The sequence below is a fragment of the Heterodontus francisci genome, chromosome 17 (genome assembly GCF_036365525.1).
Source record: "Heterodontus francisci isolate sHetFra1 chromosome 17, sHetFra1.hap1, whole genome shotgun sequence".
In the NCBI taxonomy this organism is placed as follows: domain Eukaryota; kingdom Metazoa; phylum Chordata; class Chondrichthyes; order Heterodontiformes; family Heterodontidae; genus Heterodontus; species Heterodontus francisci.
The window spans coordinates 50,592,867-50,881,224 of NC_090387.1; the positions used below are offsets into that span (position 1 = coordinate 50,592,867).

A 288,358-nucleotide genomic window follows, 5' to 3' on the forward strand; every position below is an offset into this window, starting at 1 on the left:
CTGGGATGAAGGGGTTGTCTTTAGGAAAGGTTGGGCCTATATGCATTGGAGTTTAGAATAATGAGAGGTAATCTTATTGAAACTTATAAGATTCTGAGAGGACTTGACAGGGTGGTTGCTGATAGAAAATTTCCCCTCATGGGTGAATCTCGAATTAAGGGGCATTGTTTCACAAGAAGGGTTTGTCCATTCAAGATGGAGATGTGGAGGAATTTTTTTCTCTGAGGATTGTGAATCTTTGGAATTCTCTCACTCAGAGAGCTGTGGACACTGAGTCATTGAATATATTCAAGGCGGGGCTTGATAATTTTTTGAAAAATAGGGGAGTCAAGGGTTATGGGGAACTGGCAGAAAAGTAGAGTTGAGGCCAAGATCAGATCAGCTATTATCTTATTGAATAGTGGAGTAGGCTCGAGAGGCTGCTACCAACTGCACCTTTAATCACTCTCCAGGGATTTCTGTATGGAGTTTGCAAAAGCATATAACATTGCAAGAGTAACATCCACCACTGTCCCAGCGGCAGCAGCAAGATGCAAACTGCCCAAGGCATTAAGAACCCAACACTTTAACCGCCGTTGAGGATAGGTCAGACTTTTAAATAGCTTGCTCCCAGTCAATACGCACTTATGGCCAGTTGGAAAAATTATCAGCATGCTAGCACTGCCATAGAGCCAGGACCAAAATGATATGTGGTTTAGGACACGAGGAACAAGGAAAGGAACACACAGCAGTAATTTGTCAGGAAAAGCTGCCATTTCACTCAGTTAACCCACCAAATAATTTGACCAGAGTTGACACTTTTGACATTTCCACAAGGGTACATATGGACAATAGATTGAAGGTTTGGCACTTTATGTGGTAGGGTTCTTGCACCTTGCTGCTAGCTGACCTCCAGATATCATGTTGGACAGAGCTGGAAAGCTTGAAGAGACACTGGTCCTTTCAGTTAATGGAAAGGAAGCAATTTAGCTTAAATTCTGGCTTAATATTGCAGCACACTGAAAAAAGCATGATTTAAACAAAAACAGGTTTAGACAATTCTGAAAAGTGGGACCTTTAGTTAGTCATTTCTTATAGAGCAAAGCTAAGAAGGAATGCGCTTTTAATAGGCTAACTGGAAGAATATTGGTACAGGTTATCAGCCAGATACAGAATTAGAACATCACAGCGCAGAACAGGCCCTTCGGCCCTCGCTGTTGCGCCGACCTGTGAAACCATCTGACCTACACTATTCCATTTTCATCCATATGTCTATCCAATGACCACTTAAATGCCCTTAAAGTTGGCGAATCTACTACTGTTGCAGGCAGGGCGTTCCACGCCCCTACTACTCTCTGAGTAAAGGAACTACCTCTAACATCTGTCCTATATCTATCTCCCCTCAACTTAAAGCTATGTCCCCTTGTGTTTGCCATCACCATCTGAGGAAAAAGACTCTCACTATCCACCCTATCTAACCCTCTGATTATCTTATATGTCTCTATTAAGTCACCTCTCCTCCTCCTTCTCTCCAACGAAAACAACCTCAAGTCCCTCAGCCTTTCCTCGTAAGACCTTCCCTCCATACCAGGCAACATCCTAGTAAATCTCCTCTGCACCCTTTCCAAAGCTTCCACATCCTTCCTATAATGCGGTGACCAGAACTGCACGCACTACTCCAGGTGCGGCCTCACCAGAGTTTTGTACAGCTGCAGCATAACCTCGTGGCTCCGAAACTCGATCCCCCTACTAATAAAAGCTAACACACCAAATGCCTTCTTAACAGCCCTGGGTAGCAACTTTCAGGGATTTATGTACCTGGACACCAAGATCTCTCTGTTCATCTACACTACCAAGAATCTTCCCATTAGCCCAGTACTCTGCATTCCTGTTACTCCTTCCAAAGTGAATCACCTCACACTTCTCCGCATTAAACTCCATTTGCCATCTCTCAGCCCAGCTCTGCAGCCTATCTATGTCCCTCTGTACCCTACAACATCCTTCGGCACTATCCACAACTCCACCAACCTTCGTGTCATCGCAAATTTACTAACCCACCCTTCTACACCCTCTTCCAGGTCATTTATAAAAATGACAAACAGCAGTGGCCCCAAAACAGATCCTTGCGGTACACCACTAGTAACTAAACTCCAGGATGAACATTTGCCATCAACCACCACCCTCTGTCTTCTTTCAGCTAGCCAATTTCTGATCCAAAGCTCTAAATCACCTTCAACCCCATACTTCCGTATTTTCTGCAATAGCCTACCGTGGGGAACCTTATCAAACGCCTTACTGAAATCCATATACACCACATCCACTGCTTTATCCTCATCCACCTGTTTGGTCACCTTCTCGAAAAACTCAATAAGGTTTGTGAGGCACGAGCTACCCTTCACAAAATCGTGTGACTATCGCTAATGAACTTATTCTTTTCAAGATGATTATAAATCCTGTCTCTTATAACCTTTTCCAACATTTTACCCACAACCGAAGTAAGGCTCACAGGTCTATAATTACCAGGGCTGTCTCTACTCCCCTTCTTGAACAAGGGGACAACATTTGCTATCCTCCAGTCTTCCGACACTATTCCTGTCGACAATGACGACATAAAGATCAAGGACAAAGGCTCTGCAATCTCCTCCCTGGCTTCCCAGAGAATCCTAGGATAAATCCCATCTGGCCCAGGGGACTTATCTATTTTCACACTTTCCAAAATTGCTAACACCTCCTCCTTGTGAACCTCAATCCCATCTAGCCTAGTAGTCTGAATCTCAGTATTCTCCTCGACAACATTTTCTTTCTCTACTGTAAATACTGACGAAAAATATTCATTTAACGCTTCCCCTATCTCCTCTGATTCCACACACAACTTCCCACTACTATCCTTGATTGGCCCTAATCTAACTCTCGTCATTCTTTTATTCCTGATATACCTATAGAAAGCCTTAGGGTTTTCCTTGTTCCTATCCGCCAATGACTTCTCGTGTCCTCTCCTTGCTCTTCTTAGCTCTCCCTTTAGATCCTTCCTGGCTAGCTTGTAACTCTCAAGCGCCCTAACTGAGCCTTCACGTCTCATCCTAACGTAAGCCTTCTTCTTCCTCTTGACAAGCGCTTCAACTTCTTTAGTAAACCACGGCTCCCTCGCTCGACAACTTCCTCCCTGCCTGACAGGTACATACTTATCAAGGACACGCAGTAGCTGCTCCTTGAATAAGCTCCACATTTCGATTGTGCCCATCCCCTGCAGTTTCCTTCCCCATCCTACGCATCCTAAATCTTGCCTAATCGCATTATAATTTCCTTTCCCCCAGCTATAATTCTTGCCCTGCGGTGTATACCTGTCCCTGCCCATCGCTAAGGTAAACCTAACCGAATTGTGATCACTATCACCAAAGTGCTCACCAACTTCTAAATCTAACACCTGGCTGGGTTCATTACCCAGTACCAAATCCAATGTGGCATTGCCCCTGGTTGGCCTGTCTACATACTGTGTCAGAAAACCCTCCTGCACACACTGGACAAAAACTGACCCATCTAAAGTACTCGAACTATAGTATTTCCAGTCAATATTTGGAAAGTTAAAGTCCCCCATAACAACTACCCTACAACTCAACTACAGTTGAGAAATAAAGCTTATGGGGTCGACTGCTTATTCTCAGACGTCATTCTGCGTACATGAACTGAGGAGGAGTATCCTGTCCACTCACACATATAGTTCAATTTACATATGTTAAGTGCCCCCTTTGCTCTCTATCAATCTTACGAAACAGGCGTCACCAAGCCATTGGAAATATCAAGGATGAGTAATAAACACTGTTTACTCTCACTGTTGAACAAACGATGCGAGATAACTGCATGTAATAAAAGCAAAATACTGCGGATGCTGGAAATCTGAGTAACTGCATGTAATGTTTATTTTCCAGTATAATTCACACACACACATCGCGATCCTAGCCAGAGGGTTTAGTATCACTGAGTTTGCATGGAGTCCTCGTCTGCTCAAGTCTGGATTATTGCAGTTTTTACACCCAACCCCAACTTCAGGTTGAATCAACTCCGTTTCTTATGAGCCGAGTGTTTTTGGCGGGAACCAGCGCGTGGCAGCAGTAGCGGCAAAAATAAGAGAGAGGAAGTCTGTCATTTGAAAGTGTGCCTATTGAAGAGACGGATGAAAGCCGCCGCTTGAGTTACAGCAAGCCCCAGTGTGATGTGAAAGCTGCTGCCGCCGCCCATTCTCTCAGTGCACCTGAGCGCTTCACTCCCCCCTGCAGGTACACAGTCGCACTTTCATGGCACTGCCTGAGCAAGACTACCTTCAGCTGAAGGAGGAAAGCAGGTTAACCCGACACAGAAATTTCACACTCACTTGAAGTGAGGGGAGGGGGTCGCCGGGGGAAGAATTCTTTTTTGTGGGGCAAACTCCTCAAAGAGCAGCGACGATCGAGTTTTTGCAGGACACGAGCCCTGTGCCAGCGCCACTCTGTTGCCCTTGTTTAGCCGCAGACTCTGATGTACAATTCAACCATCACAAAGTTTGAGCACCAAGCACCATTTCCGCATTTTAAACACAGCTGAAAATACATCTTTCCTGTTGGGTAACGCGCAGGCTGCTGTGAAACGGAAGTGAAAAAGAAAAAGAGGGGGGGGGGGGGGGGGAGAGAGACATTCGAAAAAAAAAGCAACTTTAAAGACGCCAGGTCCACACTGGGAGACTGAAAGCAAGTTGTTGCGTGTTGTCAATTCAGCGATAAATATTCCCGTGACTACAATGGAACTGAAAGCAGTCTCTTTAATCTGATTACTGTGAGCGGCAAACGGTAAAAAAAAAGCTTCTGAAACTTTGGTAAGTTTAAATCATTTGATGTCATGTGCCCTGTATAGTTTTTTTGTATCTGATTGCAGTGTACGTGAAGTTGGTAAAGTATCCAATCCGGCGATCAACAAACTAACATCGTAACAAAATTAATTGGGAGTAGTAAGTAATGGATATAAACATAAGGTTTAAAAAAATAATTTAATGCATCGTGTTAAAACACTCCAGGGAGAAGCAATAATTCAATAAAATTTAATATATGAAGACTTCGTGTCGATTTTTAAGAACCCCTACGCAATGTACGAAGAGAAGTTGCTACTTCGGAATGGTTTCAGGTCCTAACCAGATTCCCTTTTAAAAATGACTGTAAAGATATAAAGGCATTAATTTATACGAGAACTTTTTGTAACCAACTTAAACATGCACCTTTGACAAGAAATTGGTTGCAGTAACCTTTGCTAACTTTTTATAGGCATCTGCAAAAATCCATTCAAATGAAGTAAGTTTTTTTTAGAAATTGTTATAAATTAATCATCTTGTAGCCTTATTGTGCCAGTGGTTCAAGAACAACTCTCTCACTTTTGAGCAGAAACCCCAATCCAGTAATTTGAGCACATAATTCAGGCTGCTACTTCAGTGCTGTACTGATGGAGGTGCTGTCGTTTGGGTGAGACACTCGATCACGGCCCAATGTGCCACTCAGGTGGATGCACATCATCTGACAGTAACTTTTTTCATTCTTTCATGGGATGTGAGCATCGCTGGCAAGGCCAGCATTTGTTGTCCGTACCTAATTGCCCTTGACAACTGAGTGGCTTGCTGAACCATTTTAGAGGGCAGTTAAGAGGCAACCACATTGCTGTGGGTCTGGACTCACCTGCCACAGCAGGTAAAGACTGCAGGTTTTCTTCTCTAAAGGGCATTAGTGAACCAGATGGGTTTTTACAACAATGATCGTGGCACCATTATTGAGACTAGCTTTCAATTCCAGAATTTTTCTTAATTAAATTTAAATTCCACTAACTGCCATGGTGGGATTTGAACCCAGTCCCCAGTACATTAGCCTGGGCCTCTGGGTTACTAGTTCATTGACATTACCACTGTACCACCAGCTCCCCCTCTGAGAGCAAGGGAGTCCCATCTGAGCACCATTTATCATTCCACCAACATCACTGAAAGCAGTTTTTCTGATCATTGGTCTCACTCTTGTACGCGGCACTTGGCTATGCATAATTTGGCTGCCTTGTTTCCCTACATGACAACATGAATACACTTCTGAAATATTTAATTGGCTGGGAACCATTTTTTGATCTCCTCAGCTTATAAAATGGTATAAAATGCAGGTTCTTTTTTCTTGTGAATAAAATCATTGAGACTGATGTTTGTCTCACTCAGCATTATGAGTAACATTTTAAATCAAACTTGTTTACTTAATCCATGTCAATATGCTTTCTATTATACGTTTGTAAGATAGTTAGAAATATGTACCTTTTCGAACTAAATCCCTATGCATTTGATTTACTGGATTAATTTAAGAAAAACATTTTAATGTATGAATAACTGTTCAGTAGATACGTGTGGCAAATTTATGTCTAGTTAAATCAATTTCTAGATAGACTAGCAATAGTTGATTAGAAACTTGGGTGCATACTGATCTTGCATGGTGAAACATTTAGTCAGTATCTTGATGCATAATTCTGAGCTGATGTAGTTTAAAACTTGACTGTTCTAAATCTCTAAAGACAAGTAACGCAAAATCCCCTGAGCATCATAGTTTGCTTTGCTTCAGAAAGGTTAAACGTTGAGTTCATCTCTGCTTTCTTGCCATTTACATGACTTCTCTTCTGGAAGTATTTCTCTTCTCTTGGAAATATTGTGAGCTGTGAGGAGGATAGTGATAGACTTCAAGAGGACATAGAAGGCTGGTGGAATAGGAAGACACTGGCAGATAAAATCTAATGCAGAGAAGTGTGAAGTGATACATTTGGGTAGGAAGAATGAGAAGAGGCAATATAAAATAAAGGATACAATTCTAAAGTGGGTGCAGGAGCAGAGGGTCCTGGGGCTTTTTCTTCTTTTTCTTCTTCTTCTTCTTTTGGGCCTCCTTATCTCGAGAGACAATGGATACGCGCCTGGAGGTGGTCAGTGGTTTGTGAAGCAGCGCCTCGAGTGGCTATAAAGGCCAATTCTGGAGTGACAGGCTCTTCCACAGGTGCTGCAGAGAAACTTGTTTGTCGGGGCTGTTGCACAGTTGGCTCTCCCCTTGCGCCTCTGTCTTTTTTCCTGCCAACTACTAAGTCTCTTCGACTCGCCACATTTTAGCCCTGTCTTTATGGCTGCCCGCCAGCTCTGGCGAACGCTGGCAACTGACTCCCACGACTTGTGATCAATGTCACAGGATTTCATGTCACGTTTGCAGACGTCTTTATAGCGGAGACATGGACGGCCGGTGGGTCTGATACCAGTGGCGAGCTCGCTGTACAATGTGTCTTTGGGGATCCTGCCATCTTCCATGCGGTCCTGGGGCTCAATGTACATAAATCATTGAAGGTGGCAGGGCAGTTTGAGAAAGCAGTTAATATGGCATACAGGATTCTGTGGTTTATAAATAGAGGCATAGAGCACAAAAGCAAAGAAGTTATGGTGAACCTTTATAAAATACTGGTTTGGCCTCAACTGGAGTATTCTGTCCAATTCTGGGCCCCAAATGTTAGGAAGGACGTAAAAACATTAGAGAGGGTGCTGAAAAGACTTATGAGAATGGTTCCAGGGATGAGGGACTTCAGCTACGTGGATAGATTCAGAACTGTCCCAGCTTCTCCAGCAAAGGTTGAGATGAGATTTGATAGAGGTGCCCAAAATCATCAGGGGAGTACATAGGGAAAAACTTTCCTATGGCAGGAGGGTTGAGAACTACAGTACACCAATTTAAGGTGAATGGCAAACGAACCAAAGGTGACATGAGGAAAAACGTTTTTAAGCAGCGAGTAGTTATAATCTGGAATGCACTGCCGGAGAGGGTGGTGGAGGCAGAGTCAATTGTGGCTTTCAAAAGAGAATTGGATAATTATCTGAAAACAAAAATTTGCAAGGCTATGGGGAAAAGGCAGCGGAGCAGGAGTAGCTGAGTTATTCTTGCAGAGAGCCAGCATGGAGGCAGCAAGCCGAATGGCCGCCTTGTCTGCCTGAACCATTCTATGATTCTATTTATCATGACAGCTAACGTTGCCTTGAGAATTGTTTATGGTCTCTTTCATAACTCCGAGAAGCTCCGCTCACTCTTTTTGAATGAAAATAAAAATGCCAACTAAGCAGTATTCTGATAACTGTGAAGAACCTGTTACAACCAGGTGAGAAAGGTGTCTAGGGGTCTTTTACTGTCTTCACCTGTTCTTATTGTAACAGGGTTTAATTTTAAACACATTGTATTTTGAGCTCCTCCTTGTTGAATCCTTGTTCATCACTTTCCAGTTATAAGGCAAAGAAATGAGTACAACTAGGTTTTCTCAGGCTTAAAGAAGAAAAGTGAAATTTATTAAACCTTAAACTTAAACACTAATTCAGTTAACATCTACGGATACACGCCATGCCCCACGCTAGCATGCATACGTGATACGCACATGCAAATAGGGACAGAAAAGAGCAGAAGAAAAATAAAATTGAGAGGTTTGAGGCAATATCAGAAGAATATCTTGTTACGGAGCTCACTGTAGTCCCTTTATAGGTAGTTCTTGCTTTTTGTTGGGGCCCAGTATTCTTCTTGAACCTTGTTTACTGTAGGAGACCTTTCTCTCTTGGGGTTCAAATGTCTTCAGTGGTTTCCGAAGCTGTTGAGAGTGAGATGAGAGCAGACAGGAGAGAGATGCTCTCATTCCAGGAGCAAACTGCTTTCTGAGTTTTAAAACTCTGTGGCAAGTTCAAATTCAAAAAATTCCAACTGCCAATTAGTTATGTGACTAAACTGGTCTGACCAGGTCATCTGTGTATTAGAGAAGCAGGGACGGGGTCCTTTGTTCCAACACTGTCTGCTAGTATGCAAAAAAGGTCTTTCTGGCAAGGGGCATGGCAGTTCCTTGTGATAGGCCCTCTTTTCTTCCCAGCAATAATTTTAAGTTTTAATGTTCATGTGACGAAATAATGTGTGCCTCATTCTTGGCAGGTGGGGGCCTGCATGACAAACCCAAGACTATAATGTTATCTTTTCTGAGGTATCAAAAATGAAATTCATAAAAAATTTCCACTTCAGTTGACTCTGAAATAATAATCCACCTGGTCTACAAAGCATCAATTTTTGGGTATAAAAAAGACATAAAAAGGAAAAGAGCATTGGAAAAATAATTCTCACAGTTCATTTGCTACATTTTTTGTCACTTCTGGTCAGAGAGATGATTTTGGTTGTCTATTGAGAAAATGTTCATAGCATGGCTGTTTTGTGTTAAGAAAGTGCTTCCATTTAAAAAAAATATTTTTTGAGGACTTGCGTTTTAGAATTGTGGAGATGGATTCATTGGTGGACTGAAGTGATTCAATAGATGCTAGACTGTTCTTAAAGGATCGCTGTTCAAAAACAGTATTTACTGGATGTCTGAAATAAAAACAGAAAGTGCTGTAAATACTCAGCAGATCTGGCAGCATCTGTGGAGAGAGATTCAGAGTTAATGTTTCAGTCTGTGACCTTTCATTAGAAGTGAGGTCCAAAAGCCTAGGTGTTTCCATTGCCATAAGGTGGGACACCTTCGTTCAGAATGCTGGAAGTTACGGGGTAAACCCATGGGACTTATTGGGGTACACAAGGCCAATGCAGAGAAAGAGGCCCTGACTGAGAGTACAACAGAGCAAGCTGTAGCTTTGACTGCAGCTGTAAGACCAAGTACAAAAACTATTGTGAATACAGGGGATGTTAACAGGATACCTGAGAGTTATAGGGAATTGTAGTCGAAGGAAAAGTAACTTCTTATCTCTCAAGTGAGGCAAGTAAACCTATAGTTATACTTCGGGATACAGGAGACACCCAAACTCTTTTGTTAGAGAGTGCACTGAATACCAAGGTTTTAGTGAATGGTATCAGCGGGGAGTATATACCCGTACCTTTGTATCGGGTGCACCTGGAGTGTGACCTAATGTCTGGAACGGTAACTGTAAGAGTTGTCCATAGTTTGCCTGCATACGGAGTTGACCTACTCCTGGGGAATGATTGGCTGTAGCGAAGGTAGTAGCTTCTCTAGTAGTCACGGAAAGAGCAAATGAAGTCAAAGAGACAGAGCAGTTGCAGGAAAAGGTTCCAGGAATTATTCCTTCACCTGTAGTGACCCGAGCAATGGCGAAACAAGTTCCATTGTCGGAGGTCAGATTGGTACCACTGACAGGTAGCCGAGTATCTGAAACATTCTTTGGGATTTGCATAATCCAAAGGAAATGTTCAGTAAGTCTTCGGGATCGAGGCTTAGCAGGCTGATCCAGAGTTAAGTGACACAATTAGCTCTAATTGAAGCTGAGGCAAAGCGAGTTCTGGAAGGCTACTATATTAAAAGTGGGATTCTGATGAAGTGGAGACCTCTTCACAGACCTGCGGATGAAGAATGGACGGTAGTTCACCAGATCGTGGTACTGCCCAAGTATCACTGGGAAATATTAAGGCTAGCCCATGTAACTCCTATGGCGGAACATGTGGGGATCTGGAAGACCCAATCACGTATAAGTTTACATTTTTACTGGCCAGGTCTTTGCAAGGATGTGATGCAGTTTTGTAAAATGTGCCAGATTGTGGGAAAACTGCAATCTGCCATAAAACTGGCACCTCTAATTCCCATACCAGTTTTTGGGGAATCATTTAGTAGGGTGTTTATAGACTGTGTAGGACCTTTACCAAAAACAAAAATGGGACACCAATATATACTCACTAACATGGATATGGCTACTAGGTTCCCGGAGGCCATTCCCTTGAGAACAATTTCTGCTAAGGTAGTGGTCGACAAGTTAACCCAGTTCTTCACTAGATATGTATTACCGATTGAGATTCAATCAGATCAAGGTTCCAATTTTATGTCTAAAAATTCTCAGGAAGTTATGGGTAATATGGGTATAGCACAGTTAAAGTCTTCAGCATACCACCCACAGACACAGGGAGCTTTGGAAAGGTACCATCAGACCCTCAAAAAGGATGATCAGGGCATACTGTCATGAATATCCCCTAATTGGGACGAAGGGCTGGAAGTTCTTTTGTTTGCCACACGGGATTCACCTCATGAATCTACTGGTTTTAGTCCTTTTGAATTAGTTTATGGACATGAGGTAAGAGGTCCTCTAAAAAACTAATTAAAGAAAAGTTTTTAGAACAGAGGGACGAATCGTCTCTGTTAGATTATGTATCCATGTTCCGGGAATGGCTCACGAGAGCCGGCAAAGTGGCTTAGGAACACTTGAAAGCTTTCCAGACAACAATGAAGAAATGGGCAGACAAGCATGCCAAGACCCAAACATTTCAAGCATGGTTCAGTGGACCATATAGAGTAGTCAAAAGGATTGGTAAAGTAAACTATTTGATTGACACCCCAGATAGCCGGAAAAAGAATTGGCTGTGTCATATCAATATGTTGAAACAATATCACCGCCCAGAGGAGGATTAGCAAGAACAGGTATGTCGGGTAGTAGGGACAGTGAAGGATGAAAGGGATAGTGAGGATAAGGCAGAAGGAGGCCTAGACAATTCTCAAATTGAGCCTCCTACCATCTGGTTAGCTAATACTGAATTGTTAGGGAGATTAGAGACTATGCTTTCATATTTAGATTCAGAACAACAAGAGGACCTAACAAGGCTACTTACAGCATTTTTAAAGGAGTCTGTAGGGATAAACCAAGATGTACAACCTTAGCCATACATGATGTGAATTTAGGAGAATTTGCTCCTATAAAACAGCATCCTTATTGCTTAGAGAAACATGCCCAGGTGAAAGCAGAAATCCAATACATGTTGGAAAATCACCGAATTGAACCCAGTCAAAGCAGCTAGAATTCCCCAGTCATGTTAGAGCCTAAGCCTGATGGTTCAATTAGATTTTGTATAGACTACAGAAAGGTTAATGCAGTAACAAAGGAAGACTCCTACCCAATTACTCACTTGGAAGACTGTATTGACAGAGTTGGCAGTGCCACATTTCTTACCAAATTAGATTTGTTAAAGGGATACTGGTACGTTCCTTTAACACCTCGAGCTAAAGAAATATCGGCCTTTGTCACACCAGACAATCTTTTCCAATGCCGAGTGATGCCATTTGGGCCAAAAAATGCCCCAGCATCTTTTCAGAGACTAATGAACCAAGTGATAGTCAGTGTTCCTAACTGTGTGGTTTACCTTGATGATGTGCTAGTATACAGAGACACTTGGAAGTACCACTTGGAACAACTAAAAGCTCTGTTTAGAAAATTACAGTTGACTGATTTGGTGATGAACCTTGCCAAAAGTGAGTTTGCAAAAGCACAGGTAACCTACCTCAGGCATATAGTAGGGCATGGACAGTTGCCAAGAACAGCAAAAGTACAAGCTTTTATGGAGTTCCCTGCCTCTAAGCCTAAATGATAAATCCTGAAGTTTTTGGGGAAGTGTGGTTTCTACCACAAGTTTGTACCAAATTTTAGCACTCCACTGAGAGATTTGCTACAAAAAAAGAAAGCCGAGATAGTGTGGTCAGGAGAATGCCAAGCATTTTTTGAGAGGCTGAAAGCCATTTTGATTAATGAACCAGTGTTGGCTGCCCAAAATTTCACTAAGCCCTTCAAGATAGCAATTGATGCTAGTGACTTGGGGGTCGGTGCAGTCCTGCTACAAGACGATGAATCAGGCATAGAAAGTCCATTGGGATACTTTTCCAAAAAGCTAAATTGACACCAAAAGAGATACATTACAGTGGAAAAAGAAGCCCTGGGCTTATTACCAGCTCTTAAGCATTTTGAAGTCTATGCCCACCACGACCTCAGAGAGACACTGGTATATAGTGATCATATCCCCTTGCCTTTGTGGAAAAATTCAAAAATCAGAATGCTGGACTATCTCGATGGAGTTTACTATTGCAGCGATCACTTAAAGATTATCCACATTGTGGGGAAAATCCATGTAATTGCTGATGCTTTGTTTAGAATTTAACTTTGCTTTCAGTTATCTGAATGCAACGATGGTACAAGGCAGCACTGTATTAGTTACAGGTAAAGTGTGAATGAGAATGAGTGTATAAATGTGTTTTAATGTTCTTTTTTATCTGTTTTTTTCCCCACACTTTGTAATGAAACACATTTAAAAATGGGGTTTCATGCCTCCAAGGATGGAGATGTTATGAAAGTGCTTCCATTTTTTTATATTTTTTGAGGACTCGTGTTTTAGAATTGTGGAGATGGATTCATTGGAGGACTGAAGTGCTGGACTTTTTTAAAAAAAAGGGTTGCTGGAAGGAGTCTGTTTAAAAATATTTACTGGCTGTCACAGGTCTTCATCTAAGTAAACAACAGGTGCCTTCTGACTATGGCAGTTGTTTACAAGAAAAGTGACATGTCAAGATTAATGGTGCTCAAGAGTGGGTTTTATTTTTGAATACTGTTTTGAGTCAGTTGGGTTTCTAGTCAGCTGAAAGAAACACCCAGCTCATCTTTACTCCACCTCTTTGAGAAACCCTGAAAAAATCCAGTGTGTGATAGCTGTAACGCCTGATGCTGCATTTCTCCTGAGAAGCTTTTGGAACACTTCCTCTTGACATCTCCTGAGCGAACTGCTTCTGAAAAGATCCCAGTGACCCGTCTATGTGTACTCGGACGCCAGACTATATGCCATTTGGAACATAACATATCATATCCTTTTTCTTTTAAGAATTGACAAGTACTTTGGTCAAAGAATTTTTTTTTTCTTTAATCGGGGTGTGTGTGTGTGTGTGCATGTGTGTGTGTTGGGTATTTAGAAGGGAACGTATATATTTACTGTCATATTTCAAACTGTGTTAAAGCTTTGCATCTTTATTGACTAAGTCTTGTTTTATAATAACTTAATATCTTTGTTGTTTATTAAAGAAACCCGGTTGGTGGAAATTAATCTTAAACTAAAATAGATAAGAGTGTATAATTCGCCTCATCGGTAACTGGGTACACATTTAAATATATGTTGTGATCTGTGGAGAAGTGGAACTAGAGAAAGACAGTGCACTCCTCCCGCCTTTGTCATAACATTTGCAACTCACAGAATTAAAGGCATGAGGACATGCCTTTGACATATGGAGATTGTGTTATCTTATCTCACAAACTTTGAATCAACATCTTTTGGTATTTGTGGGGAAAGGAGGGAAAGTAGAAGATGTCACACATGGACAGAGATATTGTTGGGAGTGGCATATCTAGCAAAGAGAGGCTCAGTCTTATCACTGAGTTTGCAATCTATTGCAGTACAAATTTAGAATATATAGTTACTTTGAGTTAGATGGTTGTAATTTCTTTTTGTCTGTAATTCATTATTACTATCTGTAATTTTGAATTGTATATAAAATGTATCTTGCCCTTGTTTCTGTTTTTGTAAACTGTCCATGATCTGTTGGAGCCTGGTGCCTGCACAGCGGAGGAGCTTATTAATGAAGAATTGTAGACATTCACATAATTCCTATCCCAAACTGTGGTTGTCTGATATTGAAGTGCAAAGTTAAGGAAAATAAACCCTGCACATTTGATATAGTCATGCCAGGACCCCACCTGCCAAGAATGAGGCATATTAATTTTGTCACGAACATTGATTTTAAACTGTTACTGGAGTGAAGAAGACTTGTTGAACGGATCAGTCATGGCTGGAAAAGACATTTGCATATTAACAGACGATGTTTGGGAGGACAAAGCAGCCATTCCCTGACATTCAACCCACAATGGACTTGTGATCACCAGACGTTGAAGGTGGGGGAGCTCGCATTCCAGGATAGCTGCTGAGATGGCCGAATACACAAACGGACTAGTCACATGACTAACCTGCTGGGCAACCTGAATTTTTTGAATTTGTACAAACAGTTTGGGCAGAAAGTCTTCTTGCTCTTGGACTGAGAAGATCTCTCTCCTGTCTGCTCCCATCTCTTACTCACAAGCCTCTGAATTCACTGAAGGCACATGAACCCCAAAGGAGAAAAGTCTCCTACCGCGAACAAGGTTTAAGAAGAATACTGGGCCCCAACGGAAAGCAAGATCTACCTACAATCAAGGACTCGACAGTGAGCTCAAAGAACTATAACGACAACTCTTCAGAAATTGCCCCAAACCTTCCCACTTAATTTTTTCTTCTCTCTTCTGTCTCTATTTGCATATGTGTATCGCGTATGCATGCTAGCGTGGGCGCGTCGTAGGCATTAACCGAATTAGAGTTTAAGTTGAATAAATTTCAATTTTTCCTCTTTAAACCTAAGAAAGCCTGTTTGTGCTGGTTTCTTTGCCTTGTAATTGGAAAGCGGTGAACAAGGATTCAGCAAGGGGGAGCTAAAAACACGATGTGTTTAAAATTAAACCCTGTTACTGTAAGACCAGGTGAAGGCTGAAAGGGAACCCTAGACACCTTTCTCACCTGGTCGTAACAGAAATTTGGGTGCTAGCATCCGGAATTGACTCACAGACAAATGAGAGAAATTGGAAGTGGGAAACTAAATTGTCCCCAAGCAAAAGAGAGCAAGTTTTCAATACAGGTTTTCTTGTAGTTGTGTATGATTGAATACTAACATGTCTGCAGCTGAAGCTAGTAGCTCCCCAAGCCAGGATGAAGTAACTTTGGATAAGTTAAAAGCACTGTCTATGGAGAAGTTGAGGAAAATGTTTGAACAGTGTGGGATCACTGTACGTGGCAAGGCTAGGAAGTCTGAACTCCTAAGGCTAGTGGCCAGCCATTTTTCCCTTGAATCTGAAGAAGCAGAAACAGGGTTAGAAGCACACTCCAACACGGTATTGCTAGCAAAGATACAATTGGAACAAAGGAAACTTGAATTTGAGGAAAAGGAGAAAGAAAGAGCCTTCCAGAAGGAACATGCAGAGAAAGACAGGAGAAGGAACGAGAGAGAGAGAAAGAATATTCGGGAAGGAATGTGAAGAGAGAGAGTTGAAGCGGCTTGAGTTAACTAGTGGGCGACATAGTAACCCCAGTGAAAGCATGGCCAATATGGAGGAGCGTAATTCAGGGATGGGTACAGAATTGTTAAAACTAGCCCAATTAATTCCAAAATTCAATGAGGAAGATGTAGAAGAATTTTTTTGTGTCCTTTGAGGAACTGGCAAGGCAGCTAAAATGGCCAGCTGAGACCTGGCCTCTTTTACTGCAAAGCAAGCTGACTGAAAAAGCCTATGAGGTTTATTCCCAGTTTCCAGATGAGAGTTCATCAAATTATGAACTGACAAAAAATGCTATCCTTGGGGCATATGAATTAGTACCCGAAGCCTATCGCCAATAGTTTAGAACCCTCAAGCAGCAAGCTAATCAAACTTATCTGGAGTTTGAAAGAAGTAAGCAGCTGGCTTTTGACCAGTGGTTGAGGGCTCTTAAAGTACATCTCAGCTATGAGAATCTCAGAGAAGTAATTCTATAAGAGAAGAATTTAAACACTCTCTCCCACTCTCTATGAAGAGCCATGTAGAGGAGCAATGGTTCCAGAGAGCCCGGCAAGCAGCTGTTCTGGCTGATGAGTTTGCTTTAATTTATAAGTCGGTTTCCCAGGGGAGTACCTTTCCTAATCACCCCCACAAATCCAAAAAGGACAAAGGGTGGGAAGGTGATAGAAGCCCAAGCAGTTCTGGAAGAGAAATGAGGTCTGCCTGTCCGCGACTTTCTTTGGAAAGTTAGGAGACCCAGGGAATGAATAAAGTGGATTTCCCCTAGCTGAGGCTCAGCAAGCTGACCCAGTATTGCGAGAGTTAGCACAGGCTGCCCAGTCTGAAAGTGAAGCAGAGGGAGTCCCTGATTGCTACTATTTAAAGAATGAGTTTTTTAAAAATTCATTCTTGGGATGTGAGCATTGCTGGCTCGGCCAGCATTTATTCCCCATCCCTAATTGCCCTTGAGAAGATGGTGAGCTGCCTTCTTGAACCGCTGCAGGCACTGATGAGAGACCTGAGAGCAAGGAATATTCAGTAGTTCACCAGTTAATGATGCCACAGAGGTACTGGAGAGAAATATTAAGGAGACACGCGACTACAGTGGCTGTACATGCTGGTATATGAAAGACCAAAGCCCACATAAGATAGCAATTTGACTGGCCAAAATTACACAAAGGTGTGGTGGAGTACTGCAGGAGTTGTCACATGTGCCAGGTTGAGGGGAAACCCCAACCTACAGTGAAACTCGCACCTCTGGTACCTGTGTTAGGAGGACCCTCCAGCAGAGGGCTGGTGAACTGTAAGGGACCCCCACAGAGAACAAAAAGGGACAGGCAGGCACTAGGCTGGCAAAAGGTTAGACAGAGAAAGGGAAAAAGTGACCAAGAGAGCAGGTTAAAGGAAGTCCGGGAGGAATCCCAGATGAAAACCCCTACTGTCCGGTCAGCCAACCCTGGAAAATGTGAAAAGTTAGACACCACATCCACCTACGTAAATGCAGATACTAGAAGCACCCCACCAGAGTTGCTAACAGCATTTACAGCAACCTGCAGAGACAAAGGAAGACCTCTAGGGGGCAGAGAAACTGTGAGGGTGATGTCTCACCTAGTTGAAGTGTCACAGGGGAGTGCAGTGGAGTTTGCACAAATATCTGCAGGCAGGAGTGTCCTCTGGGACAAAGGGGAGATTAGCAAAGTATCCTCCCCACAGTCAGAAAAAAAGCGAACCACCCATCCCCTGAAGTCAAAAGCCTTTGCATGACTCAGCAAAGCACTGAAAGAGAGTTTAGGATAGACCCGCCCACTACTGACCTTTTAAAAGAAAAAAATTACCTCAGCAGGAACAAAGACCATAGGCAGTCATGGCAATGGGTAAACGGAAGAGAAACTTCCCAAAAAAAGAACCACATGTTTATTGGGATGCCAAAAAGGAGGCAATTAAAGCAGCATTGGCACCAAGAGAAGACAGCTAACTGCCAGTCAGTCACTGTAGATTGGTGCATTTGCCATGGCAATGCCTCTACCAATCAGAGTTCACTTGCCAACCAATCAGCACTCTCATGCAGTATAGGTTGTTGTTTTCCCATGCATTGGTTTTTCTTGCGATTGTCCTGATGAGTGCAAGATGAAAAGCTTCGACAACATGTCTATATTTTCAGCAATACTCCAGTTCTGTTCTACTAAACGACTAATTGCTTATTTTTGTACACCAGTGAAAGAGACAGACAGATGAACAGAAGAGCAGACATCATCTTTCCTCATTCTAATGTGATTTTTTAAATTGAAAAACAAAATAAGCTTTTGTGTTCTAACTTCCATATATTTCTATATAAAAGCTGCAGTAGCTGTGTTATCAGAGCACTTATTTTTTTCTCACTCTCGACACAAACAACCTTCTTTTATAAAAGAAACACTCAATATAAAATTTGCCACAGTAGCATTTGACCTTTTTTTTTGTCCTTCAAATAATTTTGAAAAACGTTCAGTAGAAAGTACTAGAAGCTGAAGGAAAAATATTCCATTGGTGTAGCTGACTGGTATTGATGCATTCTGGGAAATTAGGTATATTGCATGTGCTCTGATTGCATAGCCAAATTCAGCTCAGTCGCATTTAAATGTCACTATGGACTTTATTCAAAGCATGTGTGTTTGGTACATCATTTTCATTGCAATATTGCACCACAAGTGCTAATCATTCATCCTATGATGGTGAATATTTGTAAGGAAAAATTTGCCAATTATAGCTGTCGGTTCAGGTGGCAACATGTACACAAGGCCATTGGATATACTGGTACTGGTTCACTCATGAAAGTTAACAATTGGGATTTAATTCCTCAGTACATCTGTAGTAATAATCTGCAGTTGATAGTGTCTTTATCACTTGAAATTTTGTTTTTTTTCTGTCTCTTCAGGTATGCCTAAATCATGCAGTGTCTCTCTCTCTCAAGTACACAGACAGTTTTGAAGCAATCTCTGTAGGCCAAGTGGGACTTGGTGCCCCATGGTGGTGTACTTTGTGTCAGCAAGTGTCTGGCCATCTTGGTGACTACCAGACAGTAATAACAGAAACTTGCTGTGTTTTAAATCATGAGCAGAAACCCACATACTTCCGTTCTGTATCTCAGTGCATTGAAGTTCCAACAAGCTGCTATGATGTACTGTTGCAAATTACTGTCAAATTCTGTGTTTGGTATGCATGTCTATTATAGGTTAATTTATAGATGACTCAGAGTTGACAGCAATCTGAATGGAATTTACAGGGATTTCATTTAAATTTTTTAAAAGACACAAAACAGATGTTCATATCAGAATCTGGTCAATGATAAAATACTGTATTCCAGTATGATGAAAACTGCATGGTGTCTAAGTTTTAGTTATTATGTACTGTGTGTTAGACAAGGTGTAAGTCTATTTCAAATATAAGTGTTAACAAAAAATTATTTTGATTGCTTTTTAAAGAGAAAAAGCATTGTAGTCTTTTACTGTAAATTATGTGCAATAATTTGAGCACAATTTTTGAGCATTGTAGTATTAATTTAACTCAAACCTTATCAAAACTTGTAAAACTAAATGTTTATAGGGTATGACATGACACTGACTAAATTCGAAGAACCTGCTCTTTGTAGCTGCTTCAAACAAAACATGTCTGCTGTGAGGCTATGTCCTTTGTAACTGGATGGGAAAAAGAAGTAAGATCTAATTGTGGTTCTGCATGTGGGTTGAGACCGCTTAAGCTCAGCTGCAGTCGCTGTGCAGCTCTCAATGGGAAGTTGTTTAACCCTTTGGGTATTGCAGTATACTGCACTTGAATTTCAGTAAGCATAACTTTACACAAGTGACTGAAAGTGAAATACATTATATTTATGTGCATTTTTTGTTGCAGATTTAAAAGCACATATTGTGTTGCCATCTGAAGAAAAATGTTTTTAATGATTGAGGTCTTGATCACAATTCTTGATAAAAATAATAATTCACAGCTTTTTGTCAGCTAAATTATATTCATGTATGGTACAAGATGAATTTTGAAATTCAGATTTCACTTTAGACTGAGAAAATGATTATGAATATGCTATGTCAGACCACAATTAAGCATAACATGATTTTGTACAATTGCTGTATCATGTAGCTGATAAGGAGATTTCAGGTAGACTGACATGCTGAGATTTTTTTCAGAAAATTTGGTCACCGTCCAGCAGTCTCTTAGTTAATTAAAAACTTGAGTGAGCTTTATCCTGTTAATTCTTGATCTCTTCAACTTTATTATTATCACTAAGCACAGCAGAGACTGTTGAATGAAAATATCACATTAATTATAAAGCAAAGGTGGCAAACTCTGCACTTGAACTGTATAAATATAGAACACATCATGGACTTGGTGGTTTACTGAAAAATGAGCCACTGAGTGACTCATTGCTCAGACTTGAGTGTTTTACAGGTCAATTCCCTTGGCTTACTTTGTGTAGGTTTGCGTCTTATTTATAGTACATATTGTATGAAAAGGTCATGTTCTATTTTAATTAAAGATGAACACAGTTTGCTTAGTGTGGAAATGAATAGGTAATGTTTTACTACATTCTGGACAGGGTGTGATGTGGTTGTTTTCAAGTTGTCTCCGTAGGTCAAGTAGGGGAAGAGAGTCAACGACTACAGAAACAAATAGGATTTGGGAAGAAAGTCAATTTTATGTCCACCACAATATTCACAAATAAAGTAACTGAGAGAGAGCTCAGTAGAGAAACAAGAGGACAAACCATTCAGATTGGGAAGGTGAGGGAGAGATTAATGAAAGTACAAGAATATAGTGAATACATTTTTTCCCAAGTCAATTTATCCTTCACCATTCTCTAAGCTATTGGCCTAGATTTTGCAGTAGTAATGATGGCGAAATTGTCAGCATTCCACATCTTTACTACTCTGAAACTGATAGCAACTTCTGCAGTTAAATGCAGAAATCCAGAAGTTGCTGTCAGTGATTCTACACTTCTCCATAGGGTGTGCTGTTGAAGTCCTCCAGTCTGCATTCAATAAGAAATCGCTGAACTGATGAGAACTTTTGCTTTTATTCTATTAGTTTTGCTGTAAAAACCCTTGAAAAAGTTGCACCAGTTCAAAATTATTGCTTAACAGCCTCATTGGCACTGAAAAACTAATTTAATATATGTAGAATGTCAAATTTCTCAATTATGATAATCCATGTTTTTTTAAGTTTATGGTATTTCCTCTTCTACTTTAATCCCATGTGTACGTCACTAACATTTATTTTGTTCTCTGAAATTTTTTTAAAAAAGTTTAGGGAGTCAGTGGTTTTTACTTCCTGGTTTGCTGTCTGTGACAATACTTCAATGTGATTGGTTGCTTACCTGGCTTGATTACATCACTGCTGCTGGATGCCTGGAGATCCCCTTGACTTGGCGTGCAGATTCAAACTGACCTCTGGAAAGGGGAAATCCATGCCACAGAGATCGCTAGACCTTTATGAACAGCTTTCTTCAAGGTTGCTTCGCTGCTAGCCACAGAATCTGGGTTATTGAGTTTTGCTGAGACCTGATTCCATGGCTGCCAGTTGCCTTGATATACCATTCATAATATTCTTGACGGTGAGTTTCACCAAGCTATCCCACTGTTGATGCTTCACAATCAATTTTGATTCTACTGTCGCCTAACAGGCAACAGAGTTTGCTTGAACATTTCTTTCCCTACCCCCAACTTTGGTAGAACTCGATTGTAGCATCCCAGCTGTAGTCAACAAACTCACCATAAGCTGGGGTTTGGTGCATTCCCTAACAGGGATTTTTAACCAAAATGATTTTATGTTATTGCTTTACTAAACAAAAACTCGTCAGAATGCATGTTATAAAGAGCAAGTAAAATACATGCTGGTTGATCCGTGATGAAGTTGTGTATTCAACATTAACATTGTACTTGTCGTTTTGAAATACAAAGCATTTTCTGTCCTTTGGAAGCTGCTGCTTCCTCTGAAGAATGCATATTTTTCTCCCAGTTCCAAAATGAATTTGTTTCCCAAACATCTACATAGGTCTGTGAATTGTGATGGTAGTATTGGAAACCGGTACAAAACTCCAGATAAACTGTTGATTTCTGATGGAAGGTAGACCATTTAAAAAGAAAAAGATAAAGCTTGATTTACATTTCACTGCTTTAAAGGTTTTCAGTTTAAAAGTTTGATGCCAGAAACATCTTTTTTAGTGTTGGAACTTAATGCCAATGCCTTAAATCTTAATCTAATTTCTGTCTGATATTTTTCTGTGGAAAAATTTGTAAATTTAATGCTACGTTTTAAATGTGTGAATACATTTTGCTTTAACAACTCAAGATAATAAACAGGCATTGAGATGGAAGGTTGTTAAAATACTAATAAGCTTAGCTTTGATAATGCTTCATCAAAGACTGAACCAATAGATAATTTATTAGCCATGTTTTGTTAATTGGTAAATTACTCACACCAATTGTATTGGGAAATAACTTGTCCCAGGCACTTAGCTGAAGTGGTGTGGCAAGCTGTAATCACAGAGACATAGACAGTCTGTCAGGTTCTGCAAAGCCTTCAAATTCAATGAGATTTTTAAACGGAAGCTGCAAGACAAGCTTTGGCCAGGCTCAGAGAATAATGCAGGAGGGTAGTTAATGAGTTATTTTGTTTAAGTCGATAAAGATAATTTACCGATGTTGGGATGCATAGCGTGTTTGTTATTACCGTATTACTATTTACTGTCTAGTTAGACTGATATGAGTCTGATCATAATTCTTGTTCTGTGTACTTGCTATGAAGTTAAGTAGATGGTGATTCACAGATGACCACTTCTCACCAGATGTTTTCTCAGTCTGTCTACAAAAAGATTGGAGAGGTGTTTGGGGTTATGTATGAAAGAATATGAATAGAACATGTGAAGACCATGGACATGAACAGACCAACTGGTCCATTAAGTGTGTTGCAAACTGTCCTGGTGCAAATTGTGCACACCATGACTTCCATCTGTTCCCCCACCAGAAATTTCTGGCGACGCAAAAAAAAAGAGAAAACTCTAGGTCAATTTAGGAGGGAAAAAATAGTTTGAGCCTCCCGCTGGTGCCATGTTGCAGGGGGATCGATTGCTCTGTCCACTGCTGTATATGCATCCGAGCATAAAGTCACTCCATTTTGCAGTATTCAAAGAAAAATACATTCTCCTAGGATATTTTTAAATGCAGATTACAGAGAAAAAATGAACACAGAAGTCAGTACTAGTAATGTACAGCGAAACTGGAAAGCTGAAAAAATATTGAAGACCCTTTAAGAGCTCCATTGCTCTGGAAGCTTCTCTTGCACCACACCAGGCAGCATCTAAGTCAACTGTGTTCTAACTAGACTGAAAAATCATCCGGGCTTCATTATAATGCATTATAATATTTAGATAAAGCTATGCTTTTTTTGTGCCCCGAGTGAGCTCTCAGAACCATGCCCAGTACAAGATGGGATCATGCCATCTATAGTTAAGGCTGACCCCCAAAAATTCCTTGATAACAGTTTGGTGGTAGTCGCTTGCCATGTTCTTGCCTGCTTTTCAAGTACCTGGACCAGAAAACATATCTATAGTTCTTAGTGATACCTTTAAATGCAGGAAATCTAGTACTGTTTTAGTAATTCTTTCTGCCTGCCCAGTGGTTCAGTGGGTTATGTCACTGGGTGGTATGGCACTGAACGCACAGGACCTTCTCTGAGTTAGCTAATCTCAGACAGGACGGGGATACAGTTTCCCCAGTTGGCCCTGCATTCTTTGGTTTAACAAGAAAACATGTAGCCACAGGTTTCAGTTATGATCACTATCCAATGATCTTTGTTGGAAAGTGGAGCTGTATGGTGGACATTTGGGTAATGATTGGATGGCCTTCGATTGTGATACCCTCAAACTGCCACCTACCACTTTGTAGGCTTACAATTGAAGGAATGAAATATAGGAGTTCGGGGTTTCCAGGGTTTTGACCCAGCGATGATAAAAGAACTATGATATATTTCTTAGTCAGGATGCAGTGTGACTGGGAGAGGAACTTGGTGTGTTTGCATGTGCCTGCTGCCCTTGCTCCTCCAGGTGGTAGAGGTTGTAGGTTTAGGAGGTGCTGCTGTTGAAGCCTTGGTGAGTTTCTGCAGTGTATCTTATAGATCGTATGCACTGCAGACAGGGTTTGCCAGTGATGGAGGGAGTGAGTGTTGGAAGGTGGTGGATGGGGTGTCAGTCAAGCTGGCTGCTTTATCCTGGGTGTTGCCGAGCTCCTTGAGTGTTTTTGGAGCTGCAATCATCCAGGCAAGTGGAAAGTATTCCATCACACTCCTCACTTGTGCTTTGTAGATGGTGGAAAGGCATTGGGGAATTAGACACTCACTGCAGAATATCCACTTATTGTCCAGGTCTTGCTGCACGCAGGAATGGAGTGCTTCATTGTCTTGAGAAGTTGCAAACTAAGCACTGTGCAATTATCAGCAAACGTCCCCACTTCTGATCTCATTGATGAAGCAGCTGAAGATGTTTGGGCCTAGGACACTACCCTGAGGAACTCTTGTAGCAATGTTCTGGGGCTGAGGTGATTGGCCTCTAACAACCACAACCATTGTTTTGTTTGTTCTAGGTATGACTCCAGCCGGTGAAGTGTTTTTCTCTTGATTCCCATTAACTTCAATTTTACGAGGTCTCCTTGATGCCACATTGAGGATGGAGATATTTGTGGTGCCGCCTCCTCCCGTTAGTTGTTCAATTGTCCACCACCATTCATGACTGGATGTGGTAGGACTGCAGTGCCTTGATCAGATCTGTTGTTTGTGGGATTGCTTATTTCTGTCTATAATCTGTTTCCACTGTTTAGTTTGCATATAGTCCTGTGTTGTAACTTCAGCAGGTTGGCACCTCATTTTTGGGTACACTTTATGCTGCTCCTGATATGATCTTCTGCACTCCTCTTTGGACTAGGATTAGTCCCCTGTCTTGTTGATAGTGGTAGAGTGCTGGGCTATGAGGTTACAGATTGAGGCGGTGATTAGTATTGTCTCAGCTCAGCAGTTCATGTTGGCAGGTGCTTTGGCTCATCTATAAGTTGGCCTCCTATTTAGTCCAGAGGGCTTCTTGCCTGCAATTATTTGTATTATTTTCAAAAAAATGTATTTGCATGCAATTGGTATACTCTGTATGTAGAGGTTGAATGAACATATTTCTAATTTGTGTGACATTCTTGCAGTTTTCCTTTAATAGAGCATCTCCATGTTCTGAAGTTATTAGCTCCATCTTGGGAATCTGAGATATGAAAGCTTCCTCATTCGTTTCCAGCGAACAGAACTGATGTTAACTAATGGCTTACATGGCTCAAATGTTTTTGAGGAATGCAATACTGATCACATGGAAGATTTTCTCATAAGGGTTTTGGAATAACCATTAACCATCCCTAAAAAGGTTGTTTTGGTAGAATAGGTTTCCTTGCAAACCCACTATGCATTGTTAACATGACTGTTAGCCATCTGCCACTGTTTACAAAACTGCTGATTTAAATGGAGGAGGAGTCAAATTTTGTATATTATTTATTGAAATCCATCATTTATACATTGCCACTGTTAAATTTGGGTGTTTACTGTGGACTTGCTGGAGTTGCACATACCTCAGATGTATACAAGAATGGATATAAGATTAGATTAGGTTTTAGATTAGATTAGAGATACAGCACTGAAACAGGCCCTTCGGCCCACCGAGTCTGTGCCGAACATCAACCACCCATTTATACTAATCCTACACTAATCCCATATTCCTACCAAACATCCCCACCTGTCCCTATATTTCCCTACCACCTACCTATACTAGTGACAATTTATAATGGCCAATTTACCTATCAACCTGCAAGTCTTTGGCTGTGGGAGGAAACCGGAGCACCCGGAGAAAACCCACGCAGACACAGGGAGAACTTGCAAACTCCACACAGGCAGTACCCGGAATCGAACCCGGGTCCCTGGAGCTGTGAGGCTAACTTGCAAGTGAAATAAATGAAATAGCATTTCAGGATTCTGGTGGCAGCCATTGAGTTTCACAAAATAGTTTATCTTACTGATATCAAAGTCAGGGGACACAATTTCAAAATAAGGGGGAAGCCACTTAGGACAGAGATGAGGAGCAATTTCTTTCCTCAGAGGGTTGTGAATCTCTGGATTCACAGAATGTGGAAGCTCAGTCATTGAGTATGTTTAAAGCAGAGATTGGCAGATTTCGAAATACAAATGACATAAGGAGATATGAGGATAGTGTGGGAAAAAGGCATTGAAATGGATGATCAGCCATGATCATATTGAATGGTGGGGCAGGCTCAATGGGCTGAGTGGCCTACTCCTGCTCCTATGTTCCTATAGGTTGGCTACTGCATTCCCTACATTTCAACAGTGTCTATGTTTCAAAAGTCCTTTGTTAGTTGCAAAGCACTTTGGAATGTCCTGGAGTTGTGAAAGATGCTATATAATTGGAAGTTTTTACTTGCATAAATTAAAATGTTGATTTTTATTTACAGTTCCTTTGAATCTAGTTTGTGGCAGCACATGAAATAATTTCTTAGCCTGTATATTCAGTGTTCAGAAAAATAAAGGAGGTATCCCGCATCCAGTACTGTACCATTTTAGTTGCAAAAGCATAACATTTTTGTGCGGCTCTGTATTGCAGTCTGCTTACCCAATAGAACAAGATTAACTGCTAAACATTTCTATCATTACACCATATGTGTGGTCTGATATTTGATAGGTTATTTGCAGTTTATTTTGTAACCTAGAAACAATGCTGATGAGGTCGCCAGACTAAAAACTACGTGGAGTCCTGATTGTCACTAGCAATTGTTATTGTAGAGTTGTATACTTATCATTATCTGTGCATCATGAAATAGGATTTCTCTCATCAAAGTCGCAAATGACATTCTATGTGACAGTGACAAAGGTAAGCTATCCATGCTCATCGTTCTTGACCTGTCTGCAGCCTTTGACATGGTTGGGGGACTGCACGCATCTGGTTCCATTCTTATCTATCTAATCGTGGCCAGAGTATCACCTCCAATAGCTTCTCCTCGCACACAGTTACCTCTGGTATCCCTCAAGTATTTATTTTTGGCCCCCTTCTATTTCTCATCTACATGATGTTACCTCAGTGACATCATCCAAAAACACATCAGTTTCCACTTGCATGCTAATGACAACCAGCTCTACTTCACCACCACCTCTTTCGACGACTCCACTGTCTCTAAGTTGCCAGACTGCTTGTCGACATTCAGTACCGGATGAGCAGAAATTTCCTGCAAATAAATATTGGGAAAACTGCAGCCATTGGGTGGAATTGTATGCTCTCCCCTGTGACAGGGAGAGCATAAAATTGGGTGGGATGGTGGTGGCGGGGGGAGGGAGTCCCCGCCAGCATCCCACCTCCACAGCCAATTGAGGCCCTTAACTGGGTAATTAATCCTTAATTAAGGTCCTCTTCCTGCTGCAGCCACAATTACCGTGCGGCGTGCGGCGGGCAGCCCTGTTGCTGCACGGGAACGTACTGCCTGAATGAGGGACCCGGTATTGGAAGGTGTGGGGGGGGGGGGTGCGGGGTGGGCTCACTGAGGGCCACTCCCTGCCCTTGCTGCCGACTCCCCTTCCCCCCCCCTCCTTCGTATCCCTCACCCCGCGAGACCCCTCCCGCCCTGACCTACCTTAAGCCTGGTTCCAGCGCCGGTGCTCAGTTTCTGGTTGTTGCAGCTACAGCAGCAGCCTCCGCGGTGGTGCTGCAGCTGCCGGCCTCTCTCCAAGGCCGGAAGTTTTGGCGATAGGGTCTTAAATCCTGTGGAAGACCCGCCACTGTCCAGTTAAGTGCCTGACTGGCACTAAATCCGGCAGGTCTTCCATACAAGTGGCGATACGAGGATCTCGGTGTTGGTTTCCCCCAATGTCGAGACCCCCACCGCCAGCATAAATTCCACCCATTGTCTTTGGTTCTCACTGCAAACTCCATTCCCTAGCCATGGCCTCCATCCCTCTCCCTGGCAATTGTCTGAGGCTGAACCAGACTGTTTGTAACGTTGGTGTCATATTTGACCTCGAGATGAGCTTCCAAACCAGATATCCATATCATGTTACCTCCGTAACATCCCCTGCTTCAGCTTATCTGTTGCTGAAACCCTCAATCATGCCTTTGTTACTTCCCGACTTGGTTATTCTAATGCACTCCTGGGTTGGCCTCCCACATTCTACCCTCTAAACATGAGATTATCCAAATCTCTGTTGTCCATGTGCTCACTCGCGTCAAATTCCATTCACCTATCACCCTTTGCTCGCTGAATTACATTGGCTCCCGGTTGTGCCTTGATTTTAAGATTCTCATCCTTGTTGACAAGTCCCTCCAAGACCTTGTCCCTTCCTATCTCTGTAATCTCCTCCAGCCCAACTGCGCTCCTCTAATTCTGGCCACTTGAGAATCCCCAATTTTAATTGGTCCATCATTGGTGGCTGTGCCTTCGGCTGCTTGGAATTCTATCCCTAATCCTCTCAGCCTTTCTATTTCGCTTTCCTCCTTTTAAGACACTCCTTAAAACCTATCTCTTTGACCAAGCGTTTGGTCACCTGCCCTAATAATCTCCTATGTGGCTCAGTATCTTTTTTAATAATGCCCCTGTGATCTGTTTTGGGACATTTTATTACATTAAAGTTGATATATCCAAATAAGTTGTTATTGACTTTATGCAATACAGGAAATGAATTTGATCAGAAATGTCAGGAGGTTCATATGCTATTCACTGTTTGCGAATTGTAGCTTCTGATTATTTCTTGGATTATAGTGCTCGTTGTTCCTAACTCAGTACCTGTTGTTAATTCTTCATGTCAATCTACCCAACCACCAATATTAGCCCAGTGTAACTGAATAATTTTACCAATCTTAATGTTAATCAACATTGTTCAGTTTTTGTCTATTTGGGGCTAATTATTCTGCTCTATTCTTCTCAAAGAAAATGTTGACATTCAGAGTAAGAATTTACAGTTGGCAGGGCTAGTAATCCAGGATCAGGAAGTCAGACAGGATTGATATCACTGGATACTCAACTTGTGCATGGCAGTATTTTGCAGCTGGCATTTTAGGCCAGGAATAAGTGCTTTCATACAGAATAGAGTTTCATTTATTTAGTTCTATTTACATTACATTTCAAGTGGTCATTCAATTTTGGGGTTGGATGATATGCTGTTTACATGGAATGGGTGTAAAAGAAATCAATCAGCAATCGTGTTCTTGAAGGGGCAGTGGCTTTTTGTTTTGTTTCCTTGTATGGGTTTTCTTTTCCTTTTTGGGATCAGGATATGTAGGAAATATTAATGTTGATACAAAAGCAGCTGAATATTTGTAAAATCACCATAAAGCTTTCTGTAAATGAAACATTTATAGGAGTTCAGCAAAACAACAAAGTCTTTATAGAACAAGGGATCTGAAAACAGTTGTTTAGAGTATTAGAGAGCTCTGTTTGCAAGCCACAAAGGCTTTTGCTGTTTGACAAGTCTATCTAAAATTAATGATGGGGATTTCATTCAATGTGTCCCAATCACAGTATTTAATTTAAGTGATACAATATGAAAGAAGGTATTCCAGGGATATAAGCTAACACCAGAGTTATATTTGCCTCAGAATCAGCTTGGTTCCGTGGTAGCACTCTTGCTTCCTTGAGTTTGAAGGTTGTGGATCGAAGCCCCAAGCTAGAACTTTAGAACATAATCTAGGCTAAGAGGGTGCTGCATTGTCAGGTACTATCTTTCTGTTCTGATGGATTAGAAAGTTTAATGGTCCTTTTTTGATGATGTGGTCAACATTCACCATTCAGTCAGTGCCACCAAAATTAATTAACTGGTCATTTATCTCTTTGGACCTTGCTGAATGCAGATTGCTATACTTGTCTACAAAACAGATGTCTACATTTTGAAAAATATCTCTTTGTATGCGAAGTTATTTGGGACATTCTGGGGATGTAAAGGTGCTACAAATTCAGGTTCCTTTTTCTTACTGCTGACATGCAGCAATATGCCACTGGCCATATCTCCAGGCCCTGGCAGTGAGTGAGGGAGACTACCTCTGTAGTCTTTGGGTGGCCATTGTTACGAACCAGTGAGAAAGCAGTCTAGGGTTCCCTCTCAGCCTTCACCTGGTCTTACCGTAACAGTGTTTAATTTTAAACACTTTTTTTTTAGCTCCCTCTTAGTGAATCCTTGTTCACTAACTTCCAATTATAAGACAAGGAAACTCGCCAGACAGGTTTTCTTAGGTTTAAAGAAAAAAGATTGAACTTTCTTAAACTTAAGCTCTAATTCGGTTAACGCCTAAGGATACACGACGCGCCCATGCTAGCATGCGTATGTGATACACACATGTGGATAGAGACAGAAAAGAGCAGAAGAAATAAAGTGGAAAAGTTTGAGGCAATATCTGAAGATGGCTTTGGTTACTGTTCTTCAAGCTCGCTGTAGAGTCCTTGATTGTATTAGAATTAGAATTAGAATATTACAGCGCAGTACAGGCCCTTCGGCCCTCGATGTTGCGCCGATCATCTGACCTACACTATTCCATTTACATCCATATGTCTATCCAATGACCACTTAAATGCCCTTAAAGTTGGCGAGTCTACTACTGTTGCAGGCAGGGCGTTCCACGCCCTGTAAGTAGATCTTGCTTTTCATTGGGGTCCAGTATTCTTCTTAAACCTTGTTCGATGTAGGAGCCTTTTCTCTCTTGAAGTTCATGTATCTTCAGTGGGTCCAGAGGCTTGTGAGAAAGAGATGGGAGCAGACAGGAGAGGTCTTCTCACTGCAGGAGCAAATAGTCTTTCTTAGTTCAAACTCTTTGTACAATTCAGAAAAACCCAGGTTGCCAAGCAGGTTAGTCATGTGACTAGCTGGTCTGACCACGTCTGTCTGTGGATTCTTTTGTCTTAGCCGACCCTGGAATGTCTCTTTTTACACACAATACCTGGTGCTCAAAGTCCTTTGTGGGTTAAATTGGAGCCGGGAATAGCCCCGGGGCGGCACAGTGGTTAGCACTGCAGCCTCACAGCTCCAGTGACCCGGGTTCAATTCTGGGTACTGCCTGTGTGGAGTTTGCAAGTTCTCCCTGTGTCTGCGTGGGTTTTCTCCGGGTGCTCCGGTTTCCTCCCACATGCCAAAGACTTGCAGGTTGATAGGTAAATTGGCCATTATAAAATTGCCCCTAGTATAGGTAGGTGGTAGGGAAATATAGGGACAGGTGGGGATGTGGTAGGAATATGGGATTAGTGTAGGATTAGTATAAATGGGTGGTTGATGGTCGGCACAGACTCGGTGGGCCGAAGGGCCTGTTTCAGTGCTGTATCTCTAAACTAAACTAAAAAACTAAACTTTGTTCCTCCAAGCACTGTCTGTTAGTATGCAAAAATATTTTTCCAGCCGTGTCAGATGATTTTTTTATCAAGTCCTTTCTTCACTCCAGTAATAGTTTAAAATCAATGTTCATATGACAAAATTAATATGCCTCATTCTTGGCAGGTGGAGGCCTGCCTGGCACCATGAAGGCAGTTGCAGTTCTGGACTATCAGCTGCAGGGAGACTTTTAAGCAACTTCCACCATCGAGATAACACTGTTAGTGGAAGTCAACTTGTCTGTCTTTTACTCCTTTTGAAGTTAACGCTGAGGTCATTTATATTAGACAATTTGCTTCCCACAGATGTAGCAAACTGGTGACTGTTGTATTGGTCAGCATGACCATCTCTTTTATCCCTTTTCCCACTGAATAGCAACATCACCATGATGTGGCTTCCCAACTATGAGAATGTTGCCTGCAAGAGAAACTTTCAAACAAAGTTTGCATTACAAGATACTGTGTATTAATTTTTTTTATCTGTGTGAGTGAGTCATACACAATGGGAAGAGAGTAATACAAACCCTGAGCATGATAAAGGCTTGTAATTTCACCTTCCTCTACGTCGATGTTCTTATCAGCAAAGATGCGCAGGTTGGTCTTTTCACGGGGAGTAAAGACCCTGTTTCCACTTTGATTCTGTACCCTTGTATTTAGGTACCAAACAAGGCAAATCTCCTCGCAGTGTTTTCATTTTGCCATATTTAGTAAATGTGATATCCTCTCTTAATTACCTTCAAATTTTTGTTGTTTGCTGCATATTTGGCGCAGGCTATTCTTGCCCTCCAGGCACTTTTTGTAGTCTACAAACTTTTGCACTTCATATACACAACTATTTTCCTTTAACTGGCTGCTGCTTACTTTTATATAGGTGCAGCTATGCTGAAAATTTCCCCTCCGATAAGCTGCTGGTGTAGGTGTATTCCATACCAGGAACTCGCACTGAATGTTTCATGAGGGTTAACCCCAGAAGGTTCAAAGGGGCTGGCCTTGCCTAACTCAAGTGGACACAAAGTGCTTCACAATGTTTTTGCCACCTGCATGCACATCATGGAAATTCTACTCCAAACTGAACAGCAAATTAGGTAAAATTTAAAAATTAGAACAATTACTCAACCGCAGAATAGCAGAAGTACAAGGCTGTTGCTAAAGATAAAGGTGACTAAACAAATTCAACTGACGGAAAAGTCACTTGATTCAAATGGTGTATTCAAGCGGTGTTTAAAATGGATGATGCAAAAACTGAGTAATTTCCAACAAAGAACTTTAAAAGCTGACTTTTTGTGCTTGTATATTTATTTCGCTTTTACTTGAATGCTCTCAGGCTTTTGACATCAGTAGATTTTGCATTGCTTCTGTCCTTAACTAGGTTACAAGGTCAGTTGTTTGCAGATAAACCAAACTGATGTTTCTCATATTATTTAGTTATAATTACTGCCTCCAAATAATTTGGGTCCAACATCCAAAGTGTCAATAACTTTATTGTCTACTTCCTACTAGGAGAGAAAAATGTATGCTTACACAATTCAATGTGTTCCGATAAAACTGCTAAATGATTTTATACTACTGAACCGAAAAGATCTTGGCCAACTATTTGGGAAAGATCAAATTGAGCTCACATATAAGCTGATATTTCAAACCCTTCCATTCTAAGTACTGTTAGGTTGGATCACCTTTTATTACAGTTGACATTTTAACACCATTTTATTTGTTAACTCATGTTGGGGTAATAGTTCCACTGGCCCAGGACAACATGCAGTACCTTTACCAAATGGTCAGTCTTCATGTGTAAGCCTAAATAATGAGTGTTAGCATCATCAGAACTTGATCCTAACATAGGAACAGGAATAGTCATTCAGCCCTCAAGCCTGTTCCACTGCCGTTCAGTTAGATAGTGACTGATTTGTTGCTTAACTCCATCTACCCATCTTGATTGCACAGTCCTTAATACCCTTGCCTAACAAAAGTCTATTAATTTGAAATTTTCAGTTGACCTAGTGTCAACAGCTTTTTGGAGGTGAGAGTTCCAGATTTCCACTATCTTGTGTGAAGAAATGTTTTCTGACATCATCCCTGAATCGCCTAGCTATAATTTTAAGGATATGCTCCCTTGCCCTGGACTTTTCTGCCAGAGGAGATAGTTTCTCTTTATCTGCCCTATCAAATCCTTTAATCATCCTAAATACCTTAGTTAATTTGTTTTTAAATCTTTTATGTTCAAGGGAATACAAGCCTAGTCTATGCCTCCGTCCTCACAATTGAACATTTTTAGCCCTGGTATCAATTCTGGTGAATCTGCAATGCACTGCACCGCCCCCCCCGCTCCCCCCCCACACCACCCCCAACCCCTTTCTGAAGTGTGGTGCTCAGAACTGAATATGGTTCCTCAGATGGAGTCTAACCAGAGCTCTGTACAGCTGTAACATAACTTCCATCACTTTGAATTCTTGCCCTCGTGAGATAAAGGCCAACATTCTATTAGTGTTTTTAATTTTTTTGTACCTGTTAATTAGCTGCGTGACTTCTGTACTTAGACCTCAAAAGCTCTCTGCTAATCCACAGTTCGAAGCTTGTCACTATTTAGAAAATACTCTGATCTACCTTTCTTGCGTCCAAATTGGATGACCTCGTGTTTTCCCCCTTTGAACTCCATCGGTCACATTTTGCCCCACTCAATCTTTCAAGCTTCTATTGCAACTTTCTGCTCCCATCTGCACCATTTATTTTCCACCTAACTTGGTCTTGTCAGCAAACTTAGATATATGGCTCTCTATAAATGGCTTGAATGAAGTAAGAAATAAAGCGAAAAGCTGAAGCCCTAGTACAGATCCATGGGGGCTACCACTGGTCACATCCTGCCAGTTTGAGCATGTACACATTATCCCTACTGTGGCTCTTATCTCCTAACCAAATTCTCTATCCAAACCAATAGGTTGGCTCCAATTCCGCATGTTGTCATTTTTGTTAACAGTCACTTATATGGAGCCTTGATGAATACCTTCTGGAATTCTATATAGATAACATCCATAGACATTCCCTTATCTACCACATTAGCTACATCTTCAAAAAATTCAACTAGGTTCGTTAGACATGACCTACCTGTCACAAATCTATGCTGGCTATCTTTGATCATATATTTGTCCAAATGCTAAGTCACTCAGTCCCTAATAAAAGACTCTAGTGACAGAATATGGCATCAAGGAGCCCTAGTAAAATTGAAGTCATTGGAAATGGGGGCGGGGGAGGGGGGCAAATTCCACTGACTGGACTCACAAAGGAAGATGGTTGTGGTTGTTGGAGGCCAATTGTCTCAGCCCCAGGATATCGCTGCAGGAGTTCCTCAGGACACTATCTTAGACCCAACCATCTCTAGCTGCTTCATCAATGACCTTTCCTCCACTATAAGGTCAGAAATGGGAATGTTCTCTGCTGATTGCAGTGTTCAGTTCCATTCACAACTCTTCATAATGAAGCAGTCCACCCTTCATAGGGAACATTAGCATAGTAGTAATTTTACTGGACTAGTAATCCAGACGTCTGGACTAATGCTCCAGAGACATGAGTTCAAATCCCACCATAGCACCTGGTGGAATTTAAATTCAATTGATTAAGTAAATCTGGAATAAAAAGCTAGTCTCAGTAACGGTGACCATTAAACTATTGGATTGTCGTAAAAACTCGTCTGGTTCACTAATGTCCTTTAGGGAAGGAAATTTGCTGTGATTACCCAGACTGGCCTACATGTAACAATATGGTTGATTATTAACTGCCCTCTGAAATGGCCTGGTAAGCCACTCAGTTGTATCAAACTGCTATGGAAAAGTCAAATAAAATTAAAACTGGAAGGACTACCTGGCATTGACCTAGGCACCAGATCCTTCACTGCTGAGTCAAAATCCTGGAACACTCTCACCAACTGCAGGGTGGGTGTACCTACACCACATGGACTGAAGAGTTTAAAAAGGTATCATACTGCCACCTTCTCAAGGGCAATTAGAGGATAGGCAATAAATGCTGGCCTGGCCAGCGATGCCCACATCCCATGAACAAATTTTTGAAAAAATGCCCGCATGCAGTAAAGCCTGGACAACATTCAGGCTAGAGTTGATAACTGGCAACTAACATTCATACCACACAAGTGCCAGGCAATGACCATCTCCAACAAGAAAGAATCTAACCACTCCCCTTGACACTCAACGGCATTACCATCACTGAAATCCCCCACCAGCAACATGCTGGGGTCACTATTATAGGAACATAAGTACAGGATTAGGCCATTACCGCCTTGGGCCTATTCTGGCATTCAATGAGATCATGGCCAATCTGCGACCTAACTCCATATACCTGCCTTTGCCCCCTATCCTTTGATACCTTTAGTTAACAAAAATACATCAATGTCAGTTTTAAAATTAACAATTGATCTGCAAATGGCAAATGATGCGAGAAGAGAGTTCCAAACTTCTACCACCCTTGACCATAAACTTAACTGGACAAGCCACATAAATACTCTGGCTAGCAGAGCAGATCAGAGGCAGGGAATTCTCTGGCAAGTAACTCACCATCTGATTCCCCAAACCTTGTCCACCATCTACAAGGAATAAGTCCAGAATGTGATGGAATACTCTCCACTTGTGTGGATGAGAGAAGGTCCAACAACACTGACGAAACGTGACACCATCTGGGACAAAGCAGCCCACTTGATTGGTACCCCATTCACTCATTCCACCACTGGCACATTGTGGCAGCAGTGTGCACCATCTGCAAGATATACTGCAGCGGCTCGTCAAGGCTTCTTTGACAGAACCTTTGAAACTCACAACCCATACCAATAGAAAACAAGGGGCAGCAGGTGTATGGAAAGACCACCATCTGCAAATTCCCTTCCACGTCTCTCTCAATCCTGACTTGGAAATATACTGTTCCTTTATTGTCACTGGATCAAAATCCTGGAACTCCCTCCCTAACAGCATTGTGGGTGTACCGACACCACATGGACTGCAGCATGACTTCAAGAAGGCAGCTGACCACCACCTTCTCAAGGGCAGCTAGGGATGGGCAATAAATGCTGGCCTTGCCAGCGATGCCTACATACTGTGAAAGAATAAAAAAAATCCCCACAACTGACATTAGACCAATAGGCCTATAATTTCCTAGTTTATCATTCTAATTCTTTTTAAATAGTGGGGTGACTTTGGCAATATTCCAATCAAAGAGTGCAGTTACTAAATTGAGTATGTTTTGGAAGGCAACTAATGCATCAAAAATTTCCTTGCCTACTACTTTTAATACTCTGGGGTGAAAAACATTGGCTCCTTGCCCTGACAAGTGCAGGGTTTGGTTATCTGTTCCCTTTTGGGAAAAGATGTGACTGGCCCAGATTTTGCACTTGGAATGATGGTGAAACTGTCAGTATTCACCGTCATTACTCCTCTGCAGCTGATGGCAAATTCTGCAGTCTGCTCATGAACATTTAAATGCAGAAATCCAGAAGTTGATGTCAGTGATTCTATGCCTCTCCAGAGGGTGCACTATTGAGACTTCCAAATGCAATCGATTTGAAATCATTGAACTGACAAGAACTTTCGCTCATAAGAGTGAATTTTGTGCTCTTCCTCCCCTCCCCCCATACTGCCATGGCGGGTTTGGAGGTTGGGAGAACGTATAATTAGAGACCCCGACACCTGGGCAATTAGACTCTGGCAATAGTTTGAACGAGTACCGGCGGATATAAGTACTGCATTAAACTTATAGCTTAACTAGTGAATTTGTAATTATATTTAGTTTTACCATTGTGTGATATATTTAATCTTGAAACGCTAATTAGTTAAACAAAATACAATAAAGATGGCAGGGTAGGTGATGTGTTGCAGCTGTAGCAGGTGGGAGCTGGTGGATACCAGTGCGCTCGACTGCAACCACATCTGCATTAAATGTCCGCAGCTCAAGGAATTTCAGCTCAGAGTTGATGAGCAAGAGTCCGAGCTTTAGACGCTGTGATGCGTCAGGGAGGGAGAAAGTTACCTGGACACTTTGTTCCAGGAGGCAGTCACACCTCTTGGGTAAGGTAATTCAGATTTGGTCCATGGTCAGGGACAGGAGGGTCTGACTATGAGTGAGGCAGTTATGAGGGTCCAGAAGGTAGCACAGGAGGAGTCTCAGTCCTTGCACTTTTCCAACAGGTTGGAGGTTCTTGCAGCCTGTGTGGATGAGAGCGAGGGCTGCAGGGAGGATGTGCAAAATGACCACAGGGTACAGGGGGCCATTCAAATCGGGGTAGTGAAAAGGAATATAGCGATAATAGTGGGAGACAATATAGTTAGGGGATAGATACTGTTTTCTGCCGCTGAGAGCGTGAGTCCTGAAGGCTGTGTTGCCTTCTTGGTGCCAGGGTTAAGGACATCTCCTTGGGGCTGGAGAGGAACTTGGACTAGGAGGAAAAGTTGTCGTAATCCATGTAGGTACCGACAACATAGGTAGGACTAAGAAAGAGGTTCTGCTAAGGAAGCATGAGCAGCTAGGGGCTAAATTAAAAAGGAGAGCCACAAAGTTAATAATCTCTGGATTAATACCTGAGCCACGAGCAGATTGGCATTGGGTAAGTAAGATTAGAGAGTTGAATGCGTAGCTCAAAGATTGGTGTGGGAGAAATGGATTTCGATTTATGGGGCACTGACACTAGTACTGGGGAAGGAGGAAGCTTTACCATTGGGACTTGAACCGAGTTGGGACCAGTGTCCTGGCAAATCTTATAAATTGTGCTGTAGAGACAGCATTAAATTAAATAGTGGGGGGTGGGGTGCGGGTTCACGTGAGGGGAGATTTAGAAAGTTAACTAGAAAGGACGAGACAATAGTGTGCAGGATAGTGATATGGATAATGATAACCAAATCTGACAGGAATGGACAGAGTGTACAGACATAAGAATGCACCAGCAAATAGGGTCAGATGAGGAAAAAATGGTAAAAAGACAGAATTAAAGGCTCTATATCGGAATGCACACAGCATTCATAACAAGATGGATGACTTGATGCACAAATGGTTATAATATGGTAGCCATTACAGAGATGTGTTTGCAGAGTGACCAAGGCTGATACTGGAATATTCAAGGGTGTTTGACGTTGTGGCAGGATAGGAAGAAAAGAAAAAGCGGTGGGGTAGCCCTTTTAATAAAGGATGAGATCAGTACAGTGGTGAGAAATATTCTTGCCATGGAAGATCAAGATGTAGAATCAGTTTGGGTGGGGATAAGAAATAGCAAAGGAAAGAAGCCACTGACAGGAGTAGTTTATAGGCCATCTAACAGCAGCCATGCTGTAGGACCAGATATAAATCAAGAAATAATGGGGGCGTATATGGAAGATACTGCAATAATAGTGGATGATTTTAACATTCATATTGATTGGATAAATCAAATTGGCAAAGTTGGTCTTGAGGATGAGTTCATAGTGTATTCGGGATGTTCTGGAACCAACCAGTGAACTGGCTATTTTAGACCTGGTAATGTGTAATGAAACAGGATTAATTAATCTCATAGTAAAGGATCCTCTAGGTGAGAAAGATCATAACATGATAGACTTTCATCAGTTTGAGTATGAGAAACCTGAGTCTGACACTAGTGTCTTAAACTTAAATAAAGGCAATTACAAAGGTATGAAGACAGAGTTGGCTACAGTTAAGTAGGTTAAATGGGAAGGTGTTAGAAAAGCAGTGGCAGACATTGAAGGAGATATTTCATAACTCAACAAAGTTATATACCATTGAGAAAGAACAACTGTACAAGAAGGATGCACCATCTGTGGCTAACTAAGGAAGTTAAGGATGGTATTAAATTAAAAGAAAAGGCGTACAATGCTGCAAAGATGATTGGTAGGCCAGAAGATTTGGAACATTTTAGGAAACAGTAAAGGATGACTTAAAAAAAGAGGGACGAATTAGAATATGAGAGTAAACTAGCAGGAAGTATAAAAACAGACAGTAAGAGCGTCTACAAGTATATAAAAAGGAAGAGAGTAGCTAAAGTAAATGTTGGTTACTGAGAGGATGAGACTGTGGAATTAATAATGGGAAACAAGGAAATGGCAGAGACTTTGAACAAGTATTTTGTATCAGTCTTCACGGAGGAAGACACTAGGAATATCCATAAAGAGTAGAAAATCATGGACAAAAGGGAGGGAGGAACTTCAAACAATCACTATATTAGGGGAAGAAGTACTAGGAAAACCAAAGGGACCTGATAGCCTGCATCCTAGGGTATTTAAAGTGGCTGCAGAGATAGTGGATGCATTGGTTGTAATCTTCCAAAGTTCCCTAGATTCCAGAAAGGTCCCAGTGGATTGGAACACCACAAATGTAACACCTCTATTCAAGAAAGGAGGGAGACAGAAAGCGGGAAACTATAGGCCAGTTAGCCTAACACTGTCATTGGAAGAATGCTGGAATCCTTTATTAAGGAAGTAGTAGCAGGACATTTAGCAAATCCTAATGCGATCAGGAAAAGTCAACATGGTTTTTGAAAGAAAAGTTGTGTTTGACAAAGTTATTAGAATTCTTTTGAGGATGTAACAAGCAGGGTGGATAAAGGGGAACCAGTAGATGTAGTGTATTTGGATTTTCAAAAAGCATTCAGTAAGGTGCCAAATTAACTGCACAAGACAAGAGCTCATTGTGTTGGGGGTAATATATTAGCATGGATAGAGGATTGGCTAACTAATGGGAAGCAGAGGGTTGGGATAAATGGGTCATTTTCAGGTTGGCAAACTGTAACCAGAGGGATCAGTGCTGAGGACTCAACTGTTTTCAATCTACATTAATGACTTGGATGACGGGACCGAGTGTATTATAGCCAAATTTGCTGATGATACAAAGATAGGAAACCAAGTTGTGAGGAGAACACAAAGAGCCTTCAAAGGGATATAGATAGGTTCAGTGAGTGGGCAAAAATTTGTCAGATGGAGTATAATGTGGGAGAATGTGAGGTTGTTCACTTTGGTGGGAAGAATAAAAGCAGAATATTATTTAAATGGAGAGAGACTGCAGAATGCTGCAGTACAGAGGGATCTGGGGGACCTCATACATGAATCACAAAACTTTAGCATGCCGGTACATTAGGAAGGCCAATGGAATGCTGGCCTTTAATGCAAGGGGGATCGAGTATAAAAGTAGGGAAGTCTTGCTCCAACTGTATAGGTCATTGGTGAGACCACATCTAGAGTACTGCGTACAGTTTTGGTCTCCTTATTTAAGGAGGGACATACTTGCTTTGGAGGCAGTTCAGAGAAGGTTCACTAGGTTGATTCCTTGGGTGAAGGGGTTGCCTTATGAGGAAAGGTTGGGCCAATACTCATTGGAGTTTAGAAGAATGAGAGGTGATTTTTTTTTAAGGGTGTTTGACAGGGTAGATGCTGAAAGGATGTTCCCCTCATGGGGGAATCTAGAACTAGGAGACACAGTTTCATAATAAAGGGTCTCTCATTTAAGACAGACATGAGGGGGAATTTCTTCTTAGAAAGTTGTTAATCTTTGGAATTCTTTACCCCAGAGAACAGTGGAGGCTGGGTCATTGAATATATTCAAGGCTGAGCTAGACAGATTTTTGACCTACAATGGAGTCGAGGGTTATGGGGCATGGCGGGATAAGCAGGGAAGTGGAGTTAAGGCCACAGTCAGAGCAGCCATGATCTTATTGAATGGCGGACCAGGCTTGAGGGGCTAAATGGCCTACTCCTGCTCCTATTTCTTATGTTCTTATGAATGTTTACGGCTCTATTTTGGGAATCTGCTATTCTCAGCCACCTTCTACATCTTAGTTTTTGTTTTACTAAATTTTCTTCCAGGTTATCAAATTGTGCAGTCATCAAGCCTGCCTGTAAGATTTCACAGCCTTTAAATTGGCTCTAAATTATTGAAATGAGACCAGTGCCCAATTCTGGGCTGGCCTTGGCCTCCCAATTGAGGCGTGCACGCTGTCAGTTATGGACCCAAAAACCAATTGCACTCCCTGTACTGCATGTCTTGAGAACTCCAACTTTATTGAGTAATCTAGATTACAAAATCAGAAAGAACCTATTGAGCTAATTTTTAGGCATGAAAGTTAATCATGTCTAACAAATTTCCCATCATCTTGTTTCACAATTAATATAAAATACACAAATTAAACTTTGCCCTTGATAAATTGGACACTTTTTTTTGCTTTCCTTTCTTTTGTAGAGTAACATCAGTCCAGATTTAACTCAGAAGTTCAACATTACTGTAATACTGCAGAGTTCTTGTGATTTACAATGGTATAGCCAGTGCAAAAAATGTGGAATGAGAAATAAGTAAATTCTCAATGAATTCCTGTCAAAATAACAGTGAGACTAATGGTGTTCACCTTTGCTTATGTGAAAATGGTGCAGCAACTTTAGGCAGTGGGACAGATGCTTGGATGAATTAAAAAATTCCGAAGTTGCTGTCCAAGTTGCATTGCACCCCCGTTAGCTTGGGAAAATGGTATCTGCTGTCTGGTTCACCATTGAAATGTGTGAAGTTGCTACATTTGCGTGGTAGATACAAACTAAACAAGCCACAGAAAGTTAAATCTTGTCCATTCTAGTCTAAGTACCCTTTAAATAACGTGATGGGTTGTTTGGCATTAATTAATGCTTTTCCGGCACTGAAAATTATCTATTAGAAGTGTGGAGTCGCATTCCTTCAGGTATTATTGGAGATTTTAAAAATGTAGAATTTAAAGTTTTTTGTTAACTTTTCCTTTCTGTCTCTTTCTCTCAAAACAATCTTTCATTCCTTTTCTTTATTTCTCTTTCTGTACTTGATTGAACATTGAACTCACCCACTCTAATTTACACTCCCTTCTCAGTCCTTGTGCTGTTAATTTCACAATCCTTTAATCTGGTTAAGGAGATGCATATTTGTTTGTTCCAGTCACTCAGGTTCCAGATGTCTATTCCCTTTGCTACGATGTTATTAGCTCGCACACTTTGAGCAACGTGCCAAACAAGATTTAAAAACGTGCAGGGGCAAGTCTAGCCAACGGCAGATGTCATTCGATGACCTGCTACAGCAAGTTATGGTCCCATGCCTTTTTCTGTGCATATTTGTGAATTTTCAAAAATCTTAATGTATGACAAAAAAAACTGTGCAGTATTAACAATTTGGGTTAGTTATCATTACTGTGGTATATATGTGGGTGCATGAACTCCAGGAGTGTGTTATAGTGCAAATTTATCATGTGCTGAAAACAAGTCGGTTGGCTTTATGTTATCGAATGTGGTCAGTAGCCACGATAAGCTAGACACAGTGCTACTTGTGTTCAGCTCGCACTATTATTGCTGTGCTCTCACTTGGCATGGCTGTTTCACATTCTGACCTGTAATTAGCTGCAAACTGCTTTGCTTAATTCAGACCTGGTCTGCCACAAAAAAAAGTTACAACTTGAGTAGGTTGAATCCCGTAGCGTCTGCCTTCCTCCAACAGCAAGTTTCTGGCCAAAATTCATTGCGACTGTCTGGCAGACACTGGGCAGTCTGCCTCCAGCATGCTAAGGCCGAAATGCTGGACAAGATCAAGAAGGCCATATCCATTGTGGGTGAATGTTCAGTCTGGTAGATGTTATTTAAAATCTATAACGTTAATACCTGAAGGAATTACAATCTACACTTGCGATAGGTAATTTTCAGCACTTATTAAGTCATTAAAAGGTACTTAGACTGCAATGGACAAGACTTAATTTTCTGCGATGAGTTTAGTATCTACTGCACAAATAAGAACAAAAGAAATAGGAGCAGGAGTAGTCCATTCAGCCCCTCAAGCCTGCCCCGCCATTCAATAAAATCATGGCTGATCTGTCCCAGTCCTCAACTTCTCTTTCGGGCCTGCTTTGCCTAATACTCGATTCCCCGAGATTTCAAAAATCTATCTACCTCCTCCTTAAATACATTTAGTGACCTAGCCTCCACAATCTCTGAGGCAGAGAATTCCAGAGATTCACCACCTTCTGAGAGAAGAAATTCCTTCGCCTCTCAGTTTTAAACGTGTGCCCCCTTATTCTGTAATTATGTCCCCCAGTTCGAGATTCCCCCACTAGTGGAAACACCTTCTCAACATCTATCCTGTCGAGCCCCCTTAAAATCTTATATGTTTCTATAAGATCACCTCTCATTCTCCTAAATTCCAATGAATAAAGGCTTAACCTGTTCAGCCGTTCTTGATAAGACAGCCCCTTCATCCCAGGAATCAGCCTTGTGAACCTTTTCTGAACTGCCTCCAATGCTAGTATATCCTTCTTTAAATACGGGGACCAAAACTGTACGCAGTACTCCAGGTGTGGCCTCACCAACACCCTGTACAGTTGTAACAGCGCTTCCCTATTTTTAAACTCTAACCCTCTAGCAATAAAGGACAAAATTCCATTTGCCTTCCTAATTACTTGCTGCACCTGCATGCTAACCTTTTGTGTTTCATGCACAGTAACACCCAGATCCATCTGTACTGCAGTATTTTGTAGTCTTTCTCCATTTAAATAATAATCTGCCTTTTTATTCTTCCTACCAAAGTGGATGACCTCACACTTTCCCACATTGAACACCATCTGCCAACTTTTTGCCCATTCACTTAACCTATCTATATCCCTTTGCAGATTCTTTGTGTCCTCATCACAACCTGCCTTCCCACCTATTTTTGTATCGTCAGCAAATTTGGGTACACTACACTCTGTCCCTTCCTTTAAGTCATCAATGTAGGTAGTAAATAGTTGAGGCTCCAGGACTGATCCTTGTGGTACCCCACTAATTACGGCTTTCCAACCTGAAAAAGACCCATTGATCCCGACTCTCTGCCTTCTGCGTGTTAGCCAGTCCTCAATCCATGCCAACACATTGCCCTGAGCTCCTATTTTGTGCAATAACCTTTTATGTGGCACCTTATCAAACGCCTTCTGAAAATCCAAATACACATCTACAGGTTCACCTTTATCCACTCTGTTTGTTATATCCTCAAAGAATTGTAACAAATGTGTCAAACATGATTTCCCTTTCATAAAACCACGTTGACTCTGTTTGATTGCATTATGTTTTTCTAAATGTCCTGCTATTTCTTCCTTAATAATTGACTCAAGCATTTTCCCAATGACTGATGTTAAGCTAACTGGTCTATGGTTTCCTGCTTTCTGCCTCCCTCCTTTCTTGAATAGGGGTGTCACATTAGTGGTTTTCCAATCCGCTGGTACCCTACCAGAATCCAGTGAGTTTTGGTATATTATGACCAATGCATCCACTATCTCTGCAGCCACTTCTTTTAAAACCCTTGGGTGTAGGCCATCAGGTCCTGGCGACTTGTCTGCCTTTGGTCCCATCAGTTTGTCCAGCACCTTTTCCCTTGTGATAGAGATTGTTGCAAGTTCCTCCCTCCCATTTACACCTTGCTCATCTATTATTGTTGGGATGTTTATAGTGTCCTCCACCGTGAAGACTGATGCAATATATTGGTTTAAATTATCTGCCATTTCCCTGTTCCCTGTTATTAATTCCCCATTCTCATCCTCTCAGGGCCCCAAACTTACTTTAGCTACTCTCTTCCTTTTAATATACCCATAGAAGCTCTTACTGTTTGTTTTTATATTTCTTGCCAATTTACTCTCATAATCAATTTTCTCCCTCTATATTAGTTTTTTAGTCATCCACTGCTGGTTTCTAAAAACTTCCCAATCCTCTGGCCTACCACTCGTTTTCGCCACATTGTACACCTTTGTTTTTGATTTGATCACCTCCTTAACTTCCTTTATTATCCACAGGTGGTTCATCGTTCTCTTCGAGTCCTTCCTTCTGACTGGAATAAATGTTTGTTGAGTGTTGTGAAATATCTGCTTAAAAGTCTGCCACTGCTCATCCACTGACTTCCCCTGTAGTCTGTTTTCCCAGCCGCCTTTAGACAACTCTTTCTTCACACCTCTGTAATTGCCTTTGTTTAAGTTGAAGACACTGGTTTGAGACCTGAGTTGCTCACCCTCAAACTGAATTTGAAATTCTACCATGTTATGATTGCTTCCCCCTAAAGGATCCTTAACTATGAGATCTCTTATTAATCCTACTTCATGACACAATACCAAATGTAAACTAGCCTGTTCCCTGGTAGGTTCTGCAACATATTGCTCTAAGTAACAATCCCTGAGGCACTCTACAAATTTGTCTTCCCTGCTACCCTTGCCAATTTGATTTGCCCAGTCTATATACAGATTAAAATCACCCATGATAATTGCAGTGCCCTTCTTAGACGCCTCCATTATTTCCTGATTTATATCTTGTCCTACAGAGAGGCAACTCTTCGGCAGCCTATAGACTATTCCCACATGTGATTTCTTTCCCTTGCTATTCCTTATTTCCACCCAAACTGATTCTACATCATGATCTATTACACCTATATCATTACTCACAACTGCACTGATCCCTTCCTTTAATAGCAAAGCTACCCCACCTCCTTTTCCTTTCTGCCTATTCTTCCAGAACATTGAATATCCTTGAACATTTAGATTCCAGTCCTGGTCATCCTGCAACCACGTCTCAGTGACAGCTATCAAATCATATTCATTTATTTCTACCTGTGCTGTCAGCTCATCTATCTTGTTACAAATGCTATGGTGCAAATACAGCAACTTTACACAATAGGAAAGCTTATGCCACTATGTACAGCTAATTCCTACTATTACTCATTCACCATTAAAATACTGCACAAATTAATGTGTCAAAAACATAGCTAATATATATTTCCTTTATTCAGCATGCCAAATACACTGCCTAATAATTTAGAAGTTATTGTGTAATGTTAACAAGCTTTCGAAACGTAACCAGGAAGAAACATGCAAACTAGCTTAGCCACCACTGCAATTGCTGAGTTAGTCTGCACTGGTGGTATTGCTTCACTGGATATAAAAACTGCAATTCAGTATAACTTTCTAAAGGATTACATATCACATACCCTAATACTAGCTTTAGCCATGTTTTTGGTTATGTGGTTCAGCATTGTTTAGTATTGTAGTTCAAATCTAACTATTCAAATGACAGCATAAAACAGGAACTTAAAGTAAAATTATGCAACTTTATTACTAATGGCCAGCAGCATTCAGTGGGTGTACTGTGACCTGGGAAGTGTGGATTAAGCAGTGGCAGTCATCCTTTGAACTGGCTTGCACAATCTGTTTGGTTTCCACAGTGAGGAATCACAGATGACAGAAATTGTTCGTGTCTGAGCAGTGTAGAATATTAATGACGCAAAATGCTGGTAGCTCCCACTATAGATTCAAAACTATTATACAGATAAGTTTTACACTTGCATTTCCCAGCCAATTTAACAATAGTCATTTATCACACATTTAAGATGTCAAAATCAGTTGTGCTCCTTCTAATAATTAGTAATGAATTAAAGTTAGAAAATTAGGTCTGTTTTATCTCTGATTCAGAGCTGAAATGCAAATTTATTCCATCACTTGCTGGTGTATGGGACCATTGATTATACCATAGGACAACTTCACATATCGACAGAGGCAAAACAAGGGTGGGGCAGAAAAATGCACAACTGACAATGATCTGCCTGCTTCCAGCCATCCGACAACTGGTTAGTCTTTTCTTCCTTCCTTTGGCTTACTTTGCCGTTTCCTTTCTTGTCATATAAATTTCAGAAGCTAAGTTGGCAAGCCCAGATTAGTGCTGGGAAAATAACTGAAGGAGTGAGTTGCAAAAGGAAAAGAGGAGGCAGACAGCGGCAGATTTGGCAATGTAGTCTGTCAGAGTTTGATAATGGCAAGAAGTCGTTTTCCTTGGAATCTGTTCAATTTTAAAATCTATAAAGAAAAGATTAGTTTTATTTATTCCAATTGTACAGATTTTTACAGTGGTCACGATTGCAAACAGCAGCCAAATTCTAGATCGAGAATTTACTATTTATGACTGGCCAACATCTTAGCTTGTATAAAGCGATCCAGTGTTGTGAATTTTTTCTGCCTTCCAAATTGACAGGCAGGCGTGAAAGTTTCTTTTAATTTGCACCCATAAAAGAGCACAATTGTGGCAAATGCCATCATGTTGTGCAAAAGATTGAGGAAATTCAGCATAAGTTTTATGTTACATTCAAATTCCATGATTGGGCACAGCATGTTCAACAACAAGCAATGTGCGTGAATGATAGGCAGCTCGGAGCTTTATTCTTCACAATTCAAGAAGGATTATATGGTGTAAGATTAGTGCGTTCCTTGAGCTCTGTTTACACCCATTTTTACATTTCTGCTTCACTGCTGTAGAAACTATCTCTGGCCATTTTCAACACAGAATGGCTTTTACAGCAACCACCTCTGCTTTAGGACAACTATATCTGTATCAGTGGGAGGTGATATGCTGCCCAATGGGTGTAAAGGTACATAACTGCAATTTCTGTACTTGTGGTCAGAGTTCTTGCGGAAACCTATCTTATTTTTATAGTATGCACCAGTGTAATCTTGTTTAAACTGCGTAGACCTGAAAAACTTTTGCAGTGAAATTTGTATCTTTATTGCAACAGAACTTCTTAAAATACAGGATTTCTGGTTATTCTTTCCTATGACATTCCATGATCCCCATCCCATTCCTTTCATTCCTCTTATATTCGCATCCCACCCCTGTTCCACCCTTTCTTCCTATGCCATCCCCATTCCATCTCTACATATCATCCCATTCTTCCCCGATAACATTCCTCCCATGCCGTTCTGTGCTGTTCTGTAACCCCTCCATGATGTGAAGGAAAGGTATGGGGCAAAATTCCACCCTCTCCCGGATTTGCATATGATACGCAGATTAGTCAGCCTCTAAGTTAGGTTCATGTTTCAAGTCGGAGCTTTGACCTATGGAGTTAGGCCACAAATCACTCCAGCAGAAAGTGACTATGTTTGGACCTTGGGTGGAGTCAGGCTCAGACTGGGCTGTGACGTCCTGATGGTTGGATAGCTTGTGGACGTTTGCTGTTCATGTGTACACATGAGGAATGGGAACATCGGTGAGCTGCTTGAAAGGCTGGTGCTCTACCCTGGAGAGAGAGAGAGTGGGCACCTTGCCTAACTGTACCCTGGCGAGAGAGAAAGAGGGAGTCGGCACCTTGCCTGACCATACAGGGGAGACGGAGCCCATCCTCAACACCACCCACCACCTCCCCATCCCCACCGCCTTTTCAATGCCTTCCCCTCCCTCTGCACACCCCCCAGCACCATGCCATCCCCTCCACCCGCTTCCCAATCCCTCCAGCCAGGGAACTTAGTTGTTGGGTTCCCCTTCCCTTCCGCTGTTTTTGTTCTCCATGAAGCCGCCTCCAGCTTGCTGCTGCTGCTGCAGAGGGCACCTCCTGTTCCACGGTTAATGTAGAAAATACCACTTGGGGTTTGTGTTTCCAAATGTATTTTCTGGAGGTGGGGACAGCGCGTGCTCAGCTTCACTCCCCAAACCCCATGTGTTGGGTGGATGAGAGGAGAATCTGTGGAGTGCTCAGGGTGGGGGGAGGGGTGGTGCAGTGGAATGGGATACCTCACCTGACCATAACCCAGAGAGGGAGAGTCGGCACCTCGCCCGACTGTACCTCAGAGTTGGCACCTCGCCCAACTGCACTCCAGAGAGAGAGGTGCACCATGCCCGACTGTACCCCAGGGCGAGAGTGTCAGCACCTCACCTGACTGTACCCCAGGGAGAGAGAGTTGGCACGTCATCCAACTGTACCCCAGAGAGAGAGAGTTGGCACATTGCCCAACTGTACCCCAGAGAGAGAGAGTCAGCACCTAGCCCAACCGTACCCCGGGGAGAGAGAGAACCTCACCCGAACGTACCCCAGTGAGAGATTGAGTTGCCACCTCACCCCACAATACCCTAGGGAGAGGGAGCACCTCGTCTGACTCTGTCTCAGGGTGCTTACCTTCTGCTGCTTTCTTCCTCGCTGTTAGGACACAATTCCCTGAAACAACATTTTCATAAATTTGACTTGCATCTCATCCCACTAAAAATTATCTAATTTCCACTACTCAGCTCTGTCCCAGTTGAAAATGGCACGAAAAACCAAATGCGTCCACATGGACAATGCGCACATATCTCAAAGTTTAATTTAATGCAAAAAATGGGATTGGGTTTGAAAAAATTTGCTGTTATTAACCTCGTCCCTGAAACTGCGCCAATAACTAAACCCAGGCATCGTGTACTAAATAAACCCACCAACAGGTACACCCCTTATTGTAACATACTATTTATTACCTTAAGGTACCAAGTGTACTAAATGTGACAATTTTTGATCCATTTGATGGAAGCCACCTGCAATAAAGGAGGAAGTCCTAAACCAACACCCCCCCCCCACCCTTAAACCGACCAATCAAAACAAATTATTATTATAGCTAGATGCTGACAGCAGATCTGTCATTGGTGACAAATGGACAATGTAAATGCAGCATTAGTGACATTATTAATGGAGTACATCGTTGAACAAAACATTACTATGAAAATAAATCTGAAACAAAACTAGTTGATATACAAAAGTTTCTTGTGAATAACATTGGATCAATTTTGAGGATGTTATTTAACATTACATTGTGAAATTTAATTAAAAATGGAGTCTCATGAACGTTTTAACTTTTTGCTGAAAAGCAAAAACAACTTGCTAACTAATTTAAGGTAGTAGAATTGTTGCAATAATTGATGGTGCCACTTTTGGTTTGGCAAAACACAAGCAAAAGAACCCTTGAACTTGAAGGGGCAAGTCCATTGCAACTGCTATTGTTTTTTTGATCTTTGATCCTAATTGCAATAAGCATTTTGGCAGTACTGAAGGAAAATATAGATCATGAAATAATTTTTCACTTGTAAGTATAGAAAGGATTTTATAAAGGCAATAAATTAACCTTACATAAAGGGATCAGCTGTATCATCTCTACCATCTTTCTATGGTGACACATTTGCAATGTGTTTGTTTTGAAGCAGCTCCAACACTCAACCTGTTAATTATTCTGCAGTGCCAAAAAGAGAGGGGTTTCTATTCACATTGCCTTTTATAATTTCTTTTAAAGAAACAAATTGCAGCTAATTTAATTTTGTGTTTAATTTTAGCCAAGTGAATTCTGAATTTTTCAAGTAGATTTCTGAACACAGTTGTTTGCTTTAAATCCCATCAGCGAAATTGATCAAATTGTGACAACAACAGACATTTATGGAGTGGAGAGATAAGATTTTCCTCACATGGCAAGCGAGTTAATTTTCATCACAATGCAAATTTAGAATGTTCCTTTTCCATATAGAGGGAAAAGCAACAGGGATGTAACTGGCAGTGAAGAGAGGAGCAGGCAAAAATCACCTCTGGCCACTGATTATCTCCTCTCACCCTCCACCGTTCTTAGTCTAGACAGATGTGCGTCTCTCTTCCCTCTATGTTGCCAATAGTGACAGAGCCTTCAGTTGTCTCGGATGAGGGAAACCAGAGACCAACAATAAGTTACGAACGTAAAGTTTAAGAGCTGCCGGCTGATTTTCCTAGGTCCTTACTGAGTATACAACGTGCTTCTGGCCTCTCCCATGGCAACATTTCCTCGAAAGAGGCATGCAAGCCCCCTCATGAGAGAGGATGTTAAAACAGAGATAATGCAGCTACCATCACCATGAGCTTCTCAGTTTGGGGTTGAGGGAGGGAAATTGCTGTTTTCCTTGATAATTTTCTGAATGGGGGATACCTTTCAGTTCATAAGACCCTTGCCTTTGAATCCAGACTTTAGGTTCAAGTGCCACTTCAGGACTTGAGCACAGAACTTAACATGGCAGTACTGATGGAGCACTACATTGTTGACAGTGCTATACCACCACTATTATTACTAAAACGGCAACTTTAATGTAGAAAATCACCTCAAGGCTCTTCAGAAGCATAATCCCAAAAAAGGGGTGTTTCCTCTTGGCCTCCTTGTCTCGAGAGACGATGGGTAAGCGCCTAGAGGTGGTCAGTGGTTTGTGGAGCAGTGCCTGGAGTGGCCATAAAGGCCAATTCTAGAGTGACAGACTCTTCCACAGGCGCTGCAGGTAAAGTTGGTTGTCGGGGCTGTTACACAGTTGACTCTCTCCTTACACTGCTGTCTCTTTTCCTGCCAACTGCTGGGTCTCTTCGACTCACCTCTCTTCAACCCCGCCTTTATAGCTGTCCGCCAGCTCTGGCAATCACTGGCAACTGGCTCCCACGACTTGTGGTCGATGTCACAAAACTTCATGTCGCGTTTGCAAATGTCTTTAAAGCGGAGACATGGACGGCCGGTGCGTCTGATACCAGTGACGGGCTCGCTGTACAATACGTCCTTGGGGATCCTGCCATCTTCCATGCGGCTCACATGGCCAAGCCATCTCAAACGCCGCTGGCTCAGTAGGGTGTATATGCTGGGGATTTGGCTGCCTCGAGGACTTCTGCGTTGGAGATAGGGGCCTGCCACCTGATGCCAAGGATTCTCCAGAGACAGCGAAGATGGAATGCGTTGAGACGTCGCTCTTGGCTGACATACATTGTCCAGGCCTCACTGCCGTAGAACAAGGTACTGAGGACACAGGCTTGAAACACGTGGACTTTTGTGTTCTGTGTCAGTTCGCCATTTTCCCACACCCTCTTGGCCAGTCTAGACATAGCAGTTGACGCCTTTCCCATGCGTTTGTTAATTTCTGCATCGAGACAGGTTGCTGGTAATGGTTGAGCCCAGGTAGGTGAACTCTTGAACCACTTCCAGCATGCGGTCGCTGATATTGATGGAGCATTTCTGACGTCCTGTCCCATGATGTTCGTTTTCTTGAGGCTGATGGTTAGGCCACACTCGTTGCAGACAGCCGCAATCCTGTCAATGAGTCTCTGCAGACACTCTTCCATGTGGGATATGAATGCAGCATTGTCAGCAAAGAGGAGTTCCCTGAAGAGGACTTTCTGTACTTTGGTCTTCACTCTAAGATGGACAAGGTTGAACAACCTGCCATCTGATCTTGTGTGGAAGAAAATTCCTTCTTCTGAAGAATGCATGAGAGAGCAGCAGGGAGAAGAAGATCCCAAACAGTGTGGGTGCGAGAACACAGCCCTGTTTCACACCACTCAGGATGGGAAAGGAGTCTGATGAGGCACCGCTATGCTGAATTGTGCCTTTCATATTGTCGTGGAACGAGGTGATGATGCTTAGTTGCTTTGGTGGACATCCGATCTTTGGTAGTAGTCTGAAGAGACCACGTCTGCTGACGAGGTCAAAGGCTTTGGTGAGATCTGTGAAGGCAACGTAGAGGGGTGTCCATTGCTCGCGGCATTTCTCCTGTATCTGGCGAAGGGAGAACAGCATATCAATAGTGGATCTCTCAACTCGAAAGCTGCACTGTGCCTCAGGGTAAACATGCTCAGCCAGCTTCTGGAGCCTGTTTAAAATGACTCGAGTGAAGGCTTTCCCCTCTATGCTGAGCAGGGAGATTCCACGGTAGTCATTGCAGTCACCGCGGTCACCCTTGTTCTTATAGAGGGTGATGATATTGGCATCGCGCATGTCCTGTGGTACTGCTCCCTCATCCCAGCACAGGTAAAGCAGTTCATGGAGTGCTGACAGTGTAGCAGAGTTGGCACACTTGATTATTTCAGGGGTAATACCATCTTTTCCAGGGGTTTTTCTGCTTGCTAGAGAATCGATGGCGTTACGGAACTCCGATTTTGTTGGCTGTTCGTCCAGCTCATCCATGACTGGCAGAGACTGGGCTGCATTGAGGGCGGTATCAGTGACAACATTTTCCCTGGAGTACCCGTTCTAGGTAGTGCTCCACCCAGCGGTCCATTTGCTTGCGAGAGTCAGTGATCGTTTCCCCTGATTTAGACTTGAGGGGGGGCGATCTTCTTGACGGTTGGCCCAAAAGCTCTCTTAATGCCGTCATACATTTCTCTGATGTTTCCGGTGTCAGAGGCCACCTGAATACGACTGCATAGGTGTTGCCAGTAGTCATTTGCACAGCGCCTGGCTGTTCTTTGCGCAGTGCTTCTGGCGGCTTTAAGTGCTACGGATGTTAACTCACTGGGGGCTTTCTTGTAGTTCAGCAGTGCAGTGCGCTTGGCAGCTATGACAGGTTCTATCTCTTCAAATTGAGACTGAAACCAGTCTGCATTGTGCTTCTCACGTTTGCCAAGGATGGTCATTGCTGAGTCATAGATAGCGTCTCTGATGTGGGCCCACTTGATCTCTGCATCCCTTGCAAGAGTGTTTTGAAGGGCTTTTCAAGCAAATTAAGAAACTTTTGTGACAGCTGTGGGTAAGAAATTTTGGTTGTGTTTATGCGTGGGTGGCCATTCTGCTTGGAGTGATGTAACTTCTTTGGTTTGAGTCTAGATTTGCTGCACACCAGGGAGTGGTTGGTGTCGCAGTCCATACTGTGGAAGCTGCATGTAATTTGAACATGTTTATAGAGGCTCGCCTTGTGACGATGAGGTCCAGCTGGTGCCAATGATGTGATCTTGGGTGTCTCCATGAAACCTGGTGACAGGGTTTATTATGAAAGTACGAGTTGGTGATGCAGAGGTTGTGGTAGGGATACAACTCCAGCAGTCTGTGTCCATCTTCAACATTGCTTGAAAAGAACTGTTCTAGGAAGATCCGAGTGACAGCCGTCTACGGCTATTTGAGACGCCAAACCAAAACAAACGCCATCTGACATCTTTCCATATCTCTTTTTTTCCTTCAAGAATTAGTAAGTATTTGGCCAAAGTATTTTTTGCTTGTTTTTTGTAATAGAGCTCTAAAAAGATTTTTTTATGTTTACTTGTATCTGTGTGTGGGGCTAAGGTAAAAAGGGAACTTTCATATTTCAATCTGTGTGTTAATGTTTTGCTTTGTTACTGGTTAAGACTTGTTTTATAATCTGACAATTTTGTGGTTTATTAAAGAAACCTTGTTGGTGTATTTTATTTTTGGGATAAAAATAGTGTCTATGATTGACTATTGATAACTGGGAAAAAATGTAAATATGTTGTGAAGGAAATCATACCTGCCAAATGGAAACATTATTTTGGCATATGGGACACTACTGAAATTTTTTACTGGACATTGCACATAACTTGTTTATAAAAAAAAAACCAACAGAGCTAACCAGCTGAAATCATGGTTGCACATTGGGTGGCACAGTGGCGCAGTGGTTAGCACCGCAGCCTCACAGCCCCAGCGACCCGGGTTCAATTCTGGGTACTGCCTGTGTGGAGTTTGCAAGTTCTCCCTGTGTCTGCGTGGGTTTCCTCTCACAGCCAAAAAGACTTGCAGGTTGATAGGTAAATTGGCCATTATAAATTGCCCCTAGTATAGGTAGGTGGTAGGGGAATATAGGGACAGGTGAGGATGTGGTAGGAATATGGGATTAGTGTAGTATTAGTATAAATGGGTGGTTAATGGTCGGCACAGACTCGGTGGGCCGAAGGGCCTGTTTCAGTGCTGTATTTCTAAAAATCATTCTCATTCATCCTTCCAATGCCATAGTGCCCAAAGCAGGAGGGCCATGAGTCATGGTCGGCCCCAACCCTGGCGTTAAAATCCCCCAGCAGGAACAAATGTTCGGTATTAGGAATGCTACTAATGATATTATGAAGTTCCTTGTAGAACTGGTCTTTGATGTCAGATGGGGAGCAGAGTGTTGGAGCGCAGATGCTGAGTAGGTGTATTGGACCAGAGGTGGTGAGCAGTCGGATGGACAGTATGCGTTCCGAGCCATTTGAAGGTGGCTCTGTCATGCTGAGCAAAGAGTTTCTGAGGCAAAGCCCACTCCATGCTGCCTTGGTTCTTCTGGATCCCTACCTGCCAGTAGAAGGTGTAGTCTTGCTCCCTTAGTGATCCGCTCGCAGGGAGGCATGTCTCCTGCAGTGCTGCAATATCCACATCGAATCTGGTGAGCTTGTTGTTAATGATGGCGGTCTTCCGAGAGTCGTGGATTTGTGTAAGATCTTCCGACAGACCAGGACACACAGTTCTGACATTCCAGCTTGCAAAATGAAGGGCTGGTACCTTCTTTCCTTTTTTTTGTCGTGCTGTTTGGTATGGTGTTACAGTCCACTTGTCAGGCAATGACCCTAAGCTCCAAGCACCCATTGAAGCAGGTGGACTGTGGCGGGACAGAACCCTTCTGACCGGGGGCTGCTGGGTTTGAGGCGGGCGGTAGCTGTCCAATGAGATGCGACGACCTCTCCCACCGACAAAGGCAACCCGTGGCGCCCAATCTCTACGCCAGTTGAGCTGGAAAAACCCTTAACTACTGCCTTCCACGTTGTTTTGGTCGCTGTGAGGCAGCTGTGGAGTGACCTCTCTATGGCACATGCCTGGGCGGAATGTATGGAGGTTGTGAGTTGCCCAAGCATCAAAACCCCCCTCTCGGCCTTCCTAGGGTTAGGGTTAGGGTTTGGCTGCAGGAACTGCCGGAAACATGCCAAAGGTGACATGAAAGCCTTAGGGGCTCCGCTCCAGATTTTCTGTTCGAGTTTACTCCCTTAGCCTCAGTCTCTCCCGAGACGCCCACAAGGCAGTGGAATGTTGACTTGTATCCCTGAGCAGGGGTCCAGCAAGTAGAGTACACAGTCTATGCTGAGATACCCTCCACCATCCACAATAATGGGGGATACTCTCAAGGCTCTTCAGAAGCATAATCCCAAAAAAGGGGTGTTAAGCTAAGGAAATAAGTGGTGGTAGTAGTAGAGGTGACCAAAAGCTTGGTGAAAAGAGCTGCGTTTTAAGCAAGACTCTTGAAGGAGGAGAGGTGGAGGAGAATAGGGAGTGAATTCTGAGTTTGAGGCCTAGGTGGCTGAAGGCACACTGCCGATGTTGCAATTAAAGTAGGGCAGGTGGGATGCACGAGGCTCGAGTTGGAGGCGTTAAGGAGCCGGGAGCTAATGTATCTAGGCGACGGTAGGAAGGATGGTTGAGCAGGTCTTGGTGCAGGATAGGATATTGGCAGCAAAGTTTTTGATGAGATGAAGTTTATGAAGCGTGGAAGCTGGGAGGCTGGCCAGGAGACTCACCAAGGCTCCTTCGACAGCACCATTCAAACCCGTGACCTCTACCACCTCGAAGGGCAAGGACAGCAGATGCATGGGAATACCACCACCTGCAAGTTCCCCTGCAAGCCACACACCATCCTGACTTGGAACTATGTCGCCGTTCCTTCACTGTTGCTGGGTCAAAATCCTGGAACTCCCTTCCTAACAGCACTATTGGTGTACCTACACTGCAAGGACTGCAGCGGTTCAAGAAGGCAGCTCACCGTCAACTTCTCGAGAGCTATTAGAGATGGGCAATAAATGCTGACATAGCCAGCGATGCCCACATTCCCCCAAAATACATAAAAAAGCCCATTGGAATAGAGGAGTGTAGAGGTGACAAAGGCATGCAAAATGGCTTCAGCAGCTAATGGGCTGTGGTAGGAGTTGGTGTGCAATGTTATGGAGGTGGAAGTAGGTGGTTTTCTCTTCAGAGAGAATATGATGTGGGAAGCAGTCTCAAAGTTCAGTTGGGTGCCGAGGTTGTGAGCAGCGTTGTTCAGCCTGAGATGGTGGCAGGGGTGGGGTTGGAATTGATGGATTTAATGATGGTAGCTAATGACATTTGGCTTGTAACTTTCCAATTGAGGATACTGTGGCTCATCCAAGGTTGGATGTTAGACTAGAAATCTGACAACATGGAGGCAGTGAAGGGGTTAAGATAGTTGGTGAAGAGGTAGTGCTGGATATTGTCTGATCCCAAAACTGTGGATGATGTTTTCAAGGGGCAACATGTAGATGAGGATGGGATCAGGGATAGATTTTTGGATGACCCTAGAGGGAATGATACAAGGGTGGGAAGAAAAAGATTGTTGGCGATGTTTGAATTCTGACTGGAAACCAATCCCACTGTACCACTGAGCTGCACAGCAGAGCAGAGGTGTTGGAGAATGGTGTGGTCATCCAGGTCAAAAGCTGCAGAAAGGTCAACGAGGGATAATGCACCACAGTCAAAGTTACAGAAGATGTAATTTGTGACCATTGCCGGGGCATTGTTGGTGCTGTGTTGGAAATTTAATCAGAGATTCAGATAACCAGTTAATCCTGGGTTCTTGTTTGCATGTTGTGAATGACAAGTGGTTATTAAAGTTTTCATGGTACTCTTCAAAGAAGTTAGAGTTCTCTAGTATTCTGGTCAGCATTCTTCGTCCAGGTACCAACGAAACAGAATATGTAGTCATTCAGTTTGTTCATTTATCAGTTTGCCGTTTGTGAGACTACATCACTGTGCATCAGACACCTGCTCCTCATATTATGGGTCAGTGCTCCATATGCATAATGCACAATAAAACACTTTTTAAATGCTCAGGGAACCTGCACAACTGTTGTTTAGTAAGTTTGTTAACGCTCTGAGAAAGTGAAGGATAGGCTCTATAATAGCTCCTCTAGTGCCTGAACAGTACCCATATAAATGGATGCTACGTGGGAGGGACCTTTCCTCAAGTTGGGTCTTTGCTCTTAAAGTTATATAGCCACACAGAAATCAGCAGTGACTACCTTTCTGTTGTTGACTGCTTCTGCACTGTATTGCTGTTGTGGGGAAAAGGAAGTTGGTGAAACATGTTGGAGTCTTGCTGAGAATTTTTTAAAGCTGCACTGCATCTTTTATCTGTGTCTGTTTCCTCAAGGAAAGGTCATTATGTGCTGCTTTGAGAGGACCTTGGGTATCCCTTTGAGAATCCCACTAAAGGTTCTGAACAAGGTGGAAGTCCAAAGGAGGCATGCCAGTCAACTGAGTTTGCATCTCGGGAGATTGATAAGGATGCATCCTTGCACTGCCAGCCTTGTTCTTGGCATGTTATTTAAAATCAGTATGCATGGTCGACAATTCCCGAAGGAGGATGTTACTGTACTTTGCACACTCCTACAGTCAGACAGTTCTACCAAACACAATCGAAGTGACCATAACCATGAGCTATTATGGTGTGGATTGTATAAGCAATAGCAGGGATATCTGTCAAATCTCTCAACTTGTAGAATATAGTTGCATTATTTAGGTGACATACTTTGATTATCCAAGCAGCAACAGGATAGAGTCCTTCACTTATGATATTACTGGGTTCCCGACAGCAGTGGGCATTATTGATAGCAGCGTGTGACATTCAGCCCCTATCCCCTAATGCCCGCCCTTTCCTGAAAAGAAAGAAGTTCCAGTCCCATCAGCGTGCAGATGGTCTATGTTGACAGATACCAAATCTTGTCTATTACTCTGAAAGTTTCAATGGTCCATTTTTTTAATGGTAATCCCTAGTTCTATCATTATTTAAATGGCCATAAAGTCTGATGAATGGTTGCTGGGGAACCAAGGCTGTTCATTGCCAATCTAATTGAAGAATCCAAGCCCAAGAAGTGAAGAGTGATATAGTGAGACACACACTGCTTCCAGCATGTTTGGTTGAACATAGCTTTAGCATCTTTAAATGAAAGTCCAGATGCCTGGATAAAAGTGCCAAAATTGTTGTAGTCTCTTGTGTTTTATACAATTTTGTCCCCCCAAAGGGCCCTCAAAGACACATAGCATCAACCAATCACAAAAAATGACTGACTAAGAGTCAGAAGATGCATCTGCCCAACAATCCACCAACTAGCCAGTGATGAGGCATTTTGTAATAGACGCATTCCGTTACCTGCATGATACACCCCATTAGAGTTACTGGAGAACTGTCATTTCCACATGTGCCCACAACCCAACCAAATAAAGCATCATCACTTTACCCTCTCTCTTACATTAGGGTCCCTGATGAGAACAGCATTTCACACCAACTACCTAAATCTGCCTCATAGTAAATGAACGATTGGTTGTTATAAAGGTGCATCTGTTTTGTTGTTAAAAATATTTTTCAGGGAATTCATAGTCAAACTGAAGAAATGTTGGACCATTTTTTTTCCAAGAGAGCCTTCAAGGGGACACTGAAAGAATTGGTTCGGCAACAATGTTTACTGGTTGTCACATGACTTGATAGAACAGAGTGTGTGTGTGTGTGTGATATGGGGACTGCTGCTGCATTTCTCTACTTGTATTTGCAGGACATCTTTTAAGAGAGTAGAACAACTCTCTAACAGGTACTGCTCCTAAAATGCCATTCCCTTGGTTATTCTGCACTTTGGAAGCACGAGACTAGCATTACGGAGCTTATTTCACTGGTGTCTGTAGTGGGTGAGTAGTAGCAGTTTCATTGTCATTATGCTAGGCCTGGTTTATGGACCCCAAGAGAAACAAAGCTGTGAATACTCTCAAGCCTGCTTTGGGGCTGATTGCTTTTGCACATAGCTATCTGAAATTTAACTGAATTCACCTAAATTGAAGTAGAAGCTGCAGTGGGATAAGAGGATTATACGCTAGTGGAAGTATGTGATAGCTTATCTTCTGTGATTGCTGTTGTCAAGAATCTTCCCTGGATTTACTAATAAATTCAAGATACATGTCCATAGGACAACACAGTTTAAAGTTAATCTTCGATCTGCTATCATTAATCCCATATAAGACACAGAATAGTCACAGTACACCCATGGCTTTAAAGCCAAAGTCCAACTTCAGTTCACATAATTATAGAAATTACAATGCATAAAGATACCATTGACCAGTGTGCTTGTGCTAAGGCAGGCTCCACAATTGTGCTGTTGACGCTCTCATCTCATTTTTCTACTCTTTATAACCTTCCATATTTTTCTTAAGTTTTTTTTCTTTCATGGAATGCAGGTGTCACTGGCAAGGCCAACATTCGTTGCCCATTCCTTATTTCCTTTGACCATTCCTTATTTCCCTTGACAACTGAGTGGCTTGCTAGGCCATTTCAGAGGGCAGTTAAGAGTCAACCACATTGCTGTTGGTCTGGAGTTACATGCAGGCCAGACCAGGTAAAGATGGCAGATTTCCTTCCCTAAAGGGCATTAGTGAACCATGTGGGTTTTTATGACAATCGATGATCATTTCAATTCCATCATGGGATTTGAACCCGTATCCCCAGGGCTTTAGCCTGGGCCTCAGGATCACATGTTCAGTGATATTAGCACTAAGCCACCCTTTCTCCTGATTAATTTGTCTTCAGTAGTCATTTGTAATACATTCCATATTCTGTCACATTTGAAGAAGAAAAATTCTTCTAACCTCCCTTTTGCCTCTATTACTTAATCCTAGCTAGCAAATAATCTTTGGGTATCTTTTTCAAATCCTCTTGTAATTTTGAATCATTGTGCATCAGAGAATGCAGCTCTAATTTTTTAGTTCTCACATAACAATACCTTTTCATCCCTGGTGTCATTCTGTGAATAGCAAATGTTTATGATTGTGTATGCATGAATTGTGATTTTAGCATGAAATTAGAATTATGTTTGTGTGTTCGTGTGACTATATGGGATGTATATGGAATTAGAAATCTAAGGGTGAATCCATGATGCTATATTTCTGAAATGGAACCACATTCACAAGGCTAAAGGGTTGGAGAACTTGAGGTAGAACATTGTAACTTTACCAATCTGTCCTTCCTGCAAGCATGGCTTCCCCACTGAGAGCATGGGATTATCCTTACGGTTTACTGGTTGTTGCAGCTATTATAGTTTTGATATGGTGTTAAATAATAGCTGTCGCTCTTAGATATCTATAGTTTTACTGTTGATTTAGCATCACAAGAGTTATAATGTATGCTATCCACAATGTCATGGTGTTGCATTCATTTTGCCATCCAGAATTTGCCAGAAGTACAATCTTGCTCTAAATATAAATGGCATGTTGCAAGTTATCTAGTCAGGATACAACTATTAGCAAGAATTACATGAATTAAAGCCTTAAACTGCATTCAATACTTCAGTTTTTTTAACATTGCATGCTTAGAGGATAGTATATTACTAAAATAAAATCTTACTGGGAATTAATACTAGCCAAAAGTGAGCACAGAAACTGAGGAATAGCTGCAGCTATTGTAATACACAGAATGGCTTTTGAAATATTGAAATGTAAGATAACTTTTTAAGCTAAGTTTAGAATTCATAATTACTGTTGGCTGACATTTTATAAGGGAAGGCTCACAAATGAAACTTCATTGAATCTTTGCTGTACAGCCTCTTTAAACAAAACAAAAGCAGCCCCTCTGTTCTTGCTGATCTTTTGCCTCCCTGTTCACAGAGTACAGTTAGTACTGTCTGGAAAATGTTGATCATTTTGAACAGTTTCTAAGGTAACCCTATCTTCCCTCACAGTAACTTGAAATGTTTGACTTCCATTTACATCTCCCCACTCCTCCTCACAGATGATCTAAAACTGAACTGCAGGGTTTTATCTATGTTTAAGAGCTTGAATCGACTACAGATTAAATACTGGTCACCGTGTGGTAAATACCTTGTGTAACTTTGGATTTAATGAACTGGATTGTATTCTATAGAAGACTGCTGATATTGTTTTAATAACAAACATTGGACATTTAACATGTGCATTGACTGGAAAATGCATCCTTAATTCACTGTGACTCATTCATCTCGATGTCGACAAAGTTCCACATACTGAATACATATTTAATTAGGACGTGGTATAGAGTTTAATCGCTTAGGTTTGAATATGCAGATTGATCAGCAATCTGATCTGATTTTTTTTTGAACAACTAACTGGAGTAGAACAGAACAGTTTGCCCCCATTTGCTGCTTGTATATTGTAGAACCATCGATCAGAAATGGGAGGACTATCTACATCTTTATGGGCTTTTCCATTGCTTAGCTGGTGTTAGTAAAGATGATACTGAGCCAAGACTTAAAATGGAATTTTCCTTTTTTTTTAAGGAAAGGAAGTTTCCTAACAAATAGGTACCTCGCCATGGCATTTTTTTTAGTTTAGTTTAGAGATACAGCACTGAAACAGGCCCTTCGGCCCACCGAGTCTGTGCCGACCATCAACCACCCATTTATACTAATCCTACACTAATCCCAGATTCCTACTACATCCCCACCTGTCCCTCTATTTCCCTACCACCTACATATACTAGGGGCAATTTTATAATGGCCAATTAACCTATCAACCTGCAAGTCTTTGGCATGTGGGAGGAAACCGGAGCACCCGGAGGAAACCCACGCAGACACAGGGAGAACTTGCAAACTCCAAACAGGCAGTACCCAGAATCGAACCCGGGTCCCTGGAGCTGTGAGGCTGCGGTGCTAACCACTGCGCCACTGTGCCGCCCCATCCCCATTTATACCATCCCCATTAAGACTGGTAATTCCTGAGAAGTGGAGCTTGGGGGTGAAGGAGAAATTCTAAAAGGAAACAGCACCAAGGTCAAATCAAGAACTGACTACAGTTGGATATAAAACATAAGTTTATGGAGACACAAGAAAAGTAGCTTGCCATTAAGCACAGACCAGGCCACATGCTGTGCTGAAAACCCCTTAGCGGAAATATGCTGGGTATCATTTGGCAAAATGTACATAATCAGATCTGCTTCAGCATGCATAGTCTTTGTATGTAGTTAAATGAGGAAATTGAGGAATAATTCTGGTTCCTACACTGTATCTGCTTGTTACTGACTCCTCAACCAGATTTTCACCTTCTGAAAATCTTCATAATCTCATAAGCCTGTTAAATCAAAATTGCAGCATCGAGTAGCTACAGAATTAAAATGTTACTTTTGTTCTTTCAGTTCCAACCCTGATACTATTCCATAGTTTTATCAGTAATTACTTTATCTACCACTCCATTCATGACGTTATTGTGGTCCTTGAAAATAAATGTTTATAATTTGCTTAACTGACTGACACAAAGTTCTGTCAGCTGAATGTTGTAATGTATGCTATAATATAAACCTTTCATCCATTTGGCTTGCTGTTTGACTCACAACAATACAGTGTTCACTGTACAATTAATTTGAAATTGTCAATATGAATTTTGTAAAAGGAAGTCCATATATTTTTTAACTTGCCATTTTCATTTTAATAATTGCAGAAAATTGATTATGAAGTGATCTTGCACAAATGGACTGTTCCTCATTCAGTTCATTATCACAGCGTTCACTAATGTAACACTTCAGAGAGAGAAAGATCAAATGACAAGCTGTTGTGGGAAAGTTAGGAAACATGACCAAAAGTTTGGATGGAGAGAGGTTTTAAGAAAGCATTTAAAGTGAACAAAGGGGCAGAGACATGCAGAAGTTTAGGGAAGGAGTATCAGAGCAGGACCAGGATGGTTGTAGACTCCGTCACCAATGGTAGAATTTGATGGTGGTGGGAGGGGGGTGGTGGTTGTGGGGAATAAAGAAAAGTCACTGTCTGATCACTGGAGGCCGTGAGAGGGGGTAGATGGTCACTGTTAGGGTAGGATGAGGCCTTGGAGTTACTTTTAAACTAAATTTGATGTACTGTAGAGGGAGGGAGCCATTGTAGATGATAGGATGGCAATATTGGATGAGCAGGACTTAGTATTGGTCAGAATATGGGAAGTGCAGTTTTGGATCCATTAGAGTTTATGGAGGGTGGAGTTTAGGATGTTGGAGAAATTAAATTTTAAATTAAAATTAAATGACTTTCAGAAATGGCGGGGGTAATGTAGTGTTGGAGGTGGTCATAATGATAAATAGTATATAGAGTTTGAAGCTGAATCCTGGGTAAAACAGGATTCCAAGGTTTAGTTACCTCAATAAGTATTGAGAGACAAAGAATTGGAGTTAAGTGGCAAGGGAAAATCTGACTTATCCACAACTAAAGGTCAGACATGGTGTCTAATAGCACAAAGGATGATCATGGGGCCGAGTAAAGCGCTGGAGTAAACTGGGTCTTATCAGCATGCATATGGAAACTGACCCTTTGTGTATTATGTCATCAAAGGGCAATGTGTAGGTGAGGAAGTGGAGGGGGCCATTGAAGAGCTTGGGGTGACTATGCTGTATCCATCAGAATTTCGGTTAAATAGATGGGACTATCCAAGAGGAAGGACAACATGTAGGTGATTGGGTGGGAATGAAACATCAAAGACAGAAGGAAGGGAGTTATTGAGCAGGTCAACATCAGAGTTGTCACAACAGGTGAAGGTCTGGAAGAGAGGGAGTTGGGAACTGTGGATGGTGAGGGAGATGAGGAAGTGATCAGTTCAGAACCTCTGAGATGGCAAAACCATGGGAGATTTCAATGGGGGATGCCTTAGTTTATGTAAAGGGTGACGTTGATGGAGAAAGTAGGAGTACTGAGAGGCTGAAGAGTTGCTCAATGCCGAGGCTCAGGGAGCAGTTCTGGACAAAGCTATCAATTGGAAGCCTGGTAGACAATTAAGATTTTAATTAGAGGTATGAGGGATGAAAAAAGGTGAGATGCTTGAGGGAACAAAGGTGCCAAATTTGTTGGGGGAGAGGCTGATGTGATGAGAGCCATGCTGCTGTGGGGACAGTTGGTCAGGGCACATGGTGAAATGTGTGACTGAACGGGATGGCTTTGATGAGGGGAAGGCGATGCTGCCTGTGAGCCATGCTTCTGTAAGGGCCAGAATATTAATACATTCATCCTTTCTGAGGAAGCAAGCATCCTGGAGTGTGTTATGGAGCTGGGTGGTGGTTGGTGATCTGGTGGGGTCAGAAAGGAGGTAGTGGAGAAGTAAGAGGAATGGGGAAGCAATTAACAGTTTCTAAATTATGGCAAAAATAGAAGCAACCTGCCTCCACCAAATAGTTTTCTGATATTATGCACAAGATTTCTGCATTTTGTCGGTTTGATGTTGCATTCTTCCTGTAAAAGCCACTTCCTACAATAACGATACCATCTACGTGACTTCATCACTTTAGTGATCTTTTTAGCAAGGCAAATGGTCCTAAGCTCTCTGCAGTAAATTCAACAGCTAAGTTAACAGCCGTTTTAAGTTATTTTTAAAATACATTTTAGCCCGTGACTTGTGTGCTGTCTGCTGATGCTGCATTGTAGTTGCAGTGACTGAGTAAAACTGCTTTCTGGATGAACAAGAATTGCATTAGTCAGCTATAGTGGCACTAATCCATAGTCCAAGACCTCAGGAGCCCATTTTAGTCAAATAATCATGGTATAAAGCTGTAGTGACAAAAAGGTAGATTGTTGTTTTGTTGTGCACATGCTGGAAAATAATGCTTTGATTGTATGTCATTTTAACATATTTAGAAGTCTGAAAAAGTGTAAAGTATTTAGAAAATAAGTATTTAAAATAATGAATAAACTAATGAGAAAGGTATCTGGAGTGTTAGAGTTGTCATAAGTAATGGAAATTGAAGCCATTTATTGATCTTACTGTGACTGTTATAATTTTAGACATAACTTGGGAGATAAACTAAGCCTTATGAAAAGGGAAACACTGCGTTAATATAATATTCAGATTGCAGGTTTCTAATGCAGAGAGCTAAAACAATGCTAGGGTTTGTTGCCAGTCTCCAGTTCAGAATAAAAGGGAGGACAGAATATCTGGCATAGTTGGTACTGTTATTTTTAATTGGTAGATTACATTTACATTTTTCCCTCACATTTTCTCCCCTTTTTTTGGATGAGTTAATTCCTGATTCTTTTAGCTTTTTTGGTACTTAGCCCAGCTGACCTTTCTAAGTGTATATGTGAGCCTTTAAATATAGGAACGGGAGTAAATATTCAGTCCCTTGAGCCTGTTCTGCCATTCAATTAGATCGCAGCTGATCTGTACCTCCACTCTATTTAGCCACTGTTGCTCCAGATCCCTTAACATAACGAAGTATCTCAGTTTTGAATTTTTCAATCAACCTAGTTCAACAGCTTTTTGCAAGAGTTCCAAATTTTCACTGCCCTTTGTTTTAAGAAGTGCTTTCTGACATTTTCCAAATGGACAACAAACTCAATGGCTTGGAGTTTCCATATGATTTCCATCCAGATAACCACTTCATCTGGGTAGAACCAAATTAAATAATGCAAACGCTCAAGGAATTGTAAGCACAAGTGTGTTGTAACTGTGACTATATTGCGCTCCAGTATCTTTGATCTTTTATGCTCATTTATCAGACCGTTGACCCTAATGATCCCTGCCCACAAAATCAGTCACATCCTGAGATCAGAAAGGTGAGTTTCAGCTGATTGCGAACATTTGGTGGGGTTCATCACATAGCGGCAGATTTTCGGACACGCAAACGTCCATGGTCACATCAATCCAGTGTTAATCACCTGAACAGCAGTCACTTGAAGCCACAGGTCTGCCCTGTTGCTGCAGAAATCATCCGATTAGTTTAACGAGATGAAGAAAAGCTCATTTCCTGGCAATCCCTTATCTCCTCTTATTACTCTAGTACTATTCAGACTGCTCCATTGCGCTGATTCATGGGAGATTTTATGATTGGGCTTAGGCTAATGAGTTTGTGTGGAAACTTGACTGCAATTTCACCTCAGCTAAACTAGCACAATGTTGGTGCAATTTACCAATTGCGCCCCTGGTGGAAACTCCAGACTAATGATTTTCACAAAGTTGTTCACCTATTGGATGGGGGAAGAGCATCACATCTGAGTCTGCCCCTATCCTCTAGTATAACCATGTGCACCTCCGTTCAGACATTTTCCTGTTCTATGAACTGCTGAGGCCGATAATAGTACCCTCATAACTGTAAAATTTGAGACCAGCCCTGAGCATAAATTGAAGCTGGGAACCACCTGGGCGATATGGCTGTGAAGCAAACCACATGGTGTATTCTACTCTTCCAATCTTTGGAGCACCAAGATTAAACTCTTCATAAATCTCTAACTTTTACAAATCATGTTAAATTTGTTAAAGAAAACATCTTGGTGGTCTTTGCATTATTTGGTTGATGACCAAAGATTTGAGAGTTTTGGGTAGAAATTGCCAGCAAATAATCAACTGAGTCTTTCAAGAAGATGTAGAATCATTTTATTTGGAATTTATCTTGCCTTTCTGGAAGAGTGTAATTGCACTGTACAATGTCAATCTTTGTATGCCAATAAAGCAACAGTATGAAATTCCCTAATCACTAATTTAAAACCACTATTAATGCTAAATAGAATAGCGCCATTGTAAGATTTGTATGTTTGTGCACTGTTATCTCACAGTGCAATTTCATGTCGATTAAACCTGTTTACCTTTTGGAGTCGTTTAATTCCTGACAATTGTTTGTGTTTTTGTACAGCATATATTCTGAAAGCTGCTATTGTAGTTCCTCCCTCTGTCTTTCTGCTTAGTTTATAAAAGGAATAAAATTAAATGCAGAACCACATCTTCAACAATTTACATTTATCTAGCATCTTGAACATTATTTAAATCATCCCAAAGTGCTTCACATGGATATATTGGCTCCAATACCCACCTGAGCAAACTGTATTTATAGACAAAGACCTGGTTCAAAAAAAAGTTAAGCATTTTGGCAGGATATACAAGTTAAAAAATTTGCGGCGCTCTAAATAATCTTTTTAAGATTACTGTTTTTATTTGACAAATTGAATTTGATTTTAAGTATTACAACCTCAATAATGGTTACAGTTTCTATAGAACTTTTCTGTGGCACTTGTAATTACACATTTTTCTTGTTTAACTTGTTTGCTTTATAATTGGGAACTAATATTTTTATTGCAGTTCCCATTTGTTTGCATTTAGCTTTCTTTCTGCGACAGTTTAACAAAATCAGAGCAAGTCCTTCCTTTCTAGGAACAGATGTGAGGAATACTTTTAAAATGATTTAAAAAAAATTATGCAATTGGCTCATAGACTTTGAAAAGTGCTGAAAGTGTGACTTCTGGACCGCATACTGTAAATCATTTGCACATATGAAATGGCTTCTAACTGCGCCAGCGCATTTTGTAATGGGTGCAGTTAAACACTTAGTTCAACAACTGAACCAGGCAGTTCGGATAAATGACTAATTTCTGGGTGAAACATTGGAAAAATGTTGCCAATATTTGAATCAGCAATTACTTGCCAAAGTGTGTTACTTATTCTGGCATACGTCCAACTAAAGGATCATGTCCAATGCCTATAGATGAGGATGTGACTGGTATTTTGGTAAATAAGATTAGAGAGGTAAACGCATGGCTCAAAGTTTGGTGTGGGAGAAATGGGTTCCGATTCATGGGGCACTGGCACCAGTACTGGGGAAGGAGAGAGCTGTTCCGTTGGGACGGGCTTCATTTGAACCATGCTGGGACCAGTGTCCTGGCGAATCGTATAACTAGGGTTGTGGATAGGACTTTAAACTAATTAGTGGGGGGGAGGGTTCAATTGAAGGGAAGTTTAAAAAATCAAAAAGAAATGAGAGAGCAGAGGTGCAGGTTAGTGAAGAGGCGAACGGTAATCAAAGTGTGACAGAAAGGGGCAGAAAATATAAGCAGAAGAGCGGAGCAGAAATTAAAACCAGAATGAGTAATAATGGCAAAAAGTCAAAGCTTAAGGCTCTTTATCTGAATGCACGCAGCATTTGTAACGAGACAGATGAGTTTACAGCACAAATAGAAATGAATGAATATGACTTAATAGCTATTACAGAGAAGTGGTTGCAGGGTAACCAAGACTGGGAATTCAATATTCAAGGGTATTCGACGTTCTGGAAAAATAGGCAAAAAGGAAAAGGAGGTGGGGTAGCTTTGTTAATAAAGGAAGGCTTCAGTGCGGTGATGAGTAGTGATATAGGTGCAATAGAGCGTGATGTGGAATTAGTTTGGGTGGAAATGAGGAATAGCAAGGGGAAGAAGTCATAGGTGGGAGTAATCTATAGGACAAAGTATAAATCGGGAAATAACGGAGGCTTGTAAGAAGGTCGCTACAATTGTCATGGGTGATTTTAATCTGCATATTGACTGGACAAATCAGATTGGCAGAAGTAACATGGAAGACGAATTTGTAGAGTGCATCAGGGATTGTTACTTAGAGTAATACATTGCAGAACCTACACGGGAACAGGCTATTTTAGATCTAGTAATGTGTAATGAGATAGGATTAATAAGAGAAATTGTAGTTAAGGGTCCTCTAGGGGGTAGCGATCACAACATGGTAGAATTTCAAATTCAGTTTGAGGGCGAGCAACTCTGGTCTCAAACCAGTGTCTTCAACTTAAACCAGGGCATTTACGGAGGTATGAAGAAAGAGTTGTCTAAAGCGGGCTGGGAAAATAGACTAAGGGGAAGGTCAGTGGATGAGCTTCTTGTACTTCTTTGGCCTCCTTATCTCGAGAGACAATGGATACGCGCCTGGAGGTGGTCAGTGGTTTGTGAAGCAGCGCCTGGAGTGGCTATAAAGGCCAATTCTAGAGTGACAGGCTCTTCCACAGGTGCTGCAGAGAAATTTGTTTGTCGGGGCTGTTGCACAGTTGGCTCTCCCCTTGCGCCTCTGTCTTTTTTCCTGCCAACTACTAAGTCTCTTCAACTCGCCACATTTTAGCCCCGTCTTTATGGCTGCCTGCCAGCTCTGGCGAACGCTGGCAACTGACTCCCACGACTTGTGATCAATGACACAGGATTTCATGTCACGTTTGCAGACGTCTTTAAAGCGGAGACATGGACGGCCGGTGGGTCTGATACCAGTGGCGAGCTCGCTGTACAATGTGTCTTTGGGGATCCTGCCATCTTCCATGTGGCTCACGTGGCCAAGCCATCTCAAGCGCCGCTGACTCAGTAGTGTGTACAAGCTGGGGATGTTGGCCGCCTTGAGGACTTCTGTGTTGGAGATACGGTCCTGCCACCTGATGCCAAGTATTCTCTGGAGGCAGTGAAGATAGAATGAGCAGTGGCAGATATTTAAGCAGATATTTCATAACGAACAGCAAAAATTTATCCTGGTCAAAAAGAAGGACTCGATGAGATGGATGGTTAACAAAGGCAGTCAAGTAGAGTATCCAGTCAAAAACTAAGGCATACAAAGTGGCGAAAACTAGTGGTAGGCCAGAGGATTGGGAATTTTTTAGGAACCAGCAGTGGGTGATTTAAAAGCTAATAAAGAGGGACAAAATTAATTATGAAAGTAAATTGGCAAGAAATATAAAAACAAACAGCAAGAGCTGTATATAAAAAGAGAGTAGCTAAAGTGAGTGTGGGACCCTTGGAGGATGCGGCTGGAGAATTGATAACGGGGAACGGGGAAGTGGCAGATAATTTAAACCAATATTTTGCATCGGTCTTCACAGTGGAGGACACTATAAACATCCCACAGATATCAGATAAGCAAGGAGCTAATGGGAGGAAAGATCTTGTGACAGTCTGTATCACGAGGGAGAAAGTATTTGACAAACTAATGGGACTAAAGGCAAACAAGTCGCCAGGACCTGATGGCCTACATCCAAGGGTTTTAAAGGAAGTGGCTACAGCGATAGTGGAGACATTGGTCAAAATATTCCAGAACTCATTAGACTCCGGGAGGGTCCCAGCGGATTGGAAAACTGGTCATGTGACGTCCCTGTTCAAGAAGTGAGGGAGACAAAAAGGAGGAATTGTAGGCCAGTCAGCCTAACATTGGTCATTGGGAAAATGCTAGCGTCTATTATTAAGGAAGAAATAGCAGGACATTTAGAAAAGCTTAATGCGGTCATTCAGAGTTAACATGGTTTTGTGAAAGGGAAATCATGTTTGACAAATTTGCTAGAGTTCTTTGAGGATATAACAAGCAGAGTTGATAAAGGGGAACCTGTAGATGTAGTGTATTTGGATTTCCAGAAGGCATTCGATAAGGTGCCACATAAAAGATTATTGCACAAGATAGGAGCTCACAGTATTGGGGGTAATGTATTAGCATGGATTGAGGATTGGTTAACTCACAGAAGACAGAGGGTCGGGATTAATGGGTCTTTTTTCAGGTTGGAAAGGCGTAACTAGTGGAGTGCCACAAGGATCAGTCCTAGGGCGTCAATTATTTACTATCTATATTAATGACTTGGAGGAGGGGGCAGAGTGTAATATATCCAAATTTGATGACGATGTAAAAATAGGTGGGAGGGTATGTTGTGATGAGGACATAAGGAATCTGCAAAGGGATATAGATAGATTGAGTGAGTGGGCAAAAAGTTGGCAGATGGAGTTTAATGTAGGAAAGTGTGAGGTCATGCACTTTGGTAGGAAGAATCAAAAGGCAGACTATTATTTAAATGAAGTGAGACTCCAAAAAAGTGCAGCACAGAGGGATCTGGGTCGTCTTGTGCATGAAACACAAAAAGTTAGCGTGCAGATGCAGCAAGTAATTAAGGAGGCAAATGGAATTTTGGCCTTTATTGCTACGGAGTTGGAGTTTAAAAATAGGGAAGTCTTGTTACAACTGTGCAGGGTGTTGGTGAGGCCGCACCTGGAGTACTGTGTACAGTTTTGGTCCCTGTATTTAAGAAAGGATATACTGGCATTGGAGGCAGTTCAAAAGAGATTCACTAGGCTGATTCCTGGGATGAAGGAGTTGACTTATCAAGAATGGCCAAACAGTTTAGGTCTTTATTCATTAGAGTTTAGAAGAATGAGGGGTGATCTTATTGAAACGTACAAGATTCTGAGGGGGCTTGACAGGGTAGATGTTGAGAAGGTGTTTCCACTAGTGGGAGAATCTCAAACTAGGGGACATAGTTACAGAATAAGGGGACACTTATTTAAAACTGAGATGTGAAGGAATTTCTTCTCTCAGAGGGTAGTGAATGTCTGGAATTCTCTACCCCAGAGACTTGTGGATGCTAGATCACTGAAAGTATTTAAAGCAGAGGTAGACAAATTTTTGAAATATCGGGGAGTTGAGGGCTATAAGGAGCTGGCATGAAAGAGGAGTTGAGGTCTGGGGCAGATCAGCCATGATCTTATTGAATGGCGGGGCAGGCTTGAGGGGTTGAATGGCCTACTCTTGCTCCTTTTTCTTATGTTTTTATGTTTCTTATGTTCCTCATGTAGTGGAAATGCTACTGCAGTCGTTAAACTTCATTCTTCCTATTTCACATGGTATGTACGAGACAGTCATTAGCTTCACTAAACCTAATTAGCAAAGTTTATTGAAAAACTCTGCTTTCTCTCCTTAGAAATCTGATAGCACTGCTTGTTTTACCTCATCCACATTTTTTGTGAACTGTGTTTTGGTGCACAGATCACACCAAGCTTCACTTCTTTGCTTCTGTGGCAATCTTAATCAATTCAGATTTGTTCAGCATTACCGTTACCTTGTCAAGCTGGTTTGGGTGGACTACATGTTGTAATCTCTGAAACGCTCTCCATATATCTACTTAAAGGCAGGGAAGCATGCAGCAATATTTCAAGCATCATAATATTGTCAAAATGGATGCCAGTTAATTATAATTCATTTTATGTATTTCCGTAAACATTTTATCTGTCTCATACAAGGTGGTAATTGCTGTGGTCAGTTTCCAATGAAATAGAATTTATGTTACCTGTGGACGATTCATGCAGCAGAGAGCAACAAGGGTGAGATTTCTGATGTAGGTGAGATTTCTTCACCTACCCTTTGGACTCTTCTTCCTTGACTCCAAAGAGGAAATCTAAAACTAAAATTTTACCCCCAACTTCTGAAAATCTAAAAATTAACAGCCTCAGAAGGGTAATTTCCACCTGTTGTGGCCCCAGAATAGTTTCAGGGGCTTGGGCAGTTCTTCAGGTTTTGTCAGTTGATGATGAGTGTTCACCTGAATTGCAGAATGTTATCTGGTAAAAAAAAACTTTAGTACAGGAGTTGAGCACAATAATTCATGTCAAGTTGACAATGAATGGAAGTTAGTGACGTAGAGTATTTGCCCGTTTGGAAAGTTAAGACTTTGCGGTATGTCATTGAATTAGTATGTGGTTCTGAATTCACTGTGCACCAACCATAATCAATTAAATTTAAGTGAAGGCAATCTGAATCCAAGGACAGGATTTTCCTTCCGGGGGGCAGGAAACAGACATTGGGACTGTTTCCGGGTCCCGATCCTGCCCCCAGGGGGAAGCAGTCACAGCCCCTGATTTTCCCTGGGGTGGGCTACTAATTGGCTGGATGGCGGGTTTGGTGGCCAATTAATGGCTGCGGGGGTGGGGGGGGGGTGGTGGTGGCTGGAATTGAGGTGAATCTGAAAGAGAGTGGGCCCAATTTAAACCCACGGTGGCAGCCGTTACTTTGGCTGGCGTTTCCTGCTCCATGTTTATTTCAGCAAATAAATCTGAGAGCGCCAGAGGCCTGGAACCCAGGGCAGGGCTGCCCCCTTGTTTTGTGGATGCCGACCTGGAGGTGGTCCTCGAGGCAGTGAGGGAGAGGAGGAAGGCCCTCTTCTCAGAGGGTGGCAGGAGAAGGCCAACCTCCCAAACCAAGCAGGTCTGGGTCAAGGTCGCCGAGAGAGTAGGCAGTGTGGTCCGCAGGAACTGGGTCCACTGCAGGAAGAGGTTCAACGAGCTTATTCACTCTGGAAAGGTGAGTGCAATGCCAAACTGTCAGGACAGACTTCTGCGTATTTAATCTCCAGCAGACACTCCAGCTGAGGAGCCTGAGGGGCATGCTGCTCCTGAACATGGTAGGAGTGTTTGCTGAGGGTATTTACGCTTCAGCAAGGCTCAGAGTCATAGTGTTGCTGAGGACCTGCCAGCACTGATACATTGCAGCTTCCAAATCATGCATTTTAAAATAATCTAGGCAAGCGATAGCAGCGGTATTACTACACATATTTAATAATTCGTTCGAAAAAGGAGTAGTGTCAGAGGACTGGCGGATAGTTAACCTAATTCCTATATTTAAGAAGGAGGACAGAACATGCCCAGGGAATTATAGACCAATCAGTGTAACATCAGTGGCAGGAAAAATAATGGAATCCCTGCAAAGAATGGAAGAACATCACAAAGAAAAATATAATAATTAATAGTCAGCATGGATTTCAAAAGGGAAAATCTTGCTTGGCCAACCTATTGAATTTTTTGAGGAGGTAACAGAGAGAGTCGACAATGGTAATGTAACATAGTAGATGTAATATATCTGCAATTTCAAAAGGCCTTCTTAAAGGTGCCCCATAATAGACTAATCAATAAGGTCAGAGAATAGAGAGTCCGGACGGGTGGCATAATGGATTGCTAGATGGCTGAGGAAAGGAAGCAGAGAGTGGGAGTAAAGGGTAGTTATTCAGAGTGGCAGAAGGTGGGAAGTGGTGTTCCACTGGGGTCTGTGCTGGGAGTGCTGCTGTTCACAATTTACATTAACGATTTGGACTTAGGAGTGAAAAACATAATTTCTAAATTTGCAAAAGACACCAAATTGGGGGGGGGGGGGGGGGGTGGGGGGGGGGGGGGGGTGGTGGCGGGAAGATAGTCGACATTGAGCAGGATTGCAATAAATTACAGGAGGAATAAGGTTATTGAATGTGCAGAATGGACAAATAATTTGGAAATGAAGTTCATCACATAAATGTGGGAGAGTGCATTTTGGTAGGAAGAATCGGGAGGTCACTTATTACTTGGAAGGTGTGAGTCTAGGTGGGGGAGAGGAACAAAGGGATCTCGGAATACAAATATGCCAATCATTAAAAGTTGTGGCACAGGTTAGCAAGGCATTAAAAAAAGCAAACCAAGCACTAGGCTTTATTTCCCGAGGCATAGAATTGAAAAGCAGGTAAGTTGTGCTAAACCCATTTTGATCCTTAGTTAGACCACACTGAAGAATACTACATGCAGTTCTGGTTGCCACATTATAAGAAAGATAAAGGAGAGGATGCAGAGAAGACTTGTAAGGATGATACCAGAAATGAGTGGGTATACATATCAGGAAAGGATGAACAGGCTGGATCCCTTTTCTCTTGGAAAAAAGAAGGATGAGGGCTGACCTAATAGAGGTCTTTAAAATTATGAAAAGCTTTGACAGAGTGGATAGAGAGAGAATGTTTCCACTTGTGGGGAAGAGCATAACTAGAGACCATCAATCTAAGATAATCACCAAGCAATCCAATGGCGAATTCAGAAGAAACTTCTTTACCCAAAGAGAATGTGGAACTCGCTACTACAGGGAATGGTTGAAGCGAATAGTATAGATGAATTTAAAGGGAAGTGAGACAAGCATATGAGGGAGAAGGGAAATAGAGGGTTATGATAATAGATTTAGATGAGGAAAGATGGGAGGAGGCTCAAATGGAACATGAACGCCGGCATGGACTGGATGGGTCGAATGGGCTGTTTCCATGCCGTAGATATCCTATGTAATCCTATAATATATCATCTTATGTATGTGAGCCTTTGGCATTGGTCGTAGAGGCCAGCAGTGCCTTATCTCTCTTTTTTGTCCTTGCAGGAGAAATGGGTACATAATGTCTGCAAGAGGGCCCAGACAGGAGCACGGGTTCACTTCCTACATGCCATCACTGCAATGGAAGAGGAAGCCAATGAGATCGCCAAGGTCACTGATGAAGACCAGGGCATTCCTGGTGGAGAGGGTGAATAGAGATTGCAGTGCACACATTGGGCGGGTGCATTGAACACCAGCTCATCTGACGCATGCAGAAGACTGAACTGGATTGGGAAGCCTCAGCACTGCAGAGGCTTCTTTTCTCCAAGGCTAGTTCTCATGATCTCTTCTTGTGTCTTCCACAGGTGCTGACCTTGTGGCAATAAGACAGAGTTCTGCACCATCATCAGACCAAGTGCTGTCAGAGCTGAGCTCAGACCAAGCACTGTCACACCTTACAAGTTCACACTCCACCAATGCAGATACAGTCACTTTGTTGGGTCCTTGCGTTCGATTAGATAGGGTGGTACTGGGTTATGCGCACATCAGAATTGTGCAGGAGGAGGTGACAGAGGCAGCTGTAGCCAGTCCCCCGTGGAGGATGGAGGACAGCCACAGCCCTGCTTAGCTGGGCACAGATGCAGGACCTGGGCAGTCACAGGAAAGGAGGCTCGATTTAGATCAGCAACAACAGATGTGCTTCCACATAACTGAGTTCCTTAAAGGCAGTGCGTGGTCATGGGCAGGGAATGGAGGAGCCCATCCAACTCATGTGCACCAATGTGGCTCAGAGCTTTGACCGCATGAGCGCCTCCATTGAAAGAATGGCCAACCTCATGGAGAGCCATATAGAACATAGAACAGTACAGCACAGTACAGGCCCTTCGGCCCACGATGTTGTGCCGAACCTTTAACCTACTCTAAGATCAAACTAACTACCTACCCTTCATTGTACTATCTTCCATGTACCTATCCAAGAGTCGCTTAAATGCCCCTAATGTATCTGCTTCTACTACCACCGCTGGCAGCGCATTCCACGCACCCACCACTTTCTGTGTAAAGAACCTACCTCTGACATCTCCCCGAAACCTTCCTCCAATCACCTTAAAATTATGCCCCCTGGTGATAGCCCTTTTCACCCTGGGAAAAAGTCTCTGGCTATCCACTCTATCTATGCCTCTCATCATCTTGTACCCCTCTATCAAGTCACCTCTCATCCTTCTTCGCTCCAATGAGAAAAGCCCTAACTCCCTCAATCTTTCTTCATAAGACCCTCCAGTCCAGGCAGCATCCTGGTAAAACTCCTCTGTACCCTCTCTAAAGCTTCCACATCCTTCCTATAATGAGGCGACCAGAACTGAACACAATATTCCAAGTGTGGTCGAACCAGGGCCTTATAGAGCTGCAGCATAACCTCGCGGCTCTTAAACTCAATCCCCTGTTAATGAAAGCCAACACACCATACGCCTTCTTAACACCCCTTTCAACTTGGGTGGCAAGTTGGAGCGATCTATGGACATGGACCCCAAGATCCCTCTGTTCCTCCACACTACCATGAATCCTGTCTTTAAGCCTGTATTCCGCATTGCAACCTACAACAGCCTTCCACACTATCCACAACTCCAGCAACCTTCGTGTCATCAGCAAACTTGCTAACCCAGCCTTCCACTTCCTCATCCAAGTCATTTATAAAAATCACAAAGAGCAGAGGTCCCAGAACAGATCCTTGTGGAACACCACTGGTCACCGAGCTCCATGCTGAATACTTTCCATCTACTACCACCCTCTGTCTTCTATGGGCCAGCCAATTTTGTATCCAGACAGCCAACTTTCCCTGAATCCCATGCCTCCTTACTTTCTGAGTGAGCCTACCATGGGGAACCCTATCAAACGCCTTGCTAAAATCCATATACACCACATCCACTGCTCTTCCTTCATCAATGTGTTTTGTCACATCTTCAAAGAATTCAATAAGGCTTGTGAGGCATGACCTGCCCCTTACAAAGCCATGCTGACTGTCTCTAATCAAACCATGCTTTTCCAAATAATCATAAATCCTGTCTCTCAGAATCCTCTCCAATAATTTGCCCACTATCATGATAAGTGTGTAAATATAACGAGTCACCCTGGATATCGCAACCGTTCTGTATCGTAGAGAAAAAAGGGCTAGCAATTGCGGTCTTCTGGCATGCCGAGATCTAACCTTGGTCACGATTCATGGGATCAACCAGGTACCAGAAGGTAAACCAGTATCAGAAGATACGCCTACCATTTCAATCAGCGACCTAACAGCACAGTACCCAGATTGCTTTGATAGAATTGGCAGCTTCAAGGGAGCTGCAACTTTACATCTAAAAGAAAATGCCATACCTTCAATCGACCCACCATGCAAATGCAGCATCCACATTCAGTTCAAGTTGAAAGTCGAACTTGACAAGATGGAAACCAATGGAATCATCAGAAAGGTACAAGAATACATGGATTGGTGCAGCTCAATCACGAGTGTCATCAAGAAAGACAGATCACTTAGAGTCTGTCTGGATCCAAGAAGGTTGAACAAAGTGCTCAAGTGTTGTCCATACAAGATTCCCACACTGGAAGAGCTTAACCTGAAATTTGCAAGAGCCAAATTTTTCTCAAAACTAGGTGCAAAGAATGGTTATTGGTCAGTACACTTGGCTAAGACGTCTCAAAAGCTGACTCTGTTCCGTACCCCATTTGGTCAGTATTGTTTCCAAAGTCTTACTTTTGGGCTATCAATTAGCCAAGATCTCTTTCAGGCGCATATGGATCATACTACTTGTATAGTACCAGGTTGCATATGCATAGCAGACAACATTGCCGAACAAAACAGGAGCATGACAGCAATCTACATCTCCTGATGCAAGCAGCATGCAAAGAAGGGCTGGTATTTAACAGTCACAAATGCGAGTTCAATGTACAACAAATCAACTTTTTTGGGTCAATATACTCGTCTTGACCCCAGCAAGCTGGAGGATGTTCATGCAATGTCAACACCTTAAGATAAAAAGTATCTCCAACCTTGTTTAGGTCTCTTCAACAGTTTATCTCTGTATATCCCAAATATTGCACAGAAAGCACCATCTCTATGGGAATTATTGAAGAAGGAGGTGCCTTTTCTTTGGCACAAAGAGCACAAATATCTTTTCCAGGAACTGAAAAAGTCGATATCGGAAGCATCATTGTTACAGTTCTATAACCCCAGAAGGGTGACCACTCTCGAAGTGGATGCATCCCTGAAAGGATTAGCGCATGTATCTTGCAGAAAAGCTAACCCATTGCAGTTGCATCAAAATTTTTGTCTGCAGCTCAGTCAAACTACTTGAACATTGAGAGAAACATTAGCCTTGGCATTTGGAATTATGCGTTTTAACACTTATTCCGGAAGAGATTTGTGGTAGAAACGGATCACAAACTGATCAAGATAATTTGGAAGAAGCCACTGAGGAGTCTGTCTCCAAGATTGCAATGCCTTTTGGTAAAAATACAGGGTTACGACTGTGACTGTGCGCTACAAACCTGGCAATCTGATGGTTATGCCCGGCACGCTAAGCAGGTTAGCCAGTCCGGCAAAGACTGCAGAAGTAAACATTGATTTACAAGTTGATCTGACGGATGTGGAACTGATGAACTTCACGCAGCAGAGATATCAACAATTGCAGGTTGAAAACGTTAAGGATCCAACATTACAGCTTCTTCGAAACATGATCATAGAAGGATGGCCAGACTCAATCCAGGATGTTCACAAGCATGTTAGACAGTTTTGGGCATACCAAGATGAGCTTGGTATATCGAGGGGAATTATTTTTAAGAGTAAACAGGTCATCATACCAGAAACATTGAGACATGACATACTACAACAACTACACCAATCTCACATGGGCATAGGACCAGAAGACTAGACAGGGGAACAATCTATAGGCCAGGTATCCTCAACGACATTGAGATCACAATGAAGCAGTACGAGGCATGCCAAGAAAATATGCCAAGTTATCAAAAGGTACCTCACGAGGTACCTACTCATCCATGGGCCAAGATCATGTCCGATTTATTCAATGTCCACTGAGACAATTTCTTGGTTGTCACAGATTACATCTCAAAGTATCCTATCATCCGTCAATTCCACAATACGTCGAACACAACGGTGGCCGAAACACCAAGTGCCTTTTTCAGCCTATTTGGCGCACCCAGGGAGATCATATTGGACAACAGTCTTCAATTCACAGGGAAGCCATTCAGGGACATGTGTGGTAAGTGGGGCATTGATCACATTAAGTCATCTCTACACTACCCAAGATCCTATGGCATGGCTGAGAGAATGATTTGTACGGTGAAATTCAGAAGTGTAGGAAAACCAAGCAGGATCTACACATTGCTATGCTTCTCCTCACATTCACTCCTCGGAGTGCAATGATACTCTCACTGACAGAAGTATTATTTGGCAGGCCAATACGTACAAATCTATCTCACTTACATCACTCAACCCTTCCAGAAGTGAGAGAGACATTTTGGAAAAACGGGAGGATGAAAGATGTGCATGACAGGAAATGGTTGTTATCCTTCATCTACAAAGATGATGGACACACAGCAGCACTTAGAATGCATGCAGGAACTGTGCACTGACATTCACAGAATGCATGCCAAGCTATGTAGCCATGACTGGTGAGTGGCACTGATGTTGCAGAGATGTTTGGAGGGGATGCCAGTTGTGTTCCAGCTGGTGCTCCCCTCTAGCCATCTGGAGCGCCAGCTGAGGCTGTCACCGATGAGGATAGGGGTGCCACCCCTCATGGGGCACCATCCTCATCATCCGCTGCCTCCTTGGCCCCTCTGACTGAGAGAGCATCTGTGTAGCTGGGCCCAGTGCTGGAGGCTGCCCCTGAAATGATGCCGGCGCAGCAGACTCTGGAGGTGTCCCCACCAATACCTCCACGACAAGGACGACTGCCACATGCATCTCAGCCGCAATCCGAGACAAGGAGCAGACTGCCTCTAATTTCTTTGAGGCCACAAGGGGAGTACCTTGTGGTAGTGGTTGAGAGCAGAGGCCACTATGTCGAGGAGAGCACTGAGTGGGTCACTCACGTGTTACGGTGCGCTTGTCTTTTTGAGCACCATCTAGATACTGACACATGAAGCCAGACATGAGTCTCCTTTTATTAATGGCTGTACAGGAGAAGATGAATGAAGTGGTGAAGGGAGCAAGGGCACATCTACAGTGACAGTGAAACCTCTGGGCAGATGTGCATCTGTCATTGGTGGTAAGAGTTGAGCTGCTCCAGACTGCGTCTTCAATGGAAGTGTTCTCACGATCAGCTCAAAGTGAGTTTCATACCATGCTATTCCTCCTGGGTCAGAGGGGCTCAGCTGAAACGAGCCTGAATCAGATGGCCCAACGTTAATGGCATCCTGATGAGACCCTCAAATCTTACTCCATACCAGGGTGCACGTCCACGTGGGTGCAATCGACGATGCCCTGCATCTGGGAGAATCTCGCAGTGAAACCTGCGAGGCAACATCTGTCTGGAATTGAACATACTGCCCAGCTCTTGCATATAGAGCATCAGTGACCCGCTGGATGCAGCGTGTGTAGCTGTTTGTGACACGCCACCAAGGTCCGCAGCTGATCCTTGGAAGGAACCAGAAGCGAAGAAGTTCAAGGCCATAGTGACTTTGATGGCTACTGGCAGTGCACGGCGAGCAGTGCTGCAAGGTGTGAGATCTTCGTCAATAAGCGCACAAATCTCTGAGGCTATCTGCCTGGAGAATCGCAGTCTCTTGCAGCAGTGGTTCTCGGTTATCTCAAGGTAGTTCCGTTTTCGGTGGTGGATCCTATGCTGAGGGTATGGCGTTGGTTGCCTTCCTGCCCCTTGTGTGTCTCCTCTGCACTCCTCATGTCCAGGACTCTGCTCTTCCTGTGAAGGATGTTGCTCCCCATCGCCACTGCACCCGAAATCTGAGAGTTGTGCTTCCACTGCCAGCTGCTGCTTTCCTTTCACTCAGGTGGTTTCCCAGTTGTACCTGGAAGCTGTGTCCTTTCCCCTTATGCCCCTGCGATGCCAAGAGAGTGACAACCCCTGTGCTGCCTGAGCACACATTAACCAGTCTCCCTGCAACCTGCACTGACCTGATGCACCTGTTTGCCAATGGCTGAGTCCCCCTATCCACTGTTCTCCTTTTCATGGGGCCTACCTAATTCCTTGGGCTGGCCATGACTGGCACCCCACTGTGTATCCATCACCATGCACCCGGTCTGCCTGGACCAAGCGTGCAGCCTGTGTGTCCCCGAAAAAATCTGAATATGGCTCATTGAGATCTTAATGAGTTCTTCTACCTTAATTATCGTTATTAATGGATCGGGCAGGTTCTCACGGCTGCATACCCTCCGTTCTGGTGAAACTTGCTGGCGGTGGGAAACCAGCGCGCTGGCCAGCGTCGATATTTTCATCCCCTGCCAGCCTCCGTTCCTCACCTAAAAATACTGCCTCAAGAGTCTGCATTGCTGACAATAAAGGTTCCATTTGTACAGCAGTTACACAATCTCGAGCAAAAGTCAATACATGCAACTAGAAATAAAAAGTAATTGGAGGTCAAAGTATATCTGCGTGCAGAAAGCAATTAAATTGACAAGTGCTTTATTTCTCTATACTGTGTGTGAAGTGGAAGTTTTTAAAACAAAGGAGCATTTTGCTTGAAACCAATTGTTCCATTCGTAAAGCACTGCAGGTGTTCAGCATTTGACATATGGGAAAGAATACAATATGTTCAAAATCTGTACTGGGAGAACAGATGATCCTGATTGAGAATACACGTACGTAATAGGAGCAATACTTAAACATGGGAGGAAACATGGTCATGGAAGTGGAGCAGAATATGATAAGTTCAGGGTGTTCAGGTTCTGAGTTCCAGGTTTCAAAGTTGGTTTGGGTAGTAATATTAACCGAGAAGAAATCGATCTGAGTCACACATTTACATTTAGTTTAAATGCATTTTGTATTTACATTTTGATATCTTCATTTTATAAGAAACTCAAGAATCAATAGAGAGGTATTTCACATCTGCATCAAGTCGTAAGCTTGGAAACAACTCATTCTATGTTAAATGTTTTTTTAATCTGTGTAACACTAATTGGTTGTCGTTAATTAAATTAGTATTGAAACTATATCAACAATTAGGTTTAGTTCATACTTCTTTATATCTGTCAAGCTTTCCAGAATCCATAAAGGGGGAGCAGGGCAGGAAACATACCTTGTGGTCAATATTGATTTGCTACACGTGGCTTGTTTTAAACTATAATAGATCTTTCCAATGATGTTTTTATGTTAATAAGCCCTATGATATGGATAAGCCTGTTTTAGTGTCCTGCAAAGGAGGGAGGTGTGGTATGGAGCCTCATGCTTCACTGATGGGTCCCTGAAGCAATTCATGATTTTGCATTTGTATGATCATCAATAATCATTTGAATGGTATGCCATTTCAGTAGAATCAACCAAAATCAAATTGTGAGTTTCCAAAAGGTAGCGGAAGCGGAATAGGGGGAGGTTTTTTTGGGGGAAAAAACCTCAAAACCTACCATATAAATGATAAGGTTAGTGCTACTAAAGTGTTTTTTTAAATTAGTGTAATTTATTAAGGACTTTAGATTGTAATGGGTAGTGTTTTGAGTAGAACACGGCCCCTAGCGTAATTAGCATTTTTTAGTTAAAGGGAGTAACTAACTAATCTAAAGGTAAGTCATGGCAGGAAAGCTCGCACCCGTGATATGCTCCTCCTGCGCTATGTGGGCAATCAGGGATGCTTCCAGTGTCCCTGACGACCATGTGTGTCGGATGTGTATCCATCTGCAGCTACTGGCTACCCGCATTATGGAGCTGGAGCTGCGGGTGGATTCACTGTGGAGCATCCGCGATGCTGAGATCATCGTGGATAGCACGTGTAGTGAGGTGGTCACACCGCAGGCAAATGCTGCAAAGGCAGGAAGGGAATGGGTCACCATCAGGCAGAGTACAGGAAGGCAGGTAGTGCAGGAGTCCTCTGTGGCCATCCCCCCTCTCTAACAAATATACTGCTTTGGATATTGTTGGGGAAGATGGCTCAGGGGAAAGCAGCAAGAGCCAAGTTCATGGCACCATAGGTGGCTCAGCTGCACAAGAGGGGAGGAAGAAGAGTGGGAGAGCTATGGTGAGAAGGGATTCTATCGTAAGGGGTACAGATAGGCATTTCTGTGGCCGCAAACATGACTCCAGGATGCTATGATGCCTTCCTGGTGCTAGGGTCAAGGATGTCACACAGTGACTGCAGGACATTCTGAAGGGGGAGGGTGAACAGTCAGAGGTGGTGGTACACATTGGTACCAACGACAGAGGCAGAAAGAGGGATGAGGTCCTGCAACAAGAATTTAGGGAGTTAGGTAGCAGATTAAAAAGCAGGACCTCAAAAGTTGTAATCTCTGGATTACTCCTGGTGCCATGTGCTAGTGAGTATAGGAATAGGAGGATAGAGCAGATGAATGCGTGGCTGAAGAGATGGTGCAGGAGGGAGTGCTTTAGTTTCCTGGATTACTGGGTCTGTTTCTGTTGAAGGTGGGACAAGTTGGACGGGTTGCACCTGAACCGGAACGGTACCAACATCCTTTCTGGGAGGTTTGCTTGTGCTGTTGGGGGGTGGGGGGGAGTTTAAACTAATTTGGCAGGGGATGGGATACAGAGTGGAGGTATAGTAAGGGGTGATGCACAGTCAAATATAGAAGAGAAAGTGAGTTAGTCTGGAAGACAGAGCATCTGTTAAGATACAAGCGAATAATACAAGGCTAGATTGCATCTATTTTAACGCAAGGAGTCTTACTGAGGGCATTGATTAACACATGGGAATATGACATTGCTATCACAGAGACATGGCCAAGGGAGGGGAAGGACTGGTTGCTCTATATTCCAGGATATAGAATCTTCAGGCGTGACGGGAGGATGTAAAAGAGGAGATGGCATTGCACTGTTAATCAAGGAATCAATTACTGCAGTAAGGAGGGATGATATCTTAGAAGGTTCCTCAAATGAGGCCACATGGGTAGAACTTAAAAAGAAAAAGGGGGCAATCACTTGGCTGGGAGTGTACTACAGGTCTCCAAACAGTCAGAGAGAGATGTGGAGCAGATATGTAGGCAAATCTCAGAGAGGTATAAAAATAATAGGCTAATAATGGTAGGGGATTTCAACTTACCTAATATCAACTCGGATAGTCTTTGTGCAAAAGGGTTAAAGGGGGCGGAATTCTTAAAGTGCATACAGGAGAACTTTTTGAGCCAGCACGTAGAAAGTCCTACAAGAGAAGCGGCGGTACTGGACCGAATCCTAGGGAATGAAGCCGGACAAGTGGTAGAAGTGTCAGTGGGGGAGCATTTCAGGTATAGTGACCATAACTCTGTAAGATTTAAGGTAGCTATGGAAAAGGACATGGAGGAATTGGAAATAAAAGTACTGAATTGGGGGAAGGCCGATTTCAATATGATAAAACAGGATCTGGCCAAAGTGGACTGGGAGCAGCTACTTGTAGGAAAGTCTACATCAGACCAGTGGGAGTCATTCAAAAAGGAAATAGTGAGAGTTCAGGGCCAACATGTTCCCGTAAAGGTAAAGGGTAGGACCAACAAGTCCAGGGAATCCTGGAGGTCAAGGGATATAGAGTATTGGATAAAGAAAAAAAAGGAGGTTTGTGGCAGATTCGAAGTGCTGAAAACAGCAGAGGCCCTAGAGGAGTATAGAAAGTCTAGGGGAGTACTTAACAAAAGTAATTAGGATAGCGAAGAGGGAACATGAAAAAAACACTGGCGGACAAGATAAAGGAAAATCCCAAGGCGTTTTTTAAGTATATTAAGGGCAAGAGGATAACCAGGGAAAGAGTAGGGCCCATTAGGGACGAAAGTGGCAATCTGTGTGTGGTGCTGGAGGACGTAGGTGAGGTTTTAAATGATTACTTTTCATCTGTGTTCACAATGGAGAAGGATGATGTAGGTGTAGAGATCAGGGAGGGGGATTGTGATATACTTCAACAAATTAGCATTGAAAGGGAGGGAGTATTAGCTGTTTTAGCAGGCTTAAAAGTGGATAAGTCCCCAGGCCCAGATGAGATGGATCCCAGGCTGCTATATGAGGCAAGGGAGGAGATAGCAGGGGCTTTGACACAAATTTTCAGATCCTCTCTGGCCACAGGAGAGGTACCAGAGGACTGGAAGACAGCGAATGTTATACCATTATTCAAGAAGGGTAGCAGGGATAAACCAGGTAATTACAGGCCAGTGAGTTTAACATCAGTGGTAGGAAAAATTTCTGAGGGACAGAATTAATCTCCACTTGGAGAGGTAGGGATTAATCAAGGATAGTCAGCATAGCTTTGTCAGGGGGAGATCGTGTCTAACTAACTTGATTGAATTTTTCGAGAAGGTGACTAGATGCGTAGATGAGGGTAAGGCTGTTGATATAGTCTACATTGATTTCAGTAAGGCTTTTGATAAGGTCCCACATGGGAGATTGGTTAAGAAGGTAAGAGCTCATGGGATCCAGGGCAATTTGGCAAATTGGATCCAAAATTGGCTTAGTGGCAAGAGGCAGAGGGTAATGATCGAGGGTTGTTTTTGCGAGTGGAAGCCTGTGACCAGTGGTGTACCGCAGGGATCGGTGCTGGGACCCTTGCTGTTTGTAGTGTACAGTAATGATTTAGACGTGAATATAGGAGGTATGATCAGTAAGTTCACAGATGACACAAAAATTGGTGGTGTCGTAAATAGTGAGGAGGAAAGCCTTAGATTACAGGATGATATAGATGGGCAGAGCAGTGACAAATGGAATTTAATCCTGAGAAGTGTGAGGTGATGCATTTTTGGAGGACTAACAAGGCAAGGGAAAATACAGTGGATGGTAGGACCCTAGGAAGTACAGAGGGCCAGAGGGACCTTGGTGTACTTGTCCATAGATCACCGAAGGCAGTAGCACAGGTAGATAAGGTGGTTGGGAAGGCATATGGGATACTTGCCTTTATTAGCCGAGGCATAGAATATAAGAGCAGGGAGGTTATGATGGAGCTGTATAAAACGCTAGTTAGGCCATAGCTGGAGTACTGTGTACAGTTCTGGTCACCGCACTATTGGAAGGATTTGAATGCACTGAAGAGGGTGCAGAGGAGATTCACCAGGAAGTTGCCTGGACTGGAGCATTTCAGCAATGAAGAGAGACTGGATAGGCTAGGGTTATTTTCCTTGGACCAGAGAAGGTTGAGGGGGGGCCTGAGTGAGATGTACAAAATTATGAGGGGCATTGATAGGATAGATAGGAAGAAACGTTTTCCCTTAGTGGAGAGATCAATAACCAGGGGGAATAGATTTAAGGTAAGGGTCAGGAGGTTTAGAGGGGATTTGAAGAAAAATATTTCACCCAGAGGGTGGTTGGAATCTGGAATACACTGTCTGAAGGGGTGGTAGAGGCAGGAACCCTCACAACATTTAAGAAGTATTTAGATGAGCACTTGAAATGCCACAGCATACAAGGCCACGGGCCAAGTGCTGGGAAATGGGATTAGAATAGATAGGTGCTTGATGGCCGGCACAGACACGATGGGCCAAAATGCCTGTTTCTATGCTGTATAATTCTATGACTCTAAGAGGTCACATTGACTTTGCTTTCTTGGTGCTATGAATGACTAAAGCAATGTCAGTGATGGTGGTCAAAATAGCATATCTGCAAATTGCCTCTTGTGTATTTCAGGGGTTCTTTCTGCTGTTGGAGTATTTATTCTTTTGTATTGGTGCATTTTTCTGTGTCTGATAGAATAAAACTGGTCCAATTTAAAACAAAAAAAGAAGTTTGCTAATATGCATGTGTACAGCTGTTGCACATCTGACCGGTCAGATAGAAGCAAAAGGTTTCCAAGAAGTGCTCCAAAAAACTATTTCAGTTATGATGTGGGAGGAACTGGAAGACTTCAAACTTGATGGACTGAGAGCAGCTGTTATATTCCAGACAGCCAGTTGGTGAAGGGTAGAACTGGAGCCAATCTTTACACATTTCTGCATTAACCTAGAGTTATACGTTACAAGCATATGCCTTCTAACCCACCAACTACAGTTTCAATCTGTATCTATTTATAGGGATTCAAGTGACCCACCAATTAAGGCCCACCGCCAGCACACAAATAAACACAGTTAGTATACAATTAACCACAGCTGTGTGTTTTGGCAGCTTTTTTCTCGTTCGTGAAATTAGTTTACAGTTTAAAAATTGGAACTGTACTAGCAAGAATGAGAATGTAAATGGGATTTCTGGAAGTATATTTTATACTATAAACCAAATAGAGGTGTTTTAGTAAAATTGGACTACATTCAAATTAAACTGCGTGTGTAATGTCTTCTAAAGCAATATTAAGTGATGTACAACCACATAACCCACTTGTCAGAAGTTGCAAAGTACTTTTTCTTATTCACATATATACTACATATGATATTTCTTTGACCTAGTCAATGTTTATTCCTCAATCAATGTTACTAAAAATCAAGATTATCTGCATGTCATCACATTGATGTTTGAGGGACCTTGTGTGCAAATTGGCAGCTGTGTTTTTCTGTATACAACAGTGGCTACACTTTAGAAGGGCTGGAAAGCACTTTGGAATATCCTGAGGTTATGAAAGACGCTATAAATTTGTTTTGTTTGTTACATCAGTTGTATGGTTGTTCTTGTCATTTGAATATATTTCATGACAAAGATCTCTGTTTTATGGAAATTTCCATAGAACAATGCACTCTTGATGTCTTGCGAGCAAGATTGGCAAGTACAATAAGATAGAAGAATTTGTGAAACAAATGAGTAAAAGATATGTTGGGTAAATAGTAACAAGGTTGAAAGATACATAATAGGTATGTACTTGAATTGGAAGAGAAGAAAAGAAAGTCTACATGACCTCAGGATGTCTTGATATACTTTACAGTCAATGAAGCACTTTTGAAGTATAATCAGTGTTGTGTTGTAATGTAGAGAAATGTGGCAATAATGTGATAATGATCAGATAATCTGTTTCTAATGATGCTTCTTGAGGGATAACTATTGGTCAGGACACTGGGAGAACTCCCCGCTCTTCTTCGAAATAGTGCCATGGGATCTTTTACGTCCACCTGAGGGGTCAGACAGAGCCTTGGTTTGGTGCTTCATCCTTAAAAAGGCACTTCCAACAATGCAGTAATCCCTCAGTACTGTGCTGATGTGTCTGCCTAGATTATGTACTCAAGACTCTGAGTGGCAGTTGGCTCACAACCTCCTGACTCAGTAGAGCGCTACCCATTGAGCTACCACTGACTAGGAAGAAAGTGACAAGTGGTGTCCCACATCGATCTGTTCTTCAGCCTCAACTCTGCACTATATTTACTAATGGCTTAGATAACACAATAGAGAGCCAGAGAAAAGCACTGCCTATGCTGGAAATCTGAAATAGAAGCAGAAAATTCTGGAAATACTTAGCACGCCTGGCAGCATCTGTGAAGAAAGAAACAGAGTTAAAGTTTCAGGTAGATGACCCTCCTGATGAAGGATCTGACAAAGTTCTGATAAAGGGTTTTCTGTTTTTATTAGAATACAGAACTATATAAGTATATTTAGCAATGCCACAAAGATTGGTAGTATAATAAGTATAGACGGGAGCATAACATTTTACTGAGAGTTAGATTGAGGCGAAATTGTGTCAGGCAGGATTCAATACAGGTGGGTATGAGACCATCCATTTTGCACCAAAAAGTGGAGATCCAAAGAGATTTAGGGGTCCATGTGCACAAATCGCTTAAGTGTAGTACTCGGGTACAAAAAATAATCAGAAAGGTTAATTGATTGTTAGCCTTTATAACAACAAGAGGGTTAAAATATAAAAGTGAAGAAGTTTCGCTATAGCTATACAAAGCTCTGGATAGACCATATCTGGTGTAGTATGTACAGTTCTGGGAACCACACCTTAGAAAGGATATATTGGCCTGGAAAAGAATGCAGGGCAGATTCACCAAAAAGTTACCAGGGCTGCAAGGGTTATGTTATCAGCAGAGATTACATAAACTATTCTTGTGTTTCCTCGTGTATAAGATTACGGGGTGATTTGATTGAGGTTTTTGGATTTTGAAAGCAATTGATACGGTCCATAGAAACTTTTCTGCTGGTGTGGTTGTCTAGTACAAGGGGACATAACCTTAAAATCAGAGCCAGGTCATTCAAGGGAGAAGTTAGGAAATGCAAAGGATGGTTGAAATGTGGAACTCTCATCAACAGCAACAACAACACCTTGTATTTATATAATGCCTTTAATGGATTAGATGTCCCAATGCACTTCATAGGGTTGTTATAAAGCAAATTTGACACTGAGCCACGTAAGATATTAGGGAGGATAACATAAGCCTAGCCAAAGAGTTGGGTTTTAAGGAGTGTCTTAAAGGAGAAAAGAGAGATTTAGGGAGGGAATTCCAGAGCTTAGGACCTAGGCAGCTGAAGGCACGGCTACCAATGTCATAGCGATTAAAATCAAGGATGTTCAAGAGGCCAGAAGTAGAGGAACGCTGATATCTTTGAGAGTTTGGGTCTGGAGGAAATTATAGAAATAGGGATGGGTGAAGATGAGGATGAAAATTTTAAAATCAAGGCATTGCTTAATTAGGAGCCCTTGCAGGTCAGCGAGCACAGGGGTCATGAGTGAATGGGACTTGGTGCGAGTCCGGACATTAGCAGTAGGCTTTTGAATGACCTCAAGTTTATGGAGGGTAGAGAGTGGGATGCCAGCCAGGAATGGGTTGGAATAGGCAAGTCTAGAGGTAACAAAGGTAGGGATGAGGGTTTCAGCAGCAGAGAAGCTGAGGTGGGATGGAATTGGGCAATGTTGCAGACTTGGAAATAAATGATCATAGTGATAGTGCAGATATGTGGTTGGAAACTCATCTCGGGAGTCAAATAACACCAAAGTTGTGGACAGTTGCCAGGGAGAGGGTTGATATCTGTGGGTAGGCAACAGAGTTTGTTGCGGAGACCAAAGACAATGGCTTCAGTCTTTCCAATATTTCATTGGAGGACATTTCTGCTCACCCAGTACTGGATATCAGACAAGCAGTCTAATAAAAAGACCCACAGAAAGCTGTAGATGCTAGTTCAATTATCTGCATGGTTAAGTCGCACAGAAGACAACATTTCTACTTATGCAGCCTTTTCACATTATCCATTAAGTATTCCGAAGAGTGTGATTACATCTATTGCAGAGAATAAGATGTTCACTTCATCGTGGCCATCTCTTTCAAATATCAGAAAAGAGTGACGTGAATAATGTAGCTAGATGGCGTCCATAGCATAATGTGCTTGCTCCCCACTTTAAATCTGAGACAGAGACTTTTGCTAGATAAGGGTTTAAAAAAATATGGAGGCAAGGTGGGTGGATGGAGTTAAGATACAGATCAGCCATGATCATGTTGAATGGTGGAACAGGCTCGAGGGGCTGAATGGCCTCTTCCTGTTCCTGTAGGCTGGATTTTGTGTTGGAGATGGGGCTCCCAGTGCCAGGCCGAGAATCACAGAATAATACAGTGCAGAAGAGGCCCTTCAGCCTATCGGGTCTGCACCGATGCATTAGAACACCTGTCCTGTCTACCTAATCCCATTTGCCATTACTTGGCCCATAGCCTTGAATGTTATGACATGCCAAGTGCTCATCCAGGTACTTTTTAAAGGATGTGAGGCAACCCGCCTCTACCACCCTCCCAGGCAGGGCATTCCAGACCGTCACCGCCCTCTGGGTAAAAAAGTTCTTCCTCAAATCCCCCTTAAACCTCCCGCCCCTCACCTTAAACTTGTGACCCCTCGTAACTGACCCTTCAACTAAGGGGAAAAGCTTCTCCCTATCCACCCTGTCAATGCCCCTCATAATCTTGTACACCTCGATCAGGTCACCCTTCAGTCTTCTCTGCTCCAGTGAAAACAACCCAAGCCCGCCTCTGCCTCTACGTGCCTCAACACCCCCCACCCACCACCTGGAGCGATCCTCTGGTGTTTTCAAGCATAAGCATCCGGCGCCAGATCCCCATCCCTTTGAAGATGGGGATCCTGCCTCCAAGAGCTGCCAGCCAATCAGAGGGCCGGCAGCTCAGCAGTGTCATCAGCGCCACTGGGAGCTAGTGCTGGAAACCCGAACCTCAGGTAAGTGTAGCAGGATTGCCAGGGCCATTCCAGAGGACCCTGGTGTGTTGGGTGGGGGGGTGGTGTTGGTGGTCGTGCAGGCCAAGGGGATGGGTTCCTGGGAGGTAAACTGGTTCCCGGCAGGGATCCTCCATAAGCCACAGATTGCCCACAAAGGAGGGACTTCATCACCCTCTCCAAGCCCGTGTTACAAGGCATCCTCCCTGTGTGGCGGAGGCTCCTCCCGCTGCTGGTAAGATCCCAGCAGCGGAGGGAAGAGGCCCTTAATTGGCCGTTGATAGGCCACTTAAGGGCCTGAATTGGCCTCTAGGCCAGAAGGCCATCTTCGGCCTGTCCCGCCCTCAGGAAGATCACTTGGTGATAGGCCGTCCACCCCCACAGCCCATGCAAAACAAAAACATTTGTTGGAAAAGGTCTGATTTTAACAGTGATTCCTTCTTTTTATCTCTGGAACTGGGGCCTGTACACCACTCCCGCACGTGACTTCTGGCTTTTATCATTTCTCATCTTGACCCAAACCGCTCTCGACCCAAATCGCATCTACATCCTGGTTTCCTGAACTTGGGTCATCCCTCTCTATTGTGCCACCCCTCCACGTTTTCCTAGCTTCCAGTCCTTCCTAAATGTCATGTATCCTTCAATATTCATTCTTCAATACTTAATGGATGGCAATTCTGTTCCAATTCTTCTAAATTGTCTGTGCATGAGGCTTAAGCCACTGTATTACATCTTGGTATCTGGGTTAAAAATAGGATTGGAGTCCACTATAAAAGCAGAAGATTTGATGCATTTTCATGGCCTTTATTCTGTTTACAATGAATATATATTTGAATATTATTAATGTCTGTACTGTCACAGTGCTTGATTATGATCATTAACTGTACGATCTGATACTGGAAGGCAAATTTAGAGGAAGTAAATTGTCCAATTGACATTTACACTAGAAATGTATATTACAGCTGGGTATATAAAGTTTTTGAAAAAAAACAGGCTGATTTATGTTGTAATATCAATGTTGTACAGTTTTGAAAGGATTAATAATTTAGCTGCATAGCTCTTTTGAGAGGGGTGGGAGCAAGAAACTTGCAAAATTCAATGAGAGTTAATTTATAGAGTGTGTGAAACAGTTGGACTATATCAATCTCTTTCCACAGATGCTGCCAGACCTGCTGAGTGATTCCAGCATTTCTTGTTTTTATTTCAATAAATATATTCTGGTTTGTGTTTTTATCATCAGTTTGGTTCAACTCGTATTAGTTTTGCCTTTGGGTTCAGGCCCCATTTCAGCATTTGAGCTTAAAATCTAGGCTGATAATTCAGTACTGTTGCACAGTCAGAATGCAGTCTTTCAGATAAAACACTAAACAAAAGCCCCTCCTGCCTGTTGAGCTGAACACTCAAGATTCCCTGGCACTATTTGAAGAACAGGATCTGGGTTAAAATTCTCTCTCACTCATCACCACCAAAAAGAAACAAGTTAATTGCTCATTCACTCATTTGCCATTTAAATGACTTTGCTTTGCGTAACTGGTTGCTGTCTTTTGTCTACATAATACATTACAACACCTTGCTTCTTTGGCCTCCTTATCTCGAGAGACAATGGGTAAGCGCCTGGAGGTGGTCAGTGGTGTGTGGAGCAGCACCTGGAGTGGCTATAAAGGCCATTTCTAGAGTGACAGGCTCTTCCACAGGTGCTGCAGAAAAATTTGATTGTCGGGGCTGTTACACAGTTGGCACCACTTGAAGAGAACTTGACTAGTTTCGAAGAACTTTACAGTTCTGCAAATGCGATATTGTGCTAAATAAATGCAAGTTCTTTCTTTTGCTTTAATGATTGACGTATATCCACTTTTCTACCATTCATCAGGCATCAAATGTGGAGACCAACAGTGAGAGATGGATAAAAGCAAAATACTGCGGATGCTGGAAATCTGAAACAAAAACAAGAAATGCTGGATTCACTCAGCAGGTCTGGCAGCATCTGTGGAAAGAGAAGCAGAGTTAAAGTTTCGGGTCAGTGACCCTTCTTCGGAACTGAACTCACAGAGTTCAGTTCCGAAGAAGGGTCACTGACCCGAAACGTTAACTCTGCTTCTCTTTCCACAGATGCTGCCAGACCTGCTGAGTGAATCCAGCATTTCTTGTTTGTGTGAGTGAGAGATGGAAATCTGATTATCTTGGTATAATCAACATAAAGAATGCTGCTTTCTGAGTGTACAGGATAAATATCATGGCCTGGAGTTTCCACTTGAGGTACAATTGGTGATCCAGGCACAAATTGCTCCCAAATTTGTGCTAGTTTTGAGAAGTTTTCTTTCCCTCAAGTTTCCACACAAACTTATTTGCCGATCACCGAACTTAAAATCTGCTACAAACCAGCACAATTGGGTAGTGGTTTAGAATGTAATTTTCAACAATTTTTTGCTTTGAAAAAAATCCTTGATATATTTAAGATAACTTGGTGCAGTTTGATTTAATACAGCTGAAATGGGTTTATCACAAAAATAAGTATTTTTAACATGTTTAGTCCAGCACTTGTGACTTACCCGAATTTAAATATCTTCAAATTGCTTCAAAATAACTATACAGAAAAATTTTCCAGTTATATTGATGTCACTTTTTTAGTGCATTAAATAAAATTCTAAAGATTTTAAAACAAGCCTATAAATGTCTTTGCGGCTAAAAAAAAATGCTTAATTTTAAGAGCTGTCTCAAAGGCCTGCAAACAGGCACAATTGGCGGAAACTTGCATTTGTGAATTTTTCTATTTGGGGACATGACCAGTTTTGTGGGCAGGGCCAGCTTCTAGCCTGATGTTTTTAAACAGGCCCAAAAGATCACAGAAATTCCATTTGCATTGTATGTAATTTGTGCTTGAAATTCCATGATCTTTAGTACTGGTTCAGCTGATTTCATTTAAATTGTGCTAGCAGAAATTCCAGGCCAATGTTTATTTGCACTCAGCAGGTCAGGCAGCATCTGTGGAGAGAGAAACAGAGTTAACGTTTCAGGCCTGCGTAAACTTTCGTCAGAACTGGCATAAGTTAGAAATATAACAGGTTTTTAGCAAGTGAAAGGGGAGAGGGGGTGAAGAAGAACAAAAGGGAAGGTCTGTGATAGGGTGGAGTGCTGGAAAGATTAAATAACAAAAGATTTCAAGATGCAAGACCAGGGGGAGTGGTAATGGGACAAGTAAAGAAACAAAAGATGTGTCTGGACCAGATGTAAATGGCAGGACAGCAGCTGTCCAAACACAAAGTGAAGAGATTAAGAAAGAAAAAGAACCAGCAAAAAAAAATGAAAAAGAAAAAAGTGGGGGCAGAGATTATGATCAAAATTTTGAACTCAACGTTGAGTCTGGAAGGCTGTAAAGTGCCCAGTTGAAAGATGAGGTGCTGTTCCTCGAGCTTGCCTTGAGCTTCATTAGAACTCTAGAGCAGACCAAGGACAGAAAAGGGAGCAAGCTGGAGAATTGAAATGCCAAGCAGCAGGAAGCTCAGGGTCATGTTTGCGAACAGAGTGGAGGTCTTCCGCAAAGCGGTCACCCAGTCTGTGTTTAGTCTTCCCAATGTAGAGGAGACCACATTGTGAGGAGTGAATACGGTGTATTAAATTGAAAGAATTACAAGTAAATGGCTATTTCACTTGGAAGGAGTGTTTGGGGCCTCTGTACGGTGAGAAGGGAGGTAAAAGGACAGGTGTTGCATCTCCTGTGCTTGAATGGAAAGGTGCCATAGGATAGGGAGGGGGTGTTGAGTGTGACTGAGGAGTGGACAAGGGTGTCATGGAGGGAGCGGTCCCTTCGGAATGCTGGAGGTGGCAGAAATCACGGAGGATGATCTGTTGAATGTGGAGGCTGGTGGGGTGGAAGGTGAGGACAGGGGAACCCTATCATGGTTCTTGGAGGGATGGGAAGGGTTGGGAGCAGAGGTGCATGACAGAGATTGGACAAAGTTGAGGACCCTGTCAACCACAATGGGGGAGAATCCTCAGTTGAGAAAAAAGGAAGACATATCGGAAGCGCTATCATTTAAGGTTTCATCGTCCAAACAGATGCGACGGAGACTGAGAAACTGTGAGAATGGAATCGAGTACTTTTAGGAAGTGTGGTGTGAGGAAGTGTAGCCTAGGTAGATGTGGGAATCCTTGGGCTTATAGTGAATATTTGTAGATAGCCTATCCCCAGAAATGGAGACAGAGAAGGGAAAGGAAGAGTTGGAGATTGACCATGTAAAGGTGAATAAAGGGTGGAAATTGGAAACAAAATCGATTTGAAATTTTCCAGTTCAGCATGAGAGGGGGTATTGGTACCAATACAGTCATCAGTGTACCAGAAGAAGAGCTGAGGGAGGGGGCCTGAGGACAAGGGATGTTCCACATATTCCACAAAAAGGCAGGCATAGCTAAGACCCATGCAGGTACCCATAGCAACACCTTTTATTTGGAAGAAGCGAGTGGAGTTGAAGGAGAAGTTGTTCAATGTGAAAACAAGTTCAGGCAGGCAGAGGGTGGTGGTAGATGGGGACTGGTTGGGCCTCCGTTCAAGAAAAATGCTGCCTGACCTGCTGAGTATTTCCAGCATTTTATGTTTTAGTTTCAGGTTTCCAGCATCCGCAGTGTTTTGCTTTTGTATTAGTGTTTATTTGCGCCTGATGTATCAGTTTGGCTCAGTTGGTCGCACTCTTGCCTCTGAGGCAGGCTATGCGTTCCAGTCCTACTTCATAACTCTAGCACATAATCCAGGTTGACACTTGAGTGCTGGCCTTTGGATGAGACAAAATTATTTGACACCTGTCTGTTCAGGGCTTTGTTAAAGATCCCATGTTATTATTTTGAAAAAGAGCAAAGAGTTCTCCATATACTCAACCAACACAATACCAAAACAAAAAGATCAACATGTCATTCACCTCATTGCTGTTTGTATGATTTTGTGTAAATTAGCTGCTGTGTTTGCTGAAATATCAGTAACTGCACTTCAAGGTAATTCTATCACCTATTCAGAGCCTTCATGCTGGATACCTTGAGTGCAGTGTCATCAGTTGCTCCCATTAGCAGACCTAATGTTCTCCATTATTTGATAAGAATGGCACATTCGGCCCAATATTTAGGTCAATAATAGTGAAACCCAAGGACCATAAATAGAGCTCATAATATGTATATAGGCAAGAGGTTCAGGGGGATGTGAGAGAGAACCTTTATACACAGTGAGTGGTAGTGACCTGGAACTCACTGCCTACGAGGGTGGTGCAAGTGGAGACGATGAATTATTTCAAAAAGAAATTGAATGGGCACTTGAGGGAAGTAAACTTGCAGGGCTACGGGGATAGAATAGGGGAATGTGACTGATTGGGTGACTGTACAGAGAGCTGGCATGGACTCGAAGGGCCAGATGGACTCCTTCCGTGCCGTAATGACTGACTCTATGACGTTGAACTGAAAGTTTGGAAAAACAGAGAGCTTGTTGGCTACGAACTACTGGATTGGAACTCTCTTCTGATCCCCAGGTAAAACAGACGTCCCTTAGAAATATAATCTAACCTCCTTTGAAGTTTACAGAAACAAAAGGCAATAAATGGCTACATTTCTGATAATCATTTTAGATCCAACAGCCATTCATCAATATTGAATGGGTAGTCAACCCTAAACAATGATGTTTGTGATTGCATGTGCTGACACCAGATTAATTAACAAGTTAACACTTCAGATAACCATGGAAACTCACGTCTTCTGGAGCTCTTTGTTCACAGATGCATTATTGAGCAAGGCCAAAACTTCATTACTTTTGCCAAAGGTCAGCAACAATAGCAGGGTTGGGCAGCATAATTCTATACATCTGCAGGTTTTCCAAAAGACCGTGGGTGGGGGGTCAGCAATTGTATCATGTTGCCATTTTAACCCCTGTGTGCATTGCTGTGGCGTACCTATAGGCTTCTATTCCATAAAAGTGGAGCTAGTATAAAGCTACCAACTTAGAATAATGCGGGTAAATGCCCGCTTTCCTGAAACAAGATGCCTTCATTTTAAGATGATGATCTATGCCGTTCTTATTTGAAGGGGAGGGCCGAGTTAAAGGAAGGCTTTGGGATACCGGAAGTATTTTCTGCAGCTGCGGCTCTTAGCATCCTTACAAGAATGATAAATGAATACAAGAAAGACTTGCATTTATATTGCTTCTTTCATGACCTGTGGGGCATCCTCAAGCACGACTGCACTTCAGAAGTGTAGCCATTGCTGTAGAGTATGAACAGAGCACAAGTATGGTGATGCTGTTGCCACAGGTAGAATGGTTATCAGTCATACCATATGGAATGATATAGTGATCTCGAAGCAGCTACATCAGCTGCCTTGACGAATCAGTCTTGACTTGAATTACAGGCTCCCCAGGGTGTCTCAAACATGGCTGACTATATGCTGCATAAGTCTGCCATTTCAGCCCCTGTATGCAGAGCTGTGCATTGCCTATATGAATTGTAAAGGCTTTTATTCCATGAAAGTGTAGCCGCCAGCCTATAATAATGCTGATCTTTGGCAAAAGTAATGAAGTCTTGATCTTGCTCATTAATGCATCTGTGGACTCCACAAGTCTTGAGTTTCTTGAGCAGTATCCCTGCTTATTTTAAGACCACAGGAGTAAACAAGTGTCGAAATCTGTTTTATATATCCAAGTGATGTAATTTGCTTTTTACGGTTTGTTCCACTCCTTTGCTAAAGACACATGTCATGCTGAAGTACAGTTCCACAGGAGTGAGGAAGTAAGGAAAATAAGTCAGCACACTGGTTCCTGATCACTATCCATTGACTGCTGCTGTAAAGTGTATATATGTGGACATCAGCTGAGAGCAGAATTCGAACACCTGTGATGCCCCAATGCATGAATAGCCTGCCAACTTCTATTAAGTAAACTCACTGATGATGACTGACCACCTAAGTAAGGCATTGGGGTGCTACCAGCTCCTACAGAACTGTATTCCCGTTGGACATGTGTTTTGAACAGGAGAGGGAATTGGGGAAAAGTTGTTTAAAAAGCAATCTGTTTCACTTGGTTATCTTAACTGAATTCCTACACTTGAGCCAGTTCACTTCTGTGCTCTTCAAATGAAAGAATTGAGCAGAGCGCTTTACTTTCATCCTTTTTCAAAATTTCTGTGTTTATGAAATAGATTTAAGTTACACATGCGATTTGTGAAGATAAAATTTATACCACACTCTCTCATTTGCATTATTCAACTGTGGGGCCTATTTTCTATAAGGTTGTTATCGGAACAGCTATCACTCCCCATTCAAAACAGTACAATGTAATACAAAAACAAAATATTGTGGAAATAAAAATAGAAAATTCTGGAAATACTCAGGTCAGGCAGTATTTGTTGTCATGCAAACCCCCACCTGCCAAGAATGAGGCATATTAATTTTGTCATATGAACATTGATGTTAAACTGTTGCTGGAGTGAAGAAAGGACTTGTTTGAAGATCACCAGACACTGGGCTGGAAGGACATTTGCATACTAAGAGACGCTGCTTGTGAAGACAAAGGACTATTCCTTGCTCCAATTAACCCAAATGGATTTTGATCACCAGACACTGAAGGTGTAAGGAAGCACATTTCAGGGCCTGCTAAGACAATACAATCCACAAACGCAGAAGTGGTTAAACCAGTTAGTCATTTGACTGACCTGTTGGCCAAATTGGGTTTTTATTTTGTGCCACACAGAAAAGAATACAGAAGGCAGTTTCGCAACTGAAGCTGGAACAAGCAAGCCTTTCTCCTGGCTGGCCCTCCTTCACCTTCCCCAAAGCCACTGGAGCCACGGAAGACACGTAAACCTCAAGAGAGTAAAGACTCCTACATCGAAACAAGTTGAAGCGTGAACTGGGCCCCAATGAACAGCAGGATTTACCGGCAACCAAAGACTCCACATTGAACTCAAAGGACAGTAAATAACTGACAGATATTGCCTCAAACTGTTCCCCTTTATTCTTTCTACTGTTTCTGTCTCTATCTGTGTGTGTGTTTATCGTGTATGCATGCTAGTTTGGTCGCATTGCATATTCGTCGTCGTTAACTGGATTAGAGTTTAAGATTAGTAAACTTCCACCTTTCTTGTATAAATCTAAGGAAACCTGTCTGATTTATTTGCCTTACAATTGGAGCAGTGAACAAGGATTCACTGAAAGGGGAGCTAAAAACATGGTGTTTCTAAAATTAAACGCTGTAACGGTTAAATCAGGCAAAGTCTGAGAGGGAACCCCTGGACCCCTTCTCACCTAGTCGTAACATTGTGGAGAGAGAAACTGAGTTAATCTTTCAGGTCGATGACCTTTCATCAGAACTGGGAAAAGTTAGAGATGTAGCAGGTTTTGAGGAAGGTGGGAAAAAGAATAAAAGGGAAGGTCTGTAATGGGGTGGAAGGCATGAGAGACCACTGATTCATTCTATCTCAAAGCCCACTTTGACCTCTCAGTCCTTAGCCTCCTGCAATGTTCCAATGAAGCTCAACGCAAGGTTGAGGAACAGCACCTCATCTTTTGATAAGGCACTTTACAACCTTCTGGACTCGCCATTGGATTCAACAATTTCAGAACGTAGTATGTAGGTACAGCAAGTGATTAGGAAGGAAAATGGAACGTTGGCATTTATTGCAAGGGGAATTGAGTATAAAAGGGAAGTTTTACTGCAGCTGTACAGGGCCTTGGTGAGACCACATTTGTAGTACTGTGTACAGTTTTGGTCTCCTTATTTGAAAAAGGATATAATTGCGTTAGAAGCAGTTCAAAGAAGGTTCATTGACTAATTCCGGGATAAAGGGCTTATCTTATGAGGAAAGGTTGAACAGGTTGGGCCAATACCCATTAGAGTTTAGAAGAATGAGAGTTGATCTTACTGAAACATATGGTTCTGAGGGGACTTGATAGAGTGGATGCTGGGAGGGTGTTTCCTCTGTGGGGAGACCGGAACTAAGGGACACAGTTTAAGAATACGAGGTCTCCCTTTGAAGATGGAGATGAGAATTTTTTTTTTCTCAAAGGGTCGTTAGTCTGTGGAATTCTCTTCCCCAGAAAGCAGTGGAGGCTGGATCATTGAATTTATTCAAGGCTGAGTTAGATAGATGGTTGATAGACAAGGGGTCAAGGGTTATGGGGGGCAGACAGGAAAGTGGAGTTGAGACCACAACATGATCAACCATGAGCTTATCGTATGAAGGAGCAGGCCCGAAGGGCCAAATAGCCTACTCCTACTCATAAATTCTATGTTCCTGTTTTGATTCCTTTTCTTTGCTGGTTTTGGTTTCATTTTATTTTCTTTTGCTTTCGGAATGGCAGTTGTTCATTCTGCCATTCTAGACATATCTTTTGTTTCTTTATTTGTCCCATTACCACTCTGCTTGACCTTGTACCTGTCTTTGACCCTATCACAGACCTTCCTTTTTATTCTTTATCCCAACCTCGCCTCTTCCACTTGCTTAAATCTAATTACATTTCCAACTTTTCCCAGTTTTGATGAAAATTCATCAACCTGAAATGTTAACACTGTTTCTCTCCAAAGATGCTGCCTGATCAGCTGAGTACTTCCAGCATTTTCTGTTTTTATTATAGTAAATTTTAATAGTTTGCAACAGAGTTTGGTTGAATTTCAAGCTGTAACTCCTATTTTAAAATGGGGCAGTGACTTCCCCAGGAACAAAGGGAGAAAACGGAAGTGTTCTGCACTTCAGTTCATATTTTGCATATTGAGGGAGACTGCTGAAATAGAGAGTATGTTACTGTTGCTGTTTCTGCTGCAGCTGCAGTTAAAAATGTGTGTGTATGTATGTATATCTATATAAGTATATATATACATACATTATATATACATTGGAAATGTTAACTAATGTAATAACTTGCAAGGCTAGAAATTTAAACTGGCTTTTGAAAGATCACCAAAATGTACTTGCCCCAATTTGTAACTATCATCTAAGGGTTTCTGATACGTCAAATGGGTAGAGGGGTGAAATCACCTCGAGTTCATGAGTAGTATTAAAAATATTGTGAAGGAAGTAGCTCTCTATTGTTCCATAAAGAAAATAATTGGTGAATGACGAATAATTAGTGAGTGACAAAGTATGAGTTATGCAGGTTATCTTCACAAGTGTAACAATTATACTTAACTCCCTATGCAGCATTCTATTTATAAACAGTATATTATAGTTGAATATTTTGTAGCAAATTATAGTATTAACTGGCCTTTTATTATGTTTTGGTTCCAGTATGGTTGAATTGTTTACTTACATTGAACAGATAGCTTAAAAATATTTCTGTCATATGCTTTCAGACATTAAAAGGGTAATTTCAACCTAACAACTTCCATTTATATAGTGCCTTTAACAAGTAAAACATCCAAAGGTACTGCACAGGAGCAATGATCAAACAAAAATTGACACCAAGCTACCTAAGGATATATTGGGACAGATGACCAAAAGCTTTGGTGAAAGAGGTAGATTTTAAAAGAGGAGAGAGAGGTGAAGTGGTTTATGGTGGGAATTCCAGAGCTTATGGGCCTTGGCAGCTGAAGGTATAGGTGCCAATGGTGGAGTGATGAAAATTGGGGATGCACAAGAGGCCAGAATTAGAGTACAGAATTCTCGGGCAGTGTACAATTGGAGGAGGTTACAGCAATAAGGAGGTGTGACATCGTGGAGGAATTTGAAAACAAGGATGACAGTTTTAAAATTGAGGTGTTACTGGTTTGAGAGCCAGTGTAAGCAAGCACAGGGTGATGGGTGAACAGGACTTGTCTGAATTAGGATACAGGCAACAGAGTTTTAGATGAGCTCAGTTACAGAAGGTACAAGTTGGGTGATCAGCCAAGAAAGAATTGGAATGGTGCCAATAGGCGGCACAATGGCGCAGTGGTTAGCACTGCCGCCCCACAGCTCCAGCGACCCAGGTTCAGTTCTGGGTTCTGCCTGTGCGGAGTTTGCAAGTTCTCCCTGTGACCGCGTGGGTTTCCGCCGGGTGCTCCGGTTTCCTCCCACAGCCAAAGACTTGCAGGTTGATAGGTAAATTGGCTATTGTAAATTGCCCCTAGTGTAGGTAGGTGGTAGGAGAATGGTGGGGATGTGGTAGGGAATATGGGATTAATGTAGGTTTAGTATAAATGGGTGGTTGTTGGTCGGCACAGACTCGGTGGGCTGAAGGGTCTGTTTCAGTGCTGTATCTCTAAATAAATAAATAGTCTGCAGGTGAATCTAGAACTAGGGGTCACTGTTTAAAAATAAGGGGTCGCCCATTTAAGACAGAAATTAGGAGAAATTTTTTCTCTGAGGGTCGTGAGTCTTTGGAATTCTCTTCCTCAAAAGATGGTGGAAGTGGAGTCTTTGAATATTTTTAAGGCAGAGGTAGATAGATTCTTGATAAGCAAGGGGATGGAAGGTTATTGGGGGTAGGTGGAAATGTGGAGTAATAAGTTCATCCATGAACTTATTGAATGGCAAAGTAGGCTCGAAGGGCCAAGTGGCCTGTTCCTGCTCCTAATTCGTATGTTTGTAACAAAAGCATTGATGAGCGTTTAGATCAGCAGATGAACTGAATAAGGCTTGGAGATGGATGATATGGAGGTGGAAGTAGGTGGTCTTGGTGATGAAGAGGATATGTGGCTGGAATCTTAGCTCTTCAGAGACTGGTTCATCCTCATACAGTGGCAAGGTAGAAGGGTGGAGCCAGTGGCTAGGGACTTACATTTATATAGCACCTTTCGTGACCACAGGAAGTCCCAAAGCGCTTTACAGCCAATGATGTACTTCTGAAGTGTCGTCACTGTTACAATGCAGGGAACAGAGTTTGTGGCGGGGCCACAATATTTAAGTGGACGAAACGTCTGCTCATCCAGTGCTAACAGTGGTGAGGTCGAACTGGATGTCATCAGTGTGTGTGTGAAGGCTGATACGGTGTTTTTGAATGATGTTGCTGAGAGGCAGTATATAGATGAGAAATAGGGGCAAGGCGAGATCCTTGGGGGACAGGAGTAGCCTGCTAAGCGGAAAAAGGGCAGGTTCAAGTTAATGGAGAGTCAAATTGGGCTGTAAAATGGGCATCCGACATGAAGTTGCCCCTTTCTAGCCTAACAGGGTTACAATTACTCTTTTTTTAACCCCTCCCCGTACGAACTCTCCCGCTCCCAACCCCCAGACCTTTTTCTAAGTGTTTATTTGATTCACTGTGTCCAGGCTAATATGCTGCTCATGCCATAGGAAGCATATCTATAGTTATTTTGGTACCCGTTGCTGTGGTTATCCACTCTGTACCTGTTGACAGAGCTAGTATGTTGCCGTTGTTTTGTACAACTAACTGGTATGAACGTTATTCTTATCAGGTGGTCAGTCTGGATGTGGGATCACTTTTGAATATCCATGTAGGTGAGATCATAGTAAGTAGCCATTCATGTTTGTGCAATGTAAATTTTGTATTAATATATTTGACATATTTTTGTGATATAAGCTAGGTTTTGTATATTGTACTGGGGGTAACTACACAAATTGTAGTTTCCCACTTGAGTTATTTAGTGTTCTCACTCGTAGGTCAAATTCTATATTCAGTACTTAAAATTCAGCATTCTTTATTCCCTGTAGTGAAGGAAAGCTAGGACTCCTCCTGTTATCTCAAGACTGATCTATTGTGAGAGTAGTTCCTCTAGAATCTTAAATAATTAATAGAACAGTATTTACATGGTGGTTAAATTAACTGTTTTTTGTTGTTTTGGCTTGAGTACAGATATTGTTGCAGTACATTATTCCCCATGAAGTGGACTGAAGCTGCCATGGTGATGGCAATTTAGTAGTGAAAATGCTGTGACCAAGTTGTTGTCCTTAATAGGGCTTTTTTCAGGAATCCTATTCTTCGTGCTACAGTTATAATACAAAAGTCTCCGGAGTGCTAAAAGAAGTTCATTCAAACATCCATTCGTAAAGTGTTGGTCATAGCTCCTTAAATGTATCCCTCCACTCTAAACATACATTGCTCTCTACTCTTTGCCGTTACCATGGAACTTCTGGTAACAAAAGCTGTAAGCAGTAACATATGTTTCTCTCAGTCTCTGCCCTCCAAAAAAGCAAAGCATTAAAATGTATTTTAATCTCTAGTATTACTTTAAGATGTTAGACCGTTGTACCTTGGGAGGGAGAGAAATGCTTTAATCTCTCTTTCTCTGCACAGTAGTTTTGTAAGATTGTTTTGGTATAAATGTTACAGTTGGTATTATAAATTGGGATATTAGTGCAACCTTACTGAAGCAGTGTAAATGTCTGTATAGAAAACAGGCCTTTATAACTGTGCTGTGCCATATAAAACAACAGAAATACATTACAGCTGTAGTCTGTGTTAAAGATCAGTGAAATTTAAAAACACTATAATGCTGTTCATCATCCATTGTGCTATAATAGGAAAAATGGGAAGTAAATGTTAGCTTTAATTTGCATTAAAATGTTACTCATTTCCTGCAGTCTCTTCGCACAGTTTTTACTGAATTTATCACAGTTGAGATACTATTTTAATTGCTTATTTAGAGTATTGAAATTGTTTTGTGCTTTCAGAGTAAATAGAACCTTGGAGGGTAGATAGTTAATTATAAGTGCGGAAGATGTTCAACAGACAAAGTAGTAAATGTCCAGTTAACAAAGAAAAGGTTGAATAGCAATTTGCTGAAAGCATGCAATGTGGGATGTCACATGTAAAGTACTCAATTTAATCCCTTTCTCTTTTATTGGACTCCTTGTAGGACTGATACCACTGGAGAAAATATTACGTATCCATTCTCAGATGTTGTAAGGAACATAATTTATTTCGCAATGATAATTCAGAAGCACTGGAAATACAACGTTCTATCAAACTCGAGAATTATGCTAAGCACAATTGATGAAGAGCACATGGGAGGTCAAAGCATCAGAACAAACTGGGAAGAGTGACTCCCTCTCTCCCGCCTACCACCCCCCCCCCCCCCCCCCCACCACCACTTTTACACTGTATTTGAGCTGGAAGTAAAACGTCGGATGCAGAATGCGACTGAACCAAGAACAGTGCTTTTCACCCAGACAGGAAGTAAAAAACTGTTTTAACAAGAAGGCCTTATTAGCCATGCTCTAAGTTTTGTACTTTCAATATCTTACCATATGAAGGAAAATTTAGAATTGTAACAATGCCATCCAGGGGGAAATACTTCATTAGTGAAAATGAAGCTCGTAAAAGTACAGACTCGCTCTATGAGACTTACTGCTGCATGAGCCAGCAATTTCCACTTGTTGTCCTCTTTCTGGTGATTATTACTGGGGCTTGTATAGCTCTGATTGCTCTTTCCTTTTCCAGTGAACTGGTAAGTGTCAGTCTAAAATGTTTTGCCCTTTCACACACTACAGATTATTGATATTCTTTATAAGTAAAGTTGAAGTACTCTATTTTCCAATGTTTTCAGCACAAACATGATTTACAGTTTAGATCAAAAGATATAAAAGTGGGATCAATTAATTATGATAGCATTGACCAATCATATTTTAAAACCATCAAATTCTGAAGTTTGTTAAATTACGTAGTTCAATTATTTTATTCTGAGGAAAGGGGTTGGAGCAAATTTTGATTTTATAGCCTCCTCACATTTCCCAGGTGCATAGGAACACACACCTCCAAATTCCCTGCCAAGCCATTACTCCATCCTGGATTGGACATGTATAACCATTCCTTCAACGTTACTGGGTCAAAATCCTGGAACTGCTTTCCTAACAGCACCACAGGAGTACCATTACCAACAGCAACAACACCTTATATTTGTATAGCACCTTTAATGTAATAAAACGTCCCAAGGTGCTTCACAGGGGCTTTATAAAACAAAATATGACACCCGTTAAATGAGTTATTTATTTTTATTTATAATAAAAAATAAAAATAAATTAATAAATAAAATATGACACCCGTTCGATGACCAAAAGCTTGGTCAAAGAGGTATGAGTGTTTTAAAGGACGAAAGCAAGGTAGAGATGTGGTGAGGTGCAGGGAGGGAATTTGAGAGCTTAGGGCCTAGGCAGCTGAAGGCACAGCCACCAATGGTGGATTGATTAAAATCAGGGATGCTCAAGAGGCCAGAATTAGATGAGCGCAGATATCGTGGAGGGTTGTAGGACTGGTGGAGATGACGGAGATAGGGAGGGGCAAGGCTATAGATTAATTTGGAAACGAGATGTAGATGGGGAAATCACTTAGTGTGCTCAGAATATAGGGTATTTGATGTTAGAAGTCGGTTTAAGAAGTGTTTCTACTCCTCTTTCTGGAACCTGTGGTTCAATTTGGAAACTTCACCTGATCCTTGGGAGATGGGTATCCCCAACTGATGTGGAAAAGTACTGGATCTGTGGGAAAGGTGTACATCATGGGAGTAGTAGTTTAAACTGTCCTCCTGTGGAACCACAACACTCAAGATTTCACCATGAAACCAGGGAGAAAATTTACCAATAATTCAGACCTAAACAGTGGGGAAAGAATATCCACAATTTCAGTTAACTCAATTTTGATATAATGGATTAAACAGTGTTGTTTGGGATGAAGGTGTGGGTGAGGTGGGTGAAAGTGGAGGGTTTGTTGTTTACTCTGAAAACAGATTCAATAACAAGGGAACAATAACAAGGGAACAATAACAATCAGAAGGGAACTGGATAAACACTTGTAAAGGAAAGATTTGCAGGGGTATGGGCAAAGAGTGAAAGAATAGGACTAATTGATAACTCTTTCAATGAGCCAGCACAGCCATAATGGGCTGAATGGCAGCTTCCTGTGCTGTATGATTCGATGATTTTGAGCATTTGTACTAGTATCTACATGTGTAATTTCAAGGCCAACTACTTTAGATCAATTTCCATCAAACTTATTTGATAGCAGATATTGCAAGGGAAGACTGCCAGTTAGTGCTCCTGCTCTGAGGCTCCATTGTCCAAGTCCACTTTAATGTGAACAAAAAACTTTAAGAGTAGAATCGCAAGCTGAGATTAGCCTCGCTAATGAGTGTGATTTTTGGCTCTTTTACATTAAAGCCAGAGAGTGCCTGCTTTTCTTCATAATTAATGACTCACTGAGAAAATCACATTCTTAGAAATTGTATATTTCGGAATCATGCATCCCTAGTTTTAGTAATCAATTAATTACAGATAAAAGGTGTTCTCACATTTTTTAAAAAGAGGATATAGGGCATATGTGACACTTCTATTGTGTCCATTTGTAGAAAATCAATTCAATTTCAAATGGCCATCTGGAGGTTTTTGCTATTTTAATATATAAATTCTATACTTTAAGAAATGGGGGTGGGTAGTTTTTAAGTAAAATTCTGAAGGATGGGAGTATTTCTCTTTAAATATTAATGCTGAATTTGTTGGGCCCAGTATCGACTTATCAAACACAGGTCTAGATAATTTAGCTTTTGAATTACTGAAAAGTGCTGATGTATTTTGATATGGCACAGAAATAGTTACTGTGGCCAAGTCTTTCATGCTGTTGTGGTAATGAATAACATTATATAAAAGAATGTTGATGCTTCAAAAATGGAAAACATGTCATCTATAATTTACATTAATTATGCATTTTTCTTTCAAACAGAAAGATCAGATCCACCTTCAGTTTTTTGTTACATTATGCACTGCTTTGGGCATATTTATAGTAATTTTTATTCTTGCCTGCATCGAGTCGTTATTTCAAAGATGGATGAACATATTTGCATTAGTCATTTGGGTTTGTCTTCTTACCATGGGGTATGTTTTCATCTTTACTGATGCAACTATCTCTGCTTGGGACCAGGTATGGTTCATTTCAATTTTAAAAATCTGTTATAGTGGTATTTTGTTTTCTATTAAATTACTTGGGGTAGAATTTCTGAAGGGGTTCTTCTGCTATATTTTTGACAGAAGATTGGTTTACGCTGGGGTTTTTTGCTGAAGTTCCAACGGGAGACTGGGAGAATGCTTGCAGAAACTCCACCCCAATGTGTCTCTTAAGTGAAATGTGTTCACTTTTCCAGATTTGTCAAGGGGCAATTTATTAAATTTGAGATTACAACCACTCTGAAATTTGCTTTTAACTTTTCAAGCCTATAGTTGTATCAGTTTGCTTAGTTGGTAAACACTGAATAAAGTCACAAAATCAAGTCAGATTCTTGATATGGAGCACATGATCTAAGCTGAAACTTCAGTGCAGTGCTGCATTGTTCGAGGGGCGATCCTTCAGATGAGACGTTAAACTGACACCCATTTGGGTTTTTTTCAATCATTCATTGGATATGACCGTTACTGACAAGGCCAGCATTTATTGCCCAACACTAATTGCCCTTGAGAAGGTGGTAGTGAGCTGCCTTCTTGAACCACTGCAGTCCCCTCCCCTGCACCCACACCCCACCCCCCTGCCCCAGGCCATTCTTTTGGGCCTCCTTATCTCGAGAGACAATGGATACGCGCCTGGAGGTGGTCAGTGGTTTGTGAAGCAGCGCCTGGAGTGGCTATAAAGGCCAATTCTGGAGTGACAGGCCCCAGGCCATAGTGCTGTTACATAAGGAGTTCTAGGATCTTGGCCCAGTGACTATGAAGAAATGGGGATATATTTCCAAGCCAGGATGCTGTGTGACTTGAAGGGTAATTTGCAGGTGGTCGTGTTCTCATGCGCCTGCCACACTTTGTCTTCCAGGCAGTAGAGGTCATGGGTTTAGGAGGTACTTTCGAAAAAACCTTGGCAAGTTGCTGTCATGCATCTTGCATTTGGTACACACTGCAGCCACATGGTGCTGGTGGTGGAGGAAGTGAATGTTTAAGGTGGTGGATGCGGTGGTGTCATGCAAGTTGCTTTATCCTGGATGGTGTTAAGTTTCTTGAGTGTTATTGGACCTGCATTCATCCAGGCAAGTGGAGCGAATGCCATTACACTCCTGATTTGTGCCTTGTAGATGGTGGAAAGGCTGTGGGGAGTCAGGAGGTGAGCCACTCACCACAGAATACTCCGCCACCAACCTGCACTTGTAGCCACAGTACTTATATGGTTGATCCAGTTAAGTGTCTAGACAATAATGACCCCCCCCAGAATGTTGATAGTGGGGGATTGTGTGATGGTAATGCCATTGAATGTCAGAGGGTGATGGTTAGATTCTCGCTTGCTGTAGATGATCATTGCCTGATGCTTGTGTTGCTTGAATAGTACTTGCCACTTATCTGTCCAAACCTAAATAGTGTCACTGTCTTGCTACATGTGAGCATGGACTGCTTCGTTATCCGATGAGTTTTGAATGGAACTGAACACTGCAATCATCAGCAAACATCTCCAGCTCAGACCTTATGATGGACTGGTGGTCGCCTTTCCCCTGCTCTTCTATCTCTGCGATGCCAGGGGGTGCTGACCCCGTTCAATGCTCAAGTGTGAGTGCCCACTATCCCTGCCACCTGTGCAGTGCCAAGGGTACCTACTTACCAAATGCTGTATTCCCCCCCTTGTCTCGTTGACCCACTTATGGGGCTGGGGTGATGCCCTGAGGTACGTGATTGATTGCCCATTCTGTAGCCACCTTCCTTCCTCAGATCTGCAACAGACAGCTCCTGAAATCCAAGCACCCACTTTAACCAGCTTTTTAAATACTTTAATTGGCCTGAGTGAGGAGGAGAATGGGATCCCCGTCCTGCCCTCTCACCGCCCTCGTTAATGTTGCTAGCTCTGGAAACATCGTCCTGCAACTGACGCCATTCCTGACTCCCAAAAATTCAGTCCCTAATGTTAGACGTCTGAGTTAGGAGGAAAGGACTGGCGAAGATTTGGAGGTTGACTTTACTGTCGTAATTGGATGTGCGATTACGTTGCCTGAGAGATCACAGCAGTGCGAGGCCTGAACCATCCTGATGGTTGGACCTCATTAGTATGCAGCCACAAAGCCGTGATCTACAAATGGACACTTTGAGGCAACTCGATGTTGTATGTGGGAGTGAGCCAGCTAACAGTTTTGATCTGGGGGTAGAGAGAGATGATGCCAGTGTGGTGATTGGGTAGTGGGTAGTGCTCAGGAGCCAGCAGCAGGCCACTGTATTTTTTGGGGGACCAGGACTCCTGCAACTCCTGATCCTACACCAGTGCAAGGAAACAAAATTTCAGCTGTTGGAGTGGCCTGTCATGGTCCCTTTAAGGACTGTTGGTTAGACAACTAATGCTAGGGTCCAATGAGCAGGGCATGGGTGATGCACTCCTCACCCATTGATTCACAAAAATCACGACAGTGTCCTACAACTGGTGCAAGACCCTGACAATAATATTTAATAAGGCTACTGCCTGTTTCGGGCAGGAGCTTACCGTTTATTTTGTGGTCTGCTCAAAAATAGAGTTGGGCGGGGACTTGTCATTTAAAAAAAAATCAATTTGCCAACCATTGTCTTCCATGGGGTAGTAGGCATGCAGAAATCAGCTCCTTGGTTGTTTCAGCCTTCAAAGGGAGCATCTGAGATGTGAATTTATAAAATTACAAACGATAGTAACAAAATGAAAAATGTAAATCTAGAAAATTATTTTAAACTAAATTGAGAGAGCATGTCAAGGGTACACAGGTTCAAACTAGTAAAAAAGCAAATTTAAGCCCAATTCCAGGACGTTCTTCACACATTGATCAGTGCCAATTAATCCAGGCGGACACCCTGGAATCCTTTTAAGAACCATTTAGATGTTGCAACAAGTGAAATTCTGGATGATGAACACAATACGTTCCAGTTACACTCACCACTGCCAAAAGCAAACATGTAAAAGGGACGCCCCACCAACTCTGCTGTGTATATTTGTTATGATGTAGCATATCATTGCATTTGATTAAATCTAGGGGAATATTTTTAAGGAACTAACAACATAATTACTTCCAGTCATTGTAGTGATTTTTAAGTCTGTAATCCTTTCCCTTTATGATGTCAGAGTGCAGTGGCTCAGCACATGGGAGGAATCAGATTTGTGCCTGTGCTTTCCCTGCTCTGCAACTTATTGTTGTTTATGGGTGGAAATATCAGACTACTTCTTTAAACAAAATGACATCTCACAGAGGAGTGAGATACAATTGCGAGCACTCTTGCATACCTCCTAGCAACTGTTTTGCAAGCACTCGGCAAAGGCATGGGAGTAGATCACTTCTCGCCATTGTTGAAGGAACAATGCAGAAAGGATATTTTTAAAAATTGTCTTGCAATGTAAAGAGCAAAAAGAAGTTCTGTTCAGAAAGTGGTTTTACAGTGGTTATAGTTTTCAACAATAAACCTAATTTTCTGTTTTCTTTAAGGTGCCATTCTTTTTGTACATTGTCTTTGTTTTGTATACAATGCTGCCATTATGTATGCGGGATGCCATCATTGCCAGTGTCCTGTCATCCGTCTCTCATATTGTTACCCTCAGTATTCATCTCTCAACTGTAACTAAATTAACAAATTGCCTAGTTTGTCAGGTGAGTCTCCCTTACTAACTTTTTAACTGTTTTGTAAAGCCCTCTCTTTTTTTGAACTTACCATCGGTCTGAATCAAAACCACATGCTTGGTGTAGGTGTAACACATGTACATATCAAAAATGGTGATATATTAATAAGTGAGAGGCAAATGTACTGAATTTCACTTTATGTATTTGGTATATAAGATACTTAAATAATGTGTGGAAGGATGCAAATGAGAGAATTTATAAAAAAGCCCAGCCGCAAAATGTTGTATGATGAAATGTTGTTATATTTCTTAGGATAAAATGAACATTGTTATAAATATGATTTTTAATAGTGAAGGATGGCATATGACAATAAACAAAATGTTTACTCTTAAGCAGTGGAGAAACAATAAAATATTTCCCCATCAAATAATTTAACTCCAGGTTTTTAACTCCACTCCTCCACTTTTTTACCTGGAAGATCATTCCAAATGTTGATTATTTTTTACAAGAAAATGTTCTTCCCAACTTTTTTTGTGAATTTCCCTTTCACCGGTTCCATTGCTCTAGTATCTCTCAAAATCTTGAACTAGTACTCCTACTCCTATTTATCGTTGTCATTTATTATCTTGTATACTTCCCTAAGATCAGCTTTCAATCACCTTCTGTCCACAGTGATTCGATATACCAAATGGTGAATCTACTGACACACCTGCAGATTCATTTCCATTTCACATTTTGCTATTTCTGCAGCATACATAATATACTTGTGACATTTGTTTTTTTTTCCAATGTATACTACCTTGCATTTGTCAGTAGGAAGTTTCAGTTGACAGCATTGTGGAGACTTTATGTAACTCGTTTTGTAGGCTCCCTGGCTGTTTTCTCTGGCTCAACTACTCTGCCTAGTTTAGTATCATCTGGGAACATAAGTGGCAGGCAAAGTATACAAGGCTGTTACACAAAATTTTGATCACCATAAGTCATTCAAAACCCATTCATGTGCTTTGGCTTAAAAAAAACTTCTTGATTGCATTTCAGCTTTGCAACACATTCTGGGTTCTCTATGTAACACATGTTGCTTATATTTTATTTTACCACAAACTACCAGTAGATTTTTTGTGGCATTGTTCACAGTGAGTCTGAGGCTATACTATTTTGTAACATATGGGTCACCAAGCCCTGATGCCAAATTGCAACTCATCCTCTTGCACTTCAAAGAGGTAGTACATCTACAAAAAGACTGGCAATGGAAATGATGATCTGCTGCACAGATCGGGCTGGATTTTGTGCTGGAAGCGGGGCTCCTGTTGCCAGGCTGAGAAGGTGGGGGAAACCTCACCTCTGCCTTTTCATGCCCTCCCTGGAATGATCCTCCAGTCTTTTTAAATCAAAGTTTCAGGAGGCGGGATCCCCGTCCCTCCACGAGCTGCCGGCCAATCAGAGGCCCAGCAGCTCGGCAGTATTGGCAGCGCCACTGAGAGTAGTGGCTACTGCCAGTACTGCAGAGGCCATGGACCCAGGCCTCGCACTGGAACCCTGGAACAGAGGTAGGTGAGGCGAGGCTGCTGGGGCCAGTCCAGAAGGCCCCAGCAAGGGGGTGGTCATGCAGTCCAGGGGGAGGAGGATGGTTCCCGTGGGGGGGTCCTCCATGGTAAGATCCCAGCAGCGGGGGGAAGACGCCCTTAATTGGCCAATAATAGGCCACTTAAGGGCCTCAATTGACCTCTGGGTGGGAAGGCTGTTGGCCTATCTTGCCCCTAGGAAGATTGCAGGGCGATGGGCCTTCCGCCCTGCCACCCATCACAATACTCTGTGCCCTGCCGCCTCTGACCCTACCTCAGGTGGCCTCACATAATCCTGGTCTTTGTGTTCGGTGAGCTAGTAGAAGAAACAGTTGGAAATATGGGAAACAAAGGGACTATTTTGCCAGCTCTCTGAGGGAGCAGACATGCTTCTTGTTCCCGTCTGGCTTTGTTGAACTCAAGGGCAAAACTGTGTTTTGCTGTTGCTGATCACCATCAGACCCTGAAGCTTAGGAGAGAAGTCTGTAAAACTTAGAATTTTTTTTTTGTTGAAGTGTGATTGTGATTGCTCAGAAAGGAGACTATATACAGTGCAAAAATAAAACATATGGATCGATAAGGGATCCTTCACTATAAGTTTACTACTTGTGTAGTTCACTATATACTTGACAGTTTTCTATCAGAATCAGCTCAAGCAGTCCAACTCTAGCCTTAAAGTAAGGAGTGTTTAGTACTAGCATAATTTGGAAAGGTATTTAGTCAATTTTGCTAAATTAAACATACTCATAATCAAATGTACTTCTAGGATGTCATATTTCCTTATTCCTATAAAGAGGAGCTTTGGAAATCTAATTCCTTTAGTCCTAGAATTTCTCTACAGTTGTTAAAGCTAAAGATAGGCTATAGTTACAGATCAATTGAAAACATGGAATGGAATCTTTTTTTTAAGAAATTATAATGTTTATTTTTTTAAACTAAGGTCTTTTTTTCAATATATCATTAAGGATAAATAGCTACTGCTCATCTTCAAGGACAAATGTCTGAGCAATGTAATAATTGTAGCACAACATTTTAGTTGTATTTACCCAGTTGTTTAGGAGTTTGAAAGTACAAGCAATGCCAATGTTTGTGTAGAATTCACTTGGTTGCAACAGAGTGGGGATGTGTCAGTTCATTACAAACTGATGTTTTGTGCCCTTTGTGTAATCTGCATTTGGGTAATCTATTCAATACCAGTCCCTAACACATTATTCGAGTTTGATTAGGAAACTGTTATTGTTTTTAATAGGCTTTGTGAAGATGAGCATTTGATCTTAAAAATGCTTTGTGCAATCAACTTTGAGCCTCCAAGTTGTTAAAAATGCTGAACCAGTTTATGGAGCTGGTATCAAGAAATACTGCTTGAACGAACTGCAAATTTGGTTTTGTAAAACAAAATTTGCAGTTCTTTAGACTTTTTTTTCCCAACAACACTTTGATCAATGGAGCTGCTCACACCTGGTGTAATACGATTATATAGACAACTGGGCAAAAGGCTCAACCATTGCTCTTGCCAACCAGAGATACTGCATTGCAATTTCTCAAGCATGACTATGGATTGGCAGAACCAATCACTAAAGAAGTTAGTTGTCATGACGAGACTGGAATGCAAATAAAATGATCTTAATGGCATGCTTTTCATCTGCCTACCATCCCATTCATGGTAAGCAGAAGAAGCTTTTCCCAAAAAGCCTACTGGCCACCCCGAAGGTCCACCTGACTCAATTTTGGAGTTGGCCTCGAAATGGATGGAAAGAGTTGCAACCCAAAACGGGCAGGAACTTTATTACAATATATAAACTGGGGCCGTATGTGGAACCTTAATGCAACTTTCAGGTGCTACAGGGTGACCTAACTGCCAGTCATGAATTGAATTATTGGAGGCTCCTCTCATACATCTTTAAAACAAACCTGTGGCACTGATTTTTATAGGGCAGTGCACCTGTCTCCACAGAAATTACCATCTGCTGTCTGCTGCTCAGTACCCTTTCCTCCCAGATTGTATCCTCCTTCTTCCTATAAATGCCTATTTCTAGCTCTGCCCACCCCACAATCAGTGAGCTGCCTGTCTGTTAGAGAAACTTCCAAGCTGGTTTGTGAAGAAGACACTGAGACTAGGATACTTTGGTGGAGACTGTTTATTGCTTACCATAGACCTCACTACACCACTCCTAACAATCTCCAGCCAGTGTTGGCTGGCTCTTTATACATCCGAGTACAATAAACATCAATACCCAACACCTGTTCACCCTATTACCTTCAACTACTAGGTATTTAACATCCATGAACAAAACTTATTAGACACTAACGTTGCCAGTACTCATTAAGCTAATTTAGCTTTGATAATTTTTAAGCCTCCCTACAAGTTAATCTACTCTCATTGCATAGAAGAAGGTTTCACTGCATTTTGAAAGCAGAAAAATACAATTAGTTAATAAAAAATGTTATCAAAGTATAAAAAACCCTTTATAAAGAGTTGTGTTTATTAAATGTTAGGCAAGCAACGCATTAGGCAAATTAGATACAGTATTTGAATATTAACATTGTTGTTTTTGTTATTCCAGTTGGTTTCCAATGCTGTGATATTTTTGTGTGGTTGCTTGGTTGGCTTTTTTCATAAGCTTTCTATGGAACGTGCCTTAGAGCAAACTTTCGAAGACACTTTAAGCTGCATCCAAATAAGAATGCAGTTGGATATTAAGAAAAAAGAACAGGTGAGGGTAATAATGTTGCAAGATTTATTTCTACTTCATACACAAGAGGAGAGTTTTATTGTGGAGAATAATGCAATGTTAATTCTATTTTCCAACTTCTGTTTGATAGGATTGTGATTTAAAAAGTGGGTTAAATTTTCCAATAATTTTTGAAAGTGGAGAGAAACATTTTTTAATGTAAATATTGCTATGTACTTTAAACTTTCACTAAGATTAATATACCTATAGACAGGTTATGTGGATGACATTTCTATCAGCACAATGTGCCATTCTCTGATTAAATCTGATCTTTGGAATTCTCTACCCCAGAGGGCTGTGGAAGCTCAATCATTGAGTATGTTTAAAGCAGAGATTGACTGACAGATTTCTAAATACCAATGATATAAAGGGATATGGGGATAGTGTGGGGAAAAAGGCATTAAAGTGGATAATCAGCCATGATCATATTGAATGGCGGAGCAGGCTGGATGGGCTGAATGGCCTACTCCTGCTTCTATGTTCCTATGTAATTGGATAAATAGGTTAAAATTATTATTACCATAAAGTTAATGAGCTTTGCTAATTTCACAAAGTATTATTTATGAGGCCATAATTATTAAATGGGGTACATATCTGAGCATTGCCAGCTGCAGTTATTATAAAACAGCTGCAGTGTTCATCCAGTAAGACAGCATCCTGTTTATGTTGACTGGCTCTTGGCTGCTTGGAACTCAAATTTTCCTTCCCTTAACGGATATATTTCAAAGGTTTAGGAAGTATGGGTGGCTCTAGACTGGAGTTATTATGTTTGAGGTGTCAAATGAAGTGCCCTAGGGAGGCTCTCACTATTGCCTTTTGTAATCCGGTCAAATTCTGCCATTGGATTTACACGGCAACATTAGTGTCTCGCAAAGCTGTGAAGCCACTTAAAATCAACGCTACAGTTGTAGTCTAATTGCACCGTAAAACTAATGAGAATGGTTCATACTTTAGTATTGTTTTGAAGCATTATTAGGCTTGATTGATACATTTCAACATGGGGAACAGAACAGGAGTGGGAAACTGGGTGGGCCAGTTGGATAAATCACTGTCATTTAATCTCTGGGTTTAAGTCCAGTATAGATCAGTGGGTAAACGTCTTTCATATCTGCCAGCTCTAAGAGTCTCTAAGTTTTTCATAGAATCATAGAATGGTTATAGCACAGAAGGAGGCCATTCAGCCTGTTGTGTACATGCTGGTTCTTTGCAAAAGTAATTCAGCTGGTGCCATTCCCCCACCTTTTTCCCTGTAGTCCTGCAGATTTTTTCTATTCTGATAATTATCCAATTCCCTTTTTAAAGCCACGATTGAATCTGCCTCCGCTGTACTCTCAGGCAGTGTGTTCCAGATCCTAACTACTCATTGCGTAAAAAGGTTTTTCCTCATGTTGCTTTTGATTCTTTTGCCATCCATCTTAAATCGGTGTCATTTGGTTCTCGACCCTTCTCCCAATGGTAGCAGTTTCTCCCTATTTACTCTGCCCAGACCCCCTCATGATTTTGAACCTCTATCAAATCTCCTCTTAATCTTCATTCTCGAAGGAGAACAACCCAAGCTTGTCTCAGAATAAGAGGTAGGCCATTTAGGACTGAGATGAGGAGGAATTTCTTCACTCAGGGTGGTGATTCTGTGGAATTCTGCACCCCAGAGGGCAGTGGAGTCTCAGTCATTATGAGACAGAGCGATAAATTTCTAGAGATTAAAGATATCAAGGAATATGGGAATAGTGTGGGAAAATGGCATTGAGGGAGAAGATCAGCCATGATCTAGTAGAATGGCAGAGCAGGCTTGAGGGGTTGAATGGCCTACTACTGCTCCTATTTCCTATGTTTTTCGAATCTATCCACGTAACTGAAGTCCTTCATCCCTGGAACCACTTTCGTAAATCGTTTCTGCACTCACTGTAATGCCTTCACATTCAATCTGGCTTTAGAATTTTGAGGGATGAAAGATTGTCACAGTCTAACTTCCCTTCCTTCAGTTTAAATTATCAGAGATCTCTGTTTTGGCTTGACTTTTTAGAATTTTGAGAGAATAATAAATAAACAAACTAAATTCTCTTCTTTTAGTTTAAATGGACTGAAAGCCCTTCTTTCAGGTGCTAACATACAGCTGTCTGTCTGTGTCCCCTGTTAGAACAGGCTGTTTGCACTATAAGCCAGTTCAAAATTAAATTGTAACAAATGTATCTCTCGATGCTCAGTCTGAATGGCTGTATCCAAGGCAACGAGAATGCACTGTTTGACTCAGTCTTGAGCTTGCTGCCTTAAAGCAGTACGGCTCTCTTTTTCAGCCTTAAAGGCACATCGCATTCTGCCCGGGAAAAAAAAACTACAGGATCATAACACCACATAGAGTGATCCCACAGCGATCAGCCATTTTCCTCAACTCCTCCATAGACAGTGCTTTTAACTTATCCCAAGTTGCTTCACTCTGGCTTGGGGTGCTACTCGCTTCAGTTGCAAACATGTTAGTATTCAAGCACACACAACCACAACAAAACCTGTATTAAAATCTTGCTCTTTTTTGATTGGAAATAATTTGGCTTCCCACTTCCAATTTCTCTCATTTGTCTGTGAGTCAAATCCAGATGCTAGCACCCAAATTTCTGTTACGACCAGGTGAGAAAGATGTCCAGGGGTTCCTCTCAGCCTTCACCTGGTCTTACCGTAACAGGGTTTAATTTTAAACACACCGTGTTTTTAGCTCCCCCCTGGTGAATCATTGTTCACTGCTTTCCAATTATAAGGCAAAGAAACTAGTACAAACAGATTTTCTTAGCTTTAAAGAAGGAAGATTGAAATTTATTCAACTTGAACGTAAACTCTAATTCGGTTGATGCCTACGGATACACAACGCGCCCATGCGAGCATGCATACAAGATGTACACATGCAAATAGAGACAGAAAAGAGCAGAAGAAACAGAAGTGGAAAGGTTTGAGGCAATATCTGAAGAGTTTTTGTCATGGTTCTTCGAGCTCACTGTAGAGTCCTTGATTGTAGGTAGATCTTGCTTTTCGTTGGGACCCAGTATTCTTCTCAAATCTTGTTTGCTGTAGGAGACTTTTCTCTCTTGCGATTCATGTGTTTTCGGTGGATTCAGAGGCTTGTGAGAAAGAGATGGGAGCAGGCAGGAGAGATCTTCTTAGTCCAGGAGCAAACAGGCACTCTGAGTTCAGACTGTTTGTACAATTCAGAAAAATCCAGGTTGCCAAGCAGGTTAGTCATGTGACTAACTGGTCTGACCATGTCTTGGATTGTATCACCTTAGGAGTCTCTGGAATGCTCCTCTTAGACACAGTACCTGGTGATCAAGGTCCATTGTGGATTGAATGTGTCAGGGAATGGTTCATATGCAAATGTCATTTCTGGCCAAGGCTGATCTGTTTAACAAGTCCTTTCTTCATTCCAGTAACAGTTTAAAATCAATGTTCATGACAAAATTAATGTGCCTCATTCTTGGCAGGTGGGGGCGTGGCATGATGCCCTGTTTTATAAAGGTTTGCTATAACTTCCTTGCTTTTGTGGTTTTCACCTAACTTCTACCCGAGTAATTGTCCAACTCTGGGTTTCTGCCAGAGGGTCTCACCTGCTGGGAGAGCTTATTGCAAATTTGTGCAAGTGTCGCATGGTTTTAGGACTGTTACTTTAAATAGTTGAAAAATCACATGCAAGGCATGCTTGAGTTCCCAATATGCATTTCTGACAGGTAAAGCTCCCTACCTGAAGCTCAGATTCAGTTGATTACCGCTAATGTTCGGGAGGCCCCACAGTACAAACAACATACAGAATTTTGTGTAATTGCCACCCAAAGGATTTGTGGGATGTCCGCTTTGGAAATGCAGAAACGTGGTAGGCAAGTTGTTGGGCGGGGAGTGTGGAGGGTGTCTGAAAATCTAGTTATTCTAGGCTTGGGTGCGCTTAATGCTGACAAAGTGGGACATTCCCGAACAGTGAGGTTCGTTTATAATGAATAAAATTAACAAGTGTTCAAAGAGTATTGCTTTTATTAAATTAAGTGCAATGCTAAATCTTTATTGGCAATAAAATATTGAAAATAGTATTTATGATTACCCTGCCTCTAATTGTTTTACTCCAGGAAAGCCTGCTGTTATCAGTGTTGCCCGTTTATATATCTATGGAAATGAAACTAGCTATTATTGAACGTTTGAAGGAAAGTAACTATTATCCACACAAGCGTGATAATTTCCACAGCTTGTATGTGAAGAGGCACCAGAATGTAAGGTACAGTGTAACTGTTCATATATTTATATTTATATTTTATAGTTAGAGATACAGCACTGAAACAGGCCCTTCGGCCCACCGAGTCTGTGCCGACCAACAACCACCCATTTATACTAATCCTACATTAATCCCATATTCCCTACCACATCCTCTACCACCTACCTACAGTAGGGGCAATTTACAATGGCCAATTACCTAACAACCTGCAAGTCTTTGGCTGTGGGAGGAAACCGGAGCACCTGGCGGAAACTCACGTGGTCACAGGGAGAACTTGCAAACTCCGCACAGGCAGTACCCAGAACTGAACCCGGGTCATTAGAAGGCATGCTTGAAAATATCAATTTATGCCTACATTTGTAAAATGTATTTAATACAATATATTAAAATATAGTGATTTTCCAGTACTCCATGGAGGAAAACCATTTTATATGAAGTATTATTGTTCCAGCTATATGAGACGGTATACTACTTTTCTGCGCCATTAGAACAAAATTCTTGAAATAAACATCAATAAAGTGTACCCATTTTATTTACCTATCCTATGTTATATGCACATGTTACTGCAGTTGCTCGTATTTCTACCACAAGCAAGTTTCTTCCCTTTCCATCTGCTTCATTTCAGCCTTTCAGCATATCTTTCTATTCCATTTTCTCTCATGTACTCCTCTAGCTTCCTTTTGAAAGTATCTAAGCTATCTACCTCAACCAATTCCTATGGTAGTGCGTTCCATGCTCTAACCACTCTGAGTAAAGAAATTTCTCCTTATTTCCCTATTGGATTTAATATAGTATATTATAGTAAATATCTTGTTTTAGATTCTCCCACAAGTGGAAACGTTCTCTCCATGTCTACGCTGTCAAACCCATTCATAATTTTAAACACCTCTCTTAGGTCAACTCTAAGTCTTCTCCTTTTCGAAAGAAAAAGGCCCCAGTTTATTCAGTCTTTTCTGATAGTGTAATCTCTCAATTCAGGTACCAACCTTGAAAACCGTTGCACTTTCTCCAGTGCTTACAGTATAGTATGGAGACCAGAACTGTACACAGTACTCTTAAGTACAGCCTGACCAGGGTCCGATACAAGTTTACTATTACTTCACTAATTTTGAATCTATACCCCTAGAAATAAATCTAAAAGCTTTGTTAATATTTTAATTGCTTTGCAAATCATCAATGCTGCTTTTAATGATTTTTTTTGTTGACTTGTATTCCTAGATTCTTTTGCCTCATTTAGTTTCTTCTTTTAAGATATAGATAATGTTTCAGTTTTTTCCAACCAAAGTGCATTTATCTATGTGAAAGTTAATTTGCCAAGTTTTGCACGTTTTTGTTGTCTTCTTGTATTATGTTACATTCTTTCTTAGTGTTAGCCATACCTGCAGTTTGGTGGTATCTGCAAATCTTGATATCGAGTTACTTGTTTTTAAATCCAAATCATTATTGTAAATTATGAGTAACAGTGGTCCCCGCACTGATGGTTGTGGAACCCTGCTTTCTACCTTCCTCCAATATAGGTAATTACCTTTTACCCCTAATCTGTACTTCCTGATTTTTTTTTTTACCCAGTTTTCTAACCATTCAGCTATCTATTCCCTGACTCCACATAGCCTAACCTTTAGCATGAGCTCCTGGTGCAGTATGCTCCAAATTCTGTTCCCTAGCTACTAACTCCATCCCTATCCCAGGCAACAATCTGAGTTTAAACCAGTTTGTTCGCAACCTTGGTGTCACATTTGACCCTGTGATGAGCTTCTGACCACGTATTTGCCACACTAATAAGACCGCCTATTTCCACTTCTGTAACATTGCCCGACTTTACCCCTGTCTCAGTTCATCTGTTGCTGAAACCCTGCTTGCCCACATTCTACCCTTTTATAATCTTTAGGCCATCCAAAACTCTGCTGCCCATGTCTTAACTTGGAGCAAGTTCTGTTTACCTATCACCCCCTGTGCTCGCTGACCTACATTGGCTCCCAGTCAAGAAATGTTTTGATTTTTAAAATGCTCATCCTGTTTTCAAATCCCTTCATGGACTCGTCCCGCTCTATCTCTGTAATCTCCTCTAGTTCCATAGCGCTCCGAGAATCTGCAATCCTCTAATTCTGGCCTGTTTCATCCCTGATTTTAATTGCTCCACCATTGGTGGCTGTGCTTTCAGTTGCCTAGGCCCTAAGCTCTGGAATTTCCTCCCTACACCTCTCTGCCTCACTACCTCACTTACCTCCTTTAAGACACTCCTTGACCAAGCTTTTGGTCATCTGACTTAATATCTCCTTACATGGCTCGGTGTCATATTTTGTTTTATAATGCTCCTGTGAAGTGCCATGGACATTTTATTAAGTTAAAGGCATTAAGAAGATTGTCCCCTGATGTATCATCAAGAAGATCGCCCCCCTCAAATCTAAATCAGGGGTCACAATCACTGACCAATGCAAGCAAATGGACCGCTGGGTTGAGAACTACCTAGAACTGTACTCCAGGGAGAATGTTGTCACTGAGACTGCCTTCAATGCAGCCCAGCCTCTGCCAGTCATGGATGAGCTGGACGTACAGCCAACAAAGTCGGAACTCTGATGCCATTGATTCTTTGGCCAGCGGAAAAGCCCCTGGGAAGGATGGCATTACCCCTGATATAATCAAGAGTGCCAAGCCTGCTATACTCTCAGCACTCAATGAATGCTTTGCCTGTGCTGGGACAAGGGAGCAGTACCTCAGGACATGCACGATGCCAATATCATCATCCTCTATAAAAACAAAGGTGACAGCGGTGACTGCAACAACTACCGTGGAATCTCTCTGCTCAGCATAGTGGGGAAAGTCTTTGCTCAAGTCGCTTTAAACAGGCTCCAGAAGCTGGCCGAGTGCGTCTACCCTGAGGCACAGTGTGGCTTTCGTGCAGAGAGATCGACCATTGACATGCTGTTCTCCCTTCGTCAGATACAGGAGAAATGCCGCGAACAACAGATGCCCCTCTACATTGCTTTCATTGATCTCACCAAAGCCTTTGACCTCGTCAGCAGATGTGGTCTCTTCAGACTACTAGAAAAGATTGGATGCCCACCAAAGCTACTAAGTATCATCACCTCATTCCATGACAATATGAAAGGCACAATTCAGCATAGCGGCACCTCATCAGACCACTTTCCTATCCTGAGTGGCATGAAACAGGGCTGTGTTCTCGCACCCACACTGTTTGGGATTTTCTTCTCACTGCTGCTTTCACATGCGTTCAAGTCTTTAGAAGAAGGAATTTTCCTCCACACAAGATCAGGGGGCAGGTTGTTCAACCTTGCCTGTCTAAGAGCGAAGACCAAAGTATGGAAAGTCCTCATCAGGGAACTCCTCTTCGCTGACGATGCTGCTTTAACATCTCATACTGAAGAGTGTCTGCAGAGTCTCAACGACAGGTTTGCGGCTGCCTGCAACGAATTTGGCCTAACCATCAGCCTCAAGAAACCGAACATCATGGGACAGGACGTCAGAAATGCTCCATCCATCAATATCGGCGATCACGCTCTGGAAGTGGTTCAAGAGTTCACCCACCTAGGCTCAACTATCACCAGTAACCTGTCTCTCGATGCAGAAATCAACAAGCGCATGGGAAAGCCTTCCACTGCTATGTCCAGACTGGCCAAGAGAGTGTGGGAAAATGGCGCACTGACATGGAACACAAAAGTCCGAGTGTATCAAGCCTGTGTCCTCAGTACCTTGCTCTACGGCAGCGAGGCCTGGACAACGTATGTCAGCCAAGAGCGATGTCTCAATTCATTCCATCTTCGCTGCCTCCGGAGAATACTTGGCATCAGGTGGTAGGACCGTATCTCCAATACAGAAGTCCTCGAGGCGGCCAACATCCCCAACTTATATACCCTACTGAGTCAGCGGCGCTTGAGATGGCTTGGTCATGTGAGCCGCATGGAAGATGGCAGGATCCCCAAAGACACATTTTACAGTGAGCTCGCCACTGGTATCAGACCCACTGGCCGTTCATGTCTCCGCTTTAAAGACGTCTGCAAACGCGACATGAAGTCCTGTGACATTGATCACAAGTCGTGGGAGTCAGTTGCCAGCGATCGCCAGAGCTGGCAGGCAGCCATAAAGGTGGGGCTAAAGTGTGGCAAGTCAAAGAGACTTAGCAGTTGGCAGGAAAAAAGACAGAAGCGCAAGGGGAGAGCCAACTGTGAAACAGCCCCGACAAACAAATTTTTCTGCAGCACCTGTGGAAGAGTTTGTCACTCTAGATTTGGCCTTTATAGCCACTCCAGGCGGTGCTCCATCAACTACTGACCACCTCCAGGCGCTTACCCATTGTCTCTCGAGACAAGGATGCCAAAGATAAGATAAGATAAAAAGGCATTATATAAATGTAAGTTGTTGTTAACCAAAGGCCTTTTGACTATCCAAGTATACGTCATCTTCTGCATGAACCTTGTCTATTCTTTCCGTTACCCCTTCAAAGAATTCTATCATGTTAGCTAAGCAGACTTCGCCTTTTGGAATCCATGATGTGTATTTTTTATGATATTTTTGTCTCTAGATGCTCTTCTATCACTACTTTTAGTATAGATTCCAATTACTGACGTTAATCAGACAAGTCTATTGTTCCCAGCTTTTATTCTATTTCCCGTTCTGTATATCGGAACGTTAGCTATTCACCAGACCTTTGACACTATCCCTCTTGTAAAGAACTTTTAGTTTTGCTAGTTTATCAATTATTTTCTCCTGTTCAAACCCAATGTTATTCTTTTTAAGCTCATCATCTAGTGAAGTTTCTATTTTGTTATCTTCGTCAGTAAAAACTGAAGGGAAGTACTTATTCAATACTTCTGCCATTTCTCTGTTATAACCTGTGAGTTTATCTTGCTCATCTTTTGCCCTATTCCTACTTCAGTTCTCCTTTTGCTCTTTATGTCTCCACAGAATACTTTATTATTTCCTTTTATATTACTTTATAATTTGATTTTGTAATTTCTCTTTGCTTTTCTGATGTTTCTTTTTTTAACATTTCTACTTAGATCCTCGTTCCTTTTTGTTGTTCTCTCCAACAAAAACAACTTACTTTTATATAGCACCTTTACTGTAGTGAAATGTCCCCAAGGAGCTTCACAGGAGCATTGCCAAACTAAATTTGACACCAAGCCACCTAGGGGATATTAAGGCAGATGATCAAAAGCTTGTTCAAAGACCGGTTTTGAGGAGTATTTTAAAGGAGGAGAGAGAGGTAGAAAAGTTCAGAGAGCTGAGGACTTGGGCAGCTGAAGGCACATCCATCAATGGTTGAGAAGTTAAAATCAGGGATGCACAAGAGACCAATATTGGAGGAGTGCATGGAGGATTTGAAGACAAGGATGAGAATTCCAAAAGGTGTTGCCAGGCTGGGAGCCAATGTAGTTCGGCGACCGCAAGGGTGATGGGTAAACAGGACTTGGTTCAGATACAGACAGCAGAGCTTTGGATGAGCTCAAGTTTATGTAGGGTGGAAGATGGGAGGCCAGCCAAGAGAGAACGGAATAGTAGAGTCTGGGGATAGTAAAGGCACGGATGAGGGTTTCAGCAGCAAATGAGCTAAGGTGGAAATCGGCCATCTTAGTGATGGAGCAGATATGTGGTCAGAAGCGCATCGTGGGATCAAATGCAATGCCAAGCTTGTGAAAGCGTGGTTCAACCTCAATTGTCAGGGAGAGGGTTGGAGTCAGTGGTTAGGGAACAGAGTTTGTGGCGAAGCCAGAAGACAATGGCTTCAGTTCTCTCAATATTTAGTTGGAGGAATTTTCTATTCATCCACTATTGGATGTTGGACTATTAATATGACATAGTGGAGGGATTAAGAGAGGTAGTGATAAGATAGAGCTGAGTATTGTCAGAATACATGTGGATCCTGACATGTTGGCAGTTAACATTGGCGTGGGATAGCATGTAGATGAGAAATATGAGGCAGTCAAGGATAGATCCAGAGATAACGGTGCAGGAGCGGGAAGAGAAGCCATTACAGGTGATTCGTATCAAGTACTTACATGCTTTATTCTTCAGATTCAACTATCCCTTGAATTCTTTATTCAGCCACAGTGCCCCATAATTAGCTTGCTTGTTTTGGGCTTTTAGTGGAATACTTTTCTCTTTTTCTCTTCACCTGCCACCCCTGTGCATGCTGACCTACATTGGTTGCTGGTTAAGCAACACCTTGATTTAAAATCCTCATCCTTGTTTTCAAATACCTCCATGGCCCCGCCCCTCCCTATCTCTGTCATCTCTTACTGTCCCACAAGGCTCCAAGATATCTGCAGTCCTCTAATCTTTTGAGCATCCCCAATTTTAATCACTTCACCTTTAGTGGCTGCACCTTCTGTTGCCTCGACCCTAATCTCTGGAATACCCTCCCTGCACCTCTCCCCTTCTCCACCTCGCTTTCCTTCTTTAAGATATTCTTTAAATCCTACCTCTTTGACCAAGCTTTTGGTCATATAACCTAATATCTCCTTACTTGGCTCAGTGGCATATTCTGTTTTATAATGCTCCTATAAAGCACCTTAGGACATTTTATTATGTTAAAGGTGCTATAATAGATATAAGTAATTGTTATTGTTATTGAACTCTATTGATTACCCTTTGAAAGAGCGCCCATTGGTTCTACGTCTTTGTTTTTCAGTATTTTTTCTGTTTATTTACTTTTAGTTCTACCCTCATTTCATCATAATTTTCTCTTTTCCAACTTATTACCTTAGCCTTTGTCCTGCATATTATTATGACCAGGTGAGGAGGGGGTCTCAGGATCCTCTCTTGCCCCTTCCTCTTATTTGATGGCAACAGGGTTTATTCCTTTTAAACAGTGGTTGTGCTTACCACTTCTGTGAGTGTTTTACCTTTTTCCTTTACTGTGATCGTGAAAGAACCAATCAGACAGGTTTTCTTAAATTTAAACAAGAAAGAGGTAAGTTTATTATACTTAACACTCGAACCCAATTTAAAAATACGCTACACATTCACACGCATATTCACACGAGAATCACACACACACAAATAGATTACAGGAGGGAAAATAGATTTGGTGGTTGGATTAAAGTCCAGAATAAATGGAACTTAAATACAGTCTGTAAAGTGGCTGAAGCTGTATTCTTGAAGTTCTCTGTTGGTCAAAGTGTATTTTGGCTGGCTTGCTTTGTTCAGGGTTTTCCTAAAGGCAGAATCTGTAATTGACTCTCTTCCCCTGGTTGCTGACTGTAGCAGTCTGTAGGCTTGGAGGATTCCCCAGTCACAGGCAGTTTTCACTTGATATTTTCTGGGGAGAAAGAGAGAGAGAAAGGGAGGCAGGCAGCTTTCTGCTGTCACACACTAAGTTACAGCACGTCTTCTGTCTGTGTAACAAAACTCCTAGTTTCTTCAAAGATGAACAGGTGGTCACATGGTTCTCTCAATCCCTTTTGTTTATACTGAGGTTTTTCTGGATTTTTCTAATGAAGTTCAAGGTTCTTCATGCCCCGGGGGTTGGTTCTTTCAAAGTCAATGTGTGAGGATGGCATTGACTGTTGTGCTGATGAAACCATTTTAGGTAGTTCAATCACTTAGAGCAAGTCATTATCCTGGCTGAGATTCTTGTTAGACTTTTTGTCTCCAGTCCAATCTCCTGGTATTTCAGATGAAAACGGCAGTGGCCATCTTGGCTGCTAGTTTTCTAAAAGTTACTGTAGGGTCCACTTAAGTGCGTAATTGGCACTTAATGTGGCGGGCCTTCCTCAGAGGAGGCGATGCTGGGCTCTCGCTGGTACTTCAGCTGGTGACTGAGTTCCCCATCGCCCAGATAAAATCCCCCCCAGGTGTATTTAAACTTGAAAAGAGCCCCACCATTCAATGAATAATTCCTCAGCTGTTGCCTCAAAGCAGCTACGGTACAATATCACCACACCCTTACTGGCACTTGCATTCAAATTTATTGTTCATGTTCTTTTGAATTACTCGCTTGAAAAAGTAAGTATCTAATTGTCATCAGTGAACAGCATGCTTGTTTTGAATTTTATTATGAGCACGTGGAAATGAGTAAAAGCATTTCAAAAACAGAGTTTGACAATCTCTTGTGACAATTGTAGCAGAAGCAGCCCAGGGATGGCAGGAGCTGCCTTGTTATTGAGAGATAGAGAAACCACCACTCTCTTCCCTCAATTCTCTAGTCATCCTACATCAATTGCCATTGATAACTTCATTATTTAATGACTGATCTTATTTTTCATTGGTCTTTTCTTTTGGTATTAACAGCATCCTGTATGCAGATATTGTGGGCTTTACTCGTCTGGCCAGTGACTGCTCACCCAAGGAACTAGTTGTCATGCTGAATGAACTGTTTGGGAAGTTTGACCAGATTGCTAAGGTAAGCCTCTAGTTGTCTTAATACATTATCCACAACCAAAATGTTGCACATCTTTGATACAAAACTAGAATACCGCAGATGCTGGAAATCTGAAATAAAAAGAGAAAATTCTGGAAATATACAACAGGCCTGGCACCATCTGTGGAGAGAGGAACAGAGTTAATGTTTCAGGTCGATGATCTTTTATATTTCCAGCATTTTCTGTTTTTGTTCCACATTATTGTGGTTAAAGTTAGTTGTGAAATTATCATTATATTTTTGTATTAGATTAGTGAGTTAACTCATGAGTAGATGTGCTTCAGAACAGCCTAAAGATTTTGGGGGTGGGAATGTAAATCTGGCATAATTTCAGGTTTTGTATTTTAAAGTTTGCAAGGATTATTCAGACAGAAACTTGTACATCTTGTGTGTGATAATATTGGGGGATAAATAAATGGCTCCCATACAGTTCTGTGTCACCCCATGTTTCCTGTGTCTCATTTCATATAGCAAAATTAAAGTACTGGGGCATAAATTTGTTTCCTTCCCCAATGCCAGTCTTGAACCTTTTTTTATTTGAATGTTTCAAAATTCTGACTTTCACATGAAAAGTTTTTTGGTGAAGATCATGATTGAAAATTTTGATTGAGAGCTCCCTGATGCATCAGTGAGCTTATCAACTGAGTAACTGAGCCGTACAGACACACAAGATGTCAGGATCAATCCCTGTTATGTACTGAATGAGCTAATCTCAGCTAGGTAGTGGTAGGTATAATATATAGATATAATAGCCCTCAACAACCCCTGTCTATTTGGGGGGAAAATTGGCCAGGACTTCTGTCTCTGATTGCTATCTGTTGACACCTGCAGGCTTGTAGATAATGGGTGAGGACTGCATAATGAAAGGTTGTGATTTCCCCATATGGTCATATGGACATCTACGATCTGGGTTCACCCATGAAGAATGGTCACCTTAGATGAGTAATTGGAGGATGACATGCAAGAAACCATAATGTTGTGAGGAGCTTTGAGGATGGGAGGGGAGAATATTGATGAAGGATGAAGAAAAATACAATAGTTGTAAAAAGTAATGATCTTTGCCGCAAGCATGTTTTAGTCTTTAATGAGTAGTTCAGCTCTAACATGGTGAAATAGTTTCATATAGCCGTTTAAACTGCCTCAATCTTAGAAAGACATTAATTTAGACTCCTGAGAATTGGCGCAACAACCATTTAATGCTGTTTCTATCTGCATAGAAATTCATTGCCTCATGTATTTGCATTCTCATGCAGATCTAGGCAAGAAAACATTTTGCCAGCTAGTGAAATTGTAACTTTAATTTCATAATGGCTTGGCACTTTTAAATGATGCTCATCTGCCTGCTGCTGGGTGTGGACCATTCCCAATTTTAACCTGCTTAAATGAACAGGTGGCAAGGACACCCATCCAAAACTGGCAGGATCCTTTTTTTTTTAAACAAGTGCCTGACAAGTCGCAGTAACTTATGATATTTTTCTGATGGGGCAATTGTTTATTAAATGATCTTAATTCAGAAAAATCTATGGGGGTTTTCTTTTTAAATTTTGTGATATGGCAATGGCAAGACTTCTATAATTACTACTTTTACTTTAATTTTATGTCTCTTGCCCTGCCATCCTCCTTTATTTTTCCATTTTATATCGTGCTTTACTTAGAAAGAGATGGTGATCTAGGTAATAAACCTGCCTGGTTTTCTTTCCATTGAGATGGAATAGTATGTTTTAGTAAAATGGCCCATGTAGTGACCTAGCCAAGAACTGATGAAATATGCTCAATGATGAGATGAGTTTAGGCCAGTTGAGGCTGAGATCCAAACACATGACTGGTTGAGAACTATAATTCCAGGTCATCCTCAGCAATATAGTTGGAGATCTAGTTTTTTTTTATTACTTTAAGTTTGTATTTTTAACTTTTTTTTACACAATTATAAAATTAGATTTGAATACATGTTAAACATTATTGGTCCACGGTGACATAATTATTATATTCCTATGGGTTGGCAGTTTTGGAATATAAAAGAATTTGAATGCAGACCTTAATACAGTAAAGGCTTTGTATCCGGCACTTTACCAACCAGGAGTCTCTATTATCCAGAATTTCCGAAAGCTTCCAATGCCAAGTTTTCCCGAATGCGGTCAATTGTTCTCAGCGTTACTATACTGTAGTTAGGGGTGCTGCTGATAGTCATCTGAATAGGACTGCCAGCAGTCCATCTTGTTGTGTCACTGTGCTAACGCAGTATCGCGATTTATTTTCCCCATCCACCCATGATGGCATCCAATAAAGTACTGACAGGAAAAGGGGGAAAGCAGAAAAGGGTTGTGTTGATGCTACACCAGAAAACAGATATTTGCAGTCATCTTGAAAAAGTGAAAATCGGAATGTGTTGATGAATTAATATAATGTTGGTTGGCCAACCATATATGACATCAAGGGTCAAAAAGACCAGTTGTTGAAATTCTTTGCTAGTTCCAAGACTAATTGTTGAACAATGCCGTACTCTACATAAACCTAAATTAGAGCAGCTAGACAGTGTATTATATGAATTGTTTTCATTGAAGCGCTCCGAGGATGCCTCCGTCTCAGACCCAGTGTTCATTGTGAAGGCAAAAGACTTTGATAAGCACATGGCATTGACTGAACCGTGTGCATTTTCCGATAGATGGCTTTCTTGCGATAAATGGCAGTATGGCATAAGAAGCCTAGATGTAATCAGTGAACAAAAATCAACTGACCATGAGACAGCAGAAAAGTATTGTGATTTCTTCAACAAATTAATTACTGTCAATGATCTAACCCGAGAACAAATTTATAATGCAATGCAACAAGGCTATTTTGGAGCTATTTGCCTAATTCTATCCTAGCTGGTACAAGTGAATCTAGTGCTGCAAATTTTGAGCAAAATAAACACAGAAAAACTGTGCTGGCAGTGTGGAGGTGGTGGCAGCTGCTGGTGGAGCACCCAACTGAGGCTGAGGAGTGGCGCTGGACTCAGGCCACAGGTAGGTCAGGGCGGGAAGGGTCTCGCATGGTGGGGGTTACAGGGAAGGAGGGTGTGGGGGGGGGTCAGCAGCAAGGGCAGGGGATTGCTCTTAGCGGGCCCCATCCTTTCTGATGCCAGGTCCCTTGTTCAGGCATTATGTGCCTTTTAACGAGGGACCCCTCACCGGAGCCGGCAAGCAACCCGCACAGTTTTTCTTGCAATGCTTTCTGTGTAGCGGCAGGCCTATCTGGCGCTTGGCTAATTGTGGCGGCGGCAGCATGAGGCCCTTAATTGAGCATTAATTGCCCACTTCAGGGTCTCAATTGGCAGGGTGGGGAGGCTGTTCACAAGCCTTCCCGCCCTAGACTTAGTTTCGGCGGTGGCGGGAAGGTGGTGGGGTCCCCGCCACCACCATCCCACCCGATTATATGCACTTCCTGCCTCCAAACCCACCGTGGGGGAGAGCATAAAATTCCCCCCACTTTGTGAAGCTTTTGGCGATTGCAAACAAAATGGTCCTACAGCATTCAAAAGTGTAAAGCATTTACTCGTTGATTACAAAGTAATGCATGGATGGACAAAGAAATTTTTATGATTGGTTTCACTATGTGTTTGTACCTGCAGTGAAAGAACATTGTAGAAAAATATGAAAACCTGAAGATAGCAAAGCTATTCTTTTGTTAGACAATTGTCAAGCTCTCCCTCATGAATTGAAGTTAGTGTCCGGTAATATCTTTACCATCTTCCTGCCTGCCAGTGTTACCTCATTGATTCAACCAATGGACCAGGGCATCATCCAGAATGTGAAATGTTTTTACAGGAGAGATTTCCTAAGCAAGTTAATCAATCATGAAGGCACAATCCAAAAATTTCAATCAAATTATGACATTAAAGATGCAATTTTCAATGTGATGTGTGCATAGAATTCGGTTAAAGATGAACCATTAAGGAGGGCTTGGGGAAAATTGTGGCCCAGTGTTATATTTGCAGACATGACATCTGATGAAGAGGAACTTGAAGGCTTTAATGTTCGCCATAAAAAAATATACAGTATCACAAATTCTTGACATGCTGAGGGATGTTCCTTCTACAAACCCAATCAACCAGTTTAGTGAAAATGATGTAGAAGATTGGGTTGAAGCTGACAAGGAGGTTGAAGTGATACATGTTGTTAGTGATGCAGAAATAACGGAGTGTCCTGAATCCTGAGAAGTTTAAGGAAACTGAAGACTCTGCAGAAGGTGATTTCAGTGAGCAACAGAAAATAACTTGGGCTAATGCTGCTTCAGCATTTGATACATTAATCAAATTTGCTCAAAGGCAGACTTGTTATTCTGCACAAGAGGTTATGCAGTTACATATTTTGCACTATTATGCAAACTGACATCCAAAATCTTTTCAAGAAAGCTTCCAGGGCTTGCCATAGGCTCAGTACAGATTCTGACCCATCACTTTCTACATTTAGTACTTTAGTGTAATTTATACATTAAGTTTACTGTTCCTCAAGAATTCTATGCATCTTTACTGCCTCAAGGTTTCTGTATTGTCCATTTTCTTAAAATTAAAACTATGGCATTGTATTGCCTTGGTCATACGACACTTGATTAACCGGAATTTTCAATTACCTGGCACTTCTCAGGTCCAATACATGTCAGATAACAAAGCTTTTACTGTAATAAATTATTTATTGTATGATACACCACTCACTGTAACACAAAACAAAATTTTGTTAACACTGCTTTTTTTTCTAGGAGAATGAATGCATGAGGATAAAAATACTGGGTGATTGCTATTACTGTGTCTCAGGTCTTCCTGTATCTTTACCGAAACATGCAAAGAACTGTGTGAAAATGGGGCTTGACATGTGCGAAGCTATCAAGTATGTAATCCTGTTTGTATGAACAACAGTTCGACCAATGCAGTAATGATTTTATTATTTATCTTTTGCCTTAACTATTTACTGGTTCATTTTTGATCATGTTGAACTGCCAGTACAGGAATCTCTATCCAATTTTATTATACTGAACCAGGAAAGCTCAAGCTGAATTGAAATTGCACTTTACGCTAGGTTGAAATTCATCTTGAACAATAGCATGAAACAGCAATAGCAGATCGCTGACCTGTTCTACACTACACAAGATTTTCTTTTCCATTGACGTCAATGGAAAATAAAGTCAGGCAGAGCATAAAACGGGCTGTGATTTGCTATCATCCAGTTTGTACTTCTACCTAAGACAAATTTAACCCCATTATTGATGAGTAATTTTATTTGTTTAAATGTATGTTTAGTCATTTATAAGTTAATTCCATTATGGATAGTATTGTGTACTTCTTAAATGTTTGAAATTAAGTTTGGATAATTTTAATTTTTTAAAATTTTCTTCATTTTTTAAAGAATTCCCAATATGTCAGCCACCCGAGTGTGTTGAACAAGAAGAATAATAGATATTCATGTTCCATCCTTTATAAAAATCCCCGATGTGGTTATTCTTCAGTTCTGTTTCTCCTGTTGGAATCAGTAATATTCCTGCTGTGCGCATTAGTGTTCGATCGTGGGCCTGCTACTGTTACAAACTGGTTTCAGATTAACCAAATTCACTTCTCTTTGGATCCTTACAGGTTGCAAGGAGGGGAGACTTTTTTTTCCCTTTATCAGTCTCGCCTATTTTCAAAAGTAGGCTCCAGGGGTGGGAGGGCATTGTGGTAACCTGTTGCACAGCAGGAAAAATATTTTCTTGAGTTAATTATGTCTCGTTTGCTACACCAGCCATACTTATGGACCAAAGAATTTTTAATACAAAAGAAATCTGAACAGACATTTGCAGGAAAATTCGACTGATGCCAAGCAGCGTAGTCCATAGGAAATGTAAGAAAACATTTCCTGCAGCCACTGACACTCAGTAGCACAGGTGGTTTCCTATGGATTATAGTTCCACATTAAATCTCCTCGTCAACCCAATGAATATGTTAGAGCAGGACGGGCTAGTTTTGGAACTAATTCTTCATCCACTTGCATCATTATTACTGTCAAGATGCAAGTAACTGTTCTTCCTGCTCAACCTATCACATCAGAAGTGCACTATGGGAGTGTGGAGAACTCTTTTCAACTCACTGCTGCTATTCGAGTTTTCCTTGTTTAACCTTAACTAACCATCTTTGGCAAAAAAAGAACTGAAGATTGACCATGCTTCAATAGGGTAGAATACACAGTGTAAAGAATTGCAATGCATTTTGGTTAAAATTTTTAGTGGGACCGATTTCTCTTGTGACTCCTGTGTCTCATTAACTGATCTATCAGCAGTTCATCTAAAATGATTTGGTTTTAAGAACTGGGAATACTACAAGTTAGGGTGAACTATTTATCTCTTTTTGTCTCTTACAGGCAAGTTCGGGATGCTACAGGAGTAGACATCAGTATGCGAGTTGGTGTTCATTCTGGCAATGTACTATGTGGTGTCATTGGGCTTCGGAAGTGGCAGTATGATGTTTGGTCACATGATGTCACCTTAGCCAATCACATGGAATCTGGAGGAGTGCCTGGGTGAGTTTTTTTGCTGTAATTGGACTCTGATATAAGCCACAGTTTCTACAAAATACTATTTGTTTAATTTGTCAGTTAGCTAGGAATAATTTTAATATGGACTTCCATGGTGACTCAGGGGTGGGTGCAACTAAGCAGGGCAAGTTACAGAGTGGAAGTTGGTTGTCTTTGTGATGGAGAGGATATAGTGTTAGAAACTCAGCTCAGGATCAAATAGGATTCCAGGGAGTTATATTTGTTGCTGATCACTAATTTTAGTGAAAATATAGATGTGAATATAATGTGGGAAACATGCTTTTATATTCTCATTAACATTTTGATTAAAATTGGCAGAAGGAAGAAACTACATCCTAGATAAATAAACACTGTGGCTACAAGAGCAGTCCAGAACTTGGATATTCAGTAGCGAGTGACTTACCTCCTGACTCCCCAAAGCCTGTCTACCATCTTACAAGGCACAAGTCAGGAATGTGATGGAATACTCTCTGCTTCCCTGGATGATGGTAGCTCTAACAACACTCAGGAAGCTTGACAACATCCAGGACAAAAAGGTCCACTTAATTGACACCCACCTTAACCATTCAGTCCCACCACCTCCAATTGCACTGTGGCTGCAATGTGTGCCATCTACAAGATGCACTGCAGCACCTGCCAAACTCACAATCTCTAACACCTAGAAGGACAAAGGGAGCACCTTCAAGTCTCACACCATTCTGACTTGGAAATATATCACTGTTCCTTCATCATCGCTGGATCAAAATCCTGGCACTCCCTCCCTAACAGCACTGTGGGAGTATCTTCACCACTTGTACACTTGCAATCCATGAGGCTTCACCACCACCTCTTGATGGGCAATAAATGCTGGCCTTGCCAGCGATGCCCACATCCCATCAATAAATTAAAAAAAAGATATTACTTGTGTGGGATCAGTTTCAAATGTTTATGGTTTAAGCATTGTCTTCAAAATCATTTTCAAAAAAGGAGTTCCAATACTTAGAATGTGATTTGATTTTGCACTTTTTCTCATGTGAAAATAGGTTTTGGAAATGACTACTTCATGTACAGTACAAACATAAACTCTTGTTCAGTACTGGTGGTTTGCAGAAAATATCAAGTACAAATGTTGCTTAATTCATGAACACCACAGGCCGGGTGAAGTATGGCAGTGACAGCACAAATTGTTTACTGTCTGTAACCACTGCTTCTTGATGCATATTTTATTTCTAAGACTTGCCTAAACCAGTCCGGTTAATTTTTTGCTGGAAGAAAGTTGGCACCAGCAATCAGAGTTGAAAGTGCAATGAAGTTAATGTAGGTTTATTGATTGTATTTTGTATTTTTTTGTTTAGCCGTGTGCATATCACTGATGCGACGCTGAACTATTTGCATAAAGCGTATGAAGTTGAAGAAGGAAATGGACACCAAAGAAATGCCTACCTCAACGAACTGAAGCTCAAAACTTATTTGGTCATTGATCCAAGGGTGCGTATTTAACAATTATTTACATTGTTGCAATGACTTTAGGTTAATGATGCACGGAATTCACCTGTCATCAAATACTGCTGTGTTATATACAATGCACAAGATTAAAATACATTGAATTATATAAAAATGTTAGTAATGCAAAGTGAAGACCTTATGGACTATTTTGAGCATTTGCAAATGAAGCTTTCTGTGCAGCACCATCCTCTGCATACCACAGAATTAAGACTATAATTATGTTTCTGGACCTAATCTTGTGGTATGTGGAGGTGTCTGGTACAAATGACATGGTAAGTATTTTTGCTTTGCTTTTATGTAAACGGTACTGTCGGGTTAAATGCAAGAATAAAAAAAGTCCCATTCTGTCATTTCTATTTGAGGACTTGTGTGGGCCATGTTTCCTTTGTTTTATCAGAAATGTTGGTCATATCCAGAACAGGATCCTACAATTTACTTTTTCTCCTCTCTGACCCAGATACCAGGAATTGAACTTGGGACTTTCCTGTTCTATAACCCTCTGTTGCTCACAGCTTAACTTGTCGAGTCATTGGATTATATGTCATGTTAATGTAACAGTAATGCAGCCGCTCAATGTTTCAGTCATATTAACGTAATAAGTAATACTTGCGTCTTTGCATCTCCTAGGGGATGAATTTTCTTGGGATCTCTCCTGCTGTCTCGCTGTAACTTTGCAGGAAATCCAGTTTATGTAAATGAGATTTCCACTGAAGTTATGATGGCTCAGTGGGAAAAACCCACCCCCATTGTGATGGAGTCTTGAAAATGGCTAGATTGAGGGACACAATGTACACCAGAGATGTTGGTGCTCTTGAGTTTGATTGTGATTTTAGGTTTTGATACTGGTTGACAAATGCCTTACCTCTGATAAATGGGTAGGGAGCATGGGAGTTAGATAAGCATCAAGTGTTTGATTTGATGAGGTGTATGAACTCTGGGGCATTTGATATACATCAGACACCTGACCATGTATTGGAGGGCAAGATGTATGTACCTAAATTTCAACAATCCAGGAAGCCCCTTTACCTGCTCTGCAGTGTTGTCTTCAATATTCAAACTTTGAATTTGGAAACACCCATGATAAACCCTATCCCAAAGTTCAGTCTGAAGTTGTAAATTCACTTTGACTATACGTTGAAATTCATTACTAATAGCTGAACAGTAAAGCATAGTGAAAGCATATTTGCTAGCTTCAGACAAAAATTCATGCCTTTTGTCCATTGAATCTGGTTTAACCAGTAATTTTTCAAATTGTAATTTTTAAAGAATTATTTAGCTTGCATATTGCAATTTGAATTATTCTCTGCTATCAACTAGAAAGAATTTGAAAATTGTTTGCATCCAGCAAGCCCAGAGTAGGCAAAGGAGGAGTGACAGATAATATATTTGTTTAAGACCTAGTTGAAACTGTTAATCATTGGTCTGGTGATGAATACCAGGTTCTGTTTTAGGGATTGTACTGTACTTTTATCAAGCCAGTGTGAGCAGTGTGTGTGGGATGTTCTTTCCTGCACAGATTTTTACAGTAACTACAGAGCTAATGGGAGCTTTGGTTAGATACTGAGCAGACAAACGTAATTCAGAGAATTAAAGAAGCTGTCTTGTGGTTACTTGGCTTTCTACAGTTGAAAATGAATTTAATGAATGTGTCTCAAAATGGTATCATTTGGATGTCTTGCAAATTGCTGTTGATGTACTTGTGCAAATAAATACATGTTTGAATTTCCTAAGTAAAATCTTTTATCATGTGGCCTCTTGTTTAAACATTTGTGGAATTAGTTTCATGAATTTATCCCAACCTCAGGGATTTGAAAAAAAAGCCCTCATAAGAAGTTCTTTGAGATTGGGATAAGTAAATGAAATATTATGTAGTCAGCCAGTAGAGGGTAAGCAAAGGCAACTTGGGATTAATTTTCTTCCCAATTTTAATTCTCTCTTTGGGTAAGTTCCTCAAACAAAGGCTTAGACATTTGGTGAGTGGACAATCAGCTGGTATGCACCCGTATCTTAGCACACTGTGTTGGCAGCACTTTAGTGCCAACATGCTATGTCACTACATTGCTGATTAAGCCATAGGAACTGTTTTAAATTTTAAACAAGGTATGTCAACATTGGTGAGATGAATGTGCCTATCTTGTTGATAACTCATGGTTATGCAAGTGAGTCATATTGAATACTGTTAACGCCTGTGGCAGTACACGTTGAAGAGGAGAACAAAAGCAAGTTGGATTGTTTTAATATCTCTTGTATATTCCACTTGGAAGGAGAACGTCTTCATTATCAAAACTGAGCACAATTCAACAACTACTGAAATGGACAAATTCAAAAGCACTTTCGATGGAACTGTGATTCGTTATTTCAAGTTCACTCAACCCATGGTTATGAGCCATTGCTACATGTTTTGGGGGGAAGCGATATGAAAATCTCAAATGAAACTGTACGCAGCTGACTAATCAACCACTAATGTCCCAGTTGGTTGATTGTTACCAATTCCTCTGATATGGACACCTCATGTGCCACCCTGAGTCTCATCACCAAGCCACTAACATGGAAGAGACCATTGGGCAGACCCAGAACAAGGTGGGATGATGACATAAAAGTGCTCCTTAAAAGATCTGGCACACAAGTACCCTGAAATGTAACAGTTGGAAGAAGCTGTTAGTAGAAACTTCTTCTTATGAATAAGCCCCTAAGTGATGAATGTTCAATACAGTGCCTGCTTTCAATGGTGTCTGTTCTAAAATACAGAGTTGAAAAATGGATAATGTTTATTAAAATGACATGTTCCTGCAGAACACCATAGTTTGATGGACTACAGAGCTTTGATTAAACACTGCCTGAAGTCTTGCACAGTGTTCTGTAAAATTTGTCTTAAGATCTTAGTGCGCTTTGGGTAGGTTGGAACATATAAAAATTGGGAAATATTTGTAGTGGGGTTGGAAAGGGGTCTGGTTGCTGTAGATTAATTATTAGCCTTTCACCTCTGGGTCTTGGGTTCAAATCCAGCCTGAGTTGGTAAATCTCCTCTGCTAGCTGTAGGTATCCTGTGTAAAATAAACTTGAGTAGTCTGTCTACTTTCTGACCCTAATTTGACAATCATGCTTTGAGATGTCACAGGATGATAGATGAAATGGGAAATAGAGAAAAAAAAAACACATTAATGAAATGGGGTGTCGCTGTTGTAAGCTCGGGGCTGAGGAATGCTGTTATACAGTGTAGAGGGAATTTTAGTCTGCATCTCGTGGTGGTGCCATATATGTCCTTGGAGTGTCTGAAATGGAAAGTGTTTCATTCTGCAGCAGTAACATCAATCACCTCAGTAAATCCAAAATACAGAAAAAAATTATTAAAAGTATTTATAGTGCTAAAAATAGGAACATGTAGTATGCTAGTACCATTGTGACTAGAACTTCATTTATAGCAGGAGCCTATTGAAAAGCAGGTGTTATGGACAGAATTGAGGGAGAACTGAAACCCATGTTCGTTTTCCTTTACTGTCTGTGTTTTTGACTAGGATGATGTGTGTGTTTCTTAACCCCTGAGCGTATGGCTAATTTGAATAACCAGCAGCACGCTTTTCATGGGTTTAAATAAAGAGGATTATTTTTATTCACACACTCGATCCAAAAGTCTAATGCTACATCACTCACTCACCACACACACATACACAAACGCACACACACTCCAGAAAGAAAGCCATTAAAAGGATAGTTCATTTGTACAAATTGCAAACAAAGGAATAGTTTGCAAGTCACGTGATTTGGCTCATCTTGGGGGAAAAGGCATATGTTGTGGGCCCAGTGAAGAAGGTGTTTTCACTCATAAAGTGTAGTTAGGTGGATTCGATAGGAATTAGTTGAGTACGGCTTTGGTTGGTAACTCCAGCATGTGTCGAAGTCATATATCAAAGTTGCTGAAGGATTCTCTTGAAGAGGTGGATTTTGAGCAGGTTGTGAAGTTAGTTGTTTGCAATCTCATTACTAGGAGGTTGGTTTTCTGTACTGATGGACTTGAAAAGGAACAGGCTTGGAGACCTTAAGATGTTATAGTCTCCAGTTCTTTTAAGGCACGATGGTCTGTTGAGGGAGGTGCTCCAGCAGGGGCGGCTTGTGCCATGGTAGGGGCCCTCCGTGGGGTACAGGGTGCCTGATCAGGAGACCCACCCTTCCGAGCCTGCAGGGAGGCTGCTAGGGTTTCCCTGGTGGTCTCGTTGGTGGCAACGGCGGCGGGAGGAGGCCCTTAAGTGACAATTAATTGGCCTGGGGCGGACGGGCTGTTTGTCACCTTGCCTGCCTCTTGTAAAATTACAACGGGGGCGGTGGGGGGAGGGGGCGGGGAGTGGTGATGGGAATGGCACCCCCTGCCTCCTGCCAGCTACTATTGGGGGGGGGGCGTAAAATCCCAGTCTTTGTTTCAGGGGAAACACATTCAATTCAGGAATGTCTCCTGACAGTTTCAGGATGGACGTTGATGGCACCTCTTCGTCTTGAAGGTATCCTTTTGAGACAGAGTGTCAGTGTTTAATTACACAGGTCAGGTCAGCTGTCTTCAGCAGCCTTCTTTGCAGCCCGTGTCCAATTTTAATGTTCATTGTGGTTCATTTAAAACAAAAGGAAAATTCAGTTCCAGAAGATTCCATGCTGGATACAGTCCATGTTTAAAGTTATGAATGGGACATGCCTTTACTGGGCATGGCAGAGGTTATATTTACAGCTGGTGAATAGTTTTCAATTGCAGCATTGGTGGAAGGCGTACAGCAAATGGTACAAAAAGAACTTGAAATAATGGCTAAATACTAACTATGAAAAAAACCAAAGAGGGAAGGCTGAAATGTTTGTAACAATTGATGCTGTGCTGATTTATAATGTTAACTGATTTGCAAATTTAGGCAGTTAAATTCATCATGCCTGTAACTGTGGTTTAAAAGAGTAGTGACAGCAAAACAAACATTTAGGGATGCATTTATATTGGAACTGTAGTGTCGTTGGAAAGCAGTGATGGTAAAGGTGCAATATACGTTTTGTCATAGCCTGACTTGACTTCAGAGAATATGAGTTAGTCTTGCATGGCTTTGGTTTGGTACCAAATTGAAGGCAACTCTAGCGTGTGTTGGGGTTTTCCTTGGACTTTCATGGTACCTTTTAAACAGTACTAGAGTTGATTTAAAATTTTAGGCAGTTTGGATGCTGCAGTCTTTACTCCTAAAACATTTAAGTTTTAAGCACTGGTGGGGTCGGGGAGCAGCTCTGCACATAATCTTTAACCACAGATGTGCACAGTTCTCCTCTGAGCAGGAGAATTGCTGTTACAGATAGTGTCAACTCGGTGCTGCATAGCTGGAACCAACACAGCATCTACTGGCCAGAGAGTGGTAGGTGCAATATAAATATAACATCAAAACATGCAAAATTGCATGATTGATGGTTTGTAGGGCAGAACTCACCAAGGCAATTAAATGCTCTGTTGGTTCAACAGCATTTATACTGGTGTGAAGCCTGGTCCTTGCGTACAGCAACATGTAGAAGGCTATGTGGACGTAATGCTGATGCTTTGTATCAACTGAATGCAACTTGGGGGAGGGAAATAGGGGAAGACAAAAATTAAAAGCTGCTGAGATCAATAATCCTAAAGGGAGTTCAGAAACTATGCACATATCAGTGGAGATTCATAGACAGCTAATGTATGGATTTCTGATGAGAAAATAGAAGAGGGCAAAAGAAACACAGGGATGTAGAAGGCTTGAATGCACAAGGAATGGTTAAAAAATCAGTCAGGTGGCTGAAGGAGAAAGCATACTGCCGGTTGAAGTCTTTTTAACCACCTGCCACCATCCTCCCAGCCATATTGCCAGTGCAGCTGGTTAATTTGCAACATATTCAAAAATGAATTTGATATTCTTGAATACCATATGTTTTACTGTCATTGTTTTGATGTCTTAATTATTACAGTAAATGTTCAATTGCAATGATATATTGTTAACAGACCAAACAGCAAAGCCTGAAGACTCGGCACCTACCAAAGCCAAAGCAAGGTAATGATGGGCTGAAAATGAGGGCATCTGTCCGTATGACACGATACTTGGAGTCATGGGGTGCAGCAAAACCATTTGCCCAATTTCAGCAACGCGAAAGTGTTAGCAGTGAAATTTCAGCACCAAATGGAAAGATCAGGAAGGTAATTGGCTGTAATATGCTGTGGATGTATGCTATCTACAAAAATTTTGTTTTGGAAAAAGATTAATACATTTTCAGATGATTTTTCTTTCTTTTATCTGTCCAGGAAATTCCCATGCTTTCCCTCCGAATTCACCGGACATTAGATAGGTAGGTATTCATCAGCTGTATAACTGCAGCATTTTGTACAGGTTAAGTACTACAAGTATTCAGTTGTGATTCAAAAAGCCTTAGACAACGTAACATTTCTTTGCTCTTCAGCAGAAATATTTTAAAAAGTCCCCAGTTTTGTGCCCTCTTTTTGTTTTTCCCCTGAAGATGTTGACTCATGCTAGGGCACAATTCTACCATCAATACTTAGCTGTGAGCTGAGACAGTGGGCTGAATTTTGTTAACGCACCACACATCGCGGCAGTGCGCTTTGAACTCGGCGGCCTTCCCACAAGGAAGCGCCCCTGTGATATTTTGCGCGGGGGCTCATTTAAATTGAGGGGGCGGAGCGGCTGCCTCCAATGACATAGAGGGGACAGCCGCTGCGTCCCCAGCAACAGTGTCCAGCGCCACCGTGCTGGTGTCGCCGCCATTTTTAAAGGGCTTCAAGCCCTTCAGTGCCATTTAAATGTTTAAAGAGACAGGGATGTGTTAAACTTGAATAGAATTTTATTGACATTTCCAATCCCCTGTCGCACCTCACCAAATGAATAATTGGATAATTTTTTTGTCCTATCCCCCCAAAAAAGTGAGTTTTCATTCACGACCTCCCCGCCCCCCCCCCCCCCCACCCCACCCTGAACTTTATTCCCTTCAATTCTAAGCCCCTTCCCACCATCCCCACAACTAATTGGAGCAGTTTTCACTGCTTCCACACCCCTCCTGCCCTGAAATTTACAGCCCTCCCCCCCCCTTCCCACCAGTGTCTCACCTTGGAACTCTGTATGGAGTTCCGAAAGCGCGCGAGTTGCGGCCAACGGCGTTAAAATCGGCATGGGACGGCCACCGGGACCAGGTAAGTTCATCTGCATATATTTTAATTGATTTTAATATTTAAATGAAGGCCCCGCTGCCAAGCGGTGGGGGGAAGGGGGCTGTGCCCTGGCCTCACCACTGCTGGCAATAAGCGTCCGGGCCTTCTCACATCGTAGGTTGTGGCGGGCTGTTCCTGTAAGTATTTTACGGGCCCCCCCGCCACAACCCACGATGTCGAGGGGCTGGTAAAATTCAGCCCATTGAATTTTGGCAGTTTATTTAACCATAAGCTGCATCACAGCCAAGCCTGACCTAACATCACAGGAAGCAATCTCATGCTTACACTTTCAGTGGACTTCGTTGTGAAAGTGAAAGTATTCTAAGACTTCCACAATGACTTGGTGCTGTGCGATATTATGCCATGTACACCAAGAAAGCCTCTTCTTCAATCACTGCTGTGTACTGAGCTATTTGATCTCAGTGGACAATGATGGGGCCACGGTACTGCACACCAGTATCTTTGGGATAGGCACAGGGTAAAATTGCCTAGAATTCCCATTTCTGATTGCTCTTCTGTGGGCTGGATGCAAATACATTTGCACAGGCAGCACGTGAGGACAGATTTGGCTCGAATGATGCCTTGACTGTTACTATCTGTCCAAATTTTGCAGTCATCTGCGAACGAATAGCACTTGTGGTTCATTACACTTAGATTTGCCCACAGACTTTCTATGGGCTTTTGCACAGAACTTGCAGTGATTTAAAATTCAAAACAGTGTGGTGCCCTCTACAGGGGATTTGGAACCTTTGAACAGGGCAAGCAATTGTGTATCTTAACCAAATACATTAAAGAATCCTTAATGAGACACAGTCGGCTGAATTTTCCATGTCCCGTGGTGGCGGCTGAGGAGGTGGGACTGAGAGCAAAATGAGAGAATAGCGCATCGGGTCACCTCCCCGACATGTTTCCGCCTCGGAGTGTTCTTGCCGGAGGTGGGGGTCAAACCATTAGTGGTGGATGGCCAATTAGGACAATTAAGTGCTCACTTGAGTATAAACTGGTGAAGCCGCTGAGATCTTCCTGACGCCGATGAGGCTGAAGCCTGGAGGTGGCCTACCAGCAGCAGGCTGGTTGGGATGGGGGCTATCAATGCTTCCTATAACTGCCCCATCACGGAGCCACAGGGATCCGAGAGCCACAGGGATCCGAGGGCCACAGGGATCCGAGGGCCACAGCTTCACGCCATCCTGCGGAGGGACCAGTCTTTATTATTAACTTCACTGAAGTGCTCAGTGGGCATTGCCATCTTGCGTGTGTGGCCTCCACCAGTTACCCTTGATGCATTTCTGCGTTATGCAGTGTGCCCCGTTGTGGGCTGTTAATTGAACTGAATTTCAATAATGTTCACTCTCCCTTTTCTGCTTCCCAGCAAAAGATGGTAAGAGCAGTTGTTTAGGAGGATGGGTTCTTCCAGATTTAATTCTACCTGAAAGGACCTGTTAAAACAGAATTACTTACTGCAACCAGTAACTTGATATTTTTCCCTGTTCCTGTGGGGAGGCACAAGCATGAAGAATGACGTTTTGGATGGGGTACCATTTAGCTGCCAGTATTGGTAGAACTGTAACCTGGCATGAGTCACTGCCTTCAGGAAAATTGGAGGGGAGATGCCTCAACACCCCAAATGAATCTATTGTCAAGAGCATTCATTTCAACAGCATTAATATATTTTTAATTTGCATAAAAAAGCTCATTTTACTCCTCTTAGTATTGTTACTACATCTTCAGTTGCCACTTGCAATCAAGTTGAAATAATCTGCTTGAGTATCTTATCTTTTCTAAAAGGAAATCTTACTGTAGCATCAACATATCTAATTAATACAGAAACATAGAAAAATAGGAGCAGGAGTAGGCCATTTGGCCCTTCGAGCCTGCACCGCCATTCAATACAATCATGGCTGATCATCCAAACTCAGTACCCTGTTCCCGCTTTCTCCTCGTATCCCTTGATCCCTTTAGCCCTAAGAACTATATCTAACTCTTTCTTGAATATATTTAATGATTTGGCCTCAACTGCTTTCTGTGGTAGAGAATTCCACAGGTTCACCACTCTATAGGTGAGGAAATCCCTCCTCATCTCAGTCCTAAATGGCTTACCCCTTATCCTTAGACTGTGACCCCTGGTCCTGGATTCCCCCACCATCAGGAACGTCCTTCCTGTATCTAGTCTGTCCAGTCCTGTTAGAATTTTGTAGGTTTCTATGAGATCCCCTCTCATTCTTCTAAATTCTCGTGAATACAAGCCTAGTCGACTCAATCTCTCTTCATACGTCAGTCTTGCCATCCCAGGAATCAGTCTGGTGAGCCTTCGCTGCACTCCTTCGATAGCAAGAACATCCTTCCTCAGATAAGGAGACCAAAAGTGCACACAATATTCCAGATGTGGTCTCACCAAGGCCTTGTATAATTGAAGCAAGACATCCTTGCTCCTGTATTTGAATCTTGATTAATTTGAAAGAAATTGGCATCCACTTTCTATTGCAACATTTACAAATTACAGAATGCAGCAACAACTGATTGTGTTGTATTCTGTAAATATATTGACAATAATACAATAAAATCTAAATTTCAGGTTGCTAAAGTGCAAACGAGCACAAACATCTTCATAAGGGTTAATAATCAACATTAGTTACATATTTAATAAGTAAACTGCGAACATTTCAACATGCACTATGCTCCTTCTATAGTCAGAGTAACACAATGGTAGCAAAACAATGAGAGAGCATTCCATAGGGTGAATAATTACACCTTAGCTGAAGTATGTTGCTCATGGTGAGTCAAAATCCGTCTGGAAAACAAGACAGTTGCAGTTTCAGCTATAAAACCTTTGCTCAGAACTGAAAATGTTGCCAAAGAGCAGCATTTAAGAAGGAACAGAAAAAGGGCAAAAGAGACACTTACACTTTCACATATATACACACACGTGTTCATGTTTGCACACACACGGATGGACATCTAAACAGCCTTTCAGCCCTTTGAATATATAATTTAAGGGCCTATCGGCTTTTCAAAATTAGCGATGAGTGGGGGAAGCATTTGGCTTGTCCCGCTCATGATTCCTCAGCAGTCCCTGTGGCCATCAACAAAAGATAAGTGGTTAAACAATTTTTTTAAAAAACAAGATTACCTTACTGTGGAGGTGCAGCAGTGATCCCCGACTCCACAGGCACTGCAGTCGGCTCTCCTTTGTAGCTTGCTCCAACTCTCCCGCAGGCTGGTGCTGTACAATTTCTACCTCTTGGTCTTTTCCTATGTGTTTGTTTCCCCCCTTCCCCTTGTTTCTTCTTGAATGCAGTTCATCTATAATATCTTTCAGTTCCGAGGAAAGGTTTTATATTTGACATGTCAGCTACCTTGTGTTTTCTTGATACTGCCTGACCTGCTGAGTACCAACAGCCTTTTTGTGTTTTTGCTTCAATAATTTGATTCGCTTGAGTTCAAAGGCTACAGGGTCTTTGGCACAATCTGTTTGTGGTTCTCTTGCTAAAAAGATAATGCTACTATTATCAAATTTTAGTGCCATACTAGTGCCACCAGCTCTTGACATGTAGGTCTTGTACAATCAGCAGCACCACTAAACTAAGCTTTCCAGATTCGTGAAGACCGCTGGCTGAGGGCAGCTGTTTTATTGGATCTTCCCAATAGCCAGTCCTATTGAATATGCTTGACTTACTTTGGTGTTGCTGCTGGCTGCATAAGATTTCTTGTTGGGAGGCAATGGTATAAAGCATTATTTAACAGCAACTTTTAAAAATATGTTTTTCCTGTTTTTATTTATTTAGAGATACGGCACTGAAACAGGCCCTTCGGCCCACCGAGTCTGTGCCGACCATCAACCACCCATTTATACTAATCCCATATTCCTACCACATCCCCACCTGCCCCTATATTCTCCGACCACCTATCTACACTAGGGGCAATTTATAATGGCCAATTTACCTATCAACCTGCAAGTCTTTGGTGGTGGGAGGAAACCGGAGCACCCGGCGAAAACCCACGCAGACACAGGGAGAACTTGCAAACTCCACACAGGCAGTACCCAGAATTGAACCCGGGTCGCTGGAGCTGTGAGGCTGCGGTGCTAACCACTGCACCGCATGTTTGAAGTCATAGAAAGATATGGCACTGAAATCTACTGGATCGTTACCGTGCACTATTTTCATTTTAGTTGATTAATTTAGTGAATTTTGCTTTCTCCACACAAGTGCATCTAATTCTTGCATCTCAACTACGTTGTTGCGTTCAATTTCAAACCTACTCCTTCATTTCATTTGGATTACTCTTAACTGTTTTAATTCCTTAAGAGTCTGAAATCTTCTGGTGTATCCACAGGAGTGTTGGTGTATTTTTAAAAATGAATTAGTAATTTCTGCCAAAGTGATACAAGTAGCCATTTGATACAGGCAGTCAGTCCTAGCCACTCTTGAGATTTTGTTATGAGAGCAACATTTTTTCTGAAGTGCACTGAATTTTACTGCTAAAGAAGGTGTACCTTCTCATTTTATCTTGTATGATGCATCTTAAGAATAATTGTGATTTTCATCACTGAACATGCATGTGTTATCTAACCCTAAATCAGTTGCCTTGATGCAATTTTTAGTTCTAATTTATTTCATTTCTTGATTCTTCAGTCATAACAAGTGTCTGCAAGATGATGTTTGAAAGAGCTTTACCCAGGCAGCTCTACTGTAGTACAAAAAGCCGAGTAACTATAGGTCTTAGATATATGATTTCACATTTGTGAGAAATACTATGTTTATTGTATCTCATAACTACAATGTTAACTCTCCAGAAACAAATCTCAAAAAAGAAGATTTGAAGAGGAACTGCATGACAAAATGATAACAGCAATTGATGAGATAAATTCATATAGGTATGTAACATTTCAATCTTCTACTTTTTTGACAATGCATTTTGATAACTTTTGAATATTGAAAACCTTGAACATAAAGAATATTTTAGAATAAAGCAAACATGCTATTTTTGAGAGCTTAACAATAAAATACTCTTCCTTGTATTTTTGTTCTATAGTCTAAGTAAAATAGTTTTAAAATTCCATGCATGGTGTAGTGCAACTGTCAGTAATAATGCAGGTTCAATTCCAGGTAGATACTGAGTTGAGTTGCGACATTAGTTATTGTCTCCAGTACTGGGAGTGAAAAACAAGAACAAATATTGTGGTCCCTTCTGGAAAATATATGTAATTGTAGAAGGACCTTGAGCTGAAGATAGTATCAAGCTTAGTTATGATGCTACCCATGGTGATAAGCCCATTACTATCATTTGTCTGGGCTGAAATATGAAGAATTACCATTTTGGCGAAGAACCAAAGGTGTTAATTTCCACATTTAATAGAAGAGAGATACTGAAAGCTCAACAGGTTTCATTTTGAGTTTTTAAGAAAAAAATCACTAGCTCTGCACTGAGTTTTATGCAGTCCTAATACACTAACATCACTACAGAGTAATGAATATACTGGAATAAAAGCAAAATACTGCGGATGCTGGAAATCTGAAACAAAAACAAGAAATGCTGGAATCACTCAGCAGGTCTGGCAGCATCTGTGGAAAGAGAAGCAGAGTTAACGTTTCGGGTCAGTGACCCTTCTTCGGAACTGCCGAAGAAGGGTCACTGACCCGAAACGTTAACTCTGCTTCTCTTTCCACAGATGCTGCCAGACCTGCTGAATGAATATACTGGATTTGGTTGATGTCTTCTTTTGGGCAATCTACTGCTTCATAATTCTGCAGGGAAAGAATTTTGGGTACAATATGCGAACGTATTATCATCTAATATATTACGACAACTCTAACAGGGATGTACTTCTGGGTATTTTGCTAAAATATTTTATAGTTCAACTGAATCTGGTAATCTTGGATTACACATCTATATGTAATTAATTAAACCTCCTGAAGCAATCGTGTTCATGCTCGATACAATACAACAAAGTGAATATTAAATGAATACTTGGTCTGTTTACAAGAGATGATAAAAGCTTTTTCATATCATAGGAGCTCAAGATCTAGCTTGTATCCTTGCAGGGAACATAAAAACTGACTGTAAATGTTTCTATAGGTATGTGAAGAGAAAAGGATTGGTGAAGACAAATGTAGGTCCCTTACAGTCAGAAACAGGGGAATTTATTATGGGGAACAAAGAAATGGCTGACCAACTAAATGCATACTTTGGTTCTGTCTTCACAAAGGAGGACACAAATAACATACCAGAAATGTTGGGGAACACAGGGCTTAGTGAGATTGAGGAACTGAAAGAAATACAGTATTAGTAGAGAAATGGTGTTGGGGAAATTGATGGGTTTGAAGGCCGATAAATCCCCAGGGCCTGATAAATTACATCCCAGAGTACTTAAAGAAGTGGCCCTAGAAATAGTGGATGCATTGGTGGTCATCTTTCAAGATTCTACAGACTCTGGAACAGTTCCTACAGATTGGAGGGTAGCTAACGTAACCCCACTATTTAAAAAGGGAGGTAGAGAGGAAACAGGGAATTATAGACCAGTCAGCCTGACGTCGGTAATGGGGAAAATTCTAGAGTCCATTATCAAAGATTTTATAGCAGAGCACTTGGAGAACAGTGGTAGAATTGGACAGAGTCAGCATGGATTTACGAAAGGGAAATTATGCTTGACAAATCTACTAGAATTCTTCGAGGATGTAACTAGTAGAGTTGATGAGGGGGAGCCAGTGGATGTGGTTTATTTGGACTTTCAGAAGGCTTTCGACAGTCCCACATAAGAGATTAGCTTGCAAAATTAAAGCGCATGGGATTGGGGGTATTGCGATGGAGAGAAAATTGTTTGGCAGACAGGAAACAAAGAGTAGGAATAAATGGGCCTTTTTCAGAATGGCAGGGAGTGACTAGTGGAGTACCGTAGGGATCGGTGCTAGGACCCCAGCTATTCACAATATATATTAATGAGTTAGATGAGGGAACTAAATGTAATAGCTCCAAATTTGCAGATGACACAAAACTGGGTGGGAGGCTGAGTTGTGAGGAGGATGCAGAGAGGCTTCAGGGTGATTTAGAAAAGTTGAGTGAGTGGGCAAATGCATGGCAGATGCAGTATAATGTGGATAAATGTGAGGTTATCCACTTTGGTAGCAAAAACAGGAAGGCAGATTATTATCTGAACGGCTATAAACTGAGGGAGGGGAATATGCAACAAGACCTGGGTGTTCTCGTTCACCAGTCTCTGAAGGTAAGCATGCAGACTCAACAGGTGGTAAAAAAGGCAAATGGTATGTTGGCCTTCATAGTGAGAGGATTCGAGTACAGGAGCAGGGATGTCTTGTTGCAATTATACAGGGCCTTAGTGTGGCCACACCTGGAATATTGTGTGCAGTTTTGGTCTCCTTATCTGAGGAAGGATGTTCTTGTTATAGAGGGAGTGCAGTGAAGGTTTACCAGACTGATTCCTGGGATGGCGGGACTGACGTATGAGGAGAGATTGAGTCGGTTAGGATTGTATTCACTGGAGTTCAGAAGAGTGAGGGGGGATCTCATAGAAACCTATAAAATTCTAACAGGACTTGACAGGGTAGATGCAGGAAGGATGCTCCCGATGGTGGGGGAGTCGAGAACCGGGGGTCATAGTCTAGGGATACAGGGCAAATCTTTCAGGACGGAGATGAGGAGAAATTTCTTCACCCAGCGAGTGGTAAACCTGTGGAATTCGCTACCACAGAAAGCAGTTGAGGCCAAAACATTGAATGTTTTCAAGAAGGAGTTAGATATAGCTCTTGGGGCAAAAGGGATCAAAGGATAATGGGGGAAAGCGGGAACAGGTTACTGAGTTGGTTGACCAGCCATGATCATAATGAATGGCGCGGAGCAGGCTCGAAGGGCCAAATGGCCTACTCCTGCTCCTACTTTCTATGTTTCTAAGAGGAATCAACTACGCACATCACCTTAGATGTGTGATTCGTGAGAGTTGTGTTACGTGTAATGGGAGAATCTCTTGTAAGTGAGCACAGTACATGGAACTTTATTCTGCATTTGTCTTCTTGATGAAGTTAAAATTTCACCATTCCCAGCATACATTTGCAGTTTATGCTACATTATATGTACTAAATAATATTTTTGCATACATTCATGATGTACATCGAGTTACGTGAGTCTACAGCAGCGATCTCTGCGGTACCCCACTAGGACATTTGACCCATCTGGTCTTTTGCAGTGTTTATGTTCTGTATGAACCTCCTCCCACCCCTCTTCATCTAACCAGATCAGCACTCTGATCTATTCCTTTCTCCCTCATGCATATCTAGGTTCCCCTTAAATGTACTTATGCTGTTTGCCTCAATTATTCATTGTGGTAGTGTGTTCCATTCTTACCACACTTTGGGTAAAAAAGTTTCTTCTGAATTTGCTATTGGATTTATTAGTTATTATCGTATATTTATGACCCCTGGTTTTGGTCTAGTGGAAACACTTTCTCCACATCTACTCAATCAAACCCTGCATTATCTTAAAGCCCTGTATCAGGTCATCTCTCAGCCTTCTGTTCACTAAAGAAAAGAGCCCCAGTCTTTCTTGCTAGTTATAACTTCTCAGTTCTGATATCATCATTGTGAATCTCCTTTGTACCTTCTCCAATCCCTTGGGCTAGATTTTACCAGCCCCTCGGCGTCGTGGATTGTGGTGGGGGACCCATAAAATACTTGCGGGAGAGGCCAGCCTCGTCCCACGACGCTGAGGAGGCCCCACTGCATATTACCGGCAGCAGTGGGACCACGGTGCGGCAACCACCACCACCCCCGCCGCTTGGCGGGGGCACCTCAATTGCCATATGTAAAGCGCTACTTACTTCTCCTGATTATGCATCCTGCCGACTCTCGATCCACACGTCTGCATTTTACGTTGAACGGGCAGCCGTCATGTGCCATCCCGTTCACGAACCTGACAGGCCGACAGGACATTGGAAGCAGCAGTACTCACTCACAGTGAAGGGAAGTTCAGATATACGGGATTCTGAACTCTGCATACTTGAAGGGAGGTGTGGTGGGGGGGTGGGTGGTGTTGGTTGGTTGGTGAGACTACTGGAGGCAAAGCTCTGTTGCATGAAGGGAGGTATTGCGTACCCTCTGTCTGTGAATGGTGTCCGTTTTGCGCCATTGTACGTTTTTGTGTGTGAAGGAGCAATGGCACACTAGTCATTCTGTGTGTGGGAGGGTGCCAGAACCGGCAGGAGTGTAATGGTTACCTGGCTGGTGGTGCAGCTGGTAGAATCTTCATGTGGTCATGCTGTGGCAAAGATGGGTGATGCCATGCCACGCTGCATAGTTCATCCATGAAAGCACCTGATGTATCCGTCAACAACAATGTCTGCCCTGTTAGGAGCCTTCGATTAAGTGAAGGAAACAACTTTATTTATCACATGGAAATGGGTTTGTCTCATCCCAGATTGTGTGATCCGCTTCCCCCGAGGATCCATATGCGCCGGAGCAAAATCAATAGGTAGGCGCGGTCCCTGTCTCTCCCGGTAGTGAGCAGCAGCCCCCAGTGGGAGCTCGCCATTACAGGCCCCACATGACATGCCAGCGAATGTCAGAGCACCAGTGTCAGAGGTGATTGCGGCTGTAGGGAGGGTGGTGACACCTCTCTGTGCCCTGCTTAACGATGACCTGCAGCCCATGGGCTTCGGTGGACATCCTATGCCTGCGGTCCTCATAGTGGCAGCGGCTCTTAAGCATGATGCCTAGGCAGCATTTCAGGGGCTCACCAGAAACCATTGTGCAGTCATACAGTCGGCAGTGCACCGCTGCATCAGAGAGGTCACCAATGCCCTGCACCAGAAGGCCAGTGAGTATGTCCACTTCAGAATGGACCCTAACAGCCAAGCCCTGAGGGTTCGGCACCATTGCCGGATAACCAAATGTTTTAACGTTCATAGATTGCACCTATGTGACCATCAGGCCTCCCGCCAGGCTACCAATTGCAGACGTTACCATTAAAGGAATGCTCTCAATCTAGGTGCAGCTGGCATGTGATCACCGGAGATGCTTCATGCAAATCTGGGCCCGCTTCTCAGGCAGCTGCCATGACACCTGGGTCCTGCGCTAATCTCAGCTGCCAGTGCTATTCACTGAACTGCCTCAGACGGAGGGGTGGCTTCTTGGAGACAAGGGCTATCCCTTGCAGACATGGCTCCTGGCACCAGTGAGAGATCCCACCACTGCTGCAGATTAGAGAAATAACTCCAGCCGCTGAGCTACAAGAGCCGCCATTGAGCGGGGGATGGGCATGCTGAAAACGCTCTTCCAATGCCTGGATAGATAGAGTGGTGATCTGTACTACGGGCCGAAAAGGCCAGCTCCTTTCTTTTCTGCTCTGCGCAATAGGCATCCAAAAGGGCGCAGGCCTGGCATGATGAGGAGAGACGTCAACAGGATTCCTCCTCCAACTATGAGAACGCTGAGGACCTACAACAGGAAAGGCACATGGGAGGGCAGATGGCACCCAGGCTCCACATGCAGGGCTAGCAGTGAGCTAGGGATGTACGGCAGTGGCTTATCAGACAAAGGCTCTCTGCTTCATAGGAACCGACATGAACTCTGCAAACCACACATCACCCTCTCTCACCTGCTGTGCACCAGTCCACATCTGCAGCATCTCTGTGTAAACCATTAGAGGCAGCAGCTGACTGAGCCAATGTCCATGTCACTGTATCCGTGGAGATGCTCATGAGTAATGGTGGCATGGCAATGATGTTATTGCATACATTGGCTTTCCTGAAGGGCCAACGGTGCAAAGGGATGTGACATTGGCGCTATATGCTGCCACACATCATTTACACAGTGAAAGGACACACATGTTAGAGTCAGAGTTATACATCACAGAAACAGGCCCTTCGGCTCATCGTGTCTGTGCCGGGCATCAAGCACCTAACTATTCTAATCCCATTTTCCAGCACTTGGTCCGTAGCCTTGTTTGCTGTGGCATTTCAAGTGCTCATCTAAATACTTCTTAAATGTTGTGAGGGTTCCTGCCTCTACCACCTCTTCAGGCTGAGCGTTCCAGATTCCAACCACCCTCTGGGTGAAATTTTTTTTCCTCAAATCCCCTCTAAACCTCCTGCCCCTTACCTTAAATCTATGCCCCCTGGTTACTGACCCCTCCACTAAGGGAAAACATTTCTTCCTATCTAACCTATCAATGCCCCTCATAATATTGTACACCTCAATCATGTCCCCCCTCAGCCTTCTCTGTTCTAAGGAAAACAACCTTAGCCTTTTCAGTCTCTCTTCATAGCTGAAATGCTCCAGCCCAGGCAATATCCTGGTGAATCTCCTCTGCACCCTCTCCAGTGCAATCACATCCTCCCTAGAATGTGGTGCCCAGAACTGTACACAGCACTCCAGCTGTGGCCTAACCAGCATTTTATACAGCTCCATCATAACCTCCCTGCTCTTATATTCTATGCCTTGGCTAATAAAAGCAAGTATCCCATCTACCTTCCTAACCACCTTATCTATCTGTGCTGCTGCCCACAGTGATCTATGGACCAGTACACCAAGGTCCCTCTGACCTTCTGTACTTCCTAGGGTCCTACCATCCATTGTATATTCCCTTGCCTTGTTAGTCCTCCTAAAATGCATCACCTCACGCTTCTCAGGATTAAATCCCATCAAATTTATTCCATTAAATTCCATTAATAGACACCGTTATTGGGAACATAATCTCAACGCTCATTCACACAGTGTATGCATGCATACTTTAACCCTTTTGTGCATTTGTTGGTCAAGTGGGAAGACAAAAACAGCATGTGATTGTTTTTTGATTATAGTAAATACTCCTCCAGTTCCTTGGTTACTGATGGGTGATTAATGTTTATTAAGTAAACATACACATGACGTATGGTGAAGAACATTTAGTGAAAGACGTATTTACATTGCTGTGACACCCGTGCATTCCCATTTGTGTCAGTGTGTTCTCTTTAAACACTTGTGAGTGCCCCTTCTTGGTGCAACCTCTGCGTTAGCAGCCTGACTGGAGGAAGGCTGCTGATCTGATTTCCCTTTGGCTGTGGATGACTTTGGCGGTCGTCCTCTGCACGCATGAGGCCTGGAGGGCCCCGGCTGCCTGGGGGAATGATTGTTCCTCCTCTTCCGGCTTTGGACCCTTTGACGCCAGATGGCCCCACCGTTACTCACCTCCCCTGCCACTTCCAGCCAGGCTGCCTTGATCAGGTGGGAGGGCCTCTTCTTACTATCTCTGGGGAAACGGACCTCCCGCCTTGCCCGCACAGCCTGGAGGAGAGTGAGCAGGGAGGCATCACTGAAATGTGGGGCCAACCTAGAACACCCCTATGCCATCCTCAGCTTTTGCTCTGGTCCTTTAAATGGAAAGGTGATTCCACAATGTAACTGCTCTAACTTCTGGCTGCAAGGTTTTTCTTGCACATGTTTGAAAACCAATGCAGGACTAGTGAGGAAATCTGTGCTGTTGTCATGGTTTTTTATCTATGACGGATCGACACATCTTCACGTACACTTTGCTTCTGCAGCGGCTGATCATAATTGTTGTCATATTTCTAGTTGGCAATGCAACTAGAATATGATCTTTACAAAGATCTTTTAATTGCAGCTACACGTCTTTTCACCTAACAGTTAGCAGAGAAATAAATACAGATTCCAAGTGCATATTAGTCTGCAGCTTTTCACAGTCAGATGATTAGAAGCCCATTGTATGTAGATATTCTTCAATTATGATTTTATTTCTGTTGTGTATTGGCCTTTTATGTGACAACTCAGTCTCACATCCTGGTATGTGCGCAATTAAGATTATTCACCCACGTGCAGCACGCCTACAAGAAGGAATGTTACACTCGAGTGGAAGAAGAGGATCACAGCTTCACAGGACACTGAGACACAGCAGGGTAAGAATGTGGCAGCAAAGCAGAAGTGCTGGGGAAACTTAGCATCTGTGGAGAGAGAAGCAGAGTTAACTTTCAGGTCTGTGAACTTGGTCAAGTTAACTCTGCTTCTCTCTCCACAGATGCTGCCAGACCTCCTGAGTTTCCCCAGCACTTTCTGCTTTGCTGCCAGATTGCCAGCAGCCCCACTCTTCACTAGTGAGGTAAATATTTCTTTGGCAATTGTCAGGAAGCAGGTGCTGTGTCACTTTAAATAGGGTCCCAGCACCTAATACACAGCTGACAAAAGGTCCCTCATTGTGCCGGATGTCTCGCCTCTCCCAACGTAATATGAGGGGAGCGGCGTGTCGTAGTGATGCTAATGATCCCCTGCACATAATATCACGGGACTCTGCAGCGGCCGCTCAGTGCGTGCAGGCCGCTGACTTCAAAGCATGCCACTGCAACGTTCAGCGCGTTAATAAAATTCAGTCCCTTGTATAATATGGAGACTAGAACTGTACACAATTGGACTCCAATTATGGTCTAACCAAGGTTCTATACAAGTTTAGCATAACTTGGTCAAGGGGCGGCACAGTGGCGCAGTGGTTAGCACCGCAGCCACACAGCTCCAGTGACCCGGGTTCAATTCTGGGTACTGCCTGTGTAGAGTTTGCAAGTTCTCCGTGTCTGCGTGGGTTTCCTCCGGGTGCTCCGGTTTCCTCCCACAAGCCAAAAGACTTGCAGGTTGATAGGTAAATTGGCCATTATAAATTGCCCCTAATATAGGTAGGTGGTAGGGAAATATATGGGGACAGGTGGGGATGTGGTAGGAATATGGGATTAGTGTAGGATTAGTATAAATGGGTGGTTGATGGTCGGCACAGACTCGGTGGGCCAAAGGGCCTGTTTCAGTGCTGTATCTCTAAATCTAAAAAAAATCTAAACTTCCCTATTGTATATCCTACAGCAAATGGGTAATAAATAATTTAGTAGTCTTTCTTGTTGTTTGTCTTTGAGTTTTAATTTGGGGGAATTTCATTATATGAAATGAAAGTTTGTATTTGGTTGCATGTTTGAGGTTGGAAAATGATTACTTGTCATCAACTTTTCTTCATTCAAATTTGGCCACTGGTTAACGTAACTCAAAATAGCAAGATGAACAGTAGGACCCATCACTGGCTCAGTAGAGACCAATCTGCATCATTTATATCAACAAGTTTCAATCTAAACCTAATAAACAAATCTTAGCCGTGGCAGTGTTGATCAACATTTGATTGTGGGTAGAGTTTTCGTGGTGTTTCTACCAATCTTCTGTTTTAATTTCAATGTAAATGCTGGAAAAATCGCTGTTATGCTGTTTCTCAGGTTTCCACCCATCCTCTGCTGAAGTTATGGTGAGATTTAGGAGAACCTTTGTTGTGATTCTACTTCAGTGTCTCAGCTGAGGTTTAAGAAAAGCTAAATTCAGGGTTTCTGTTTGAAATAGTCTAATGCCCCTGGTTGAATTTGCAGTTATGTGGACATTAGGTGAGGTAGGTTTGGATTTTTATTATGAAGCCCATGATCAAGATGTTGCTGTTCTGATAAAATAGTCTGCCAAGACTTACTTTCTAGACTCACTTGAAAAGTGGTCACTTTGCTAAAGTACAGAAGGGCTTTTAATGCTATTGGAATGATATTGTTGCATGATTTAACATCTTGAGGAGAATATGAAAATAGATCAGTAATTGTGAAGAACAGGGCTGGAATTTTTCCAATTTTTTAAAAGCGGTGGGGCAATATGTTGCGCGGTAGACAGCCCGCCCGCCCGATGATGTCGAGGGGGCAGGTGCTCCATCCCCGGCAACGGCGTCTGGCGCCACTGCACAGCTGCTGGCACCATTTTTAAAGGGCTTCAAGCCCTTACATGCAATCTACATTTTTAAGGAAACAGGCAATAAAAATGTTATGTGAAAATTTAAAAAAAAATTCAAGCCCCTCTCCTACCCCCCCCCCAATGATTGAAGACTTTATTAATTGCCCTTTCCCCCCATAAAAGACAAATTTTTCGATGCCAAACTTTCCTCCGCGAACATTATTCACTTTGACCTACAACCGCTTCCCACCATACCCTCCACCAATCACAAGAGTGTGCCCCACTCTCTTCCCCCCTCCCCACCAGTGTTCCGCCTTGGATCTCTGAACGGAGATCTGAAGGCGCAGGAGTTCCTGCAGCCAGCTGGAATATCGGAGCAAGACGGTCGTCGCGATGAGGTAAGTACTTATTAATTGACATTTATTTAAATGAAGTTTCCATCGCCGAGCAATGGGGCCAGTGGTAATATGGAGTGGGCCTTCTCGGCATTGAAGCCCATGGCACGTCTCTCCCGGAGGGATTTTCTGGGCCCCCCCACCCCCCGCATTGTTTAATTTTAGAAACGATATTCTGCTTTGCTAACTCTGCATATGCTTTCTATTATAATTGGTTCATGCTTGCAACACTTTTTCCTTTTACAGGCAATTGGATAAATGTGGTGTCTTTTCCCATATCTTGTTGTCTTTCAATGAAAAGGGATTAGAAAAACAAGTAAGTATACTAATATGTATATGTGCACTCTGAGAAATGTTTGAGGTCCTTACGCCCTTATGTCCCAGCAGATTCAAGAAAACTTGTCGCCCACTGGCAATTGATTTTGCTTCGTTTCAGTGAAGGCACTGTGATGCGACAAAAAAGTATGGGCTTAAAGCTAATAGTCATAGAGAGATACAGCACCGAAACAGGCCCTTCGGCCCAACGAGTCTGCGCCAACCATTAACCACCCGTTTATACTAATCCTACATTAATCCCATTTTTTCCCTCTTACATCCCCACCTTCCCTCAATTCTCCTACCACCTACCTACACTAGGGGCAATTTTTACAATGGCCAATTTACCTATCAACCCGCAAGTCTTTGGCTGTGGGAGGAAACCGGAGCACCCGGTGGAAACCCACGCGGTCACAGGGAGAACTTGCGAACTCCGCACAGGCAGTATCCAGAACTGAACTCGGCTCGCTGGAGCTGTGAGGCTGCAGTGCTAGCCGCTGCTAGCCACCATCAAGCATCAGAAATAGTATCATTCTGTAATATTAACACAAAGGAACCAAAATAACAATTTTACAGCAGTTTTTTTTTTACCAGTGCTCACGTTCATTCTTTTATTCTTGGCTCTTCCTCTTCACAAAAAAAGTGTCCACGTTTCACTGTGAAAACCAGTATACTCTGCAGCAAATATCAGAGCACCTTTGAGGAATTAAAAATCCATGCTTTTTACAAAATCAGTGAAGCACTATTTATTGTTTAACTAAAGTTCATAGTAATTCAGCAGGATAAGGGATGATCCTAAGATTTAAATGAAGATGCACAACAAATAAATGGGTGAAATTTTGGTAACTAAGTAACATTAAGAAAGAGAAGAACCTTTCAGAATTAAGAGATTAAAGCTTTTTTTTTGGTAGGCAAAGCTTTGAATCTGAATGAAAACCATTTTCCCCAAATATAGCTCCGATTCTGTTTGTTGCTCGACCTCATTTCGTAAACCCTTCCATCTTGCTAATTCTTATCTGCAAAAGCCTTCTTAAAACTGCTGTCTTCAATCACCCCTTTGGTCACCCTTTCTGATGACATCTCCTAATTGCTGTTATTCTAACCTCTCATCCATTTGTGAATTCCCATTTGAAAGTGCTACTTAAGTGCAGGTTTTTAAGAAACTGTATTCCCATGTGATTCAGCATGTTCAACCCAAAAGGGAGAAAAATTGGATAAAAAATCTAATTGTTTACTTCATTTTCTGCAATGGCTGTGTTTTCCCTTTTCTTCCAGTATCGTTCAGTCAGTCTTCCTTCCTTGAAATATTATATTGGTTGTGCCAGTTTCATATTCCTGTGCATATTTGTGATCCACATGCTTGTTATGCCACAGTAAGTACTGCATTAGTGAATTTTAATCACTTTTAAATATAATTTTTTTTTTGTAACCTGACTGCACCTTCAACCGAGTATGTTTTTCTCAATAGGAATATTCTACTGGGAATATCATTTGGAACCGCTGCCATTATTCTTCTGATAATTCTCTTCATTTGCTTTGCTGGTCATCTAAAGGTGAGTTGAATAAAAATTCTTTAGCCAAGAAAATTTGTTGCTTTCTTATCTAAATGTTCTGCTGCCATATTCCTTGATCGCTGATCCTCTGTAACTTTGTTTTAAAATCTTTCAACAGGCCATATGCAGTACTGATGCATGGTCAATTCTATATATTTGTTACACATAGAAATGATGACACAGAGAAAGGTTATTTGACCTGGGTAGCCTGTTTCAATGTTCACCCTCTACAGGAACAAATAATTTTAATCATATTTATCCACATAATTTGCATCCACATTCCTTGCATCCACTTATCCAATCTAATCTTGACTATTGACATAGTTTCTGCCTTAACCACTAATGTTGGAAGTGAAGTCTACAACCTCCCAATTTTCTGTGTAAAGAAGTTTCTCCTGCTTTCTGTTTTAAATTTCTTACGTTTAATCTCGTCTCGACGGTCCCTTGTTCTTAACCCCTCAACTACCGGAAACCGTCTGCTTCTATCTACCTTATCACATATTTTCATAGTTTTAAACACATATTGCCATATAATCTGGGTTCTGAAAAAAGACCCAATTTTTGAAGTCTCCTTGTGTATTTCTCATTCTAGAGAGCTTCCAAGTGATTCTACATTGCACCTTCTCTAATGGATCAATTTCCTTCCTATAGTGTGGAGCGCAATACTGCACACAGTAATATACTTCAGGTCTTAAGATTTTATATAGGTTTATCATTGCTACTTGACTTGTATATTTTATACTTCATGATAAAACCGAGAATTCTATTAGCTTTTTTATGGCCATGGATTAAGGAACCTGTATAAATCCATGATGCTACCACCACCATCAACACAACTAACACCACCACCTGATTTTCTTAAAGACTGGAATACCATTCTGACCCACTTTAACCCTTGACTCGTAGGTGCCAGTGTTTCCTCAAATTTGAACTTATAGAAACAAATGTTCCTAAATATGAGACTTAAATATTTAATCTTTAGAAATATGATGAAACTACCTTACCAGTAGTTATTTTTGAAATTTTATTTGGCTCACAATGAAAACTTTGCATTAGAAATTTCTAAAAAATTTATTTCTACAAAATAAAGGCCCAGCCTCCACAAGAAGCCAAGTTTGCAGTCCAATAATGTTTTAGAAATAGTTTGTGTGTCACTTCAAAATAGTCTGGAGAAAATGTCATTTAATGGAGAGTTTTAAGCACGCTCAACATGCATCTCTTTTCTGCTTTACATACAGCACTGGTTGAACAGCCCATCATCAGACTTATTCATTGCAATCTCTGAAACTGTCACGAAGAAACCAATAGTACGGCTACCATTGATTCTTGTTGCCATAACTGTTGTATTGGTCATTTCAGTTTTGAACTTGGTGAGTAATTATAACATAACCACGATAGATATTTCCAGGTGTGAATCTTTTCTAAACTGTATATGAACTAAATTAAGGGTACTGCATAATTGCTTCACTCTGAATGATATAAATTTGTAATTCAAAAACTGCAAATGGTGCAATTTTTTCAAGTGTCATTAATGATACCTGAGTCAGTAGTGCCATGTGCAATCCATATAGATGGAGTTTGCTTGTTTCTGATGTAATGACAAAGGTACAGTCACAGATAAGGCTGTGGTGGGCAATTTCAGAATTTGGAATGGATGATTGAGAGTCATGTAACCATGTCAAAATAAATTTTAGGCATATGGTGGGGCCAATGGTTAAACATCAACACCCATCTGAGCAGTAGTGCCTAATGGTTTATGAAGTTGATGATGAGTTTGTGTACATCTGGTATTAAAAATGAAGTAAGGAAAGAGGGAATGGAGATGGGACACATTAACTGTGATGGTAGTTTTGGAATATTACCATCTTCTGCCAGCAGTTTGATAGACCCAAAACTTAGAAATGTGTTAAATATTCCTCAGTTGCACTAATTTTCCTTCTGGCATTTGAGATGGAAATTCTGATTGGGGAATTTCCTGTTACAAGCTCATTTTATTCTCAGGATGTGGTTGATGTCGGCAAGTTTGCTCACGTTGATGCTAATTGCTTATCCTGAATTGGCCTGAAAAGGTGGTGATGGGGCTTTGTTTTTTTATTTATTCATTCATGTGGGCGTCGCTGGCCAGGCCAGCATTTATTGCCCATCCCTAATTGCCCTTGAGAAGGTGGTGGTGAGCCGCCTTCTTGAACTACTGCAGTCCATGTGGGGTAGGTACACCCACAGTGCTGTTAGGAAGGGAGTTCCAGGACTTTGACCAGCGATAATGAAGGAACGTTGATATATTTCCTAGTCAGGATGGTGTGTGGCTTGGAGGCGAACTTGCAGGTGGTGGTTTTCCCATCTGCTGCCCTTGTCATTCTAGGTGGTAGAGGTCGCGGGTTTGGAAGCTGCTGTCCCTTGGTGCATTGCTGCAGTGCATCTTGTAAATGGTACACACTGCTGCCACTGTGCGTCAGTGGTGAAGGGAGTGAATGTTGAAGGTGGTGGATGGGGTGTCAATCAGGTTTCCTGGATGGTGTTGAGCTTCTTGAGTGTTGTTGGAGCTGCACCCATCCAGGCAAGTGGAGAGCATTCCATCACACTCCTGACCTGTGCCTTGTGGTGGTGGACAGGCTTTGGGGAGTCAGTCGGTGAGTTACCTGCCATAGGATTCCTAGCCTCTGACTTGCTCGTAGCCACGGTATTTATATGGCTGTCTATTTCAGTTTCTGGTCAATGGTGACCCAGGATGTTGATAGTGGGGGATTCAGCGATCATAATACCATTGAACTGCTGCAGTCTTTGCAATGTTAATACTTGCACCGTGATGTTAGATAGGAATTCCTAGGATGTTGACATAATGAAGATGAAGGAATGGCAGTATATATCCAGGTCAAGATATTGTGTGACTTGGAGGTGATGATGCTTACACTAGGTTCCTGGAGGTTAGTCCATTTACCAGTTAATATCTGCATAAAAATAGTACCCACTGGTAAGTGTGTTAAGTGTTCCTATGTGAATTGTAACTGTAATTTGCCAATTGTAATTTCTGCCCATTCATGGCTATTTTTCTCCTCTTGGTATTCACTTGGACAATGTCATTGATTGCAAGTCTCTTTATGCAGGGTACAAAACGAAACCCAGAGGTGAATCTGCTGCCATAATCTTATTTTTGAAACTTATAGTCTGTACATTTTGTTTTTCAGTTAGATGTTTAAATAAATATCCAAACCTTTTGGGCATTGATGCATACCATGGAGCTTTGTGCTTCACGTATAAAGTGTAAATTCATGTTCCCAATAGTTTAAATAGATCCTAAGCTACAGATGCTGACAGATCCTGATGTTCAAATTTAACATGTATCCATGAAAGAGGCAACAATATTAAAAACAGCTTTTTTCCAATCTGCTAAGCCCAGGGGCTGAATTTTACTGGCCCCTTAACGCCGCAGGTCACGACGCGGGGGCTGGTAAAATGCTGTGGCGAGCGGCCCGTGTCAACCCGCGACGCCAAGAAGGGCCCGCCGCATATTACCGGCGGCGGGACCTCTGTGTGGCCCCTCCACCGGCTGGCGACGGGCTCTTCATCAGCATATGTAAATGAACATGTAAAATATTTAAATAAACCTACCTGCAGGCAGCAGCCATCCCACTCCAACATTACGGCTGCCATTCGTGCTCCATGTGCCTTCGGAACTTCATTGCCTGGATTGACCATTGGGGGGGGCGGGGTTGGGGAAGGGCCTCCGTCACTGATCTTTCAATGTATTAAAAATCTTCTATTTTATACCCTTTAAAAATGAAACTTATTTGTATGGGCTTAAAGCCCTTTAAAAATGACGCTGGAGCCTGCACGGTGGCGCTGGACTCTGTTGGCGTGGACGCGGAGGCCGCCCTCTCTACGCCATTGGGGCGGCTGCTCCGCCCCCTCTATTTAAATGAGCTCCCACATGTAATATCGCGGGTGGTCAGGGATGGCGCACTCACAAAATTCAGCCCCATATGATTCAAACAGGATACACAGATTTAACGGTTGCATGGGTCCCATGTGGCCCATGGGCTCAGGTTTAAATGTTGTTTCTTATCCTGTGTGTGCAGTGTCGGTGAAAACTATGTGCAATATTGAACATTACTGGTTTCTTTTTAGCACTCCATACCAAGTGGCATTGAAACAGTGAACAATAATACGAGTACTACTCCAATGGATGAGAATTACTGCCTTCCCGTAAGTAGAAATAAGTAGTATTTTTTCAGCTACTTTTTTTTCTTGCAAGTAAAACTTGTCTTGGCTAAAAGTGTTTTTTAAGCTATGATGGCAGTAACTCAAAAACACATTTTGTGCTTCTCAGTAAAGTAGTGGTTGCATTAAATATGATGTGTAAGATTTCTTGTTGGAAAATGAATGATTACAGCAGTAAGCAGAAAGAGAACAAGATTCATGTAGGTTAGGTTTTCTTTTAATGAAAACTAATTGATCTGTCAGGGTACTACACCTGGGGAGTGGGGGGGTGGTGGTGGAGGGGAGCTATGGGGGGGTGGTCGGGGTGGGGGAGGAGCAGTGTGGGATGGTGGTCGGGGTGGGGGGGGAGGTGGGCAGCGATGGTGGTCAAGATCAAGTGTAATCTTCAAATGAAGCAGCCAAAGAATAATTGGCCCAGGGTGTCTGATGTAATTCAGTTACCATTTTAAAATTATACTTTCTGTCTTGCTAACGTACTCCCATTGTAAATTTCTATATCCACATTTAGAATGAAAACTGTCAATGTGAACTGGTCATGCAGTAATTACATCCTACAGCCAGTGTTGACACTGCAGTACCTCTACTGAGCGGAGGATATAGTTTCTGCGTGACAAGTCTGTATAGGCAGCTTCCATTGTGAATGTAGATGTAGAAATGTATAATGGAAAACGTGAACAATAAGTATGCATAGTTAGTTGTAAGATTTTAAATGTACTGATAGTCAATCTCTTGTCGTCTTGTACGTGTAATTATTCTGCACTCCCTGACGACATTACTCAAAATTTAATTTTGAAATTCTGTCCAGCTAAGAATGAAGAAAGATTTGTATTTTTGGTAGAACTATATGGCTACCTTTAGACAACCACGCCATAATAAAGCATAATTCAGTAAAGATGGCATGCCCAGAAAATGACATGTTAGACTAGCACTCAGGTGGTGAGCCAGTGCTCTGCATGTCTTCCACTTGCATAGTTTAGAACCAGCAGACTTCACACATTCAGTTGGCCTCATTATTTAGTCAGGGCTTTCCCACAACATGGATTTTAGTGGCAACTGATAGGTTGTTCAATGATAGGGGTGAGATTTCCGCTGCAACAGCAGCTCTTAAATCACTGCAGCTGTCATTTGAAGGGAAGGAGGCTTTTGTCCACATTCAAATTCAGAGCCTCAGAAAGAATTGCAGTAGACATGAAGTATAACACCATTGCTATAGCTGGGACTGACGCAGAATGAAGGCATCATGGCAGCTGCCTGAAAGTGGGCATAGATTTGCATGAATCGTTTCCGGTGATCACATACAAACTGCACATTGAGTGGAAGCCCTTATGGTTTACGTATTCACCTGGTCACCTGGCGGGAGCCTTGATGGCCACATGGGTGTTGTCTATGACCTGTTGCACCTGTGGGAATCCCGTGATGGAGCCGAAACCGGCGGCCCTCTGGGCTTGGCTTTCAGGGCCCATCATGAAGGGGATATAGTCACCAGCCCTCAAGAACAGGGCATCAGTGACCTTCCTGATGCAACAGTGCACTGCTGTATGACTCCACAAAGGTCTCTGGTGGGCTCCTGAAATGATGCAGAGGTGTAAAAATTGAGAGCTGCTGTCACTTTGAGGGCCACAGGCATAGAATGTCCACCGAAGCCCATGGGCTGCAGGTCATCATAGAGCAGGGCACAGAGGCATGTCACCACCTCTCTCGACATCCGCAGTCACCTCTGACACTGACGCTCTGACATCTGCATGTATGTCATGCGGGACCTGTAGATGCACGGTGATCTATAGTGGCAAGCTCTCCTTGGGTGCTGCTGCTTACGACTGGGGGCCTCTATGTGTGCTGCAACTGCCTGTTGGTTTTGCCTGTGATGCATATGGATCCTCTCAAGAAGCATATTAATGAATATAAGGTGAACCATCCCCATCTTCAAGTTGCAATTCAACTCAGTTCCTTCAATTCTTTGAAGGTTCCTGACGAGGCAGAGATAGATGTTGACTGGTACATCAGGTGCTTTCATGCAGCAGCTATGTGGCATGGCATAGCATTGCCCGTCTTAGCTCCCACGAGAGAGGCATCGCATGACCACATAAAGATTGAGCAAGCTGCATTGATTGGCCCACAAGACATATAAGCTTCACATGCCTACCGTCTCTGGCACTCTCCCCACATACAGGATGACTCGAGTGCCTTTGCTGCTTCACTGACAGAGGCAATCAATGGCACCGAGCTGCCAACCATTACGGAAGGTGGAATCGCAGTGGCTCCCTACACATCTGCAGAGTGAGACCCCTGAATATCCCCCCTCCCTCCGCCCAGTATGCAGAATGAGACCCCTGAATATCTCCCTTCCCTCCTCCCTTCCAGTGTGCAGAGTGAGACCCCTGTAATACCAATTCCCTCCCCCCCACCCCCCAACTCCCTCCTCCCTCCCAGTATCCGGAGTGAGACCCCTGAATATCTGGACTTGCCTTCGCTGGCGAAACCTTCTGCCTCTGATGACCCGCCGGCTTTTCTGTTCGGGAACGGGACGGCACGTGACGGCTGCCCGTTCAACGTAAAATCCAGAAGTGTGCATCAGAGGTGACGGGCTGCATAATCAGGAGGGGTAAGAACCGTTTTGAATATGGTAATTTGGGTGCAGCCACTGAGCGGCGGGGGGCCGCACTGAGGTCCCCCCGCTGCCAGTAATATGCAAAGGGTCCTTGTCGATGTTGGGGGTCGAGATGGGCCTCTCCCCACAAAGTTTTACCGGCCCCCATGCCACGACTCGCATCGTCGAGGGGCTGATAAAATTCAGCCCCATGTCTCTATTTTCAGCAACACTCAAGAAGCTCGACACCATTCAGGACAAAGCAGCCCGCTTGATTGGCACCCCATCCACCACCTTCATCATTCACTGATGCACAGTAGCAGCAGTGTGTATCATATACAAGATGCACTAGAGCAACGTACCAAAGCTCCTTAGACAGCACCTTCCAAACCTGAGACCTCTACCACCTAGAAGGACAAGGGCGACATGCATGGGAACACCACCACCTGCAAGTTCCCCTCCAAGCCACACACCATTCTGACTTGGAACTATATCGCTGTTCCTTCACTGTCACTGGGTCAAAATCCTGAAACTCCCTTCCTAACAGCACTGTTGGTGTACCTACACCCCAAGAACTGCAGCAGTTCAAGAAGGCAGCTCAGCACCACCTTCTCGAGGGCAATTAGGGATGGGCAATAAATGCTGGCCTAGCCATGACGCCCACATCCCAAAAGCGAATTTAAAAAAAATGTTCCAATAGACATTGAGATTTGCTTTGTCTGGAATACTTCAGGACCAAATCAAAATCCTAATGGAAGTTGGTGCTCAAAATGAATTGGACAGGGATTGTGAAAAAGCATTTCGCGGCCCATTGTTTCATCCGGGTATCTGCATGTTCTGTGCTGACAGGATCCTGCCTGCTGACTTGGAAAATTGTCCCTTGCATTTTTATTTTTATTTTTAATTATTCGTTTTTCCCTACCCTTCACCTCTCCCTCAATGTGCAGCAATCTTTGATCAGTCAGTGACCTGTTCCAAAGACTCCAATTGATTCTTGTGCAGCAATTCAACTTTTGTTCAATAACCTTTTATATGCTTTATCTGAGACTATTAATTGAATGAGTTACTTTATGGTATTAGTTTATATTGATAAGATACATTTAATTATATGTTGGTTAGATTTGTCATTTTGAATATCCTTTAAATACATTTCAGATATGCTTTTTGTAAGTTAATATATTTTTGTTATAGGTACTCCATAACTATCACATGATTACTGATTTGTTACTATCAACAGCAGCAGTAGAGAACTGATGCATAACAACATAGCAAATTCATTGTTGGCTAGTTGAAAATAGTTTCATTCAATACATTCTATGAATCATTTCTTAATCATTTAATAAGTTAAGAGAACACTGTTGTTTGTATTCTAATTCCTTTTAAATTTGTTTTTGGTAGTATTATGTTTGCTGTTGTATTCTGGGACTCATCACCTGCTCAGTCTTCCTCAGAGTTAGCTTTGAGCTGAAAGCACTCCTATTAATTATTGCCTGTGTGGTTTATAACATCATTCTCCTAAAGACCTATGCTCCTTTATTTGATGCCTACAAGGATTTCCTGTACAACAGGTATGATTTTGCTTACAGGAAATTTTAATTCCCTCTGATAATGTGCATGTGCTATCACTGATAACTGGCTCCCTGAAAAGTTTGCTTTCCCCATTGCTGCTTCAGTCCACAGACAGCCCAGTCATCAGCTGGTAACAAGCCCTCAGAATCTGGGTGCAAGATTAATTGGCACCTATGTACAGAGATTTAAAAAAAAAATTTGATCGACATATAAAAAGTTGAAAAAAATTGCCTAGGCCAAATGAAAGGATAAAATCCTCCAGTTACATTATATTGTCTTCTGTTTTCTTCTTCTTTTAGCTTTTGCCTTCCATTTGCCAAGCATCCTTCCCTAAACACAAGAGTAACTAACCCTTCCTGTAGGGAAACTTCTGCTTCATCCCTCTTTTAAATGCCTATCTGCATAGCTGTTACTTTTGTCCAGTATGAAGTGTGTATAGAATGGGATGCTTTGGTACATTTTTGGGCTAAACATCACAGCTGTGAGAACTATATAACTGCATAATACAGACCATTACAAGCAGCTTGTAAATCGTTAGTTTCAGTTGCTCCATTAACGAATATATCTGTTATACTTTTATTTTTACCATTTGTTTTTATTATTTTTCAATATTCACTCCTCTTTAGGTGTTGCACTACCATGTACTAATTCTTGGCCAAACTGGTGGGTAGGCTGCATCCAAGGTTCTCTATAAAAGAAATTTGGGAGGTTTGTGCCAGCAGCTGACTTCCCCTTAGTTAAAAAAAAAATCCTCTCCCCTTAGGGAGGTACTTGGCTTTTGTCCTGTACCTTGTGCTAGTTAAGTTATCAGCGATTTGGACTGTTCTGTATAGGGAGCAGCAGGTGTAAAGTTTGTGTTCCCAGAGTGTCATTTATCCTGCTCTTCATTCATACTGCTCTCATAAAGGTTTATAATTTCTGAAATAAAACTTATTAAAAAAACTAATGTGCTAAAGATAGAGCTTTGCTGTGCCACACTGCTCTATGGGAATCAGGACTCAAATAAAATCACAACCTTGCCAAATTAAAAAAAAAGATATGCTTGTGCATTCTAGTCTGAAGGAGACCTGCAGAGATACCAGTATTTTGTGTGCCAGTCCTCCTATCACTGTCGTAAATACTTGTGTTCTGAGCACTTGTGGAAAAGTATCTGTCATGTTATAAGTTATGTAATATAGATTCTGTAAATGTGTGCAATATTAGATTGCTTGTGTTTATTGTATGATGGTGATGGTCAGAAAAGTATTTTTATTATTCCTAAATTTAAATCATAACAATATTTTATTTAATTAGGAACAACTAATTTTGTGATTTTCATTTTTAGAAGCAAGAACGCAACTCCAATGGAAAATCCAAAGATAATGGGTAGCTTTTACCTCCTCCTATTTGGATTCACTCTGCTGTTTTTAACAAAACAGGTAAAAAAAAAATTACAGTGCTGAAATATGTAACTTTTTCCTCCAATTATATCAGTGGCAGGCAAAATAACTTTGTTTGTAATTTGCAGAATGAATATTATTGTAGACTAGACTTCCTATGGAAGGATAAATTTAAAAAAGAGAGGGAAGAAATCGAGACGATGGAGAACCTGAATCGTCTTTTATTGGAAAATGTGCTGCCAGGACATGTCGCTGAACACTTCATTGGTGAAAATAAAAAGAATGAGGTATGAATTCTTTGCACCCAACAATATTTGCCAATACCAGATTAATCATTTCCCAATCAGTTTTTTTATACCCAGCACTACTATATGAAGATCTAATGATGAATGTGAAGGAGTGTTTAGTTGTTGGCAGTACTACACATTGTTGCAGAAATCATTCAAATACATACTTAGGGTTCAACCAAGGGTTGGTTATCCCTGGAACAAACAAAGTATCTCTCCAGTGATAGCAAGTGCCAGATTATTCTTTCATGTGGGTAAAAGTTTTGATCTCTGTCACTGAAATATTATCTGTTCCTCTGAAGATAACATTATTGTATCCAGCAAGATACTGTAAGCACTAGTATTAAACTGGTACCATCATGGGAGTGAAAAAACCAGTATCCATCTGAAATGTTAACCTAAAATTCTCTAACAGATAGTAACAGGCCTGCCATATATTTCCAGCACTTAGTACTGAATTACACTTCAACAATTTTTCTTTAAAATCTCTACTGCTTTGAGAGTGATGCATGTGGACAGCACAGAGTGGGAGGAGGTAGATCACTAGGTGTCTATTATGCATTAGGGAGCTTAGCACAATTAACATATTGGTATCATGATGTGGCAGCGGCACACTGTTGGCACACACTGCTGCTGGCTGACTTTAAAAGATAAAACTAATATTGAGCTAGATTTTTGAAGGTGATTCTTTTGATTCAGGGAAGATGTCATAAATGCATTTGTATGAATCATGAGAAGCCAAGTCCTGTAATTAGCCGAACTGTATTTTGGTCTTATTGCTTTGTGCCAAACCTCATCTATGAGTGCCAAATTGGTAGGTATACTACACATTTGACATTAGTGTGCTGAGATGTTGTAGCACATTAACAGTAAACTAGAAGTTTAATTGGTGCATTACAGAAGCGGAAATATGCAATGGGATCGGTTTTAGAAATAAACATCAGGCAGTTTTTATCAGGCAGTCATTTCAAAACACCATGTGGCAAGTTGAAAAATGACCCTAAAAGTTTTTTTTAAAAGAGTGTTTTCTATTAACATCCCGTTTTACTCCTGCAGCACAGTTTTTTTAGAAGGTGGGAAAACAGCCTGTGGCCCCATCTGCTCTAAACCAGTTGCTCTTAAAGAGCCTCACCATCACTAGCTACCTCCCTGCTGATATTAAGAAAACAATATTCTATACATAACCAGAGTGAAAAGTTAGCCATAAGGTGAGGTCTTTTTTTTTAATCACATGAGGAATTTCCTAACATACTTCTTGGTGTACTTTATTGGCAAATTAATTTATTATAACCCTGGACAGACATAAGGAAACGATTCTACATGTGTGCTGGTGGTGATTTAGCTGCTGTCAAGTACAGTATAGCATTTGAAATAAAAATTTGCTTAGTATTAGTAACTATGATAGTGGGTGAGTAGCCTAATACACTATGTGGATCCACACTTCTAGCATGACACTTGAATGAGCTATCAGAAGGTACTGAGTCCTATGTGGCTACAAACCAGCATGAGAGAAGGGGAAAGAAGAGGAGACACCCGGGGAAAAGAATTCTAGGCTACTTAATACGTACAGACATGTAGGCTACTATTTAACATGTCTCTAAATGTGTTTTTATTGGTACAAGGAAGCCGTTTTATTTTTTCACATTTTTCTTGTGCAGGATTTATATCATCAGTCTTATGACTGTGTTTGTATCATGTTCGCATCAGTTCCTGATTTTAAAGAATTTTACACAGAATGCGATGTAAACAAAGAAGGACTTGAGTGCCTGAGATTACTAAATGAAATAATAGCAGACTTTGACGAGGTAATTTAACTGAAGTTTAAACATTTTGTGTTCATTGTATGCAAAACATTTTTATAAATCTGCTACATTGTACACTTCTTTTGCAGCTTCTGTCAAAACCGAAATTCAGTGGTGTTGAAAAGATAAAAACTATTGGGAGCACCTACATGGCCGCTGCAGGCCTTAGTATCGGCACGGGTCAAGAAAATAAGCAGGTAATCCCAAGTAGCTCTGACATCACTAGCATTGTCTTTTTCTCTTGAGATCCTGCAACAATGAATTATTAAACAATCTGTTTTGTTTCTTGAGATGCTTGGCGATTTGATTACTATTTTATCTATATTTGTGCATGAGGGACAAAAATACTGTTTTATTAGAACTTAAGGGATTTTTCACCAGTTATTTTCCTCAACAAAGTGCAAATAAGTTCTTACACTTTTTCTGGAGGTTAAAAAATGTGACCTGGGTGTCTCTTCTTTCCCCTTCTCTCATGAATTCATGCTGGATGCCACAGCTCAGCATCCCAGCACTCAGCTCTCAGTTCCTAATCAGTCTTACCTGAATTCTGATCAGGCTTGTCATTGGAAAGAAGACTGCGTCTCACAGCAACAGCTGCTTGGAAAAATAATTAGCCACCAGGAAATATTATTTTGAGCCCTTGTTTATTTGTGTCCATTTAGTACATTTTTACATCATTTTTCCTTCAGAAGAAGCCAATTTAAAGTTATGCTTCCTTTAATCTTTAGAATTATTTCTATGTTAATATACAGTTCAACAAACAAGGAAACCTAGATTGTTCACATAACAAAATACGTCATGTGCAGATTGCGACTAAGCATCTATTCTAGTTTCAACACCAATGGTAGCAAAAGCAATGTATGCTGGGCTTTTTACCTTTACTATATTTGAAGTATTCTCCACTTATCCTTTTAAGTGAAGTAACCTCAATATAAACACTGAACTTATCCAAGATTACTTCAATGCTAATTATTTATAGAAAAAAATGAATGTTGGGAAACTGAAATAAAACCTGAAAATGTAGTTGGCTCATTGTCTGAATAAAAAAGATGGGTTATGCTAAAATTGGTGTACTGTCTCAAGTCTGCTGAAGAACCTGTTGTGTATTTCCAGCATTTTCTGCTTTAATTTATATTAGGTTTACTTCAGTATAAATTCAGAATACGTTGACTTAATTGACGTGATAAATCATATGTTTTGAAAGTAAGGTGTGTGGACCTTTTTGAATCCACAAGGGATATTTTATATGAGTATTTTAAATAAATCTTTATTTTATATTTTCATCCAAGACTAGCAACACATGCTAGCTCTTGGTATAATAATTTGAAATGTGACCTTTATTACAAGTTCTCACTACCACTGAGTTATAATATCCTGTGGTTGAATTTTAATTTCTTATTTCTGCATGTTTAACAGTGCATTTGCTGTATTGTTTTGGCAGGATAGTGAAAAGCCCTGTGCTCACATTGGCATCATGGTGGAATTTGCCACTGCGTTAATGAGTAAACTTGATGGTATCAACAGACATTCTTTCAATAATTTTAAGCTGCGTGTTGGTAAGTTATATTCTATAATTTTTTATTCGTTCGTGGGATGTGGGCGTCGCTGGCTAGGCCAGCATTTATTGCCCGTCCCTAATTGCCCTTGAGAAGGTGGTGGTGAGCTGCCTTCTTGAACTGCTGCAGTCGATGTGAAGTAGGTACATCCACAATACTGTTAGGAAGGGAGTTCCAGGATTTTGACCCAGCGCTAGTGAAGGAATGGCGATATAGTTCCAAGTCAGGATGGTGTGTGACTTGGAGAGGAACTTGCAGGTGGTGGTGTTTCCATGCATTTACTGCCCTTGTCCTTCTAGGTGGTAGAGGTCACGGGTTTGGAAGGTGCTGTCTAAGGAGACTTGGTGCATTGCTGCAGTGTATCTTGTAGATGATACACATTGCTGCCACTGTGTGTCAGTGGTGGATGGGGTGCCAATCAAGCGGGCTGCTTTGTCCTGGATGGTGTCGAGCTTCTTGAATGTTGTTGAAGCTGCACCCATCCAGGCAAGTGAGAGTATTCCATCACACTCCTGACTTGTGCCTTGTAGATGGTGGACAGGCTTTGGGGAGTCAGAAGGTGAGCTACTCACTGCAGGATTTCTAGCCTCAGACCTGCTCTTGTAGCCACAGTATTTATATGGCTATTCCAGTTCAGTTTCTAGCCAATGGTGACCCCTAGGATGTTGATAGTGGGAGGGTTCAGCGATGGTAATGCCATTGAATGTCGAGGGAAGATGGTTAGATTCTCTCTTGTTGGAGATGGTCATTGCCTGGCACTTGTGTGGCGCGAATGTTAGTTGCCATTTATCAGCCCAAGCCTGGATATTGTCCAGGTCTTGCTGCATTTCTACATGGACTGCTTCAGTATTTGAGGAGTCGCGAATGGTGCTGAACATTGTGCAATCATCAGCAAACATCCCCACTTCTGACCTTATGATTGAAGGTAGGTCATTGATGAATCAGCTGAAGATGGTTGGGCCTTGGACACTACCCTGAGGAACGCCTGCAGTGATGTCCTGGAGCTGAGATGATTGACCTCCAACAGCCACAACTCAACCATAATTCTAAGAGCATTACAAACTCTTAATTAAGAGGGAGACGGTGACACAGTGGTAATGTCACTGAGCTAGTAATCCAGAGACCTAGGCTAATTCCCTGGTGTCATGCAGGCTTCCCCTACCCCCCGCCAAGAATGAGGCATATTAATTTTGACATATGAACATTGATTTTAAACTGTTACTGGAGTGAAGAAAGGACTTGTTAAAAAAATTACCAGACACTTGGCTGGAAAAACATTTTTGCATACTAACAGCCAGTGCTTGGAGGTACAAAGGGTCTATACCCTGCTGCAATTTAACCCACAATGGACTTTGAGCACCAGGTATTATGTGTAGGAAGAGACATTCCAGGGTCAGCTAAGACAAGAGAGTCCACAAACAGACGTGGTCACACCAGCTAGTCACATGACTAACCTGCTTGGCAACATGGGTTTTTCTGAATTGTACAAAGAGTTTGAACTGAGAAAGACTGTTTGCCCCTGGAGTGAGAAGACCTCTCCTGTCTGCTCCCATCGCTTTCTCACAAGCCTCGAGAACCACTGAGGACACATGAACTTCAAGAGAGAAAAATCTCCTACATCGACCAAGGTTTAAGAAGAATACTGAGCCCCAATGAAAATCAAGACCTACCTACAATCAAGGACTTTCCAGCGAGCTGGAAGAACAGTAACCAAAACCATCTTCAGATATTGCCTCAAACTTTTCCATTTCTATTTCTTCTCTTTTCTGTCTCTGTCTACATGTGTGTATCGCATATGCATGCTAGCGTGGGCGTGTCGCGTATCCGTAGGCGTTGACCGAATTAGAGTTTAAGTTTAATAAAGTTCAACCTTCTTCTTTAAACCTAAGAAAACCTATCTGGCTAGTTTCTTTGCCTTATAATTGGAAGTTAGTGAACAAGGATTCATTTAAGGGGGAGCTAAAAAAAACATTTAATATTAAACCAAGTTACGGTAAGACCAGGTGATGGCTGAGTGGGACCCCTAGACCCCTCCCTTTCTCACCTGGTCGTAACACCTGGGGACACCGGTCAATCTCACTATGGCAGCTGGTGGAGTTTCAGTTCAATTAATTAACAAATTCAGTCAATTAATAGGAAAAAAAATCTAAAATTGAAAGCTATTCTCAGTAAAGGTGCCATGAAACTATCAATTGTCGTAAAAACCCATCTGGTTCACTAATGTCTGTTAGGGAAGGAAATCTGTTGACCTTACCTGGTTTGGCTTACTTGTGACTCCATACCCATAGCAATGTGGTTAACTCTTAACTGCCCTCTGAAATGGCCTAGCAAGCTACTCAGTTGTGAAAGGCAGTTATGGATGGGCAACAAATGCTGGCCTTGCCAGTGACACCCACAGACCATGGAAGAATAAACAAGTTAAGTACAGCTAATTATGTCAGCCATAGATAGACTTGCAAGTTGCCATCATTACATTCTGTGCAAACAGAAACTGATGTGTAGGACAGACAAAATAAAAAATACCCTTCTGTTATTCTCCATAACTAGAATATTTTTATATTAGTGGCAGTGTAATCCAACTGCTTATTCTCCATCATGGAAATTATGTGCCTTAAAGAAGGACTATATCATTACAATCCATAGTTCACAATAATTATCCAGATTTTAAAACTACTGTCTTACAAACTATAAATCATGTGCTTCCAGCTTCCAATATAAAATCAAATTGTATGTCTTTGGTCATTTATTTAATATCCATATTTGTTCTGTACAGGCATAAACCATGGACCAGTGATTGCTGGTGTCATTGGAGCACAGAAGCCTCAGTATGATATATGGGGGAATGCAGTTAATGTTGCTAGCAGAATGGAAAGCACTGGTGAACGTGGCAAAATCCAGGTAAAGATTTCCTGTTTTCCTTGTAAGCTTGATTAGGAACAAATTTACAGTATTGTGTGTAAATTTGACAATGGCTCAGCTCACTATTTTTATATATTTCATTTTGAAAGAAATGTTGGGCTTGATTTTATTCGCGCTCCATGGTGGCGTACTTTGAACTTCCATGCCTTCCGACATGGAAGCGCTGCCGCACAGCCCCCGCAATATTATGCGTGGAGGCTGAGTTAAATAGAGGGGGTGGAGCAGTCGTCCTGGATGATGTAGAGGGGGCGGACGCTGCGTCCCCAGCAACGGCATCCGGCGCCATTTTTAAAGGTCTTTAAGCCCTTAGAAGTAATTTTAATTTTTAAAGGTTCAGTATGCGTTATTTTTTTTCAAATAATAATGATATGGAGGGCCTTCCGCAACCCCCCAAATGGTCATTTTATTGCCCGATATCAACAAAACTTGCCTTTTTCCCTACCCGAACTTTCCCCCCAACCTTCTATCTTTTGCCCTTCAACCCCTTCCTACCATCCCCACAACCAATAACTAATGTCTTCCCCGCTCCCCCACCCCTCCCGCCCTGAAAATTTTATTCCTCCCCTCCAACCAGGTTCTCACCTCGGAACTCCATAGGTGCAGTTAAGTTCATTTACATACCATTATTGTGTATTTAAATATTTAGATGAAGGGCCCGCCGCCATGCGGCGGTGGGGGGGACTGCACCGAGATTCCCCCACCACTGGTAATATGCAGTGGGCCCTTCTCGAGGTCGGGGGCCGAGGCGGACCCCTCCCCACAGAATTTTAACGGGCGCCGCACTTCGACCCATGGCATCGAGGGGCTGGTAAAATTCAGCCTGTTGATTTAATGACTTGACATCACAGTTTATTTTGGAAATATAATAATGGTATGACTGTTTCTGAATATTATTCAAACACAAATGAGTGTTTATCAAATTTGCTTATGGTAAGCTATGATTTAAATGAAAGTCATTACCTTTTAAAAAAGTCAACTGTGAAGTTGAGTACGGGACAATTTTATACAATGTATACAGTCAGGCAGAAAACTTAAAGATTGATTATCAAATGACTGAATCCCAATTAAATCCTTTAGGCATGTTTAATTGTTGATGGGAATGGAACAATGATGGTCATAATTTGAGTAAATGCAAAATTAGTCAAGTTTAGTTGTATTGTAAACTGTTGTTCTATCAAGTAGATCATCAGTGCAGTTTTCACAGTACAGTGTTGCTGCTTATGCAGGGAAAATGGTCCTGCAATCATCCAATAGCCATTCTATTTTAATTGTAGTTGGGAGACATCAAAACCCCAGTGACAGCTGGTAGCTTTATATATCATACTGCAACAACCAACATTGTCAGACAGCAGAAACATAGACCTGATGAGAAAATCAAAGTATATGATGTTAGAAAGTTATTATGAATTTGGGGCTACTGTTCAATAAGGGAAATATTCAAAAATGACTTACTTATGTAATTTATAGTCATGTGATCACTGATTCCTCTATTTCATGAGTTTTCCATCATAGTGTATATATTTTTTATAGAGTGCATGTACATAATTGGAACAGTTGAGTTGTTACACTTTGTATTGTCTGTCATAAAAACTTCAGGTCATTAAGTCCCCACTGGAGTCATCCAATCTATTCTTATTTCCAGAAACCATTTATACAAATTTTTATGTAATGCTATAATTGATTCTGCTTCAATGGCCATGTATGGAAGCAAATCCTTTCATACCCTAATAATCCTTTATGTGGGATAGAAAATCCCTTCTAACTTCCCCTTTTATGCTGAAGAAATTTAATGTCTTCAAATTGGTATGTTATATGCATGATATTTTTAAGACTTAATAACTTAAACTTTTGGCATGAAAGTAGTACTAAAATTGTTCAATGCAATGACATCAACAACAAATTGCATTTATACAGTTAGGTCGCAAGGACAGAGGTGTTGAGGATTGTTTTTTTTAAGAGGGGAGTTTATGACAGCAGACTTGGAGGGACAGGAACCATTAACAATATCAGCTGACATGGAGGCCAGAAAGGGACGTTGGTAGGAAAAGGGTCAAGGGAGCAATGATGAATTTCATGGACAAGCTGAGGTTAGAGATGGCATGAAAGGAGAATGGAGAGAAATAGAGAAAGATGCTAAAATAGTTGTGCATTAATATTAGTATTGTATAATTTTAGGTGACAGAAGAAACCTGCAATGTTTTGCGACGACTAGGATATTCTTGTGAATCTCGAGGACTTATCAGTGTGAAAGGCAAAGGGGATCTACAGACTTACTTTCTGTGCACAGATGTTACCAAGTCGCACTGAACCCAAAACAAACTATTTAAGCAGTTACAACAGCAACAACATCAGGAAGCAATATTTTCAGTCCAGATAAAAGATTGTTTGCCATTGCACAGTTGGAATTTATGCATAATAAAGTAACAGCAAAAAACTTCTAATTTGCAAATATGAAACTGAAAAACACACGAGTGGGACCGAGATAATTACTTTTATTTAAAATGCTGAGGTAAAAGTAGCTTGTTTATGACTGCACAATTGGAGTTGCATGCTGTCTCTATTTGATGAAAAAATCATATTCCAGTACCCACTGTATCATTGCTTATAGTGCAAGGGCTAAACATGGAAATTATATACAGTACAGCTCCAATTTTATGTATGTTGTAGCAGTAGTTCTTTGTAATATGTATGTTTTAGGTTTGAATTATAATTTGACGATATATTTTATAGGTATAGTCTGTCTAGAAAAATATAAATGTCATTAGTAATGAGAAAACATTCGTATAAGTTTGGACTTTAAAACTGAACAAAATCGTTGTCAACAAGATTTACCTGACTAATCAGCACAGTTGTTACTTCATCTAAAAATGGGCTCATTTGTTTTCACTTAAAGTAGTTTTAAGAGTTTGGACTGCTGTAAACTGTGCTGTCATAATAAGTGGATTCTACAGTGCTTACTAGTGGTTATTATGAAATTCAAGGCTTTCTTCATTTATATTCATTTCTCAAATCTTGTTTACCAACAACTATAGTTTCAGCTATAGCACAAAAGTCACCAGAGTCTTGGCTTGCTTAGCAAACTACTCTACCATATTTTACATTTTCATAATGTTTTAAAAGAAAAGGTCTCTCAGCATTCAGAAATGGCAAGCTATTCAAGTGACTCACCATTGACTCTTGATGCTAGTGCAATATTGCGCTCCCACTTAATTACTGTGTAATTTCTTTACCTGCATTGGTACCCAAAATCGTTTCATGACTGAAATAATATTGTAGAGTTAAATGTAATGTGTGATCTTTTAAGTGCAGAGCTGACTTTTTAATGTAGTATGTAATTATTCAACTTTAGAGTGGAGTCATGAGTTTTTAAAAATGCATTATTTATGCATGATTCCGAAATACTGTACAACACTGTTGTCTTAACTGTTAACTGTCTTCAGGTACTAAAATATGCTTGACCCAATCATGGTACTCAACAAGTCTGGCACAGTCTTGTGTTGCTGTGCCGTGGATTTTTTTTTTCCAGTTTGCCTTAAACTGATAAGCACTGTATATTTTGTAAATTGTAGATTTAGATTTTGAGAACAGCATCTACAACTTAAGTGCTTTGTTATCCTGCATTTAACACCATCTCATAATTTCCAATTTTATATGAACTAAATGGACATCTCAATTGAGTTTATACTGTGGTTAATGAGTTGGATTCAATAAGACTAGTAAAGCATAAACTGTGTTTTAGGGATAGAGAACAAAACTTCATGGATTGCTTAATATTTTTCTACAAATGGCATAAAAAAGGGAAAACTTTCTTCTCTAGTAAGCTGTTAGCACTTTCTATACCATAATATAGGTTGCTTATGACTGATGAAATGCACATTTCTGAATGCTAGTGAAGTAATGAAACAAAAATGTTTTCTTTCTAGTAATTTTGAAGAAAATAGGTTACAATAAATTAGATCTGTAGCAGTTTATATTGTCCGTTATTTATATCCAGCCGTAGTTCGATAGAATTTGGGATAAAGATTAATCGACTCTGATTCTGTGTAAACATAAAATATTCAATGACAACTTGGATTTATATAGCAACTTTAACATCATAAAACCCAGCTTCACAGGAGCAATATCAAATGAAATTTGATACTGAGCCATAGGAGATTGTAGGACAGATGACTGCGAGCTCCTGGCGGCAACAGCAGGTGCCCTTGCTGTGCTTGGCTCTAAACAGCTGTTGCAGACAAGCAGCAGTCAGCCGCATAAAAAAGGAAAGGTGAAATCAGTCAAATATTTGCTGACACTCTGGTTAATTCTTAGTTCATTACCCCACCAAATGGACATCAAGAGTTTCTACATCAGTCTGTTTCCACTCCAACAAGGAAGAAGGCATTGTTGGATCTGGTTCTAGGGAATGAGGTGGGACAAATGGATCAAGTGTCAGTAGGGGAACATTAGGAGACAGTGATGATAGTATCGTAAGGTTTAGGTAAATAATTAATTGGAGTGAGAATAGATCTGGCCCAAGTTAACTGGAATCAAAGATTGGCAGACAAAGTTGTAAATGAGCAATGGGCTGCCTTTAAAGAGGAGATAGTTCAGGTATAGTCGAGGTACATTCCCTCAAGAGGGCAAGATAGGACAAACAAATCCAGAGCTCCTTGGATGACAAAAGAGATGGAGAGTATGATGAAGCCGAAAAAAAGTGCATATGACAAACGTCAGGTTGATGATACAAGTGAAAACCAGGCTGAATGTAGAAAGCTCAGCAGTGAAAAAAGAAACGAGAAGCAAAGAGAAGGGTATGAGAAGAGACTGGCAGCTAATGTAAAAGGGAATCCAAAAGTCTCCTATATAATCATATAAATAATAAAAAGGGTGGTAAAAGGAGGAGTATAGTTGATTAGGGACCAAAAGGGGATTTACTTATGGAGGCAAATGTCTACTTTGCATCTGTCTTTACCGAGGAGGAAGGTGCTGCCAAAGTCATAGTGGAAAAGGAGGTAGTCGAGACACTGGATGATCTAAAAGGATAAAGCGGAGGTATTAGACAGGCTGGCTGTACACCAGGACCAGATGAGATGCATCCAAGGATACGGAGGGAAATAAGGGTGGAAATTGTGGAGGCGCTTGGCCATAATCTTTCAATTCTCCTTAGGTACAGGGGTGGTGCCAGAGGACTGTAGAATTGAAAATATTATACCTTTGTTCAAAAAAGGGTGTAAGAATAAACCCAGTAACTGCAGGCCAATCAGTTTAACTTTGGTGGTGGGAAAGCTTTTAGACATGATAATGGGAGAAAATTAACTGTCACTTGGACAAATATGGATTAATTAAGGAAAGCCATCTTGGATTTGTTAAGGGAAAATCGTGTTTAACTAATTTGATTGAGTTTTTTTGATGGAGACACAGAGAGGTTTGATTAGATTAGATTAGAGATACAGCACTGAAACAGGCCCTTTGGCCCACCAATTCTGTGCCGATCATCAACCACCCATTTATACTAATCCTACACTAATTCCATATTCCTACCAAACATCCCCACCTGTCCCTATATTTCACTACCACCGACCTATACTAGTGACAATTTATAATGGCCAATTTACCTATCAATCTGCAAGTCTTTTGGCTTGTGGGAGGAAACCGGAGCACCCGGAGAAAACCCACGCAGACACATGGAGAACTTGCAAACTCCACACAGGCAGTACCCGGAATCGAACCCGGGTCACTGGAGCTGTGAGGCTGCGGTGCTAACCACTGCGCCACTGTGAGGGTAATGGTGTTTATATGGTGTATGTGGACTTGCAAAAGGCATTTGATATAGTGCCACTTAACAGACTTGTCAGCAAACTTGAAGCCCATGGAATAAAAAGGACAGTGGCAGCATGGATACAAAGTTGGTTGAGTGCCAAGAAACAGAGTAGTGGTGAATGGTTGTTTTTCGGACTGAAAAAAGGTATGTAGTGGAGTTTCCCAGGGGTCGTTATTAGGACCACTGCTTTTCTTGATCTAATTTCAAAATTTGCAGATGACACAATACTTGGAAGTATTGTGAACTGTGAGGAGGATAGTGATAGACTTAGAGGACTTAGGCTGTTGGAATGGGCAGACGCATGGCAGATGAAATTTAATGCAGAGGAGTGTGAAGTGATAAATTTTGGTCGGAAAATGAGGAAAGGCAATATAAAATAAAGGGCATAATTCTAAAAGGGGGTGCTGGAGCAGAGGGACCCAGGGGTTTATGTGCACAAATGATTGAAAGTGGTGGGGCAGATTAAGAAAGCAGTTAAGGCATACAGGGTCCTGGGCTTTATAAATCAAGATGTAGAGTTCAAAAACAAGCAAATTATGGTGAACCTTTATAAAACACTGAATTCGCCTCAACTGGAGTATTGTATCCAATTCTTGGCACCTCAGTTTAGGAAGGATGTGAAGGCATTAGAGAGGGTGCAGAAAAGGTTTATGAGGGACTTTAGGAGGATAGGTTGAAGAAGTTGGTATTATACTTAGAGAAGGTTGAGAGGAGATTTGATAGAGGTGTTCAAAAACTTGAAGGATCGGGAGAAACTGTTCCCATTGGCAGAAGTGTTGAGAATCAGAGGATACCGATTTAAGGTGATTGGCAAAAGAAGCAACAGTGAAACGAGGAAAAACTTTTTTACACATTGAGTGATTAGGATCTGGAATGCATTGTTTGAAAGTGTGGTGGAGGCAGATTCAATCATGGCTTTCAAAGGGGAATTGGATAATTATCTGAAGAGAGAAAATTTGTAGGGCTATGAGGAAAAGGCAGGGAACTGGGACTAGCTGAGTAGCTCTTCCAGAGAGCCAGCACAAACTCAACAGGCTGAATGGCCTCCTTTTGTGTTGTATCCATTCTATGATTCTAATTCCACTGACCTGTTGTTCGCCTTATCCAATTTAAACATGGTAGCAGGAGAGCATGGCATGCCAGGCCAAGAATCCACTGCCAAGTGTCACTGTGGATCCGGGGAAAGAGCGGGACCGGTGTCTCCTCTCCTCCACAGAAATATAGGAACGCAAGAAATAGGAGCAGGAGTAGACCATATAGTCTGCTCGACCATTCAAAACGATTCAACTCCACTTTCCCGCCCACTCGCCATACCCCTTGATTCCCTGAGACATCAAAAATTTGTCTATCCCAGCCTTAAATGTATTCAATGAAGGAGCATCCAAAACCCTTTGGGGTAGAGAATTCCAGAGATTCACAACACTTTTAGTAAAGTAATTTCTCCTGGTCAGTTCTGAATGATCGGCCTCTTATCCTCAGACTGTGCCCAGTGTTTTAGATTCCCTGACCAGCGGAAATAATCTCTGTGTCTACCCTATCCAGCCCCCTTTAGAATCTTAAATGTTTCAATGAGATCATCTCTCATTCTTCTAAACTCCAGAGAGTACAGACCCAATTTGCTTAAACTCTCATCATAGGACAATCCCCTTATCCCAGGGACCAATCTAGTGAATCTTCACTGCACTGCCTCTAATGCAAGTATATCCTTTCTTAAATGTGGAGACCAAAACTGCACACAGTATTCCAGATGTGGGGCTGGATTCTAAGAGTCCGCTGCTGAAGTAGGCAGTGCCATGACGGTACCATTTTTAAAGGGTTTATAGCCCTTAATGGACATTTAAAAATTAAAGGGCCAGGTAAGTGACATTGCACCAAAACATAATTTCATGATGTTGGAATGTATTTTCCCAATTCCCCAATGGCATTTCCGGCCATTCGTGCCCTTTTCCCCCCAGAATGCGATTATTTAGAATTTGCCCTTCCCCCCCCCCCCCCCAAAGTTCGGCAACTTTGCCCTTTATCCTTTCCCATCACCACCTCCCCCCCCAACCAATCCACATTGTTTTGACCTCGCTCCCCGCCCCCTCACACAGAAAAAAATCCTCCTGCCCCCTCCCTATAGGTGTCGCGCCATGTTTCCCCGAACAGGGATTCGAAGGCGTGGCATTGCCAACTGCCCAAATAAAGATCGGTGTGGTGATTTAGGAAGTGACGGGACCCTCATTAATTCCGGTATGTAAAATACTTCGCATATTTAAATGGAGATCCCGTTGCTGAGTGGCAGTGTGGCCGCCACAATCCCATGCCACTGCCGCGATCGGCACGGGGCCTGTCGGGGTCGATGGCGTGCCTCCACCACACCGATCTTCATTGCCACCCCCCCCCCCCACCCACCTGCCAACATTCCCGACAGCGAAGGGGCTTTAGAATCCAGCCTGTGATCTCACTAAAACTATGTACAATTGTAGCAATAATTCCTTATTCCTGTACTCCAATCCCCTTGCAATAAAGGCCAACATGCCATTTGCCTTCCTAATTGCTTCTTGTATCTGCATGTTAACTTTCTACATTCCTTGTACAAGCACATCCAAATCCCTTTGAACACCAACACTTACAAGTTTTAAAAAAATACCTTTTAAAAAATATTCTGCTTTTCTATTCTCATGACCAAAGTACATAACTTCACACTTCCATACATGATACACCATCTGCCATCTTGTTGCCCACTCACTTAACCTGTCTATATCTCTTTGCAGCCTCTCTGTATCCTCCTCACAGTTCACCTTTCCACTACCTTTGCATCATCAGCAAACTTAGATACATTACGCTCCGTCTCTTCATCTACGTCATTGATATAGATTGTAAATAGCTGAGGCCCCAGCACTGATCCTTGCGATACTCCACTATTTACTGCCTGCTGTTATGACAGATGCAGGAGGAGTGCACTGTTAATTCAGTCCCACTTCTCCACAGATCACAGCATATCAATAAATTTTTCCGCTTACCGAAACAGCCAATTAGATACTCTATTTGTCCCCAGAATAAAGCAAACCAATCAGGTTTCTTTAATAAACAACAAAATTATCTGTTTATTATAAAACCAAGACTTAACCAATAATGAAGTCAATATATAAACAAAGCGAAATATTAAAGCCCCGTATTATACTAGCCCTCAGGCACATGCACATACATCCAAAAGCCAGTTAACTAGGAAAAAAAGGGATTTTTGTTTACAGCTGTTACAAAGAAATAGAAGGAATGAAAAAAAAAACTTATTCTGCAAAGATCTGGAAGGAAGTCCTTTGGTTAGGCAAGGTGTCCCAAAGTCAAATAGTTGGATGCCACTCAGAATCTTTCCAGACAAGGTTGATGAACAGTCTATTTTGGGTAGGCGTTCAAAGAAATTCAACTGCAGAAGCTTCACATAGGCCTTTCATCAGGTGTGCAGCAACAGGTATCAGTTCTCACACACATTCAATGCAGAAGTCCTTTTTCTCAGATGCAAGATTTCTGCCAGCATTCAGGGTTTCTTAAAAATGCAGGAGGCAAGAGTATCACTTCATACAGGCTTTTGCTTTTCATTAGTAGGGATTCTTCAAAGGACAGTAACAATTATCTGAGTTTCTTCTGATCTCCTGGCAGGTCCATGTGCAGCTTCCAACTGCCTGCTTTTAGTCCAAAAACCAGCATTTTTAACAGTTAAAACTAAAACTTATCTTTTCCAAGCAAGTCTTATGCTAAGTCATAACCTCTCTCTTGTCACAACAAAGGGTAGCTCTTAGGTCAAAACCCCCTGTGGTTTTCTTGAAATCACCTGCTTTCCAATATTTGTTTACCTATTTTTTTCCTTTTAAAAGCATACATAAGTTCAGCTATCTACAGATGTTTCAATGTCCATGAAATCCTTTTGTAGTTTTTAAAAATGTTGATTCCCAGGTTTTACACACAAAAATGGAAATTCCGTGACACCTCCGTCCTTGGCAAAATGAAACACCATTTTTGAATGCATTTCATTACAATGTAATAAAAACAGAAGTTGAAAATATTTTAAACACATTCCACACTCATGTCCCCCATTCACTCTACACTTGTAATTGATACAATTCTGTGTTGTACCATCTGTACTCATATAACTCAAACAAAGTTAGATTCGTGACAAAGCATCTGCAAAAACATTTATTCCTGAAATGTGGACAATATTTAAGTGATAGGGTTGCAACAGTAAGCTCCATCGGAATATTCTGCAATTCTGGGTTAAAATTTTTCCACAAAGGTTAATCAAATCAGCCAATTGCAACCTTCCAAACATAGCCTCCCAGTTGTTTTATGTGTTCCTTCCAAGTGCTACTACTGGGTTCACTAGTCTCTGAGAAGTTTCATGAGTACCCACTAACCTGTATGGTATCACTTGACACTGGAAAAACCTGTCCAGTGTGACAAAAGCTGATACTTCTTTAGCCCGGGCTTTCAAAAGAACTTGCCAGTTTCCCTTTAACAAGTCTATCTTTGTAAGAAACATAGCACTGCCCGCTCTGTCAATACAGTCTTCCAAGCAAGGACTTGGGTAGGAGTCTGCCTTTGTTACTGCAAAATCTTTTCTGTAATCAATGCAAAGTCTGGTTGAACTGTCAGGTTTAAGCACTAATACTATTTGTGAGCTCCACGTTCTTTGACTTAATTTCATTAATTGACTGGTTCAATTAAGTTGTTTTCCAGCATGTATTGGATTTCTGCTTTTATTTGGGCCTGTTAGTCAGAATTTAAGTGGTAAGGATGCTGTTTTATAGGAACGAATTCCCCTACATTCATATCATGTGTGATTAAGGTTGTACATCCTGGTTTATCCCTGCAGACTCTTTTAAATACTGTGAGTAGCCTTGCTATGAAAGCATAGTGTCCAATCTTCTTAGCAATTCCTTATTAGCTAACTGGATAGTAGGAGGTTCAATCTGAGAATTGTCTAGGCCTCCTTCTGCCTCATCCTCACTATCCCTTTCATTCTTAACTGTCTCTACTACCCGACATACCTGTGTTTGCTTATCCTCCCTATGATAATATTGTTTTAACATATTGATATGACCCAGTCGATTCTTTTTCCGACAATTTGGTGGGGGGGTGGTGGATAGTCAGTCAATCAAATAATTTACCTTACCAATTATTTTGACCACTTTATACGGACCACTGAACCGTTCTTTTAATGGTTCACCCTGCAAAGGTAATAATACTAACATTTCAGCCCCTAGTTGAAATGTTCAGGTCTTTGCATGCTTGTCTGCCCATCTTTTCGTTGTGGTTTGGGATGCTTTAAGGTGTTCCTGAGCCACATTGAAAGCTTTTGTGAGCCTTCCCAGAACACGGATACATAGTCTAGTACAGAAGATTCATCCCTCTGTACTAAAAAACTCTCTGATTAGTTTTAGAGGACCTCTTATCTCATGTCAGTAAACTAATTCAAAAGGACTAAAACCTGTAGACTCATTCGGTGAATCTCTAGTGGCAACTAAAAGCAAGTCCAACCCTTTATCCCAATCATGGGAATATTCATGACAGTATGTTCTGATCATTTTTTGAGAGTTTGATGGCACCTTTCTAAAGCTCCCCGTATCTGTGGGTGGAATACTGAAGACTTTAACTGTGTTATACCCAAATTACCCATAACTTCTTGAAATATTTTAGACATAAAATTGGAACATTGATCCGACTGAACTTCAATTGGTAATCCATATCTAGTAACGAATTGGGTTAACTTCTCTACCACTACCTTAGCAGTAATTGTGTTCAAGGGAATGGCCTCTGGGAATCGAGTAGCCATATCTATGATAGTGAGTATATATTGGTGTCCTGCTTTTGTTTTCGGCGAGGGTGCTACACAGTCTACCAACACCCTACTAAATGGTTCCCCAATAGCTGGTATGGGAATTAGAGGTGCTGGTTTTATAGCAGGTTGTGGTTTTCCCACAATCTGGCATGTATGTCATGTTTTACAAAACTGCATCACGTCCTTGGTAAGACCTGGCCAGTAATAATGTTGACTTATATATGATTGGGTCTTCTGGATCCCCATATGTCCTGCTATAGGAATTTCATGCACTAACCTTAATAATTCCCGGCGATACTTAGGTGGTACCACTATCTTTTGAACAGCCATCCATTCTTCGTCCGTAGTTCTATGAGGCAGTCTCCATTTCCTCATCAGAATGCAATCTTCAACATAACAGCCTTCTGGAACTTCTTTTGCCTCAGCTTCTGTCAGATTTGATTGCGCCACTTTATTTAACTCTGGATCAGCTTGCTGAGCTGTGATCAGAGAAGACATATTAAACATCTCATTTGGATTATCCAAATCCCCAAAGAAAGTTTCAGATATTTAGCTATCTATGGTGTCAATCTTACCTCCGACAATGGAACTTGTCTCGCCATTGCCTGGGTTACTACACATGAAGGAAAAATTCCTGGAACTTTTTCCTGTAACTGTTCTATCTCTTTAATTTCACTTAGCTTCTCCCATAGTCACAGAGAAACCAATACTTTTGCTCCAGCCAAATCATTCCCTAGGAGTAGGTCAATTCCATCTACTGGCAAATTATGAACAACCCCTACAGTTACCGTCCCAGACATTAGGTCACACTCTAGGTGCACTTGATACAAAGGTATGGGTATTAACTCCCCGCTAATACCATTCAATAAAACGTTAGCATTCAGTGCACTCTTTGGTGGAAAAGTTATACCTTTCTCCATCAAAAGAGTTTGGGCTGCTCCTGTATCCCTATAACTTATAACTATAGGTTTGCCTGCCTCACTCGGATAAGGAATTACTTTCCCTTTCAATAAGAATTCCCTATAACTTTCAGGTATCTTATTCCCAACTGCTACACACACATTGGTTTATGTATTTGGTTTTACAGCTGACGTTAAAGCTACAACCTGATCTGCTGTACTCTCAGTCAGAGCCCCTTTCTCTGCATTAACTTTGTGTACCCCAACAGGTTCCATGGGTTTACCTCGCAACTTCCAGCAGTCTGAACAAAGATGTCCCACTTTGTGATAATGATAACACTTTGGCTTGCGGACCTCACTTCTACCCTCAGCACCTTTCTGGATTGAGGAGGGGATCCTGGGGCATTCCCAGCTGTCCCTTCTTGTCTAATATTACTTACCCTACACAAATTTGCTCTTGACTCGGGTAATAACCCGAGATTATTACCTTTGAGGTTTTGCTTTTTAATTTAGCCCCGTGCTGCTCATACTCCCTATGCAGAATTTCTTTCCTAGTCCTATCGATACCCACATGTACCATGACAACTGGATTCTCTCCCTCCCACTGCAAGTTCCTCTCCAGCCCCAATCAGATGTCCCGAACCCTGGCACCAGACAGGTAATACAGCCTTCTTAACTCTCGTCTTGGCTGCAGAGAATGGTGTCTATCTCCCTGACTATACTGTCCCCTAATACCACTACATTCCTATTTACTTCCCCCTCTTGAATGGCTTCCTGTACCACGGTGCCATGGTCAATTTGCTTATCCATCCTGCAGACCTCGCTCTCATGCATAAAAGCTGAAAGAACCTCAAACCTGTCAGACAATTGCAAGGCCTGAGGTTCCCCCAATTCTGCCTTCTCGATCCCTTGACCTGTCTCACTCACCGTCACACCCTCCTGTCCCTGACCACTGACCAAATCAGTTGACCCTATCCTATGGGGTGTGGCTGCCTGCTGGAACAGTGTCCAGGTAACTTACCCCCTCCCTGATGCATCTCAGTGTTTGTAGCTCGGCCTCCAGCTCACTGGCTCTGAGCTGAAGTTCCTCGCGCTGCAGACACTTACTGCAGATGTGGTTGCCATGGATCATATTGGTGTCCATGAGCTCCCACATACTGCAGCTGCAACATATCACCTACCCTGCCATCCTGATTGTGTTTTAAATAACTGATTATTTACTTAATTAATTAATGGGAAATATTCACCAGCTAATCTATTAAGCTTTACTAGTATTAGTAAATAAAACCTTACAATTAGTAAAATTACCTGAGTTTTGAGAGATAAACGATAAAAACTCACAAACCAATCAACTACCTATTTTCCTGTGACGTCACACTTTGATTTCTTTTTTTTCTCAGAACGAGGTTGGTCCGCTCTGGTGGCCTAGACTGGATAGGATAGCTCTGTTAAACTGCTCGCTCGCTCTCTCCGCCGCCGCACATTTACACTGCTCGCTGGTCCCGCTCTTTCTCCCTATCTCTCTCTGCTGTCAATCTTTTGAAGTGCCTGCTGATCCAGTTCACTCTCTCCAGGAACAGGAGTAGGCCGTCTGGCCTACATATTAAGGGGAGCCTCACAGCTCCAGCGACCCGGGTTCAATTCCGGGTACTGCCTGTGTGGAGTTTGCAAGTTCTCCCTGTGTCTGCGTGGGTTTCCTCTGGGTGCTCCGGTTTCCTCCCACATGCCAAAAGACTTGCAGGTTGATAGGTAAATTGGCCATTATAAATTGTCCCTAGTATAGGTAGGTGGTAGGGAAATATAGTGACAGGTGGGGATGTTTTAACTGATCCCTGATGCGTGGTTAGTGCTTTGATGTCCAAAGTCTTAGTAAGCACAAGGAAAAGAAAACACAATTTGACAGCAGACAGCATTTTAGAGCTGACCAAATACAACATCAGCCAGTGGTGGTGAAGATTTGAAGAATTCAAGACTTGAAGATTCTCAAAATCTAAGTTCACCGTGCATAGCGTGGAAAGATCGATAGTGGAGAAACTGGAAGCGGCTGGTAAGCAATAATGAGCTTTGGAGTAAAAACCACACAGTTGACAAAGAGTGTGATGTAAAAACCAAAGACTGCTATGCAGCGAGTTCTGTAAGTATTAACAAATTGGCACCACGTGACAAGAAGCATAGCGCCGGGTAGTGCTCAGCTAGGGAAGGTGAGGTACAGGGACACGGGCAGCAGGATGTATCGACAGCATGGGAAATCGGAACCATTGTTGAAATTGGGTTAAGAAGGGTCACGAAAGTTAACAGCGAAAACGAAAGTAAAAGTCAGGGAAAACCCTGCGTCGCCATTACAGACTATGTAAGCATCATGGTGCATTCCTGACACAACTGATCTTCGTGGGCGGAGTCAGGAAAAAGTGTGCGAAAGTGACAACAGCGCCACCCATCTTAACTAGTGCTTTAGCAATCGGGCAAAGTGTGGCAAGCTGAGGAACTGCAGCATCAACAATCACTGCAGCAATTCAGGCCCCTGAGCTAAAGGCCCGTTTGGGTCTGGGGAAAAAGACCTGGCCCGAGTCCTTCGATTTTTTTCCCGCGCCTGACCCATCCCTGACCCGACCATAGTGCACTCACTGTACTTAGCACTTTTGGATGGATGGAATGGAAGGAAGCTGCACAGCTGCAGCATGAGCGTGCTGACGTCATAGAGACGCTTACTCGCTCACTGCACAGACTCAGTGTCTGCGGAGTATTGTGGAGTACTGTGTGTGTCCGACCTGGACCCAGCCCGACCTGACTCGAGCCCGACAGACGGACCCAGAAGAGCGACCCGACCCGAGCCCGACGCATTTCGTCGGGTCCCATCAGGGTTCGGGTCGGGTAGCTGGCCTTTACCCTGAGCAGCAAGATGACAGGGACATTGTTTTAAAACACAGAAAGCAGCATGAAAGTCCTGAAAACCGGAAAAATTACTGCAAAAATTTTCCAGCATCAATTGGAAAGCAGCCGATTTATTTGTCGGAGTTCATGCTGTTCAAACAAAGAACAAAGCTTTGTTTCGTCGACCTGGTGTCTCTGAGCCAGATAAGCAGGCTATCATAACCCGTATTGCAATTGGAAATGAAGTCCTACATCAATTAAATACATCTGGGCTCACAGAAGAGGACCCAAGGAATCCGAAGAAAATCTGGACAACTCTAGAAGACCAGTTAAGAGTCCAAATTAATTTTTGCATCCCTAGATAGAACAAAGAACAAAGAACAGTACAGCACAGAAACAGGCTATTCGGCCCTCCAAGCCCTGGGGACTTATCTACCTTAATGCTTTGCAGCACCACAGCCTCACAGCTCCAGAGACCCAGGTTCAATTCTGGGTACTGCCTGTGTGGAGTTTGCAAGTTCTCCCTGTGTCTGCGTGGGTTTCCTCCGGGTGCTCCGGTTTCCTCCCACATGCCAAAGACTTGCAGGTTGATAGGTAAATTGGCCATTATAAATTGACCCTAGTATAGGTAGGTGGTAGGGGAATATAGGGACAGGTGGGGATGTGGTAGGAATATGGAATTAGTGTAGGATTAGTATAAATGGGTGGTTGATGGTCGGCACAGACTCGGTGGGCCGAAGGGCCTGTTTCAGTGCTGTATCTCTAAACTAAGACACCCAACACCTCCTCCTTTTTGATAATGAGATGACTGAGACTATCTGCACTCCCTTCCCTAGGCTCATCATCCACCAAGTCCTTCTCTTTGGTGAATACTGATGCAAAGTACTCATTTAGCACCTCGCCCATTTCCTCTGGCTCCACACATAGATTCCCATCTCTGTCCTTGAGTGGGCCAACCCTTTCCCTGGTTACCCTCTTGATCTTTATATATGTATAAAAAGCCTGGGGATTTTCCTTAATCCTGTTTGCCAATGACTTTTCATGACCCCTTTTAGCCCTCCTAACTCCTTGCTTAAGTTCCTTCCTAATGTCTTTATATTCCTCAAGTGCTTCATCTGTTCCTAGCCTTCCAGCACTTACAAATGCTTCCTTTTTCTTTTTGACCGAGGCTCACAATATCCCATGTTATCCAAGCTTTCCAAAACTTGCCAAACTTGTCTTTCTTCCTCACAGGAACATGCTGGTCCTGGATTCTAATCAGCTGACGTTTGAAAGACTCCCAAATGTCAGATGTTGATTTACTCTCAAACAGCCACCCTCAATCTAAATTCTTCAGTTCCTGCCTAATATGGGGATGTGGTAGGAATATGGGATTAGTGTAGGATTAGTATAAATGGGTGGTTCTTGGTCGGCACAGACTCGGTGGGCCGAAGGGCCTGTTTCAGTGCTGTATCTCTAACTAACTAACTGTAAGCCTGCTCTTCCATTGACTAAGATCATGGCTGATTTGTGACCTAACTCCATATACCTGCTTTTGCCCCATATCCCTTAATACATTTTAGATAACAAAAGTCTTTCAATCTGAAATTTAAAATTAAGAATTGATCTGGCATCAATTGCCGTTGCGGAAGAGAGTTCCAAGCATCTATCTTTTGTGTGTCGAAGTGTTCCGAATTTAACTCATTTAAGGTTTAGCTCTAATTTTTAGACAATGCTCCATGGTCCAAGACTCCCCAACCAGCAAAATAGGGTCAATAGTTTCCATAAGTTCCCCTTAATATGTAGGAAACTTTGATCAAGTCACCTTCTGAATTCCAGGGAATACGACCCTAGGCTGTGTAATCTTGTAATTTAACCCTGGTAAATATACACATCATTCCTTCCAAGGCCAATATAACTTTCTTAAGGTGTGGTGCCCAGATCTGCTCACTGTACTCCAGTTGTAGTCTATCCACCCCCTCAACCAATACCCATGCATGGTGCCAGCAAGTTCACCAGGCCAGTCTGTACTTGGGTCCTTACATGGTCAAAAATCGAGAGGTCAGTGTCCACGAGCATATCTCTGGTCCCAATAATGAGCAACAGCAGCCACCCACCAGCTTTTCTGAAGCCAAGAAGAGAATACCTCATAGTAGTGCAAGAAAGGCAACATGGATTAATGTGAGTGAGAAATGGAAGGCAGTTATGTTGGGAATTAAATGAAAAAGGCTAATCCAATGCTGGTCTTAATATACAGAGGACTAGAATACAAGGGGGTAGAAGTTATGCTGCAGCTATACAAAGCCCCCTACCACTCCTGTACGGCTAGGGCTCAGGCTTATCATTTCCACTCAGCTGCGGAAGAGCACATTGTAGGTAAGAAATTGTTGAAAGAGCCTGTCTATTCAGCTCACCAATCTGTTCAGGGTCGACACCCGTCTCTCAAAGGTGGAACCCAGAAACTGCACAGCAACTGTTTGAGCTGCCACCAAAGCTGCAAAGGAGGGTGACATTGACTCCTTTTGCAAAGGCCCAACAACCCTAGGGTGGTTTCACTGCAGGGTAAGCTGCAGACTGCTGATGCTATGCAATTAGTGCCCCCGAGCCATGCTGTTCAAGTACAGCTGCAACACTGGCATCTACCTGACAATGTGGAAAATTGCCCAAGTATGTCCTGTAGACTAAAGCAGGACAAATCCAACCAGTCAATTACTGCCCCATCAGTCTACTCTTGATCATCAGTAAAGTGATGGAAGGGTTGTCGACAGTGCTATCAAGTGGCACTTACTCAGCAATAACCTGCGCACTGATGCTCAGTTTGGGTTCTGCTAGGGCCACTCAGCTCCTGACCTCATTACAGCCTTGGTCCAAACCGGAGAAAAGAGCTGAACTCAAGGGGTGAGGTGAGAATGACTGCCCTTGACATCAAGGCAGCATTTGACTGAGTGTGGTATCAAGGAGCCCTAGCAAAACTGAAGTCAATGGGAATCGTGGAAAAAATTTTGCTGGTTGGAGTCATACCTAGCACAAAGGAAGATGGTAGTGGTTGTTGGAGCTCAATCATCTCAGTCATAATACATCACTGCAGGAGTCCCTCAGGGCAGTGTCCTCGGCCCAACCATCTTCAACTGCTTCATCAATGATCTTCCCTCCATCATAAGGTCAGAGGTGAGGATGTTCAATGATGATTGCACAATGTTCAGCACCATTCACGACTCCTCAGAAACTGAAGTAGTTCGTGTCCATATGCAGCAAGACCTGGTTAACATTCAGGCTCGGATTGATAAGTGGCATCTTACACGTGTGCCACACAAGTGCCAGGCAATGACATTACCATCGCTGAATTCCCCCCACTATCAACATCCTGGGGGTTGCCATTGACCAGAAACTGAACTGGACCAGCCGTATAAGTACTGTGGCTACAAGAGAAGTAATACAAAGGAATACACAATCAATGGGAGAATACTGAGAGGTGTACAGGAAGTGAGGGACCTTGGAGTGAATGTCCACAGATCCCTGAAGGTAGCAGGACAGGTCGATAAGGTGGTTAAGAAGGAAAACGGAATCCTTTATTAGCTGAGGTATAGAATACAAAAGCAGGGAGTTTATGCTGGAACTGTATAACTCATTGGTTGGGCCACTACTTGAGTACTATGTGCAGTTCTGGCCATTTCATTACAGAAAGGATGTAATTGCACTAGAGAGGGTACAGAGGAGATTTATGAGGATGTTGCCAGGACTGGAAAAATGCAGCTATGAGGAAAGATTGGATAGGCTGGGGTTGTTCTCCTTGGAACAGAGAAGTCTGAGGGGAGATCTTATTGAAATGTACAAAATTTTGAGGGGCCTGGATAGAGTGGAGGTGAAGGGCCTATTCACCTGAGCAGAGAGGTCAGTGGCTAGGGGGCATAGATTTAAAGTGATTGGTAGAAAGATTAGAGGGAAGATGAGGGAAACTTTTTTTAATCGGAGGGTGGTGGGGACCTGAAAGGGTAGTAGAGGCAGAAACCCTCAACTCATTTAAAAGGTGTCTGGATATGCACCTCAAGTGCTGTAACTTGCAGGGCTAGGGGTCAAATGCTGGAAGGTGGGATTTGACTCGGTGGCTTGTTTTTCGGCCGGCGCAGACACGATGGGCCAAGTAGCCTCTTTCTGTTCTGTAAACTTTCTATGATTCTATTCTAAGAGCAGGTCAGAGGCTGGGAAATCTGTGGCGAAAACCTGTCCACCATCTACAAGTCAGGACTGTGATGGAATACTCTCCACTTGCCTGAATGGGTGCAGCTCCAACAATACTCAAGAAGATCAACACCATCCAGGACAAAGCAGCCCACCTGATTGGCACCCCATTCACTACCTTAAACATTCACTCCCTCCACCACCGATGCACAGCGGCAGCAGTGTGTACCATCTACAAGATGAACTGCAGCAACCAAGGCTCCTTGAACAGCACTTTCCAAACTGTGACTGCTACCATCGAAAAGGACAAGGGCAGCAGATGCATGAGAATACTACCACCTGCAAGTTCCCCTCCAAGCCACGCACCATCCTGACTTGGAACTATATTGCCGTTCCTTCCTGTCGCTGGGTCAAAGTTCTGGATCTCCCTTCTTCACAGCACAGGTGGGTGTACCTACATCTCATGGACTGCAGCGTTTCAAGAAGGTAGCTCACCACCACCTTCTCAAGGGCAATTAGGGATGGGCAATAAAATGCTGGCCTAGCCAGCAGTGCCCACATCCCATGAAAGAATAACCACACATGCTAGAAGCAGACTCTTACATACTTTCAAGCATAGTGCTGAAGCCCCTTAGCAGGCCTCAACATCTCCTCTGCAGAGCTGGGAGAGGACCTCACCCTCCTGTCAGTTCTCTTCTAGGCAGTCCCTGAAACCAATAGTTGCTTCTAGTCATGCGTGTTGGGTGGTTTACCACATGCAGACCCCTCTAGCTCGCTCTCTAACCCATGCAAAGTGCCAGTGTCTCTGCTGGTGTTTGGGAAGGGGGAGCATATGGTGGTGCATCCTCAGGAGGACTGTCCTCCTCCACAGTTCCTGTTGAGAAGGACGTGGTGGAAAAAGGAGGAATTAGGATAGCGGGTGACAGTCTTGAGAATGCAACTTGAAGTTGTGAAGCTTATTTGCTGAGGTATATGAAGGGTGACAACTAATATGCAGATAAGCCTCCAGCCGTCCCTTCCCTAATGCTTGTGGCTTTGCCAAGGCCACTAATGTTCAGGGCTACACTTTGGTGAGGACTATGATATTGCTCCATCTCCCCTGGTCTTGGTCCACTCCCTGGCATTATGTGTTGTCTTGTACTTCAGAAAGAGAGGCAAGGGTTACCAAGTGGCTGTTGAAAAGTCAATTGGAGATGTTTATGGTTTGTGCATATAATCCATATGTTTAGAGGTGAAGAAGAAGGATGGGAAACTGATGAATGTAAAGCCAAGTGTGTGGATGTGTTAAGGATGTGAGAAAAGAATGCTGTTAGTGTGTGATATGAAAGAGTAAAGAAAGAGGTGACTATATTTGGAATAAAGTTTATTTGCCACTGGCGTCATTGAAATATGTCAAAATGACATTTAGTGACAAAGTTTTTAAAAATTCTTTCATGGGATGTGGGCATCGCTGGCAAGACCTGCATTTGATGCCCATCCCTAATTGCCCCTGACAACTGAATGGTTTGCTCGGCCACTTCAGAGGGCAGTTAAGAGTCAAACACTTTGCTGTGGGTCTTGAGTCACATGTAGGCCAGACCAGGTAAGGATGGCAGAGTTCCTTCCCTAAAGGGCATTAGTGAACCAGATGAGTTTTTACAACAATTGACGATAGTTTCATGGCACCATTACTAAGACTAGTTTACAATTCCAGATTTTTTTTTACTATTAATTGAATTTAAATTCCACCAGCTGCTTTGGTGGGATTTGAACCTGTGTCCCCAGGACATTGGCCTGGGTCTCTGAATTATTAGTTCAGTGACATTACCCTAAGGCGGCACAGTGGCGCAGTGGTTAGCACCGCAGCCTCACAGCTCCAGCGACCCGGGTTCAATTCTGGGTACTGCCTGTGTGGAGTTTGCAAGTTCTCCCTGTGTCTGTGTGGGTTTCCTCCGGGTGCTCCGGTTTCTTCCCACAGCCAAAAGACTTGCAGGTTGATAGGTAAATTGGCCATTATAAATTGCCCCTAGTATAGGTAGGTATAGGTAGGTGGTAGGGGAATATAGGGACAGGTGAGGATGTGGTAGGAATATGGGATTAGTGTAGGACTAGTATAAATGGGTGGTTAATGATCGGCACAGACTCGGTGGGCCGAAGGGCCTGTTTCAGTGCTGTATCTCTAAATCTAAATCTAAATCTAAATCTAAATCTAAACCCCTATGCCATATCCCCAAAGTACCTCCAATATTCCTGGATTTGGGCTGTCCCTGCACCCAGTGAGTTAGGTGTTCAGTGAACTGCAGCAGCTATCAGGATCAACTGCTCAATGCTGAAACAACCACACCAACTTGCACTTATAAGCACTTTTAAAATAATGAAACATCCCAAGGTGCTTCATAAGAATGTTATCAAACAAAATTTAACAGCAAGCCACATAAGGAAACATTAGGACAGATGATCAAAGGCTTAAAGAGGTAGCATCTTAAAGGAGAGAGAGAGAGAGATGAAGAGGTTTAGGGAGGGTATTCCAGAGCTTTGGGCCTAGGCAGCAGAAGGCATGGCAACTAATGATGGCTCATTTAAAATCAAGGATGTGCAAGAGGCCAGAATTAGATGCTAGGGTGATGGAGAGGGGTGAGGCCATGGAGGGATTTGAAGACAAGATGAGAATTTTAAAATCAAGGCATTGTTGAACTGGGAGCCAGTGTAGGTCAGCATGCAGAGGGATAATGAATAGGACTTGGTGGCAAGTTGGGATATGGACAGGAGAGTTTTGGATGTAGTTTATGTATGGTGGAAAATGGGAGGCCAACCAGGATAGCATTGGAATAGTCAAGGCTAGAAGTAACAAAGTCAGGGATGAGGGTTTCAGCAACAGATGAGATGAGGCAAGGGTGGAATGGGGCAATGTTATGGTGGTGAAAAGTAAGCAGTCCTAGTTCAAGGCTGGATATATGGTCAGAAGCTCATCTCGGGGTCAGACATGACACCAAGGTTGTGAACAATCTGGTTCAGTTTCAGATGGTTTCTTGGGAGAGGGATGGAGGCAGGGCCAGGGAACAATGTTTGTGGTGGGACCGAAGACAATGACTTTGGCCTTCTCGATATGTAGTTGGAGGAAATTTCTTTTCATGCAGTCCTGGACGTTGGAGAAGCAGCATGACAAATCAGAGTTAGTGAATAGATTGAGAAAGATAGTGGTGAGGTAGAGTGGAAACTGTGCTGTATCCTCGGATGCTGTCACCAAAGAGTAGCAAGTAGATGAGAAATATGAGGTCTCCAGATGTGCTAGAGAAGCCATTGCAGATAATTCTCTGGCTATGATTGGGTAGAAAAGAATGGAACCAGACGAGTGTAGTCCCACTCAGTTAGATGACTGCGTAGTGGTGTTGGAGGAGGTTGGTGTGGTCAACTCTGTCAAAAGCTGCAGATAGGTCGAGGAGGATAAGGAGGGATAGCTTACCACAGTCACAGAAACATAGGATGTTAGTTGTGACTTCGATAGGGGCCCATGTTAGCACTGTGGCAGGGGCAGAAACCTGATTGGAGTTTCAAACATGGAGTCACAGGAACGATGGGTACAGATTTGGGAGGTAGCAGCATGTTCAAGGATTTTGGATAAAGATTGGAATTGGAGATGGAAGTTTGCAAGGGCAGAGGGTGGATTTTTTGAGAGGGGGTGATGACTGCAAATTTTTAGGGGAGTGGGACAATTCCTAAGGAGAGGGAACCATTAACAATATCAGCTATCATAGAGGACCAGGAAGGGAAGCTGGATGGTCAGCAGTTTGATGGAAATAAGGTCAAGGGAACAGGAGATGGGTCTAATTAGACAAGATGAGATCAAAGAGGGCATGATTGGAACGAGATAGGAAAGCAGAGAAAGATGTGAGTTCATGCTAGATGAGGGGGTAGCCTTAGGGGAAGTTTGGCCTGGTGGGTCAGGAAGAAAGAGGGAAGCAGCAGAGGCAGCTGAACAGGTGGTCTCAATTGCTGTGACAAAGTCCATGAGCTCCTCATACTTGTTGGAGGTAAGGGTGAAGGAGGCAGGGGCGAGGGGTTTAAGAAGATGGTTTCTAGTGGAGGAGTAGCCAGGGGTTATCTTGGCATTCCAGGATGATAGTGAGCAGTTTTGACAGAGGAGAGCAGGACCCAAGTGTGCTCTATGTGGTTCAGCCAGATTTGGCAATGAATGGTTAAATCCCTGGACTAAAAGGAGTTGAGATGAGGGCCATACCTAGGCAACCAGAGTGAGTGAGAGTAATGGTTTTACTAAGAAAAGAATGGCTTGCATTTATATAGCACCGTAAGTGATCACTGGACATCTCAACGTATTTTACAACCAATGAAGTGCTTTCGATGTGTGGTGACCAGGAATTGGGGCAGCCAATTCACACACAACAAACAGCAATGTGATAATGATCAGATAGTCTGTTTTTGTGATGTTGATTGAGGGATAAATATTGGCTAGGCCACTGAAGGTAACTCCCCTACTTTTTTTCGAAGTAGTGCTGTGGGACCTTTTACGCCCACCTCAGAGGTCAGATGGGCCTCCGTTTAATGTTGCAACCAACAGATTGGAGACAAGGGCATCAAAGGTGGAGGTGAGAGTGTGACTGAGCAAATCAATAGCTGCAGCAATGTGATGGTGAATGGCGGGCCAAAGGCCGGACTGATGGGAATTTGAAAGAGCAGTTCTAATTGTCAGAAGAAGCTGCAGATCGTTGAACTTATATTTATGCAGGTAGGAAATAATTTTTAAGCATTTTTCTTTTAATGTTCTGCCTATATTAGAAATTGCTTCTGATTGCTACTCACAGAATTGGACCATTGGCAGCCCAATTCACCCAGTCAAAGATTTTTAGGAACAGGTATGGCATTCCCTATGGTCACTAATTTGTGTGTCTCTTAGTGCTACCTGAGGGCCAGAATCGGGGGGGGAAGGGGAGGGCTGTGCTGTTGGCCAGAGGAATGGCAGCATCATGCAACTGTGACTCCTGGCTGACATAGTCCATCTGTTTCACCACTATCATCGCCACATTCCTCTTCCTGTGCCACCCACTGTTGTGGATCTGCAGAAAAAGGCAGAAGGTAAGAATGGGTGAAGATTACCCTCTTGGGAGTAAGAAGGCAAAGAGGGAGGAGGCTGTGCCTGTGTGGTGCTTCACATGGATATCAGGGCATCAGTATAGGTACCCAGTCAGTAATTTGGCATCACCATCTCCCACTATAAGAGTCAAGTTCCTCCCCACAAGCTTCAGAGCCTTGACCTTGAGGGATATGAAAATGGGGATGCCTCTCCAGAAAGCTACCTCTGGAAGGCTTTGTGTGCCAGTTTGTCTGCAAGTAGCATGAATAAAGGTTAGGCTCACAGTTAGATGTGCGCCAAGGGACATGGGAAAGATGAATTAAGATATGTGAAACTGTGAACCTGTTAAAATGGAAGTTTTTTTTTTAGGTAATTGAAGTAATTGCTGAGGGAAGCTGGATAACCAAAAGAGTTGAGTTGGAGTCACCCCACCTCTTCCCCCTTAACCAGCATTCAGCAAATGTTGCTTTAAGAGGGTGAAAAGTGTACTGGCGCCCACAGTGCAAATGGAGGAATTAGCAGTCAGTGCCACCTCCCTCCAGGTAGCAGGAGTGATAACTCTGAGTGCCTTGGTGGCACTCACACACGCAGGAGTCTGTGTGCCTTCAGGAAGGCATTGAGGTCTGAACAAGTGAAGTTATTGTTTCATAGCTTGGTGCCATTCCCGGTTTCCTCTGGGTGCTCAACTGGTCATAAATTCGTGATAATTTCAGTGCATGTCTGAGCAATATTTTTATGAGTGAAGTGAGAGAGAGCTCTTACCTGTTTGATCCCTAGTCTGCTGCTGAAAGAGGTCAGGCTGAATTCTCTTTAAAGGCTTCATAGAAGTTTCCAGGTAGTTCAGTTGCTTACCTCTGTTTTACACAGATCTTGCACCAGTGACTGTACAAATGGGAATGTAAATTAGCAATCGGGATGCTCATGTATCTCCACCTAGAGGCCATTGGAAGACAACCTTTTTTAAAAAAAGGTACAACAGCAGTAACTCAATTCTAGACCGATGTCTTTAAAGGAAATACACTTCCTGCTTTGAGGTTCCCATTACGTACATCTATTCTTACCAAGGTTAGAAACTATACAAATGCCTGTTCTTTCTATAAATGCATAAATAACTCCTCGATTTCCAGGGCAGTGACAGGTCTATGGCATGTGTGACGAGATTACTTCGTTCATCGAGAACCTGTGGTACATGATGTTACAACATTGTCCATTTCTAGGATCAATTAACACTGGGCATGTGGATGTTATCACTGAATCGTTACAGTGCAGAAGGAGGCCATTCAGCCCATCGTGTCCGCATTGGCTTTCTGAAAGAACAATTCACTCAGTTCCATTCCACCACCTTCTCCCTGTAACCCTGCACATTCTTCCTTTTCATATAACTGTCTAATTCCCTTTTGAATGCTTAAATTGAACCTGCCTCCACCACACTCTTGGGCAATGCACCTTAACCACTTGCTGCATGAAAAAGTTTTTCCTCTTGTCACTTTTGCTTCTCTTACCAAATACATTAAATCGGTGCCCTCTCATTCTCAATCCTTTCATGAGTGGGAACAGTTTCTCTCCATTTACTCTGTCCAGACCCATCATGATTTTGAATACCTCTATCAAATCACCTCTCAGCCTTCTCTTCTCCAAGGAAAACAGTCCTAACTTCTCCAATCTATCTTTATAACTGAAATTCCTCATCCCTGGAACCATTCTCGTGAATCTTTTCTGTGCTCTCTCCAATGCCCTCACGTCTTTCCTGAAGTGCGGCGCCCAGAACTGGACGCAATACTCCAGCTGAGGCCGTACTAGTGTCTTATACAAATTCAACATAACTTCCTTGCTCTTGTACTCTATGCCCCTATTAATAAAGCCCAGGATACTGTATGCTTTATTAACCATTTTCTCAACCTGTCCTACCACCTTCAATGACCTATGCACATAAAGACCAAGGTCCCTCTGCTCCTGCACCCCGTTTAGAATTATACCTTTTATTTTATACTGTCTGTCCATGTTCTTCCTACCAAAATGAATCACTACATTTCTCTGCATTGAACTTCTTCTGCCACCTGTCTGCCCATTCCACCGACTTGTCTATGTCCTTTTGAAGTTCTGCACTCTCCACCTCACAGTTCACAATGCTTCCAAGTTTTGTATCATCTGCAAACTTTGAAATTGCACCCTGTTCACCAAGGTCTAGGTCATCTATATACATCAGGAAAGCAAGGGTCCCAACACTGACCCCTGGAGAATTCTACTACAAACCTTCCTCCAGCCCGAAAAACATCCATTGAACACTACTCTTTGTTTCCTGTTACTCAGCCAATTTCATGTCCATGTTGCTACCGTTCCTTTTATTCCCTGAGATACAAGTTTACTCAAGTCTGTTGTGTGGCACTGTATCAAACATCTTTTGAAAGTCCATGGACACATCAACAGCATTGCCCTCATCAACCCTCTCCGTTACCTCCTCAAAAAACTCCAGCAAGTTAGTTAAACATGATTTTCCCTGAAGAAATCTATGCTAACTTTCCTTAATTAACTCACATTTGTCCACGTGACAATTGATTTTGTCCTGAATTATTTTTTCTAGCAGTTTTCCCACCACCGAAGTTAAACTGACTGGCCTTTACTTGCTGGGCTTATCTTTACAGATATCTTTTAAGAAGGGTGTAACATTTGCAAATCTCCAGTCCTCTAGCACCACCCCCGAATCTAAGGAAGATTGAAAAATTATGGCCAGTGCCTCTGCAATTTCCACCCTCACTTCCCTCAATATCCTTGGATGCAATATCGGGACGTTGAGGGCTATGAGGAGTTGGCACGAAAGAGGAGTTGAGGTCTGGGGCAGATCAGCCATGATCTTATCGAATGGCAGGGCAGGCTTAAGGGGCCAAATAGTCTACTCCTGCTTCTATTTCTTATGTTCATCTCATCAGGTTCTGGTGCTTTATCCACTTTAAGTACAGACAGCCTATCTAATACTTGCTCTTTATCAATTTTAAACTCCTCTAGTGTCTGAATTATCTCCTCTTTCAACATTGCCTGGGTTGCATCTTCTTCCTTGGTAAAGACAGATGCAAGGTATTCAATTAATACCTCAGCTATGCCCTTTGCCTCCATGTGTAAATCTCGTTTCTCGTCCCTAATCAACTCCTCCTTTTACTATTTATATGCCTATAGAAAACTTGGGATTTCCTTTAACACTAGCTGCTAGTCTCTTTTCATGCTCTCTCTTTGCTTCTTTTATTTGCTTTTTCACTTCCCCTCTGGACCTTTTATATTCAGCCTGGTTCTCAATAGTATTTTCTACCTGGCATCTGTCATAAGCACACTTTTTCTTCTTTATCTTAATCTCTACCTCTTTTGTCATCCAGGGAGCTCTGGATTTGTTTGCTCTACCTTCCCTCTTCGAGGGAAATACCTTGACTGTGCCCAAACTATCTCTTCTTTGAAGGTAGCCCATTGTTCATCTACCAGTTTTCCTACCAGCTTTCGACTCCAATTTATTCGCTCCAGCTCCATTCTTGCCCCATTGAAGTTGGCCTTCCCCCAGTTAATTATTCTTACCCTGGATTGCTCTTTGTCCTTTTCCATAGTCAGCCTAAACCTCATGATACAACGATCACTATCCCCGAAATGCTCTCCTACTGATACTTGATCCATTTGGCCCACCTCATTCCCAAGAACCAGGTCTATCAATGCCTCCTTTGTCGTTGGACTAGCAACATACTGTTGCAGAAAATTTTCTTGAACATACCCTAGGAACTCTTGCCCCTCACTGCCCTTTACACTACTATTATCCTAGCCTATGATTGAATAATTAAAGTCCCCCATTATAACTACCCTATAATTTTTGCACCTCTCTAATTTCCTTGCAAATTTGTTTCTGCACATCCTTCCTACTTGCTGGTGGCCTACAGATAACACTGAACAATGCAACTGCACTTTTTTGTTCCTTAGCTCTAGCCAAATTGATTCTGTCCTTGACCCCTCTGGGACACCCTTTTTATCCAGCACTGCAATGCTCTCCTTAATCAATACAGCCTCCTCCTTTTTTCCCTTTCCTATCTTTGCTGAACACCTTGTATCCAGGACTATTTAACACCTCATCCTGCCCTTCTTTGAGCCAGGTTATAGATGTGGAAAACGATTTACAGTCCTGGTTGTGGTGATCTCACTCACTGCTTTTATTGCAAGTACACAGATTACAAAAATAGAGTTTAAATTTTCAGCTCATTGTATTTGGACCCAGTAATGGGTCCCATATTGTAGGGAAGGGGCGGAGGGAGAAATTGTTCCTATTGAGTTCTGTGACTGTGAGCCAGGGAGATAATATAATGCAAAGGACACTGCAGCCTCAAACTGGTTTACAAACAGTGTTCTTATTTATACAACACAACTATAATCCAAAGAGAGGTTTGTTTTCTTCGGAAATGCTCATTTCTAAACCGTCATCTACTTACTGGTGAACATATGTAGGAATGTTCTTAAAAATCCTAACGTTCAAGACAAAACAATACAATTTAGTGCAAAAGTGTTAAAAAAAATTCCCACATTTATTATACACTTTACAGTACAAAATTTCAGATAAAATTGTTCACCACTGTTGATTATATTCTTCGAGTTGAGACACATTCTTCCTACTTAATAATCTGTCATTTCATGTAATAATAGCAATTGGATCTTCTCCACTGATGGTCATGGTTTGTTCAGGCTGTGGCAACTCTGCAATTTCCATCTCCTCCACTAGGTTGCTGTTTCTGGTTCCTGCAACAGTAAATTTATAGTCACTTCTAAAAGCACAGTAAATTGCTGAAAAAAAACTGCAGTGATTGATCAGGCATTCAGAGATGAACAGAACTTGTAGAATAATAGAACAAGTTCATCTATTAATGAGTTAGAACGTGCAGGTTTCCCTGTTTGAGATAGTCCCGTTGAATGGAACTGAGGCTCTGAATTCTGGGTTGACCTCCAGTGGGATACTTGTGCCTGGTGAGTGCCCCCCACTTGCCTCTCTCCCATTTCCTCGTATGGAGTGTGGGAGCCCATAAAATCTCTCCCACCCTATAGCCGTAACCACTCTATTGGTGATATAAAGATGGTTACACCTATAGATGGAACATTTTTGCTGTGACTTACTAGCCTGTGACTCATTTCAGTACTTCACACTTTTATCTTAGGGAAGGGTGTGAAGATATGAATTAATTTTATTTTGGTTTTCTGCAGTGAGCGGCAAAGGTGACATTTAATCTAGAAAATAACTCGATCCCTGATCCTGGAAGATGCAGTAACCCAAAATCCACTTCACCAATTATATAATATTTAATTAAATAATAGCTTCATATTTGCTGGTTAAGGTTTAAAAACATGGCAACTTGCTCCAGATATAATTGAGCTTTTTTTTTAAATAAATGGCTTTGGTTAACTATATGAGCTGTCTACCACATTAATGATTTATGGTGAGCTAGCAGATTGTATTGTGGTAGTGGGCACACTAAAATTGGTCTCAGTGCTTGTGAGGGGTCATAATCAGCTCGACTTCCTATTGCTGACTGCTATCTCTTCCCAAAACATGAACATGAATACTAGGCAAAGATATAAGGAGCAGTTATGATACCGACCATGGTCAAATTGCTTATCAACAGTTGATGTCCAGGCTCTCAAATAAAGAACTGCCATTTGGCAAGATACCAAAGGGTTTCAGCATCTGCCAGCTGTACTCAAGCATGAATCAGCACTTTCAGTAAAGAAAGGAATAGAAGTTTTAGGACTTCCTCACCCCCCAAAAATTAAATGTAAGCCTTTGAGAACCACGTGACAAGAGTAATTCAGGATCTTGAATACTCAAGATAGGAGAAAGAAGAATAATCTGAATATAAACCTAAAAACTACTCTAGGCTGCTAGGAAAACTAATGCAACAGATGACATAGAAACATAGAAAATAGGAGCAGGAGTAGGTTATTCGGCCCTTTGAGCCTGCTCCGCTATTCAAAAAGGATCATGGCTGATCATCTAATTCAGTACCCTGTTCCCGCTTTCTCCCCATATCCCTTGATCCCTTTGGCATTAAGAAATATATCTTTCTCCTTCTTGAATGTATTTAATGACTTGGCCTCCACTGCCTTCTGCGGTAAAGAATTCCACAGGTTCACCACCCTCTGAGTGAAGAAACTTCTCATCTCGACATACCCCGTATCCTGAGACTGTGATCCCTGGTTCTGGACTCCCCAGCCATAGGGGAGTCCACATCCTCCCTGCATCTAGCCTGTCCAGTCCTGTTAGAATTTTATAGGTTTCTATGAGATCGCCTCTCATTCTTCTAAACTCTAGTGAATATAGGCCTAGTCGACCCAATCTCTCCTCATACGTCAATCCTGCCATCCCAGGAATCAGCCTAGTAAATCTTCTTTGCACTCCCTCCATGGCAAGAACATCCTTTCACAGATAAGGAGACCAAAATGGCATACAATACTCCAGATGTGGTCTCACCAAGGCCCTGTATAACTGCAGTAAGACATCCTTGCTCTTGTACTCGAATCCTCTTGCAATGAAGGCCAACATACCATTCACCTTCCTAACTGCTTGCTGCACCTGAATGCTTGCTTTCAGCGACTGGTGTACAAGGACACCCAGGTCTTGTTGCACCTCGCCCTTTCCCAATCTATCACATTCAGATAATAATCTGTCTTTCTGTTTTTACAACCAAAGTGGATAATCTCACATTTATCCAGTTATACTGCATCTGTCATGCATTTGCCCACTCGCCCAACTTGTCCAAATCACATTGGAGCCTCTTTGCATTCTCCTCACAGCTCACATTCTCCCCCAGTTTTGTGTCGTCTGCAAACTTGGAAATGTTACATTTAGTTCCCTCATCCAATTTATTAATATATATTGTGAATAGCTGGGGCCCAGGCACTGATCCCTGCGGTGCACGACTAGTCACTGCCTGCCACCCGGAAAAAGATCCGTTTATTCCTAAATGACCCATTTATCCCTAAAAAAAGACAGGACAATTTTCACATTCTGTTTCCACATATGAAGTTGTATTTAAATCTGGATGTTCAATCTCTTGATTTTATAATGCAGATTTTTAAACTTCGCCACTTAATTCTTCCCATTACTCACCAGATAATGAATCTGGTAAACAGCTGTCCATCATTTCCAAAGGAACTGCAATTCCCATAGCCTTGCGAATTCCAACAACACTGGTGATGTCTCCAGGAGCTACTTGGCTTGCCAATTCTTTCAGGTTTCCAGTTACCCTTTCAGCTGAACAAACAGAAATTAACAATTGCTGTTAATATTTAGAGGAGGTGGAAAAGTTGTGGGCTTAATTGGCTGGATTAGTGGACAATTGCAGCACAAGTCTTGAGTGGTCGAACCACTACACTGATGTGCAAATTAAGCAGGCAATCATTAACAATACTTTAGCGAGATTGCATGTGCAAGTCAACTTTTAAATGTCATTTTAAGTTCTGATAGTTTCATCCTACAATCTTTACATTCTATCCCAGATTGAAGGCTGTGAATGAAGTAGGTTGACTGACATTTCACTTGTTAAATTCTGGAACTGAGTCTTATAATAACTAAGACTAAAAATATACAAAGTCAAAATCTTACGTCACAGTGCCTTCTATATTTAGTAATGCTGAAGACTATTCTTTTTCCCTTGAATTTTTAATTAATTCTTCTAGCAGGCAAATATTCCAGATAATTTACATTTATCTTTTGTTGTACACAAGTTATTGTTGTCCATGTTTCAAATGCACTTTCAAATAATTAACACAAAAATATATTAAAGATAATAAGTATAACACAATTTAGTTTTTGAAATCCAAGAACTGTTCAAGAACTTCAAATGTTTTGCACATTGAAAAGAAAATTTGATTTGCAAAGTCAACTTCAGACAACAGCTGGAATTTTACACCCCCTGCGGGAGTAAACTGTAGGTCAGGGGGTGGGGGGGTGGGAGGGAGGGTGGGGAGGAAGGCGTAAAACTGTGTGAGGCGGGAGGTGTTATTCCTGTTATCTTCCTGCCCCTGCTGCAATTTTATGAGCGGTGGTGGAGGTGACAAGCCACTCACCCGCCAATTAATTGCCACTTAAGGGCCTCTTCCTCCCGCCACAGCTGGTATTTTACCAGTGGCGGCTGGGAACTTCCTCATCTATAGGGGCCACTAGGTAAAAGCTGGGGGCCTCCTGATCGAGCACCCTGTACCCCACAGAGGCCCCCCCACCCCACAGCACCTCCTCCTGCCCTCTTGAACGAGCCCTACCCCCTCACCAGGGCCCAGCCGATTAACTGTGGTGAGGCCAGAAACCCTACTCACCTTTGTGGAGGCTGACATCCATGGTCCATCCGGGGTGCAGTCTCAGCAGTAGCCACCGCTGTCTGTGGCGCTGCTGGGATTGAAGAGATTCCGGCCTGCTGATTGGCTGGCAGTTCTTGGAGGCAGGACTTCCTGCCCCAGAGGGACAGAAGACCCAACCAGGGCCAATTAAGGACCTGGGACAAGTAAAGTTATGGTGTGGCTTCCAGGCCTGTGGAAGAGGGCTCACCCCCAACTTTTTGGCCAGTGAGTGGGGTCTTTGCTCCGACGTAAAATTCCGGACGACATTTACTTAATTTATTTAACTAAATGAAATTAGCCAAGGTACCAATAAATGAAACCAATAATAATTAAATGGTTAAAATCCAAGATATATTCTTTGGAGGAAGATGCACATCGTAATGTTAAGGTGACAAACTCAAATCTGGAACACAGAACAATCAAAACCAAATGCTACAAACTAAGGTAATTAATGCAGAAGACATGGGAGGAAACAGATTTCAAAGATTTTTTCGATTTAACAGTAAGAAAATAAATGTCATTATGTTAGCAAGTGCTGTAAAACTTTCCTGTAGCTAGACCAGTGTTCGTGTATTGCTGGTCATTAAAGATATTTGACATACCAATTAGCAGCTCTCGAATGGAAGGTCCCAACAGGCAGAGCACTGCAGATGGGGGTCTGGTACTGAAACGCTCATTCTGTGCTTGCTGAAGATCTTGTAACAACTTCGTAGTTTCATCCAGCTTCTTCTGAAACATCCCACACTCTGAAATCCAGCAACAGAGTTAATTCTAGGAACTACAACAACTATTTGACGTCTAGCTAATCAGGACTACCAGTATGTTCATTTCTTGTAGCACTACATAAGGACATTTAAGTCATCTGTGTCAGCTGTGGCTGGGAGGTGGGGGGGGGGGGTGGTGGGAAGCACTCTGAGTCAGAAGACAGTGGGTTGATGTCCCAGTGTAGAGATTTGAGCACATAAATCTAGGCTGACACTCCAGTACAATATTGAGGGATTGCTGGAGTGACAGAGGTGCCATCTTTCGGATGTTAAACTGAGGTCCCTCTCTCTCAGATGATGCAAAAGGTCCTATAGCATTATTTTGAAGATGAGCAGGGCAGTTATCTCTGGTGTCCTGGCCGAAAATTATCCCTCAATCAACATCATTAAAAAACAGATTACCCACTGCTGTATGTGGGACCTTGTGTGCCCAAATTGGCTGCTGCATTTCCTATATCACAACAATGACAACACTTCAAAAATACATGGCTGTAAAGCTGTTTTATAAATGTATTTTTTTTTCTTTTATGCATTAATATTAGAACGGCCAGGGTTTTCCCAGAGTGATGCAAGTGTTCCAGCTAGTTAAAAACAGGTTGAAATGCACTGCAAGATAGATTGCATTCATTTAAAACTATCAATTCACAGAGCATGTTGAGGAAAACACCATATTGTGTGGTGAAGAGTCAAAGACCAGGCAAGTCCAAAATTTGTATCCTGACCTATGCTGAACTCAACCATGTTTGGGTTGGTGCTGAGAAGTAGCCTGAATATATCTCTTAAAACAGCTTAAAGATAAAGGGATTATGGTAGGAAAACTAGGCAGAATTCCTATTCTCCGACTGCTATCTACTGACCCTGGCTGGAAAGTCTGTAGGTGCAGATGCTGGTTAATACCTTGGTAGTGATACCATTTGCATGTGAATAGCCAATGCTCACTGTTGAGGTTCACACATGAAAAATGGGCATTTGACAGATGGGACTGCCAGCATCCATGAAAATGTAACACAGAATGAATCATCACCTTCAGGAAAGGGGAGGGGAAGAGACATAACTGGAGAAGGGAGAAGCACAAGTAGAATATGTGATTAGCACCTCATCTGTACAAATTACCCAGGTACAGTCAGTGTCAGAAATAGTGAATGAGCAGTTCAATTGAATGGGTATAATAGTAAATCTACAGAAAATTAGCAGGGCTATAGTTGGAGTACTGTGTGCAGTTCTAAGCTGCGTACTGTATGAAATGAGAGAGAAGGTACAACAGAGACTTACTAGAATGCTGCCTGGTATGAGGAAATACAAATATAAAGGAAAACTTCCAAAACTGGGGCCGTTTTCTAAAAACAACGCAAAATTAAAACAGATGACTTGATAGAAGAAATGGGACAGAGCAGATAGAAACAGACCATTTCCAATGATTCAGGAATTTAGCTCAAGGGAAAATAACCATCAAATTAAATGTAGGAAATTTCAGACAGAGCAAGTGAAACTACATGTACCCAGCATTTCCATTTCTACAGAAGCCTGAAGTATAAAAAAAAGTTTTCCAACAAATATTAAAGCCCTCTCAGCTGTGAAACTGGGATCCTATTCATTTTTAGGAATAAAATAGATTAAACTGGACAGCTCAAAACAAAACTGAATTAGGCACCCTATTGGTGCCAAACTAAAGAACGGTGATCAATGTTACTTGTGAAGCAGTCTACTGCTATAACAAGCACTCGATGCTCCCCAGAGTAAGGCTTTTTCACAAGAACAATTTACAAAAGTCTGAATAAAACAGATCGGGTGAGGGCGAAAATTGAAAAAGACAGCGAAATTACTACCACAGATCCATAGGGTTGGATTTTGTAGCCCCGCCGCCGGGAGCGATGGTGGGCACGGAACATGGCAACCGGCCCCCACGGGACCAGCGATTACGTGGCGGGCGGCCACTTTACATATTGTCTGTGGCTACCCCAACCAATCAGGTGGCAGGAATGCCCTCGGCGATGCCGTTCTCTGTGTCACCTGTTGAAGCAGCAGGTGCAGGCGCCATTTTTAGAAGCCTGCCAACCCTGCCAATAGTACACCATAACGCAGAGTTCACCCCTTCCCCAACACCCAACAGATGCAGAGTTCAGCCCTTCCCCACATCCCCCCCCCCCCATACAGAACAGAGTTTATCCCTTTCCCACCCTGGTGGTGGCAGCCTGCCCCGGACAGCAAAGTGAAGGCACGTTAAAGTCGGTGGCAAACCCGCTTCTGCCTAGCCTGGGGATCCGTCCCGTACTTTACGGGTCCCCGGGCTTTAATTGTCCCGAGGCGGGACTTCCACCCACTGGAGGGAGGAGGTCCCGCCTCAGTAAGCTGCTGGCCAATCAGTGGGCTGGCTGCTCTTAGTCCCAGCAGCGCCACCGGGAGCGGTGCTGGGACTGCAGCCCAGCCGGCGCCATGGACCCTGGAGAGTGAGTTGGGCATGCCTCACCAGGGGGATCAGTCCTTCCCTGGTGAGGCTGGGGTGGTAGTTTGGGGGTTGGGGGGCAGGGGTGCTGGGCGGCCTTTCAATTCCCCAGCAGACCCGCTTGCCATGGGTAAAATACCCGTGGAAGCGGGTGCGGGCCCTCAAGTGGGCGTTAAGTGGCCACTTAAGGACCTTGATTGGTCCCGGGCAGGCAGACCATTTCCCCCATGCCCGACTGCCGTAAAGTCGACCAGAGGTGGGAGCGGGGCGGGTAGGCCTCCCGGAGCCTCTGCTCAATTTTATGCCGCCCCCACCCCATCAACTGACCGGCTGGGGCGGCGTAAAATTCAGCCCCTTGTGTCACAATTTGGTGCAAATCCTTGGACATGGTTTGATGGAGCTACTCAGATTATTCTATTAGCTCTGTGGTGGGGGGGGATTGTGTAATCTGCTATACTAAACATATCAGCCATTGCATGACTAAGTAGCTAATAAGTTATTTTTGTGCAAGGAAGGTAGTAAAGAGACATTCATTGACTGCTGTGCAGCAAAATTAAAGTGGTAGGTGCAGCAGGAAAGGTGCCAGATGTGGCTGCTAACCTGTTGGCAGTTTAAACTGCCTCCTTGAAATGAGCCCATGATGCGTATTTACTTAAAATTAGGGCACATTCAAGTTACAAAGTTCACTTCATTTCTCTTTAGGCAGATTCAGGGCAAGATCTGATCCATAGTTTTCAGAATAAAATGGGTCAATTTTCTAACAGTTCTCAAAAATAACAAAACAGACATGTAAGTTCAAAGCCATACAGAGAGTTAATTTTTAATCTACCACTCTTTAATTAGTAACTGGCTATAAACAGTTTCTAAAATAGGTGTCAGCCAAAGACTCTTGACAAAGGTCAGGGTTTGTGGAGTCAGATGCCATGCAGAAGAATGGATTGAAGTAGGGAGATGAAACAGGAAAGAGGGCAGGAGTTAAGGGAAGTTCCTCAGACTGGCAGAAAGTGGGAAGTGGTGTCCCACAGGGATCTGTCTTTCAATCGCTGTTGTTCACCATATACAAAAAAATGATTTGGTGGCATGGTGTAAATTTGCTGATGATACCAAATTTGGCAGGGGGTGAGGGGTATAGCTGATAATATGGAGGACTGAACCAAAATACAGGAAGACTTCAGGCTTCTAGAGTGAGCAGATAAATGGTAAATGTAATTCAATATAGCAAAGCATTAGAAACATAGGAAATAGCAGCCGAAGTAGGCCATTCAGCCCCTCGAGCCTGCTCTGCCATTTAACTAGATCATGGCTGATCTTCTACGTCATTGCCATTTTCCCACATTATCCCTACATCCCTTGATATCATGATGTGGTTCATTTTGGTAGGAGGGACAAGGAGGTCACTTATTCCTTTAAAGTTAAGGAACTAAATGCTATTGAGTAAAAAGATGGGATGGATGTGGAGAAACTGTTTCCACTTCTGCACGAGTCCAAAGAAATTGGACACACATATAAGATAATCACCAAAACATCAAATAAAGAATTTAGAAATAATTTCTTTATATGTAGAGTGGTGGGAATGTGGAACTCATTGCCACATGGAGTGCTTGAAGCAGATAGTATTAATGCAGTTAAGGGGAGCTGATACATACTTGCGAAAGAGAAGGTAATAGAGGCATACAGGTAGAGTAGGTGGAGACTCTTGTGCAGTATAAGCATAGAAATAGGCAGATGGGAAGAATGGCCTATTTCTTTGTTGTAGTTTCTGTGTAAATTTAAAACAGTTCTCAAAGGTTACATACCTTCTGATTCAGGCTCCCCATTTATTACCGACTGTAGAGAAGCAAAACTGTCATTAACACGGCCAAAGACTGATTCCAATGGCCGAGGAGACTCAGCTGGGACAACCTGGATGAAACAAACTGAAATGTGACAAAAGAAATTCTGCCTACATTTCTTTCTCAAGAAGTCAGCTGTGGGTAAAGTACCACAAATGGTAATAGTTATCCCTAGATTAGTCCCAGAATCTACTTTTTTTTTTAAAAAACAAATACGAAAACGTATTTTCATGACTCTACTTTGCAGTTCTTCAATTCAATATAGCAGACAGCCAGGGAAAACATGGAATGAGGAAAAGCCTCCTTTGGATGTCACTTCCCATACCAGCATTTCAGTCCAGTTGCTCTGTTTTCAGATTGTGGCCCACATTCAAACCAACCAGTCCTTAATAAGCTCCACTGAACACACTTTGCTTCCTATTTTGCACTGTAACCAACCCTTCCCTCTCTCTGACGAGATCTGCTTCCCAGTGATACGGCTGCTCATTTAGAAATACTACAGAAAAAGGGATCTTCAAACCCTGAGGCATTGACATTTTGGTGCCAAAGTACAATCCCTGGACCTAAATGGTGAGGCTGAAATGCCCCAGATTTTGGGCCTCAGGCCTCGTTTCTATGGAGCTGGCGCATTGTGTTGCAGCGGCCATCAGGTAAGTGAGGCCTACTGGGCTGGGTAGGGTGAGCAATCCGGTTGTGAGGTAGCAGTGGCTGGGGGAGGTATCCTGTGGCCTTGGGAGTGTTTATTTAATGTGGGGTTGGGCGTGCCCCTGCTACTCCCAGCTCCACATTCAGCGTGTATCGACCTTATCCTATATGTATGGTGATGCAATTCTGGCTGGAAGTGTGTGCAAGTCTCCTATCAACCACTGTGGGAGCCTTGAATAAAAATGGCTGCTGTGTGGCTGAATTTCTAGGCAGCCATTTTAAAAATACCAAATGATAGATGATCAAAGATGCCTTAAACCTGTGTAGTAAAGGAGTAAACCTGCGCAGCAAAGGAGGACCGAGGGACTGATCCAGCAAAGGAGGACCAAGGGATTGATTAAGAAGGGGAAAATAGAGTACTAGAGTAAGCTTGCGGGGAACATAAAAACTGACTGTAAAAGTTTCTATAGTTATGTGAAGAGAAAAAGATTGGTGAAGACAAATGTAGGTCCCTTACAGTCAGAAACAGGAAGTTTATTATGGGGAATGTGGGGACAGAATAATATGGGGACATTTAAGGTGAAATAATTAATCAATCATGTACTACTAACAAACTAACCTTGGAGCTGCAGAGACAGTTTATCAGAATTGACTTCGTAGTTTCAGGGCTGCACAGACAGCTTATCAGTAGAAGTAGACTAACAAGAGAAAACTAACAGGACAGCTGAGAGCTGCTTCATAGTAGCCTATTGTATAGCAATCAGCCTAACGGTCCAAGGAGATAGGGGGGATGAGAAACTGCTAGAGGGGAAGGTGACAAGGCAGTACCCCAATCAGGCCATGACACCAAGAAACTGCAAAGTTTGTTAACCAATTGGGAACATAAAGGGGGTGTCACTGATGTGTATGAAGAACTATAAGAAAAGGCTTGATTTCCCTGCTCAGGCAGGAGAGGAGAGAAGAGTCCAGGTGTAGTTGTTGTTTGCTTTGCTGATGATGTAACCAAGAAGTACTGCAATAAAGTTTCTTAAAACTACAGTTGGACCTCGTCTCTTTGTGCAACTAATGGGATCCAACAGGGAACAAAGAATTGGCTGACCAACTAAATGCATACTTTGGTTAAGTCTTCACAAAGGAGGACACAAATATCATACCAGAAATGTTGAGGAACACAGGGTTTAGTGAGAGGGAGGAACTGAAGGAAATCAGTATTAGTAGAGAAATGGTGTTGGGGAAATTGATGGGATTGAAGGCCGATAAATCCCCAGGGCCTGATAATCTACATCCCAGAGTACTTAAGGAAGTGGCCCTAGAAATAATGGATGCATTGGTGGTCATCTTCCAAGATTCTATAGACTAAGGAACAGTTCCTAAAGATTGGAGGGTAGCTAATGCAACTCCACTATTTAAAAAGGAAGGTAGAGACAAAACAGGGAATTATAGACCAATCAGCCTGACGTCGGTAGTGGGGAAAATTCTAGAGTCCATTATCAAAAGTTTTATAGTAGAGCACTTGGAGAACAATGGTAGAATCGGACAGAGTCAGCATGGATTTATGAAAGGGAAATCATGCTTGACAAATCTACTAGAATTCTTTGAGGATGTAACTAGTAGAGTTGATGAGGGGGAGCCAGTGGATGTGGTTTATTTGGACTTTCAGAAGGCTTTCGACAAAGTCCCACATAAGAGATTGGCGTGCAAAATTAAAGCGCATGGGATTGGGGGTAGTGTATTGCGATGGATAGAAAATTGGCTGGCAGACAAGAAACAAAGAGTAGGGATAAACTGGTCTTTTTCTGAATGGCAGGCAGTGACTAGTGGGATACCGCAGGGATCGGTGCTAGGACCCCAGCTATTCACAATATATATTAATGATTTAGATGAGAGAACTAAATGTAATATCTCCAAATTTGCAGATGACACAAAACTGGGTGGGAGGGTGAGTTGTGAGGAGAATGCAGAGAGGCTTCAGGGTGATTTGGACAAGTTGAGTGAGTGGGCAAATGCATGGCAGATGCAGTATAATGTGGATAAATGCGAGGTTATCCACTTTGGTAGCAAAAACAGGAAGGCAGATTATTATCTGAACGGCTATAAACTGAGGGAGGGGAATATGCAAAGAGACCTGGGTGTTCTCATACACCAGTCGCTGAAGGTAAGCATGCAGACGCAACAGGTGATAAAAAAGGCAAATGGTATGTTGGCCTTCATTGAGAGAGGATTCGATTACAGGAGCAGGGATGTCTTGCTGCAATTATACAGGGCCTTGGTGAGGCCACACCTGGAATATTGTGTTCAGTTTTGGTCTCCTTATCTGAGTAAGGATGTTCTTGCTATAGAGAGAGTGCAACGAAGGTTTACCAGACTGATTCCTGGGATGGCGGGACTGACGTATGAGGAGAGATTGAATTGGTTAGGATTATATTCGCTGGAGTTCAGAAGAGTGAGGCGGCGCAGTGGTTAGCACCGCAGCCTCACAGCTCCAGCGACCCGGGTTCAATTCTGGGTACTGCCTGTGTGGAGTTTGCAAGTTCTCCCTGTGTCTGCGTGGGTTTCCTCCGGGTGCTCCGGTTTCCTCCCACAAGCCAAAGACTTGCAGGTTGATAGGTAAATTGGCCATTAGCAATTGCCCCTAGTATAGGTAGGTGGTAGGGAAATATAGGGACGGGTGGGGATGTGGTAGAAATATGGAATTAGTGTAGGATTAGTATAAATGGGTGGTTGATGGTCGGCACAGACTCGGTGGGCCGAAGAGCCTGTTTCAGTGCTGTATCTCTAAACTAAACTAAACTAAACTAAACTATCTCATAGAAACCTACAAAATTCTAACAGGACTTGACAGGGTAGATGCAGGAAGGATGTTCCTGATGGTGGGGGAGTCCAGAACCAGGGGTCATAGTCTAAGGATATGGGGCAAACCTTTCAGGACTGAGATGAGGAGAAATTACTTCACCCAGAGAGTGGTGAGCCTGTGGAATTCGCTACCACAGAAAGCAGTTGAGGCCAAAACATTGTATGTTTTCAAGGAGTTAGATATAGCTCTTGGGGCGAAAGGGATCAAAGGATATGGGGTGAAAGCGGGAAGAGGTTACGGAGTTGGATGATCAGCCATGATCATAATGAATGGCGGAGCAGGCTCGAAGGGCCGAATGGCCTACTCCTGCTCCTATTTTCTATGTTTCTATGTAACACTACGCCTCCATATTAGCAAGGAAACTTTGCAGCTATTCAAATTTAATTAATGAGAATTTACAAGTCAACATTATACTACTTTTAAGGGGACAGTATATGAGCAGATATTGTCAATGTTACCTGTACATCTTCAGAGGTTTTAAGAATATTCAGTTCATCTTCATTGAAATGTGTGGTCTGGAAGATATGATTGTGAAAATAAGTATTAAACATCAACAAATTGATCTGCAAAATACTTCAAGTACTAAATGCATGTCACAATTAATTTTAAACTGGAGTGACAGACACATACACTGAAGTTTGTTGTAGTATCACAAATAAACTAACTCACGACTAAAGATATAATTTGGCATCTTCTATATTGCAATTCGAGTATTGACTGCAGTTATACAGTGAACGTGGCTGCAGCAAACGACTTCAGCGTCGCTGTGTGCAATGAATGGTGACCCATAATCTGCCCAACAAACAGCATTGTCGTACTGTTAACACAGATCATCGCTATCCTCCCAAGCAAAAACTACCAACTTTTTTCACTCCAGTTAAAAATACTGGAAAGTCTAAAAAAAAGTCTCTATTTCTTTCCCTCCTCCTCTGCCTGTTTGCTTTGCTCACCCTCCACTTCCTACCTCTGCTACGCTTCACTTCACCGGGCAGCACAGTGGCGCAGTGGCTAGCACCGCAGCCTCACAGCTCCAGGGACCTGGCTTCGATTCTGGGTACTGCCTGTGTGGAGTTTGCAAGTTCTCCCTGTGTCTGCGTGGGTTTTCGCCGGGTGCTCCGGTTTCCTCCCACATCCAAAAGACTTGCAGGTGATAGGTAAATTGGCCATTGTAAATTGCCCCTAGTATAGGTAGGTGATAGGGAATATGGGATTACTGTCGGGTTAGTATAAATGGGTGGTTGTTGGTCGGCACAGACTCGGTGGGCCGAAGGGCCTGTTTCAGTGCTGTATCTCTAAATAAATAAATAAAAAATAAATAAAATCTGTCTGTCTTTTTTGCTCCAACACCCACTTGCCGCCACGCCACCCCCCAAATTCTTGCTGTTTCACTGTCCTCCTTCACTTCTCATCGGACCAGGAAGCACTCTGGCTGGGCTGGACAGTTGAGGCAGGCAGCTGAGCTGATGGGCTAGGAAGCACACTTGACAAGGTAAAATTAAACAGACAAGTAAGCTGGTGAGCTGTAAAGCATTTAAGGTGGAAGTAGTAGGCAAAGATTCATTGCACTGACCTTTTGCCTGTTTTCTCTGCTGTAATCACAACTACCATTGGGAGAAATTTGTTAAAGAGAGATGCAAATAATATTTATCTGAAATGTTATGTATTTCTTGGCCTTTGTCAAAAAGCAACAACCTAAACAGAATGACAGAAAAGGTAAAAAGCTCCCTCCTGCAGATTGATTAAAGTGCGGGTTAGAAGAGTGAAGAAATGTATCTACCTGTAGCTGTTAAATATATAAAACACAAGCAAAAAGCATACTTCACTGTAGAGGGAGATCTTTAAAAAAAATTCTTACTAAATTCTTTTATTGGGTTTGACACTACTTGATTCAGTTATTTAATATCAGTATATGTCTTATTTGGTAATAAACAATAACTTCTCTCATCTCAATCTAATCAACAGTTCCATTTCCAATGACAACACATGAAAGACCAGCAATAGTGAGGAGACAACAGCCTGATCCATATAAATCCATTAGCAATGCCATGAGAGAGCTATTAGTTGAGAGCTAGATGTTTACAGCTTGGCTACTTACTTCTGATTGTTAAAGGCTCAACAATTTTCCTGTTTGGACTTGTAAATTGCTTATTTGCAGTGATGGACTTTTTACCAGCTGTATTTGTTATTGTTTTATTTCTGTGAAACTTTCTTAAATAAAAAACTCATAAAACCCTGCACTCACAATTTAAAGAATGTTTTTATGCACATTCAGAATCACATGGGGCTGAATTTTATCAAAGCCTGGATTGTCTCACTGCTGGGACTGAAAGTGGGATCCAAGCCTGCGCTGACGGACAGCGGGACCCTGTGTGGCATTTTAACAGCGACGGCCAATTAAGAGGCTGCTGCTGGGACTGCCATCCAATTGAGGACAGCAGCCCGCCTCCCAGAACTGCTGCCCAGAGGGCCAGCAGCTCGGCAGCACCACCCACAAAGATGTCTGCTGTTGAGGCTGCAGGAAGATAGTGCCTCCATGTTGAGGCACCCTCGAAGGCCAGGTAAATTTTTTTTTTTTAAATTTAATGCGCTGGGGCCAGGTAGACAGGTCCCAGCAATCGGAAGGGTGCTCCCACATGGGCCATGGAGTGGCTATAAAAGGGCCCCCCCCCCCAGAAAGCGTTCTGAGTGTGCCATAGCTTATCTGGCGGTCCCCCCACACAGCCCACACTGATGCCAGTAAAATTCTGGTGGGGTTAGGGAAGTGGCCAATAACTGACCAATTAATTGGCCGAATACCTCTGTTCCCACCACCATTTTACAAGGGTTTCCCACCTCCCAGCTTGTCTCCAGAATGCTGGTAAAATACAACCCATGTTCTCAAAGTCAGACTTTTAGCAAAGAACAGCACACATACCATTTCCATTTCTTTCAGTGATTTAGAATGTTCACCATTAGTCAGGGAATCCAGTAAATTATCAACCATGTTCACACTGTAGTCTTCATTGCTTGCCAAGAACTGCTGAACACTGGAAACAAATAGATTATTCAATATTCCTAAATGCTTCGATTTTTGGCTGCCTTATTTATAGGCAATTTTATGTAGTCATTTGTTCCCACAAATAGTAAAATAATTGAATTAAAAACAGGTTTGACCACAACTAGTCCATGACAGATTCCTGCACTGACCCTTTTCTTTTTACAACTGAGCAACAATTCATTGTATCAACTTTCCTAGCTTTGAAAGCAAAGACAGAGTTATACTGCGAGACATTTGAACAGTGTACTTGTTAACCATTAATAGGATAAATGTCACCGAGCTAAGTCTAGGTAACATCATGTCTTTACCTATTTAAAAGATTTACTGAAAATAGACTCAGCAGGAAACTACTTATGGGAAACATCAATGTTTAGTTTGTCTCACATTTAGAAACTGGAGTTAATCCACGATCAGATAACTTTTCTGTGCTGCCAACCGTGATATCTCATCTCTTATTAATTAATGGATTATACATTGGGGAGGAACCGTCAAGACTGATAGCACTGCTCTGATGCCCACCCACGAGTGCTGCAGTATACACACCAGTTTTCAGTGGTTTCTTTAAAGAATCAGGGTTGGTACTCACCTGAAGGACCCAGGGAGACTTGATTCATCACCATATGTTGAATACACCAGGTCAGAATCCTCTTTGCTGATATTAGCACAAGTAGAATCATAAACTGGAGCGTAAGAACTGAATGGTCCATAATTCAAGTACGCCACTGCAGCAAAATACAATACAGTGAAAATTAAGAACAGTTCACTTCCAATGAAAATCCCTTCAACAAAGCAGAAGTCAGATTTGTGTGAACAGGCCTCAATATAATAGTTGAATGTTTTATGCATACTGAAACATTTAACTTCTATAATTTATTAAAACTTTGCCTGCAAGCTCCTCAAATTAAGCAAAAATAGAACTCTGCTCAATTTGGTTTAAGAAATACTTTACAAATGAATGGTCCAGCTTAAAATTATATCAGTTCCCAGAGGATGTGCAATGGCATCATAGCCACAAATTAAGCTGAGGCATCACAGGATTGCCTGTTGGTCAATTGCTCTCTGTGCCATTGTCATCTTTGCTGAGGCTCTGTAAAACTGATAAAGTCTAGCAGATACCCAACACTCATAGAACAAATACTCTAACATTTAAGAAGTATTTAGACGAGCACTTGAAATGCCATAGCATACAAGACTACGGGCCAAGTGCTGGAAAATGGGATAATAGATAGGCTTGACAGCTGGCGCAGACACGGTGGGCCGAAGGGTCTGTTTCTGTGCTATATAACTCTATGACTTGCAGCACTAACCTGGAATAACTTTATTACGTTTATCCTCTTTAAATCCCTGAAGTGTATTGATTCCAGACTGTAATCTGCCAGTCATCATACCGAGCTTCACTGGACAGTAATTTGGGTCTGCAACAGAGCAACAGTGTATTTTACAAATACCACACTAAGGTGAGCAAAAAAAAAAAAATGGAGAAATGCACATGGTCAAAGTAAAGTAAAGTAACAACGATGGCTCGGGATTTAGGTGGAACAGTGCATGGTAACACAGCCCTTTCACCTTTAGCACTTGCCTTTGAATGCATCCAGAAAGAATGGCATAGAAGTCTCATTTGTCTACTGGCTTAAAGGGTACTAGCAGATTCTGCAGTTTCAGCCCAACTCCCAACAAGCTCAAGTCCACAGCAGAAAAACGCTCAACTCCACACAACTTGGCAGCTTCACAGACAGGTCACCAGGTGGCTGGTGTGGCGGAACCAAAATGGCACCATCGAGCAATTGGGAGTGCCCTTCCAAGGCTGGGGTCAAGAGAGATGGCTGACTGTGAACAACATCCAATCTGTGTTGTATGTAAGATAGAAGAGCTTAACACCAATAAACACCATAAAGAGGAGGAAAAATATTCGACTCCCCAGGACAACCATTCCTTTACCTGGGTGAAAAAGTCACAATCTCACAAGCACCTAACAGTGACAAACCCGAAACGAGCAACTGATGGTAAAGAGCAAAAACAGCAGATGCACTGTGCCTGAAGATGCAATCCAGGGCACTAGGTAACAGTAGTTTAAAGTATGTGTTGTGCACATTTAATTTAAGTCACTAATCTTCTTATTGCGGTTGGACTGATGAGCTCTTGTACGCTGAAATGTTCTGACGCCAATGTGACTGCCTTTCACATCATTCTCTTACCTCCCATGTCAGGTTCCACTGGATTAAGGATTCCAAGGGTAGTAGTGCCATCAACTTTTCTTCTCTGGAATTCAAACTGAAAATAAAAATTAAAAAAGAGGACAATTTTATATCTGTAAATATTTTCCCTCCCCCTTATTCCTATGCCGGAGGGGATGATATGCTTCCAGAGGTACTGAAAACCCACTGGAACCTGATCTGAGCTTTGATGTAATTGTCAGTGGGTGTCACTGATAGGAAGTCACATGTTTTTTAAAATAAAAGATTAAAGAAACCCTTAAGCAGCACAAAAATGCAACACCTTAACATATACATTTTTAAAAAAGGAAACAGACCTTGCTGTCTATTTTACGTCGGGTGAGTTTTCCAAATGATTCTTCAATAACACGATCAACCTTTTCCAATTCCCTGTCAGTCACATGATTGGCACTGCTGGGTGCATCCTCACCAGTTTCCTTTTCCAGCCTGTGTAAAACATTTCCACCACAAAACAATCACTCAACACACAACCCATTTACCATCTCCTGCACATTACTGAAATACAACCCCATATTTAACTTTGATTTGTATTAAAAATTAAAATGGGCAACTACTGAACCATCAGACTTTTGTATACAAAATTATGAGGGGCATTGATAGTATAGATAGGAAGAAATTTTTTCCCTTAGCAGAGGGATCAATAACCAGGGGACATAGATTTAAGGTAAGGGGCAGGAGGTTTAGAGGGGATTTGAGGAAAAACTTTTTCACCCAGAGGGTGGTTGGAATCTAGAACTGAATGGGTGGTAGAGGCAGGAACCCTCACAACATTTAAGAAGTATTTAGATGAGCCCTTGAAATGCCATAGCATACAAGGCTACGGGCCAAGTGCTGGAAAATGGGATGAGAATAGATAGTGCTTGATGGCCGGCGCAGACATGATGGGCCTGTTTCTGTGCTGTATTACGCTATGACTCTATGGCTCTATGACTTCTAATAGCAGTAATACATCTATGCTGAAAAGGAGATATTTATGTTACTACTGTAATAAATTTTAATATTTTTAACATCTTAATATGTAAATTTTCCAATAAGACAATAAACCGAGGCATTGTCTGTCCTCTCGTGTGCATGTAAAAGATCCCCTGGCACTATTTCGAAGAGGAGCAGGGGAGTTATCCCTGGCGTCCTGGTCAATATTTATCCCTCAATCAACATCACAAAAGACAGATTATAAGGTCATAAGAACTAGGAGCAGGACTAGGCAATTCAGCCCCTTGAGCCTACTCCGCCATTCAATACGATCATGGCTGATCTCATCTCGGCCTCAACCCCACTTTTCTACCCATTCTCCATAACCCTTCAACCCTTTACTAATTAAAAATCTGTCTATCTCCTCCTTAAATGTACTCAATGTCCCGGTATCCACCGCACTCTGGGGTAGTGAATTCCACTGACTCACGATCCTTTGAGAGAAGTAATTTCTCCTTATCTCGGTTTTAAATCTGCTACCCCTTATCCTAAAACTATGACTTCTTGTTCCAGATTGCCCTACCAGAGGAAACATCCTCTCGATGTTTACTTTATCAATCCCCTTAATCATCTTACATACCTCAATTAGATCTCCTCTCATTCTTCTAAACTCTAGAGAGTAAAGGCCTGAACTGCTCAATCACTCTTCATAGGACAAACCCCTCATCCCTGGAATCAATCTAGTGAACCTCCTCTGAACTGCCTCCAATGTAAGGGGACCAAAACTGTACGCAATACTCCAGGTGCGGTCTCACTAATGCCTTGTACAGTTGCAGCAACACTTCCCTACTTGTATATTCTATTCCTCTAGCAATAAATGCCAAAATTCCATTTGTCTTCCTTATTACTGCTGTACCTGCATACTAGATTTCTGCGATTCATGCACGAGGACACCCAGATCCCTCTGCACCGAAGATTATCTGGTCATTATCACAGTCATTTGTGGGATCTTACTATGTGCAAATTGGCTGCCGCATTTCCTACATTTACAAGGTTCAATCCTCAGTGTGGATCCTCATTCAGGGCAGGTGAAGGTTGGAACATTTGGCCTGCTGTGTTGAACAAAGAACAGTACAGCACAGGAACAGGCCATTCGGCCCTCCAAGCCTGCGCCGATCTTGATGCCTGTCTACACTTCCGGGGTCCGTATCCCTCTATTCCCATCCTATTCATGGATTTGTCAAGATGCCTCTTAAACGTTGCTATCGTACCTGCTTCCATCACCCCCCCCCGGCAGCAAGTTCCAGGCACTCACCACCCTCTGTGTAAAGAACTTACCTCGCACATCCCCTCTAAACTTTGCCCCTCGCACCTTAAACCTATGTCCCCTAGTAACTGACTCTTCCACCCTGGGAAAAAGCTTCTGACTATCCACTCTGTCCATGCCGCTCATAACTTTGTAAACCTCTATCATGTCGCCCCTCCACCTCCGTCGTTCCAGTGAAAACAATCCGAGTTTTTCCAACCTCTCCTCATAGCTAATGCCCTCCAGACCAGTCAACATCCTGGTAAACCTCTTCTGTACCCTCTCCAAAGCCTCCACGTCCTTCTAGTAGCGTGGCGACCAGAATTGCACGCAATATTCCAAGTGTGGCCTAAAGTTCTGTACAGCTGCAGCATGACTTGCCAATTTTTATACTCTATGCCCCGACCGATGAAGGCAAGCATGCCGTATGCCTTCTTGACTACCTTATCCACCTGCGTTGCCACTTTGTGACCTGTGGACCTGTACGCCCAGATCTCTCTGCCTGTCAATACTCCTAAGGGTTCTGTCTTTTACTGTATACCTCCCACCTGTATTAGATCTTCCAAAATGCATTACCTCACATTTGTCTGGATTAAATTCCATCTGCCATTTCTCCACCCAAGTCTCCAACCGATCTATATCCTGCTGTATCCTCTGACAATCCTCATCACTATCCACAACTCCACCAACCTTTGTGTCGTCCGCAAACGTACTAATCAGACCAGCTACATTTTCCTCCAAATCATTTATATATAATACAAACAGCAAAGGTCCCAGCACTGATCCCTGCGGAACACCACTAGTCACAGCCCTCCATTCAGAAAAGCATCCTTCCACTGCTACCCTCTGTCTTCTATGACCGAGCCAGTTCTGTATCCATCTTGCCAGCTCACCTCTGATCCCGTGTGACTTCACCTTTTGTACCAGTCTGCCATGAGGGACCTTGTCAAAGGCTTTACTGAAGTCCATATAGACAACGTCCACTGCCCTTCCTTCATCAATCATCTTTGTCACTTCCTCAAAAAACTCGATCAAGTTAGTGAGACACGACCTCCCCTTCACAAAACCATGCTGCCTCTCGCTAATAAGTTCATTTGTTTCCAAATGGGAGTAAATCCTGTCCCGAAGAATCCTAATAATTTCCCTACCACTGATGTAAAGCTCACCGGCCTATAATTTCCTGGATTATCCTTGCTACCCTTCTTAAACAAAGGAACAACATTGGCTATTCTCCAGTCCTCTGGGACCTCACCTGTAGCCAATGAGGATACAAAGATTTCTGTCAACAGTGACCACACTTCAAAAGTACTTCACTGGCTGTAAAGCACTTTAGGATGCCCTATGGTCATGAAAGGGGCTACATAAATGCAAGTGTTACTTTTTCTAATTTTACATATGAAATAATTATGGTTTGAACAGTTTCCTCAGACATTAAACAATATTTGGTTCAAGTTAAAATTAACATTTAAAGTAATGATCGATGAATACACTCTTTGCATCACCCTTCCTCGTCAAATCTGTCCTCTCATTTTGTCCCTTCATTCCTCCTCACCTCACATACTGAGAATTCCACAGATACTGGTAGTCCACCAGTAACCTCATCCAAGTGCCAGACATTGTATATGAACCTGGACAGTGAATGTTCTCAGCCTATGTTACTGCGTAGGATGTAACAATTAAGCCACTTGCTTCTCATTAAATTCTGCTTCATAGTGACATACTCAAGCAGGTATTTATGACCCAAAAAAGCTCAATATGCAATTCAAATGCCAGTGTGGTCACTGCACCAGATTTTACACTCAATTTCTGTAGAAATACTGGTGCAGTGTTACTGGAATAAAGGTGCAATGGAAACTTTTTTTGCAAACATACTTACATCAAATTACATGTACACACCTTCTCAAAAGCTATCAGTGATTGCCTAAAGAAACACTTTAAAGGAATACCTGCCTTGTTAAAGATGTTAAACATTTCCAATTGAAGATACTTATTGTTTGAAAATTCAGCTCTTTTCCCAATACCAATCCTCAATTCTTTTCCAAACAAACCAGCAGAATGGAAACCTTTGTCACCATGATAAAGTTTTCATGTAAGAAACAGAAGTAATGAGTTGTTTTCACAACACCTTACCTTTGGTCTTCATTCTTCTGATCAGCTGATCTCTCCCCCTCATCAGTTTTCATTGGTTCCCATCTGGCATCCACTTCATCTTTCCTGTGTTCCCCATTGCAGTCTCCTGTTCTTAGCTTCTCTCCCTGCTTATGGGATTTCTCCAGATCCTGCATGAAATCTATACTCTGCTTCAGACTCTGGATTTTCTCCTATGAAAGCAATCACACACTGAGTGGAGTCCTCTGCATAGAATACCCAAAGCTACTGTCAAATGACTACAGATGAAGAATTGCTTAAGTAATTTAGGGAAGAGTGGGGAGAGATATTCCACTCTGACTACTTTTGGATCTATTCTGGTGCTCATCCTGCACTTGGAAAAGCGTGTTTAATTTTGACTTGTGTTAAAAAAAACTCAAGAATCATAAATGTTATATTTTGTGCACTTCCCTTACCTCTGACCTTTGTGTCAGTGCCTGTAAACATCCACCGAATTTACTTTGAAGGAGCCTAATGCAGAAAAATCACTTTGTACAATTGTCTGCAGAGTAATGTAGACAGTACGCCATCTATTTTGGCTGAAATAGTAGGTGTGTATAGATCTCCACTGGGTTCAGAAGCTCAGCACTTTAGTCAAATAAAAAGAAACATACAAAGTTTCAAAATATTGTTTTCAAGAACAAATTTCAAAACGTTGTTGGGAGTGAATTCAGGATGGAGCCATATTATGTAAAATAGCTTGCTGAAAAGCCTGAAGAACTTAGCCAATTATAATCAATCATACAGGATGTGGTGGTGCACTGCTGAGAAACAAAGACCTTGATTTTAGGACTACATTTTAATTTGAGTTTGTTTTGATTAATTAAGGCTAGAAAATGTCAATATTTTTTAATAGCATCTCAAGTTTTGCTTCTAGTAAAATTAAAATGAAACTGGTGACTAAAAAAAATAGATTTTTTTTCACTCAACGCAGTAGTGTTGAATTATGCTTCAAGACGACAATGAAGTCCTGTTTAATTTTCCAAACAAGATATTCTGCATTTAGAAACAATAGTTTCTCTGCCTCTTTTCTTCTCTATGCTCAACAAACTATGGAAAGTGTGCCAAACTTGAAAACGTTTCTGGTTTCATTATTGACTTATTCTTCCCCAGATCTCATGGTGCTGAGTTTCTCCTCCAGTCCTATCACCATGGGTGACCCAGCTATTGTGCAAAGCCCATTTTCTATTGAAAAGCAACTTGCAACTATACTGGGCACTATGGCCTAGTGAACCAGATTGTCCTCTACTGCAACACTCTTCAACATCTGCAGCAAAGGCTCAATGGAGTAACAACCTATTGACCATGCTGACAACACTGCATGCTGAGGCCAATATTAGTTCTTGCTCGTCTTGAACATGAAACTGGTATTTATTTTTTTAGAATTTTTTCAGTCTTATTTTGTTTCCATTCACTTCTCTCTCAAATTTTGCTTTGTTATTAAAAAATCTCTTTTGATTAACAATATTTTAATTAATTAAAATGATTCTGGACATAAATGCTGACATTGACATTTCAAAGCATTTAAATAGGCCCAACCATCCTCAGCTGTTTCATCAATGACCTTCCCTCCATCATAAGGTCAGAAGTGGGGATGTTCGCTGATGATTGCACAATGTTCAGCACCATTCGCGACTCCTCAGATACTGAAGCAGTCCATATAGAAATGCAGCAAGACCTGGACAATATCCAGGCTTGCGCCGATAAGTGGCAAGTAACATTCGTACCACACAAGTGCCAGGCAATGACTATCTCAAACAAGAGAGAACCTAACCATCTACCCATGACATTCAATGGCATTACAATCGCTGAATCCCCCACTATCAACAGCCTGAGGGTTACCATTGACCAGAAACTGGACTGGAGTCTTCTTCTTTGGTCTCCTTGTCTCGAGAGACAATGGGTAATTGCCTAGAGGTAGTCAGTGGTTTGTGGAGCAGCGCCAATTCTAGAGTGACAGGCTCTTCCACAGGCGCTGCAGATAAAATTGGTTGTCGGGGCTGTTACACAGTTGGCTCTCTCCTTGCACTTCTGTCTTTTTTCCTGCCAACCGCTAAGTCTCTTTGACTCGCCACTCTTTAGCCCCGCCTTTATGGCTGTCCGCCAGCTCTGGCGATCACTGGCAACTGACTCCCACAACTTGTGGTCAATGTCACAGAACTTTATGTCGTGTTTGCAGACGTCTTGAAAGTGGAGACATGGACGGCTGGTGGGTCTGATACCAATAACGAGCTCGCTGTACAACGCGTCCTTGGGGATCCTGCCATCTTCCATGCGGCTCACATGGCCAAACCATCTCAAGCGCCGCTGGCTGAGTAGGGCGTATATGCTGGGGATGTTGGCCGCCTCGAGGACTTCGGCATTGGAGATACGGTCCTGCCACCTGATGCCAAGGATTCTCCGGAAGCAGCGAAAATGGGATGAGTTAAGACGCCACTCTTGGCTGACATACGTTGTCCAGGCCTCGCTGCCGTAGAGTAAGGTACTGAGGACGCAGGTTTGAAACACTCGGACTTTTGTGTTCCGTGTCAGTGCGCCATTTTCCCACACCCTCTTGGCCAGTCTGGACATAGCAGCGGATGCCCTTCCCACGCGCTTGTTGATTTCTGCATCGAGAGACAGGTTGCTGGTGATAGTTGCGCTTAGGTAGGTGAACTCTTGAACCACTTCCAGAGCGTGGTCGCCGATATTGATGGATGGAGCATTTCTGACGTCCTGTCCCATGATGTTCGTTTTCTTGAGGCTGATGGTTAGGCCAAATTCGTTGCAGGCAGCCGCAATCCTGTTGATGAGTCTCTGCAGACACTCTTCTGTGTGGGATGTTAATGCAGCATCATCAGCAAAGCGAAGTTCACTGATGAGGACCTTCCGTACTTTGGTCTTCGCTCTAAGATGGGCAGGGTTGAACAACCTGCCATCTGATCTTGTGTGGAGGAAAATTCCTTCTTCTGAAGACTTGAACGCATGTGATAGCAGCAGTGAGAAGATCCCAAACAGTGTAGGTGCGAGAACACAGCCCTGTTTCACGCCACTCAGGATAGGAAAAGGGTCTGATGAGGCACCGCTATGCTGAATTGAGTATCCAAACAAATACAGTGGCTACAAGAGCAGGTCAGAGGCTAGGAAACCTGCGATGAGTAACTCACTTCCTGACTCCCCAAAGCCTGTCCACCATCTACAAGGACAAGTCAGGAGTGTGATGGAATACTCTCCACTTGTCTGGATGGGTGCAGCTCCAACAACACTCAAGAAGCTCGACACCATCCAGGACAAAGCAGCCCACCTGATTGGCACCCCATCCATGAACATTTAATTCCTCCACACAGTGGCAGCAATGTGTGTACCATCTACAAGATACACTGCAGCAACACACCAAGGCTCCTTAGACAGCACCTTCCAAACCTGCGACTGCTATCACCTAGAAGGACAAGGGCAGCAGTTGCATGGTACCACCACCTGCAAGTTCCCCTCCAAATCACACACCATCCTGACTTGGAACTATATTGCTGTTCCATCACAGTCACTGGGTCAAAATCCTAGCAGCACTGTGGGTGTACCTACTCCACATGGACTGCAGCAGTTAAAGAAGGCAGCTCACCACCACCTTCTTAAGGGCAATTAGGGATGGGCAATAAATGCTGTCCTAGGCAGCGATGCCCACATCCCATGAATAAAAAAAAGCAAACAATGGCAGTTCTTTCCAACCCCTGTAACTACATTATTTCAAAATATTTATTAAATACATATATACAATTAAATACATATTTAGTGCTTTTACCTGGCTGAGAATTTTCATCCCAGAGTGCAGCAACTTCCTTGCAGCCTTGTAGTAAATGGTGTCTGGCCTGTTATAGGTCATGGCATTTTCACACATCATTTTAAAATCTCCCTGTAAAATAACAGAACCTGAAGTTAAAGATTTATGTCAGAATTTTGGATATAATATTGAAACCTACTAGATTCTTCTTCTAGCTGTACTGACCCAATAAATTTCTTCATCTCCTGTGACATTACACATGACAGATTGGATTATGTACTCTTTTGTAAGCAGCACATGCCACCATCTAATAGTGATTGCATCATTTTAAGGGGAAGCTATGTCACTTCAAGGATGCAAAGTTTAATTATTCTTGAGTAAACACTGGGTGAGGTCAGAGCTTACTCTTCAAAAAGAAAGCCAGTGGCCTGCAGCTTGAACAGTGCTTGATAAGCTTGATCAAAAGTTACAGAAATTCTGGAATAAAAACAGAAAGTGCTGGAAATACAGTGCAGGTCTGGCAGCTTCTGTGGAGAGAGAAATAGAGGTAACGTTTCAGGTCTGTGACCTTTCATCAGAACTGGCAAAGGTTAGAAATGTAATAGGTTTTGAGCAAGTGAAGTGGGGAGGGGTGGTGGAACAAGAACAATAGGGCAGAGGGCAGGAGAGGTTAAATGCCAAAGATGTCATGGAATAAAAGGCAAAGGGAGTAGTAATAGCCGTAATAAAAGACAAAGCAATTGTCTAGAGAGAGTGTTAATGGCAGAATAATGAATGGCTCTGTCCAAAAGCAAAAACATGAAAAACCAGTAATAGACTGGTACATGGCAAAAAATAATCAAAATGGCAGTCATGGTCTCAAGTTGTTGAACTCAATGTTGAGTCCAAAGGGCTGGAGAGTGCCTAATCGGAAGATGAGGTGCTATTCCTCGAGCTTGCGTTGAGCTTCACTGGAACACTGCAGCAAGCTGAGGACAGAAATGTTGGTATGGGAACAGGGTGGCGAATTAAAATGGCAAGCAACTGGAAGTTCGGGGTCATTCTTGCGGATTGAGTGGAGGTGTTCTGCAAAGCGGTCACCCAATCTACGTTTGGTCGCCCAATGTAGAGGAGACTGCATTGTGAGCAGTGAATACAGTATAGTAAATTGTAGCTCAGACTGCCTTTGTTTCTTTAATTTTTATTTGAAGGGTGATACAGAAACCTGAGCGAATCACTGAAGTATAATGGACAGGAAATGTGTGCTGGATGTATTGATTTTAGATTATTGCAACTAGCGAATCTCCCATAACACTGCTCAAAGTCAGGAGATATTTCGTTTCTTGACAATAGAAACACTACACCACTTAAGACTACAAATTCAAATTGGTATTAAGCAACATTAGGTTACTTCATCACAGGTCAATTAAGAGGAGCCAATTAATCGCAGGGCCAATTTTCTCTTTGGGCAGTGGCGAAGAACTGGGAGCAGCATTCAGCCGCCTGTTATACACCCTACCTGATTTTCCTTTTGAAAGAAATCATTATGTATACTGGGAAGTCAATCTGCTACTACAAGTTTTCCTGCCCCGCTGAAAATAAAAATTACCCCCATTGGAGTTGCAAGAATTTCATTATATGTAACATTTTCATAAATAAATAAAACGTTTATGTATGAGTGCACTTCCCATCATCATTCTAAATACAGACATACTTTAGTAGAATATGTTGCATTTACAGAGCTTGAACACTAGGCAAGAAAGCATATCTGAACTGCTGGGAGCAAGTATTAAAAGTATTATTTTGAACTGTCTGGGAACCATTTTACTACTTTAACGTGTACAAATCCATAAGTCTTGCAATAATATAACAGTGTATCACATATTTCAGGAATGCCTCAAAGTCCATCACATTCAGTGAATTACATTTAAGTTCTGTGACTAAAATTCAGTAATACCTGCTTGGTTAGCTCATCCTATACTAACTATGCTATAATATTAAGACTGTAAAATAGTAACTGTGACTTGATGCCATATTAAAACTGTACAAGATACAAAACTCGAACCTAAGGAAATCTGAAACTTTCAAAATAGATCCGCATGTAACAAAACAGATTATAAAATTGGAACTTTATTTGAGCAATTTGTGATATAATTGAATTCCTTAGATGAGTTACAGTATTTGTTACATGTTTCTAGTTGCAAGCTAAGATCACTACATTTGAATTTGTTACACCAATTTAAATTGACCCTATTTTTAATGTTTCCATTTAAAACTGAGAATTAAATTATGCACAATATTGCAATACTGCATGTTCTTACACTATTACACCACTATTGGTATAAATTCACATAATGGCTTGCTACAATTCTTCTCCCTCCCCTGTCTAAAGGCAATGATTTATGCAGAGGGATTGTCCCAATGATGATGGTAGACCACCAGTATTTCAGCCATTCTTCACTAGTCAGCAATGGAGCGAGCGTTGGCTTAGTGGCAACATTCTGGTCTGAGTCAGTAAATGCCAGTTTTGAACCCCTCACCAGATTATTCCAGTGAGCGGAGATGGGTGCTCCAGCTCTGAATTCTGAGTTGACATCCAGCTGATTACGCGCATCCAGTGGGTGTGGGTGTCCCCCGCCCCATGCCGGTTACTGTAGGGTTGTGGGGCCCATAAAACCCTCCCACCGTACAGGACTGGCTGGTAACAAGCAGTGTTCATGCTGTAGCCTGTTTAGACTACTAATTAGCCTGCAAATCGTTCTACTAATTCACCCTGTCCTCTAAGGGAAGAGTGTGAAAACATGTAAATAACAGCCTGTCAGCTGTACTAATTTTCCCCTCACTAGCTGAAGGGCATACAGATCTACTGTAGTTATCGCCTGTTTCTCAGTTCAGATTGGTTAATTCACCACAGAGCAGAAATTTTCCTGGTTTGTATGGTTCAGTACTACATTGCAATGCATACACCTGCAGAACCTTGGGAGGACCATGCCAAAGCCCATATGCTTAAGTAAAAAAAAAAGCAGTTTTTCATAGGAACCAAGGTTACCTCAACAATAAAATGAAGGGATAACAATACAACTGTTTATTAAAATCCATAGGTTAAAATGTTGTTCTGAACTTTACTATAATAATGGCAATACGATACTAGATTTGCTAAATGTTTCCTTATCAAGTCCCTTCTTTACTTCGGGCTTGTTGATATAATGTAATCTGAATGTCTTTAAGCAAATGACAAAATTATCTTAGTTAAAGGCATCCACTTTAGTAGATCTGAATTAAATCTACCCATTTTGAGCATCTGATTTTTATTGATCTACATACCCTTTTGTAAACATAGGATCTCCTCTCCCCACCAATGTTTGCTGAAATGTGTAGCGCTTTTGATAATTACATATAACAGATCTATGATTAGTGGACTTTAAACTGTCAATTTAAATATTGAGCAAAAGCACTTTCCATATATTTTATTCAAAGTTGTATAATCCTACCATTTGCTGATATAACCTATACTTAGCAGCAGTAACCACATCGGAAATACTGAAACAAAACCCACAGACTTGCATTTAAAGTGATCACATTTTGTCGATACAGTTTTCACAACCCAGCAAATCAATTGTGCCAACACTGCACTGAACATCTGAGACTAGGCCTGGTCCCAGTAACAGCCATGCACATAATTAAAAAGGGAACATAAGAACTAGGAGCAGGAGTAGGCAATTCAGCCCCTCGAGCGTGCTCTGCCATTCAATACGATCAAGGCTGATCTCATCTCGGCCTCAACTACACTTTCCTGCCTGTTCTCCCTAACCCTTCAACCCATTACTAATTAAAAATCAGTCTATCTCCTCCTTACTCAATGTCCCGGCATCCACCGCACTTTGGGGTAGTGAATTCCACAGACTCATGACCCTTTGAGAGAAGTAATTTCTCCCCATCTCTGTTTTAAATCTGCTATCCCTTATCCTAAAACTATGACCTCTTATTCTAGATTGCCCCACAACAGGAAACATCCTCTCTACGTCTACTTTGTCAATCCCCTTAATCATCTTATCCTCTCATTCTTCTAAACTCTAGAGAGTAAACGCCTAAACTGCTCAATCACACTTCATAAGACAAACCCCTCATCTCTGGAATCAATCTAGTGAACCTCCTCTGAACTGCCTCCAATGCAACTACATCCCTCCACAAGTAAGGTGACCAAAACTGTACGCAATACTCTAGGTGCAGTCTCACTAATGCCTTGTACAGTTGCAGCAACACTTCCCTACTTTTATACTCTATTCCTTTAGCAATAAATGCCAAAATTCCATTTGTCTTCCTTATTACCTGCTGTACCTGCATACTAGTTTTCAGCGAATCATGCACGAGGACACCCAGATCCCTCTGCATTGAAGCAGTTGCTCTGAAGTTGCTCTCCATTTAGGCTATAATTTGCCTTTCTATTTTTCCAACCAAAATGGATAACCTCACACTTATCCACATTAAACTCCACCAGTTTGGCCCATTCACCTAACCTATCATTATCCATTTGTAAATTTGTTACTTCTTTATTGCAACCTACTATCCCACCTATTTTATTTTAGTGTCATCTGCAAATTTGGCTATAGTACCTTCTATCCCTACATCCAAGTCATTAATATAGATTGTAAATAGTTGGGGCCCCAAGGACCGAACCCTGTGGCACCCCACTAGTTACATCTTGCCAGTCAGAAAAAGACCCATTTATCCAGACTCTGTTTTCTGTTGGTTAGCCAATCCTCTATCCAAGCTAATAAATTGCCCCTAATCCAGTGTGATCTTACCTAGTGTATTAACCTTTTGTGCGGCACCTTATCAAATGTCTTCTGGAAGTCCAGATACACTACATCTACAGGATACCCATTATCCGCTTTGCTCGTTACAGCTTTGAAGAACTCGAGCAAATTAGTCAAACATGATTTACCCTTCATAAAGTCATGCTGACTCTGATGGATTGCGTTTTGACTTTCTAAATATCCTTTTATTACTTCCTTAATAATGGATTCTCACAATTTCCTAACGACAGATGTTAAACTAGCTGGTCTATAGTTTCCTACTTTCTGCCTCCCTCCCTTTTTGAATAATGTCGTTATATTAGCTTTTTTCCAATCCACTGGAACCTTTCCCGCATCCAGGGAATTTTGGAATATTGTAACCAATGGATCCACTACCTCCGCTGCCACTTCCTTTAAGACCCTAGGATGTAGACCATCAGGCCCTGGGGACTTGTCTGCCTTCAATCCCAATAGTTTGCTCAGTACTTTTTCCCTAGTGATGATGATTGCTCTAAGTTCCTCCTTTTCTATAACCTCTGCATTTCCTGTTACTATTGAGATGGTACTAGTGTCCTCCATTGTGAAAACTGAGGCAAAATACTGATTTAGTGTCTCCGCCATTTCTGTGTTCCCCTCTATTAACTCCTGTCTCATCCTCCAAAGGACCAACATTCACTTCAGCTACTCTCTTCCCTTTTATATACTTATAGAAGCTTATGCTATCCGTTTTTATATTTTGCGCAAGTTTTCTTTCCTAATTTACCGTTGCTCTTTTTATTACTTTTTTAGTAACCATTTGTTGATCTTTAAAAGTTTCCCAATCTTCCAGCCTGCCACTGGCCTTTGCAATATGGTATGCCGCAGTTTTTGTCTTTATGTTATCCTTAACTTACTTGCTTAGCCATGGAAAAGAGCGGTTAGAGTTTCTTGAGGGAAACAATGTGCTGCTGAACTTTGAAAATCTGTTGATCAAATTTTCAATATTTATTTAGTGATAATCGGGAGCCATGCAGAGCCAACATTTCATTTACTGTACCTTTAATTCCTCCAGGTCCTGATACTCGTTTTTCTTCACCTTCTCTTTCATCGAACTGAAGTCCATTGGGTGTTTGATGATCAGAGAGTATCCAGGAGCGATAAAATCAGTAACAGGGAATGAAAAAAACGCATTGGGGTCTTTCCTGTAAGAATGCAGAGAAATGAGTGAAATTCTGGAAGAAGTTTTATGGAAAAACAGCCTCTTGCTAATGTATATGAACTGCACAGTGATTTCAAAACTGAAATTTATCTTAAGGCAACTTAGTTGGGTTATTCTGAGATACAAATGGATGTGGTCTAAAAATCTCAGACAGCAAGGCAAAAAAAAGCATGACAAAGTGAATTTTGTTTTCTTCTATAAATTCAGTTCTTCCCTGACAGCAACATCTCAGATTCATGTTTAAAATGAGTATGATATTTATTGCAGAAGTTGTCAAAACCCCAATAAAATATATTTAAAATTACAATGGCTTGCTCATCATTTGAATTTACTATGCAGAACCTATACAACGAGCCAGGCCCAAAGCGTACGACACCACGAAAGCTGAGCAAAAACAAAAGAGATCAAAATCCAAGCTTGGCTACTAGCTTTCTACTAACTGAACTGAAGTCCCTCCCTCCATTAAAGGATTTAAAATAACTTGGTAGGGGGTTGGGAACCAGGATGTAGCATTTGGAAGGATAAACAAGGCGCACAAAGGATTGGGAGAGACAGGCAGCAGTAGAATAAGAAACAGTAAGGTATTAGGTGGGATAAGACTAACAGGAAATACAGTAAGATCTAATTCAGGTTGACAGGGCATGTACGTAAATGAACAGATTGTGGTAAATAAGGTTGGTGAGCTGCAGGTGCAAATAGCCACATGGGAATAAGATGTTGTGGTACTAATGGAGATCTGGCTCCAAAAAAAAGACAGTACTTGGTCCTAAATAGACCTGGATAGAAGGTATTCAGGAAAGCTAGGGAAGGAAAGAAGCAAGAAAGAAAGCAAGCAGGAAAGAAGGAAAGGGTGGCAGCATTGATTAAGGAGAACATTACAGTGCTGGAGAGTGAGGATGTCCTGGAGTGGTCAAGGACAGAATCTATTTGCTTAGAGATAAGGAACAATAAAGGTGCCATTACACTAATAGGTGTATTCTATATGCCATCAATTAGTGAGAAAGATACAGAAGAATACATTTGCAGGGAAATTGAGAGAGGTTCAAAAACCATATAGTGATAATGGGGGACTTTAATTACCCTTCTATAAACTGGGATAGCAATAGTGTACAAGGAAGAGAGGGAGAAGAGTTTCTGAAGTGTGTTCAGGAGAATTTTCTTGATCAGTATATTACCGACCCAACGAGAAAGGAGGCATTGCTGGATCTGGTTCTGGGTAATCAGGCGGGTCAAGTGGATCAAGTGTCAGTAGGAGAACATTTAGGGAACAGGGATCATAATATAATGTTTAGATTAGCTATGGAAAAAGACCAGGAACAATCTAGAGTAAAATTACTTAATTGCAGGAGGGCCAATTTCAGTAGGATGAGAATGGGCCTGTCCCAGGTCAATTGGAATGAAAAATTGGCAGGCAAAACCATAATGGAACAATGGACTGCCTTTAAAAAGGAGATGATTTGGGTACAAAAGGGGAAAGGTAGAGCAACCAAAGGCAGATCCCTGAATGACGAAAGAGATAGAGAATAAGGTGAAGCTGAAAAAGGGGCGTATGAGAGATGTCAGGTTGATAATACAAGGTGAGAACCAGGCTAACCATAGGAAGTTCAGAGGGGTAGTGAAAAAGAAAATAAGAGAGGCAAAGAGGGAGTACGAGAAGAGAATGGCAAATAACAAAAGTCTTCTATACACATAAATAGTAAAAAGATAGTAAGAGGAGGGGTGGGGCCGATTAGAGACCAAAAAGAGGATCTATGCATGGAAGCAGAGGGCATGGCTGAGGTACTAAATGAGTACCATGCATCTGTCTTTACCAAGAAAGAAGATGCTGCCAAAGTCATAGGGAAAGAGGAGAGGTTAGCTGAGGCACTGGATGGCCTAAAAATTGATAAAGAGGTGGTATTAGAAAGGCTGGCTATACTTAAAGTTGATAGGTCACCAGCACCGGACAGGATGCATCCGAGGAAATTGAGGGAAGTAAGGGCGGAGTTCTAGCCATAATCTTCCAATCCTCCTTAGGTACAGGGCAGTGCCACAGAACTGAAAATGTTACACACTTGTTCAAAAAAGGTTGTACGAATAAACCCTGCAGTCACAGGCCAGTCAGTTTATCCTTGGTGGTGAGAAAGCTTTTAGAAACGATAATTCTGAACAAAATTAATAGTCACTTGGACAAGGGTGGATTAATTAAGGAAAGCCAGTACAGATTTCTTAAAGGCAAATGGTGTTTAACTAACTTGATTGAGTTTTTTGATGATGGTATGTGGTTGATTTGGTGAATATGGACTGCCATAATAGGCTCGTCAGAAAAGTTGAGGCTCATGAAATAAAAGGCACTGTGGTGGCATGGATATGAAGTTGGTTGAGTGACAGGAAACATAGTAGTGGTAAATGGTTGTTTTTCTGACTGGAGGAAGGTATCCAGTGGGGTTCCCCAGGGGTCAGTACTGGGACCACTGCTTTTCTTGATATATTCTAATGACTTAGACTTGGGTGTAGAGGGCACAATTTCAAGGTTTTCAGATGAGGCAAAACTTGGAAGTATTGTGAAGTCAGGAGGATAATGATAGACTTCGAAAGGACATAGGCAGGCTGGTGGAATGGGCAGGCATGTGGCAGATGAAATTAATGCAGAGAAATGTTAAGTGATACATTTTATTTGGAAGAGTGAGGAGAGGCAATTTAAAATAAAGGGTACAATTCTAAAATGGGTACACAAACAGAGGGACCTAGGGGTACATGTGCACAAATAGTTGAAGGTGGCAAGGCAGGTTGAGAAAATGCTTCAAAAGGCATACAGGATCATGGGCTTTATAAACAGAGGCAGAGAGTACAAAAGCGAGGAAGTTATAATAAACCTTTAGAAAACACTGGTTCAGCCTCAACTGGAGTATTGTGCCCAATTCTGGGCACCTCACTTTAAGAAGGATGTGGAGGGTTTAGAGAGGGTGCAAAAAAGATTTATAAGAATGGTTCCAGGGATGAGGGACTTCAGTTACGTGGATAGATTGGAGAAGCTGGGGCTGTTCGCTTTAGAGAAGACAAGGTTGAGGTTTGATAGAGCTTTTCAAAATCATGAGGGGTTTAGACAGAGTAGATAGGCATTGGCAAAGGGGTTGAGAACAAGACGACACAAATTTAAGGTGATGGACAAAAGAACCAAAGGCCACATGAGAAAACAACTCTTTATGCAGCAAGTGGTTAGGATCTGGAATGCACTGCCCGAGAGGGTGATGGAGGCAGATTCAATTGCAACTTTCAAAAGGGAATTGGATAAGCACCTCAAAATTGTAGGATTATGGGGAAAGGGCGGGAGAATGGGACCAGCTGAATTGTTCTTGCACAGAGTTGCAGCGGACATGATGGCCCAAATGGTCTCCTTATGTGCTGTAACCATTCTATGATTCTATACGCAAAATTCCAGGTATCTGCCATACAATCCAATGACATTTATAATACTAATTTTACAATAGTTTTCAAGAATGTAGAAAACATTTCAGCTTCTCAAAAATCCAAAAGTTTAACAATCCACCAAAATGCACCAAAGCTTTTGACTTAGCTACCCCCACCACCTCCCCACCCCACAACTTCTTTGAGCAGCTTGTACTTGCCTCTGAAGCTGTCGCAACAGTTGGTATTGCAATTCTTGAAAGGGTGTTTGATGTTCTTCAACACGAACAAAGAAAATGAAAATTAGCATGAACTGCGTACAGCTAAAAATCAATACAGAGCAATGAAGATGTTTAGGTCAGAGAACTTTCACATTTTTGATTAAAAGCCAATATAGACTCTATATCTAATCTTGCTATATCGAGGCCATAGATTTAAAATCATTGGCAAAAGACCTAGACGGCAGATGAGGAGAAATCTTTTCACTCAGAGTTGTCAGGATCTGGGGCACTGTACCTGAAAAGGTGGTGAAAACAGATTCCATAAATAATTTTAAAAGGGTGTTGGACAGGTACTTCAGGATGAGGAACTGTCAGGGTTATGGACAAAAAGCGGGAATGTGGGACTAAGCAAGACTGCTCTTCCAAAGAGCCATCACAGGACCGACAGGCTGAAAGAAACTTACAGCACAGAAGGAGACCTATGATTCTACCTATGACCTGGGAGTGGTTTAATGCAGACAGTGAATGTTCAGAGTGAGAAAACAATCCATTTCCCAGCACTGACACCCCTTATCATAACAAGCACAAAAGATCACCAACAAAAAAGGTTCTAAATTAGTTAAACAGTTGCATTTTCTCAACCTACTTCCTAGCTATGAAAAAAGTCAGTTAACCTTGAAACAAGTACAGCAGAATTTAAAATGTACAACAGGAAGTTTTGGTTAGATACCAAATACTCACCTTCTACTTTTATTAAAGGAGAAGCCATGTGTCTTTCTGGTGGCATTTCAAACCTTGCAGGGGATCGACTCCTTTCTTCCTCTTCCCGTTCACTAGCAGAAGGCTCTTTCTCCCGCTTTTTCTTTTCATCCTAAGGGGAGAGGAAAAATTTTAGGTACATTAACTTTTTCGCCTGGATCTGCATTTATCAAGAATCAAGTTTTTTTAAAACTCGTCCGTGGGATGTGGGCGTCGCTGACTGGACCAGCATTTATTGCCCATCCCTAATTGCCCTTGAACTCTGTGGCTTGCTAGGCCATTTCAGAGGGCATTCAAGAGTCAACCACATTGCTGTGGGTCTGGAGTCACATGTAGGCCAGACCAGGTAAGGATGGCAGATTTTGAACGTCTTGGTGGGGGGGGGGGGGGGCGTCCGTCCCATACATACAAATGAGCTGCCGCACTAAATATCGTGACGGCTCCACGGAGTAAAAGCCATCTTAGAGGCTCGCCACTGATCTTGGCGGCGAGCTAGTAAAATTCAGCCCAGTATCTTGTCAAGAGACTTGGCATTCAAATACATGGAATGTGGTGAAGTTCTGGTACTTAGCCATTAGATACCCAATAAACATACCAGAAATAGCTAGGTACTGTCTATTCAAGTGCAAGATAATTTTTAATGGTGTAATAAGTCCTAATTATTGCCAAACCACCTCTCTAGAACTGAATTTTTTAAAAATTCGTTTGTGGGACGTGGGCGTCACTAGCTAGGCCAGCATTTACTGCCCATACCTAATTGCCCTTGAACTGAGTGATTTGCCAGGCCATTTCAGAGGGCAGTTAAGAGACAACCATATTGTGTGGGTCTGGAGTCACATGTAGGCCACACCAGGTAAGGATGGCAGATTTCCTTCCCTAAAGGATATTAGTGAACCAGACGTGTTTTTACAACAACTGACATCATTAGACTAGCTTTTAATTCCAGATTTATTAATTGAATTCAAATTTCACCATCTGCCATGCTCAGCTTCGAACCCATATCCCCAGAGCATTAACCTGGGCTCTGGATTACTAGTCCAGTGACATTACCACTATGCCATGCCTCCCTTTAAAAAGTACGGAGTCTTATTCTTCAGATTTTAATTATTGCTAGAGATTTTAACAAAATTAAATCTTTTTTTTAAAAACTTTTCTGTCTCTTCTATCTGTCTCTCTTAACCCCATCTTTATTTTCCTCTCATATAATAAAAACAAGAAATACTCTGCACAGATGCTGCCAGAGCTGCTGAGACAAGCAGAATTAACGTTTCAGGTCAGAGACCCTTCTTCAGAACTGGCAAATATTAGAAATGCAAAAGGTAAATGCAAATGAAGCGGAGATGGGGCAAGAGATAACAAAGGTGAAGATGTTGATAGGACAAGATCACAGAGAATAACTGACCAGGTGGTCATGGAACAAAGGCGAACGGTATGCTAATGGTGTGCTGAAAGACAAGGTGTTAGTACAGAGAGGGTGTGAATGACTGTAAAGCACAGAGCACTCCAAGCACACACACACAAAAAAAATTTTAAAAAAGTGGGTAAGCACAGTGGAAACAAACGAAACATGGTTATTTTACTTTAGGTTTTTCAGTTTGTTTAGTATGTTTCCACTGTGCTTACCCACTGTTTTGTTTTTTTTAAATGTGTTTTTGTGGGCAAATGTAAATATAATTAACACCTTCTTGTTTATACACATGAACTCTCAGCTTCTGGGTGTTTAGTCGATTCTCCTGAAGTGCTTCAGGATTCAATGATGTGTCCAGTTCTTTATTATATGAAATTCTGCATTTGCATAAAATCCAGACACTGTAACTCATACCTTTCTCCTTTTCCGTTCGTCTGGAGTTGCGCGTTTCTCTTTTTCAGTTTTCTTTTTCTTTTTTTTCTTCTTCTCTTTATGTTTGTCATGATCACATTTGTCTTCAACTACAGTGGATTCATGCCCTAAACTTGCTGTTGACAATTCTGTTATTTCGCTTCCACCCACTTTAAGCACCAACTTTAGAGGTTTATCTGCATATTCTGCAAAACAGAACAGCTTGCAGTAGTGTCTGACTGTACTCATTACCAACACAGAAAATGGCTACCATTAGGAAGTTAGAATAGATTAGGACAGTAAAGGGAATAGATTTAGAAGAATTAATTCCTCAAAACTGTAACATTGAGGTAGACAGTCATTTGCTCACACATTTCAATAAGCTACATGAAACGTTACACTTTAGAAAAACTTGTGATCTAGAGTTAATTAACAAATTGCAATTTTGCATGAGGACAGATTAACTTGCATCAGAAAAGAAAAAGAAAGAGACTTGCATTTATATAACACTTTTCATGACCACTGTATGTCTCAAAGTGCTTTACAGCCAACTTTTGAAGTATAATCACTGTTGTAATGCAGGAAACGCAGCAGCTAATTTGTGTACAGCAAGCTCCTACAAACAGCAATGTGATAATGACAATCTGGGATGATGATGATTGGGGGATAAATATTGGCCAGGACACCAAGGATAACTAAAATAAAAGCAAAATATTGGGAACGCTGGAAATCTGAAACACAGACAGCAAATGCTGGAAATACTCAGCAGGTCTGGCAGCATTTGTGAAGAGAGAAACTTCTCTTTCCACAGATGCTGCCAGACCTGCTGAGTATTTCCAGCAATTCTTGTTTGTGCACCAGGGATAACTCCCCCGTTCTTCTTTGAAATAGTGGCCTGGGATCTTTTACATCCACCTCAGCAGGCAGATAGGTCCTCGGTTTAACATCTCGTTTGAAAGACAGCACCTCTGACAGTGCAGTACGCCACTGTAGTGTCAGCCTTGACTTTTGTCCTCAAGGCCTCGATTGGGAATTGAAGGTGGAAGTGATAACCGGTGCAGGATAACATTATTCAGTAAATCTGAGCTACTTTCAAAACAACATTTTTATTCAGTGATTTTACAATCAGTGACGACATGTTGTACCGTAACAAAGTTCACAAAGACCAATCCTGCGTACAGCCACACCCCAAATCTAAGTCATCCCCAGGATGGGGAAGAATCAACAAACTCAAACCAATTTTTTTTTTTTTTTTTTAAAAGATATGGCCTAAATGCAAAGTAACATTTAGAATTTGGAATGCACTGCCTGAGAGTTTGGTGGAGGCAGGTTTGATCGAGGCATTCAAGAGGGAAGTGGATTGTTATCTGAAAAGGAAGGGGAGAAGGCCGGGGAGTGGCACTAGGTAAACTGTTCTTTCAAAGAGCCACGCAGACCCAACAGGCCAAATGGCTTCCTTCTTGCTGAACAATTCTGTGATTTAATGCGGTACTGGATGACTTCAAAGAAAATGATTTTCAGTTTTCTTTGTCAGGGTACCTTGGTAACAGGCAGATCAAAATACTATCCAGAGATTTTGGTGAATTGGGGGAAGAAATTATTCTTACTGCAAAGTGGTGGAAACTATTCTGGAGCTGCTAACATATAACTAATCAAAAGGCAGGTTAGTAATTTGGCAAGAGTTTCCACTTTGGCTACAATCAGCGCTTGGGTGTAAATTGCACTAGTGTTGAGAATTGTTTCTTTCCCTCAAGTTTCTACTCAAATACGTTTGCATATCGCCAACTGTCAAATTTGCCATGAACCAGCGCAATTGGGCAGCATTTTAGAACATAATGCAAAAAAGTTTTTAAAAAAAATTAAGAAATATTCCTTGATATATTTGAATTTAATATACTTAATACTTGGTGCAGCTTTACCAATACAGCTGAAAATCACAAAAAAATAAAGGTTTTTTAAATCAGAGCATCTAGTCTGCCATCTGTGAGTAACCCAATATTAAGGAACTTAAAATGACTATACAGATCCATTTGCTAGTTACATTGGTGCATAGTATTCAGCTTTAGTAATTAAAATCAAGCTTTTAAAATGTAGCCATTGGTGTCCTTGTGCCTATAAACAGCTTAATTTTAAGAGGTTCTCGAAGGTCTTCAAATTGGTTCAATTAGCAGAAACTCTGCATTGGTGGCTCATTCAATCTGAGCGGGTGACAGGTTTTCTGGGCGGGGCCAGTTTCCAGGGCAATGTTTTTCAAATTAGCGCAGAAGTTCGCAGAAAATCAATTTGCTCTCTTTGTAATTTGCACTTAAAATTCCTCAATCTTTTGCACAGCCCAGTGGAAACTCTACCCCAGTTGTGGTTATAGCATGCCTTTAACAAAAATAAAGTCCCCGGGTGTTTTACAGAAGCGTAGGAAAATACAAATAAAAGGAATAAATGTGCTGAATCATTGGGCTGGATTTTGTGTAGGAGGTGGGACTCAACCACAATCTGTAACCTCATGGCCCGGCATATCCCCCACTCTACCATTACCATTAAGCCAGGAGACCAACCCTGGTTCAATGAAGAGTGCAGGAGGACATACCAGGAGCAGCACCAGGCATACCTCAAAATGAGGTGTCAACCTGGTGAAGCCAGAACACAGGACTATCTGCGTGCCAAACTGCGTAAGCAGCATGCAATAGACAGAGCTAAGCCATCCCATAACTAACGGATCAGATCTAAGTTCTGCAGTCCTGTCACATCCAGCTGTGAATGGTGGTGGACAATTAAACAACGAAGTGGAGGAGGTGGCTCCACAAATATCCCCATCCTCAATGACGGGGGAGCCCAGCACATCAGTGCGAAAGATAAGGCTGAAGCATTTGCAACAATCTTCAGCCAGAAGTGCCGAGTTGATGACCCATCTCGGCCTCCTCCTGAAGGCCCCAGCATCACAGATGCCAGACTTCAGCCAATTCGATTCACTCCACATGATATCAAGAAACGACTAAAGGCACTGGATACTGCAAAAGCTATGGGCCCGGACAATATTCCGGCAATAGTACTGAAGACCTGTTCTCCAGAACTTGCCGCGCCCCTAGCCAAGCTGTTCCAGTACAGCTACAACACTGGCATCTACCCTGCAATGTGGAAAATTGCCCAGGTATGTCCTGTACACAAAAAGCAGGACAAGACCAACCCGGCCAATTACCGCCCCATCAGCCTACTCTCTATCATTAGTAAAGTGATGGAAGGGGTCATCAACAGTGCCATCAAGCAGCACTGACTTAGCAATAACCTGCTCAGTTTGGGTTCTGCCAGGGCCACTCAGCTCCTGACCTCATTACAGCCTTGGTTCAAACATGGACAAAAGAGCTGAACTCAAGAGGTGAGGTGAGAGTGACTGCCCTTGACATCAAGGCAGCATTTGACTGAGTATGGCATCAAGGAGCCCTAGCAAAACTGAGGTCAATGGGAATCAGGGGGAAAACCCTCCACTGGCTGGAGTCATACCTAGCACAAAGGAAGATGGTTGTGGTTGTTGGAAGACAATCATCTGAGATCCAGGACATCACTGCAGGGGTTCCTCAGGGTAGTGTCCTAGGCCCAACCATCTTCAGCTGCTTCATCAATGACCTTCCTTCAATCATAAGGTCAGAAGTGGGGATGTTCGCTGATGATTGCACAATGTTCAGCACCATTCGTGACTCCTCAGATACTGAAGCAGTCCGTGTAGAAATGCAGCAAGACCTGGACAATATCCAGGCTTGGGCTGATAAGTGGCAAGTAACATTCGTGCCACACAAGTGCCAGGCAATGACCATCTCCAACAAGAGAGAATCTAACCATCTCCCCTTGACATTCAACAGCATTACCATCGCTGAATCCCCCACTATCAACAGCCTAGGGGCTACCATTGACCAGAAACTGAACTGGAGTAGCCATATAAATACCGTGGCTACAAGAGTAGGTCAGAGGTTAGGAATCCTGAGGCGAGTAGCTCACCTCCTGACTCCCCAAAGCCTGTCCACCATCTACAAGGCACAAGTCAGGAGTGTGATGGAATACTGTCCACTTGCCTGGATGGGTGCAGCTCCAACAACACTCAAGAAGCTCAACAACATCCAGGACAAAGCAGCCCACTTGATTGGCAGCCCATCTACAAACATTCACTCCCTCCACCACCGACGCACAGTGGCAGCAGTGTGTACCATCTACAAGATGCACTGCAGCAACGCACCAAGGCACCTTCAACAGCACCTTCCAAACCCACGACGTCTACCAACTAGAAGGACAAGGGCCGTAAATGCATGGGAACACCACCACCTGCAAGTTCCCCTCCAAGTCACACACCATCTGACTTGGAACTATAATCGCCGTTCCTTCACTGTCGCTGGGTCAAAATCCTGGAACTCCCTTCCAAACAGCACTGTGGGTAAAGCTACCCCAAATGGACTGCAGCAGTTCAAGAAGGCAGCTCACCACCACCTTCTCAAGGGCAATTAGGGATGGGCAATAAATGCTGGCCTAGCCAGTGACGCCTACACCCCATGAATGAATAAAAAAAAAAAGGTGGGACTCCTGACACTGAGCCAAAAAGGCAGGGGGAACCCCGTCTCTGCATTTTCACGGCCCCCCCCCCCCCGCCCGCCTCCCTCCCCGGAGCCATCCTCCCATCTTTTCAAATGTATGTTTCAGGAGGCGGGACCCCAGTCCCTTGAAAGACGGGGATCCTGCCTCCATGAGCTGCCAGCCAATCAGAGGGCCGACAGCTTAGCAGTATCGGTAGTGCCACTAGGAGCGGTGGCCACTGCCGGCACTGCAGAGGCATCAGACGCAGGCCCATTGCTGGAGCCCCGGCCAAGAGGTAGGTGAGACGGGGTCACCGGGGCCAGTTCAGAAGGCCTTGGTGAAGTGGGGCTGGGAGGTGGTCTTGCAGTCTCGGGGGAAGGGAGTCCCAGGGGGTGAATTGGTTCATGGGACACAAATTGCCCACGGAGACGGCACCCCCCCATCCCCACAAGCCCACAGAGTGGGCGCCTCGTTTTACAAGACGTCCTCCCTGCGCAGCGGTGGCCCCCCCCGCCCCCCCCCCCCCCACAATGCTGATAAGATCCCAGCGGCGGCGGGAAGAGGCCCCCGTTGGCCGTTAGTAGGCCATTTAAGGGCCTGAACTGGCCTCTGGGAGGGAGGCTGTTTTTGGCCTATCCTGCCCATGAGATGATTGCTGGTTGATGGCGAAGTGACAGGCCCTTCCCACTCCCCCACCTCTGACCCCACCTCACGGGGGGCTGTAAAATCCAGCCCATTGTATGTTACTAAGTCTGACTGAAAGGCCATTGCAGGATAAAATACAGTTAGCAGAGTTTTAGATGAACTGAAGTTTATGAAGGGTGGTGGATGGAAGGCTGGGCGGGAGAGCAATGGAGTAGTCTTGTCTGGAGATGACATAGAGGGATTCTGCAGTGGCGGAACTGCAGCAGGGACAGAGGCATGCGATATTATTGAGGTGGGACTTGGTGGTGTTTGTGATGGACAGGATACTGGATCAGAAACTCAGTTCGGAGTTGAATACAACACCGACGTGATAAACAGTCTGGATCAGCCTGAAACAATGACCAGAGAGGGGTCGGAATCAGTAGCGAAGATTTTGAGTCTTAGACATGGGTTGAAGACGACGACTATAGTATTCCCAGTTTCAAGTTGAGGAAATTGTGGCTCATCCAAAACTGGATATTAGGCAAGCATTCTGACATGACAGATGCATGGAATTGGTTAAAATAGGTGGTGCAAAGGTACAATTGGGTGTTGTCAGCAAAAACTTGTGCAAAGTGACCCTTTGTTTGCGGTGAAAGATGAAAAGTCTGTAAGAAGGACATTTCGATAGTGGTGGAAGGTACAGGAAGGGAGGAACAGAAGTCAGCAATGTTATGGAGCTGAAAGTAGGAAGTCCTGCTGATAGATAGAATGTTGCCTTGCTAAAGGCAGCTGTGGATTTAACAGAACACTAAGGTTTCACATGATCGGAGTCAGCCTGAGCTGGTGGCCAGGTACAGTGGGTAGAGTGTGTTGTGGTGACTGAAACATCCTGATGTTCAGTGGGAGGCAACTTTGACTCAACCACAACTAGATGTCTGACATCACAGAAGTAGCCATTGGGTTTAAGGGAGCAGTGAGGATGTAGAGCTGGGTGTCAGTAGCACACATTTGAAAACTGACCCTGTGCCTCTGCATGATGTTACTGAGGGGCACTGTGTGGATGTGGAAGAAGAGGGGACCATGGACAGATCCATAGGCAATTCCAGAGGTGACAGTGATATAGTTGAAAAAGCAGCTCTGGCTGGAGTTGTGCTGACTGAATATGGACAGGAAGGCATAAAACCACAAGAGGACAGTCCCACTGAGCTAGACAATGGAAGAGGTGCAATGAATGATGAGGACATAGTAAAGCATATCAAATCCTGTGGACAGGTTACTCGGACAAGGTGGGATCATGCATCGTGACTTTGGCCACAAAGATCTTGGAGCTAAGACCTGGGAAGAAGCTGAATAAGAATTGCAGCATGGATTTCAACGAGTTTTGGGAGAAGCAGGCTTGAAGTTAGAAGCTAATAACACATCTGAGGACCTTAGAGAGAAAAGTGGAGGTTAGAGATGGGGCAGTAGTTGGAAAGAATACTTTTGAGATCAATGTTTTACAGTTCCTGGTCATGATTTTAATGATCAAAAAAATTATAGGCAAGAAACTGCTGTGCAGTAAATTTTATTACTGAATAAGAGCAATAAATCTTTTTAAAGTAAACAAGACTAACCAATGTACTGTGCCAGATTGATAGGGCATTGGCTGCAAGCAACACTTCAACAACAACATAACTTGCATTTAGCACCTTTAATGCAGCGAAACATCGCAGTGCACTTCAGAGGAGCATAATCAAACAAAAACTGACACTGAGCCATAGAAAGAGACATTAGGAAAGGTGACGAAACACTTGGTCAAAGTGGTAGGTTTTAAGCAGTCTCTTAAAGAAAAGAGAAGTGGAGAAAAGAGTTTTGGCGTTGGGAATTCCAGAGCTAAGGGTCTGGAGGCTGAAGATGCAGCAATGATAGGGCAAAGGGAGTGGATGATGCACCAGAGGCTAGAGTTGGAGGAATGCAGAGTTCTCAGAGCATTGTAGGGCTGCAGGAGGTTACAGATATAGGGATTTAAACACAAGGATGAAAATTTTAAATTTGAGGCCTTGCTGGACCAGGAGCACAGAGGGCTGTGGGAATAGGACTTGGTGTGAGTTTAAGATATGGGCAGAAAACTTTTGGAGGGTGGAAGATGGGAGGCAGGTCAGGAGATCATTGGAATATAAGAATGGATGAGGGTTTCCGCAGTAGATGGACTGAGGCAGGAATGGAGAGAGACAATATTGTGGAGGTTGAAATAGTGGGTCGCGGTGATGGAGAGGGGTGACAGACAGGATATGGAGTTGGAATCGCAGCTCAGCGTCAAATAGGACGCTGAGGTTGCAACCAGTCTGGTTCAGCTTTGGGCAGTGGCCAGGGAGGTCTTTCATCAAAAAGTGAGGCACTTAATAAACCCCGTTTAATTTTTAGTGCTTTTGTGGAGGCCAGTCAATTTTGGTTAAAATATTCTATACATGCAACTCACTTTCTGAACATTACGTGATTATTCCAGTTACACAACCTTTTTGAAACATCAGGAAGCAACAGAAACTCGTGACATGGTGCTGCACAAATTGTTTCAGGTTTGTATGTTTAAACTATTATTTAACTAATTGTATACTGTATGCCTTTACTAGGTTGTTGATTAAAGTCTTCCTCAAGCACAGATATTTTAGCTCAGTTGGTAGCACGCTCACTTCCAAGTTAGAAGTTTCCGAGTTCAAATCCCACTTTAGGACATAAGTACAAACAGCAAGGCTGGCTTTCCAGTACAGTACTGAGAGAGTGCTGCACTGCTGGAGGTGTGCCATCTTTCGGATGAGATGTTAAACCAAGGCAGATGGGGGCCACGCCCTCTCAGGTGGATGTAAAAGTTACGTTGGCAATATTTTGACGACGAGCAAGGGAGTTCGCCCCAGTGTCCTGGCCAATATTTATCCTTCAATCAACATCACAAAAATAGATAATCTGATCATTATCACATTGTTGTTTGTGGGAGCTTGCTGGGTGCAAATTTGCTGCCATGTTTCCTATATTACAACAGTGAATGCACTTCAAAAGTACTTCATTGGCTGTAAAGTGCTTTGAGACATCCAGTGGGTGTGAAAAGCACTATATAAATACGTCTTTTTTTTTGAAGTTGTTAATTAAAAGTAAAAAGAATGGATGAGTGTTTTAATCCTTCCTGCTGTCAGGATAATGCAACTGGTTTTAGCAATGCAAACACAGGAAGCCAATATAAGGGTGTCTCTGTCCTGTAATCCAAACTAGCAAAGCACCAACTGTAATAGTGCTCATATCATTAGATTTACTACAGTCATATACAAAGCTTAGTATGGAACAGTTTAAAATATTTATTAAACCTGCAAATATGTTACCAAGTTCCCTTATGTGTGGCAGGAGGGCAATTTAACAAGAAAACATTAAATAATACCTCATTCCTAATAAATCATATCCTGGAACGTGTCTTATTTTGTTACTAGTCAGCTGTCCAAGCTCACTCCACAAAAACAGATCTCTTTGTAGCTTCAGTTGACTTTAGGATGATATTTGGAGTTACATTGATCCTTTGATGTAACAGATCCCCTCAACACTTCCAGAGGTAAATTGGCCAGTGGGCATAATAGAATTGTAGGAGAAAACTGACAACACGTTCAAAGAGGTGTTGAGGAGGCTTTTGAAGACGAGGAAACAGGAAGCCATGTAAAAGGGCTTTGAGAGTTTTCAAGGGTGAAGGCTGTATTACTGAAGGAGATGTAGCAAAAGCCAGAGTTGGAAAGTCAGCAGTTGTGCAGTAGTAAGCAGGGTGAGAGGAGGTTGCAAACATGCAGTGAGGCCAAGGAGAGATTTATAAATGAGGACAAGGATTCTGAATTCAATGCTTGGATGCTGGGGACCCAAGAGGTCAAAAAGAATGTAGGTGTTAGAAAAGTGGGACTTGTACGGGCTAGGGAGCATGCAGTGGAGATCTGTACAATGTTATAAAGGGTAAAGCTTGAGGCCTGAGAGAACATTAGAAGTCGAGCCGGTATAATCAAAGATTGGAACTGAGTCAACTCCTCAGTTACTTGATGACACTGTTGATTGACCAGAAAACCTGCCTCATTAATGGGAGCTGAAGACCTGTCACTGGAGCCTGGGATTTTTCCCACTTGGTCCTAGATAACACTGCAAGTCAATACCCTAACAGTTAGGGTGAGCTGAGTCAGAGAAGCATCAGGAAGCTGACCAATGCCCTGTGCTGACAGATGGGTACTGAGAGCAGGTTTTGCTGTAGCAGTACCGCTGCACATATTTGGTGGTCCCTAAAGCTTGGCTGATGCCAATCAACACCCTAAAGTCACTTGTTTTACATTAAGTGTGTTGTGTTCACACAGAGTGTGAGTACATGCTAATTAGGTGGATGGAGATTACTTGTGTGCATTTTCTCAGTAACTTGGTTTGGAGATCTGCAGCTGACCAGACACTCTAAAACCATTTTGTAGATGTTTAACATCCCCCCCTCCCCAAATCTTCCACTTTAAATTTATTTTGCACGACGAAACGTTTTGGGATTTGTGTGTGGCAGCGTTCAGAAACACTCCATTGTGTTCAGCGAACCCTGAGACCCCCCGATGGAATCCTCAGACATTACCCGGAATTCTCAGAACGTTGTGTGTCTTTTTACACTGTTGTAAAATTCGGAACCAAAATACGAATTCAATTCTCCCCCAGAGCTGAAGAATTACACCTATAGTAAAGACAATAACTGTTGGCGGTAGTGGGGGAGGTAATAAGTGCCGCCTTTTAAAAACAAATATGGTACATTTTGCTAGTCATGCAGCACAAATCCTGGTTTTGATGGAGCTGCACTCCCCGCTCCCAGGAACCCCAACATTTCAAGCAGGGAAGGTACCACCTAACATTAGTAAACATTAACTGCTGGGTCTTAACCCATCAGCGCCCCATTGGTTCCTGCAAGACAACCCCAAAACTGCAATAAGCAAGTCGAATAAAACCCTGTTTTCATGGTAACCGAGCAAGCCAACCCCGTTTGCAGCGGCACTGAACCTTTTCAAATTGGCCGACTAGGCCCGGCAGTGTAGCCGGGGATCAGCTGTGAGAATGGCCTGCGGCCGCCGTGCCTCCTTCTGATTGAGGCGGAGGAGCCGGAGCCTGGGTTCAGGCTTCCCCCAGTCCTTTCCCCCCACCCCAGTTTATAGAGGAATGGCTCTTACCCTCGGCTGCGTGCTTGTCCGCCTTGTGCTTCTTGTGTTTCTTACCCATCCTGTGCGCCTCTGACACAGACAATGGAACCCCAGCCAGGCGCCGGCCGGTTGTCATCCGGCAGGAGGAGCAAGCAAGCGCAGACACATCGATCGGCCACAGAGCTCCAGCGCTAGAGACAAGATCCATCGATCAGTCACTCCCCAAACCAGGACAGCACAGAGCGGTCAAATACTCAACACGTTGAAGAATAAAGGGGGGGTCAAAGGCTTTCATTTCGGAGGTTGAAATTACAATTGTAAGTGACTGAATAACGTAAATAAAGAGGGTCACTGACCTGAAACGTTAACTGTTTCTAGCTCCACAGATGCTGCCAGACCTGCTGAGTATTTCCAGCATTTTCTGTTTTTATTATAAATAAAGAGGGATTGTTAAAGAAGGCCCATTATCCTAATAAGTAGCTTGGGAGCGAAAACCTTTGTAACCAAAACCTATGCCACACATCCAAATCATCCACAAAATTGACCTAGAGAAAAGAACAAGAAAACTAAGAAAAAGAGTTTAAAATGAGTGTTACAGTAGCCAACTGTCCTTTTAAAGTTAATATTCAAAATCAGAGGCTCACAACCTGGATGCCCAAATTATACAAGCAAAGTTAAAAATCAGAGTATTTCTGGCATAAAGGCTGAGTAATAGCTTCAACAACCTGAACAGGTTACTTCCTCTACATCAAAATATTGAAATAAATCTGCTGTCTATTTCTGCTCAGAACTTCCTACAATTGGAGGGGCATCAAGAACATTGTGGACAGAGATCCAGGCTAAGTAATCTCGCCGTAAATGCCTGTTAATCATGCACCAAAATACACCCAGAAGCTGGGTGCACTCAACATGAAAGCTACGCTGTTGTGCTATTCTCACAGCATTGTGAGTAGGAGTCAGAGTGACTATAGCCACTAACTGTGTTGCCACTGATGTTTTTAAGGAACCTAATAATGAATAAGGAAGCATCTGCCAATCAATCACTTTCGCATTCATGCAACAGGCCATGGCTGGATTGATAAAGAAAGCATATTAAATATAATGCCTCCCTATAACCTGTCAAGAAAACCCTACATGCCAAATGAGAAACATTATTTAATTGGTTGGAAACTTACATTCGACTTTTAATGGGAAAAAATGCTACAGTAATTTAAAAAAAACTAGCAGCCAAGATGGCCACTGCAATTTACATCTGAAATACCAGGAGATTTAACTGGAGACAAAAAATCTAGCAAGAAGCCCAGCCAGGACAATGGCTTGCTCTAAGTGATTGAATTACCTAAAATGGCTTCATTAGCATGGCATTCAAGGCAATCCTCACACATTGACTTTGAAAGAGCCAAATGTGAATTGGCATCCTGGGGCATGTGGAACCTTGAATTTCATTAGAAGATTCCAGAAAACCTCATTAGAAACAAAGGGGATTGAGAGAACCATCTGACCGTCTGTTCATCTCTGTAGAAACGGGGAGCTGGTACACAGACAAAGAGACAAGCAGTAACTGAGTGTGCAGCAGCAGAGGAGGCTGTGGGCTTCCCTTTCCCTCTTGCTTTCTCTCTCCCCAGAGAACATCAAGTTTGAAAGCCATCTGCGACTGGGGGACCCTCCAAGACTACAGACTGCTACAACCAGCGACTGGGGGAAGAGAGCCAACTACAAATTCTGCCTTCAGGAAAACCCTGAGCAAAGCAAGCCAGCCAAAATACACTGACCAACCGAGAACCTCAAGAGTACAGCTCCAGCATGACAATCACCGAATCATCCAACCTCAAACTGTGTATTTAACTTTTATGTATTCTGGACTTTAATCAAACCACCAAATCTATTTTTCCTTCTGTAATCTATTTGTGTGTGTGTGATTCTTGTGTGAATGTGTAAAGTATTTTTTCGTATTTTTAAATTGGGTTCTTCTTCTTCTTCTTGGCCTCCTTGTCTCGGGAGACAATGGGTAAGCGCCTGGAGGTGGTCAGTGGTTTGTGAAGCAGCGCCTGGAGTAGCTATAAAGGCCAATACTAGAGTGAGAGACTCTTCCACAGGTGCTGCAGATAAAATTGGTTGTCGGGGCTGTTTCGCAGTTGGCTCTCCCCTTGCGCTTCTGTCTTTTTTCCTGCCAACTGCTAAGTCTCTTCGACTCGCCACACATTAGCCCCGCCTTTATGGCTGCCTGCCAGCTCTGGCGATCGCTGGCAACTGACTCCCACGACTTGTGATCAATGTCACAGGACTTCATGTCGCGTTTGCAGACGTCTTTAAAGCAGAGACATGGATGGCCGGTGGGTCTGATACCAGTGGCGAGCTCGCTGTACAGTGTGTCCTTGGGGATCCTGCCATCTTCCATGCGGCTCACATGGCCAAGCCATCTCAAGTGCCGCTGACTCAGTAGGGTGTATAAGCTGGGGATATTGGCCGCCTCGAGGACTTCTGTGTTGGAGATATGGTCCTGCCACCTGATGCCAAGGATTCTCCGGAGGCAGCGAAAATGGAATGAATTGAGACGTCGCCCGGAGGCAGCGAAAATGGAATGAATTGAGACGTCGCTCTTGGCTGACATACGTTGTCCAGGCCTCGCTGCCATAGAGCAAGGTACTGAGTACACAGGCTTGATACATGTGGACTTTTGTGTTCCGTGTCAGTGCGCCATTTTCCCACACTCTCTTGGCCAGTCTGGACATAGCAGTGGAAGCCTTTCCCATGCGCTTGTTGATTTCTGCATCGAGAGACAGGTTACTGGTGATAGTTGAGCCTAGGTAGGTGAACTCTTGAACCACTTCCAGAGCGTGGTCGCCAATATTGATGGATGGAGCATTTCTGACGTCCTGTCCCATGATGTTCGTTTTCTTGAGGCTGATGGTTAGGCCAAATTCGTTGCAGGCAGCCGCAAACCTGATGATGAGATTCTGCAGACACTCTTCAGTGTGAGATGTTAATGCAGCATCGTCAGCAAAGAGAAGTTCCCTGATGAGGACTTTCCGTACTTTGGTCTTTGCTCTTAGACGGGCAAGGTTGAACAACCTGCCACCTGATCTTGCGTGGAGGAAAATTCCTTCTGAAGACTTGAACGCATGTGAGAGCAGCAGGGAGAAGAAAATCCCAAACAGTGTAGGTGTGAGAACACAGCTCTGTTTCACGCCATTCAGGATAGGAAAGGGGTCTGATGAGGCGCCACTATGCTGAATTGTGCCTTTCATATTGTCATGGAATGAGGTGATTATACTTATTAGCTTTGGTGGACATCTGATCTTTTCTAGGAGTCTGAAGAGACCATGTCTGCTGACGAGGTCAAAGGCTTTGGTGAGATCAATGAAAGCAACCTGCTCATTAATCCCATTGCTATTTGTAGACCCTCTCTGTGTCTAAATTGTTGTTCAAAAATTTCTAAATTCACTTGAAAAAGCCCTTCAAAACATTCCCACAGGGGATGCAGAGACCAAGTGGGCCCACATCAGAGACACCATCTATGAGTCAGCCATGACCACCTATGGCAAACGCGTGAAGCGGAATGCAGACTGGTTTCAATCTCACTTTGAAGAGCTGGAACCTGTCTTAGCCACTAAGCGCATTGAACTGCTGAACTACAAAAAACCCCCCAGCGAGTTAACATCCGTAGCACTTAAAACAGCCAGAAGCGCTGCACAAAGAACAGCCAGGCGCTGCGCAAATGACTACTGGCAACACCTATGCAGTCATATTCAGCTGGCCTCAGAGACCGGAAACATCAGAGGAATGTATGATGGCATTAAGAGAGCTTTTGGGCCAACCATCAAGAAGATCGCCCCGCCCTCAAATCTAAATCAGGGGACACAATCACTGACCAACGCAAGCAAATGGACTGCTGGGTTGAGCACTACCTAGAACTGTACTCCAGGGAGAATGTTGTCACTGAGAACGTCCTCAGTGCAGCCCAGCCTCTGCCAGTCATGGATGAGCTGGACGTACAGCCAACAAAATCGGAACTCAGTAATGCCATTGATTCTCTAGCCAGCGGAAAAGCCCCTGGGAAGGACGGCATTACCCCTGAAATATTTAAGAGTGCTAAGCCTGCTATACTCTCAGCACTCTACGAACGGCTTTGCCTGTGCTGGGATGAGGGAGCAGTACCACAGGACATGCGCGATGCCAATATCATCACCCTCTATAAAAATAAAGGTGACCGCGGTGACTGCAACAACTACCGTGGAATCTCCCTGCTCAGCATAGTGGGGAAAGTCTTCGATAGAGTCACTTTAAACAGGCTCCAGAAGCTGGCCGAGCATGTCTACCCTGAGGCACAGTGTGGCTTTCGAGCAGAGAGATCGACCATTGACATGGTGTTCTCCCTTCGTCAGCTACAGGAGAAATGCCGCGAACAACAGATGCCCCACACGTTGCTTTCAAATTGGGTTACAGTGTTAAGTATAATAAACTTACCTCTTTCTTGTTTAAACTCAAGGAAACTTGACTGATTGGTTCTTTCATGATCACAGTAAAGGAAAAAGGTAAAACACTCACTGAGGTGGTAAGCTCAATCACTGTTTAAAAAGAAATAAACCCTGTTGCAGTCAAATAAGAGGAAGGGCAAGAGAGGGGAGCCTGAGACCCTCTCCTCACCTGGCTGTAACAAACTCAACAGATGTTGCCAAAAATATGATGACTTCTTTCTTCTGAAATTATTGAGCATTCACTCTGGTCAGAAACTTAAATAAAACCAAAAGCATAAGGTTAACTTCCATTTAGATGCTGGTGGTACTAAGCTTTGCTTCTTTGGGACCACCACCAATGCTACAATAGCTATTGTGTTGTCTGACTGACTGTTCAGCATTAAATTATGAAGGAATCAGATCATTCTCCAGCTTTACAAACTGCTCAATTTCCATTAGAAAATACAGATCCTAGCTTCTTATCCATTCCCCTTCCCGGGCGCTTACTTAGGTTGAGCTTGATGGTTTGACAATTTGATGCCCTATTAGACCTTAAGCTGGATGTCAAGTCACCCATCTGGTCCATCATCAGGACTATTTGCTTCCACCCCACTGCTGCTAAAATCTCACCCATGCCTTTGTCACCTCCAAGTTTAACTTTTCAATCCTATCTATTGCTAATTGTTGAAGACCTATAACCCCTGTCCTCACCAATCTCCACTGGCTCTCATCTTCCAGCAGGTTGATTTGAAATTTAAATGGCCTATGTCTCCCTCCTCCTGATTATGCCATCACCTGTAGTCTTGTGTCACAACTTTCTCTCTCTCAGCTCTTCCAAATCTGTGAAAATGTGCATCTTTCCTCCTGGCTGTCCACCAGCCTTAAGATATTATGTCCTGGATTACAGAACAACTTTCTTAATTTTTTCTGCCCTGTTATATCTATCCCTATATGTCTTCAAAAGTATGCACAAAACCTATTTCTTTGGCCACATTTACGATCACCTCAAACTTTGAAGCACCTAGGGAAGTTTCACTACTTTAAATATGTGATATTATTGAAAGTTGTTGTTTGGTAGCTTTTTTGGAGTACAGCAAGGAAAGAGAGTCAAATACAAAATCCTTTCAACGCTACAGAATTACAGTACAATTCAATGCACACTATTATTTAACTAATCACTGGGATGCTGAAAAAGCACCTATATACAGTGGTACAGTGGTTAGCACTGCAGCTTCACAGCTCCAGCAACTGGGTTCGGTTCTGGGTACTGCCTGTGCAGAGTTTGCAGGTTCTCCCTGTGACCGTGTGGGTTTCTGCCAGGTGCTCTGGTTTCCTCCCACAGCCAAAGACTTGCAGGTTGATAGGTAAATTGGCCATTGTAAAATTGCCCCTAGTGTAGGTAGGTGGTAGGAGAATTGAGGGAAGGTGGGGATGTGGTAGGGAATATGGGATTAATGTAGGATTAGTATAAATGGGTAGTTGATGGTCAGCACAGACTCGGTGGGCCGAAGGGCCTGTTTCAGTGCTGTAACTCTCTATGACTCTATATATAATCTGGCATGCTATTGAACTTTAATATAATCTTATGTCAAATATGCCATTCATTGCAGGGCATGATGGATCTTCCAGAAGAGATGGTACCATTCACATGGAGGCCACAGAGGTCAGTCAATCTTCTGTTGTTTTCAAAGCTGTGGTGCATCTTAATTAATGAATTTACAGAGTTTACAGAGAAGTAATCTCACCTTTATGTAAAAGTTCTGCTCTCATGTATCATGTATTTTAAAAGTGCATGTTGTAATTTGTTACCATGTAAATACCCAATACTTGGGTGTCATTGAATACAGATGAGGAAGTCCAAATAGTCTGAAAATATACAGAAGACAAATCTTTCAGTTGGCCATGTATGTGTTACTAAGCAGGAAGGTCCCATATCAATCATTTGTTTGATCTCAGCTGGGGTAGCAGTGATGATGGACAATTCACTTTGGTATCATGTCACCCTCGTGCAATATGAACTTATGAACTATAAATATGAATTTCTAAAGTATAAACCCAAACCAGACACTTTCCTGTAAAACAGAATGGAGTTAAGAGGTCAGGTGACCTTTTCTTGCCAGTATACATGGAACTACAAGAAACCTGAGCTAATTTTCATGTCTGGACAAGTCTTGGAGAAGTCTGAAATTCCAAATGTGGTAATGGCTGCATTTCTCCATCTAATTAAAAAAACTGGACTCACAATACTGTTGCAGACTGTTCAACTCCAAACTTGAAATACAGAAAATGGGTGTGAATAACTCTATTTTATCAAGATGGTATGTGGATGAGTGATACCTGGACTCCATTGTTTGACAAAGCCCTCATCAGAAACTATTTATGAGGACAATGATCAGAGATGCTCTGGTCACATGACAGAAACTAGGTTTCTGACAAGGGGTTTTAGTAAGACACATGCTGAGCTGATAGCGATGGAAAAAAAAATCTATGCCAACAAAGGGGAAAGATCCTGCCTAAGACCACCAGCTTTAAGCCACATGTAAGCAGAGATTCAAGTTGGCCCTGAATTCTCCACCTGAGGAACCATAGCAGGGCTTCACCATTGAACCTTGACTGGCGTATAACAGGAGAAATCTGCTACTGCGAACATAAAACAACAGCAAATCCGTCCTCGTAAACCTCCATAGCTTTTCTTCAGTGGACAATAGAGGATTACAGGCTTGCATCGTTTCAAGTCTTCACCCTGGGGAAAAGCAACTGTAACAGAGAACTCTTGAAATCATAAGACCTAAATGCATGCTACTTTTATATCGCAATCTTTTCTTGAGTATGTGTGTATCTGTATGAGTGTGAGAGTGTGTAGTTGCATAGATTTGGGTTTTGAACAGTAAACATTTATTTTTCTTTTAAAACTTAAGAGAAAACTTGTCTGTTCCTGACAATTAAAGCACTCAGGAGCTAAAATACTTTTTCTAAACACGCTGCCTACGGTCAGTCAAGAGGTGAAAAGGGGGAGCCATCCCTATCATCTCGCTCCTGTCTGTAACAATCACTAGCATAGAGAATCTGTTATACTTAGTTATTTTAAACAACAATTTTGTCTTGTGTTCACAATAAAACAGTGATTTCCATGAGTAGATTGAATCTTTTAACTAAAACACACATCTTTTTACATGCTGCGCATTGGCTAGTATGCCTAGGTTTAACAGTCAAGTTGCAGAATGTTATTCATCAGAGATCATGTGGAATACCTAACAAGTTCTCCTGTCCCTGCTGAAAAGTAGAAAATATCAAACCAACAAATTGATGTTTATAGGTCAGGTTTACTTACAGGTTAATTGATACATGGATGTCAAATGATAAGCGAGATACTGAATCAATGCAATATTTAAAAATAATGAAATTAGAATCATTCTACCAGGTTTTTATATGCCTTCTTTAGATTTTGATAAGTAAATGAACTTCTGGATGAAACTGGTTTCTCTGCACACTTTCCATCTGCGATGATGTACTTGAATGATGCAAATCTTTGTTCATCATAAACTTTGGATCACCTTTAAAAATAAAACTGCACAATCAGAGCTGGTCTTCATGCCATGGGGTGTCTTTCATGTTACATCCATTTCCTTGACATAAAAGAATGAGAATTTAACAGATCTTACAACTTGTGAGATAAGGATGCCCGCTCCTTCCTCCTTATTAGCTCAGCCATCAGAGAGAGTGCCTTGATATTAGACTCAGCCACTGGGACAGGAGGCAGCATGTGGGGTACTGACTATGGGATGCTGTGTGTAGGGGAGGGGGGTGGATGGTTTGGAGGTGGGCAACTTGTGAAAAGTGGAAGCAATTTGCATGGAGTCTCCACTTCCATGTCCCCTTTCTCCATCATCCCTCTCCTGGGCCCGATGCACCTCACTGCTACCACTCTCCTGCAGCTTGGTGCAGATCAGTGAAGTGCTTGACTTGATTTCGGCAATAAGTGAAATAGGATCATCTTCATTGTTGAGTTGCAACATTCTTACCCATATTTTTTCTCTCTTTTCACACATGCAAATCCATAGACCTCGTGGATAATGGATCTATAGAGGAGCTGATTCTTGTTTACCATGCGCCAGCTCAGATACTTGCACTTCAGTTGGACAGATGGTTGGGCTTTCACCTGTTGCCCCAGCTAATTCCTCACATGCTGCTTTCTGTCCCAATGGCCGAATTTTCCCTTGCGCAAGTGCAGGTGGTGCACAACTGGGCCTGTTGTGTTTTCTTTTACTTGTGCTTACTAAGACTTCGGACATCAAGGCACTAACCATGTATCAGGGTCAGTCAACACTTAAATAGTGGGTTCCTTTATTGAGGGAAGTAGCATGGCATTACATTGTAAGAAAACATCTGTACATGTCTGGTCTGTTTGCTGATCAGCGGCATACTGAGGATGAGATTCAGTCACATGGTATGTTACATCGTTTACTGTCTGGCAAGATGTACTGAAAATGTAACCACATCCACTTAAAGGTATTTCTACAATATCCCCCTTTTTTCAAACTAAAAAGCTCCCCCTTGTAATTAAAAATAGCTATTTACAATGCAAGGAAGATGTGCACCCATGCATTGCAGAAAGATGAGCTAGAAAACTCATAGGGTTATAAGTCTCTAAATCTTTGATTTACGTGCTTTGTGAGCTCACGAGCCCCAGCTCAGTAACTGTAACGTTGGCTTGCAGTTGTTGGATCTTCTCACAGTGGTGGTATGTTTGGATGTTGTACAGAATGTGGCCTAGTCCTAGATGGAATGTATGTTGAGAATGAGGTATGCCTCTGATTTTCTCTCTGTTTCTTCTCACAGTGGGTCCACTGGATGTACTGCGCTCATGTGACCTTGGCTCTGGACAGAAATGTGTTCCTTCAGCTGGCTGCCGCATATCTTCCATGGGATGCTGAACTCTTATGTGCTGTCCTATCCTTAGATCTTGCACTTCTTTACCTGCTTTCCTGCCATGCACATTTTTCATCCTCCCCTGTTTTTCCAAAAATGCCTCTCTCCCTTTAGGAAGGGTTGAGTGATGGAAGTGAGGTAGATTTGTACCTACTGATCTGCTAAATATTCGTTACGTTAGTGAGGGTATCGTTGCGCTCAGAAGAATGGCTCTGAGGTGAAGTATAGCAATGTGTGGATTCTGCTTGGGTTTTCCTACACTTCTGAATTAGTGATTTTACCATACGAACCATTCTCTCAGCCATGCTGCTGGATCTTGGGTAGTACGGAGATGACGTAATGTGGTCAATGCCCCACTTTTGGCACATGTCCTTGAATGGCTTCCCTGTGAACTGAGGTCCGTTGTCCAATATGATCTCCCTGGGTACTCCAAATAGGCTGAAAATGGCACGTAGGTGACCATTGTGCTCAACTTATTGTGCAATTGACAGATGATAGGATACTTTGAGAAGTAGTCAGTGACAATTAAGAAATCATTGCCATAGACATGCAATAAGTTATTTATGATGGATTGGGCCATGGATGAGTAGGCACCTTGTGAGGAATGAGCAGTTCCTTTTGCTGACTTGACATGTTTACTTGGCATACCTCACACTGCTTCACTGTGACCTCAATGTTGTCTTGGATGCCTGACCAATAGACTGTTTCTCTGGCTAGTCTTCTGGTCCGATCAATGTCCATATGAGATTAGTGTAGTTGTTGTAGTATGTCACATCTCAATGCTTCCAGTATGAAGACGTGTTTACCTTAAAAATAGCTCCCCTGGATACGAACGTACATACATACGAACATACGAAGTAGGAGCAGGAGTAGGCGACTTGGCCCCTCGAGCTTGCTCTGCCATTCAATAAGATCATGGCTGATTTGATTGTAACCTCAACTCCATATTCCCGCCTACCCCCAATAAACTTTCACCCCTTTACTCATAAGAATCTGTCTACCTCGGCCTTAAAAATATTCAAAGACTCTGCTTCCACCACCTTTTGAGGAAGTTCCAAAGACCCACGACACTTTGAGGGAAAATATTTCTCATCTCTGTCTTAAATGGGTGACCCCTTATTTTTAAACAGTGACCCCTCGTTCTAGATTCTCCCACAAGGGGAAACATCCTTTCCACATCCACCCTGTAAAGACCCCCAGAATCTTATATGTTTCAATTAAGTCGCCTCTTCTAGCAAGTGCATCTCGGTATGCCCAAAACTGTCTCACGTGCTTGTGGACATCCTGAATCAAGCTTGGTCATCCTTCTGTGATCATGTTCCAAAGAAGCTGTAGTGTTGGATCATTTGCTGTCTCAACCTACAATTGTTCACATATCTGCTGTGCGAAGTTCATCAGATCCACATGGAGGATACCCTTGAGCTCCATACCTATCAAATCGGTTCATAAATCGATGTTTACTTCTGCAATCTTCACTGGATTGGGTAGCCTGCTTAGCGTATGGACGGAACCGTCAGATTGCCAGGTTTGTACCGCACGGCTCGTCGTAACCCTGTATTTTTACCAATAGGTGTTGCAGTTTCAGCAACGCGGTAGTCAGTGAGCTGCTTCCAAATCATCTCGAGCGGTTTGTGGTCTGTTTCTACAACAAATCTCTTCCCGAATAGCTATGTGTGAAAGTGCATAATTCCAAACACCAAAGCTAACCTTTCTGTCTCATGTTCGAGTAGTTTGACTGTATTGCAGACAAAGATTTCGATGCAAATGCAATGGGCTTGCCTTTCTGCAAGATACATGCTCCTAATCCTTTCTGGGATGCATCCACTTCAGGAGTAGTCATCTTTCTGAGGTCATAAAACTGTAACAACGATGTTTCCGATATCGACTTTTCAGTTCCTGGAAAAGATGTGGGTGGTTTCATGTCAAAGAAAAGGCACCACCTTCTGCAACACTTCCCCTAGAGATGATGCTTTCTGTGCAAAATTTGGGATATATAGCGATAAAAAGCTGAAGAGACCTAAACAATGTTGGAGATCCTTCTTATCTTGGGGTGTGGGCATCGCATGAACATTCTCCAGCTTGCTTGGGTCAGGATGAATACCTGCACTTGAGTAGTGACCCAAAAGAGTTGATTTGTTGTACATTGAACTGGCCCTTCTTTGTGTGCTGCTTGCATCAGGAGATGTAGATTTCTGTCAGGCTCCTGTTTCATCCTTACCACTACGGCAATGCATATGCAACCTGGTACTGTACAAGTAATATCCATAAGCGCCTGAAAGAGATTGTGGCTAATTGACAGCTCAGAAGGAAGATGTTGAAAACAATACTGACCGAATGGGGTATGGAACGTAATGTAATTACGATAGAATGTAATTATAACCTGTCATCGTGGACGATTGCAGGTCTACCAGTGTGCCAAGGTCCGGAGGCAAACCAGTATCGGAAAATACGCATATCACATCCATCAGTGATCTAACAGTACAGTACCCAGTTTGCCTGTGGTCCATTGGAACCTTTGCACAACTCCTCACAGCTCCTTCAGCCTTTACTCTTTTGCATTGTTTCTGCCAATGACCCTTCATGCCGCATGCTTTTCAGAAATCAAAGAAAGCTGGACAACTCTTTGGCATGTGTAGAAGTTCACATCTGTTACTAGGCTTCCCAGGCTCGGATACTCTCGTTAGTATATTCACTGTTGAGGTTGAACATAGACCTTGTCGGCTGTGTCAACCCGCAATGATGGCATCATATTTGTGTCTGTCCTTAAGCAATTCGTCAATGCTGGAACCTTTGGGTTTATCTAGCAGGTCTTTCTGAAATGCATCAATCGGTGTGAATGCACGTACCAGCAGAGCGATTCTTTCTGCTAGCTCGGCGTTTGAAAAGTCGCAGTTTGCACCCTTTTCCCTGCACCTACGAATAAAATGGTCATTGGACTCATGGGGTTGCTGACAAAATGCCATAAACTGTATCAGGGGAAAACAGCAGCAGCCAGAGCAGTGGCACCACGGCTGGCACTGTTGTTCAGCAGGGAGGGACAAAGCACAGAAGAGTAATAGTTATAGGGGACTCTATAGTCAGGGGCACAGATAGGCACTTCTGTGGACATGAAAGAGACTCCAGGATGGTATGTTGCCTCCCTGGTGCCAGGGTCAAGGATGTCTCTGAACGGACAGGGGGCATTCTGAAGGGGGAGGGTGAACAGCCAGAGGTTGTGGTACACATCGGTACCAACAACATAGGCAGGAAGAGTGATGAGGTCCTGCAGGGGGAGTTTAGGGAGTTAGGCAGAAAGTTAAAAAACAGGACCTCTAGGGTTGTAATCTCTGGATTACTCCCTGTGCCACGTGCCAGTGAGGCGAGAAATAGGAAGATAGTGCAGCTAAACACGTGGCTGAGCAGCTGGTGTAAAAGGGAGGGTTTCAGATATCTGGACCATTGGGCTCTCTTCAGGGACAGATGGGACCTGTACAAGAAGGACGGGTTGCATCTAAACTGGAGGGGCACTAATATCCTGGCTGCAAGGTTTGCCAGCGTCACACGGGAGGGTTTATACTAGTGTGGCAGGGGGGTGGGAACCGGAGCATTAGGACAGCTAGTGAAATAAATGAGGAGGACATAGTAAATAAGGCCAGTAGGACTAAGAGGAAGAGCAGGCAGGGAGATGTTGCTGAGCACAGCGGGACTGGTGGTCTGAAGTGCATTTGTTTCAATGCGAGAAGTATAACAGGTAAGGCAGATGAACTTAGAGCTTGGATTAGTACTTGGAACTATGATGTTGTTGCTATTACAGAGACTTGGTTGAGGGAAGGGCAGGATTGGCAGCTAAATGTTCCAGGCTTTAGAAGCTTCAGGCGGGATACAGGGGGATGTAAAAGGGGTGGGGGAGTTGCATTACTGGTTAAGGAGAATATCACAGCTGTACTGCGGGAGGACACCTCAGAGGGGTCATGCAGCGAGGCAATATGGGTGGAGCTCAGGAATAGGAAGGGTGCAGTCACGATGTTGGGGGTTTACTACAGGCCTCCCAACAGCCAGTGGGAGGTAGAGGAGCAGATTTTGGAAAGATGTAAAGGTAACACGGTTGTGGTGGTGGGCGATTTTAACTTCCCCTATATTTACTGGGACTCACTTAGTGCTAGGGGCTTGGATGGGGCAGAATTTGTGAGGAGCATCCAGGAGGGCTTCTTGAAACAGTCTGTAGATAGTCCAACTAGGGATGGGGCCATTCTGGACCTGGTATTGGGGAATGGGCCTGGCCAGGTGGTTGAAGTTTCAGTGGGGGAGCATTTCGGGAGCAGTGACCATAATTCCATACGTTTTAAGGTACTTGCGGATAAGGATAAGAGTAGTCCTCGGGTGAAGGTGCTAAATTGGAGGAAGGCTAATTATAACAATATTTATTTATTTATTTAGAGATACAGCACTGAAACAGGCTCTTCGGCCCACCGAGTCTGTGCCGACCATCAACCACCCATTTTATACTAATCCTACACTAATCCCATATTCCTACCACATCCCCATATTAGGCAGGAACTGAAGAATTTAGATTGAGGGTGGCTGTTTGAGAGTAAATCAACATCTGACATTTGGGAGTCTTTCAAACGTCAGCTGATTAGAATCCAGGACCAGCATGTTCCTGTGAGGAAGAAAGACAAGTTTGGCAAGTTTTGGAAAGCTTGGATAACATGGGATATTGTGAGCCTTGTCAAAAAGAAAAAGGAAGCATTTGTAAGTGCTGGAAGGCTAGGAACAGATGAAGCACTTGAGGAATATAAAGACATTAGGAAGGAACTTAAGCAAGGAGTTAGGAGGGCTAAAAGGGGTCATGAAAAGTCATTGGCAAACAGGATTAAGGAAAATCCCCAGGCTTTTTATACATATATAAAGATCAAGAGGGTAACCAGGGAAAGGGTTGGCCCACTCAAGGACAGAGATGGGAATCTATGTGTGGAGCCAGAGGAAATGGGCGAGGTGCTAAATGAGTACTTTGCATCAGTATTCACCAAAGAGAAGGACTTGGTGGATGATGAGCCTAGGGAAGGGAGTGCAGATAGTCTCAGTCATCTCATTATCAAAAAGGAGGAGGTGTTGGGTGTCTTAGTTTAGAGATACAGCACTGAAACAGGCCCTTCGGCCCACCGAGTCTGTGCCGACCATCAACCACCCATTTATACTAATCCTACACTAATTCCATATTCCTACCACATCCCCACCTGTCCCTATATTCCCCTACCACCTACCTATACTAGGGTCAATTTATAATGGCCAATTTACCTATCAACCTGCAAGTCTTTGGCTGTGGGAGGAAACCGGAGCACCCGGAGGAAACCCACGCAGACACAGGGAGAACTTGCAAACTCCACACAGGCAGTACCCAGAATTGAACCTGGGTCTCTGGAGCTGTGAGGCTGTGGTGCTGCAAAGCATTAAGGTAGATAAGTCCCCAGGGCTTGGAGGGCCGAATAGCCTGTTTCTGTGCTGTACTGTTCTTTGTTCTATCTAGGGATGCGAAAATTAATTTGGACTCTTAACTGGTCTTCTAGAGTTGTCCAGATTTTCTTCGGATTCCTTGGGTCCTCTTCTGTGAGCCCAGATGTATTTAATTGATATAGGACTTCATTTCCAATTGCAATACGGGTTATGATAGCCTGCTTATCTGGCTCAGAGACACCAGGTCGACGAAACAAAGCTTTGTTCTTTGTTTGAACAGCATGAACTCCGACAAATAAATCGGCTGCTTTCCAATTGATGCTGGAAAATTTTTGCAATAATTTTTCCGGTTTTCAGGACTTTCATGCTGCTTTCTGTGTTTTAAAACGATGTCCCTGTCATCTTGCTGCTCAGGGTAAAGGCCAACTACCCGACCCGAACCCTGATGGGACCCGACGAAATGCGTCGGGATCGGGTCGGGTCGCTCTTCTGGGTCCGTCTTTCGGGCTCGAGTCAGGTCAGGCTGGGTCCAGGTCGGACACACACAGTACTCCACAATACTCCGCAGACACTGAGTCTGTGCAGTGAGCGAGTGAGCGCCTCTATGACGTCAGCACGCTCATGCTGCAGCTGTGCAGCTTCCTTCCATTCCATCCATCCAAAAGTGCTAAGTACAGTGAGTGCACTATGGTCGGGTCAGGGATGGGTCAGGCGCGGGAAAAAAATCGAAGGACTCGGGCCAGGTCTTTTCCCCCAGACCCAAGCGGGCCTTTAGCTCAGGGGCCTGAATGCTGCAGTGATTGTTGATGCTGCAGTTCCTCAGCTTGCCACACTTTGTCCGATTGCTAAAGCACTAGTTAAGATGGGTGGCGCTGTTGTCACTTTCGCATACTTTTTCCTGACTCCGCCCACGAAGCTCAGTTGTGTCAGGAATGCACCATGATGCTTACATAGTCTGTAATGGCGATGCAGGGTTTTCCCTGACTTTTACTTTCGTTTTCGCTGTTAACTTTCGTGACCCTTCTTAACCCAATTTCAACAATGGTTCCGATTTCCCATGCTGTCGATACATCCTGCTGCCCGTGTCCCTGAACCTCACCTTCCCTAGCTGAGCACTACCCGGCGCTATGCCTCTTGTCACGTGGTGCCAATTTGTTAATACTTACAGAACTCGCTGCATAGCAGTCTTTGGTTTTTACATCACACTCTTTGTCAACTGTGTGGTTTTTACTCCAAAGCTCATTATTGCTTACCAGCCGCTTCCAGTTTCTCCACTATCGATCTTTCCACGCTATGCACGGTGAACTTAGATTTTGAGAATCTTCAAGTCTTGAATTCTTCAAATCTTCACCACCACTGGCTGATGTTGTATTTGGTCAGCTCTAAAATGCAAAAAATATCCACCGCTGCTGTCAAATTGTGTTTTCTTTTCCTTGTGCTTACTAAGACTTTGGACATCAAAGCACTAACCACGCATCAGGGATCAGTTAAAACTTAAATAGTGGGTTCATTTATTGAAGGTAGTAGCATGGCATTACAAAGAACAAAGAACAGTTACAGCACAGGAACAGGCCATTCGGCCCTCCAAGCCTGCGCCGATCTTGATGCCTGCCTAAACTAAAACCTTCTGCACTTCCGGGGTCCGTATCCCTCTATTCCCTTCCTATTCATGTATTTGTCAAGATGCCTCTTAAACGTCTCTATGGTACCTGCTTCCACCACCTCCCCCGGCAACAAGTTCCATGCACTCACCACCCTCTGTGTAAAGAACTTGCCTCACACATCCCCTCTAAACTTTGCCCCTCTCACCTGAAACCTATGTCCCCTAGTAACTGACTCTTCCACCCTGGGAAAAAGCTTCTGACTATCCACTCTGTCCATGCCGCTCATAACTTTGTAAACCTCTATCATGTCACCCCTCCACCTCCGTCATTCCAGTGAAAACAATCCGAGTTTATCCAACCTCTCCTCATAGCTAATGCCCTCCAGACCAGGCAACATCCTGGTAAATCTCTTCTGTACCCTCTCCAAATCCTCCACATCCTTCTGGTAGTGTGGTGACCAGAATTGCACGCAATATTCCAAGTGTGGCCTAACTAAATTCTGTACAGCTGCAGCATGACTTGCCTATTTTTATACTCTATGCCCCGACCGATGAAGGCAAGCATGCCGTATACCTTCTTGACTACCTTATCCACCTGCGTTACCACTTTCAGTGACCTGTGGACCTGTACGCCCAGATCTCTCTGCCTGTCAATACTCCTAAGGGTTCTGCCTTTTAATGTATACTTCCCACCTACATTAGACCTTCCAAAATGCCTTACCTCACATTTGTCCGAATTAAACTCCATCTGCCATTTCTCCGCCCAAGTCTCCAACCGATCTATATCCTGCTGTATCCTCTGACAATCCTCATCACTGTCCGCAACTCCACCAACCTTTGTGTCGTCCGCAAACTTACTAATCAGACCAGCTACATTTTCGTCCAAATCATTTATATATACTACAAACAGCAAAGGTCCCAGCACTGATCCCTGCGGAACACAACTAGTCACATCCCTCCATTCAGAAAAGCACCCTTCCGCTGCTACCCTTTGTCTTCTATGACCGAGCCAGTTCTGTATCCATCTTGCCAGCTCCCCTCTGATCCCATGTGACTTCACCTTTTGTATCAGTCTGCCATGAGGGACCTTGTCAAAGGCTTTACTGAAGTCCATATAGATAACATCCACTGCCCTTCCTTCATCAATCATCTTTGTCACTTCCTCAAAAAACTCAATCAAATTAGTGAGGCACGACCCCCCCGCTTCACAATCCCATGCTGCCTCTCGCTTATAAGTCCATTTGTTTCCAAATGGGAGTAAATCCTATCCCGAAGAATCCTCTCTAATAATTTCCCTACCACTGACGTAAGGCTCACCGGCCTATAATTTCCTGGATTATCCTTGCTACCCTTCTTAAACAAAGGAACAACATTGGCTATTCTCCAGTCCTCTGGGACCTCACCTGTAGCCAATGAGGATGCAAAGATTTCTGTCAAGGCCCCAGCAATTTCTTCCCTTGCCTCCCTCAGTATTCTGGGGTAGATCCCAACAGGCCCTGGGGACTTATCTACCTTAATGCTTTGCAAGACACCCAACACCTCCTCCTTTTTGATAATGAGACTATCTACACTCCCTTCCCGAGGCTCATCATCCACCAAGTCCTTCTCCTTGGTGAATACTGATGCAAAGTACTCATTTAGTACCTCACCCATTTCCTCTGGCTCCACACATAGATTCCCTTCTCTGTCCTTGAGTGGGCCAACCCTTTCCCTGGTTACCCTCTTGCTCTTTATATATGTATAAAAAGCCTTGGAATTTTCTTTAATCCTATTTGCCAATGACTTCTCATAACCCCTTTTAGCCCTCCTGAATCCTTGCTTAAGTTCCTTCCTACTGTCTTTATATTCTTCAAGGGATTCGTCTGTTTTTAGCCTTCCAGCCCTTACGAATGCTTCCTTTTTCTTTTTGACAAGGCTCACAATATCCCGCGTTATCCAAGATTCCAGAAATTTGCCAAACTTATCCTTCTTCCTCACAGGAACATGCTGGTCCTGGATGCTAATCAACTGACATTTGAAAGACTCCCACATGTCAGATGTTGATTTACCCTTAAACAGCCGTCCCCATTCTAAATTCTTCAGTTCCTGCCTAATATTGTTATAATTAGCCTTCCCTCAATTTAGCACCTTCACCCGAGGACTACTTTTATCATTATCCACAAGTACCTTAAAGCTTATGGAATTGTGGTCACTGTTCCCGAAATGCTCCCCTACTGAAACTTCGACCACCCGGCAGGGCTCATTCCCCAATACCAGGTCCAGTATGGCCCCATCCCTAGTTGGACTATCTACGTATTGTTTCAAGAAGCCCTCCTGGATGCTCCTAACAAATTCTGCCACATCCAAGCCCCTAGCACTAAGTGAGTCCCAGTCAATAAAGGGGAAGTTAAAATCACCCACCACTACAACCCTGTTACCTTTACATCTTTCCAAAATCTGTCTACATATCTGCTCCTCTACCTCTCGCTGGCTGTTGGGAGGCCTGTAGTAAACCCCCAACATTGTGACTGCACCCTTCCTATTCCTGAGCTCCACCCATATTGCCTCGCTGCATGACACCTCCGAGGTGTCCTCCCGCAGTACAGCTGTGATATTCTCCTTAACCAGTAATGCAACTCCCCCACCCCTTTTACATCCCCCCCTATCCCGCCTGAAGCTTCTAAATCCCGGAACATTTAGCTGCCAATCCTGTCCTTCCCTCAACCAAGTCTCTGTAATAGCAACATCATAGTTCCAAGTACTAATCCAAGCTCTAAGTTCATCTGCCTTACCTGTTATACTTCTTGCATTGAAACAAATGCACTTCAGACCACCAGTCCCGCTGTTCTCCGCAACATCTCCCTGCCTGCTCTTCCTCTTAGTCTTACTGGCCTTATTTACTAGTTCCCCTTCATTTATTTCACTTGCTGTCCTACTGCTCTGGTTCCCACCCCCCTGCCACACTAGTTTAAACCCTCCCGAGTGACGCTAACAAACCTCACAGCCAAGATATTTGTGCCCCTCCAGTTTAGATGCAACCCCTCCTTCTTGTACAGGTCCTATCTGTCCCTGAAGAGATCCCAATGGTCCAGATGTCTGAAACCCTCCCTTCTACACCAGCTGTTCAGCCATGTGTTTAGCTGCACTATCTTCCCATTTCCCGCCTCACTGGAACGTGGCACAGGGAGTAATCCCGAGATTACAACCCTAGAGGTCTTGTTTTTTAACTTTCTGCCTAACTCCCTAAACTCCCCCTGCAGGACCTCATCACTCTTCCTGCCTATGTTGTTGGTACCGATGTGTACCACAACCTCTGGCTGTTCACCCTCCCCCTTCAGAATGCCCCCTGTCCGTTCAGAGACATCCTTGACCCTGGCACCAGGGAGGCAACATACCATCCTGGAGTCTCTTTCACGTCCACAGAAGCGCCTATCTGTGCCCCTGACTATAGAGTCCCCTATAACTATTGCTCTTCTGCGATTTGTCCCTCCCTGCTGAACAACAGTGCCAGCCGTGGTGCCAGTGCTCTGGCTGCTGCTGTTTTCCCCTGATAGGCCATCCCCCCCAACAGTATCCAAAACGGTATACTTGTTAGAGAGGGGGATAGCCACAGGGGATTCCTGCACTGACTGCCTGCCCCTTCTAGTGGTCACCCAGCTATCTGCCTGTACCTTGGGTGTAACCACTTCTCTAAAACTCCTGTCTATGACACTTTCTGCCACTTGCATGCTCCCAAGTACATCCAGTTGCTGCTCCAACCGATCCATGCGGTCTGTGAGGAGCTGCAACTGGGTACACTTCCTGCAGATGTAGTCGTCCGGAACGCTGGAAGCGTCACGGACTTCCCACATCTCACAGGTGAAGCACTTCACCCCTCTAACTGTCATTTCTAGCACTAATTAGTTAATTAATATAAAATAAATAAATACTTATTAAATCCTTACTAAATTGTTATAATTAACTATATGGTCCCTAGTGCTAGATTTCTACAATAAATACTAAATGCTAACTAAATACAGTAATCTCCTCCCTCTGGTTTAGTTACTGTACTTATTAATTAGTTAATTAAGGGTTTTAATCAATTTTTACCAATGTTTTATTTTCAAATTGAGTACAAATTCCCTACCAGCCAATCAGGTCACAGCTTTCCTGTGACGTCACTTTTCAGTTTTTTTTTTAACCAGAGGTAAGTTTTTTATACTTACCGGTCTGGAACTCCGCCCTCCGAGTCTTCTCCGTGAATGTAGGCCGCGAATCCCCGAGGTAAGTTTTTATACTTACCGGTCCGGAACTCCGCCCTCCGAGTCTTCTCCAAGAATGTAGGCCGCGAATCCCCGAGGTAAGTTTTTATACTTACCAATCCGGAACTCCGCCCTCCGAGAGAAAATCTGAACATGTTTGGTCTGTTTGCTGATCAACAGCATTCTGAGGATGAGACTCAGTCACATCATTTCCTCTCCAGCACGGTGTACTGAAAATGTAACCACATCCACTTAAAGTGAACTACAACAGGGCTCTCTTGGGTTCCAAAACCGAGAGATCATGAACCAAGAGCAGAAAGTGCTGAAAATACTCAGCAGGTCAGGCAGCATCTGTGGAGAGAGGAGCAGAGTTAACATTTCAGGTCTGTGACCTTTCATCAGAACTGGCAAAGTTTAGAAAAGTATTAGGTTAAAAGCAAGCAAAGTGATTAATCTCTCTTGCTCTCTGCCCTATCACACACCTTTCCTTTTGTTCCCTTCCCCACCACCTACACCCCCCCCCCCCTTCACTTGCTCACTTTTCTAACCTTTGCCAGTTCTGATGAAAGGTCACAGACCTGAAAGTTAACTCTACTTCTGTTTCCACAGATGCTGCCAGACCTGCTGAGTATTTCCAGCATTTTCTGTTTTTATTTCAGATTTCCAGCATCTGTAGTATTTTGCTTTTATCAACCAAGAGCATCTCAGCAGTCAGAGCTAGGATCTGAGCAGCCTGCCTCTACCTCAGCTGAATGCACAGGGATTGTGCCATGTAGGAACAGTAGGAAAAAGAAAGCAAAGCTTTGTAGTTCAAGAGTATGGTCATGGATGTATGACAAAATGCTATGTTGTGAAGTTTCTGTTCTTCAGTAGAATTAATTAATTTGCATCTCTTTCCCATGTTGCCCATGGCTGGTAAATAGAAACATAGTAGCAGGAATGGGCCATTTAACCTCTCGAACATATTCCACCATTCAATGAGATCATGACTGATCTGTGACCTAACTCCATATACCCATCTTTGTTCCATATCCCTTAATACCTTTGGTTAACAAAAATCAATCTTGATATAAAATTAACAATTGATCTAGCATCAATTGCCTTTTGCAGAAGAGAGTTCCAAACTTCTACCACCCATTGTGTTTAGAAGTGTTTCCTAATTTCACTTAAAAAGTCTGGCTCCAATTTTTAGACCATTGTCACGCCCACGAGAAGTGCAGAAATGAAAATATAGAACAAAACTGAAGAGTTCTAAAAAATTGGAACAATTTAAAAAAGACTGGCGCGTGTGCTGTCAACAAAATGGAGGACAAGACACATGACCCTCAGCATCTCTTGCATTCAAATCCACATCCGTGTTTACTAAGACTGAAAACCAATTAAGCCCTGTCTGCATGGAAATGCGACAGATAATCACACCTGGATGTGAGCTATGCTCAAAAACAATGAGACAGGACCTTTCTCAGGCTTCTCATTTCTGAATAACTTCCATTACAATGGACTGTAAACCATCCTCAAATTCTCAGAATCAGGCCATCATCAAAGCCATTATACAGCCCAGCTAGGACTGAAACCTGAAGTCAAATGGGTGAAGCCTTGTAAAATTCACCTTAAAAGGTAATCATTTTGAGGAACAAAGGGGGCGTCTTTTGAGGACAGGATGAGAGACACCATCATCAGTCTGGTCTGTCCTCAGCTGCACATCATCTTGAATTCCAGCAAGGCTGACAGAGAGACAGAGAGAGAAAGGGAGAGAGATTGGTTTCAGCCAATACAGTTGAACTCTGCTGAGACAAGTTGGAAGCAAGCTACAGCAGAGACAAGAAAACTTTGTAAAGATGACTTTTCTACCGAAGAGAATTGACCTACGACATCAGCACCGTCTTCAACCCAATGTGCACCGCCAAGAGACTGCAACAGCCTAATGAATACCAGACCACCAGCAAACAGGCCTGTAACTTTAAAATTCACACGCCGAGGGGATCCCACAGGTTATTCTTGAAACAACAGACTTTTACAACCTGAACTCTGAACACCTCTTCCTCTGGACTTTTCTATCTATCTTCTCTTGAGAGTGCCTGTGAGAGTGAATGCATGCGATCATTTTGGGATTTGTTTAAAATAAATAGCTCTCTTTTTTTTACTTATGAGAAAACCTATAATTTGTTTGTTTACTTGACTCTAAAGACACTGCGGGGTTATAGCATTATTTTAACACATGATTGTGGTCAGTTGGGAGGTGAGCAGTGGGTACCACCCACACCCCTTACCACCTGTCCATAACTATGCTTCCCAGTTCTGAACGCTCATACCTGTAGAAATAGTTTATTTCTATCTGCCCTGTCTTGTTCCCCTCAATATCTTGGAAACTTTGATCAAATCATCCCTTAACCTTCTAAATTCCTGGGAATTCAACCCTAGTTTGTTAATCTCTCCTCATTGCATAACCCTTGGAGTCCGGGTATCATTCTGGTAAATCTATTCTGCACTCTCTCCATGCTAAAACATCCTTCCTAAGGTGTGGTGGTCAGAACTGCTCGCAGCACTCCAGGTGTAGTTTAACCAGAGTTTTGAATAGCTGAAGCATGGCTTCTATTCCCCTGTGTTCTGGTCCTTGGGATATAAAGGCCAGCATTTCATTAGCCTTTTTGATTATTTTTTTGTACCTGTTCATGACTTTTTAATGGTCTTTGTACCTGGACACCAAGTCTCTTTGGATCTCAACTGATCCTAGTTTTTCATTTAGGAAGTGTCCTGTTCTATCTTTTCCACTCCCTTCCACTTGCCTGATGATGAATGGGATTACATGAATTAATGGAGACCAATGGGGAGATGTGTAATAGGTGCTTGTTTTTTGCAGGACTAATTTATGTCAGTGGCATAGAGTGGTCGGGGAGAGAGGGTGCTGCATGTGGTTCTGACATCCGTTCACTGGTGCAACTTTAATGAACCATGCATTAATAAGGATGTGCAGAGTGCAGCACACCACCACTATTCTGGACACTCTGGCTGGTGCATCTCCAGATATGTCCAGGCACATGAAGAGCATCTTCAGCATGCTGATGGTTTGCTCAATGACACATCTGGTGGCTATGTGGCTTTCATTGTACCACTCTTGGGCTTCATTAGTTGTGTTCCTCATGAGTGTCTTCAGTCAAGTTTTAAGTGGGTATCCCTTGTCTCCTAGCAGTTTACTTCCAGGTCCAAAGACGTCAGGGAGCTTAAACTACCTCAAGACGAAAGCATCACGGAAAGCTCCTTGGAAATTTTATGCACATGTGCATAAATATCTTTTAGCCATTGCACACCAGCTGCACATTGATGGTATGGAAGCCTTGTGGTTCATGAATACTGCTGGTTGATCTGGGGGTGTGTGAATTACCATGTGTGCATTCAACATGCAAACCTGAGTGCCCGCTCATTCCGACTGACGTCATCACAGACAAACTTCACTCATCAGTAGCCTGCCTTATGCATTTGTGTGCTGCCGACTGAAAGATGCTGGAAGTATCCGGAGGCAACAAAATTGAGGGTGGTGGTCGCTTTGACAGCCACTAGTAATGCAAAGCCATCAGGTCCAGCAGGGACCAGTCTTCTAGGAGGCTTCAGATGTCTGCCACCACCTGATGTGACAACCTGAGCCTCTGGAAACACTGTTGTTCTGCTAGGTCAATGAAGATGAGCCTCTGCCTGTACACCCTGTTTTACGGGTTGTGCCTCCCTTGAAGTGCACCCCTCTGTGCTGTCCAGCTGCAGGTCTGTCAACAGCAAGTTATGCTATTTCCGGCTTCCAGACGTGCTCACATACTTGCTGACTTTTACCCTCACCCCCTCCTCCCATACCTGAATACATGTGCTCCTTTATGTTAAAATTTCCCTTATAAACATCATCTATTCCAATGTCTTCCAATCTACATTGTTATGAGAGTGCTTCTATTAAAAAAAAATGTTTGTAAGGACTCAGTTAAATTGTGGAAATGGATTAATTTGGAAGTCTGAAAAAAACGCTGAACTTCGTTTTTTTCACTGGGGTCATTGAGAAGACACTTGACTGTGAAAACAATTACTGGAAGAATCAAGGAATGTTAAAAACAACCTTTACTGGAGATCATTTGCCTTAAGATAAATAAACAACAGGAACCTTGGACTAAGGGGAGATGTTTACAGAGAAGCCACATGTCAAGGTTTATGGAGGTCAGGATGTTGACTTTCTGTTTGGGGTTTGGATATTGTTTTCAGTTCAGTTGGGGTGTGAACTGTTTTTAAGACAGTTGAAGATCAGGCTGCCGAGTAAAAAACACCTAACTCATCTCTTTCCTCCTGTCGCTGAAAAAACCCTGCATCTTCAGTGTGATAACTGAAACTGTTGATGCCACATTTATCCTGAGAAGCTGGAAAAAACCTGTCAGATTAATTCTCAACATCGCCTGAAAAGAATTGCTCCAGAAAAGATCCCAGTGACCCGTCTACATGTACTCAGATGCCAGATCAAAAGGGACAACTGACGTAGAACCATAGAAAAAGTACAGCACTGAAGGAGGCTATTCAACCCATCGTGCCCGCACTGGCTAAACAAACTAACTGCCCAAACTAGTCCCACCTTCCAGCACCTGGTCCATAGCCCTGCAGGTTACAGCACTTCAGGTACATGTCCAGGTACCTTTTTAAAAGAATTGAGGGTCTCTGCCTCCACCACCATTCCTGACAGAGAATTCCAGACACCCACCACCCTCTGGGTGAAAAAGTTTCCCCTCATATCCCCTCTAATCCTTCCACCAATCACCGTAACCATTGATATCATTTTGGAGTCCACGGCTTTCCTCCTCACTATCAACTACATGGCCAATTTTTGTGCCTTCAGCAAATTTCCCGATCATGCCTCCCACATTTTAAGTTCAATTCATTAATATATACCACTGTGGAACGCCACTGGAAACCGCTTTCCATTCGCAAAAACATCTGTCAACTACTACCCATCTACATCTTTCCATATCTTTTTTGCTCTTCAAGAATTAGCAAGTATTTGGCCAAGGTTTTTTTGTAACAGAGTTCGGCAGAGAGAATTTCTTTATTCTTTTCAGTGTGTGAGCTTGTGTGTTTACTTACTTGTGTGTGTGGATTTAAAAGAGGAACCTTTGTATTTCAATCTGTGTTAATTCTTTGCTTCTTTACTGGATAAGTCTTGTTTTTGTAATAAACTGATAATTTTGTTGTTTATTAAAGAAACCTGGTTGGTGTATTTTATTCTGGGATAAAGAGTAGAATATATGATTTACTGTATCGGTAACTGGGTAAACATTTTAAAATATATGACCTGTGGAGAAATGGGACTAGACAAGACAGTGCACTCCTCCCATCTCGGTCATAACAACATAAGTTAACATTTCTACCAGGTTCTTCTAACCATCAAATAATTTTTGATTTAAATAGTATCTCAACAAAGGCAATAAAAGACAGAACACCCATGTACAATACTTTTCTATTGAATACACATTGATAAGATACGATTGTGTAGCTGGTTATATGTATTGATCAATGATGTAGAAGAAGAGTCCTGCTGAGGCTAATTTTTAAATGAAATTTATTCTAATTATCGGGCATTGCATAAAATAAAGCACAGAAATATCCCCATTTTACATGAGGGAAAAAATAGGCTAAATTATCAATCTAGCTTGGTATAAAGTAAGCCATGTTGGAAGGAGACATGTAAGCATATTGAAAGAAGACAACATTGGGCCACCGCTGCTCATGGAATTCTATCTCAGCACGAGCCATTGGCTTCAGGAGAGATAGAATATGGGAAATCAGTTGGAGAAGAAAAAAGATGCAGCACTTCTGTAAGTCTTCATAAATCAAACAGAATTATAAAGATCATGATGATTTTTCTTTTGTGCAGGAATGAAGTGAATACGGTTTGCCTGAGTACTGCATCTGGAAACAAAATGAATGTGATCTCAAGGTAAATTAACTTTATGGATGGCAATATTGATAAAAGGTAAAATTACAATCTTTCAGCACACTCTTGAAATTGAACCTGGGACCTTCCTGATGTGTCGTTAAAAATTGCACACTGAATAAATTCACTGATAATCGAGGAAACTAGATGGATGTTTGAGGAGAGTACACTTATATTGGAGTTTCAAGGTCACTGTCAAACTTTTCTGAGTATTACATAGAGGTGAGGAGAATTCGTGAAGATTTCTAGGCAACAAACCTCCAGAGCTGAGCTATTCAGTTGGAATATCTAGAGTTACTTTTATGAAACTCATGCTCTGCAACAGAGTAATTCAGTAAAGTGATCACTTTATTTTGTACTGTAATATTTGATCTTTCAGTACTATGTGGATCTTGTTTCAAATTATTGAAAACTTAATATACAGTGTAGACAATTATGTGACTATTCAGTGTGTTATTGTTTTTATTGCCATTGCTGGATCCTTAGAAACATGAACTGTATAGAGAGATTGGTTCTTTGTTCACTCCAGTGTGTCTGAGTCGATTGTTAAAAGTCAGCTTCTCTTGCATGTATGTTTCTTCCCCTCATGGTGGCGCTGTGAGACAATCATACAGAGATCTGTTTTGAAATAAATCCCATCAGTTGTGGATCCCGACAGAAATGACAAATGAGAATGTACTAAAATCAAAGAAGGAAAGATCATAGGAGTCAAATTAAATGAAATTTGTATAATCTGGCCTAGTGAAGCTTGTTTCACTTCAAAAAAGAAAAAAGCTTGGTGATTTCCCAGAAACATGTGCGAAATGTGGTTTCATTTTAAAACTAATGCTAAAAGAAATACCTGTGATCTAATGATCATCACCAACTCTTTATTTTTTTCTCTTTTTCTCATTTCCTGCCTTCAACATGTTGACTCGTGTTGTGGTGCGATGCAAGAGCACCAGCAGCTCTCCTAGACGTAATCCTGCCGAGGAATAATCCTTCCTCTTGAAGAGTAAATCTGAAGCTTTTAATTTTTATGCTAATTGTGTTGTAAATAAATGTATTAATATTTAAGCTTTAACTGCTGTTTATTGTGTTAATGTGTTAATAAATAGATAAGGGTTTTTCCTCATGTGTGACCCCAGATAGTGAGTATTGAAAAGATATTTGACCATCAGGGTCATTACAGTTGATCCTGATAGTATCCTCACTTGAAGTTCATAACCATGCATTTCTCAGTAGGGGTTGCTGGACAGCAGTCGAGAATGAAAATCTCTACTGATTTCTGCTATCCTAACACAGTAAAGTTGAGGAATTGTAATTCCTTTACTACTAACATAGTTGAAGTTAGCTAACTGAACTAAAAGCAAAGACTTTCTCATCTGCACGGGCTGGTCCCATACAATGCAACATACCTATTTGTCGACCCCCTTGGGGAGTCCCACAGCTACCTACCATCCTCATTATATTTTACAATAGTAAACAATATAAATAAGACCAATATATTTGTCTATTATTACTTATAACTTTTCAGAGATCAAACAGAATTGAATTAAAGCAGAATACAATGTAGAAACAGGCCTTTGGGTTCATCAAGTGTATACTGATGTTTACTCCACAGGAGACATCTAGTCTAATTCGAATCTCCTGCTTGCTCTCCTTGCCCTTTCATATTACTCTCTTTTTTAAAGTTAAAGATAGTATATAAATGCCAGTTATTGTACATCAAACTACCCCAATCCCTTTGAAATTTTTTTATGGAATTTATAATTCCAGGTTGCAACCATCTTTTGTATGAAGAATTTTTTCCAACCTCCTCTTTAATTCTTTTACTACCTTACATTTGTGCTCTTTCATTATGGCCCTTCAAAGCAGTGGAAACAATCCATCATTATATGCCTTCTCATAAACTTTATCAGATCACCTATGAGGCCTTACAGCTCTTGTGAACGTCTTCAGTCTGTTTCCATATCTATAACCCCATCATTCCTGGTAACACTGCAATTTTTATTTTTCGTTAAATGTTCTTTATAATATGGTGACCAAAACTGTTGTTTTTCCACCAGAACCAGTTCAAAACAAATGAGTGCAATAGCAAGTACTGTCAACCAAACTGTAGGATGGAAACTGAGAATTTAAATCAATCCATTGTCTTTCATGCTTGCTATCTCAGTTATAAATGTATAGCATGAAGACCTTCATCAGAATGAGGTATTGAAGTGGCCAAGAAATGCAGTTTTCAGAAATGGAAAGGTATTTTAATTGTTCGACTGTTGCAATTACATTGTTTTTGCTGCTCCTGAAGTAGCACCTTTTTGTTAAATGCTGGTTAAGGTTTTATGTTATTAACCAGATTTATTCTACCATTTACAGTAAGTTGATGTGACACAGCAAAAATTGCACTAACCACTAACTCTGTTTAATATAAGTCAGGTGTTAAGGCCCCTCCTCCAGGGAGTATCAATTTACTTCATTTCAGTGTCGGGTTCAGTCCTGATACTGGATCCAGGAAGTCATATCCTGAGATTAGATTCACACTGACACTTCTGTTGTGGTTTAAATACATCCTTAAAAGCTTAACTATGACATTATTTGAAGCAGCTCTAATTATTATTCATGCTATGTGTCATGCTAGGCCCCCACCTGCCAAGAATGAGGCACATTAATTTTGTCATGAACATTGATTTTAAACTGTTACTGGAGTGAAGAAACAGATCAGTTGTGGCTGGAAAAGACATTTGCATATTAACAGACATTGCTTGGAAGGACAAAGGACCATTTCCTGACACATTCAACCCACAGTGGACCTTGATCACCAGGTATTGTGTGTAAGAGGAGCATTCCGGAGACTGCTAAGGTGATGCAATCCAAGACGTGGTCAGACCAGTTAGTCACATGACTAACCTGCTTGGCGACCTGGGTTTTTCTGAATTGTACAAACAGTTTGAACTGAGTGTGTCTGTTTGCTCCTGGACTGAGAAGATCTCTCCTGTCTGCTCCCACCTCTTTCTTACAAGCCTCTGAATCCACTGAAAACACATGAACCCCAAGAGAGAAATGTCTCCTACAGTGAACAAGGTTTAAGAAGAATACTGGGCCCCAACGAAGAGCAAGAACTACCTACAATCAAGGACTCTACAGTGAGCTCGAAGAACCGTTACAAAACTCTTCAGCTATTGCCTCAAACTTTTCCACTTTATTTTTCTTTTGCTCTCTTCTGTCTCTATTTGCATGCGAGTATTGCGTATGCATGCCAGCGTGGGTGCGTCGTGTATCCGTAGGCCTCAACCGAATTAGAGTTTAAGTTTAATAAATTTCAACTTTTCTTCTTTACACCTAAGAAAACCTGTTTGTGCTGGTTTCTATGCCTTATAATTGGAAAACGGTAATAAGGATTCAGCAAGGGGAAGTTAAAAACATGGTGTGTTTAAAATTAAACCCTGTTACGGTAAGATCAGGTGAAGGCTGAAAGGGACCCTTAGACACCTTTCTCACCTGGTCGGAACGCTATGTAATCTTATAACGTGAATAGGAACACGTAGTAAAATACTGCGGATGCTGGAAATCAGAAATAAAAGCAGAAAGTGCTAGAAATGGTCAGCAGGTTTGGCAGCAATGAAAGCAGATGAAAGGTCATCGACCTGAAACATTAACTCTGTTTCCCTCAGCACAAATGCTGCAGACCTACTGAGTATTTCCAGCACTTTTTTTTTTTTTTAATTGTTTTTATTTATTATAGGAACATTTGCAGATTGGATTGATATCAGAAAAAGGAAACGAGGGAGGGATTTCCCTGATGTTTCAGTGTGATGTGGAACTGAATTGGAAGATCTTAGGTTCAATCTTTGTTATGTACCAGGGCAGTGGTGAGATTGCTATATTTGGACTCTGCATCCCAGAATTATGAGGGGAAATATCAGCCAGAACTCTTTGGACCGATTTGCTTTCCAGTAATTCTTGCTAAAGTCTCATTTCTGGACAACTTGTGAGGACAAGGCTAATGTATGGCACTATGGCCTAGAAATTTAGCAGCATCCATCTTTGGGCACCTCAACCTCAGAGTGCTGTCAGCTCAGGCTCAAATGGGGAGATCAGAGGAGCCTGGAATTTTGGGTTTCAAACCTCATTATCATGTAGTACCATTATTATCACAGCGGTAGGAACCCGCAAGTTTGTGCGCCAATGGGCAGGCAAGTGATTATGTAATAGAGCGGGGATCTGGAGGAGGAATAGATGGATGTCAGAATGCGATGGGTGGAGTGGGGGGAGCTAGGAACAGGAAAAGATCATTGCGGGAGTCTGCAGGATTGTTGGCTGGGCCTTGGAGTGCAATTGGGGCAAGGGGGTGGTGGTGTTAAGAGTTCATGCCTGGGGCCAGCTACAGATCGGGGTGGGGGACTGGAGGTCAGTGTTGGGAATAAGATCAGAGGTGTTGGAACTGGGAGTCATGGTCATTACGGTGAGTACTAATCTTTTTTTCATTCCGTCCTGCTTCGCATTGGTTTTCCCTGAGGCAATCAGTTGGCGTCAAAGTTGCAAGACGGAACAGAAGCAGGTGTTAGGCATCTAATTTGCATATGTTAATGGCTTAATGCCTGCTTCTGATGTGGGCAAAGGCCTCTACCAAAATGGCATCTGGCACATCATGCACCAGAATTGTGCTAGTGTGGCAGAGATACCATTTTGGACACAAAACGGCATCCAGAGGGCCGAAAACCCGGGTGTTATGGAGCAGAATTTCTGAATAGCTCACTGTCTATGTTCCGGCATGAAGAATGGCCATTGACTTAGACAGAGGTGGGTTGGCGAGACCCATGCAACTGTATCCCAGGATTATTGACTTGAGGGAGGGAAAATGGAAATATTGTACTGTTGAAATTTAATAATATTCAACAGCAGTGTTTTTATGCTTTGTACTCCTTGTTGAAAATCTTGTAATTCACATTGATACCTGCCTTATTTACAATTGTCACAATTTTTAAAGACATAATTTCATATTTAGTTCAAAAAACAACTGCATTTTTATTTTTAAAAACTTGTCAGGTTGTTCAAAGGCCTTAAGGAGAATTCGTTGTCATAATTATTACACTGCAGAGTGGCATGGCAGACTTTTCAGTTTTAGTTGAATAAGCACAAGGTAACACAACCTTCGCTTTGAATATTTTCCAAAATGGTTCATAAGAGCTGCAAATAGAAATCAGAAATGAGACATGATTACAGTACAATACACATGTAACAATACTGCCAGTTACAGGCGACACTCAAATCGAAAGGAACACTGTATGTTTGGTGGCTCCTCCATAACTTGGATTCAACTGAAAGCCAAACCTGATCCTATCCTTAAACTTGGGGAAGGTGTGATTTGCTTAGTCCAGATCTAGACATTTCAGGTAGAAAATAGCCATTGGATAATAAAGGATGTAAAATGCTTTTCTGAAGGTAACAGTAAATTTAAGATGAAGATATGGATGTATGAAGTGGGAAAGATGTTTAGGACTAAAAGTGGAGAATTTTGGCACTGCAAGTTGGTCACCAGTGCAGTGTCACAATACTGGAGAGTTGCAACAACAACAACAACTTGCAATTGCTTTTAACATAGTAAAATGTCCTAAGGTGTCTCATAGGAGCATTATCAAACAAAATTTGACACCGAGCCACTTAAGATGATATTAAGACAGAAGATCAAAGAAGGAGCGTCTTAAAAGAGGAGAGGTAGAGAGGCATAGAGGTTTAGGGAGGAAATTCCAGTGCTTGGGAACTGGGCAGCTGAAGGCACAGCCTCCAATGTTGGAGCAATTCAAATTGGGGATGTGCAAAAGACCAGAATTGGAGGAGCACAGAGATCTTGGAGGTTTGTAGGGGTAGAGGAGATAATGCAAAATTGAACTCCCTCCTGCCTGCTACTTTCCTCATCTCAACTGTGCTGTGCAGTCAGGCACTAAGCAGAGGCTGGATGCCTTTCTGCAAAAGGAGCAAAAACCAAATGGGGTGTCTCTATCAGACCACTCTCATATGGCCAAAAGCAGGGTCTGCAGACTCATGCAAACATTCTCACCTGTAGATATTGCGTGTGAAGTGAAGCTGTACTCAGCTCAGGAGAAGTACTGTTCAGATTCAGTAGCTTACAGGGGTTACATTGAACCATATTTGTCACACTTTGGCTGAGCTATAAAAGGGACACCGCAAAGCAGGATTAACTGAGCTGCAGAAACTGCAAAAATCTTCATACAACTTACTATAATTGTCATAAATTAAATATATCATGGTCAGCATTATTATTTAGGCCTTTTATGAAGACTCACTTTTGCAGACTTGTGTAAATCCATTCCCATGGCCTAGCCTTTATTCATTCCCTTATCCAATTATCCAGATTTTCTCCCCTTACTGCTCCCACCCTCCAGGTGTTAACTCATGTTGGGATATGTTTTCAGTACCTCGTCTAAATGTCCAGCATCTGTGTTACTATCCCAGCTAATTCAGTACATAGAATCACAGAATCTTACAGCACAGAAGGAGGCCATTTGCCCTGTCACACCTGTGCTGGCTCTTTGAAAGAGCTGACCAATTTCGTCCCAAACCCCAGCTTTATCCCCGTAACCCTGCAAATTAGTCCTCTTCAGGTGCACTCAACAGGACGTTTTTAGTTAGTGCATTTATTTAACATTAACTGCTGAAAAGGTAGAATCTTTGAGCTTTGAAGGTGTCCACTTATCCAAGAGTTTCTAGAATGGGAATGAGCGTCTTATGTCAACCAGTCTTTAACAAAATAATGTAAAATTAATAAAAGCAGAAAATGCTGGAAATACTCAGCAGGTCTGGCAGCATCTGTGGAGAAAGAAACAGTGCTAACATTTCAGGTCAACG

At 42.3% G+C, this 288,358-nt stretch overlaps 2 protein-coding genes and 1 long non-coding RNA gene across 5 annotated transcripts; 2 read left to right on the forward strand and 1 right to left on the reverse strand.

The window, feature by feature from the left end:
• Window positions 1–4,626: 4,626 nt before the first annotated feature.
• Window positions 4,627–181,489, forward strand: adcy7 (adenylate cyclase 7). 2 transcript variants are annotated; one of them, XM_068049414.1, is made up of 27 exons: window positions 4,627–4,825; window positions 103,997–104,050; window positions 105,398–105,988; window positions 108,253–108,450; window positions 111,935–112,096; window positions 116,193–116,342; window positions 120,461–120,606; window positions 128,854–128,965; window positions 133,718–133,845; window positions 135,349–135,507; window positions 136,857–136,989; window positions 142,991–143,182; window positions 143,288–143,331; window positions 149,001–149,081; window positions 159,582–159,651; window positions 160,926–161,023; window positions 161,119–161,203; window positions 162,442–162,573; window positions 165,329–165,406; window positions 169,407–169,576; window positions 170,902–170,995; window positions 171,085–171,243; window positions 172,902–173,048; window positions 173,135–173,242; window positions 174,487–174,601; window positions 177,375–177,499; window positions 179,696–181,489. In XM_068049414.1, exons 3-27 carry the CDS (start codon window positions 105,815–105,817, stop codon window positions 179,825–179,827), a joined length of 3,192 nt encoding a protein of 1,063 aa, XP_067905515.1. In that variant the 5' UTR covers window positions 4,627–4,825; window positions 103,997–104,050; window positions 105,398–105,814; the 3' UTR covers window positions 179,828–181,489. The 2 variants fall into 2 exon arrangements, with proteins under 2 accessions (XP_067905515.1, XP_067905516.1); XM_068049415.1 differs by lacking the exon at window positions 103,997–104,050.
• A 25,176-nt stretch (window positions 181,490–206,665) lies between these two features.
• Window positions 206,666–255,137, reverse strand: brd7 (bromodomain containing 7). Of its 2 annotated transcripts, none has more exons than XM_068049419.1 (17): window positions 254,945–255,137; window positions 244,578–244,780; window positions 242,738–242,867; window positions 241,997–242,051; window positions 238,227–238,371; window positions 232,437–232,547; window positions 228,641–228,831; window positions 224,589–224,718; window positions 224,254–224,329; window positions 223,366–223,473; window positions 222,645–222,780; window positions 221,942–222,047; window positions 219,480–219,536; window positions 215,487–215,592; window positions 211,086–211,229; window positions 209,258–209,401; window positions 206,666–206,895 (listed from the first exon to the last, which is right to left on the reverse strand). In XM_068049419.1, the coding sequence occupies exons 1-17, from the start codon at window positions 255,120–255,122 to the stop codon at window positions 206,789–206,791; spliced, it is 2,127 nt and encodes a 708-aa protein (XP_067905520.1). In that variant the 5' UTR covers window positions 255,123–255,137; the 3' UTR covers window positions 206,666–206,788. The 2 variants fall into 2 exon arrangements, with proteins under 2 accessions (XP_067905520.1, XP_067905519.1); XM_068049418.1 differs by having other exon boundaries at window positions 221,936–222,047.
• LOC137378922 (uncharacterized) lies at window positions 254,894–282,575 on the forward strand. The gene is made up of 3 exons (XR_010976708.1): window positions 254,894–255,231; window positions 260,982–261,034; window positions 281,453–282,575. It is a non-coding gene; the product is annotated as an uncharacterized lncRNA (long non-coding RNA).
• Window positions 282,576–288,358: the final 5,783 nt, after the last annotated feature.

What these genes read in the sequence shown, in the direction of transcription:
- adcy7 (XM_068049414.1), top strand. Translation starts at nt 105,815, where the DNA reads ATGCCATCCAGGGGGAAATACTTCATTAGTGAAAATGAAGCTCGTAAA. An exon ending in CAAATTGCCTAGTTTGTCAG is followed by an intron (nt 112,097 to 116,192) that starts GTGAGTCTCCCT and finishes TTGTTATTCCAG; the next exon opens with TTGGTTTCCAATGCTGTGAT. An exon ending in AAAAGGGATTAGAAAAACAA is followed by an intron (nt 159,652 to 160,925) that starts GTAAGTATACTA and finishes CTTTTCTTCCAG; the next exon opens with TATCGTTCAGTCAGTCTTCC.
- brd7 (XM_068049418.1), bottom strand. Translation starts at nt 255,122, where the DNA reads ATGGATCTTGTCTCTAGCGCTGGAGCTCTGTGGCCGATCGATGTGTCT. An exon ending in GGATGAAAATTCTCAGCCAG is followed by an intron (nt 228,832 to 232,436) that starts GTAAAAGCACTA and finishes TTGCTTTCATAG; the next exon opens with GAGAAAATCCAGAGTCTGAA. An exon ending in AAACCTCTGAAGATGTACAG is followed by an intron (nt 215,593 to 219,479) that starts GTAACATTGACA and finishes TGTTTCATCCAG; the next exon opens with GTTGTCCCAGCTGAGTCTCC.